Source organism: Phocoena sinus, chromosome 10 (genome assembly GCF_008692025.1).
Source record: "Phocoena sinus isolate mPhoSin1 chromosome 10, mPhoSin1.pri, whole genome shotgun sequence".
In the NCBI taxonomy this organism is placed as follows: domain Eukaryota; kingdom Metazoa; phylum Chordata; class Mammalia; order Artiodactyla; family Phocoenidae; genus Phocoena; species Phocoena sinus.
Genome location: NC_045772.1, coordinates 70598442 through 70812684, shown reverse-complemented (window position 1 = coordinate 70812684; position 214243 = coordinate 70598442). Strand labels below are relative to the sequence as shown.

The following is a 214243-nucleotide window of genomic DNA, read 5'->3' as shown; positions in this document are numbered from 1 at the left end:
TCCCCAACGTGCAAATCACCATTTCGCTAGAATATAACATCCACCATTATAAAGTAAGCTCCACCTCTGAATCATAAATTCAAGAAGGGCAGGAACTTTTATTCATTGTCTTCATCACTGCATCTCCAGCCCCTAGAATAGTCTGACACATAGTAGGCAGTCAGTAAATATTCTCAGGATGAATACATTCACCTGTGTCACAATTCTACAGTGAGGTAATTTTTTTTCATACCAGGATTTACAGCCTGTTAAGCATATTCTGGGCAGTGGATCATCAATCACTGCTGAAATTTACAACTCTCCAAACTGTACTTTACAGCTCTGCAATGTAGTCCCTGTAGAAGAACCAGAAACCCATTTTCTGCGAAATACCAACGCTCATGCCCTTGCACTGTACCCACTGCCTCCCATTTATTGGTGCTTATCTTAGAAAAACCCCTTCCTGTACTAGGCTTCCATGGAGATAGAGATACAGGAGCTACTTCTCCTACTTCACCACAAAAATCACACCTTTTTCCTAAAGTGTTTCTTACCTGTCTGGAAGAGTGGCTGGCGGAGAAGAGGAAGATGCTTGTCACTAGATGGTGCAGGTTCTTACCCATTCATGTATCCTTTTAGTACACCAGAGTTCAGTACTTTAGACATGCAATTCACTAGGGTCACTTGTAAAATGGTACAGTTTAACAATAGTTTTTAACCATTTAACAATAAATTCTTGAAGTTTTCTAATGCTGTACCTTTTAAAAATTAAAATAATCCCTGGATTCCTTAGTGGTCCAGTGGTCAGGACTCTACGCTTCCACTGCAGGGTGCCAGGGTTTGATCCCTTGTCAGGGAACTAAGATTCCGCAAGCCACATGGCACAGCCAAAAAAAAAAAAAGAAAAAAAAATCCGTGGGCCATCAATATAATACTATTAACTTCCATTCTCTTATGCTTCCGAGAATGGTAGAGACTGGAGAAGTTACTGAAACGTGCATGGGCTCCTGCACACAGGATTCTGTTCTCTGTGGAGGTAGATAAAAAAGATTGAGTGCACCTGTCTTATATCAAGAAACTGACCTTGGGTCCCAGAGACCCCAGGCTGTTCTGATTAGTCCTGAGTTTAAATCAACAAGGCAAGCATAACAACAGCAATAACAAATATGTATTAAAGTTTTATATATAGTTATTAGGCAACAGGAGCTATTACCTGAAATGAGAAGTACCATCTTGTTTATCAACTGGAATTTGAGGGGAAAAATGGTATAAATGAGGCAGAAATAAGCTACAAACCTTCCCTTGAAAGATCTCAAAATGAAGTACAACAATAGCAAGCTACAGTTGTAAAACCAATCACATTTTAAAAGGTTGATTGGTTTTTGTTTAGTCAGTTGGTGTTCTGTTTTTACAAAATGGGGATACCTTTATTGATGTTTGTTGGTCATAAAAATTATATGTTACCAGTTGTATTAGCTTCTGGGGTGCCAAAACAGAATACCACAGACTGGGTGGCTTAAGCAACAGCAATTTATTTTCTAACAATTCTGGAGGCTGGAAGTCCAAGATCAAGGTGTCAGCAGGGTTGGTTTCTTCTGAGGGCTCTCTCCTTGGCTCACAGATGGCCGCCTTCTCTCTGTTTCTTCATCTGGTCTTTCCTCTGTATATGTGTCCTAACCTCATTTTCTTATAAGGACACCAGTCATATTGGAGTAGGGCCTAACCTAAGGACCTCATTTTATCTTAGTTACCTCTTTGAAGACCCTGTCTCCAAATACAGTCACATTCTGGGGTACTAGGGGTTAGTGCTTCAACATGAATTGGGTGGGGGGACAGAATTCACCCCATTACACCAGTGAAAAAGTTCAACAAAGGTTTTTTAAATAAACATATCCAGCACATTCTTGTAACACTACTGATACAGATTCACAGTCCTCATCTGAAACCCTTAAAGGCTGGATATGTTTCATAAGTAACACATTTGGGATTTTTCAAAAGGCAGTATGGTCCAAAACTGTGTAATTACCTAACACTCCACGTGGGTTCTGAAACAGTGACCTATAATCAAATGCATTAATGTTTCTGCAAAACATATAAATATTCACACTAAGTGGAAAAATAAAGTCTATAAGTTACTTCACATCAGTTCTACTCAGGTTTTACTGCTAAATTATTACAGATCAGGCAAAATGTGAAAATGCTTTCAAGTTTCAGTGCTTTTAGATTACAGAATTGTGGACAAAGGATTGTGGATCTGTAAGAATTTGAGGATGAATTCAGATTGAAAAGGTGACCCAAATTTTCATTCCTAAATGCTCCTAAATGGTCCTGCGTTGATTTGGTTGCTGAAATTTGCGTTAACTTTTACATTTGGACATTGAACTACTAAGAGGTGCTCTCAAGAATGTTCTGGGTTGAAGACATGTCCTTCCTACCCTCACAGTATACCAGATACCCAGTTTTCCCTTTGTAATCAGGATGAATCTCTCCATCCAAAAAGAGCTGATCCACTGGCTCAGTAGCATGAGGAGCACTAAATGCCCAACTGGCAGTTTCATCTTCCAATCTAGTAGAAGAACCATGTTGTGGCCCCTTTTGGAAGCATTCGTTGTTTTTTTTCTTTTTTGCTGTACGCGGGCCTCTCACTGTTGTGGCCTCTCCCGTGGTGGAGCACAGGCTCTGGACGCACAGGCTCAGTGGCCATGGCTCACAGGCCCAGCCGCTCCATGGCATGTGGGATCTTCCTGGACCGGGGCCCGAACCTGTGTCTCCTGCATCGGCAGGCAGACTCTCAACCACTGCGCCACCAGGGAAGCCCTGGAAGCATTCTTAACGTAGGAATCAAGATCTCCAGATCAGTAGTTTGATGTTAGGAGGATGGAAAGCAAAAATTTTGCAATCAGGTTTTTACGTATAATAAAAGAGCCACTCCCACTTTCATCTTTTTAGTCCCATGTTTAGTCTGGCTATGGGAGAGACACACGACACACTGGGCTCTGATTCAAAGCATATATTGCATTTTAAGATGTAAGATGTGGATGATGTAAAATGTGAAACCACATTCTTTCTGGATGTTGTCTTTAAACTGACTGAATCTTGAGTAATCCACTCCACTGTTCTATCTGGCCAGGCCCTTAATCAGAAGCAGTGTTGTACAGAATAGAATGAAAATGAATAAGGCATTTTGTGAGTCCATGGACGGTGGTGCCAGCAGAAGCATTATAGGCAGGGAGGGCAAATCTATATCATATATATATATATATATATATATATATATATATATTCCAGTGAAAAGATCTCTGTCATCTTCCACGAGGGAAGTAGTCCAATATAATTAACCAATCAGCAGGTAGCTGGTTTGTCCTTCCAATGAAGGGTGTCAAACAGAAGACGCAGTGTTGGTCTGTGCTGTTGATTAGTTAGGCACTCAGCAGTGACAATGTAACAAGGCAACAGGGTCAGCCTTGGTGAGCAGATAATATTGCTGTGCCCATGCAGAGCCTCCATTTCAGCCACATGGCCACTTTGCACATGGGTCCATTGAGAAAGCATTAGGGTGGCTGGGGACAGTGGCTTACAGACATCAAGAGAGCATCATTTTGTCCACCTGATTATTGAAAGCCTCCTCTTCAAGTGATGCCCTTTGGTAAGAATTTGCATGGAACATAAATATCTTCATATACCCTGTGCCTGTTCTGAGAGGTCTATCCATATACCTCTTCCCCAGACCTTCTTGTATCAATTTTCCAACCTTGTCTTCTCCAAGTCTCTGACAGTCCAATCTAAATGTTAGCAAGTGCTCACGAATCACTGAAGATCCAAGTGCTCACGAATCCAGAAGAAACTTCTGATCATGTTTCAGTCCAGAAGAGGTGGACAGTCCAATGTGTTGCTCTCGATTATGCTCGTTAAGAGAATTTCCCTCCACTACTGCCCTCCAGGGCCACCTCTCCATTGGAACTGTAATGTTACAACCATCCAGCTTGATGCCAGTATATCATGAAGAACCATTTGTAAACCAGTCCTGGGTTTTTCACCTTCCTCCTCAATAAACCAGTTATAAGAAACTCCCATAAGGCTGTAAATATAGATTGAAGGAGAGGAAGAGTCACTGTTGAAGGACACTTCATGCAATTACTTGTGTCTTCCATCTTTGCTCAAATCCAATATCATATACAATTTCCACTCGATGATAGATTGCTGCCAAGCACAATCAGCCTTATCATTTGGTGGTCCAAATAGCACTCATTTCATAAAAGGAAGCTCAGTTATTGTGGTCACTTGATGTCCCGTGGTTAGGCATTCAGTCTCTACCCAGGGCTAAATAGCAAGACTGGAGCTCTTCCTAAAAAGGAGAATAATTATCTAAAAAGGGAACATAGATTTTCTCCAAAGCCCTAGCTGTCTGCACTGCGATTTCCCTTTGGTGCAAAGGATATCTGCTTACTACATAATGGAGTGAATATTTTATATGTACAGCTATTTGAGTATTAAATAGCACCATTCTTATAAATTTTTTTTCTTGTTAAAAATTTTTCTTGGGGACTTCCCTGGCAGTCCAGTGGTTAGGACTCTGCGCTTCCATTGCAGGGCGCATGGGTTAGATCCCTGGCCAGGGAACCAAGATCCTGCAAGCTACACAGCGCAGCCAAAAAAAAAAAGTCTTTCTGTTAAAAGTGTTTTCTTTGAACTTACAGTTATCGAGGGGAAGGATGGGGGAAAGGGATAGTTAGGGAGTCTAGAATCGACATGTACAGATTGCTATATTTAAAGTGGATAACCAACAAGAACCTACTGTATAGCACAGGGAACTCTGCTCAATGTTATGTGGCAGCCTGGATGCGAGGGGAGTTTGGGGGAGAATTGGATACATGTATATGTATGGCAGAGTCACTTTGCTGTGCACCTGAAACTATCACAACATTGTTAATCGGCTATGCTCCAATATAAAATAAAAAGTTTTTAAAAATGTGTTCTTTAATCTGCTGGTCTTCAGTATATTGTTTTGGTTTCATTCTCATTATTTTATGTTCATTTTTCCTTATGTTTTCCTTCTTTTGTTTTCTACAGATACTGCCTTTTCAATTGCTCGTTTCCAAGTTTTTCTCTTTTATTTTAGTTTTCTATTTGACACACTTTCTTTTTCTTAGGTTTCCTGTTCTTTCCCAACTCCACTTTTATCTCTGTATTTTCTTACTAATTCTGTTTCATTTCTACTAGTTCTTATTAGCTCCATTTTAAGTTTTTAACACATGCCCCTGGGATAAGTTTTTTATATATTTATCCTTATAGATCTTACAGATATTCAATGGCAAAATTTACAGTCTATGAGAATATTTAATGTAGTATGGTGGGATTAGCTGTTGAGAAGGTCATAACTTTGATATTCCTAGCAATCAGAGTGTTCAAAACTGAAATAGTCTTTGTTAACTGCAGTCATACTGCATCACTAACTCTGTTGGGTGCCTTCATACATCTGCATCTTTAATATGAGAGGAGTGCAAGGAAAGCAACTCCATGTGCATATCCTATAACCAAGTAAGTTAATGGTGTTGTATTTATTATAAAAAGGAGCATGTTAATAGACTCCACAGTTGTAAAGATTTCATCCTCAATCATATATTAAGTAATTTGATAGACTTCCAATACAAAATATAAATACTATAGCTACACTTAGAACCCCTAGTAAAGTCAAATATATTTTAAACATTTTTATATTAACATGTTTGACCCAGAGAAGTCTACTGTAACATCTGAAAATTTTATTAAGTGCCCCAAATCTTTCTGCCAATAGCACAAACAACTGCAATGTCAAATTTCTCACTAGTGAACGTAATATTTCCCTTAGACATAATCTTGGAGACAGATGTTTAAGGAGAAACTTCAATCTGTTGTCATATATCTTCATATGAAAGTGATTGAACTAGCATCGGTTTTTGCAGTAATATAAATAAAACTCCAGCAATTCCTACAAGGATTTCTTGCAGCAAACACACTGCCATTTAAACAGTACATTTCATTAGTATATTCTCAAAAGTATATCAGTAATATACTTAAGTAACATATTTTACATGTTATTTATTGCTTCATATTTCTCAGATTAAATGTATTTTTAAATTTTAATATGAATAAATTTTGACAATAAGCAAAACAAAACTGTTTGCTTAACCAGTGGTTAAGGGCATTATCCATAGGCAGTTTGCTTGAATTCAAATTCTGGCTCTGAAACTTACTAGCTGTGTTACCTTGGGCAAATTACCTAACCTGTCCCTCAGCTTTCACATCTATGAAATGGAGCTAATAATATTAGGTATTTATAGGATTATTATGCAGGTTAAACAAGTTGATATATGTAAAGCCCTTAGAAAGGATGCAGTTTTTCTGAGGTAACAACAGAATGGCTAGAGCCAGACTAACAGTTGCTAATCGCAGCTCTACAATTTACAACTGCCTGGTTAACATTGGACAAGTTATTAAACCTTTTAAACTGTACCTCAGCTTCCTCATCTATAAAATGGGAATGATACTAATACTTGCCTCGTAGAATTATTGTGGGTTGATATACATAAAGTACTATGGTTAGTACACAGTAAACTGTATATAATCATTTCTTTTTACCAGCGGCTGAATGCCAGTGAGGGTTGAAAGCCCTAAAAACTTAGTGGAACTTTTAGGCAGCCCATCCTCCCTGGACCCACTGATATTCCTATGTGGTAGCCAGGCCAAACACAGGGATTTCTTCTGCTCAGTGTTCCCTGTGCACTTCAGACAACTAGAAGTTTACAGATAATAAAAATTATTTATCTTTTAGATGAAAACAACAAGGAGAGAGGTATATAATCAGCTGAAGGTTGTAACATATTTGAGTTGGCTCTGGTTTTCCTACTCTGGAACTGTTTTTAATCTAGTTGTTTTTTGGTATCTAAATATATGTCAAATGATTTATCATTAAGCTTCTCTGGTCCTCAATTTTCTTACTTGTAAAATGAGAGGATTGTACTAAAAAATCTCTAATGTCCCTTCCAGGTATAAAATTCTAAAATTCTAGCATTCTATCCACATAGTGTGGTCTGAGAGAGAGATGGAATCTCAGTTGCTGTTTGAATCAAGTCCATAGCTCAAATACCACGCACTGTTGGTAGCACCTGCCTAAACTGTAGGTCTCTACAAATCCTATAATTTCTTGTTATTATGGAGAAAAAGTACCAAAGTTAATTAGAATGTTTATAATGTATGTATTTCCATGACTAAATTGCCGTAAAACTCTTGAACTACTTTGGAATAACAGAATTTTATAGGTTTGAAAGTTTCTAAAATCCTTAAAATTCCAACCTAAGTTTTAAGTTTAAATGAGGAGATATACATATATATATATATATATATATATATGCACACACATATATATTCTTCACACAGTTAATACACTTTACAAACGCTAGGTGTGATTTTTTTAAAAATAATTTTATTTATTTATTTTTGGCTGTGTTGGGTCTTCGTTGCTGCGTGGGCTTTCTCTAGTTGCGGCGAGCAGGGGCTGCTCTTCGTTGTGATGCATGGGCTTCTCATTGCGGTGGCTTCTCTTGTTGTGGAGCACGTGCTCTAGGTGCACAGGCTTCAGTAGTTGCAGCACACAGGCTCAGTAGTTTTGGCTCGCGGGCTCTAGAGCGTAGGCTCAGTAGTTGTGGCGCATGGGCTTAGTTGCTCCGTGGCATGTGGGATCTTCCCGGAGCAGGGCTTGAACCTGTGTCCCCTACATTGGCAGGCAGATTCTTAACCCCTGTGCCACCAGGTAAGTCCCTAGGTGTGATCATTTAAAAAATCAATCTTAACTTATTTTAACAAAAGAACTTTATAACAGTTTATGGAGATAGAAACCTCTGGTTATTTAAGAAACATATAGAAGTCCTTGATTCTAAACTGACATCAAAGCATTTCTATGTGATAAGATGTCCAAGTAAGATTTCATGTATATGAAGTCATGCCAGTTGCTAGGAGGATAAGCAGCTTTACTTTGATGGTTTTGAGTTTCCACATTTGCTTTCAGCTCCTCTGCTAGTGGCACATACTGCACACCCCTCCACTCCCAGATAAACTTCTCTGGTGTTTTTAATAGCAAGGCATTTTTTCCACTGCCTTTTAGTTTTATCAGATAGCAGAATAACTAACCTGTTGGCAAAATTTGTTCATATATTATTATGGCTCTTAGTATGTCATATAGTGGTTAATTCTATAGTATTCTTTAATATATGGCTTGGGTTTATCGTTGCAGTAGTATAGTGATCCACTTACCAATGCATATTTGAAAGACAGCTTTTGGTGCAGAATCACCTTGTCTTTATCACACCTGGCAAAATGTTTACATTAGCACATCTCCTCATATACTGTGCAGTATCTGTGTTGATATTTTTCATGTTTCTTGATCATATACTCATTGTTTCACTAATCACCTCAGTTGATCTACAGGATTATTTTTTTCCTTCAAGCTTTATTGAGACATAATTGACATACAGCACTGTATAAGTTTAAGGTGTACAGCAAAATGATTTGACTTACATACATCACGAAATGATTACTGCAGTAAGTTTAGTGAACATCCATCATATCATAGAGATACAAAATTAAAGAAATAGAAAAAAATGTTTTCCTTGTGATGAGAACTCTTAAGATTTACTCTCTTAACAACTTTCATGTAAATGTACAGCAGTGTTAATTGTTTTTACCATGTTGTACATTACAGCCTTAGTACTTATTTATTCTGTAACTGGATGTTTATACCTTTTGACTGCCTTCATCCAGTTGTGCCTCCCCCATCCCTCCAACCTCTGGTAAACACAAATCTGATCTTTTTTCCTATAAGTTTGTTTGTTTGCTTGTTTGTTTTAGAAGTATAATTGACCTATAACACTATATTAGTTCCTGGCATACAACATAGTGATTCGATATTTCTATACATTTCAAAATTATCAACATGATAAGTCTAGTTACCACCTATCACCATACAAAAATATTACATAATTACTCACTGTATTCCTCACACTGTACATTTCATACCTGTACATTTTATTTATTTTATAACTGGAAGTTTGTATCCCTCAATCTCTCTTACCTATTTCTCTCCTCCTTCCACTGCCCTCCTCTCTGGCAACCACCTGTGTATTCTCTATATCTGTGAGTTTGTTTCTATTTAGTTATGTTTGTTCATCCATTTACTTTGTTTTTTAGATCCCACATATAAGTGAAATCATACAGTATCTGTCTTTCTCTGTCTGACTTATTTCACTTAGGATAATACCCTCCAGGTCCATCCATGTTGTCGCAAGTGGCAAGGTTTCTTTTTTATGGCTGAGTAATATTCCACTGTATATATATGTGTGTGTGTGTGTATATATCACATTTTTTATCCATTCCTCAGTTGGCGGGCACTTAGTTTGCTTCTGTATCTTGGCTATTGTAAATAATGTTGCTATGAATACTGGGGTGCATGTGTCTTTTTGAATTAGTGTTTTTGTTTTTTCTGAGTAAATACTCAGACATGGAATTGCTGGATCATATGGTAGTTCTATTTTTAATCTTTTGAGGGATATCCTTACTGTTTTTCATAGTGGCTACACCAATTTACATTCCCACCAACAGTGGACAAGGATTCCCTTTTCTCCACATCCTTGCTAACACTTGTTATTTGTTGTCTTTTTGATAATAGCCATTCTGGCAGGTGTGAGGTGATATTTGTGGTTTTGATTTGCATTTCCCTGATGGTGAGTGATGTTGAGCATCTTTTCATGTGTCTGTTCACCATCCATATGTCTTCTCTGGAAAAATGTTTATTCATGTACTCTGACCATTTTTTAACTGGGTTGGTTTTTTGATGTGGAGTTGTATGAGTTCTTTGTATATTTTGGATATTAACCCTTTATCAAATATATCATTTGCAAATATCTTCTCCCATTCAGTAGGCAGCCTTTCTCTTCTGTTGACAGTTTCCTTTGCTGTGTGAAAGCTTTTTAGTTTGATGTAGTCCCATTTGTTTATTTTGCTTCTGTTTCCCTTGCCTGAGAAGGTATATCCAAAACATACTGCTAAGACCAATGTCAAAGATCATACTGCTTATGTTTCCTTCTAGAAGTTTTATGGTTTCAGGTCTTACGTTTAAGTCTGTAATCCATTTTGAGTTAATTTTTGTGTATGGTGTGAGAAAGCATTCCAGACTGATTCTTTTGCATGTAGCTCTCCAGTTTTCCCAGCACTATTTATTAGAGAGGCTGTCTTTTCTCCATTGTACATTCTTGCTCCTTTGTTGTAGATTAATTGCCCATATAAGTGTGGGTTCATTTCTGGGCCTACTATTCTGTTCCATTGATCTGTGTGTTTGTTTTTGTCCCAGTACCATACTGTTATGATTACTGGGGCTTTATAGTATATTTTGGAATCAGGAAGCATAACGTCTCCAGCTTTTTCTTCCACAAGGTTGTTTTGGCTATTTGGAGTCTTTTGTGTTTCTGTACAAATTTTAGATTTATTTGTTCTAGTTCTGCAGTATATCTTCCCATCTGTTTGTGTCATCTTCAGTTTCCTTCATCAGCTTCAGATAGTTTTCTGAGTACAGGTCTTTTACCTCCATAGATAGATTTATTCCTAGGTGTTTTATTCTTTTTGATGTGATTGTAAATGGGATTGTTTTCTTAATTTCTCTTTCTGATAGTTCATTGTTAGTGTATAGAAATACAACAAATTTCTGTATATTGATTTTGTATACTGAAACTTTACCAAATTCCTTGAGGAGTTCCAGCAGTTTTTGATGGCATCTTTGGAATTTTCTATGTGTAGTATCTTTTCAAACAGTGACAGTTTTACTTCTTCCTTTCCAATTAGGATTCCTTTTATTTTTCTTGTCTGATTGTTGTGGCTAGGACTTCCAAAGCTACGTTGAATAAAAGTGGTGAGAGTAGGCATCCTTGTCTTGTTCCTGGTCTTAGAGGAAATGCTTTCAGCTTTTCACCATTAAGCATGATGTCAGCTGAGGGTTTGCCATATATGGCCTTTATTATGTTGAAATATATTCCCACTTTGTTGAGAGTTTTTATCATAAATGGATGTTGAATTATATCAAATGCTTTTCCCAGATCTGTTGAGATGATCATATACTTTTTATTCTTCAACTTGTTAATCACACTGATTTGTATATCACACAATTTGTATACCACACTGATTGATTTGCAGATATTGATCCATCCTTGCAACCCTGGGATAAATCCCACTTGATCACAGTATATGATTCTTTTAAGTATTGTTGAATTTAGTTTGCTAATATTTTGTTGAGGGTTTTTACATTTATGTTGATCAGTGATATTGGCCTATAATTTTCTTTTTTTGTGTTATCTCTGTCTGGTTTTGGTATCAGGGTGATGCTGCACTCATAGAATGAGTTTGGAAGTACTTCTTCCTCTGCAAGTTTTTGGAATACCTTGAGAAAGATAGGTATTAACTCTTCTCTACTGTTTTTGACATTATATTTTACATCTTTTTGTTTTTTGTAACTCTCAACTATTTATTGTGGATATAGATGATTTTATTACTTTTGTCTTTTTACCTTCCTTCTAGCTTTATACATGGCTGATTTACTACCTTCACTGTATATTTGCCTTTACCAGTGAGAATTTTCCTTTCCTAATTTTCATATTCTAGTTGTGGCCTTTTATTTTCTGCTTAGAGAAGTCTCTTTCTCATAAAGCCAGATTTGTGGTGCTGAACTCTTTTAGCTTTTGCTTGTTTGTAAAACTTTTCATCTCTCCTTCAAATCTGAATGATAACCTTGCTAGGTAGAGTATTCTTGGTTGTAGATTTTTCCCTTTCATCACTTTAAATATATTATGCCACTCCTTTCTGGCCTGCCGAGTTTTTGCTGGAAAGTCAGCTGATAGCTGTATGGGAGTTTTCTCGTGCATAGCTTGTTGCTTTTCCCTTGCTGTTTTTAAATTTATTTATTTTATTTATTTATTTTTGGCTGCACTGGGTCTTCGTTGCTGCACGCGGGCTTTCTCTAGTTGTGGCAAGTGGGGTCTACTGCATTGTGGTGTACGGGCTTCTCATCGTCGTGGCTTCTCTTGTTGCGGAACAATGGCTCTAGGCATGTGGACTTCAGTAGTTGTGGCTCACGGGCTCAGTAGTTGTGGCACACGGGCTCTAGAGTGCAGACTCAGTAGCTGTGGTGCACAGGTTTAGTTGTTCCATGGCATGTGGGATCTTCCCAGGCCAGAGCTTGAACCTGTGTCCGCTGCATTGGCAGGCGGATTCTTAACCACTGCACCACCAGGGAAGTCCAACCCTTGCTGTTTTTTACATGGTTTCTTTATTTTTCATTTTTGCATTTTAATTACAACGTGTCTTGGTGTGGTCCTCTATAGGTGGATCCTCTTTGGGACTCTCAGTGCTTCCTGGACCCGGATATCTGTTACCTTTCCTAGGTTAGAGAAATTTTCAGCTATTATGTCTTCAAATATGTTCTCTACTGCTTTCTCCCTCTGTTCTCCTTCTGGGACCCCTAAAATGTGAATGTTAGTATGCTTGATGTTCTCCCAGAGGTTTCTTAAACTGTCCTCATTTTTTAAAATTCTTTTTTCTTTTTTCTGTTCAGCTTGAGTGACTTCCACTATTCTGTCTTCCAGGTCGCTGATCCATTCCTCTGTTTCATCTGAATCTACTGCTGATTCCTTTTAGCATATTTTTAAAATTTCAGTTATTATATTCTTCAGCTCTGTTTGGTTCTTTTTTATATTTTCTGACTCTTTGTTAGAAACTTTTAACTTCTTACTGTGTTTATCCATTCTTCTCCTGAGTTCTTTGAGCATCTTTATGAACATTACCTTGAACTCTTTTGGGGGTAGATTGTTTACTTCAACCTTAGTTAGTTCTTCTTCTGGAGTTTTATCTTGTTCCTTCATTTGAAACATATTCCTCTGTCACCTCATTTTGCCTAATTTTATTTTTATGTATTTGGTAGGTTGGTTACATTTCCCAGTTTTGGAGGGATGTCCCATGGGGCCCAGAAGCATACTCCCTTTGGTAACCAGATCTCTGTGCTCTAGGGGTGCCCTCTATGTGGGCTGCATGTATCCTTCTGTTGTGGTGAGCTGACTACTGTGGGTGGTATGGTAGGCATAACTGGTCCCCAGCCTGTTTGGTTGCCAGGCCCTGCCTTGTACAGAGGCTGCAGGCCACTCATGGACAAGGCCACATCCTGGCATGGCTGTCTGCATGGCCAAGGGAGTCCCATGCCTGGTGCCAGCCTGCTGGTGGGCAAGTCCAGGTCATAAGGCAGCTGGCTGCAGGACCAGGGGTCCTAGAGCTAATGTTGACCTGCTGGTGGGCAGGGCCAGATCCTGGGGTGGCTGTCTGAGGAGCCCAAGGTATCCTTGAACTGATGTCAGCCTGCTGGTGGGTGAGGTGGGGGTCCATGGAATCCCAGGGTGGTGCCAGCCTGCTGGTGGGGGCACTGGGTCTTGACCTGGCTAGCTGCAGGGCTGCAGTTGTCCCAGGGCTGGTTGGTGGGACTGAGTCCTGGGGAGTCCTTCGGCTGACTGTGGCCTGCTGGTGGTTGGGCTGAGTCCTGACATGTCTGACTGTGGGACCACAGGGGTCCCAGAACTGGTACCCACCCCCTGGGAGGGGAGGCCAGGTCCCAGGCCTAGTGCTGGCCCACTGATAAGTGAAGCAGGGTCCTGGGGTCTCTGGCTGTGGGGCACGGGGCTCCTGGAGCTGGTGTTGGACTGCAGGTGGGCAGGGCTGTGTCAGATGACTAGTTGCGGTGCCTGGGTTCTGGCCCACTGGTACGTGGTGCCAGGTCCTGGGCCCTCTGGTGGGTGGGACGAGGTCTGGGGCAGCTGGGACTCAGGGGGTCCTAAGGCAGCTGGCCTGCTTGTTGGTGCGGCTGTGTCCCTCCCCAACTAGCTGCTTGGTTTGGGGGTATCCCAGGACTTGTGTTGACCAGCTGGTGCATGGGACCAGGTTTCAGTGCTAATAAGCTAGAGGATGGATTCCAAGATGGCTCTTGCCACCACCAGTGTCCTGGTGGTAGGATGAGCTTCCCACAATGGCAGCTGCCAGCATCTTTGCCCCCAGGTGAGTCCCAATAGCCTCCTTACTCTCTGTGAGACTCTCCAATAGCAGCAAGTTCATCTGACCAAGGTTCCTTTCAAATTACTGCATCTGCTCTGCATCTCAGAGCGTGTGAGATTTTGTGTGTGCCCTTTAAGAGTTGAGTCTTTACTTCCCACAACCCTGTATCTCTCCTGAAACTAAGCCCTGCTGGCCTTCAAAGCCATACATTCTGGGGGCTTGTCTTCATGGTGCATGACCCTGGGCTACGGAGATTAATGTGGGGCTCTGACCTGTTGCTCCTTGGGGAGAACCTCTGAAATTGTAATTACCCTCCAGTTTGTGGATTTTCTACCTGGGGGTATGTACTTGAAGGTACTACATCTCCACTCCTCCTACCCATCTCGTTTTGGTAGGATTATTATTATTATTAACTATACTTTTCATTATCATATATGTGATTATTTCTAAAATATTATATTTCGATTTAATACAGTAAAATTCACTCTACTTTGAGTTTTGACTAATGCATAGAGTCACAGAACTACCCCAATAGTAAAGATGTACAACAATTTCATCACCCAAAAAGTTTCCTTCATTCAGCCCCTTTGTAGTCAAACTTCCCCTCAATCTCTAACTCCTGGCAACTACTGATCTGTTCTCCACCCCTAGAGTTGCCCTTTCTACCATTTTATATAGATGGAATCATACAGATATATGTATATAGCTTTTTCAGTCCAGCTTCTTTCACTTAGAATAATGCTTTTGAGATTCATCAGTGCTGTTCCTTGTGTCAATAGTTTGTTCCTTTTTATTGCTGAGTAGAATTCCCAGGTGATTTATCCATTCCCCAGTATAAGGACACCGAGTTGTTTCCAAGTCTGGTGATGTGAATAAAGCTGCTATAAACATTTGTATGCAGGGTTTTGTGCGAATATAAATTTTCATTTCTCTTGGGTAAATACTTAGGACTGGGATTGTTGGGTCACATGGCATTTTATGTGCAAATTTATAAGAAACTGCCTAACATCTTCCCAAAGTTCCATACCATTTTGCATTTCTACCAGCTGTGTATGTGAGTTCTAGGTGCTCCAAATATGCATCAGCACTTGGTATGTCAGTCTTCTATTTTTTTTTAACTACAGTCATTCTTGTGAGTATATAGCAGCATCTCATTGTGTTTTCAATTTGCATTTCCTTTATGATGAACAATGTTGAGCAGTTTTTCATGGGCCTGTTAGCCATTTGTACATCTACTTTGGTGACGTATCTGTTCAAAACTTTTGTGCATTTTAAAAAATGTGGTTATTTTTTATTAATGTTCTCAAAATTATATATATATAATATATATAATATTTAACTTATAAAATATATATTTTATATATATAATATATAAATTTAACTTTTTAAACCATTTATAATTATACAATTCACTGGTATTAAATACAATCACAATGTTGTATAACCATCACCATTACCTATATCCAAAAGTTTTTCATTATCCCCAACAAAAACTCTGTACCCATTAAACACTAACACCCCCTTTCCCCTACCTTCCCCTAGTCTCTGGTAACCTCTATTCTACCTTTTGTCTCTATTAAATTTCCTACTCTAGGTGCCTCATATAAATGATTGTTTGTCCTTCTGTGTCTGGCTTATTTCCCTAAGCATAATGTTTCAATGTCCATCCATGTTGTACCATATATCAAAATTGCATTCCTTTTAATGGCTGAATAATATTCCATTGTATCTAATTATTGAGTTTAAAGAGCTCTTTTTGCATCTGTTTACACGTCCTTTTCCATATATGTAAGTTGCAAGTATTTTCTTGCAGTCTGTTGCTTATCTTCATTTTCTTTGAGGTTTTTGAAAGAGGAAAAATTTTAGTTTTGATGAAGTCCAATGATCAATTTTTTCTTTTAAGAACTATGGTTTCGATGTCATACCTAAGAACAGTTTGCCTAACCCAGTGTCACAAAGATTTCCTCCTATGCGTTCCTCTAATGGTTTAAAATTTTGCTTTAGGTCTATGATCCATTTTAAGCAAATTTTTATATAAAGTGTCAGGTATGAATCAAGTCTATATTTTGCATGTGGATTCAATTGTTCTAGCACAATTTGTTGAAAAGACTAACCTTTCTCCATTGAATTGCCTTTGTACCACTGTCAAAAATTAATTGACCATATTTTTGAGGATTTAATTCTGGACTCTGTATGTTCCATTGATCTATATGTTTATCCTTTGGCCAAAACCACACTGTCTTGATTACTATAGATTTATAGTAAATCTTGAAATCAGATAGTGTGAGTCCTCCAACTTCTTTTTCAAAATTGTTTTGGCTATACTTGTTCCTTTGCCTTTACATAAAAATTTTAGAATCAGCTTGCTGATATCTACAAGAAATCCTGCTGAGATTTTGATCAGAATGGGGGTGAATCTACAGATTAATTTGTTAAGAACTGACTTTAGTGGTTATTTTGGGATACAACTATCTGATTCTAAATTTCTGCAACAAATCTTTCACTTCTACCAAATATAACCTGACATCTTATCATAGCTAACCTAATACAGATGTTTAGAATGGAGTTTTTTCTGCAACAATCGTTGTTTCTAGGTGATTTTATGTTGTAATAGATTACTCTCTGCTATTGAGTTTTAGTGACACAAAGCTATGGTCACTTTTTATTTATTGCTTTAGTTATAACTATTAAAATGGTGATTTTTTTCCTTTAATTTTGTAACTGTTTAGATCTTTACATGAGCTAAAGTCTTATTGATTAATTGATTGTGGTAAAATATACATAACATAAAATTTGCATTTTAACCATTTTTACGTATACAGCCATTTTTAAGTTAAGGGGCATTAAGTACATTCACATTCTTGTGCAACCATCACCACCATCCATCTCTAGAGCTTTTCTCATCTTCCCAAACTGAAACTATGTACCCATTAAATAATAACTCCCCATTCCCCCCTCACACCCACCCCAGCCTCTGGCAACCACGGTTCTGCTTTCTGTCTCTATGAATTTGACTGCTCTGAGCACCTCATGCAAGTGGAATCACATGCTATCTGCCCTTTTGTGACTGGCTTAGTTCACTTAATGTTTTCAAGGTTCATCCATGTTGTAGCGTATGTCAGAATTTCCTTCCTTTTTAAGAGTAAAATATATATAGCACATCTTTTAATCCATTCATCTGTTGACAGACACTCAGATTGCTTCCTCCTTTTGGCTATTGTGGATAATGCTGCTCTGAACACTAACATACAAGTATCTGTTCAAATCGCTGCTTTCGGTTATTTTGGGTATATCTCCAGATGTGGAATTGTTGGATCATTGTAAATCTATGTTTAATTTTTTGAGGAACCACCACACTATTGGCTAAAGTCTTAAAAGAAAGATATACTTAATTAACATTGCTTTTCATATGTTATTGCCAAATTTAAGAGGAATATTTAGAAAAGAAAATGGATTTCAGATGACGATGGACAATAGTATGCCTCGTGGGAAGAGTCAGGAAGAACCTACTGAGAGGAAAGATACTTCAACAAAGAATTTCTAACATTTCCTTGTACTTACATGACAACTAGAGCAGCAGTATGTTCACAGCATTATTTGTTTTCTAAAATTCTAATATCAGAGGTATATTCAGAATGTGGATTTTTAACTTTTTAAATTTTATTTGTTTGCAAAAAGAAAATCTGACATTCCAAAGCACTTAGCTCTGGAAATAGCTTTTGTACCAGGTTTTTAAGAAAATTAATAATTTCTTTAATAAGCTATTTTATGGCTTCATCCAGATTTTTCTTTTCTTTTCTTTCCTTTTTTTTTTTTTTTTTTTAAATTTCTTGGCCGTGCTGCACAGCATGCAGGATCTTTGTTCCCTGACCAGGGATCGAAACTGCGCCCCCTGCAGTAGAAATGAGGAGTCTTAACCACTGGATCACCAGGGAAGTCCCCAGAATTTTCCATAATGCTGTTTTTAAAATACTATGAGAAGCAAATAAAAGATACAAAAACTACAAAGAACTAAATGTTTATTTGTTAAGCCATGTTTATTATTATTTGTTTATCAGGCATTGTCCTAGATGCTAGGAATTTAAAACACTAGACCCTTATTCATTTAGAATATACTGCAGATGTTAAAAAAAGACACACAGATAAATAAGCTAAATACAATCATGTCTTAGAATCAATAGTACTTTTTTATTACCATCTATGGAAGTGGTGCGAGTACCCACAAACTTTTGTTTGTGGAGAGACAGCTTTAGTACTACTTGCACATTGAAGAGAGTTTTAATTTCCTTAAGTGGAAACTATAGCTTTTAAGTCACATTGGGCCCAAACTACACTGAGAAGTGAGATCCTTGGAACTAACACACCTTTCTGCCTCCTTCTCTCTCAGTCACTCAGCAAGAGAACACTTTAGGAACCACGTCCCTCTCATCTGGCCGGATGTCTCCTGAGGAGCTCACAACACAGACCATGCACTGTTCTAATGAGTATAAGAGGAAGGCTGCAGACTCTTGACAGAGGTCTAGACTTTAGCCTCATCAGGTCTGACACCATCAGAGGCCTTAGCCTGGAGCAGTGTTGAACCTCAAAGCCAATTGATACTAACATGCTTCTAATCTCTGTCATTTTCAATCACTCTCACAATGGCAAACCATAATCTCCCTCCTCCACCAGTATTTACACTCTGTCTTTTGAAGTGCTGCTGTCATGCTACTGCTCTGTACTTTCTCCCCAATAAATCACTCTACCTCTGGTGGTTGCCCACCCATCCTAGCCCTTTTACTATGCCTTTTGGAGCGCTCCCCGCAACAACCAACCAACCAGCCAACCAAACAAACAAACCCTTTTCTAACGACACGGAGTTTCCTTTTTAAAGTGCTTTCCTCTTTGAATTGGCTGCTAGAAAGCTTAGAGCAACTTCTGTGAATGAATCTCACTTCCATCTCTGTTGTATGATCTTATTTTTATTTCTCCTTTGCTTTTTCTCTACGACTTTCTAAAAACTTTTTCTTTTTATTTTTTTGGCTATGTCGGGTCTTCGTTGAGGCGCGTGGGCTTCTTTCTAGTTGCGACATGCGGGCTTCTCTCTGGATGTGGCGTGCGGGTTTTCTCTCTCTAGTTGTGCCGTGGTGGCACAAGGGCTCAAGGGCTCGGTAGTTTTGGTGCCCGGGTTTAGCTGTCCTGCGGCATGTAGGATCTTAGTTCCCCAACCAGGGATCGAACCTGCATCCCCTGCACTGGAAGGCAGATTCTTTACCACTGGACCACCAGGGAAGTCCCTATCTCTAAGACTTCTTAAAATCTTTGCTATGTTTTTAACATCTTTGTAAAACCTCCTTAAGTACCTTTTAGAACAACGTGAGATCGTAATACATGAATACTCTGGTGTTCACTTACTACATATCCAGAATTCTATTACCTCTTATTCTTTACTAACAGAATACCAATTTTACTTGGAATATCAATGTGCCCCAGGTCAAACAATTTTGATTTTTCAAGCTCCTTTAAAGCTAGGAGTGGTCATTTGACATGATTTTAGCTAATGAGATGTAGACGCAAGTCTACTTCAGAGTTTCCAGAAAAACTATTATTTTGCTATTAAAAGGGAAAGACTGAACCTGGCACACACTTTTGCCCTTTTCCTCTTCTTCCTTCTGTAAATAGAACATGATGTCTGGCATTACAGGAGCCATCTTAGTACGATGATGTCAAAAGCCAGGTGCTAAGAATGGTGTCTCAAGAAGCAAGCATGATCCTTCTCTGATGATCTCATAAAGTCACCTTACCGACCCTGCAATGCTTTTTCTGAGACTTTTTATTTCATAAGATCAAGGAATTCCTTATTTGCTTAATGTAGGTCGAAATTCTCTTAGGTACTAACAAATCCAGACCTAGCTCTTACATACCCTCTCTATTTCTGTTTCCCCCAGTGGATGTGCCTCCCCCAACCCATGCTTTCACTGGCTGCCTTCTTATCACACCATTTTCACTAGAGGCCCATGGAGAAGAGGTTGCTCCTTCTCTCATACCCCACAAAGCAAAGGCCTGAGAGGAGGAGTCATCTTTCTCTGCCTTTCTCCTTGTCAAGTTTAACCATCATTCTTCCACTCTAATGCAAAAACACTTCCTTCTTCCAGGGACACACCACTGATTCCACCCTTTAACGTTCCTTATTGCTATCATTGTCCTACCTCCCAGAGAATCCCCCTCAATCTCACTCTCCAGCCCGAATTCCATAATCATTGCAGACAGTTTCAATGCAAGCATACCTCATTTTATTGCACTTTGCTTTGTCTGCGCTTTACAGATACTGTGTTTTTCACAAATTGAAAGTTTGTGGCAACCCTATGTGGAGCAAGTCTATTGGCACCATTCTTCCAACAGCATTTGCTCACTTTTTGTCTCTGTGCCACATTTTGGTGATTCTCACAATATTTCAAACTTTTCCATTATTATTTGTTATGGTGATCTGTGATCAGTGAACTTTGATGTTACTATTGTAATTGTTTTGAAGTGCCACCAGCCACGCCCATATAAAGATGGCAAACGTAATTGATAAATGTAGTGTGTGTGCTGACTGCTCCACTGACTAGCCATCCCTCCATTTCTCTCCCTCCCCTTGGGCCTCCCTGTTCCCTGAGAAATAACACTATTGAAATTAGAGCAATTAATAACCCTACAATGGCCTGTAAGTGTTCAAGTGAAAGGAAGTTGCATATCTCTCACTTTAAATCAAAAGGTAGAAATGATTAACCTTAGTGAGGTAGGCATGTGGAAAGCCAAGATAGGCTGAAGCCTAGGCCTCTTGCACCAAACAGACAAGTTACTGCTACTTCAGTGAACACAGGAATGATAAGAAAGCAAAATAGCCTTATTGCTGTTATGGAGAAAGTTTTGGTGGTCTGGGTAGAAGATCAAACCAGTCACAACATTCCCCTTAAGCCGAAGCCTAATCCAGAGCAAGGACCCAACTTTCTTCAATTCTATGAAGTCTGAGAGAGGTAAGGAAGCTGTGGAAGAAAAGTTTGAAGCTAGCAGACGTTGGTTCATGAGGTTGAAGGAAAGAAACTCTCCATAATACAAAAGTACAGGTGAAGTAGTAAGTGCTGATATAGAAGCTGCAGCAAGTTATCCAGAAGATCTAGCTAAGATAAATAATGAAGGTGGCTACACTAAACAACAGACTTTCAATATAGATAAACCAGTCTTTCACCGGAAGAAGATGCCTCTAGGACTTTCATGGCTAGGGAGGAGAAGTCAATGCCTGGCTTGAAAGCTTCAAAGGACAGGCTGACTCTCTTATTAGGGGCTAATGCAGCTGGTGACCTTAAGTTGAAGCCAGTGCTCGTTTACCCTTCTGAAAATCCTAGGGCCCTTAAGCATTCTAAATCTACTCTGCCTCTGTTCTATAAATGGAACAAAAAAGCTTGGATGACAGCACATCTGTTTACAACACTTCTACTGAGTATTTTAAGCCCATCATTGAGACCTACTGCTCAGAAAAAAAGGTTCCTTTCAAAACATGACTGTTTGTTGACAATAGGGAACTTCCCTGGTGGTCCAGTGGTTAAAAATCCATCTTGCAATGCAGGGGACGCCGGTTTGACCCCTGGTAGGGGAACTAAAATCCCACATGCTGCAGGGCAACTAAGCCTGCGTGCCACAACTAGAGAGAAGCCCAAGCACCACGATGAAGAACCCATGTGCCACAACTAAGACCCGACACTGCCAAAAAATAAATAATTAAATAGACTTAAATGAATAAAAAATTACAAAATGACTGTTGACAATACACCTGGTCACCCAAGAGCTCTGATGGAAATGTACAATGAGAGTAATGTTGTATTCAGGCCTGCTAACACAATATCCATTCTGCAACCCATGCATCAAGGAATAATTTAGACTTTCAAGACTTATTATTTAAGAAATACAATTCATAAGGCTATAGCTGCCATAGATAGTGATTTCTCTGGTGGATCTGAGCAAAGTGAATTGAAAACTTTCTGGAAAGGCTTCACCATTCTAGATGCCATTCGGAGCATTCATGATTCATGGGAAGAAGTCCACATATTAACATTGACAGGAATTTGGAAGAAGTTGATTCCAACCCTCACAGATGACTTTGAGGGGTTTAAGACTTCAGTGGAGGAAGTAACTGCAGATGTGGTGGAAATGGCAAGAGAACAAGGGTTAAAAGTGAGGCCTGAAGATGGGACTGAACTGCTGCAATCTTATGGTAAAACTAGTGGATGAGGAGTTGCTTCCTATGGATGAGCAAAGAAAGTGGTTTCTTGAGAGGAAGTCTATTCCTGGTGAAGATGCTGTGAAACTTGTTGAAATAAAACAAAGGACTTAGAATATTACGTAAGTTTGGTTGATAAAGCAGCGGTAGGGTTGGAGAGGATTGACTCCAATTTTGAAAGATGTCCTACTGAGGGTAAAATGCTATCCAAACAGCACTGCCTGCTACAGAGAAATTGTTTTGTGAAAGGAAGAGTCAGTTGATGCAGCAAACTTCATTATTGTTTTAAGAAATTGCCACCCAGGCTTCAGCAAACACAACCCTGATCAGGCAGCAGCCATCAGCATTGAGTCAAGACCCTTCACCAGCAAAAAAGAATGTATGACTCACTGAAGGCTCAGACGATGGTTAGCATTTTTTGCAATAAAGTTTGTTTTTGTTTTTGTTTTGCGGTACGCGGGCCTCTCACTGTTGTGGCCTCTCCCGTTGCGGAGCACAGGCTCCCGACGCACAGACTCAGCGGCCATGGCTCACGGGCCCAGCCGCTCCGCGGCATGTGGGATCCTCCCGCACCGGGTCACGACCCCATGTCCCCTGCATCGGCAGGCAGACTTGCAACCACTGCGCCACCAGGGAAGCCCAATAAAGTATTTTTTAATTAAGATATGTACATCGCTTTTTTTTAGACATAATGCTCTTGCACACATAATAGACTACAGTATAGGGTAAACATAACTTTTATATGCATTAGGAAGCCAAAAAGTTAGTGTGACTCACTTTATTGTAACATTTGCTTTCTTGCAGTGGTCTGGAACTAAACCTGCAGTGTCTCCGAGGTGTGCCTGTACTTACATCCAACACCCTGATCTTGACGTTCCTTGACTTCCTTCAACCAGCCCCTTCCCAAAGCCACAGTCAGGACCATGTTGCCTCCTTGAGCTCGTCTGTGTGTTGCTTTGTATAGAGATAACTCTTAGAATTTTAATGTATACCTAAGTTTTTAAAAGGGTAGTCCATTTTTAATTAGCAAATTAATCCATTTTTGATGTTCACAGTTATAAGTTTGGAGAAATTTTACCATTATATTTATTATGTACATGTTCTCGTTTCATTTTATCCCTGTTTTGCTTTCTGTTAATCAGATTTTATTGATTTCATTTTTATTTTAACTGTTTAGGAGTTACACACTCTATTTCTATTTTGGTAGTAACCAATAAGGTTTTGTTTTACAGTTTTATTGAGGTATATAATTTATATGCCATACAATCAACCCATTGTAAGTGGATGATTTTTCAATAATTTTTTACAAATTTATACAATTGTGTAGCCACCACTACAATTCAGTTTTGGAACTCTCATCATCCTCTAAAATGTCATTATGTCCTTTTGCAGTCAATCCCCTCTCTCACTCAGCTTCAGGCACACATTGATTTTCTATCTCCATAGTTTTGCCTTTTCTAGAAATTTCATGTAACTGCAATCATACAATATGTAATCTTTGTGTCTGGCTTCTTTCACTTAGCATAATAATTTGAGGTTCATCCACATTGTTGCATGTGTCAGCTGCTAATTCCTGTTTATTGTTGAGTAGTATTCTTTGTACGGGTATACCATTTTTTTGTTTATTCATTTATCAGTGAGCTGATGAATGTTTGGACTGTTTTTTTTGGCTTTTATCAGGAATTTTTGGCTTTTATCAGGGATGTTGCTATGAATGTTCACGTACAGGTCTTTGTATAGACATATGTTTTCAGTTCTCTTGGGTAAATATCTAGGAGTGGAATGGCTAGAGTATGTGAGATCTGTGTGTTTCCACTATTTGCCGCTTGGCATAAACCAAGAAGGGGGAGGACCTAAGCTCTCTGGCTACTTGTACTCCAGCCAGTATTTCTGACAGTTTCATTGGGCTCTTTCTTGCTCCCCCGTACAGTCCTTCTGAACCTTTAGCATCCCTAAAACCTCTCCCATATTTTTTTAAGTTAATTAATTAATTTTATTTTTGGCTGCGTTGGGTCTTCATTGCTGCACGCAGCCTTCCTCTAGTTGAGGCGAGTGGGGGCTATTCTTCACTGTGTACATGGGCTTCTCATTGGAGTGGCTTCTCTTGCTGCAGAGCACGGGCTCTAGCTGCGTGGGCTTCAGTAGTTGTGGCACGTGGGCTCAGTAGTTGTGGCTCATGGGCTCTAGAGCGCAGGCTCAGTAGTTGTGGTGCACGGGCTTAGCTGCTCTGCGGCATGTGGGATCTTCCCAGACCAGGGCTCGAACCCGTGTCCCCTGCATGGCAGGCGGATTTTTTTTTTTTTTTTTTTTTTTTTTTCAGTACGCGGGCATCTCACTGTTGTGGCCTCTCCCGTTGCAGAGCACAGGCTCTGGACGCGCAGGCTCAGTGGCCATGGCTCACGGGCCCAGCCGCTCTGCGGCATGTGGGATCTTCCCGGACTGGGGGCACAAACCCGTGCCCCCTGCATCGGTAGGCGGACTCTCAACCACTGCACCACCAGGGAAGCCCCCAGGCGGATTCTTAACCACTGCACCACCAGGGAAGACCCACTCCCGTATTTTTAACAGTCCTCTTTTTTCTTTGTTTTGGGCTTTGGTTGTTTCCTCAAACTGAGTCCAGCTACTTTTTGCCTTGAGGGATGCTTCATAATTTTTTGGCCCACCAAGAGCATCTTTACTTGCTTTCAACACTGTTGTGAATTTATTTATAGTGTGACTGGTTGTGAAATTGGAAGTTCTGACCCAGACCGTAAAACAGTAGATAATCAGATCCCAAAGTGAAGTGATAGACTCATATACAGATTTTCAAAGCAGGAGACTGAAAAGCAGTTAGAAAACGGACCCACAATGAAGGTATAAACACGTTAAGAAAATAGAGGAGGGAGAAAATGTGTGGAGAGATTTTGTGGGGAGAGCTACTGCCATAATGTTAATTCTACTCCTGTCCTACAACCCTCCACTCCCTCCTCCCCTCAAGCCTAGCCAGAGTAGACTTCAAGGGACCACTGGAGAGCTTGATATGTGTTCCCTGGAGTTTGAGAAACACGTTCATCTGGCATCTGCCATTGGGCTGGGGAGTCAGGGCAGAGCCACAGAGAGATGTTTCTGCTTTGAGAAGTAACTGCATTCCTTTCTGACACAAGCCAAAGTGCACAACCATCAGGGATGAAGTGTAGAACTCTTGGGAGGGATATCAGCCAACGGTCATTTTAAAAGCATTCCAGGGACTTCCCTGGTGGCGCAGTGGTTGAGAATCCACCTGCCAGTGCAGGGGACATGGGTATGATCCCTGGTCCAGGAAGACAACTAAGCCCGCAAGCCACAACTACTGGGCCCACGTGCCACAACTACTGAAGCCCGCACGCCTAGAGCCCATGCTCTGCAACAAGAGAAGCCACCACAGTGTGAAGCCCGCACGCCACAATGAAGACCCAACGCAGCCAAAAATAAATAAATAAATTTTTTAAAAAAGTGTTCCAGTGCTTCTGCCGTAAGAAAAGGAGACACCCTCTCAAGAGGGGGTCTGTGCGAGTGGGCTGAGATTCTAGAGGAGAAGTAGCAGGGCCCATTGAGGAAAATGAATTCGTCACAGCACATGCAATTGGATAAACACAGCAAAGGACCTACAGAACACCCATGAGAGAGTCCACTTTGAACACCTGCAAGACCTAGAAAGAAGGAGATCACTTATAACAGTATCTGTCAAATGAGAACTTTCTGTGTCCCCTTTCTTTTCCTCTCTCTTTGTGGCCCAACCCTCAAGGGACCATAAGTTATGAGTAGCACGCTGAGGAAGGAAACACAAAGAAGGAAAAGAAAGTCATGACATCTCCTCTTTCATGTGTCAGGAGGCCTGCCTGAAGCTGGCCCTAACTGTAAGAGAAGAGAGGATTTCATTCCCAATCAGTTTTAGAATTACTATTCCTGCAAAGAATTGACCGTACTAATTTCCATATTCAGACTGTGTTTGGTGACTTAAAGTGAACATAAGAGTCTATATCCAAAGAGAGACCAAGAGAGTCTTGGGGGCCTGCTGGAGATTTCAGTGGGGCAACAGAACTACTTCCCTCCCTTAATAAGTTTTAAAGGGATAACATAGTTCATCAATCATAACCTTACGTTGAGCTTGTTAAATGATATGGTTACAATTTTTATATCTGTTCTGTTGTTTAGAGGGACTTAGAATGGAGGGGAAAGATGAAGTATTTTCACAGTCCAAGTTTTTCACCTCTGAAATCTTGTATTCTTTTATTTTGGTTTCCAAATATAATTGTCTATTTTCCCAGTATTCTTATTGTTTCTTCATATTCACTTCTAGACACTAGTCAATTAAATCTTGTGTTTCCCAGCTTGGGCTCAGCTTCTTTTCCTTTGCAGCCAAGATGTTCTAGTGCATTATTTCAACTTGCCATCCCATTTCTACCACCTCATCTTTTTTTTTTTTTTTTGGCCACACTGCACAACATGGGGGATCTTAGTTCCCCAACCAGGAATCGAACCCATGCCCCCTGCAGTGGAAGCTCAGAGTCCTAACCACTGGACCACCAGGTAATTTCCATCTACTACCACATCTTTGCAGTGATTCTGCTATCTGCCTTTTCTGGTGCTATACACAGGCTGCTGAGTAATACTGCAGAAACCATTTAAACCTACACCCAGCAAATTCTTACTCTCCCATCTCAGCTGAGCTCCTAGTACTTCTTTGCAAAATACTTATACATTTTTCTGGGCCAGTTTCCTTTTCCATCCATTTTAGTAGTTTTTGTAATTCTTTGCCACTCATTTCAAGCTCTGTGCTCTGAATGAATTCGTATTTTATAGAAAATACTGAAGCAATGTTTGTGAACAAGTTCTCACTTTCTCAACTTCATCTACAAATTTATTTATAGTTCCATCTCTTTCTCTAGTCCCTCTAGTGTCAAGTGGAGATTACCTTCCTACTGACTCAGTCTATTTTGTTTACTTGTGTTCTGGGTCAGTGCACGTGAATAATCAGGGAATCTTGTTAAAATGCTGATTCAGCAGGTCTGGAGTGGGACCAGAGATTGTGCAGTTATGACAACCTTCCAGGCGATGCTGACATTGCTGGTCCACAGACCACACTTGGAGTAACAAGGCTGTTGTTTGATACCCTCTCATCTCCTTTTGCTCTAGCAATTAATTATCTTTCCTCCCTGATTTAATTTCAAACTCTCTGTACTGGCTCTTCAGCATATAAAATGCTTGAATTTCTCTGATCTTAAAAAAAAAGTCTCTTTCCAAAATCTTTTCTTCTTAGGGCATCACTGTCTCACACCTTATCTTCTGTATTTGTTATCCATTGCTGTCTAACCTATCGCCTTAATACTTAGCACTTAAAAATAACTGTTCCTGGGGCTCAAGAGCCCTGGTATGGCTTAGATAGGTCCTCTGGCTCAGGGTTTCCCACAAGACTGTAATCAAGATATCTGCTGGGGTGACCATCATCTCAAAGCTTGTCTAGAGGAGGATCCATTTCTAAGTTCATTCATCTGGTAATGACAGGGTTTAGTTCCTTGCAGGTTGTTGGACCAAGGGACTCATTTCCTTAATGGGTATTGGCTAGAAGCCTCCAGCGTTCTTTGCCATGTGGGCCTCTCTGCAGAACAGCCCACAGCATGGCAGATGGTTTTCATTGGAATGAGCAGAGTGTACAAGAAAGGGTGAGTAAGGCAGAATCTAGTCTTTTTGTAACCCAATCTGGGAAGTGACATTCTATCACTTTTGCTATATTCTATTCACTAGAAACAAGCTGCTAAGTCCAGCTCACACTCAAGGGGAGGAGGTTTCACAAAGGTATGGATACCAGGTGGCCATTTTAGAGACTGTCAGCCATACCCTCATAGCCAAGCCTCTTGAGAAAGTCTGCAATTGCTCTCCCTATTCTGTCCATTTTCATTCACTTTTCAAACCTTTAGATTTTGGTTCCCCCTTTCACTGCTGACTAAAGATGCCCTAGTTGTCAAATCCAAAAATCGTTTCTCAACACTCACCTTACTTGACCTTTTACTTAGTTTCCATAGCACTATTCTCTCCTAATTCTCTTCTTATTCCTTGAACAAAATCCTTCTCAGTATCCTTCCTAACTTGTCCTCGTCTATGCATATTTTAAACATAGATGTTTCAAGTTCCTGAACTTCATCTTCTTTTCACTCTATATACAGTATTCTCATGTTCACCTCCAGCTTCCCTCATCATGTATACATGAGTGTACTAGTTAGGGTTCTCCAGAGAAACAGAACCAGTAGGAGCTGTATATGTGAGATTTATTATGGGAATTGGCTCACGTGATCCTAGAGGCTGAGATACACCACAGTGTGTCATCTGCAAGCTAGTAAACCAGGAAAGCCAATGGTATAATTCAGACTAAAAGTCCAAAGGTCTGAGAACCAGGAGAGACAATGTTGTAACTCCCAGCCTGAGATCAAAGACCTGAGAACCTGGGGGCCCCTGGTGCAAGTGGCAGAACCCAAAGGCCCCAGAAACAGGAGTTCTGATGTCTGAGGGCAGGAGGAGGTGGGTATCCCAGCTCCAGAAGAGAGAGAGAATCTGCTCTCCCTCTGCCTTTTTGTTCCATTTGTACCCTTGATGGACTGGATGATGCCTACCCACACTGAACTTTACTCAGTCTACTGATTCAAATGCTCATCTCTTCCAGGAACATGTTCACAGACACACCCAGAAATAATGTTTCACCAGTAATCCTAGCAGACATTAGCTTAGTCAGTTTGACACATAAAATTAACCATCAATGATAATGCCAAGAATTTTCTTTAGAACTCCACAACAGTATTTCTGACTTCCGGCTGTCCCGTAAACATCTCAAACGTGAACTCATCCTTTCCCTAAAATACATTTTCCCTCTTGTTTCTCATATCCTGCTTAATGTCATCACGATCTACCCCGCTGCCCACATTGGAAATCAGGACTCATCTTAGAATCTTGGCATCCTGTCACCTTCCACATCCACATCTAAGTCTTGTTGCTTTTACCTCTTTAACATCTTCTGTATTTTAGCCATTCCTCTGCTTGGTCTCGTGCCTTTGACTCCTTCTATAATTTCTTCTCCACATTGTAAACCCCACGAGAACAGGGAGTGTAACTTGTTCACCTCTGTGGCCCTAGTACCAGCCCAGGTAGTATTGTTCTTGCTAAATATTCCTTGTCTGCTTGATTAAAACTAAAATTTAAATCTGACTGTGTTATTCTAACACTTAAAGGTCTTTAATGACTTCTAATTACTTATCTAAACTCTTTAGTATCATATAAAAGATATTCCCTTATTTAGATGTGTAATTTGTATATATAATAGATACCCTCAGATGCCTAAATTTTTTAAGGTCTTTAATCTGCTTTTGCATTTTTTTCTGTCACTTCCCTCATTATTCAGCTGTCACTTCCTTCATATTCATTATTCTACTTCTTATGCTATCATTGTGCTTTCTATTACCTGCCTTGTCTTCCTTTCTAATCTGTTGCTTCTATGCTGCCACAGGCAGGGAAAACAGAGACTGACTGAAAATCCAAAGGGTTGTTTTCTGGGTGAGCACCAGAGGACAAAACTTTTAATTTCTCATTTGGTTTATTACAGCCTTCCCCCTTACTTCCTGCTTCTTGGTTATAATGCAGAGGTGAGAGGTTGTTGGCTGAATGTCTTTTAGACAAGTAAGGTATAGTAATATATAGCAATTTTAAAAAACCAAAAATTATATGTCAGCTTTGCATATATTTTCCACGGGGGGGAACCATCCTATTAGCAAATCGATAATCCAGTACTTAAATCTGAACAAATTATAAGTGGCTCTCTCATTCATTCCATTTTCTTGCACTTTACCCCCAGTCATTTTCTACCATCCTGCTTTTCTATCATAGCAATCTTAAGCATAGAATGGTAGGTGTAGGGCAATGTGTATAACCGTAAAAGAGAATTCTAAAGAAATCTTAATGTTTTCCATTTCCTATTTTGTAATTTTTAGTGGAGAGATCATGTGAAATCAGCCTATCCATTGGCAGATTGATACCTTATCCTGCCTGTCCCCATATAACTTAAGTGAATATTATTTAAATAAATATATCACTAATGCTTTTAAAAAGGGGCCCATCATAAGCTATTTGACCCTTGCCCAAAACAAAAGCAAAAAGTAAATACACTGGACAACCCTATCTGCAGGTGAGCTGATTAGCACTGCCAAAATAGGGCAAATATTTAGTCATTAGGAAATACCTGAAATGACAACACTCTTAAGAGCTGTCCGTTAAACCAGGTATATGTGAAGATACAGACACATGAGAAAAGCAAATAAATAGATATGGGTAATCCTTTAGAAGTTCTCAATCAGAATTAGCTGTGAGAGCCTGGTGTGGAGGAATGCAACAGAAGAAGCTTCCATTTGAGCTGAGGTTTGTTTATCCTACTTATCTGAAGTCAGAGCCAATAACCCCAATGATCCCAAGAATGGTGATAAGTGTTTTTCCACATTTAGAAAGAGCCAATTGGCAGAACCTTTGCAAAAGGGCCAATACCTTCTCTTAGTAACATGATACAGATAGGGCTCTTCTGATTTAATCCTGGTGGGTCAGGTGCCTTGAGCTGTGTCTTATTAGCAGAGAGAGATTCACACTCATTCTCATGCTTTCTGGCTCAGGCTGCTACAGCACATCTTTGATGGATTCCACAAAGACATTTTTGTGTGTGTGTGCTCTCTTTGATTTGATTCTTTTAGCCCAAGCAGATCTAAATCTTAACTATCTTTTAGATCTCTGCTCTTTCTATCTCTACTAGTTTTTATTGTTTCATTTGGGCAACTTGGTTTGTGTCCTTTGCCAGTTACTGATTCTGCTTTTGCTTTATTTCACTAGATCTCATTGGGCACCGGCTTGTGCCCTTCCCTGTATCTGGTTTCAACCTCTGACTACTTTTGCTTTAGTTGTCCCTTAATGGTCTGTAGAGACTTTGATCTGTCGTGCAACATGAGATAGCAGAGCTACATTAGAACAGAGTAAACTGGTTTATCAGCCCCTATGACCTCCCATCTTCTAAAATGATTTTATTTGTAGGCTTTTTAGTTGAAGCTTGTTTACAATCTTGGATTATGACCTATAAGTAAGCATCTTGTAATGAGGATGGATTGAAAGTAAGATTTCTTCTCTCAATTCCCATCCTTTTGTTTATAACATGAATTGAATGCTGAGTATCCATAGGAGAAAGTGTTTCACTTGCCTTTAGAAATAACTGGGAGTATTATTCCCCAAAATGAATGCAGATTATTAGCCCACTTAATTAATAGATAGAAATCTAGCAAAGAAAGATCTCATTGTTTCTCCTTCGAGTAATTAATGACACCATATGTGAATCTAAGTGATTTCTATAATTTTTAGATTGAGTCTCAGCTATGAGCTAAAACTGTTCATTTTAGCACTAAGGAGGCTTGCATCCCTACAAGTTGCCATTTCATATATTTTAACACCTTACTACCAACATTCAGAATAAAGTGTTTTTCCACTCTTAAGGGACGATTTTATTTCCAAGGTAGTAGGTTTCTTGTGAGGATAAAATCGAAAGAGAAAGAGCTGGTCCCATTTTAAAGGTGTAGTACTAATTCTTAGCTCTTATTGGTATCCCAGTCTTGGTACAGCATTTGATAAATGGCCATACACCGAGCCCCTAGATGTGGCCAATGCAGTGTTCCTTAAACCAAACCAGGCCAAACCAAACTCCTCCTTATAGACTGAGTCAGAGGACAAAAGACTAGAGCAACGAGTACCACCTTTGCCTGTGAGCACCACCTATCTTCCAGGATCGTAATGCTGGTTGGCAGTAACGTATGTAATGTACATCGTGCAGAGATCCTCAAATTGTAGGTCTTTTTTTCATTTTCCTATTATGATTATTTAAGAAAATCCTCTATGCTAGATACAGAAACACACAAAACTGAATGAAAATGCAAAAATTACTTAGTGCTTAATGTAACTATAGCACCTACCAGAGCTATACTTAGGGCTTAAAATCTAAAGCGTGGTTTTATTTTCAGTCTTCTCTGTAATTGGTGGCTACAGGTGGGTCAAATACAGTTTTGGAGTATAGAGTTAAGAAACTTAAAATGAGTACAGAATCTGACAGCTATGTTCCATCTAGATTTAAGTCACATTTAGAGTTTGGCCGGGATGTTAGCCAAAAGAGATTTGCTATAGTTTCATGAGATAAAATTATGGCATGAATCATCATCTCTCTAGCTTATTCAAGTAAAGGTATTTTTTCAGAGGTTATCTTAAAGACGCAGTTCATAATTTGATGTATATGGGTTTCTACAATTTGATTCTTTAATTTCAAATGGTATGGTGAAGGCATACATTATCTAAAGCTGTATGTTCAGATTTATCAGATGAGAACTAAATGAAGGTATGCAAGAACATTTTTTAAAGAGGAGTTAGAGGTTCTATTTAAAAAGAATCTTGACATTTTCCAGGCTAAACTATTATTATAGAACATAGAACTTTTATAAAAATACAGATATCTTTCTGAGCAAGGATTTTAAAGACCAATTATCATACATTTTGACAGTATAAGAAAAAGGCAGAATGTTGGAAAAGCTCATACTGAGATCATCACCTAATACTGCAGCCATAAAACATGCAAGTCCAACCTTAGAATTCCTGACATTTGCTATGGAGGTGAAAATGTGGGTTTCAAAAGACTAGTCCAGTAAGATGTATTTTCTCATTTATGCTGGAATTTTTTTGATTGCTTAAGTTTTCACAGGTCAATTTAATCTTTATCCTTTAACTTTATCATAACCTTTAGGTATTAGCATCTGACATTCTACTGAAGTTAATTGCAGTGTCCTTAACAGTCATTTTTAAAAAAGGTATTAGAAAATTATATAACTTAAATAATTTAAGTAATTTATATAATTTGAGCAAGATGTGTTTAGATTGACTCTGCATAAACTTAAGCGTCACCTTATTATTATTACAGCCATAAAACATGTAGATTACTTAAATTCTCAGTGACTTGGTTTCTTCATCTGTAAAATGGGCATTACCCCTTCCATTCTTAGGAGGATTAAATTAGAAAATACATTTCAAGTGCTCAGAGTAGTTCTTGGCACATTGTAAGCATTCAACATAGGATATATATTATCAGTAGCAGTAGCTGCATATGGGAAATGATGGCTTAATATGTAGTAATATGAAAATAAATAAAGGGCATATTGTTTTAGAATTTACCTGCCTAAAATTTGGAGAAAATATTTTATATTTCCTAATCAATAAAAAGTAAAATTTCTTAAAAATAACCTAGGCACAATTAATATTTAGTGAGCATTCAGCAATACATTATATAATTACTACCCCTTAAGCAAAGGAAACAAAATAAACTTAAAATGTTATACATAAAGTAGTACTTATTATCACCATACATTTTATTGTTTAAAAAAGTTTTCCCTGAATTAAATGTTCCCTAGAAAATCTTCCATTGTAGATTATTAGTATGTTAAAGTCCCTATAACACAGATTGTTTAGTACTTAGATTTGTGTGCTGTGTCAAATCATTTCCACTGAAAGTTATACCTTGTCCTAAAACAAAATCTCATTAATTTATTATTTTATTTAAGCGATGGGTCAAATAATGTTTCCCTGAAAAACAAATATTATAATGTTAGTCGAAAAAAGATATTAATTTTCCTCACCAACACCAGGATTTCTGTATATTTGTGTCTAGTAAGGCAAGTAATTTCCAGCATACTATGGCAGTGTAATTGGTTTAATTGTTTTCCAAAATTTGTACAAGTTCTGAATCATTGATCTTTAAACTTAAGAGAATAACTTCATAAAATTTGGTCTTAAAAAAATAAAACCATTCAATATTCTGCACATTTTATGTACATTGTTTTCTCTCCTGAATTCCAATTGTATTATTTTAGTTCCATTTTCCATCACCTCTTTATAGTCTAAAATGGATACTTTCATGTCCAGAGAAAGAAGAATAAGAGTGGCAGTAAAAGGAATAGAAAAATGGAGTTTCGAAAACTCTGAAAATTAATTAGAAAAAGGTGGGAGAAGGATGGCATGAAAAAGAAAAGTGAAAGAGAAGCACTGAGGCTAATCTAGCGCTGATCCTAGTCTGCTCCCGTGTCCAACTGTAAACTTAGGAATTCTATTCTGGGGCTACAGTTATTGGACGATTTAAACAGGTTGGATATCCAAGACAACTTGTTTGCATGGATATTAGCAGACAAGTTGATGCTTGTTGTCTGCTGGGAACTCAGCTAGAACTTCTGACGAGTGGCAACACATTCTCCACGTGCCTTGTTTAACATGATGGCTGGGCTCCCAAAGGGAGCATCTTGAGTACTAAGTGTCCCAAGAACAAGCATTTCAGGTCAAAGTTGCAGAACTTCTTATGATTTAACCTTGGAAGTCCCAGAACATCACTTCCAATGCATTCTATTAGCCAAGCAAATCACTAAAGTCAGCTCAGATTCAGAGAGAGGAGCTGGACTTAATGTCTCAATAGGAAGTGTAACAAAGAATTTGTGGCTATCCTTAAACAACTGCAAATTTGAAAAAAATTCTAGAAATATAAATCATTATGGACAAAATTAAGACTGCAACATGTTGATTTCACAGAATTTTTGACAAAGTTTAAGAAGTAATTACTGATCTGGATAATAGAACTGGAAGAGAATATTCAGAATAAAAATCCCAAAGGTAATAATCATATATATATGTATATATATATATATTTGGCCGTGCTGTGTGGCATGTGGGATTGTAGTTCCCTGACCAGGAATTGAACCCATGCCTCCTGCAGTGGAAGCATGGAGTCTTAACCACTACACTGCCAGGGAAGTCCCAATAAAAAATATTTTTTAAAAGACAATGGAAGCCAGAAGATAACGGAACACACTTTTCAATGAGCTTGAAAGAAAACAACTAACCTAAAATTCTGTACCGAGTGAAAATATTCCTCAGGAATGTTTCACACAAATAAAAACTAAGATAATCCATCTTCAGCACACTTGTATTAAAGGAAATACTAATGGGAGTTCTCTAGGTTCAAAAATGAGAATGGTCCTAGGTAGAAGTTTCCAGATGCAAGAAGGAATGAAGAACACAAAAATGGTAAAGCTATGGGTAAAGCTGAGTAAACAGGGACTGTATCAAATAATGATACTAGGATTTGGGGGGGGTTCAAAATATATAGAAATTGAAACATGATAACACTAGCATATAAACCAATAGAAGAGGTTAAGTAGAATAAAAGTGCACCACCGGAAAAGTAAAGTACTAATTATCATTAGAATTTGACAAGTCATGGATATATTTTTGAGTCCAGATATAAACCCTCATATTTATTATGTCGATTTTCAATAAAGGTGCCAAGACAGTTCAGTGAGGGAAGGGAAGATTTTTTTTCAACAAATAGTGCTGGAATAATTAGATATCTACATGCAAAATGATGAATTTAGACCCTTGCCTCATACCATACACAAAAGTAAACTCAAAATGGACATGGACATAAATGTAAGACCTAGAATTATGAAAATCCTAACAGAAAACATAAGAGTAAATCTTCATGGTCTTGGGTTAGGCAAAGATTTCTCAGAAAGAACATGAAAATCACAAACAATGGAAGGAAAAAACTGATAAATTGGACTTTATTGAAATTAAAAATTTGTCCTTCAGAAAACATAATATGAAAGTGAAAAGACAATCCATTGGAAACTATTTGTAAATCATATATCTGATAAGGGACTTGTATCCATGATATATAAAGAGCTCTTACAGCTCAATGATAAGACAAACAATGGGGAAAAGATTTCAATAGACATTTCAGCAAAATGAATATATGAATGGCCAATAAGTACATGAAAAGATGCTCAATATCATTAGTTATTAGGAAAATGAAAATTAAAATTATAATGAGATGACACTTCACACCCACAAAAATGACTCTAATAAAAAAAAGACAATAACAGTTCTTGGTGAGGATGTATAGAAACTGGAACCCTCATATGTTGTTAGCAGGAATGTAAAATGGTACAGTCACTTTGGAAAATATTTTGGTAGTTTCTTAAAATGTTAAACATAAATTTACCACATAACCCAAACAATTCTTCTCTTAGGTATTTACCCTCTCAAAGTGAAAATATATGGCCATGTAAAGACTTGTACACAAATGGTCATAGAAACATTATCCATAATAGCCAAAAAAGTGGAAATAATTCAAATGTCCATTAACTGGTGGATGGATGAACACAATGTAGTGCAGACATAAAGCAGACTACTGTTAGGCAATGAAAAGAAAAGAAGTAATGATACATATTACAACATGAATGAACCTCCAGAATGTTATGCTAAGTGAAAGAAGCCAGACACAAAGACTACATTTTGTAAGCTCCTATTTATATGAAATTTCTAGAAAAGGCAAAACTATAGAGATAAAAAGATCAGTGGTTGCCTAGAATTAGAAACTGCAAATTGGCCACAAGTTTTCTTTTGGGGGCGACAGAAATGTCCTAAAGTTAAACTGTGGTGATGATTTCACAACTCTGTAAAATTACTAAAAAACAATTTAATTGTACACTTAACATGAGTGAATTTTATGGTATGTAATTTACCTCAATAAAGCTGTTAAAAAGTGTTATGTAAAATGACATGCTTTGTAATCAGAATTACCTCTAAAACAGTAGCAAAATAAAGGTGAAATAGAATAATAGAAATACTTAACCAAAAAGAAAAGAAAAGAAAAGCTAGAAAGGGGACAAAGAGGAACATAAAACAGGCGAACAAACACCAAGCACACTGTGAGATGGTAGATTTAAACTCAGATATATAAGTAATAACATTAAAGTATAAATGGACTGTGTGCTGTTTTTCAATTTATTGCCTCAGCTCCAAATTCATCCTTTTTTCTGTTCTGTGGAAATGGTTCTGGGCCTTTTAAATATTTTTCCTTTGCCAGAGGGCACTGAGGCTTTGTCAGTAGAGGGCGCTGGAGAGACATTACCGAGAGAAAGGGTTTTTACATCCTGGTGCCACTGTGCTCACTCTTCAGGCTCTGGCAACATGCGCAGCTTTCCGGCATCCAGCTCCTGCAGTGCACATGGCTTCCCCAGCCTCAAGCACTTGTCCTTTTTCCAGCACAAAGTTCCTGCACGCATGGTGACCAGCTGCACGCAGTGGCCAGCACCTTTCCATTTCTTGGGTGGCATTTTGAGATGCTTCCCCATGAACGGCTTTCCCCAGCGTCCTGGAGTGAGGATTTCCGGTAAGTTCCAGAGAGTAGACTTCCAGAAAGTTCCACCCACATGGCACCACAGAGAGTTCTCTGCCATCCAGTGAGCCTAGCTATGATCAGTCCTGAGATGGTGGGGGAGGGAGGTGCACTTTTCCTTGGACACTCTGTCTCAGCCCTAGAGTAGTGGCTTTTCCTTCTATCTGCTATATTTGTTAGAATTCTCTGCTTTTTACTAGCTAATCCTTCATTATCCAACCACCTGTTATAGTTCATTATTCTTTTTTTTTTTTTTTTTTTTCGGTACGTGGGCCTCTCACCGCTGCGGCCTCTCCCGCTGAGGAGCACAGGCCCCGGACACGCAGGCCCAGCGACCATGGCTCACGGGCCCAGCTGCTCCGCGGCATGTGGGATCCTCCCGGACCGGGGCTCGAACCCGTGTGCCCTGCATCGGCAGGGGGACTCTCAACCACTGTGCCACCAGGGAAGCCCCATTATTCTTTATATTACATTTTCTCTTCAAATTACCGTACAGTTTCTCTCTTCTGAGTGGACCTAGACTGATAGACGGACTAAGTTCTCTAATGAAAAGACAGAAAATTTCAGATTCAACTAAAAAAATACCCAAATATATTCTGCTAAAATGTAAGAATACATTAAGATTGAAAGTAAATATTGAACAAATATTTATTCTTATGCAGTTGCATAACATTGAAATAGAAATTTAATGGAAAAAAGATTGAAAGTAAAAAAAAGGAAAAAATATATACTGTAAAATAGCTGGCCAAAGGGAAGCTGACATAGTTATTAGGGCAAAAGTAATTGCCAGAGATAAAGAAGAGTACTTCATAATGATAAAAGTTTTAATTCAGAGGGAAGTATAGAAAAATTCTAAATTCCTATGGTGACTAGTAATAGATCCCCCAATCAAAAGCAAATATGGACAAAACTACAAGAATAAATAGATAGATTGAAAATTATAATGGGAAGTTTTAACATTCCTCTCAGAACAAATGGAAAAGAAAATCAGGTCCTAGCTTTGAACAATATAATTAACAATTTTATTGTATGCAGCAACTGCAGAATCCATGTTTTTTCAAAAAGAAAAATTGACCATTTGTTGTACAATATAAACACATTTCAAAGGATTGAAATTATATACGGTATGTTTTCTGATCAAAATGAAGTTAAACTTGAATTTTATTATAGAAGTAGAAAATATTCATACGTTGTAGAAATGTATAAGTACATTACCAAATAACTTATGTTTCAAAGGAGAACTCGCAATGGAAATTCGATAGTATTTTGAACTGAGTGATAATAAAAATACAGCTTATTAAAACTTGTGTGATGCAGCTAAATAGTACTTAGAGGTTAATTTCTAGGCTAAATATGTATATGTTAGGAAATGAAAAAGGTTGAATATCAATGATCTAAACATTCAGGAAGTTAGAAAAAGTACAACAAAATAAACTTCAAAAGGTCAAAATAAGAAATAATGACAATAAGAATAGAAATTAATTAAAAAAACAAACAGTGGAAAGCTAAATCAACAAAGCTAAAATTAAATTGATAAACCTCTGGTAATGCATAAATCAAAAAGGAGAGAAGGCATAAATAGCTATTTGTTCTAAGCTATTTTAAAAGTTAATAGAAGCTATTGTAAGCAACTTTATACTAATACTTTTTAAATTTCAGGAAAAAATGGTCAAATTCGTAGAAAAATACAGCTTATCTAATATGATACAAGAAAACTAGAAAATCAAAATATTCTTATAGCCATTAAGCAAACTGAGTCTATGATTAATTGCCACAAAGAAACCCACAAGCCCAGATAGCTCCCCTGCATATTTTCATGGAACATTTAAGAAAGAAATGCCAGTGTAAAACATCTCAGCTAGAGGATACGAGGCAAACATGATCTTGATATCAAAACTCAACAGGGATATAAAGAGAAATGAAACTTAGAAGAATATCATGAGAAGGAAAGCCCCTCAGAGTATAGATGAAGAAATTCTAAACAAAATATTCTCACACCAAATCCAGCAAGATATAAATAACACAACGTATCATATTAGTCTGCTCAGACTGCCGTAACAAAATACCAGAGAATACATGGCTTAAACAACAGGACTTTATTTCCTCATGGTTTTGGAGGGTGGTAAGGCTAAGATCAAGGTTCTGGCTGTTGGGTTTCTGGTGACAGCGGTCTTCCTGGCTTGGAGATGGCCACTTTGTCCTCATGGGTCTTTCCTCTGAGTGCCCATGAAGAGAGAGCAGGAGATCTCTGAAGTCTTTCCTTACAAAGACACGCGTTCTATGGGATCAGGGCCCCACTTTATAACCTCACTTAACCTTAATTACTTCCTCAAAGGTCCCATTCCCAAATAGAGCTACACGGGGGGTTAGGGCTTTAACATATGAATTTTGAGGGGACATAAATACTCAGTCCATAAACATACATCATGACCAAGTGGGATTTATTCAAGGAATGTGATGTGATTCACACATTATCAGAATAAAATAAAAATGATAAGACCCTTTCAATAGATGCTGAAAAATAGCATTTGATACAGTTCAATATCCATTAGCTGATAACATTTAACATTTCTTAGAAACCTAGGAATAGAAGGGAATTTTCTCAATCTACCAATAAGTGACAGCATGCATCATATTTAATGGTGAAATTGTGACAGCTTTTCTTTTGATGTCAGGAGTAAGACAAGGATGTCTGCTGTAACCACTTCAATTCAGTGTTGTAGTGGAGGCCCTAGCTAGGGCAGTAAGGCAAGAAAAAGAAGTAAAAGATATAAGGATTAGAAAGTGTGCTGGTTATTAAGCTACTGTCTCTGAGCTTGAATCCCCCTTTGTGATGCTGGTTCTGTGACTCTGGAAACAACATTTCTTTGTTAGCTGTATCAGCTCTGCCTATAGGAGGCCCCAAAGGGGCCCAGGAGTGGAATTGCTGGGTCATATGTTTGTTCCGTGTGTGTGTGTGAATCATTTTATAGTCACCTGGCAAAAAAATTTATAGAAAATCACAATTTAGAAGAAACCTTTGAATTCTTATTTTCAGTATTATTAGAGATGAAGAGAATTAGATATAAAAAAATTTTTAAAGGATCCTCATCACTTTTTTTTAAATTGAAGTATAGTTGATTTACAATATCATGTTAGTTTCAGATGTTCAGCACAGCAATTCAGATATATATATATGTATGCATATATATATATATACACATACATACATATATATATATATATGTTCTTTTTCAAATTCTTTTTCCTTATAGGTTATTACAAAATACTGAGTAGAGTTCCCTGTGCTAAACAGTTCTGCTGGTTATCTATTTTTATATAGTAGTGTGTATATGTTACTCCCAACTTCCTAATTTATCCCTCCTGCTGCCGCTGCCTTCCCCTTTCATAACCATGTTTATTTTCTATGTCTGCTCATCACTTCTTTTAAAATTACATAAAGACACATCAACTGCAACCTCCTGAAACATATTTTGCTCTAAAGAGTAATCTACACTTGTTGAGATTGATCTGTTCAATCCGTTACATCACTGAGAGGGCAGTGGGCAGCTAGTCCAGGCTTCCACTACTGTGTGACCTCATTCCTCTGCTTTGTTTCCAGATAAGTTTCCTGCCTGGTTATGAACTGTTTCCTTGCAGTTGGCTTGAATCCCGAACCTCAGCTTCTGCCTATGAAGTAAATATTTTGCTTCTGATTTTATCTTTTCTCCATGTGTGAACTTTGAATGCAGACTTTTTCCTATAATCGTGACCTGAATACAGAATTGTCATCATTCTATTCCAAATATACCCTGACCACACTTCTGCCTATGTACCTTGAATTATTTGGCATTATGAACAGCATTTAGTGTAGCATTTTCCCCTTTCTTCCTTGGGGAATAAAAGAGAGGTTGGGTTATGAACCAAATTTATTTAACTAATTGATTCTATTTGAGGTGGTATCATACAGTGTTAAGTGTGAGTAAAATAACTAAAGAGGTGGTGATCGGGTGGTGGCAGGAAGCTATTTAGTTCCTAGGAAAGTACACTTATTATGTAGAAAAAGAGAAAAGATAGTTTTATTCATATTATGTCAAATGAATGAGTCAAAATGAAACATAATGGATTTTCTGGGTTATATACAGTCACACTGATATAATAATGGTTTCCCCACTCCCACCCTGAAACTTTGCAGGATTTAACAATGGAAAGGCTTTTAAGTTTTACTATTAGAAAATTCTATGGTCATTGTTAACAGTCTTATGTTAATTTAGAACCTTTTTGAGTTTCCAGAAATCAAGGCAGTGTTAATAGGTAACAGCTATCCTCTGACAGCTTCTTGAAAACACTGCCATCCGTTTATAATTGCTTTATCAAAATTATTAATTACATAATTTCCTATCTGTTCTTTCCAGTTTAAATAAAAGTGAAAATTTCCATAGCATCAATTTTTTTTTTTTTTTTTTTTTTTGCGGTATGCGGGCCTCTCACTGCTGTGGCCTCTCCCGTTGCGGCTCCGGACGCGCAGGCTCAGCGGCCATGGCTCACAGGCCCAGCCGCTCCGCAGCATGTGGGATCTTCCCGGACTGGGGCACGAACCCGTGTCCTCTGCATCGGCAGGCGGACTCTCAACCACTGCGCCACCAGGGAAGCCCCATAGCATCAATTTTGGTAAGTGAATCCAGAGCCAAACAAGAACAGACTCCATGAAATCTGAATAATACTTTTTATTCAGACAACTTGTTTAAGGAGTTCATTCTTGAGCGTTCTGCTTTTTACCTTAAACATTTAAAAATTAATATTGGCCTGTTTTGGTAAGAAAGAAGCCAAAGGGTTAGTGATTAACCTTAGAAATTTTGTTCACCATTCTCTGAGTCAAATTCAGTAATAAAAAATACTAGTGTAGGCAATTTATTTCTTCACGTGTCTAGTAATTTTTTATCATATACTGACATGGTGGATGATAAGATGACGAGACTCTGAATTCTAATATCTTCCTCTGAAGAGTGTTGATTTTTGTTCTGGCAGGCAATTATATTATTGGAGAATCATCCTGATCTTCTAGAGTCTTGGTTTTAGGTTTTTTTAGTATGAATCTGTTTAGGTTTTGTCCTAGAGCCTATTCCTCTCTAGGAACTTGATCTTTACTCATAAGGCCTGGCCCTTCTTGAGTTCAAGGTGTTTACTAAGTTCCTGTGACTTTTATGGTGTGAGGTAAGTGTCTAAATTAATGATTTTGTATGTGGATATCCAATTTTCCCAGCAATATATGTGGAAAAGGCTATCCTTTCCCCATTAGATCGCCATGGGATCTTTGTCAAAGATCAACTGAACATGAGGGTAAGGGTTTATTTCCAGACTCAAAATTGTGTTTCATTTTTTCCATATGCTTATCCTTATGCCACATTCTCTTAATTGTTGTAGCTTTATATTATGTATTGAAATCAGGTAGTATTAGCCCTCTAATTTTGATCTTCTTTTCTTTTTTTTTGCATTACGCGGGCCTCTCACCGTTGTGGCCTCTCCCGCTGCGGAGCACAGGCTCTGGACGCACAGGCTCAGAGGCCATGGCTCACGGGCCCAGCCGCTCCACGGCACGTGGGATCTTCCCGGACCGGGGCACGAACCCGTGTCCCCTGCATTGGTAGGCAGACTCTCAACCACTGCGCCACCAGGGAAGCCCTGAAGGCATATATTTTGGATATTAACCCCTTATTGTATATATCATTTGCAAATATCTTCTTTCATTGAGTAGGTTGCCTTTTGCTTTGTTGATTGTTTTATCTGCTGTGCAAAAGCTTTTTAGTTTGATGTAGTCCCATTTGTTTATTTTTGCTTTTGTTTCCCTTGCCTGAGGAGACATATCCAAAGAAACATTGTTAAGACTGATGTCAAAGAGCATACTGCCTGTGTTTTCTTCTAGGAGTTTTATGGTTTCAGATCTACATTTAAGTCTTTAATCCATTTTGATTTTTTTTTTTTTTTGGCTGTGTTGGGTCTTCGTTGCTGTGCATGGGCTTCCTCTAGTTGCAGCATGCGGGGGCTACTCTTTGTTGCAGTGCACGGGCTTCTCATTGCGGTGGCTTCTCTTGTTGCGGAGCATGGGCTCTAGGTGCACGGGCTTCAGTAGTTGTGGCGCACAGGCTTAGTTGCTCTGTGGCATGTGGGATCTTCTAGGACCAGGGATCCAACCTGTGTCCCCTGCATTGGCAGGCGGATTCTTAACCACTACACCCCCCGGGAAGTCCTTGAATTTATTTTTATATGTGGTGTAAGAAAGTGGTCCAGTTTTCCCAACACCAGTTATTGAAGAGTCTGTCTTTTCCCCATTGTATATTCCTGGCTCCTTTGTTCTAAATTAATTGACCACATAAGCATGGGTTTATTTCTGGGCTCTCTATTCTGTTCCATTTATCTATGTATATGTTTTTATGCCAATACCATACATTTTTGACTACTGTAGTTTTGTGGTATCGTTTGAAATCAGGGAGCATGGTACCTCAGTTTTGTTCTTTTTTCTTAAAATTGCTCTGGCTATTTGCGTCTTTTGGGTTCCCTACAAATCTTAGGGCCATTTGTTCCACTTCTGTGAAAAATGCCTTTGATATTTTGATGGGGTTTGCATTGAATCTGTAGATGCTTTGGGAAGAGTGGACATTTAAACAGTATTCATTCTTCCAGTCCATGAGCATGTTATATCTTTCCATTTATTTGTGTTGTCTTCAATTTCTTTCTTCAGTGTTGTATAGTTTTCAAAGTACAGGTCTTTCACCTCCTTGGTTATTTTATTCCTATGTATTTTATTCTTTTTGATGCAGTTGTAAATGGATTGCTTTCTTAATTTCTCTTTCTCATAGTTCATTATTAGTGTATAGAAATGCAACAGATTTCTGTATATTGATTTTGTATCCTGCACCTTTACTGAATTCATTTATTCTAATAATTTTTTGGTCAAGTGCTTAGGGATGTCTATATATACTATCATGTCATCAGCCTATAGTGAGTTTTACTTCTTCCTTTCCAATTTGGGTTTCTTTTATTTCTTTCTCTTGTCTGCCATGGCTAGGAATTCCAATATGATGTTGAAAAAAGTGGTGATAATGGGCATCCCTGTTTTGTTCCTAATCTTAGAGGTAAAGTTTTCAGCTTTTTACCATTGAGTTATGTTAGTTGTGTGTTTGTCACATGTAGCCTTTATTATGTTGAGGTATATTCTCTTTATACCAACTTTGTTGAGAGTTTTTATCATAACTGGATACCAAATTTTGTCAGGTGCTTTTTCTGCATCTATTGAGATGATCATATGATTTTTATCCTTTGTTTTGTTTATATGGTGTTTTGATTTGTGGCTGTGGAATCATCCTTCCATCCTGGAATAAATCTCACCAAATTATACCATCTCCTTATAAAAGGTTATGTGTTTCACACAGAGCCATGCATTTGGTGTTGGAGAGGGTGTGGAGAAAAGGGAACCCTCCTACACTGTTGGTGGGAATGTAAATTGGTGCAGCCACTATGGAGAACAGTATGGAGGTTCCTGAAAAAACTAAAAGTAGAGTTGCCATATGATCCTGCAAATCCACTGTTGGGCATATATCCAGACAAAACTATAATTCGAAAAGATACATGCACCCCAATGTTCATAGCAGCAATATTTACAATAGCCAAGATGTGGAAACAACCTAAATGTCCATTGACAGAAGAATGGATAAAGATGTGGTACATATATACAATGGAATGTTACTCAGCCATAAGAAAGAATGAAATAATGCCATTTACAGCAACATGGATGGATAGACCTAGAGATTATTATACTAAGTGAAGTAAGTCAGAAAGAGAAAGATATCACTTACATGTGGAATCTAAAATATGACACAAATGAACTTATCTATGAAACAGAAACAGACTCACAAACATAGAGAACAGACTTGTGATTGCCAAGGGGGAGGAGGGTGGGAGAAGGTTGGATTGGTAGTTTGGGACTAGCACATGCAAACAAACTACTGTATATAGAATGGATAAACAACAAGGTCCTATTGTATAGCACAGGGAACTATAGTCAACATCCTGTAATAAACCATAATGGAAAAGAAAAATACAATCAGAGGAAAAAAAAAAGCGCCATGTATTTGGAAAGATGTAGTGATAAAAAATGCAACAATCCCAGAAAGGAATCTGCTTAAAAGACCACATTCTATAAAAGGTGTTGTATTTCTGGTCTGCTTATTCTAGGTACCAGAGCTTAACTAAAATTATTAATTGGTTCCATCTGTAACAGTACCTAAGGATTCTGAAAATTTGGATCTTATGAAAGCAATTTTTAAAATAATTGACAATGGCTAAACCCATCCTGTCGTCTTGGGTTTGCTCTCTGACTGCAGTTGCTTACGTTGTTACTTTAAGTAACAGTGCTTATCAAACTGCTTTCCAAAGTTTTGGAAACTCCTTCCATGTTTTGCAAGTTACTCATGAACATTGCTGACTATGGGAAATAGCTTCTTTTTTTATATATAATTTTTTTTTAGATGTTGGGGGTAGGAGTTTATTAATTTATTTTTGCAGTGTTGGGTCTTCGTTTCTGTGCGAGGGCTTTCTCTAGTTGTGGCAAGCGGGGGCCACGCTTCATCGTGGTGCGCAGGCCTCATCGTGGCCTCTCTTGTTGCGGAGCACAGGCTCCAGACGCGCAGGCTCAGTAGTTGTGGCGCACGGGCTCACTTGCTCTGCGGCATGTGGGATCTTCCCAGACCAGGGCTCGAACCCCTGTCCCCTAGCATTAGCAGGCAGCTTCTCAACCACTGCACCACCAGGGAAGCCCGGGAAATAGCTTCTTTTTGTTTGGTGCTGCATCTTTGTTTTCTCTGTGCATCCCGCTCAGCTGCCTCAGTATTCTGCCTTTGACAATGATGAAGGGAGAGCCTAACAGGCTTGACAAGATAAGGAACTTCCACGTTGATTCCAAACTGAACATAAATACCACATTGCATGGGAATATCCATGTGAGTTGGGTCGGACTGACCTACTCATCTTCCAGAATGGGGACTGGGACACAGGACTGGCATATTAGGGCTTTTCTTGGGACTTTTGCTGGAACCATTGGGGGAGACGAGTTCTTATTCTTAGGATTCCTAGATTTAGAGATACTGGTGGTCATCCCTGCATAAAGAAAGTTTGTGGGAAACAAAAGTAGTACAGAGGAAAGCAGTGGTTAAGAGACAAAGAAAAAGAGATTTCTAATTAGATTTTTAATCCCTTCATCTATTTCTGAAGCTAAATGTCTCAGTTATGTGATCCAGTGATCCTCTACCTCCCCTTTTAAAATCATGCTTCACTCCTCTATAAACAATTGTGCCTAAATTACTGATCTAGCTCTGGTATATTCTATGTAAAGCTTTCAAGTACTTCTCTTTTACTATTTACATGTATTAATGCCTAAATATTTCGTGATCACTGTTGTGTACCACAAATTACACACACTTATTGAATATAAAAGAAATGAATTAACAGTTAATACTTATAAATATGTCCTATTATATGTGGCCATCTGTTTTCTGTGATAATCTGAAAATTATAACCAGCAGTTCCAGAATAGGCACCTAGTCAAAAAAAACCCCAAAATAACAAATGAGTAAATAAATGATTGCAGAGGGAAAGAAAACATATCTTATATCTGGTAGGATGGGCATTCTCTGATTGACAGCTGCTTTTACGTTAGAAATCATCCAGTTTATTACAGGTCCACAGTCCTTTTCCCGGAAACCCAAGGAGTCAGATTTTTAAAGCCAGAATTCCTCAGCTCCTCCAAGCTCCTTTCTTTGGTCTAGTCATTTGGATTTCTGCTGTTTGAGGACTTCCTCAAACACTTGTTGATGCTGATATGTCTGTTCATTATTTGAACGTGGAGCGCTTAAAAGCTGATCAGAAGCATATACCACCACCACCACCTTGGGTATATCAACTTGAAGGACTTTATTGTTGAACTGACCTCTTTTTAGGGCCCAAATTTCCAGTGTATATGTCTTTTCTCCTGGGAAGGAACGACATTTCCCCTGCTCGAGGTGAAATGAACTTATCTTAGAGTGTTTTGGACGTTGGCAGGGGAAGGAGACTGCAGTTATCATGGTTCAGCATGACTGGCGGGTGGCAGGAAGGGTCCTGGTGGCTTAACTGCTCTTTACACAAAAACTTTAACCAGCTATGTTTGTATATTTGTTTGTGTGGTAAAATATACATAAAATTTACCATTTTAGGGCTTCCCTGGTGGTGCAGTGGTTGAGAGTCCGCCTGCCGATGCAGGGGACACGGGTTCGTGCCCCGGTCCAGGAAGATCCCACATGCTGTGGAGCGGCTGGGCCCGTGAGCCATGGCCGCTGAGCCTGCAAGTCCGGAGCCTGTGCTCCGCAAGGGAGAGGCCACAACAGTGAGAGGCCCACGTACCGCAGGAAAAAAAAAAAAAAATTACCATTTTAACCGTTTTTAAGTATACAATTCAGTGGCATTAAGTACATTCACAACGCTGTGTAACCACCACCACTGTCTGCACCTAAAACATTTTCATCATCCTCAACAAAAATTCTGTACCCATTAAACAATAACACTCCCTTCCCCCTTCCTCCCAGTCCTTAGTAACCTCGATTCTACTCTATCAATTTACCTAATGTAGGTACCTCGTATAAGTAGAATTATACAATATTTGTCCTTTGGCGTTGTTTGTACCTTTTTATTTTTCAGAGAACTCAGGTTAAGTAAATGGCCTCAGGCCATCAACTCTAAGTGGAAACGTGGCCACAGAAACCTAGGTATGTCAGTCAAGAGACTATAGTCTTAACTGCTATGCCATTACTACCTTAGTTGTTGACTTTCCCATCCATATGCATGTATGTATCCATACACAGCAGGTATTTTGCACTTGCCATTAAATCCATAATGTTTTTCCATCCCATTAGGAATTCTCTGAAACATTTTAATGCTTTCTAATAATCATTTTGTATGTATCATGCTTTATCTTTTGTTGATATTTAACTATTTGTGTTCTGAATTTTAAATAACAATATATACCTTTGTACATAAATATTTGTATTTCTGACTAGAACCCTAGGATAAAAGAGAATGTTGTTTCTAGTTCAAACAATAGAACATACTTAATAGTTGATACTTGTTAAATTACCCTTCAGAAATTAGCCAGTATATAATACAGGTATTCTTATGACATCTTCATCACCACTAATTTTTTTAATTAGGTAAAAAAAAAACTAATGTCCTACTAGTTGAATAGAATCTTTGATAAAATATTTTCATTTACTATTTTAAATTTTCTATATATTGTTTATGTCACTAGCTCATTCTCTATTCTGTTTTAAGGTATTCATATAAACTTTTCTGTATTTTGTGGCATGTTTTTTCCCAATTTTTTTCTTTGCTTTAAATTTGATGAATTAATGGGTGAAACAGAAAATAGAGTCCAGCATTCAACCTTTTTGTCTGGTTTCCTCACTGAGATCTAGAAGATATTTTGCTGGTAAGGGGTTAACACTTTCATTGCCTTTATAGTTTTCAAAGTGGAAATATTTTTATTGCTTTTAGCAATTAAGAAACTAATAAATAGATGTTCTTTTAAAAAGCATTCAATAGTACAGAAATAGAGAAAGTAGAAAATTAAAGGCTCCATAATCCCGTTCCCATATATCCATCTGCAAACGGTATGGGAAGCTTCAGTCATAAATACAAAGAAATATAATACATGAAAAAAACAAGGCAATTATTAACTCTAGGAAAAATGTAATCATAGCACACTCATTAGCTCTGAAGTGAACAGTATTTCAATGGTCCTAAAATAAAAACAATAAAATATGGATTTAACCAAAATTTTTAACGTAGCCATATTGGGAAGGTGGAGGAGGGCAGAGGGGAGTATAGGAGATTGAAAAGTCTTCCTTCATCCTTTTATGGATTAAGTGGCAGAAATATATGTATTTTATTTAGCAAGATGTATGTACATGTGAAAAGGCACAAATATAGAAGTTGGCTGTTTTTGGGGAGTGGAACTTTGTGCCAAAGGACAAATTACTGCTCTTTGGTTACAAACCTTTGAGAGCTACTTTACTTTAAATTTTATGGGTAATTACAATGTATCCAGATTGGGATCAAGGTAAAAGAAATAAGATGACAAAAACACCTACATTTAAAAATAAAATTCTCTTGAGAAAATTTTATTAACATTAATCACAATAAATCATTCAATCTTTTCAGTCTTTAAGAGGTTTTTGTTTTAAAGATGAAATTTATTTCAAAAGTCCTCAAATAAGCCAATCATGAATAAACTTTTATAATGAACTTCTCAAACAAATCTTTTTACTTATCTACCTTTTTTCTCGGGATGACAATAGCATTATTATGATAGTATTAAGTTTTCTTTTTTATTCAAATGAACTGTTTTCAAGATTAATGATTATTAGCAAATCTTGATGCAAGATAAACATACTTTAAAATTACTTTTCAATTTCCTATGAACTATTTTAAAGTAAAAAACTATTTGGTACTAAGTGTTCTTATGTTCAAATTCTAAAAGTAATCTTTAGTCCCAATGGAACTTGATATTCCAAGATTTAAAAAATTTTTTAATGATATTGACATAATATATATAATTTTAATCACTAAGTTCCTCCTCATCACTGAAATATGTGCTTTTCTTTATCCTTGGGCGTCTTGAATCATCTGATGTTGAGGGACCCCCTGAACTGGGTTTCCATTTTTTTTGTTCTTCTTCAATTTTGGCTTGCTGTAATGTGGTTCGGAAAACAAACAAAACAAAATCAGGAATCTGTTTAATATTATTTACAGTCCATTGATTCAAAATATGGCAAAACATACATCACAAGTGCCAGCACTCTCTACCCTCCTAGCCCGTGCAGACAGTTCTACTCCATTAAGATGCCATTTCCCCTACCCCCAAGTTTTGTCCCAGTCTTACCATGTTAATCAAAATTATTTTAGACAAGTTCTACTAATTAACAGGCATATGAAATGAAGCCTACTTGTCATCCCTGTTGGATGTGGGAATGTTACATAAAATACATTAGTTAACTAAAAGGAAAAAATAAATTGATGTATGCATTTACGATTTATCAACTACATTAAAACAAAATAAGTGGTTCTATAAAATCAGGAAGTTATACACCCTTCTTCAAAAAATGTTTCGTATACTTGTATTAGGATATTTAATGGTCAAAAATATGTTTTTGGTTTTGTTTTAAAATGAAGCTTCTTTTAAAACAGTATCTTCGATTTAGTAAAATCTTTTCCATTGGGCTAAATTCACTTGAATCAAATAGTTCTGTTCAATTCTATAATGAGAACAGATTAAGACAGTAAAAGTGTTATGGGGCCCTTAAAATCTAGAAAGAACCGATAGGCACTTTTCCACCACACTGTTCTAAAGACCTTAAAGAAAAAGCCTATCTCCTAAAGTTTAGGGGCAAAGGGGAAGACAGAGGTTGCCATCAGGAGATGATTAATAAAGTAAGCAAGGAATATAAAACTATTAACTCAAGGCAGCTATGGCATGGTGCCTTAGAAAAGAACTATTTAGTACCTGGAAAGCTATGGCCTGACTGAGGCTGTCAAGAGCAGGATCTTCCCCTTCATCATCACTTTCTTCTACTTCTTCACTAAATTATTAAAAAAAAAATCAGAATGCACTTAAAAAATCAGAATGCACTTAGGAAAAAGACAGAAGCTACATAATAATGCATTTGCTAAGAGTGGCTATACATACATTCCTTCTTCTGGTTCAGGAATTTTCTTTTTTTTCTTTTTCTCTTTCTTCTTTGGAGGTTCACGTTCTCCAAGCATATTTTTAGGACAGGCATAACTTAAGTGTCCACTTTCCTTTTGTTTCCCATTAAAAAGGAAAGGAGAAATATTAAATTTGTTGTGTTATTAACAGAAACTTGGTGGTTCCTTAAGACTAAAATGTTTTATAACTTAAGAAAGAATATTGTCACACAGGGGCCTCCCTGGTGGCACAGTGGTTAAGAATCCACCTGCCAGTGCAGGGGACACGGGTTTGAGCCCTGGTCCGGGAAGATCCCACATGCTGCAGAGCAACTAAGCCCGTGCGCCACAGCTACTGAGCCCGCAAGCCACAACTACTGAGCCTGCAAGCCACAACTACTGAAGCCCGTGTACCTAGAGCCCATGCTCCACAACAAGAAGCCACTGCAATGAGAAGCCCACGCACCACAACGAAGAGTAGCCCCTGCTCGCCGCAACTAGAGAAAGCCCGTGCACAGCAACAAAGACCCAACACAGCCAAAAATAAATAAATAAATAAATAAAAAGAATATTGTCACACAGGGAATATACACAAAGAAATTAAAACCCATTACTTTAATATTTAGAAGGAAGAGATTATGATATTATAACTCCCAATAAGAAAGTATTTTAGTCGTTTCACTAAGAGTAAAAGAAGTTTTCTTCCTTCAAACATTTTAAATCTGAAGATTCAGGATATAAAATAATTCAAAATTTAAATGGACAATCTACCTTAGTTGTAAAACTTTTAAGTTATTATGATAAAATGGGGACAAAACTATTCCTAACTTCCAAGATGTTGCTGAACATTTTCTTTTAAAAACAAACGGAAAATTTAAAGTCTTCCTCACTTTTCCTATCAATTAATTTAATTTTGCTTCTTTCATATCTAGACTACACCTGCACTGTCCACTTATGGTGCCACTAGCTATAATTCTCTTGTGGTTACTGAGAACCTGTCTGAATTGATACATACTGGATTGTGAAGGCAGTATGAAAAAAGAATGTAAAATATTATAATTTAAAAAAATTTTAATTCCATAATTCAAATGAAAATATATTAAGTTTTTACCCTGTTTACTTTTTTTAATGTGGCTATTAGAACATTTATAATTAAATCTGTGGTTGCATATGTTTGTATTTGACAGTGCTGGACTAGCCATAACATTATAATGAGCCATAACATGGTTTGAGTTGTAAAATGAGACAATGAATCTGTGTATTAGCTTACCAAAATACCTTCAGAAGTAATATGTGAGAATGAGGGTGTGTGGAGAGGCTGAGCCAGGATTATAACAACAGAAGAGAAAAATAATCATGCTTTTCAAGTATATTTTACAAAGCATCAAATAGACTGTGTATTTTGTATACCTGGGGACACGGCTGAACCCAAGGTGTTATTGTTAATGAACTCCTGAGAGGATGTACTTAGAGAACCATTTTTCAAACTGTTTTTGGAATAATGGTATACCAAAAACTGTTAACATATGCCATACAAAAAATATGGCGGCAGGGGTTTAATAGTGAAATAGCTTTGGGAAAAATCAGGCTAAAATAAACGTAAACAGATTTTTGTGGGGGGATGTTTTAAGAAATATTATAATGTACTAAGTATAATATGACAAATCTATGGATCCATAAACCAAAAAGACAGATTAACAGATTCATCCAGGAGTTCTCAGATAATTTAATATTTACTGTGAATATGTGGATATATACTTATTTATCTGACCATAACAACTCCACCCTCCTTTCCGTTCTTTTTTTTCTTTTTTATGATGGACTCTGGAACACAGGTTTTGAAACATTAACTTAGGTGTCAGAATCATAAAAATTTACAGAATGTACCCAGTGTCTTGCTTGCTTTCTCTTTCCGTCCATCCATCCATCTGTCTATTCACCCACCCATCTGCTGTATATGTATATATTTTTGAGGGGGAGTGAGTGGCACTTGGGAAAGGACCCCAACACATTTCCTTCTATTTTCCATATGATCATGTAGCCAGGACAATGTCTCTCAGTAATCTTCTTTTCAGTAGAAAGCTCCCCATTAACCTCTGGATCCTGCTTTTTAGTATATATAAAGACATTTTAGAAATAGGCAGCAACAGACCCAGACTGAAATTCTCTTGATACAATTATGGGCCTTGGGCAAAGTTGTGTTGTGGCTATACATCTCTCCTAATCACCCAAAGTTTAAATGGATAACAACAGATGATGAGAACTAGATAAGAAAATCTGGGTATAGTTCAGCTCCTGAACTATCAGCAATACAAACAGGGGGGGAAACTTTTCAAAACAATATCCCATAGAGGATGGGTCATATCATAATGTTTTTACTGATTTGTGATTCTTAATCATTGGCAAAATATTATAGAAACACAAAAATTTATGGGTCACTAAAATCTTTCAGACAATAATGTAAGTAATTAGTCTTAAACTTTTTAATCTAACAACTTTCAAAGGTTTGGAAACTGGAGAAAATACCACCCTATATTACCCAACTCAGGTTAACTTTACATATGACATTTCAATTGAGTTTACTTACATGAGTCTAGAGTCCCAAAGTAAAACTTTCATAACCCGATTTTAGCCATCCAGAAGTCTTGGAGAACACAAACAAAACACTGATGTGAAAAATACCTTCAAGTAAACTATGGAAAATTATACTGTTTTAGGTTTACTCACCCCGCATTCATAACACTTAGATTTATCAAAGTAGTTTCGTCTTCGGATGAACTCAGCTGCTCTTCCATTGTCAATAGCAATGCTTGCTTTTATCACTCTACCGAATAACTAGAACAGAGAAAAATGCACATGCAATAGGATGTATTTCACTGAAACCTAAAACTACAGTTATTGGATCCCATTTCCTCAAACCTTCAATTCCATTTTATTTTTTAGATTATTTTAGCAATTGCCCACTTAGGTGTGACAAATTCTTTCCTATAGAATAGACTTTTATTCCTTATATTCTACCACTGTTTTGGGAACCCAGTACAGTTTTGACCTCTTTTCTGTACGTTAAATACCCTCAGGACCTACTGATATCCATCAGACTCGACTATCCCCTCATCCCCACATTTTTAGCCTGGATAAGCACAAAGGCTTTTGGTTAAAAACCTTGTTGGGAATGAATGGCTTACCTGTTTGTTGTTTATTGCCCTGGTACAGTTTTGTGCAGAGTCTTTATCCAAAAATAAAATAAATGCAACCCCTTTACTCTTCCTGGTATCTTTATCTTTCATTATAGTAACCCTTAAAGCATAAACAAATAGCCAGTTAAAAATAATGAGGCAGCAATAAACAACATATATGAATAAATACTTGAAAAACTCAAGTGGTCAAAAAGGGTTAATAAAACATTTATAGAGTAAGCAAGGAAATTAATATATTTGACAAACAGCTAACTCTTCAAAGTCATGGGATATCAAGAAGAATGGAAATGGGAAAGTGTGATACTGATTTCACACAAGTGAACACAGCTATGATTAGGAGTATCTGATAAATCTAACATTAGTCAGAGTTGAAGGATGTAGAGATTAGAGACAATGGAATCTTGAGGAGTAAGCATAATTCCTCTTCTCTACTGACTCCCTCACTCTGCAGGAAAAAACAAAACAAAACAAAACAAAACTGAGATGTTCTCTTCTACCCAAAAAGTAAAGTGATTTACTCAAATTATTTTTTTCTAGGTGTTAGAACATAACTATAATCTTAATATTCTTTTAAGGAATCTCCACTTCTGTGCTTCTTAGCCATACTACCCAAGGTACGTAAGTGGTAGGGATGGTGGTAAGAGCACAGAGCCTGTTCTTTTTCCTGATGCTTTACCCATCCCTAGTCCTGTGGTCCTCGCTCATCATATGTCATTAAATACAGTTTAAGAAAATATTCAACAGGGCTCTTTGGAGAAATGGCTGACTCCAAGGCTGGGATAGGGTATGTACAAGATGAACTTGGAACATCTTGCTATGTCAGAAAGGAAGTACTGGGGCTTCCCTGGTGGCACAGTGGTTGGGAATCCGCCTGCCAATGCAGGGAACACGGGTTCAAGCCCTGGTCCGGGAGGATCCCACATGCCGCGGAGCGGCTAAGCCCGTGCGCCACAACTACTGAGCCTGCGCTCTAGAGCCCATGAGCCTCAACTACTGAGGCCCACAAACCTAGAGCCCGTGCTCTGCAACAAGAGAAGCCACCGCAACGAGAAGCCTGCGTACTGCAACAAAGAGTAGCCCCCGCTCGCCGCAACTAGAGAAAGCCCGCGTGCAACAACAAAGACCCAACTTAGCCAAAAATAAACAAATTAATTAATTAAAAAAAAAAAAAGAAAGGGAGTACTTGAAAAAAATAGTGATGATAGGGCATGGCACAAGAACAGAGAAGCCAGTTGGAGGGAGCACCCATTGGCCAAATCTAGGACAGTCTGTGTACCAAAATAATTAAATACAGTAATGAATTATAAACCACATAAAAAAGGAATTCATAAGTCCACACTGATAATAAATAAAAGGGGGAGAAAGGAGAGCTACTGAATGCCAAAGGAGTCTGACTGGTGAATGTATAGGGAGTGCTAGAGTTGGAAAATCACCATTTGAAACAATCATAGTACTGGATCAGTCAAGAATTATCAACAAATGCTATGTCTAAAATGAAATTTTTATGTGTAATAGGAAGTTTGCATTGTCTCAAGAGTGTCTCCCACTGACTGCTTCTTAGCTGCAAAAGGGAAAAAAAGTAATTATACAGTGGAGAAGTTGGTTAACGTCTTGACTGGGTGATCAAAATTAATATCACTAATGAGGGACAGATGCATGCTGTATGAATCCAGATGTGACACCCTCAGAACACATCACCTATAGAGTATACCACCCAAGAATACATAACCACCACATAATCATGAGGCAACACCAGGAAAACACAAAATGAGGGGGAAAAAAGGTGGGTTAGAGCTATATTATTTATAAATGTTCCAGATTAAAGGAGGCTAAAAAGATAGGACAGTTAAAATAACACCTAACTCTAGACTGGATTCTGTACTAGAGGCAAAAAATTCTATGTGGGACATTATTGGGTCAAGTGACAAAACTGGAACATGGATGACTGAGTCAACAAAAGTACTGTATCAGGATAAATTTATGAGTTTGGTAACTGTACTGTGGTTATATAACATATAACGCTATTGTATTTGTAGGAAATACACACTGAAGTGTTTAGGAGTAAAGGGTGATGATGTTTATAACAGCCTCAAATGACTCACAAAAACAAACTATGTGTATGTATACACATAGATATATATAAACATACTCATATAGGTGTGTGTGTGTATACACACACACACACACACACATACATGCACACACATTGGGGAGAGAGTGCAAATGATAAAGTAACTGGGGATAAAATGTTAATAAGTCAATCTGGGCAAGGGATATTTTGATGTTCTTTGTACTATTTTTGTAACTTATAAATTTGAAATTATTTCCAAATAGCAAAAAAATGGAGACAAAGCTCTAAGACAAAGCTTAATAATTTTCTAAACAGTGAATTAACAGGAAAACAGATGAGAGAACATGAATGAATAAATAAACAGAAATTTGATTTAGTATTACATTTCACATATGAAAATTTATTTTATTTGGATTTGGGATTAGGTGCCTATAGAGTCATTGGAATGAAATTGGTAAAAAGATGCCACGATATTAAGAAAAGTGATGTCTTATTAAAAAAATATAAGTTACAATAATTTAGGGAAAAATGGGCAACTAAAATGGTTTACTTTCTCAAAAGGCTGCATCTGTTTATTCACTGGGCTTAGAAGGAAGGAAGAGAAGTCAAGCACTCGATGCAGCTCAAGTTTAGGCTGGTTTTCTTCAAAGCCACACCAGTTAGCATAAACAGGAAAGTTTTTAACCAATTTTGAAAGAAGTATAAAGTAAGATAGTTACTTTAACTTTTAAAAAATTTCATAATGTTTGTGATGGTCAGTTAAAGTCATAAATCATTTTTTTTGAAAGTACTATTTGGAAGTGTTAGCTTTCTAAGTCATACTCAGTTAATGATCTCTTTCATCTGTCCTCTCTTTTCCATTCCCACTGCTTTTTTTCTTGTCCACGGTGGCATTACTGTTTCCATAATCTATTCTTACTGGTTCCCTTGGTGTTAATTTATGCTCATATGCTAGTGGAAAAGTCTTCTACTTGAGGAATAAATAAAATCACTTATTCCTTTGCTCAAAAATCTTTGGTTCTTCAAGTTGCCTATTCTTTGGTCCAGCAATCAATATCCTTCATGATTATGGCTGCCATTCCTTCATCTTTCACTGCTCCTCACTTGTAAACTATAAGGTCTAGCCACAAGAAGGCACTCAGTGTTCATGAAGCATGGCCTGAACTTCCCCTAAACTGGTGCTCTGTTCATGTTGCTTCTATCCGCTTTCAAATCTCAATGTTTTGCCCATTAAAATTTCACTCCTTCTTCAGGGTTCAGAATGTATCAGTTCTTAACTGGAAATAATTTCTTCTCCTTTCCTTTCTGCTTGTTTCCACTGAAATCTCTGTATAAACAATGCCTCATCTCCCCTATTCAAAAAATTTATTTTTGCAGTAATAACAAATCTTCATGTTTGGATACATGTGATGGAATTTTTACTCTATTATTTGCCAGGCACCTCTCTAAGCTTTATCTATAAAGTGTTCCTTTCATCTCACCTATTTTGATATAAAAATCTTCTTTAAGGTTGTCTCTGTAACCCTATTAATCCTACCTCAATATGTTAAAACAAAAAGACAGATACATATGGGAAAGCAGTTTCTCAAAAGCGTGCATCCATTTGTTTGTTCATGTGGCCATTCAGTCTTTCCATTAGCCTCAAGCACAGGTACTAAGCACTGGCAGTAGGATAGGTTTTTATCCTCAGGAAAAGGCTTACAGTCTAGAGGTGGAGAAAGACCTATAAACCAATTAAAATACATTATTTTGATAGAGGTACCTTCTACGGTAACAGAAAAATAATTACATCAAGGATTTAAAAAGACAAACCTAGGATGATCCCCATGTCTCTAGCATGGGAAAAAAGCTAGACAGTGGTACCATTTCCTGATATAAGGTAGATGATGTACTCATTTTAGCACATGAAGTGAAGCAGACACTATTCTGGGAAACCTGGGTGTCATCCATAACAGCTCCTTCTCGCTCACCCAACCCTTACATACAAAGTGAGTATATCATTAAGTATTACCCATTTTCCTGCCTAATGATCTCTCAAATCTGACCAATCTTTACCTCTCTACCTGTATCATCTTAGTCCAAATTTCTCCCCTGGGCTATTGTTATATCTTTTGACTGGTCTCCCTGCACCTGCTCTTGTTCCCCTCCAATCCAATCTCTACACTGAAGCTGGATGGAATAAGCTTCTAAAAATTCAAATCATGTCACTCCCTCATTTAAAATTATTTAATGGATTCTTGGTACCCTTAGAGGAACCTGCTTCCATCTCTGGACCCGTCTTGTGCTTTCTCCCTCTTGCTCACTCATCTCAAGTCACACTGGCCTTCTTTCTGTTTCTTGATCTCGCTTTATTTTCTCTTTATTTCTTTATTTTCTCTTGCCACAGGGCCTTTGCACAAGCAAGTCCCTCTACCTGAAATGTTCCTCCCATTCTTTTAACCTACTTAACTCTTACTCAGCCTCTAGGTTTCAACTCAAAGGATAATGACTTAGATAAATCTACCCTGACTCTCTAGACTAGATCAGGTCTTCCCTGTTTACAGGTGCTTATAACTCTGTGTCTAACTTCATAGCATTCTCATGGTTTATAATTATGTATTTGTACAGAAATTCATTCAGCGATTCTGACAGGGAAAAATCAAGAAAAGGTAAAGGTTAAAGGAATAGGCTGGAATCAAACTATTGGATTCAAACCTTGGCTCCACTGCTAACCAGCAATATGATTTTAGGTAGCACAAAACTGTGTGCTTCAGTTTTGTCATTTATAATATCAAGATAATAACAGTAGCTACCTTAAAAGGTAGTTGTGAGACTTTAATGAGATAATTTATGTAAAGATATTAGAACAATGCATAACGTATTTATGTATTCATTGTTACATATCATCATTATTAGTGTTCTGATTGATAATGATCACTGTTTGAAATTCTGAAGACCTAGTAGCATTTTTGATTATTTTTTAATAGAGAAGTAAGTTTAAAAGAAGTTAACCTCAGGATGCAGATGAACTTCAACTGTTTAACTTCATTTATCAAAGCTAAAAGAAAAACAACTAGGCAAGATAAATATGCTTTAAATGCTTGGGATTTTAAATACGACTTTAAATTTATACCAGAACATATTATTAGTTGTAAGATAGAATAACACTATCTTGCTTTTACTTTACACTCTCATTAACCCTGCATTGTTCAAGAGTCAACTGTGTTTGTTTTTATATTCTATTTGTTTGACAAATAATAATCCATTTATAGTATACTTGATAACATACCTCCTAGTACCTAAAATATATATTTAATCGGAGCCTTTCACTTATGTCTTATGTTGGATAACAGGATCAGTTTTAGTTCTTAGTAATATAGTACAAAATTATATTATTTAAATAAATTAGGCCATATAAAGGAATACCATGAAATCATTAAATACAAGGATGTATCTATATAGTACATGGAAAAATATTTACAATATAATGTCAAGTTAAAAAAAAGACAACAAAATTGCATGTATAGAATTGTCTTTTACAACTTTTCTATAGATACTTATGTATATTAAAAAATTACTGAAATATACATAAAATGTTAACAGTAGTATTTTAATTTCTTTTTTATATCAAATATCTGTTTTATAAGAAATAGTAAATCTACTTCCATTAAGAAAATAATGGAGAAGTAAATTCTGATAGACTTTTAAATGAAGTTTCAAAATCTGATATACTTACTTTACAACTTTGCCATACTTGGAAAATATCTGAAACAAAAGACCACATAATAATTTGCAATTTAATTTAAAATCATAAAAGAACATTAAATTTTTAGGCTGTATATACTGACCACATTGTTTGTTGTAGTTTATGAAAATTTTTAGCCTCTGGTCTATAAGGTAAGCCGTCGACGATATATTTTTTTAGTGACTAGCATAATCCTCTTTTTTGGCTACTGGTGTCACAGGTATTTGCCTTAGTTCCTAAATTTCTGACAAAAGAGTGCATACAGAGAGAAAAAAAACACTCTTCATGTGTGGTAGATTGAAGGCACACACATTGCACAGCTGAGTGTTCCTGTGGTATATCCATGACAACTATCAACCCCACCATAGCTCCAGAGAAACCCTGTGCTTCAGCTATCAATGTTGTGGAATATCACTGTTCCTGGCCTACCCCCCAGCCCCCCACTCCATCAAGCAATCACTATGTCAGAAGACAAATCCTTACATAGACTGTTCATAAAACAAAAAAGCTTCTATAATGAAAAATCCATTCCCATCAGTCTCCTTCTGCCCACCCTAATATGTTGGTGGTACTTTACAGTTGGCCCTTTCTTCCCTTTTACATCTACATCTTCACTCTAAGCAATCTTATCTACTTCTACTGTTTCAGCCGGTCCTATTTATTATATAATGCTTGGTACAAAAGTCCTTCAGAATACATTAATGTATGTAATCAGTAATAATAAATGCTTGAGTTCTATAAGTTGTGTAACCATGGAACATAGTATAACTGGATTGCAGTGCTAGTAATACTGAATTCTGAAGACCAAAAAGACAGTTTTCTCTCTTTTCTTTTTTTTTTTTGTGGTTTGCCTTTCATTTTCTTTCTTTTTTTAAAAGAATTTGCTTTATTGCAGTATAGTTGATTTACAATGTTGTGTTAGTTTCTGGTGTACAGCAAAGTGTATATGTATATATACACACATATACATGTGTGTATATATATATATATATATATATATATACACACACACACACACACACACACACACACACATACTCTTTTTCATTTTTTTTCCATTATGGTTTATTACAGAATATTGAATACAGTTCCCTGTGCCATACAGTAGGACCTTGTTGTTTATCCATTCTGTATATAATAGTTTGCATCTGCTAATCCCAAACTCCCAATCCATCCCTTCCCCACCACTCCTCCCCCTTGGCAACCACAAGTCTGTTTTCTATGGCTGTGAGTCTGTTTCTATTTTGTAGATAAGTTCATTTGTGTCATATTTTAGATTCCACATATAAGTGATATCATACAGTATTTGTCTCTCTTTCTCACTTACTTCACTTAGTATGATAATCTCTGGGTCCATACATGTTGCTGCAGATGGCAGTATTTCATTCTTTTCTATGGCTGAGTAGTATTCCATTGTGTGTGTGTGTGTGTGTGTGTGTGTGTGTGTGTATGTATGTATGTATATCTATCTATCTCACATCTTCTTTATCCATTCATCTGTTGATGGACATATAGGTTATTTCCATGTCTTGGCTATTGTGAATAGTGCTGCTATGAACACAGAGGTGCATGTCTCGTTTCAAATTATAGTTTTTTCTGGACATATGCCCAGCACTGGGATTGCAGGATCATATGGCAACTCTACTTTTAGTTTTATGAGGAACCTCCATATTGTTTTCCGTAGTGATTGCACCAATTTACATTCCCACCAACAACGTAGGAGGGTTCCCTTTTCTCCACACCCTCTCCAGCATTTATTGTTTGTGGACTTTTTAACGATGGTCATTCTGACCAGTGTGGGGTGGTACCTCGTTGTAGTTCTGATTTGCACTTCTCTAATAATTAGCTATGTTTAGCATCTTTTCATGTGCCTATTGGCCATCTGTATGAAAGACAGTTTTCTACGTAACATTTCTAATGGCTTCTCATTTCATTCAGAGTCCTTACCATTATCTATGCAAGCCCTATAAGGCACCCCTGAATGGGCTTACCTCTGATTGCCCCTCCTCTTCTCTCCACTTTATTTACTCTGTCTGCCTGAAATGCTTGTCCCCCCTAGACATCTGCATAGCTGCCTCTTACTTCCTTCATGTCTTAATCGAAAGTCACCTTCCTAAAGTAAAATTTCACCATTTAATAACCCTCCTTTCCTGCTTTATTTTTTCTCCTTAGCACCTAACACCTTAGTATTAACTTAGTATCTAACAAATAACATCATTTAAATTTTTTATATTTCAAATTGTTTCTCTGTCTTGCTACATTGTGAGTGCCAAAAGGGATTTTCATCTTTTTGTTCACTGATGTGTACCTAGTACTTGTAAGTGGTCCTTGGCATATAGTAAGTGTTCAATAAAAAGAGATGTCTCTATTTGGATACAAGGAAGGACAATAAAGTTTGTTTTCTTCTCTGTCTGAGACTCAAGCTATGTCAATTAATTAATCGAGTACTATGTATCACCTATGCAGCATCTCTCTACTGTACTTAACATCTACCTAAAGTAGCAGAGAAAAGAGGGCACACTTGTAGATACGACTCATGTCATTCCTTCCAGTCCCTCTCAACCACCCATCTGCAGGACAGGCACAGAAGGAAATTTTGTTCTCTGTAAGGTAACAAGGTGAAAGAAGATGTTGGAAGGGATTTTTTTCTCCTCCAGTCACCCCTATCCTGAACTGAAAACAAACTTTATTAAACTGTTAAGTTTTTGCCACATATATAAATTAAGATATACTTTCAGAATTGGAGGATTAGGAAAGGGATCTGTTTTGCTTCCATCAGCCCTTCCTCCAAAACCTCCACCCCACTACCAGTTTCAAAAGCCAAGTAAGCAAGGAGGAAAAATCAGCATCATTATGCTAGTAGTGGCTTCTGTGTTTATAAAAAACTTGTTATCCTCTACAAAGCACTGGGAATTCTCTTTGGAAATTACAAGTGTCTAATTTTTTTCACTTAGGTTTACCATAGAGGTCTTTGGTATTAATGATTTAAGTGCATTGTAATGTATTTATTATGAATTTTGCCTAAGAGAACTGTTTGGTTAAGCTACATTTGTATCTCAAATAGAGAATTCAGTGGATAACAATACTAATACAAAAACTTACCCGGTATAAGTCATTGTTGGTCAGGGAAAAGGGCAGGTTGGATACATACACTGTGCTTTTACTTGGGGCCAATCCACCACTCATTTCTAAAAAACAAACAAACAAACAAACCCAGAAGCAATTTAAACCAGGTATTCTTCATTCCAAGTAAAACCAATACTATAGGCAAGTGACAAATTTATATACTTTCCTTCTTAGTAATACTCAGGAACATTGACTCCAGCTGGGTGAATTAAGGAATTCCTTTTCTCCAGACACCACTTAAAAGAGTTTTCTGGTCCTTCTTTCAAGTAGATTCTTTACACTAACCCCTTTCAGTGATGGAATATGGTGTGAATGGAGAGGTGGGTTTCAAACAGATGAAGGAAAAACTCTGAGGCTACTCTTAACCTCCCCTCAGGCTGAGAGCAAGAAAGTGTTTTCACATATACCTAATACTCTGCCTACCCACGTGAGAAAGAGCCTGGGAGCTCAGAAAGAAACTTAGCTGTTGATTTTCACCAATTTGCCTGGGTAACTTTTTGGTTGTCTTAACATTTTTCTCTGGAGCGGTGCTAAGAGGAAATTTTAGCCTCACATTTTGACGATGTAAATAAAGTTCTTTCAAATCTCTAATTTTGCATATTATTGCTAAATTATGAAATGATACATTTCATTATTGGAATAGTTTTCAGGGCCCTGAAGGGTATTGACCTGTATATATATTTTTCAGTTTACAAATATAATCTGTAATTCATTTTCATACCGTATATTGCAAAGTCAGCAAATTATCTCTGAAAATTATATCAGACTCAATCAACCAAGTTCAAATTTTCGATTTAAAAAGTGTGTGTGGTGTATTTACGATCACAAATGTCAAAATATTGATTCTAAGGCGTGCCAGTTCGCGATGTAATGGGAAAACCGCTTGATACTTGGGATGTATTGGGGGACAACTTCATCGACAGGTCGCTTTTTAAAAGCTTCCAACTGAAACTCTTCACACGTTAGTCGTTCTGGTGAGAATGCGAGGGCAGGGAAAAGTAAAGGTCCTGGAATAAAAAGGGTGGCGGGAGAGAGGGGCAAATGTTTCCGGCAGCTTGGTCTGGGGAGGAGCCCGCAGGGAGAAAGGCCGCAGCTGGGTAGTCGTTTACCTTCAGGTGGGGCAGGCCCGGGAGACTAGAAGAGCGCGAGCCCTCAGCTCGCTCGGGGCTCAACCCCGACAGTTCGTCGCCCCTTGCAGCTGCCTTGGCATCACGGGTCCTGGGAAGGGTCAGGAGCCTGCAATAAGAAGTTAGCAGCAGTGCCTCTTCCAGGATGTCCTTTGACCCAAGCCCCGGAGGCGGGTCTAGGGGCGGGCGCTTTTGCCGACGTCTTCGCGCGCGCCGGAAGTGCCTCCCTGGGAGCGCTGCGACGAGTGGACGACAACGTTTACGGGGTCTCCCGGTGGCCCAGAGTTGGTGAGCGCGTTTTACCTTTCCGAGAGGTGGACGGGGACGGGCACGGGCTGCTACACCGGGGAGAGGGGAGTGCGCGGGCGGGCAGGCCTTTCCGCGGCGGAACCTGGAGTCTCCCGCTGCATTTGAATGGTGCAACGATTCTGCTCCTGCGGTTGAGGGTGGAGAGACGCAGCGGAGTTTGGAATAAAGGAAAGTGTTGAGTCTGTGATACAGGTTCGCTTCTCTTTAGTATCGTAATATGCAAAAAGAGGACTGAACTAGGTGACTTCAACGAGCCGAGGTCAGTTAGTAAGTCGGTAAATTTACTTAATGTGTTCGACGTACCCAGTTCGGTTATAGGCACTTCGGCAGCTACAAAAAAGTGTAAAGCGGCCCTTTTCTGGAGGATATCTCAGTCTCGTTGGGGAGACAAGGTCAACCTGGGGAGACTCGGATTCACAGAATGACTCATCCTGAATATTGGTATGGACACATGTTAACTTTCTTGGCACCTTTTTTCTTCCTGTAAATCTGTAATGGGCACACACTGCTTTTTCCCCAAGTGGCTGTAAACAGGCCCATCATTCCGACAGAAAAAACAGAAAATAATGCAAGGTAGTTTATACTTAACTTCTACCCACCAGCACACACAGACCAGGCCTCTAATCACTCCCTGGGAGCCTGCGTGCCAGCAGCCTGGAGCCCAGAGCCTCTCCTGGAGCCTGCACAATCAATCCAGACTGAAGCCGATGTCTTCTAGAGAGACGGAAGTGCAATCCAGCCAGGGCGCAGCAGAATTTTGAGAGGCCCGAATGCCTCCGCGTCCACCAGGGGACCGTTGGGACTAATTATCTTGGCAAACTTGTGGCCAGCCAAAACTGCCATGCTTCACATCCCTGTTATCCTTGGTTACCGTCCAAGATGTAAGCCCCTTTGGTCTTCTGTGCTACACCCCCATCCCCGTGCTGCTTTGTGTTCGCTCCCTCTGCCTTGATTTAGGCTTTCACTGCTTCCCCCAACTTTTCTTCCACATTTCACCCCTCAACACAACAGCTGGGCTCTCTGAAACCTTTCTTCCTTGCTTAACAAACGTTTACTTATTCAGCCTCTTTATGGAAATTTTCTTACGTCTCCTGACCCTAACTAACACTTGTTTTTTCCCTCCAGCCCTTTCAGTTGAGCCCTTTCTTTTGACACCTGCGTTTGTGGGTGGGTCATGGCTCTAGCCATATGGAACTGATTTCACTTTCTTAATGCTTTTTTCTTCAGGCATCGTCTTTGCAAAAGTTCTTTGATTTTCCTGATCCTTACCCTACCTTTTTCTGGATAATTCCTATACCTGCTAAAGCTCTCAGTTTAGTCAATTTCTCTGAGGGGGTGTTCCCTGACTTCCCATAGACAGAATTAGGTACCCTTGCTGTGTGCTAAGTGCCCTCTACTTCCCTTTTAGTAGCACTTATAGGATGTATCCTGATTGCTTATCTCTTTGTGCTACTAAGCTAGGCTTTTGGGGAGGGACTGTTTGTCTTGTTTACTTTTGTAACTCCAGTGCCTAATAGGCAGTCAAGTATTTCTTGAATCATTGCAGTTGCTGCAGATACAGATACAGCCTCAGAAGTCAGGCGGTTGATGTCATCTCCTGACTTTAAAATGTAAAAATCTGGGCTTCCCTGGTGGCGCAGTGGTTGAGAGTCCACCTGCCGATGCAGGGGATGCAGGTTCGTGCCCCGGTCCGGGAAGATCCCACGTGCCGCGGAGTGGCTGGACCCATGAGCCATGGCCGCTGAGCCTGCGCATCCGGAGCCTGTGCTCCGCAACGGGAGAGGCCACAACAGTGAGAGGCCCACGTACCGCAAAACAAACAAACAAACAAAAACAAACAAACAAAATGTAAAAATCTTTCAAAAGATGTCAGCTGCTACTCAGCTACAGCTGATTGTGGCTGTGTGACTGTGTGATCCCAGCGTTGCCAGAGTGTCCAGCCTTTTCAAGGAAAGTTGGAAATACAGTTTCTTAAAGGGTTATCTTCCAGTTTTTAAGTGTGGTCAATGGACTAAAGTTTTATTAAAAAAAAAAAAGAAACCTGGGGCTTCCCTGGTGGCACAGTGGTTGAGAGTCCGCCTGCCGATGCAGGGGACACGGGTTCGTGCCCCGGTCCGGGAAGATCCCAGATGCCGTGGAGCGGCTGGGCCCGTGAGCCATGGCCGCTGAGCCTGCGCGTCCGGAGCCTGTGCTCTGCAACGGGAGAGGCCACAACAGTGAGAGGCCCGCGTACCGAAAAAAAAAAAGGAAAAGAGAAAAAAAAGAAACCTGGGCCAAACATAAGTCACACGTGGGCTTCGCAGCCATTGGTATGGAATCTTTTGTAAGTGTTGTAGAGTTCAGAAATGGGCTTTCTGGAGAATAATAGATTTTGAACTGGGCCTCTATGGATGTTTGGAAGTTGAGTGAGAGAATGGAAAGAGGTATTGCGGTTTGGGAAATAAGACAATTCCAGGGTAGTGTTTGTTACTTTGTGACCCAGTGAGGAGGAAGGCATGAATGATCCTTTCCGAGAGAACAGAAGTTTAGGTGAGATGGTAGAAGGGGGCATGTAAAAAGGTCAGAGGTGTTTGGATTTGTTACAGTTAATTAATAAGAAACTGTTTGGGTTCTTGATCAGGGAAACTTCAAATATGAATGACATATTAGCAAAGTTAATTGAGTATCCTTTTTTTTTTTTTTTTTTGTGGTATGCGGGCCTCTCACTGTTGTGGCCTCTCCTGTTGCGGAGCACTGGGTCTGGATGCGCAGGCTCAGCGGCCATGGCTCATGGGCCCAGCCACTCCGCGGCATGCGGGATCCTCCCAGACCGGGGCACGAACCCGTGTCCTCTGCATCGGCAAGCGGACTCTCAACCACTGTGCCACCAGGGAAGCCCTGAGTATCCTTTTTTAAGGGTGAAATGGAGGGTAAAAGACTGGAAGGAGGCTGACCACTAAAGACTGTAAACTCCATCCAGATGTGAAATGAGATGTAGATTTGAAAATATTACACACAAACTTTGCCTATTTGAGTAATTTCTGTTACTTGATCACTTATGATGAACAATAATCTACTACTAAGTATTTAATACTTACATAAAAGAAGTTTCCTTAAAGCAGTGAAAAGTCAAGTAACTTGTGAAACTACTAAAGAATGCAGTACTTTAATAGTACTAAGGTCTAGTGTTCATTATGAAGCAATCAGCGATCTCCTTTCCTCTAGCCTCTTCACCTTCAGTCCTTCCTGTATACTGCCAGGTTAATGTCATTTGGAATGACATTTTTTCCCCTCACCTTATTTCTAGGTTTAAAAGCCTACAGGGAGCTCCTCCTCTAGTTTTTCGCATTTTTTTCTTAAGTATTTAGTTGACATGTATCTTTATTTTTTTTTAATTTATTTATTTTTGGCTGCGTTGGGTCTTCGTTGTTGCGTGGGCTTTCTCTAGTTGCAGTGAGCGGGGGCTACTCTTCGTTGTGGTGCACAGGCTTCTCATCGTGGTGGCTTCTCTTGTTGCAGAGCACGGGCTTTAGGCACACGGGTTTCAGTAGTTGCAGCATGCAAGCTCAGTAGTTGTGGCACACGGGCTTAGTTGCTTCGCGGCATGTAGGATCTTCCTGGACCAGGGCTCGAACCCGTGTCTCCTGCATTGGCAGGCAGATTCTTAACCACTGCGCCACCAGGCAGGTCCCTGTTTTTTTGCTTTGTTGTGCCATTTAATGCCCTTGAATTTTGTTTTCTCTGTCCTTGCCTGTTTGCTTTGTGAAGCAAGGTGATATGGTGGAAAGGGCTTGGTTTTTAAAGTCATACAGGCCTGAGTTTGATTCCAGGCTCCGTATGCCTCTGATATTTGAACTTTTCAGAGCCTCTGTGGTTTTTTTTCTGGGATGGGAGGGATAATATCTCCTTCAGGGGAGGAAAGGAAAGCTTGTTGAATACCTATGCAGGCTCATTTCCCACTCCTTTGCAATGCCAGTCTTCTGCCCTGGTAGTTTGTATCTTTCTCATGGACGTTTTATCTTCCCCAATTCCTTTCTGTTTTCTTGGATTTCTACCATTGACTGTTGTTCATCTACACTTAAGCACTCTCTCAAGATTATATTTAAATTTTCTTGGCTTTTTTTTAAGTATCATTGCCTGCATTTATCTCTCCCTGGACACTGAACAATAATTAATTCCTGTGGATTCTTTATTTTGACCATTTTAATTGACATCCAATGTTATTTTTTTTCTTCACAGACTTTAACTATATTCTAAAATTCATTTTTGTTTTAGATGTCTGGAATTTTAAACATTTTCAAGTAGAAGTAGTATTATGTAATTTTTAGGTTCAAGTCTATACTTTAAAACTTCTTGTTTTAATTTAGGATATCAGGAATATGTTTACCTTGCTTTAACATCAATGGATCTCATCCTAAGATAAGTTTAAGATTAAAAAAAAATGTCCCAGGCAACTGTATAGGGATTTCAGAGGACAAGACCTAGGCATTAGTATTTTTTTTTAAAGCTCTTTAGATGATTCTAATGTGCACACAGGGTTGAGAATCACTGCTTTAGGTGCTAGAGCTAAAGGATTCTCATTGGTACCTTTTGCTCAAAAATGAAGTGGCATTAGTGTCATGAGAAGTGTAATAGGAGCCATAATCTAATAGTGCTCATTGGAAGTTTTCTGAGTAACCAAAAGGTACAAACTATTATTTAGGTTCTTCAGAATGGCTCATGTAGTGGTCATATGAATAATATATTTATTTGATCAGTATTTAATAAGTACCTTTACTGTGCTAAGCAACAGGAGTAAGAAAGGTACACATTTGTTGCCTTTGCAGTGGTGTTTAGATTGGGAGGGAGGAGAGGAAGGAAAGTAAATTGAATGTAATGTTATATAGCACTAGGTAGAGGGTGAAGGCAAATAAGTAGAAGAAAGATATTCTAGGCAGGAGAAAAGCATGCCATGATATGGTGGTGAGAAATAGTGGCACACTTGCAGAACAAGATGTAGTTTGTTATGTCTGGAGGTTCTGGAGGCTGTTGGGGAATTGGTAGGAGGTGAAGCTGGAATGGTAGGAGCAAGGTCATAAATAAGCTTTTTCAAGTTTAGGCTGAGACTTCATTCTTTGGGATATGGGGAATAACTGAGATTTTTAAATCAGGTGTCTTATCAGAATGAACACTCTGGCTGCAGTTTGCTGAGTGGAAGAGATGACATCAGAAGCAAGGAGACCAGTGTTTTACTGTTAGGGAGTCCAATGGCTAGATTAAGAGCATATGAACAAAGACAGTGGTAGCTGGGTTCAGGAAGTGGAGATACATGTACCTTATATATTGAGGTTGTAGATATACCTGGATTTAGTTACTTAGATATGAAAAGTTTTGGGTCTTGTGTGACTCAGGTTTCTGATTTGGGTCTTTGGGTATCTGATATAGTGTCATTGACCAAAATGGGGAAAACAGGAGATAAAGCAGTTTTCTGAGAAGTGTGAAGAGCTGTTCTGGCATATTGAGTTGGAGGTGCTGTGAGATATCCTCTTGAAAGGAAGTGGAGATGTGGGAGTCATTTATCCAGAGGGGGCATGTTACCAGCTTTAATACATTTACTGCATGAATACTGAGCACATACGTTGTGCAAATTATTCTAGGTGCTTAATATTAATCAATGAACAATGTAGAGATCCCTGTTTTCATATAGTTCACATTCCTAGTAGCAAGGGACCAATAATATACATCAAAGTTATATAGTATCTTAGATGATTAATGCTGTGAAAAAAAGAGCAAGATTAGGGGGATCTGGTAGAAAAATGACATTAAGAAGACATTAGAGGTGACATTGAAGGCTTTAACCATGCAGATACCTGGAGAAAAGCATCCTGGGTGGGCAATTGCCAGTGTGAAGGCCTATGGCTCATCTAAAGCATGAGGTCAAATGTGACCTAATTGCTAACCATGGTTTGCTATCAAAATAGTTACTGAATGAATATAAAGAGTGAAAAGAATGCATTTGGGAAGGAGGGAAAGCTATTTATCCTGTGTGTATTTAATACTGGAAGCTGGCTAGAGCAATGTACAGAGTTTCTCTGTAGTCTAAGCTGCTATTATAACCTTTTAGATAAAATGAAAAACGGATCTTTCTCTGTTGCCTTGCCTGTGGATTCAAAGCGTGAATAGTTTGACAGAAGAATATTGCCTGTGACTTTCCAGTTTCTCAATTTCCAGGCTACTCTTACCGAGAATTCAAGTCCTCCCTGTCATCTTTGCCCTCAATTGAAGCTAACATGACAGTGGTTGGGTAGCTCAATGGAATGCTCTAAGAAAGCTTATTTCTTCCTGGACATAAATATACCATGATGGTATATTAAACGTACTCTATTGAATATGGCATAAGAGAATGAGATTTTTGTAATCTACAACCAGTTATTAGCAAACTTCTAAATGAAGCCTACATTCCCCACACTGAATTCTAATTCTATTCTCTGCTTAATTGTCATGTAGAGGGGTCCTTCCATTTTTCAGTTGTATTCAGTTTTCATACGGTGTTGGATCAGAGAACTTCACTGGAGTACTTCTGATACTTCCTTAATGGGAGGAGATTAGTGAAGTGATGACAGGGTAAGTAACATGATCACTTCACTGGGAGTCAGAGCACCTTAGTTTAAATTTAGCTGACTGGCTTCAGTTGCAGAACGGGTCAATAGCCTAAATCTGGATAATGTCATAAACATGTGCCGCTAATCATAAGGTTACTGTACTCATCAGTTATTTTATTTTATTTATTTATTTATTTTACATCTTTATTGGCGTATACTTGCTTTACAATGGTGTGTTAGTTTCTGCTCTGTAACAAAGTGAATCAGTTATACATATGTTCCCATATCTCTTCCCTCTTGCGTCTCCCTACCTCCCACCCTCCCTATCCCTCCCCTCTAGGTGGTCACAAAGCACCGAGCTGATCTCCCTGTGCTCTGCGGCTGCTTCCCACTAGCTATCTATTTTACGTTTGGTAGTGTATATATGTCCATGCCACTCTCTCACTTTGTCACAGCTTACCCTTCCCCCTCCCCATATCCTCAAGTCCATTCTCTAGTAGGTCTGTGTCTTTATTCCCATCTTACCCCTAGGTTCTTCATGACATTTTTTTTTTCTTAGATTCCATATATATGTGTTAGCATATGGTATTTGTCTTTCTCTTTCTGACTTACTTCACTCTGTATGACAGACTCTAGGTCCATCCACCTCACTACAAATAACTCAATTTCGTTTCTTTTTATGGCTGAGTAATATTCCATCGTATATATGTGCCACATCTTCTTTATCCATTCATCCGATGACGGACACTTAGGTTGCTTCCATCTCCTGGCTATTGTAAATAGAGCTGCAATGAACATTTTGGTACATGACTCTTTTTGAATTATGGTTTTCTCAGGGTATATGCCCAGTAGTGGGATTGCTGGGTCATATGGTAGTTCTATTTGTAGTTTTTTTTTTTGGTTTTTTTTTTGCAGTACGTGGGCCTCTTACTGTTGTGGCCTCTCCTGTTGCGGAGCACAGACTCCAGACGTGCAGGCTCAGCGGCCATGGCTCACGGGCCCAGCTGCTCCACGGCACGTGGGATCTTCCCGGACCGGCACACGAACCCATGTACCCTGCATCGGCAGGCGGACTCTCAACCACTGCGCCACCAGGGAAGCCCTATTTGTAGTTTTTTAAGGAAACTCCATACTGTTCTCCATAGTGGCTGTACCAATTCACATTCCCACCAGCAGTGCCAGTGTTCCCTTTTCTCCACACCCTCTCCAGCATTTATTGTTTCTAGATTTTTTGATGATGGCCATTCTCATCAGTTATTTTAAAGCCCTTTGAAAGTTACAAAAAAGATTCTTTGAATTCAAGGTGATATTAGCATATTCTTCCCTTATTATCCTATAGTACCTTCGTTATATCCTCCTGCTCTAATACCTTTTCCCTTTTCTGTTGTTTTAATTAAAGATCGGGCTTAAAGCCAATCTTCTTTACAGCCCAGTGTTCTTTCTTTTGTATGTAATCATCAAACTGTGTCTTCTGTTTTGTTTTGCTAACAGTACAGGGTTGCATATGGAATCGTCTGTTTATATTACTGCCTTCCCCAATTATATAGACTTCTTTTTTTAAAATTAATTTTTATTGGAGTATAGTTGCTTTACAATGCTGTGTTAGTTTCTACTATACAGCAAAGTGAATCAGCTATATGTACACATATATCCCCTCTTTTTTGGTTTTCCTTCCCATTTAGGTCACCAGAGAGCATTGAATAGAGTTCCCTGTGCTATACAGTGGGTTCCCATTAGTTATCTATTTAATACATAGTATCAGTAGTGTATATATTTCAATCCCAATCTCCCAATTCATCCCACACCCCCCTTCCCCCTTGGTAGTCTAGGTTTCTTAAGGATAAAAGAAGTTTAATAATTTGGCATGGGCCTTACCAGTGGTGTTTGATTTTTTGGGGTGTTTTCTACTAGTAGGTGCTAATTATTTTGCTACACCAAGTTCTGTTTAATTTCACCATTACATTGTGTTCTACTATTTTTATGTTCTTATTCTGAAAATACACAGTAATTTGGATAAAATAAAGAATTATATTCTGATATTGCTGTTTTGTAAAAGCAATAGGTATGGTAAGAGTACATTTAAAAACTGAATACCTGCAGATTCTGTAAAGATATTAATATTTCAGTATACTCACTGGTAAGAGGTAACGTAAAAATGAAATAATTGATTATTAGAAATTACTTTATAGCCTAATATTTCTATTTAATCATTGTAATGTAGACATGTAAGCAATTTATTTGTTATTTGTAAAGAAAACTAACTTCCTTTTGTAAAATTATTCCTATATTTACAGTAATTGAAATTTTAAATTAAGATCTTTAAAAATTGTCAACTTCTTAAGGTAAAAGAAAATTTACCTTATTTACTAAACATTCTCCTTGAAACTGAGATTTCTGTAGCACCAGGTAAGGTGAATACTCCATTGGGGCATCATCAGGTATGAAGTCAAATATGCAAAGTTGTCATAGGATTAAATATAGGAATTGAAATTTTGGTAACAGTAGTGTAATAACTTGCTGTTCTGTGGATGCTCTCTGTTTCTCGTAGAAATTAAGTTCAAAATACAGATTGATGCCTTACAGAAGTGATTGTTACATTCAGCAAAGTCAGCTGGTGCCAGATAAACTCACGTTAAAAAAATGTTTTTAAATTGTGGTAAAATATACATAAAATTTTCCTTTTTAGCCATTTAAGCATACAGTTCAGTGGTGTTAAGTATTTACATTCACACTGTTGTGCAACCATCACCACCACCCAATGCTTTTCATCTTCCCAAACTGAAACAACATACCTATTAAACAATGACTCCCCATCAGATAAATTTGCTTTTATTTAGGTTTTTTCTCTGTCTCTGGATTTTAACTCTGATCCATTTGCTTACGTTTAGCTCTTCCACAACTGAATTTAATTGGTCTCTTGTCTCTTGATGATGTATATTCTAGACAGTGCTATTGACTTTCTGTATGATTATGTTTCTGTTTTTTGCCTTGTTCTAGCTGCTTTGTTTCCAATTGCTAGGTTTTCATCAAAATTAAATACTGTTACTTTCTTTGCTTTTTTTTTTTAGCTTCTGTAAGCTGTGGATTTATTAATTAAAGTAGAAATACTGTGAGGTAATTGCAATAAAATTTTTGCTATTTGTCTTCCAAACTGCCAAGCAGAAAAAGGCAACTAGATCAGGAGTGACCTATAAATTTAAGACTATAAATACAGTCTTATTTCTGCACTCAGCTAGTGAGGCACTTCTCAAAACTTCTATAAAGCAATTAGGTGACCCTAGTCTTTCTAGTAGACCCATTCCTCTATCCTTTGAATTTCATGTAAAGTGGTAGGTAGGGCTACAGCCTTGAGTAGATTTGGAGTCACTTTTTTTTTTAAACGTAAGAATATTTGAAATACTTGGAATTTCCTTTGTTAATCGTACATGCCCTTTGTTTTTTTAAATTTTACCTAAGCCTGCTCAGTGTACTTCGTATATTTTAAGAGAAAGTCATTAAAAGTTCTCCATTAAACTTATACCTAATAAGTTTGGTGTTCTTTGATGAGTCAATGATTACTGGCTTGATATTGGGATTACTTTTGAACTTGGGACCATTTATTGCCAATATAAAACTGTAGGGTTTTCCAGACTGAGGATGCCAGATTTTCTTTCAATATGTGAGGTATTTTAAAACTAGTGTTTTTAATATTCTAGGTAAAAATGACTTAAACATCTAGTGCAATCCTTTCAGAGAAAGGGTAAGAGTTATGCCCTGTCCAGCTCTCAGCTGGCAAAGTTAGGACTAGAAGTCTTCTTGATGTAATTTTGTTCTTCTTACGAAACTTGAGTGGCCTCTGGTGGTCAAAGTAATATCTTCTATTTTCAAAGATGTGTTTGAAGGGAGTCTTGCTTATTAAGGCGCATAATTTTTTATTTTGAGAGTTTTATTTATACAAATATGAAGGTTTAGTTATTTTTCTCCATTCGTACATACAGGCACAAATCCTTATGTCTGTATTTTCCCGCCCACCTACAGGAGATTGTTGAAAACTTTAAATTTGATTCCTGAAAAGACTCAAGTAAGTAGTATAGTAATTATTCATACATTCTTTGTGGGCAGCCAGTAGATATCAGTATTTTATTGCTGTATCTAGTTAAGAAACTATATAGAATTTCTTTAGAATTCTTGTAGTTTATTTTTGTTTCTCATTAATTACAAAATCTTACTTTTCCTTATGTTCTCCTTTAGTTCATTAATTTATAGTCATAATTTTTGCCATCAATTGACACATTATACTTATTGAATGATTTTCAGGACCTTTAAAAACAGTTTCTTATTTTTATAATAGATGACAAGATGTATAAAACATGCGGTGGAAATATTTACCCTCCTATACTCCAGCCACCCCGTTTTTCCCAGACGCAGGCACGGTTATGTTCTCTTGCTTATACTCCCAGAACTGGTCTGTGCAAAAGCATATATGTATTCATAACTTGCCTTTTTACTTCCAGAGTGTCAGCATACTCTACATGTTAGATTGCCCTTTGCTCTTTTTTACTTAGCAGTGTATCTTGGCAATCTTTCTATATTGTTATATATGGGATTATTTTTCTTTGAAATGGTTTGCATAGAATTCCTTTATGTGAATGTACAGCACTGTATTTAACCTGTACCCTCCTGAGGGACATTTTAGGTTGCTTTCAGTCTTTGCCATGCACATGTACAAGTATACGTAGAAGTGGAATTGCCAGGTCAAAGCATATGTGCATTTAACATTTTCAATAGATACTGTCAAATTGTTCCCAGTCTATTCCAAATTATACTTCCTCCGTTAATTATGAGTGTTGCTTTCCTTATTCTCATCAAAACAGTTTGCTTTCTTCAGAGCTTTGGGTACTCCATTATAGTTTTAGTTTTCATCTTCTTTATTTTGAAGAAAGGTGGGCATCTTTTCAAAAGATTGAGCCATTGTGTTTCCTTTTTTGTAAACTGTCTTCATATCATATGTCAATTTTTCTTTTGGGTTGTTGATTTTTTTCCTGTGATTTGATTTCAGTTTGTTGCTGTTACTATTTCTGTGTACTGTATCTTAAGTAGTATAAAACCTAACTCATTCTTTAGACTGAAACCCTTTTACTGAAACCTGGATTCAGTAAAGGTAGGTGAGGAGAAGCAATGTTGACTGTTTCTTTTCCATGTTGACTATTTCTTTTCCTTTTAAGCTTCCATCAGTTCTTCTACCTAAAAGACTGGTTACTTTGAAATAACACTGTTAATGATGTCTGATTGTAGAGTTAGAATTCAGGTTGATGTATGCATAATGTTAAAAGCTAATTTGTAATTTAAATGAACATTTCCCTAGGCATCTTTGGTTAGTTAGTTCATTTTATTTGGTCTGATTGTATTAGAAAATATTATAGGTTTGTTTGTACAGAGAAAATTAAGATTGATTTTACTATGATAGTGTTAAAAAAATATTGCTCTCATCTTCCAGTCTTTGTTTTTTCTTTAGCATAAACTAACCTAAACTATTACAGTTCTATGCTGCCAAAATGGATTGTCTATTTCTTTTTCTTCCCCCTTAGTATTACATCAGAAAGAACCACCAAAAATCTCTTGACATATGGCTTCTCTGAAATATTTTTCATCTTCACTGATCTGTGGACTATGTATGTGGACTTGTTGCCTTATTTTCTATGTACTAAAAGGCCATAACTTGGTACCTGTTCCATTTTCACTTCTCGCTCATGATCATCCTTCTACACATCAGGATGGTTCACAGTTCTAACCTGCACCATGATTACTTCACCCTCTCCCAGTTCTGCCCTGTTAACCGTTTGTCATCTACTCCAGGGCTTGTCAAGCTATTCCCTGTGGGCCACCTGCCTGGTTTTGTAAATAAAATGTTTTGGGAACACGGCCACACCCATACATATATATATATTGCCTATGACTGCTGTCATTTATACTACCAGAATTGAGTAGTCGTGACAGAGACTTGTGATCTGCAGGGCCAAAAATATTTGTCTGGTCCGTTAAAAAAACATTTGCCAACCCCTCAATTACTGTATCACCATTTCATGTAAATGACCTTTGGGCTGTTTCCTGTACCCTATTCTCATCTTCTGTCTTATTTGCCTTGTTTACCTGTTCACAGATGCTCTTTCGTCTGGACTCTGTAACGCACTGCATTAGCCCTCTACCCAGAAAATGTCAGCTGTCTGTTAAAGTAGGAAGCCTCTCTCTGCATCCCAAATGGGAAAAATGCTGACAGAACTTTTAATTTCAAATTTTATGAAGGTGCCTCTGCATTAAAATAAGATTATAATATTAAAAACAAAATCAAGAGTGGTTTGTCTCAAGGTTTGTTGAGTGTGTTTTGTGGGGTATTTTTTCCTATTTATTTTGGCTGCGTTGGGTCTTTGTTGCTGTGCACAGGCTTTCTCTAGTTGTGTCGAGTGGGGCTACTCTTTGTTCTGGTGCGCGGCCTCATTGCGGTGGCTTCCCTTGTTGCGGAGCACAGGCTCTATGTGCGTGGGCTTCAGTAGTTGCAGCATGTGGGCTCAGTAGTTGCGGCACGCGGGCCCTAGAGCGCAGGCTCAGTAGTTGCAGAGCTTGGGCTCTGGGGCATGCCGGCTTCAGTAGTTGTGGCTCGTGGGCTCTAGAGTGCAGGCTTAGTATTTGTGGCACATGGGCTTAGTTGCTCTGTGGTGTGTGGGATCTTCCCGGACCAGAGCTTGAACTCGTGTCCCCTGCATTGGCACGTGGATTCTCAACCACTGTGCCTCCAGGGAAGTCCTGTTGAGTGTGTTTTTACAGGAGTGTTTATTTAGTATTTTTTTCAGTTAAAACCACTTCATTGGACATAAAGAGACAGTAAGCTCCAAGGATGTAGAAAAGCTGAAACTACTGTTGTACACACCATCCAGCTTTGCTTATTAGTCTTTTACACTGTTCATTAAAATGAATCTTTTCTAATTTTTACTCTATGAGAATGAAAAATCTGTGGTCTTATGGATCTTCCCAAAGTTGATGAGAATAAGGTCTTTGAAGCTTTTATATAGCCTTGGAAATAGAAGGAAGGTGGGGCTTTCAATTACATTTTTTTTTTAAAGAAAATTTCAAATTGTTTTGAAGAATTGCCATAATCATTGTTTTTTCCTTTTGATCACTTACATTTTTTTTTCCCTTAAGTATCTCTGGAAAATATCTGTATTAGAATGTAATCATTTACTTTTTCCTTTTCTTCTTTACTATTTCATAGTAACATAAAACCCATTATTCTTTGATTTCTTTTTTTTTATTCTTTAGTGGCTTACAGAAGAGATGAAATGTGGTCTGAGGGACGATATGACTATGAAAGACCTCCAAGAGAAAGAGTACCTCCTCGAAGTCACCCCAGTGTAAGTTGTTCTTACCTGTAGAATAATTCAGAACCAAGTGAATTTTGTCTACCAAAAGCTAGTTGAAATGTAGATAGATCAAGCTTATCTTTTAAAAGTCAAAAGTTTGAAAATGAAAGGCAACATTTTATTTATGTAGAAAATCTGTATTTTATATTTCTTGCTTAAATTTCTAAAAGGGAGTTAGTTTGTGAAGAAAATTTGAGGTTTGATAAAGCTCAGACCATGAGTTAACAAAGAAATATTTGAGCACCTGCTCCTACTATTGGTTGTCACCTGTTTTTCTATATTCCTAAAAATGTTTGCAAATTGGTTATGTGAAATTCTAAAGTAGGAGGAGGTAGGCAGTTTCTGCTTTGCTGTTCTACTGCTTGTCTCTTTGTTGCTCTGGGAATTGGTAATTTTGAACCAGTCCTTTTCTTTTCTAAAGGAGCTTGCTGTTTTGCTTATTATTATATTCCCAGCACTGTGTTTAGTACCTGGCACATAGTAGGAGCTCACTGTTTATTGAATGTATGTATGCTCTCTTTCTCTCCTCAAAATCCTCTATAGAGACCCAAGGGAGGGTTTGGGTAAGGTCAAGAAGCTGTCAATCTTACTAAATTTTTGCTTAGGCCCATTCTAAGCACCAAGGGATTGGGCTCATGGTGATGGTATATGGGTATATTATGGATTCATTATACACTATCAAAGGGCACAAATATTAGTTTATATGTTAGTTATTTTTTGTATATTTTGTAAGTAAATCCTACAACCCACTTAAATGGGTGATATCATCTTCATGGTTGTCATTTGGCCTAGGTTACAGCTTAGCTTGGGGTTGATCTAAAATGAATTAAGTTGGAAAAAATGAAGAGGCCGCCCATATTTCAGAAGGGGCAGACTTAATTATTACAAAATGTCATTTCTTTCCAGGTTAATTAATAGTCTTGATGTTTCTAATCAAAATCTCAATTAAAAAATTTTTTCAGCTTGATAGAATTATTTTATAGTTTACCTAGAACAAACAAATGATAGATAAACAAGGTGTAGGACTAACACAGGGATGGGAAAAGGGATGAATTTTTTAAAAATTATTTTTTTAGGTCCCTTACTCTCCTATGGATATATCCCGTTAGAAATTTGGGATACTTAAAAGAATTTTCTGTGTGGTTATGCCATTAACTGAATATATAGTTGGGTTTGTTTTACCTTTTTTTTAAAAAATTAATTTATTTATTTGTTTTTATTTTTGGCTGTATTGGGTCTTCATTGTTGTGTGCGGGCTTTCTCTAGTTGCAGTGAGCGGGGGCTACTCTTCGTTGAGTTGTGCGGGCTTCTCATTGTCGTGGCTTCGCTTGTGGCAGAGCACGGGCTCTAGGCACGCAGGCTTCAGTAGCTGTGGCACCTGGGCTCAAGTGGCTCATGGGCTCTAGAGTGCAGGCTCAGTAGTTGTGGTGCATGGGCTTAGTTGCTCTGCGACATGTGCGATCTTCCTGGGCCAGGGATCGAACCCGTGTCCCCTGCATTGGCAGGCCGATTCTTAACCACTGCCCCACCAGGGAAGCCGTACTTTGTTTTTGATGGTTTGCCTTTTTTTTTTTCTTTTCTAATTAGGTTTTTTTTTTTTAATGTAACACTTTTACATAGCTCCAAATTATAAAATAAGGTAATTTAGAGAGGGGATGACTTACTTTAAATGGAAATTTATTGTAACTATCTATTTAACTAGTACCTACTTACTATAAGTGAGGTATATATCAACTTCCTAATCTTCAAAACAATTCTGAGTGTTAATGGTACATTTCTAGAATGTAGTACAGTGTTTTAGAAGCCTTAAAATGTAGACAGAGATTTATATACAGAAATATAATTTCAGAGAACAATGGGAAATACTCATGATAAAATCATGGGGAAAGTTATGACGTAAAACTTTTAAGACACCATTCTGCATTATGTGTGCATGCTGTGTTATATGATAGAACACACTGCAGTGGGAGTTGGCTTAAAGAGCTGTTAAAACTGGAAGTTGAGGGACCTGCCCAGAGGCTATTGCTTAGCAAGGAAGCTGGCTTAAATATGCTGGGGAAGGAGTGAGTTTTAAGATGGGAATAATCAGTTTATCAGTGTCATAAAGACCAATAAGTAGGGCCCTCTCTATCTCTAGTAAGGTCATTGTCTGTGTGAGAATGGATCTGAGAAAGCTCATAGCTAACAGCCTTTATTTTTCTCTCAAGTAAGAGGTGGCAAGATCATCTATTGAAAGTGGAGGAGATAGAGACTTGAGGCCATTGAAGTTTGGTGTAGCCATTGTAGGTATTTCCTGACTAGAGATGTTTAAAAAGACTGTTGCTGAGGGGCTGTAAGCTTATGTACCTTAAATTTTATAGGGGCACCAATCTGCAGGATTGTGTACTTTATTATCTAAGTAGCCCAGGTTGGGAGTAGAGAAAGCAAGTTGTATTGATTTAAGATTCCAAAATGAATGGTGGATCCAGGGAGATAAGGATATTGAAGAATTATCGAGGTGATATGTGGAATGGGCTGATTAGGAAAGGGAATAAGGCTATGAGAGGGACAATGGATTGAAAGAAGTAAGGGGTTGAGGGACAGGAAAGGCTTAATGAGGTTGAAGACCAGGGTATGGTGGAAAGATAAGCAATCAGTATTTTGGAATGTAGAGTTTCCAAGATGGAACAGTTCTGGGTGACTGAAGTTCAGTATATGGTGGTGGGAATGAGGGTGGGTGAAGGTTATTGGAGTTGAGGTCAACAAAACTTTGAGGTTAGATCTTGGATCAGTAATCTAGATTAGGGGTTGTCAGTCCTCACTGTACATTACCTAGAGGGCTCTTAAATACCCATGAATGGGCCCTAGATAATTAAGTCATAATCTCTGTGGATAAGATCTGGACAATAGTGTTGTTTAAAAGTTCATCAGGTGATTCCTGTATGCAGAGTTAAGAAAGTCAGATTGTAGCTGAACACTGAAGTTGCTGATGATGGCAGTTGAGGTAAAGATGACAGGTGAGGGAAGTCCTCAATGAATGAGGATATTGTAGTAAAATTTAAACAAACCCAAATGTTTTCATTTTATACCTTTTGTGTGTGTGTAAAAGTGAAACAGAGGCAATTTTCATAATTTCATCAGTGGTAAGCAGATAGGGAGGTATGTTTTTACCACAAGGGCCCTTAAAATCAGACTCGATGTACTCAATTGTAAGTTCCTAAAGGTAAATCTCACTTCCTTAAGTTCTCTGGCTGCTAGGTTTCTCCTCGATGGGGAGGAGCCCAGACTGCTTTTCTCCTTCTGGAGCGTGGAATGTGCCCAAAACTTGTCCAAGTTCATTCCTCTGGTCTCTCTTCTTTTAATTCCATTAGATTGGTCTCTCCAACTGCCCCCCCACCAATCAACTTCTGTTACTTTATAAATCCTTCTGTATTTCCATATCCCCCCCTCCACAAGACTCAAGACACTACATTTTTTCTGGTGAACTTGGTCTTATTATGGTTAGTAATTTAAAGCCTTCCTTTCCTTTCGATATGTTATACCCCTTTGATGGCTCTTGGAAAATTATCCCTTTGCTTTTTATGTTACACCTACATTTTAGTTAAAAAAGCGTAGGTTCTTAACCTTTTCTGTGCCATGATCCCTTTAGCAGTGTTGTGAAACCTATGGATCTCTTCCTAGAATAGCATTTTTTCTTTTTTTTTTTTTCCGGTACGCGGGCCTCTCACTGTTGTGGCCTCTCCCGTTGCGGAGCACAGGCTCTGGACGTGCAGTCTCAGCGGCCATGGCTCACGGGCCCAGCCGCTCCGCGGCATGTGAGATCCTCCCAGACCGGGGCACGATCCTGTGTCCCCTGCATCGGCAGGCGGCCTCTCAACCACTGCGCCACCAGGGAAGCCCTAGAATAGCATTTTTAAAACTATAAAATAAAATACACAGAATTAAAGGAGACCACTTATATTTGAATATAATTATAAAACTATTAGAAACCAAATTTGTGATATAGTAATATATACTTCTTTTAGTAGGTCATTAGCTATCAAGCAAGAACTAGTGGTGGGGATTTCATTGCTGTGTTTTCAAAGGAGTGATGAGTGTAAATGATACTTTGAGGTATCTGCAACAGCTATAACATGAACATAAAAATATCTGTGATTTCTGTTGATGGTGAAGCCACAGATACTGCTTTTGCTGTTGTGTTGTTTGTTGCCTACTTTTAGGTGAAAAAGTAATTTTTTATTCACATCTGATTTCAGGGACCGACAGAATTCTTGGGTTAAAGTGTTTAAGTGACACTGGAACTAGAAATGTAAATCACTAAAGTTGTAATTCTGACTTTGGATCTAATAAAAACATAATTAAAAGTTTTAAAATACTTGCTTACAAAGCAGAGATCATCTAATGTTATTTTAAAAAGTATATTGGTGTATGATATTGATATGTACAAGAATGTTCCCAAGCAGCATTATTCATAAGAACTCCAAACTGGCAACAATCCAAGTGTCCAACAGCATGGATAGATTAATTGTGCAGTTATACAGCAATGAGAAAGAATGGACTGCTGCCATATGCAACAGCAATACTGGAAAAAAGAAGAGCGTGTCCTGTATGATGCCTTTTATACAAAGTTTCAAAACAGGCAGAACTAGCCAGGAAAGAGGTTACTTTTGGGAGACAGAGGTAGTGACTGGGAAAGAGCACAGGAAGGCTTTTGCCATGCTGGGAGTGTTCAGTTTCTTGATCTGGGTGGTAGTTACACAGTGTGATTACCTTGTGAAAATTTATCCAGAAATACATTTACGGTTTGTACACTTTTTTATGTGGCTGTCATACCTAAATAAAACTTTACCTAAAATTTTGAAAGGACAGAATATATTTTTTTTTCTAAATGTAAAACTTTAGCTAGTCCTTCATAAAGTGATAACCCACTCTTAGCTAGTCCTTCATAAAGTGATAACCCACTCTCATTAGTGTCTGGGATAGACAAAGTTAATGTTCGATTTTATTTTGTATGTTTGGGTTCTGTTCTCCAAACAATTTTACTGCATTTCTCTTTTTTTTTCTTACTGTTCCCTTTGTCCCATTCATTCCCAGTTCTAATACATCAGAAATGTGTTTGAGAAACTATTGCTATGACATAAAGTATGACATCAAATAGGGACTCTAGAAGGTACCTACTACACTAGTATGACCTCAGTTATAAAGCAACTATTTTGTGAGCTTCTAGCTTTGATAAACCTGGAAGGCAATTGGACACATGTATTTTGGTGCTGATGTTAAATTACACTTAATTTGAGTATTGGAAAGCTTATCTTCAATGTACAACTTGACAAATATATCAATTATTATTTTAGCACTTTAGAGCATTTAAAAGTTACTTCTGTGTCAATAATAAGTTACTTTTAAGGTGCTTCACATAAATTTTTATTTAGTCTTAAACTTGAGTAGATAAATAGGAGACTTAAGCCCAAAGAAGTATACTACACAGAATCTGCATGTAAACATACACATTCCTTTGTTGGGAGGACATTGATTATCACCCAACATCTACATTTAACTTCTAGATGTCTGTAAGGCCTTTACTTTTAATTTTATTTTTAAAAATATTTATTTACTTATTTGGCTGTGCCAGGATAAATAAAGTTGCAGCATGCAGGATCTTTAGTTGTGACATCTTTAGTTGCGGCATGTGGGATCTTTAATTGCGGCACACAGGATTTAGTTCCCTGACGAGGGATTGAACCTGGGCCCCCTGCGTTGGGAGCGTGGAGTCTTAACCACTGGAGCACCAGGGAAGTCCCTGTAAGGTCTTTATTTTTAAAACCATGCTTTCTACTTTTTAATCTGTAATTTCTGTGCGCTTGGTTATATGATTTTGTAGCCTTTTTCAAGTTTTGTAACAATGGCTTTTAGATACCAGTAAATTTCCAGTTGTGGAAGTCCGCCTTGTTAGCTTGATAGGGAACAGATAGGTAATGTGGAACATTTTAATGAAGTTGCAACATAAAATGTCCATTTTCCATTGGCTTATTTCAGATTTTTAAAGATGTTTTTAAACTTTTTCCAAACTTTTTAAAGTTTGGAAACTAGGATCAAAACACTAGCAGCTTATATTTGGGGCACTGTAATGTAACTGGGACTGAAGCAGTCCTATCTGCTTCTACCTGCCTTCTTCTTCTGTTCCTTTAACAAATGCATATTAAGTAAAAGATTTTCTAATCTTGGTAGCAGTGAGAATTGTAAAGACTGAGTGTAGTGATGAGCAGCAACATTTTAAAAAAATTTTATTTTTTGGGAGTTCCCTGGCAGTCCAGTGGTTAAGACTTGGAGCTTTCACTGCCATGGCCTGGGTTCAAACCCTGGTTGGGAAACTAAGATCCCGCAAGCCGTGTTGTGCGGCCAAAAAAATTTTTCTTTTAAAAATTTTTCTGTCACATATAATTAGTTTTGAGTTACATAATTAGGTTTTATAATTAAGTAATTACATAACAATATTTATTTCCTTGGGTTAGTTGAATGTATCTATTGTTTTTGTCATTGGTTATTTCCCTCCTGGAGACTCTAGCCAATCAGAAATCAAGTTTTTAGTGAATTCAGAACATGAGTTTGTTAATTTCTAAGGTCTTATAGGTAATATATGGCACATATATTTGTTCCATATATTCTCATATTTAAATGTACCCAAGATAAAATCAGACATCTGTTTTTAATCCAACTTGAAATAAATAATCAAGTCTACTTCATTTAGCAATTCAGTTATATACATATTCCAGATACTGTTGCTTAAAGTATATTAATGTGGAAATATTCCTTTTCTTCCCACTCTTATTTCATGAAACACTTTTATTAAAAGTGTGCACATGCGGGGCTTCCCTGGTGGCGCAGTGGTTGGGAGTCCGCCTGCCGATACAGGGGACGCGGGTTCGTGCCCCGGTCTGGGAGGATTCCACATGCCGCGGAGCGGCTGGGCCCGTGAGCCATGGCCGCTGGGCCTGCGCGTCCGGAGCCTGTCCTCCGCAACGGGAGAGGCCACAACAGTGAGAGGCCCGCGTAACGCATAAAAAAAAAAAAAAAAAAGTGTGCACATGCATAATTTAATTCTTTTTATGCCTCGCATTTTATTGTTTTACCCAGTCAGTGTTCCTGTAAATTTCCCCATGTAAATAAAACTTTTTTCAGTATTTTATTATGAAAGTTTTCAAACCTACAGCAAAGTTGAATTTTATAGTGAACATCCATTTACTCATCATTTAGATTCAACTGTTAACATTTAACTGAACTTGTTTTATCATGTCTTTATCCATCTGTCTGTCCTTTATGCATACACTTAATCCATCAAATTTTGGGGATGCATTTCAAAGTAAACTGTGGACAACAGTACACTTTACATTACCTACCTAAACATGCATATCATTACCTAAAGTGCAATGTTTTTTTTTTACAGTTTACTTGAAATGTGAAAATTACATGTGTGAAATACAAAATCTTAAGTGTTCATTTGCTGATGTTCGTTTGTGTAGAGCTGCCCTAGGAGGTGTTTAATTTTTTTGGCTGGCAGAATTGCATGAACTTAACTTTATTTTTGTTGTCACTATTTCCAGAGAGATATGATCAATTCTTGGCTACATTCTGTAGTACGTCTTAATTTTTTTTCCAAAAAAATTATCTTATTTCATTTATTTTTGGCTGCATTGGGTCTTCGTTGCTATGCGTGGGCTTTCTCTAGTTGTGGCGAGTGGGGGCTACTCTTCGTTGTGGTGCACAGCCTTCTCATTGTGGTGGCTTCTCTTGTGGAGCACGGGCTCTAGGCACGCGGGCTTCAGTAGTTGTGGCACGTGGGCTCAATAGTTGTGGCTCGCAGGCTCTAGAGCGCAGGCTCAGTAGTTGTGGCGCACGGGCTTAGTTGCTCCGCGACATGTGGGATCTTCCCGGACCAGGGCTTGAACCCGTGCCCCCTGCATTGGTAGGCTGATTCTTAACTACTGCACCAGGGAAGTCCTATCCTAATTTTCTGGGGCAGTTCCAGTTTCAGATATTTGACCCATTATTCCCGAAAGCCATTGCAATGACCCAGAAAAATCAGTATTTCATTGAAAATTCAGTGAGTGAATTAAACCAATAAGTGCTACAATACAGAGACATGTCATAAAACATGAAGGATCAGAGTGAGGAAACCTCAGGCTTTTGAAAGCAGAAGTCCACCAGCCTGGTGGGTAATCAAATTTTTTAGTTAGGTGTGGTACTTTTCTAGTAAAAAGCATGTGATGCCAACAGGAGTGTAAAATTGAGATAGCAAAGTGGAATGTATGTTATGTATGTGGTGCTTGCTGTGTGCCAAGTACTGTTCCAGGTGCTGGGAATAGAGCAGTGAATAAGACCAAAGTTTCTGTGCCCATGAAACTTGCATTCATACTAAGTTGATTGTGTCAGGAAATAATGGCATTGAATAGTTACATGTACCATTGTACTTAGTTACTTTGTTGGTAGGTTAATGTTTTAGTTGTTTTTGACTTTTTATAAGGGTGAAAGTTAAGTATATGAAAGTAAACAAAATGATGTAATGAACTCCCAAGGACAAATCATTCAAATGGTAATTATCAACTCATGGTCAATGTTGTTTTGTCTATGCCTTCACCACTTTCCTCCCTCCTAGATTATTTTGAAGTAAATCCAAAAAGCCTTATTTCAAATGAAAATATTTCAGTATGTGTTCCTAAAAGATAAAGATGCTTAAGGGGGTGCTTATATATTAAAGTTTTTATTTTAAATAAAATGTTTTTGTGTTAAAATGGGTGCAAAGTATATTTTAAGGAAATGGAAAATAAATGTTTTTAAAGAAATGTAATCCTTATAATCTGTACCCAGTTAGTAATGAGCCTAAACATTAGTATGGGAAATTTGATGTAATTTATATATTGAATCAAAGAAAACATCAAACTTGGTGCTTTTACTTAACTAAAATGAAAGTGTTTCTCATAACAGGTAGTTATATTAAATTGGAATTTATAGAAAATGAAGAAATAATTGTTGTTTTGCAACAAGACACAATCACCATTTCAGATTTCAAAATTGCAAAACTAATTTGATATGTATCTTAATCTGATCAGATTTCTATTAGCACAAGCAAACTGTGAATAGTACATATTTCAGAAATGCAGACAGCCTTGTGGTAGGAATTGTCTCGTCTCTAAGGTAATGACAATTACAAAAGTGTAAAAAAACAGAACTATAACTTCTCAAAAACATGGTTAAGTTTATATACATGTTTTTGCTTTCTACGTCCTGCCAGAGTGGATAAATGATTAAGTAAAATGGGTTTTCAAATTTATTGTTTTTTTTTTTTAATGAACTACATATACTTTTTATTTTTGGTCTGACTGATCATACCATTAACACTATGGAGAAGCAAATCCGATGGATCCATCTGCATTTTAAATAATAGAAATGTTTCTATTCCATTGAGTTTATTTTTTAATTAATTGAAAATGATCCTGTTGTCCTTAAAAACACTCTATAACATATTCTTCATAAGTCATAATTTTTATTTCTGGTTTATGTATTATGGTGCCATTGTTTTCCAAAACATTTCTAAAAAGGAGGTTCCAAACATCAGTATCTGAAGCCTTGTGTACTTCCATTAGCATTTAGGAAGGAAAATTACATATTTATAGCTTAATGTAAGATTTGTACAAGAATTTCAAACAGTGGTGGTGTTTCCATTCAGATCTGGCTTTGTAAGTAATATAAAATACTGTTTGAACTTTCTTAATAATATAAGCTTTTGAAAGAGAAATTCTGAAATCTTTGCCTCTCATCATGGATTTTATCGGAAAGAAAAAAATTCTTGAATGGTATATCTTGAATGGTATGAGCTATGAACTCTCTGAAAATAGTCTTGCTTTGTCACAGACTCCTACAGTCATCTTCGTTTCCTTAAATCTTTTCATAGAATGAGGGAATTTTCCTTAAGATTAGATGCCTACAGAGCAGAGATGGTATAATGTTACTTACATTTGAAGACTTTCTCAAAACATAAAGGAAATGCCAGTTTCATCTTCATTGCTAGATGTAAGAACTGTCATTAGGAGATTTTTTTCTTTTGCTGATTAACAAGTTTGGAATGATTATTTTCATTTGTATTATTTTGTAGAAACAATTTGTTAAATATATAACTAAATGTGACTTGAGTTTTACTTCTTTGAAAGTTTTACCATATACATTTTAAAATCCTGAAATAACTTTGTAGTAATTTGGGGGAGTTGAACACAGAAACAGGCTGCTTGGTAAAGTAATAAGCTGTCTATTAATAGAAGCATTAATAGGCGTATATGCTCACCCCACCATCCCTTCACCAAAGCATGTACAAACAAGGGTGTTGTGGAGTGGAATTTTATGGTTTCTTGAAACTGGAGAAATCAGTGATTCTAATTTTATGTATAATAAATTTTGAAATAGAAAATGCTATAAATTGTAATGTTAATTTTGGCTTAATGCCAATTTTTTTAAAGAAACTCAGTATTTGTTTAGATTTAATTGAAATCTCTGTGAAAGATAGTGTTTAGAAGAAAGAGTCAATAAATTCATTTGTGTACTATATTTTATGTAATCATACAGAATATATATTACAATTTAATGTCTAACATACTAAAGAAGGAAACCAAGTTGTATCCCCATAGAAAAAAATTAGGTAGGTCATTTTAACTGTCAAATAGATATGAACTATTGATTTTATTTTTTCCTAGCACATTGACAAATTTCCTACCCATCGGGAAATTTGAATTGGATGTAATTATTTATATCTGAATAGTTGTAGTTATTAATGCTAAGAAGTAATGTAAGGAAATAGACACTTTGAGGAATTTAGTGTTTCACTTAGACTTGCAAAAATAGTAATCAAAATAGCAAACATTTTTTGAGCACTTAGTGTGTCCTGCTGTGCTAAATGTTTTACAATTTGGTTTTTATTTAATCCTCACAACTCCATGAGGTAGGTAACTAATATTAATCTCATTTTGCAGATAATGAAACTGAGACTTAAGGTGGTAAAATAACCAGCCCTGAACATTGGGCATTATATTTTGGTTTTTCATTTTGTGAAATTAGTTAACTGATATTGATCATATCGTATACTTAGATAGCTTGCCAGTTTCTTTCCCATATACCTCATCTGATATTGATAAACATAGCAAGATTGCTTAAGACCAGATTGTTTACAGATATATGTTCTGTAGCTCTCCAGTTCTTCTTGTTGATAATCATTTTTGTTTAGTTATTTTACAGCAGCTTCTTGTCTAAGACAGGTGTTCTTGTCTAAGACAGGTGTTCTTGTCTAAGACAGGTGTTCTCCCTCTGTCCAGTTTCCCAACTCCCACTAAGAATCCATTCAGCTGCTAAAACTTTAAAACATTAACGTATTACTTTGAAAATTAGTTCAAATTTTATAACGAGTTTTATTTTGCTTCAAAACTCGTGATGTCCAAGTCTCTCCTCTCTCTAGTGCTGCTGGAGAAATGGCAAAATGTTTTCTCTAGATCTTTCTAGCTCAGTATTACCTCCCTGTTTGCTGTTGGTTATGTGTAAAAATCTTATATTTCTTCTGAACAGTACTTCAAACACAGTAGACCCAAGATGTGTGCTATCTTAAATGGTTTTACTTATAAAATTCCTAGACAGTTAGGGATTAGAGCTACTGTAACATTCTCACTTTTGTAGTTTATTTTTTATTAAAACAATAATATTGTACTTTTTCTTTTACTTATGATTGGTTTTTTGCATTGCTGCATGTTACTTTAAACACCTGGCTTTCTTCGTTGAACAGTTTTATTTCCTTTAATTCATGTGAAGACCTTACTATTAGTTATAGTCATGTTATTTCATTAATGCATTTTTGTTTGTTTATACATTTACTCTATTTGATTAAGGATAAGAACTCCTGTGCTTTTTTAAAAACCTTTCCAAAACCAAATAGAGAAGTTAGTGATTTTTATATATTTCTTTTTGTCTGTTTTAGGATGGCTACCGTAGAGTAGTTAATATTGTGCCAAAGAAACCACCACTGCTAGACAGACCTGGTGAAGGAAGCTACAGTAGATATTACAGTCATGTTGGTTACCGAGAATATGACGAGGGCCGCAGTTTTTCTCATGATCGAAGAAGTGGTCCACCTCACAGAGGAGTATGTAAATTTCCCCCATGTACTAATTGTTATTTTTTATAAGTTTAAAAAATCATGTAATTTTTGGAATTTATGTGACTGGCCATGAAGGCAGTTGAATAAACACTTCCTGCTTGATGCTCTGTTGACTTGCCTGCTGGAGCTGTCAAATGGGAACTGGTAGTCAAGAATCTTGGGGTGCTGGACAAAGTGGGTAAGCCCTCTGGATAGCTCTATCTAAATTACATTAATTCCAACTAGCCTGCTTTTTTATCCCCTAAATTGGCAAGGATTTGCAGAACCAGATAAAGGTAATCTTATCTATTGCTTTTGTATTCAATAAGTGATAACCAGGTAGTTATCTTTTACTAGATGTGCCCACTTACAGTTACTTTATTTTTATCATGATGAAGTGCTGTGGGTAAGGTTGGGTTAAGGTTGTTGAGACTCAGTCTCATTTTTGTTATTATTAAAGTCTACTTCCTAACTCAGATTAGAAAGCCCTCAAAACATTGCCTTTCCTATAATAAGCACTTGTTAAGTGTTAGCCATTATTGCTATTATTATTATGTTTTTTGTCTTGATCATCTTTAGTAATCTAGAAGTATATATTTAATGTTGCAATAATCTGTTATTGAACTTGATTAAACTATTCCTTGATGCACTTCCTTTGACCTAGCTTGCATGTTTATAACATTCCTTTGCTAAACCATTTTCCTACATTTTCTCCTTCCCTTCTATATAATGTTTAACTAACAGTACATATTCAGACATTGCTTATGATAAATTTGACCTCACAGTAGCCATTGGAATTAGTTTCCTTACTTTACACCTGAGGAAATGGAGCTAAGGTGATTTACCCAAGATAAGTATGTATGGGAGTTTAGTTCTTTTACTACCACATCATCGTGACCCTTGACAATTCTAAAGTGGCAGTGAGACTATTCAATATTTTCTTGTGTTTGTTTTTAAGTTTGGGGTGTTATAGCATCCTTACTTCTCAATAGAATTGATTTTTATTTTGTTCAATTTTAAATGTCATGCTGTTCCTTTAGGAAGAAGGGTTTGGTATTGAAAAGTAAATACTATGTGTTATCTCTGTTTTAGAAATGCTGGATTTTGCCATCAGAGCCATTCTTCCAGGTAGTCTCAAGGAGAAACAGTTTGGCCTTTGCATAAACAGTTGTTATCCCTCTTAGGAAAACCCTGTGGCCATTTAGTGTAGACAGGGAATTTTGGATTCATTGGACCAATTTGCATTTGAAGCCGTATGGACAAGATTTTTTTCTAAAACCTTGCAGCATAATAGTGCCTTGATAATATGTTTTACTATTGTTGTTACAAATTGTGTTTATTCGTACTTGACACATTTTCTCTTTAAATTTTCTTCAAACAAACAAGCAGGCCCACTTGAGATCCTTAGGATTCTCATGATGCTAATTCTTACCTAGAGTTCAGTTAGTATAAAACAAACTGCTTACTTGATCCAATATTCTCTTATAGCTATTGAGTTTTTTCTTTTGTTTGTTAATAGTTTAATGTTGGGAAGGAAAATGATGAATACATTTTACTTCTTTAAGAATAGAGTACGTGATGCTAAAGAGGAGGATGAAGATAGTATTTATTTTAGGTGAATCAGTGTTTCTGATTGTAGGTAATGCACATGTTACAGTTGTCCCTCGATATCAGGGGATTGGTTACAGGACCCACCAGGATACCAAAACCTGAGGTTGCTCAAGTCCCTTATATAAAATGGCATAGTATTTGCATATAACCTATGCATATCTTCCGTATACTTTAAATCGTCTCTAGATTATTTATAATACCTAATACAACATAGTGCTATGTAAATAGTGGCTGGCATGCAGCAAATTTAAGTTTTGCTTTTTGGAACTTTCTAGAATTCCCCCTTCCCCAGTATTTTTGAGCCGATGCAGAACCTGTGGGTATGGACGGCTGATTGTACATTGTTCTTTGTATAATTTTAAAGTAATTGAGTATGGATTACCATGTGGTTCTTTTATATGTATCTTTTCCAAATTTGTTTTAGAGGACAACGTGTACTTTCTTTGATTAATTTTAAACTTAGTGCCACATCTTGTTCTAATATAGCTTATCAGTAAGTGTTGATTTCTTATTATATTGTTTCCAGTTGTGGTTTTTAATGGGAGGTAGGTTGAGAAAAGGAAACTTGAACAAGAAGAGTGGAAAAGTGACAAGTTCTTCATTGGGCTTGAATGTGAAAATTGCTGAGCAAACTTGACAGAGGAAGAATAAAATGAAAGGTTGAGAAATGTGTGCTTGGCTAAATTTAAATTGAACCTTTGTTCTCGAACAGACTTTCTGTGTTGTGAATATTGGCATGTGCTTTTGGTAATAAGGCTGTTTGTGCCTACCAAAGAAATACTTTAAGTATTTTAATAGAGATAAATGGTACCACAGGTTCTCAGTCTACCAAATTAGTTGTTGAAATGGATGACTTGCGGTATCCTTTTTACTTTTTTATGCCTTTGAAGCTCAGAGAAATTTAGAAAGGTGTCTTTGCCCTCATATTATTTTGGTCTTAGAGACTAGTTTCCAGTAGTTCTGTTAGATACATATATACCCTACCTGACCAAAATAATGTAAATGAATAGCTAAGTAACGTTTTTCTGTTATAGGATGAATCTGGCTATCGGTGGACAAGAGATGATCATTCTGCAAGCCGACAGCCTGAATACAGGTAAAAAGATAAAAATAACATAATTACTTTGATATTTGCCTCACCGAGATGTCTGCTATTGAAATCTAACCTCAAGGCACATCAACGAAATATTTAATAGGATTTAAAAATTTGAAAGCAACTAGCATTATATTGTTTTTGTGACTGTGTAATATATTAATGGCACTAATAGCTAGTGTTCTGTATCTCTTGGCATTTTGTAATTGACAGTAAAAATATATATTTAAAAATATTTAAACTCTTGTTATATTCTTCTCTAATTATTTAATTATTCTTAATGGGTCATGTGGATTATAAGGTATGTATTTGCTTAATTAGAAAATAAGGCATTTTTTCCAGAAGTATCCTTCTTGAAAATATTTGAGTCATTACAAATTGTCTCCTATTAAAAAGCATCTCTCAGTTGCTTTATCTTGATCAATTAAGTTCTGTTGGGAAAATGCATTTTCGAAGGACCTTGATCATTGTTAGCTTTGATTACTTAATGGAAGCATTTGATAGAATAGTTAGAAAAAAAGATGGACATATTTAACCAGGTTGATAGTTGTTTTTTTTAATGATTTCACTCTGGTAGTGTTGGAAGTTGTAAAAGGAGCCTTTTAAAGATCTCTTATAGACTGTCAGACAAGAACCCCAAACTCATGGAGAATGGCAAGGAGTAACTGCCACAGCTCCATAGGTGCCAGAAGTAGACAGCTGGATTCAGTGGATAAGAGCAGGGCAGTTAATTACTCATAGCACAGCAGACAGAAGGGGCATCAGCATGGCAGTATTGGTTTCCTGCCCCCAGGTCCCACAGGGTGATGTGATCAGCAGAGATGGTGGCTATGCATTGCAGCTAAGGAACCCAGAGTTAAGTGCTAGGTACCTTTTGTTGCAATCAGGAAGCAAGCCAGTCCTTTCCCAGGGAGTAAGCAGTCACATGGTAATTATGCTGTGGTCACCTTGACCTGTTGAACTGTCTCTTGACCAGTTACAGAAACTCTTCAGTATCCCTGGATGGTTAGGTCTTTCAGTTTGGTATGTATGGCAGACATGTACAAGGATGTTCAGAACTCATGGCAGACTGCCTCTCTCAAAAGAAGCAACAGAGATAATAGATGCTGAAAAATACTTTGATAAAATGTAACACTCAGTAATTATAAAAACTGTCAGCCAGCTAGGAATAGAAGAGAATTTCCTTTATTTGATAGGCATTTGCTATACTGAATGGTAAAGTTAGAAGCATTCTCCTTAAAACCAGAACAAAGCAATAATGCCTGTTTTCACTGCTTCTATTCATTATGGTAATGGTGGTCTCAACACCTTCAGTAAGACAAGAAAAATGAAGGTTAAGGGTTAGAATGAAAGAAACAAAACTATTTACAGATTGTATAATTATCTATGCAGAAAATCCAAAGGAGTCTATAAACTATAGAACTACTAGGATATTAGCAAAGTTCAGTATAATAAAATCAACTATCAGCAGCATAAATTAGACAACGTAATTTAAAAATACTATAGCAGGGACTTCCCTGGTGGTGCAGTGGTTTAGAATCTGCCTGCCAATGCAGGGGATACAGGTTTAAGCCCTGGTCCAGGAAGATCCCACATGCCACGGAGCAGCTAAGCTCATGCGCCACAACTACTGAACCTGCGCTCTAGAGCCCGCAAGCCACAACTACTGAGCCTGCATGCCACAACTACTGAAGCCCGCATGCCTAGAGCCTGTGCTCTGCAACAAGAGAAGCCACCTCAATGAGAAGTCCACACACCTCAACGAAGAGTAGCCCTGGCTCGCTGCAACTACAGAAAGCTCATGTGCAGCAACGAAGACCCAACACAGCCAAAATATATATTAATTAATTAATTAATTACAAAAATACTATAGTACGAAAACTATAAGGAGTAATAAGAATAAATTTAACTGAAGTGTGTGAGACCTATTTGGATGAAATTACAAGTCATTTCTAAGGAACATTTTAAAGTCCTGAGTAAAAGGAGCAGCACAGCATCCTTGGCTATGAAGAGACGGTATCACAAATATGTCATTTCTCTTCAGATTCAGGTGTGAATTCAATGTGGTTCCAGTCTAAATTCTAGGTTTTTTTTTTTTTTTTTGCATAGAAGTTGGCAAACTGATTCTAAAATTAATATGAAGAGTGAGGGGCCAAATAGCAAAAATAGTATTGAAAAACGTGTGAAGACTGAATATGCCATATAGCAAAACTTATTAAAGCTGTAGTAATGTAAACAGTGAAACAGAATAGGGAATCTGGAAGCAAACCTAGATATAGAAAAACATGTGAAGACTGAATATGCCATATATCAAAATTTATTAAAGCTGTAGTAGTGTAAACAGTGAAATAGAATAGGGAATCTGGAAGCAAACCTAGATATTGAAAAACATGTGAAGACTGAATATACCATATATCAAAACTTAATTAAAGCTGTAGTAATGTAAACAGTGAAATAGAATAGGGAATCTGGAAGCAAACCTAGATATGTTGAGGAATTTAGGATATTAGTAGTATTAAAAATCAAATGGGGAAAGAATGAACTTTTTAATAAATAGTACTGGGACAAACTGCTATCCACTTGGGGGAAAAAAAATGTGAAATTGGAAGTCTGGCATGTCAACATAAATAATCTGATATAATAGAGACCTGAATATGAAAAGCAAAATTAAAAAAAAAAACACCACAGCTTTTGGTTAGATTAGCTAATGGTTTATATTTCTCCCTAAATAAACAGCTCTTCTGTTTTTTGAAACAGCTCTTGGATTATTTTAATTCTGTTGTTTTTCATTGTTTAAAATAAGAGTTTCTGTTTTTATCTTTTTTCTTTTTGAGCATTTTTTCCCCCGTGCCTGTGTATAATTTTACATAAATGAAGTAAAATCATATATGTGACTCCTCAGTCTTAACAGCTATATTAACAGCTTGGTGTATATTCTACTTTTCTCCATATTCATAGGCATTTGGGGTATTTGATTTTTGTTAATGAGATCATGTTACACACACTTTTCTCTAAGTTGCTTTTCTCCTTCAGAGGCTTGTGAAAATCCCTCCGAGTTATTTGGTTTACCTTTAATTTGAATCTTTTTACTGGCCAAGTAATGTTCCATTTTGTGGCTATACCAAATAATTTAGTTGTTCACCTATTGATGAATATTCACACTGTTTCCAATACAAAACAGTGCTGCAATAAATCTGAGTACATAATATCTTTAAGAAACAGTACTTTGGTTTCTATGGGATAGATTGCCAAAAGTGGAGTTTCTGGGTCAAAGGGCATATATATTTTAAATTTTAATAGATGTTTCCAGTTTGCTTTCTAAAAGCCTAAAACACTTATGCTTTCATTTTAAAACTCTAATATTTTAATTCAAGTTTAATTTGTTTTCCTTTTTTTTCTTTTCTTTTTTTTTGCGGTACACGGGCCTCTCACTGTTGTGGCCTCTCCCGTTGCGGAGCACAGGCTCTGGACGCGCAGGCTCAGTGGCCATGGCTCACGGGCCCAGCCGCTGAGCTGCATGTGGGATCTTCCCGGACTGGGGCATGAACCCGTGTCCCCTGCATCGGCAGGCAGACTCTCAACCACTGCGCCACCAGGGAAGCCCTGTTTTTCTTTATTATTTCTCATTGGTGAAGCAGTTTTTATTTTTTTAATTTTTATTGGAGTATAATTGATTTACAATGTTGTGTTAGTTTCAGGTGTACAGCAAAGTGAATCAATTATACATATATCCACTCTTTTTTTTTTTTTCAGATTCTTTCCCCATATAGGCCATTACAGAGTATTGAATAGAGTTCCCTGTGCTATACAGCAGGTTATTAGTTATCTATTTTATATATAGTATTGTAAATGTCAATCACAACGTCCCAATTTAACCGCCCCCCCCAGTCCACTGGTAACCATAAGTTTGTTTTCTACATCCGTGACTTTACTTCTGTTTTGTAAATAAGTTCATTTGTACTCTTTTTTTAGCCTCCACATATAAGATTTAGATTCCACAAATACCATGATATTTGTCTTTCTGTGTCTGACTTACTTCACTCAGTATGACAGTCTCTAGGTTCGTCCATGTTGCTGCAGATGGCATTATTTTGTTCTTTTTTATGGCTGAGTAATATTCCATTGTATGTATATGTACTATATCTTCTTTACCCATTCCTCTGTTGATGGACATTTAGGTTGCTTCCATGTCCTGGCTATTGTAAATAGCGCTGCAGTGAACATTGGAGTGCATGTATCTTTTCGAGTTATGGTTTTCTCTGGGTATATGCCCAGGAGTGGGATTGCTGAGTCATATGGTAGTTCTCTTCTTAGTTTTTTAAGGAACCTCCATACTGTTCTCCATAGTGGCTATACCAGTTTACATTCCTGCCAGCAGTGTAGGAAGATTCCCTTTTCTCCACATCCTCTCCGCATTTATTGTTTGTAGATGTTTTTGTTGATGGCCATTCTTACCCTTGTGAAGTGTTTTTCTTATTTATTAACATAAGTAAAGTTTTGAAATTTCCTTTAAGCATTGTTGTAACTGTATCCCACTGATTCAGATATGTAGCAATTTTATACTGATTCTGACATAGTATATTCTAGTTATTCTGTGATCAGAGAATGTTCCCTGTATTCTTACTCTGCTGTTTGAAATTCATTGATCATTAGTTGATCAGTTTTCTTATCTGTACCATGAGCATTAAAATAAGATATTTTCTTCTTGAATTTTTTCTGGATATATACATGCATCTCAGTGTTCATAGAAGCACTATTTATAATAGCCGGGACATGGAAGCAACCCAAGTGCCCATCAACAGACGAATGAATTAAGAAGACATGGTATATATATATATATATATATATACAATAGAATATTACTGAACTATAAAAAAAGAATGAAATACTGCCATTTGCAGCAACATGGATGGACCTAGAGAATATTATGCTAGGTGAAATAAGTCAGAGAAAGACAAGTGCTGTATCACTTAAATGTGGTAACTAACAAATAATACAAAAGAATGTATATACAAAACGGAAACAGATTCACTGTTATAGAAAACAAACTGGTTACCTAAAGGGAGAGGGAAGGTGGAAGGGACAAATTAGAGGTATGGGATTAACAGATACAAACTACTGTGTATTAGTATAAAACAGATAAAAAACAACTATATACTGGGTTGGCCAAAAGGTTCATTCGGTTTTTTTCCATAAGATGGCTCTAGTAGAACTTAGTTGTCTTTAACTTCATTCGAAACAATTTTGTTAGATTGTATGTGACCGCTGTCATATCAGCGTGCATTAAAAAAAAAGACATCAAAATTGGTGAATTTTTATGTAGCCATTTTAATACTGAAGATGGAAGAAAAAAAGCAACATTTTTGGCATATTATGCTTTATTATTTCAAGAAAGGTGAAAACGCAACTGAAACGCAAAAAAGATTTATGCAGTATATGGAGAAGGTGCTGTGACTGATAGAACATGTCAAAAGTGGTTTGGGAAGTTTCGTGTTTGAGATTTCTCGCTGGACGATGCTCCACTCGCGGGTAGACCATTTGAAGTTGATAGCGATCAAATTGAGACATTAATTGAGAACAATCAACATTATACCACATGGGAGATAGCCGACATACTCAAAATATCCAAATCAAGCATTGAAAATCAATTACACCAGCTTGGCTATGTTAATCACTTTGATATTTGGGTTCCACATAAGCAAAACGAAAAAAACCTCCTTGACCATATTTCCTCATGCGATTCTCTACTTAAACGTAATGAAAACGTTCTGTTTTTAAAACAAATTGTGTCGGGCAATGAAAAGTGGATACTGTACAACAATGTGGAGCAAGAGATCGTGGGGCAAGTGAAATGAACCACCACCAACCACACCAAAGGCCGGTCTTCATCAAAGAAGGTGATGTTGTGTATATGGTAGGATTATGAGCTCCTTCTGGAAAACCAAATGATTAATTCCAACAAATACTACTCCCAGTTAGACCAACTGAAAGCAGCACTTGACAAAAAGCATCTGGAATTAGTCAACAGAAAATGCATAATCTTCCATCAGGATAACACAAGAACGCATGTTTCTTTAATGACCAAGCAAAAACTTACAGTTTGGCTGGGAAGTTCTGATTCATCTGCCATATTCACCAGACATTGCACCTTCAGATTTCCATTTATTTTGGTCTTTACAAAATTCTCTTAATGGACAAAATTTCAGTTCCCTGGAAGACTGTGAAAGGCATCTGGAACAGTTCTTTGCTCAAAAAGATAAAAAGTTTTGGGAAGATGGAATTATGAAGTTGCCTGAAAAACGGCAGAAGGTAGTGAAACAAAAAGGTGAATACGTTGTTCAATAAAGTTCTTGGTGAAAATGAAAAATGTGTCTTTTATTTTTACTTAAAAACCGAAGGCACTTTTTGGCCAGCCCAATACTATATAGCATAGGGAATTATACCCATTATCTTGAAGTAACCTGTAATGGAATATAAACTGCAAAAATACTGAATCACTGTGCTGCACACCTGAAACTAACACAATATTGTAAATCAACTATACTTCAACTTTAAAAAAGGATTAAGTGATTTTACACATACAATGCATATTTTACCATGCCTGTCACATAGTAATCATTTAATAAATGTTAACTGTGGAAAAAAAGCAAGGTATATTCTCTTTTCAGGGTATAGAGTTAATTCTATATGGTATATTCATTCATTTGGTAAGTGTTTACTATGTCAGGTACTCTTCTAGCCTCTGGAGACAATAAGCTCCTACTTTCACGAAGCCTACATTTTACTATAGATTATAGATAGTAAACAGATAAAAAACAAAACATAATTTTTATGAAGAAAAATAAAACAGGGTAGTGGAGTAGAAAGTGCTTCTACTTCAGCACCTTCCTGTACCTTCACTTGATGTCTGGATGTCTTCAGTAACATTTCACATTTTACACTATCACAAAAACTATAGCTTTTACTGGCTGGCATCTTTCTGGAGCTTCTACCTAAAAGACTTTGTGAGTGGAAAATAGCTGTTGTTCTAGGGGGAAAAAATTACTGCATTGTAAACCAGACAAAGAGAGTAGTTGTGTATTTTTGTAAGAGAATAATGTTCTGAGCAATTAGGAGAACCATGCTAGTCAGTGTTTTGGTTTTTGTCAGTGGGGTATACATAATAATTCCTTATTGTGGGAAGGAAATATTAGAACATTTAAAATATTTCATTTGAAACAGTTTTTAAAATTTAAAAAAGTTGCAAGAATAATTCAAAGAATTCCTGTAATCCTTCACCAGAGACCCCATTAATGTCTCCAACACTGCCCCAGTAATGCACTTTATAGCAGAAAGATCTATCTGACCTCATGGGTCATGCTTTTGTAGACTTCCTTAATCTGGAACAGTTTCTCAGTCTTTCCTTGATTTTTATGGCTGTTTTTGGCAAAATGAATACAGGACAGACATTTTATAGAATGTTTCTCAATTTGGGTTTTTCTGTTGTTTCTTCGTGATTAGATCCAGGTTATGCATTTTTTTCTGATGCAGTTTCTGAAGTGATGCTGTGTTCTTTTTATTGCATCCTGTTAGGTTGCACATGCTGTTGATTTGTCCCCTTATTAGTATTGTTGTCTTTTATCACTTGATTAAGATGTGGCCTGTGAAATTTCTTCACTGAGAAGTTAGCCTCCTCCCTTAAAGTTAGTGTTTGTGGGGAGATACTTTGAAAGTATGTGATTATGCCATTCTTCATCCCACTTTCAACCCCTAGTTTTAGCATCCATTGATGTTTCTTGCCTGAATTAATTATTAATGAGATGCTTTTAAATGGGTGATTCTGTAATTAGGTGCTTCTTTCTATATTTATTATGCAGGCATTCTGTTGTGAGAAGAGCTTTCTCTTCTCTCCACCAGCCCCTTTAAAAAACAAACAAAACTTTGTTCTTTGTGGTATAATCTGTTGCCACTATTATTTTGATGCCCGAATTTGGCCAGTGTGAATCCCTTCAAAGTAACTTCTGTGTTTTCTTTTAAAAATATTTTGTTGTGGTAGAATATATATGACATAAAATATGCCATTGTAACCATTTTCAGTTATACAATTCACTGGCATTAATTACATTTACAGTGTTGTACAACCATCTCCACTATTTCCAAAACTTTTTTTTTTTTTTTTTTTTGCGGTACGCGGGCCTCTCACTGTTGCGGAGCTGCGGACGCGCAGGCTCAACGGCCATGCCTCACGGGCCTAGCCGCTCCGCGGCATGTGGAATCTTCCCGGACTGGGGCACGAACCCATGTCCCGTGCATCAGCAGGTGGACTCTCAACCACTGCGCCACCAGAGAAGCCCTGGATAATGTCCACTTTTGATGTACAAAATTTTTAAATTTGATAAAATCTAATGTATCTATTTTTCCTTTTGTTGCTAATGTTTTTGTGTCATGTAAGAATTTATTGCCAAATTAAGATGACCTGTGTTGTTTTGACTTATCTACCTCATTTTTTTGATTATTTCTGCTGAAAGATGTTCATGGTCCTTTTTATACTTTCCCTGCCCTGACCCTAAAATCAGCAATTTCTCTAAGGAACACAGGTTCTCTTTAGTGGAGAGTGGTTTTTTATAACCAAGATCTGGACACTAGGTGCGTGCATGTATGCACGCGCACACACACACACACACACACGCACACCTTTACATCTGTATTTAATTTTTACAGTATTTACATATATGAGTTCATGGCAGTATCTTTTCCATATTTTACCCTGCTTCTTCATCAGTGAGAAACCTGGCTTCCATTTGTTGGTAGAGACAGTCCTCCATGGCTCTCTTGCACTCCTACACATCTGGCCGAGTTACACCAGGAGTGCAAGGCCCTGATCACTTTTTATCCATATTATTTCTCAGAGCTGAGTGTGTAATGAGCAAGCACTCTTGAAGGATAAGGTAATATCACCCTTTGTGTCAAAGAGCAGTCTTGCTTATTGCTTGGGGTAAAAATAGTGGTTTTTTACTTGGGTTCCCCAAGTTCAGTGTTCCTTGGTTATGAACCAAACCCATGACATGTGCATCCACCTGGGCTCATATCATATCATCCCTGTGGGACTTGGGACCTGGGGAAACTGACACAAATGTGCCAGTGCTTATGTTGTTTGCTATGCTGATGTATTAAGTACTTTGTCTCTGACCCAAGAGTCTTGTGTCTTCTGCAGGCATCCATGAAACAGTAACAGTCTAACTCATTAGCTTGTAAATAGAGTAAAATCTGACCTCAGACCTGAAACCAGCACCCTCAATATATTTGCTTACATTCCTGTACATAGTTAATCCTCTGACCCTGTCGGTCTTTCTTCTCATACTCCCCAGCACCTTCCTTTTGCAGATTGCCATCACTGGCTGCTACTGGGGTGCCTTGCTTTCACACCATCTTCCACAGGTCTGTTACTGGCAGTGGAACGTTCTGTTTTATGTGTTTCATATTGTAGCACATTACGTACTTTATAAATCTAGCGTGTGTGTGTGTGTGTGTGTGTGTGTGTGTATTAGTGGTTTATATTCAAATATGTTTTATTAATGGGACTGTGGAATCACTGGAAGCAACTGGATGAAATAACAGCTAACAGAGGAAAAGAGAATGTATCAAGTTTTCTATCATCCTCATGCAACAACCCCCACCCCCGACTTGTCACTTTCTTCTTTTTTTTTAATATCTTTATTGGAGTATAATTGCTTTACAATGTTGTGTTAGTTTCTTCTGTACAACAAGGTGAATCAGCTATATGTATACATATGTCCCCATATCCCCTCCCTCACTTTCTTATTTAATAGAGCCACATACCTGGTAATTTGTCTACATTTCAAGTATATCATTGCCTACTAATCTTGGTTCTGTATTTACTCAGTGATTATATTATCTATTTGTTCAAAACACACTTGTAGATGAAATTCAGAATATGTTAGGATTTTTTTTCATTTTGTATTCAAGGAACATGTCATACTTTATTGATTTAGATAGAATGACGTTATTTTTAACAGTCACTTTTCCCCCTGTACTTATGGGGTCTTATAATAAACCTTAGGATGGAATTTATTTAAAGTACTAAATAATATCTAAAAATATGGAACAAGAGTGTCACCAAGTGGTCAGTATACTTTATTTTTAAATACTGTATTTTTTTCCTGCATTCACATATGGAAAATTTTGATTTAGTTAAGTATTTCATACATATTGATTTTTTTTAAAAGAGTAGATTTAATTTTTAATTTTATTATAGCTATTTTATCTTCTTAGGTGATAATCTGATGGAGAAAAATACTGTATAATATCTTTTTTTCTTTTTTAAAAATAATTAATTAATTAATTTATGGCTGTGTTGGGTCTTCGTTTCTGTGTGAGGGCTTTCTCCAGTTGCGGCAAGCGGGGGCCACTCTTTTTTTTTTTTGCGGTATGCGGGCCTCTCACTGCTGTGGCCTCTCCCGTTGCCAAGCACAGGCTCCGGACGCACAGCCTCAGGGGCCATGGCTCACAGGCCCAGCCGCTCCGTGGCATGTGGGATCTTCCCGGACCAGGGCACGAACCCGTGTCCCCTGCATCGGCAGGCGGACTCTCAACCACTGCGCTACCAGGGAAGCCCTGGGGGCCACTCTTTTTTTTTTTTTTTTTTGGCAGTACACGGGCCTCTCATTGTTGTGGCCTCTCCCGTTGCGGAGCACAGGCTCCGGACGTGCAGGATCAGCGGCCATGGCTCACGGGCCCAGCCGCTCCGCGGCACGTGGGATCTTCCCGGACCGGGGCACGAACCCGTGTCCCCTGCATCGGCAGGCGGACTCTCAACCACTGCACCACCAGGGAAGCCCCCGGGGGCCACTCTTAATAGCGGTGCTCCGGCCTCTCACTTCCGCGGCCTCTCCCGTTGCGGAGCACAGGCTCCAAACGCGCAGGCTCAGTAGTTGTGGCTCATGGGCCTAGCTGCTCTGTGGCATGTGGGATCTCCCCAGACCAGGGCTCGAACCCATGTCCCCCGCATTGGCAGGCAGACTCCCAAACACTGCGCCACCAGGGAAGCCCCATCTTTTTCTATTTAGTTCAGGGTTACAAATGTTTATTGAGTGTTTACTATGTGTAGGCCACTGTGTTTGTATCACTGACTTACAGTCTAGGTAGTGAAATAGATGCACAAGTACATAGCATAATATAATATGTGCTGAAGTTTCATCAAGTGCTGAAGACAAATAAGCACTTATCCTGTACTGAGGTTTTATTAAAAGTTTCTGGTAGGGGTGGATAATTTGAACAGAACCTGAAGGAAAAGTAAGAGTTAATCAGAAAAAGAGTAACAGGGACCATATTCCTGCAAAGGGAAGAGCATGAGCAAAGCTGTGTAAAGCATGATGTGTAGAGCTATTAATAGGTGATTATGTAAGAGCTGGGGAACTGTGGATTAAACTATAACTAAGAAGTCTGGGTTTTATTCTGTTAACTGTGGGGAACTACTGAAAAATTTTAGCTTGGTAGAAAGGGGGGGGCTACAGTAATGCAGTCAGGTTGTAGCTTGTCTTCAGTGTAGGGGATGACTTTTAAAGATGGCACTAGGGCTTCCCTGGTGGCGCAGTGGTTAAGAATCCGCCTGCCAATGCAGGGGACACGGGTTCGAGCCCTGGTCCAGGAAGATCTCACATGCTGCGGAGCAACTAAGCTTGTGCGCCACAACTGCTGAGCCTGTGCTCCAGAGCCCGCAAGCCACAACTCTTGAAGCCCGGGCGCCTAGAGCCCGTGCCCTGCAACAAGAGAAGCCACGCAATGAGAAGCCCACACACCGTAGCGAAGAGTAGCCACTGCTCACTGCAACTAGAGAAAGCCTGCGCACAGCAACAGAGACCCAATGCAGCCAAAAATAAATAAATTAAAAAAAAATAAAGATGGCACTAGAGATAGAATAAGAAACCATGAATATCTTAATTGGAGAAAGGGAGTTAGGGGTGGAGGAAAAGGGTTAAATTTGATAAATGCTTAGGAAGTGAAAAATCAGCAAGATGTGGTTGTTGGATGTGAGAATAAAGAAGAGGGGAATATCCGGAGTCCGGGCGGCGTCCGGCATGGGAGCCGGGGGACCACGATGGTAAAGAAGTGGAAAGGCCGTGTTGTGATCGACTCAGACACGGAAGACAACGACAGCGATGAGAACCTGGATCAGGGGACACAGGTTCGATCCCTGGTCCGGGAGGATCCCACATGCCGTGGAGCAACTAAGCCCGTGCGCCACAACTACTGAGCCTACGCTCTAGAGCCTGAGGGCCACAACTACTGAAGCCCGCGTGCCACAACTACTGAAGCCCGTGCGCCTAGAGCCCATGCTCTGCAACAAGAGAAGCCACCACAACGAGAAGCCCGCGCACCGCAACAAAGAGTAGTCGCCGCTCGCTGCAACTAGAGAAAGCCCACGCACAGCAATGAAGACCCAATGCAGCCAAAAATCAATAAATAAAATAAATAAATTTATTTAAAAAAAGAAAAAAGAGGGGACTATCTGCATTTTTTGTTTGTTTACTGTGTGTGTAATAATACCATTATCTGAGATTGGCAGTATAGGAGGAATGGTTTCAAGGGAGGAGCTGCATTCAAAATTGAGGTTGTCCAAGGAGAAGGTATAGTTAGACAAGAGCAGTGGACTAAGGTCAGAACCCTAGGGAACACTTTTATGGAAGTGGTGGAAAATAAAGCTTTTTAAAACGATATTATGGGTCACCGATGTCTAATGCAACTGAGTATTTCAGTGATATAAAGATTAAAATATCTCTTGGGTTTGGCAGTGTCAGGATGAATGACATGTGAAGGGGCTAGATTCAGCCTGGGTGGATAACTTTTTAAAAAATACTTAACTGGGATGGAAAGTAGGCAGTGTTGTTAGCTGGAGAAGGACACTGGCTAAAGGGAGATCACCTAAAACCTTTTTTTAGCTGATCAGTAATTTGAGCATATTTATAGGTTGAAGGGAAAGAGAGGTTGAAGATACAAGACAGAAAAGGGAAAACTGATTAAGCAGGTGAATGAGGACGAGGATGAACACCATTGATAGAAGGGCTAACTTTTTTTTTTTTTTTAGGTAGCTGTGGTGTGGCATCCTGACAGATAGTTTTGTTATTTTAACTAACTTTTATTGGAGTATAGTTGATTTACAGTGTTGTATTAACTTCTGCTGTAAGGCAAGGAGAATCAGTTATACATATATCCACTCTTTTAGATTCTTTTCCATTATAGGTCATTACAGAGTTTGAGTGGAGTTCCCTGTGCTATACAGTAGGTTCTTACTAGTTATCTGTTTTATATATAGTAGTGTGTATATGTTAATCCCAATCTTCCAATTTAAGAAGGTCTAACTTTTAATGGTGGGGAGGAGAGAGTTATATACCAAGAAAGGAAGGACAAAATTAGGGGTGGGCAGATGAAGGCAAATTGGGGGAGACGGGTGTGGGCTAGCAGCTGACGTAGTTCATGCCTAAAGATTGCTGTATTTTTCAGTATGTAAGGTAACTCATTGAGAGTGAAAAGTTTGGTGCTAGGTTAAAGGACTTGGGGAGAATTATCAGCATATAGGATACTTGCTGGCATGAATGGGAGATTGGGCTCACTAATGATAAATAAAAATATTACTAGTGGAGTTGAAGGCACAGTGGAAGTCAGAGACCATGTATCCAAAGGGGGACCAATCTGTAGGCTTGTGTAATTTCTCTAGGATATGGCAACCCAACTGTATCAGTGAAAAAAATCACAGATTTTGGAATTAACTCAGGCTTTGGGTTGCCTTAGATGATGTATCAGAATTGCCAGGAGGGAAAGTTAGTGGTTTTCATAAAGTATTTCAAACACTAATTTAGGCTGGAAGCACAATAAGAATGGGGTTCATGGATTGCTAGGAAATATAGGAGACTTAAGGTATCCATGAGGTGTAGGTGGAGTTATTGTAGGAGTGAGAATACTGAAGGATAAGACATTGTGATAAGAATGCAGTATTGGATTCTGATGAAGAGCACCTCTGGGTAATAAGTGGCAAGGTTTTGGATTTCAGGGAGTGCCTAAGTATTGTGAAGAGGTAGGAGGTGGTCAAGGAATTGCTACCGTGCTGCACAGATGATCCACATGAATTCTGAAAGTCACTCATGATGTGGATAGGATATGTTACAGTGCAGACTGTGTCATTGAGTTAAAGGCTTTAGGAAATGTGGGAAAATTCCCAGAAGGTTGGTAATATAGGCAATGTGGTGTTACAGTGGGAAGCCGTTACTTTAAATAAGGAGTTGTCGGGCCCTTTCTCCCTTTTCTTAGAGGATGGAGGATTTAGAACATAACCCTGTGCCCCATATACCTCAGGAGCTTGAGGTAAAGTCATCAATGTGCACTTATTACTCAGGAGTTTGAGGGGAGATAGTATTTGTGTTCTATTGCCAGGTTTCAGTTAAAGGGAGTTGGAGGGATTGGTTTATGAAGAAGCTGATATGAAAACATTACAAGATTGACTCAGATTACTATATTTTTGTTACGTGAGTGAAACAAATACAGTTATTAAGCATAAAGTACTTGTAATACTTACAGGTGAGTAGTTAACATATTTGTTTATCTGTGGTAATAATGCCCCTGTCTATCAATGGCAGTAACTCATGTGCCTACGGTGGCCAGTTAGGGAATGTAAACGAATGCCAAGGGTCAGATTGGAGCAGCTGCTACCTGGTACCAGCTGATCTTTGCTGTTTAATAATATAAGGCCACTGTGGCCTGCTTCAAAAGAAGTCAGAAATCCAGATTTTTAAAAAATGTTAGATCTCTTGATTTTTCAGTGTTCACAGCTAATTCAAACAAGGGTTTGTGATCTCTGGAGTAGGGTAATAATCTGGGATTCCGAAATGAAGAGCATGTAAAAGCAGCTGTCTCATAATGGCGTTTCTCAATCCTGGCTGTACTCTGAATTAGGTGTAAAGCTTTTTTTAAAAAAAAAAAATACTCCATAATTCCTGGTCCTCACACTTGGTGATCTGATGTAATTGGTCTTGGGTGGAACCTGTGCATCAGTATTTTTAAAAAGCTCATCAGATGTTCTAATGTGAAGCTAGACTTGAGAACCGTTGATCTAATAGGTAGTATGGCTCGACAACAGTCCAGAAACTGGGGGATCATGTTAACAGTGACTTCTTGGCACCTTCTCTCATTTGTGCTAACTTCATCTTGAATCTTTTATTTTTGACAGCAGTTACTCCCTTTGCTTATGTTTCTAAAACTTGTGTTCATAAGAATTGCTTAGGAGCTCATTAAAAATGAAGATTACCAGTCTTCATCTCAAGAGATTCTGATTCAGTAAATGGAGCCTTAGAATCTGAATCATCTGTATTTTTCACAGGCCCCCTGGATGATTGTGATGCAGAGGGTCTGAGGACTGAAGTTTGAGAATCTCTGACCTGTACTGTCTGTTGCTGATGGCAGACAAATCTGTATCTCTGGCCTTGGCTTGTTTTCTGAGCTCAATATTTCCACATCCAACTGCCTATTAGACACATTTTCACTTGGGAATCCCAGAGTTTTCATTGAAAACTTTTAATTTCATCATTCTTGAAAAGACTTCAACCTCTTCTTCACACATCTTAGGCATGTAGGTAGACTACTTTTCCCAGCCTTCCTTCCAGCTAGGTGTGGCCATGTAACTATTTATCTCCAGAATAATGTGAGTAGGAGTTCTGTTTCTACACATGTTCTTCCACATGCATTTACCTTTTCCCATGTTGCAGGGTGGACCCTGGAATGCAATGGCAGCAGGCATGTGACCTTGGAAGCCACATGTTGAAGTAGCAGAGTGGTCAGCCAGGGTTCTTGGATGATGCATGGAGCAGAGTCTCTCACCTTGGAAGGCCTGGCCTAGCCTGTTTCTTGGTGGTTAGATAGACTTCTTTTGTGTAATGACTCAACATTACATTTTTTGGTATTTTTGTTATAGCAAGTTAGGAACGTTTTCCTTAATAACGTTAGGCACTGTTTTAGGTGTCAGTGATCAAATTGTGAATAACACAGAAAAGATCTATATTCTAGTTGGGAGATCTCAGCCCATATCTCATTCCCAGATTACTTTTAACTGTAAAGAAGTGGTTTTGTGGAAAGAACTCTGCACTGGGTCCCCAAACTTCTCATCTCAACTCTGGTATAAGACAGTTACTTGATTTTGGGGTAGTATAGAATAGAAAGTAATGTGGGAAATCCCTTAGCTTAAGTAACAGTACCTCTCGTTCTCTTGTTCCACATTTAAAAACAGATATTTGAGGTCTGCACTTAACTTATTCTTAACCCTGCTCTACTAGTTACCAAGCTGCTTTCTCTAAATGATTCCTGAAAATTTAATTCCTTTTTGAAGTTCTTGTTGACAAGAAATGAAGTAGCCAGTATTTTGTGTGAAGTATTTCTGAGTGTTGAATGTGGGAAGGAAAGAAAGATGAGGTCCTGAATAAGAAGTAAAAGGCTTTCTTTCTCCCCCTTGTTCCCTCCCATTGTATCTTTGCCTGATTTTTACTCTCAACCAGTAAACATAGGTCTGCTGAAACTGAGAGGTTGATCACAATTTGTCCAGCTTGGTGTGAGGGGTGGAATTAGTTTGGGGGTGTATATTAACAGGTGAGAATCCTGAACTTTTTAAGTCTGCTTTTGAAACCAGCATTCAAGGTAATTATAGTGTCGATTGCCCCAGGTTCACATTTTGAGAAACAGTGCCTTGTAGCATGTTAGTTCTTCCCATCTTCCGTTCTCTAGGTGACTTTGCCCCCTATATATATGTCCAGCATTATGGCTGAAACGTTTGTGACACAGCCAAAGATGCTGTCCTAGCTCTCAAGTTATATACTTTTTTGATAATAAAAATGATCAGTTCTGTTAAATATATGGTTTTTTTGGGGAGGCCTCATAGTAAGCATTCTAGTTGTACTTATATTTCTTCTCTTTTTTGATTGGATTCATTATATATGTTGATATCCTCGTTTTCAACATAGCTAGAAACTTTAGAGTTTGAAGGCTTTTGATGTAAGTTTTCTTTGTGCAGTAAATGGAACTTCGTCTTACTTGCAGTGCAGAGTTACACCCTGTGAATTATGGAATGACAATTAAAATGTGCTCAAGTTCCCAGTATCATGTTGCTGTGTTTAGCACGCTTCAGGGGCATCTTTAAACAAAATTCTTTCTTAAAATCAGGATGATACTTGCACAAAGAAAATTATACTAGTTGATATTAATTGAATTTTATAGCTAATCATGAGTGTTGGGACTAACGCACTTTAAAAGACAAAAGTATGAATAAAGCTGTGATACTTATTCAATCGATTCTTTTAACTTTTTTTGGACAAACTAATGATAAACTATAGAGATTTTATGTTTTGCATTTTCAGTACTAAATGACAGTTGTATATGTGGGTTTGTTTTAATTTGTACCATTCTTCAGGAGACAGTTCTGTATTTAAGAATGTTTAACTTAAATTTATTTTACTTACGTGATTTTAAATACTTAGATTTTCTTGTTAAAACGGGATTTTTACATCTGAAATAATTTTAAGGAGTCTTAATTAGTGATCAAGAAGACAGAAATCTCTAAGTATTTCAAATAGAGGGTTAGTCATTAGCAGTTCAGGGTCAACCTAAGGGAAATTAGGTCATATGAAGCCAGGCTAGTCTACTTCCAGTTCACCCTGCTCGTTGTGTAACCCTTAGGAAGATCTTTATATCCTAATTCTGTGAAGCCATCAGAATTATTTCTCAGCTTTTCATCCTCTCAACTACTGCTTCTGAAATTGGCAGATATATAAAAGCAAAAGCAGCCCAAAAAAGACAGGCTCAGCAGTCTGGGCTTCCTACTTCTCTTGTACTTTGGATCCATAGTTCTTTACTGTGTTTTTAGCTCTCTGATGGCTCTGAGCAGATTACTAAAAAACAAATCTTTTGTCCAGTTTCTCTAGATTTTTTTCAGCAGTCAAGTTAGAATTATTTAGTTCCCCATTTTTGGACGTAGAAGTATTTCTTAAATGTAGTAGTAGTATTTTATTGAAGTAGCAAAAATCGAGGTGAGCCTTGAAGTAATGGTATCTTTAGGTCAAACTCTATGAAACAGAAATATTTAAAAAATGATATGTCAAAGATTTTATTAGTAGAAAATATCTATTAAATATATGGTACAGAGTAAAACCATGAGTGAGTTTACAGAAATACAAGCTGTTAAAGCAAGGGCAATGGAAGACTTAACATTTTTCTGTTAATAATTATTTTGTGAGCTTCCCTGGTGGCGCAGTGGTTGAGAGTCCGCCTGCCGATGCAGGGAACATGGGTTCGTGCCCCGGTCCGGGAAGATCCCACATGCCGTGGAGCGGCTAGGCCCGTGAGGCATGGCCGTTGAGCCTGCGCGTCAGCAGCTCCACAACAGTGAGAGAGAGGCCTGTGTACCGCAAAAAAAAAAAAAAAAAGTTATTTTGTGTTTGCTTATTCATTAGTCATTTGATAACATTTAGCTGCATACATACAGTAGCAGGCACCAAAGATTTAAGAAAAACTATGGGAGACAAAAAAAAATCTTTAAATTTTATATTTTGTTATAAAGGATTATTTTTTTAAATGTTTTATCTATAAAAGATTGTCTTCGAATCTGTGCACTATTCTGCAGGTCAGGTGAAGAGAATCATATTTGGAAATAATGTTGAAGGTTAAGAATTGCTTTGTTAAGGTATAGCATTTTTCTGAATAATGGAAAAATAAATAGCAACAAAATATAAGTTGGATTATTTCTTGGTCAAGACATATTATAAGGTTTGCCTTTGCAGAGAGAATATCCTGAGGTGGAGGAAGCTAATCATGTTTTACTGATTTCTTGGTGATCCTCTGAGAAGATTACCTGACACCACGTTGGTAGTTGAACTTGACAAGGCTGCCTTCTCTTGGGTTTGGCGAGTAATGCTATGCTGTTCGGGTGTTTGAAATAAATCTTTAAAATATAATAATGATTTTTAGATAGTAGTTGGTCTTACAATTTGTTTTCCCTTAAAATAAATATTAAAAATGAAAATTCTTTTCTCGAAGATGAAAGTTCTGTTTGCTTTCTTATTTTTTATTTTTATTTTTGGCGGTTCGCGGGCCTCTCACTGTTGTGGCCTCCCCCGTTGCGGAGCACAGGCTCCGGACACACAGGCTTAGCAGCCATGGCTCACGGACCTAGCTGCTCTGCTGCATGTGGGATCTTCCCGGACCGGGGCATGAACCCGTGTCCCCTGCATCGGCAGGCGGACTCTCAACCACTGCGTCACCAGGGAAGCCCCTTTTTGCTTTCTTTTAAAAATCCCTTCACATCATTTTAAGTGATAAGGAGCTAAATTTTTATATATCACATTTTTAGAGGAAAATAAACACCTTTATTTTTTTTTTGCTGCGTTGGGTCTTCGTTGCTGCGTACAGGTTTTCTCTAGTTGTGGCGATCGGGGGCTACTCTTTGTTGCAGTGCTTGGGCTTCTCATAGCAGTGGCTTCTCTTGTGGAGCACCGGCCCTAGAGTGCATGGGCTTCAGTAGTTGTGGCTTGCAGGCACTAGAGTGCAGGCTCAGTAGTTGTGGTGCACGGGCTTGTTGGCTCTGCGGCATGTGGGATCTTCCCGGACCAGGGATCGAACCTGTGTCCCCTGCATTGGCAGATGGATTCTTAACCACTGCGCCACCAGGGAAGTCCCAATAGCTTTCTTTTTCATAGACACTTATTAGAGCATAAAACATACATAAAGTACACAAATCAAGGTGTATAGCTCAGTGTTAACCGTAAGTGTAACCACATCCAGGTTAAGAAATAGAACATTACTTGCATCCCAGAAGCTTCTTCATGCTCCTATTCATAACTCCTATAGAGTTATTTTCTTCTTCCTCTCCAAAGGTGATCATTATTCTGACATAAAGCCATCTTAATAGTCAATGAGAATAATTACAGTCGTTGTGACTTGCAAAACTTTTTGTCAATACATTAAACTCTTTCAACAGAAATGTATAGGGAAGTAAAATAAATGGTAAAACTAATATTCATTTAATACACTGTAATTTATAACATTAGAAACATTGAGAGTTTGAGTTTTATTTCTTTGTAAAAAAACTTATCAAGAGTAGTTTGAACAGTGTTTGTCTTCTTGAAGCAAGCATCTTTTTTATGCCTTGGTGAATGGTCATACGTACTCCATTCTGAGTTTGGATAAGTTTCCGACATTTTATCCTTTGCATTTTCATTGTTGTGAAATTTCTCTGAGAGTTCCTTTAATTTGAATTTTTTTGTTAGCCTCACTTCCTCTGGGACATCTTCATCCTTTTTGTCACAGTCCCTTTTGTTGTTTGCCTTCAATAAGCTTGCCTTCACCACTTTCCTGAGACTGTATATCTTGAAGGCAACATTGTCAACATTCCTATGGTCACGTTTCTTCGGTAACTCCATTTATGTTCAATTTGAATTCCACTCCTACCATTGTCACTTATTTGTTTCTTGGCTGCACTTTTGTCTTTGTTGACTAATTCTCTTTCAATTATCCATTTTTATAAAATATCACGTGGGTTTATCACTGGGAACAAGAAGGCAACAAAACTACATGCTTTGTTGTCTGTGTATGAACTGAGTAACAGATGCACCGTGATTAATCCAAAAGCCTTTGAAAAATGCAGTGCGATTCGTCACTGATGATGTGCATTTGCTAGTCCTGTGGTGATTTGTGGACTGAGAGCTAGCAGCTTTGCACCCATTTATATTCCCATCCGCAACACATGTGAATTTCAGTTGTTTCACATCCTTGTCAACACTTGGTATTTTCAGTGGTTTTTTTAAAATTTGAGTTAATAAGTATGAATACTTATTATGAATTATGTAGGCATTATTCCTCTTAATCCATCATTCCCATTTTATAGATGACGAAACAGGCACAGAGAAGTTAAGTAACTGTCACACCTCTCCCATGGTAACCAAATGATGAAGCCAGGATTTGAACCCTGGCAGACTTGTTCCAGAGTCTGTGCTCTTAACTATTGGACTGTATATAAATTAAAGATTGAAAATAGAGTAGAAAATACTTTACTTGAAAATGTAACATATAATTTGAATGTTTAGAAGAGTTGAAGGAATTTTAATACTTGAAGTTAGGTATGTTATAAAGTAACATTTTAGAATTGTTAAGTGGTTCCAAGAAAGCTTTAGAATGTTTCTTCTTATTTCTTAAACTGATAGATTAAGTTTGAGTGTGTGTGTGTGTGTGTGTGTGTGTGTGTGTGCCTGCGTGGGTGCATGCACGTGTGTCTGTCTCAGGATTTCTGAACTTTGACACTATTGGCATTTTGAGCTGGGCAGTTTTTTATTGAGGGGGTCTGTCCTGTTTATTGTAGGTTGTTTAGCAGCACCCCTGACCTTTACCCACTAGATGATAGTAGTATCCCCCTGTTGTGACAGTAAAAAATGTCATGTCTTCAGATATTGCCACATGTCCTGCTTGGAGCAAAATCACTGTCACTTGAGAACCATCAATATACTAAGGCGCCTCACTTAATAGAATCCTTTTTTATCCTTGCATATATTTTGACTGTTTTTCATATTCATAATTTGGATATTTTTGCATTTAGAGTATCAGATTCTCAGAGCAGTAATAATAGTTGTACTCCTCACTTGAGTACATTAAGCATCAGGAAACTGTTTCTAGAGGTTGCTTTTCCTCTTTGAAGTATAATTACAGCTACTTAATTACTGTGGAGAATATTAGCTATCCAGATTTCTTTTTGGATTGGAAGGTTGGTGTTGGAGGGAGGTGGCTTTGAGTAATGGAAGATCAATTTTTAAAATCTAAAATAGGGAACTTAGAATATTGACATCAGAAAATATTTAGTTACATAAGTTTTTCATAATCGTCAAACTGATTTACTAAATAATTGTGAAATATTTGGTCTTCCACTTGATAAATAGGAACTATCAATCAATGAAATGAAAGAAAAAAAAACTTAACAACTAATTTCTAATTAAATAAAAATAAAAATTTAAAACTTACATTATGAAGTACTACAATCACATTATAGAAATCATCTGAAAAGAAAGGAAAAAATTCCTTGATTTTACTAGGAATAAGTTTACAGATGAAAGCACTGTTGACTTTCTGTTGAATTACATGCTTTAAAAGCTCACTGCACTCTCACATTACATTTTATGCCAAAGAAATAGAAGTAAGTGAAAGGGTTTTGTTTAGGTATAAGGTAAAAGATACAAGGTTGCTCAATTTGTCCTTGCCATATTATCTTAATTTAAAGAAAAAAAGAACAAAACAGCTAAGCCCTTGTAGTATATCCATTTTTACCTAAGTCTGGCATAAATTATAGTGGAAGACAAAAATTTAAGAAAAGACTCAGTTGTGTCATAAAACTAATGTGACATGCACCAGTGATATATATTAAGACACCCATCTTATTTATGGATTACTGGATTGTTTTGATAACCGTGACTTTTTTCTCTCAAAGAAACTCTTCTGGTTGACATTTGAAACCAAGTGCAAACTAAATTAACCAGGTGTTATGCCAAGAAAAAGAAGGAATTCAAAGTATTGTGTAGCATTTTGTAACTTTAGATTGAGCCTAGAAAAAGTGAGATTTGTACAGAATATAAATAGAGGAAGAGAGAAAGGAAACTTGTTATTTAAAGATAAGAAAGGCATTCTGACAGTCAGTGTGGACCTTGAAGTCTAACTCTGTTTTATGGACTAGAGTAGTATTTTTAGGACCAGTAAATCCCTAGCAATTTCCAGCCCAACCCAAATTGCGTATTATGATGAGGCTTATATATCCCACCCCAGTTTTCACTATTGGATGGGATCATTTGCCTATTTGATAGGAAAAAATTAAAATAACTTGAGTTATATTAAATATTTAGTGAGATGATACATTTGTCTTCCATTGATTTATCTTTATATCCTTCATCTACTTTATATTGGTGTTTTCATCTTGTTCAAAGGTTTGTCAACATTCATTAAATTATTAAAGACTAACATTTAAGATTGCCATCAGATGTTGGAATTTTCCCTTTAATTGGAAATTTGCTTTAAATCTAATTACATTTTCAACTTTAGGCTCTTTTTTTGTATGTAGTTTAAACTTGGTATTTTGATACACAGTGGTTTCTTCCTGTAGACTTATAATTATTTAGTATCTTTTAAATATATATATATATAGAGAGAGAGAGAGAGAGACAGACAGACAGACAGACAGGCAGACAGAGAGACAGGTCTTTTTCTCCTATCCCTTCCTTCCAAACATTTAGCTTTTGGTCAGCCTGAATTTGTCATGGTATGTGTTAAAGGAAAGAGAATCTATCACCCTCTTTCCCACATTGTCTCAAAGTTAGGTAAAATATTTTATAACTTGAGGATCCATGTGTTGGGGGGAAGGTTAAAAATAAGATAACGGGGCTTCCCTGGTGGCGCAGTGGTTGAGAGTCCGCCTGCTGATGCAGGGGACACGGGTTCGTGCCCCGGTGCGGGAGGATCCCACATGCCGCGGAGCGGTTGGGCCCGTGGGCCATGGCCGTTGAGCCTGCGCGTCCGGAGCCTGTGCTTCGCAGCGGGAGGGGCCACAGCAGTGAGAGGCCCGCGTACCGCAAAAAAAAAAAATAATAAAAAAAAATAAAAATAAGATAACGGATAATGAAAAGACTAAAGCTTAAAACTATAGTCATAGATACCATATTCATCGCAAAGTTGCGGTGCTTAAAGGAGTTAGGAAGTAAATTAAGATCAAAGGCCATACATGAGCAGATGAACTAATTTTTGGGTCTGTGTCTTCCTGCAGAGAATGCTCTGAGAAGTGTCACTGTAAATAAAGGTGTTTAATTTTATTAAACTCAGTGTTTCCCACAGTTGTGGCTTAGTATTTTGTGGAACATATTTTGAGAAAGGCTTTTTTATATTATAAGTAAATAAATATTAAATTTGTATATTTACAATTACATTATAAACATATAAAGTCAGGTCTCTGGTAGAAAATATGAATCAGCCAAAACATATTTCTATCATTATGTAATGAATTTGCTCTCCAAAATACAATTAAACTTCTAAAGCATAAAAATCTTGAGATATTTGCAAGGGGTAGGGTGAAAAAAATCCCCATACTTTTCTTTGTGTTCTGCGAGAAAAAGGAAGCTATAGGTAAACTTTTTATTCTTTAATAAATTGTGTTTGGAAACCTTCAGGAAGTACATACTTGACATTGGGATCAGCAAATTATAACCCATGGGCCAAATCTGACCAGCTGTCTATTTTTGTAAATAAAGTTTTATTGGAACACAGCCACACACATTGGTTTACATATCATCTGTGGCTGCTGTTGTGTTAGAGTGTTGAGGAGTTGTGATGGAGACCATATAGCCCACAAAATCTAAAATATTTGTAGTTGGACCTTTAAGCAAATGTTTGTTGACCCCTAGTCTAGCGAATGGCTATTCTGCCTACTTTTCACTTTATATGTGTTTCATCTGTGTACAGAACTCCATAACTGCCATTCTTTACATTGAATTATCCACAGTTCATCTTCTGTAAAGCAAATTGCTTGGGAAGTTAAGTGGAAGTCTTGTTCTGGAGGTTTTATTATTTTGAGTAGGTTTTAAACTCTTACAAACATGTAAGATTTCATAGTTTTTCTGAATGACAAAGCTATCAAGCGGTTGTATTGGCACGCTTAGCTAATTTCTTGAATAAGCCTTTATACTGATTTGATGGAAATCATAGTGGGGTAATACTGTCAATAGAATTAGCTAACATCTATTGAGTGCTGTGTACCAGGCCCTGTTCTAAGTGCTTTACATATAATATCTCATTTACTCCTTGCAGCTGTAAGTAGGTACTGTTATTATCCCCACCTTGTAGATGATGAAATTAAGGCATAAGGAGGTTAAGTAACTTGTTCAAGGTCATGGAGTCAGTAGTTACTTTGGGAGGGGCTTTTAGTACTTAGGAGGCTAGTTCACAGAGGGCCTTAAAAGTCTCTTTCCTTCCTCTACTACTTATGCTTCTGTTAAGTCCTATACATAGGGCTAGTGTTATATTTGAAATGTAGGTGCTGTATAATTCTATAAACGCCAAGAAAACTCTCTGACTCATCATTGTGTCCTTGGCACCAACATACGATGCCTTCACAGAGCAGTTAGAGTGATCATTGTAAATGTACATCAGATCTCTCTACTGCCTCATTCTTTGTTGGGTTCCATCCCCTCTGTTATATCTCTGCTCAGATATTACCTTCTCAGAGATGTTCTTCCTGATCATCCCATCAAAAATAACCTCCCTCACATCTCCCTTTCTTTAAACTGTCTGTCAATCTGAAATGTTGTATTTATGTCTTCTCCATTGCCCAATGAGGGCAAAGACTTGGTCTTCTAGTATGAAAGTAGAGTGGATATATTTTCTCTTGTTCTTTCCATCCATTTTCTGCAACAGGAGCCTAACTTCCAAGGGTTGAAACCACTTACCTCCCAACTCACTTGCCTCCTAATTCCTTGATTCTTGAGATGAGTTCTGGGCATACTTCTTGCTCCTTATTACCTCCTCCAAGCCACAGTTCCAGTGTCGTCTCTGAACTTCTCCATTTGTACCACCTGTCCTCATCTTTGTACTCTTTGAATTTCCAGGGCCCCATTTCTTGTTCCTGGATTATTATAGTTTCTGGCATATAGTCTTCTCCTCCATCCCTCCCTGTCCTGATTTGATGATGCTTTTAATTAACACCAGTTCTTTCTTGTGTTTTCAACTCTTTAGCTCTCCACTGGCATGGTCAAACCCTACAGCTCTTAGACGTTAGTTTGTCTAGTTCAGTCCTTCTCAAAGTTTCCTGTGCATCAGAATCACCTGGAGAGCCTTGTTAAAGCCTGGAATCCTTGGTCTCACTCCCAGAGATTCTGATTCAGTAGGTGTGGTTTGATGCCCTGAATTTGAATTTCTGTCACCTTCCCAAGGTAATGCTGATGAAGGTCTGGGGACCTGCATTTTGAGGAACACTGCTCAAATGAATACATTCCCCCAAAGGACAGATACTTTCCACTCTGCCTTAAGCATCTGTTCATGTCCTTACTTTCTTTACCTTCTATTAATGACTTCTAGAATTATGTTACTGAGGTAAAGGACTTCTGAAGAGAGATTTCTCATATTTTTTCTTCTTGAAATGAAAATTTTCCTCTTTATCCTTTTTGTGTTCTTCTCTTCTTGCCTTCAGTGCTATTCTCTTCTACTTAGTTCCTTTGTCCCATTTTTTCCTGGTGATTTTTTGGCTCCTTTTTCAGTTACCATTTTTGTGTCTTGGTTTATCAGTTTCTCCATCTATAGGAAATTAGCCTTTCCCCCCCAACTTCCAAATATGACCAAGTAAGCCCCTTTCCTCAGAGTATTGTCCCAATTCTCTTCCTTCTTCCCTCTGCCAAACTTTTTTTTTAAGAAAAGTAATAGTTTAACTCCGTTAGTAGATAGGTCGTAATTTCTTATAGTCTGATTTGGTTTCCAAAGTTTTACTGGACAGCCCACTCACTGGTCATGTGACTCTTAGGTTTTAAATATGAAGATCTGTTTCAGCCTCTGCAGTATTTGATATTAACTACATTTTCCCTTTTCAAAAATTTCTTCCTTTGTTTTTTAGTTACTGCTTTTTTAAGTTTTCACTGTTCTGACTACTTCTCTTCTTGTTTGCATAATATCCTTTAATCCTTCTCTACTTTTTCTTGAAGGTTGGAATGCTTTTCCCACCATCTAAATCTGTGCTGTTCATATGGGAGCCACTAGCTGAATGTGCCTGTTGAGCACTTAAAATGTGGCCAGTTCAGACTGAGATATTGTGTAAGTGTAAAATACACACTGGATTTTCAAGCTGTAAGATGAAAGGGAGAATATAAGCTATCTCACTAAATTTTTTAATATTGATTATATGTTGCTAATATTTTAGATATATTGGGTTAAGTAAAATATTGCTAAAATTAATTTCACCTGTTTCTCTTTACTTTTGAAATATGACTACATCATCTGTGCCTTGATTATGTTTCTCTTAGACAATATTGATCTAAATTTCACCTTTGCTTAAAGACTCCTTGGTCAGTTTTTCATCTATTAATATGTATATATGTCTCTTCTAAATTACAGTACCAGCTTTTTGGAACATTTACTCCCCATCCCCCCAATTAGATATTAAGCTTCTTCAGAGCCAGAGTAATTCCTCATAGTGCCTTTCATATATTGGGACATAGATATATAAATATGAAAAAATATGTATACATACACACATGAATAAATGACTTGGCTAATATTACCACTTTATCAAAGTAGTACCATGTACTTATGGTAGATGATGCCTATGGTGATGTTTTTGTTTAATCTGATGGTCAGTAGGAGATGTTGATGTGAAGGAGAGGAGAGACGTTGCTCTGCTCTGAGATGTTGAAATCTGACATGCACTTCCCCCATGTGTATCTAGCCACCCCAAGCCACTCTGATAGCTCTGAACTGTGCTGTTGTGATTTTACTGCCATCTGGTGTCAGGATTAGGAAACTGTAGTTCAGCATTTAATCTTTCCGTTCCCTCCAGAGAAAATAGGCAGTCTTTCCTCTCAATGTGGGCCTGTTCTTCTCCATTTCCTGAGTAAGTTATCAGGAAGAGCTCATTTACTTTCGCTGTATGAAACCTTTATTCTCCTTCTTGGAGCACTCTTTCATTGCCTTCCCTGATAACTTACTTACCTGTGCCTCATGTTTCTGTGGCCACTCTATTCTCAGCCCATTTCCTTCTCAGTGTGGCAGTTTTCTAACCCTAGATTCTGGGCCTTCTGCACTTTTTATCCTTTGTTTTCATCTATACCCAAGGCTTTTAAATACTTCTTGTTTACAGACAAATTTATAGTTATAGCCAAAAATCTCTTCTGATATTATCACCAGTATCTGTTGTTGCCTACCAAGATATTACATGAGCATCTCAAATATAGCACTGTCAAGTCTAAATGTGGATCTCCCACCCTGTCCCTATTTCTCAGTTCTATTTTTCTTATTTCAGTAATCCATCGTGGCCAGAATTCTGGGTATCATCTTGTCATCCACCATCTCTCACACTCATTAGTCAAACATTTACCTTGTCTCGTTGAGTCTACAAAACTGCACTCTTGTGCATGTTGAATTTGTGACCCTTCCCCTGCTCCCGCCTTATCTAAGTCACCACTGTCTCTTGGTTGGACTAAGTAGACTCCTAGTCTCCCTGCACACACCATTGGCTACATGTTTTATCTGTATGTTTAATATCAGCCTCTCCCACTAGCCTGAGAGTTCCGTAACGGCAGGGACTGCATGCATGGGGTTCACCATTGGGTCCCCAGTGCTGTAGTACAGTTCCTAAAATCTGTGTAATACATATATAGCTACTTACTTCAGCTCTCAGTGATATTCATATGATTCCTATAGCTTTAGTGATTGAACTTGAATATATTGGAATTTCTTTAATGCTTTATTTCAGTATTAGTATTTTGTCTGAGTTTATTTATCATAAATGAGTTTTAACTGTTTTCTACTTTTGCATAGAGAAAATTATATCTGGAAAGAGGATATAGTTTGGGTATTAATCAATTAATGACAACAACCTACTTATATATTGTGGACTACCAGTCAATATGCTGAAATTATTTTCTGAGCAGTTGAAATTTCATACAGTTGGCTCATCTTTTTACCATTCTTCTGTCTGAAGATAATGGTCTCTAATTTTAATATGGAGGTACATTTGCTAAATCTTCAATTAAAACCTGTTTGACTCCAAGTGTTCTTTTAAATAGAGGCTTGTGTCTTTTTCAAAAAAATTAATTAATTTATCTGTTTATTTTTGGCTGCGTTGAGTCTTCATTGCTGCACGGGCTTTCTCTAGTTGTGGTGAGCGGGGGCTGCTTTTTGTTGCGGTGAGTGGGCTTCTCATTGCGGTGGCTTCTCTCGTTGTGGAGCACAGGCTCTAGGCACACGGGCTTCAGTAGTTGTGGCACGCGGGCTCAGTAGTTGTGGCTCACGGGCCCTAGAGCGCAGGCTCAGTAGTTGTGGCGCACGGGCTTAGTTGCTCCGTGGCATGTGGGATCTTCCCGGACCAGGGCTTGAACCTGTGTCCCCTGCATTGGTAGGTGGATTCTTAACCACTGCGCCACCAGGGAAGTCCGAGGCTTGTGTCTTCATGGTTGTATTTAATAATTTTAATTTGCTTTACTGTTATAAAGATAGTTTTGCTTTATAAGTCTTTATTATTTGGGCTTTCTGCTTTGAGTTGATGATATTGCTTAATAAGGAAATTTAATTTATAAAAGTAAAGATGATATAAAAAGTTGGTATTTAGAGATTGGCAACAATCTGTTGTAAATTCAGAGAGCAAGGATTTTATAGGTATATACCAGGGTTTCTCAACCTTGGCATTGTTAACACTTTGGGTTGCATAGGTTTTTACTGTGTATATGTGTGGGTGTTGTCCTGGGCATTGTAGCATTTTAGGAGCATCCTGCCCCTAACCACTAGGGGCATTCCCTCCTCTCCAGTTGTAACAACAAAAGTGTCTGTAGATGTTGCTAAACTATCACGGGGGACAGCGGGGAATCACACTAGTTGAAAACCAGTGGTACTTAGAAGAGGGTAGTAGACCATGAACTGTCTCGTTGGGGAAATCTTTGGCATTCTCTAGGTGTCTTTGAGAGTATGGTAGCTGTGTGGTATGTTGTTGGTAGCAAGCAGAAGTAGAGACTATATGACTTTTTCTCATTAAAAAATTTTTGTGCTTGCTTAAAATAAAGTTACTTTTGCACTTAACCACCTGGTTCTACCCCAAACTGAAAAAATGACATAATTCACTGATAAAGTTTCATTTTGTTGACTGATTTCAGAAGTTAGGTGGTGGTAGAAAAAGGGGACATAAACTACAACACAAACAATGGTTTGTAACCAGAGCTTTTGCCATTTGTGCTTGTATATATAAAGTATAGGATATAATTAACTTATTTTATTTTTTCTTCAAAGGGGCATGAGAGATGGCTTTAGAAGAAAAAGTTTCTACTCTTCCCATTATGTGAGAGACCGGTCTCCTCATAAAAGAGACACTTCTTTTTTCAGAGAATCACCTGCAGGCCGAAAGGATTCTCCACACAGCAGATCTGGCTCCAGTGTCAGCAGTAGAAGTTACTCCCCAGAAAAAAGCAAAACTTACCCTTTCCATCAGTCTCAACATAGAAGTATGTATTATTAAGAGTTCTCCTTTTGCAACCTCCACTGATAAGAATGTATTGAGTCAGATTGCCTTATATGTGTTATAAGATATTATTTTTAACTCTTTATTTGAAAAATTTCAAACTTACAGAAAAGTTGAAAGAATAGTATAATGAATGTCATACACACACATGCACACACGCACACACACATTTTGAAACCATTTCAAATTGCAGTCTATATGACATTTCACTTCTAGTTCTTCAGCGTGGAAGAGGTTGTAATCATGTTGGAAAGTCACACACCTCCTGTATTTTCTGCTAATTCCTGAGCTGATCCAGCCTCTTTAATCTTCTGTCACTAGGGGAAATCTATTTATATTTTTCATGAAAAATATTAGTGGATCCCCCTAAATATAAGATATAGCCTTATAGAATTTAGAGCTAAAACCTACCTTAGGTTCATTCTTTCCCAACCTCCAATTTTTTTTTTTTTTTAAAGTTTGGAGTGCCTGGCCATGCATGGCATTCAGTGCGTGTCATCCTGGCCCAGTTGTTCAGTATGTGTTGGAATAAATAAATGAAGCAACTTTTCTAGGTAACGCTTTCCTGTGTTGTCATTCTAGACTCTACTACCTGCAGTTGAGCTGATTCACAAAACACTTCCTCATGCCTTCTGTATCCAGGGCACTGTGTTAGAACGATGTCCCTGTCACCAAGGAACTAGAATATATATGTGTATTTTTCCCCAACTGATAACAATTTTATCATTATGTAAATATAACATGTAAAGTATAACTTTGATATAAGGCTCATTATGTCATAAATGAGTTAACACAACATTAGCCGATCAGGGTAAGAGACTCTCACTCTGGGATGGAAGAACATGCCATGGAGGAAATGACATTTGGGCTTATCTTTTAGTTCAGACTTCTACAGGTGGAGAAGTATCTTCTAGGTAGAAGGAATTATAAGCCAATAATTTTTCTTTCCTTTTTACCTTCCTTCCTTTTAACTGTTTTTTTCAAATAATAAGGTTTTTAGTTCAACAGTCTTTGCCTCCTGCATGTTCAGAGTGATGGAAGATCACTTCAGATCATTAGATTGTCTCCATTGTAGCTGTTGCTGGATTCCTGTATTTAACAGGCATTTATCACTTGTCTACTGTTTCCAGAGCTAGGTAGAGTGGGGTTTCCAAAAGACATATTTTTGGATATATGTGTAAGAATGCCATTTGAAGGATTTAAAACAAACACAGTCACTTAAACATGCCTGACTGCTTAAAATATTCTTGGAATAGTTCCAGGTAACTGAAAGTTTTACTGTGGAGTTCAGTGTTAAAAGTTTGGTATTTTCTCCTATGCTTTACTTCCTTTTTCTCCCCTCACCCTTCAAGTGGATAAATAGCCTCTAAGTCTAATTTATGCTCACATGCACAGACCTAAATATCCCAAATTAGCTAGATATACCTTCTAAGACCATATTTTTTTAGATGTGTGTGACTTAAATCCAAATCTATTAATAATTTGGTTAAGAGGAAGAAAGTGTCTTTGGAAACTGGTTTTGAAGCCTTTTTAACAAAACATGAGTAAAACGGAAGCTTGAGATCCTTCTTTACAGCTTATAGTGAAGCTATTAAGTTATTTAAGTTACTGTTGAATTAGCCTTATTTTTTACATTTCTCCTCTAAAACAGATTCCTAGGGAGGCATCTTCTGTCTGCCTTTGGCCTGGTAGTCAGTGGCCAAAACTCTAAAATCTCAAGATGAAATGTAGAGTCACACGGTGATGCTTCTGTCTTAGTGTCTGCGATATGCTTTCCCATCCTCTGAGGCCTAATACCTTTAATATCTTGCAGTGATGGAAAGATAACAGAGAAAGTTGGGAGACTAAAATCTGGTGTGAATTGAATGAAATAGAGTGTATGACTTTGTTAATGCCTTCATGTTTATTTTCTTAAGTCATTTAGCTTTGAAAGTAAAGTTCTTTAATCAAGAAAAAAAAGTTTGTTCTGGGAAAACTCTCTTTATGGGTTACTTTGGTTGATTCCTTAGCTGTTTGGGCTGAACTGTTGAAATGTTTTTCTGTACTCCTTTCACTAAATAGTTTTTAGAATAGTTACATGAGATAATCTTCCAAAAGGTTAACAGTAAAAGTCTTGCTTTAAACAATAAAAGGAAAAAGTAATTGTTATTTTACATATTTGTGATAATGGTTTTTGCTTTAAATCTAAATCTCAGAAATGTTGATGGCACCTTACTTTTCTTCAAAAAAGGACTGAGAAATATCATCCTTCAATTATCAGTCACTTAAACTGGGCTAACTAACAATGATGGGTTAATTTAGTTTTCCAATGTACATTGAACTTTTGACAAAGATTTTAAATGTTTCTGTAACAGGTAAAAAATAATTTTCTTATTCCTTATGCCCTCATTTTGTTAATTCTTTTTTAACTTTTAATTTTTTGCTCCTTGTTCATACTTTTCAGAATAATTTTATTTATTTTAATAATCACTAGTAGTTTGTCCTTGGTAATTATTTTAGGACTAATTCTTCACAATTGTTCTGTGCATTTAATATATCTGTGCTTAATTATAAGCCACAGAATGATTATTACTTTTTCATCTCAGCTGCTTAGTTCCCATTTTGTGCTTACACACACGCACACACATGTTATTTAATTAAATTTTTTCTGCATAGCCTTTTGGGTTAAATCCTATGGAACTTTGTACTGACATAGACTAATTAGCTTCCTAAATCAAACTGTTTACACCTTGTGTTCCACGTTTAAGAATTTTCTGCCTATAACTTAAGTGGACTAACCTGTTCATAATGGTGACTACAATACTATTTTTCATTCCTTATTGTTGTTCATATTTACATGCTAACAGTGTAGGTTGTCCTTCTTAATCTGTTTATTAACACATTATTAAGATACTGTTATAGTTTAAATTGTTTTGTTATGTATACCTTGTGTATTTTTACTTGAATTTTATTTTATTCTAATTAATCTAATGAAACATCTCCCCATTTGTCAACTATCTCTTTGATATTTATTTCCTTTTTCCCTACCTTCTCTCAAATGAATCTCACTGTTTTCCTATCTTATACTTTTGCTATTTACCTTCTGTTTAGGATAATAGCATTAATAATGATCACTATATTTAGTCTCCCATATGGGTATGGGAGACTTTTTGTTAAAGTACTTCCTGTGATGTTTACTATATCACAGTACAGTCTTTCCATTTTTGTATAGCTCATTTTTAAAAACAGTTAAAATCTTTTCCTGTAATGTCTACTTAATACTAGTTATTTATCTTAGAGCCATAAAGATATTTCTTTTTTTGTTGGAACGGTTTGTGTATTTGAAAAGTACCATCATAATCTTTTCGATTTTTTTTTTTCCAGGTTTAAATATATTTAGTTCCTTCAGCTGTTCCTTTCATTTGACATGGTTTTCAGACCTTTTGCTTTCCTAATTTTCTTTCTATTCCTTTTAAGTCATGATGCCAGAAGTGAACTTTTATTTTGTCAACCATATTGTATTACTGGTCCTTACTGAAACTGCAGGCATCTGAAACCTAGGCCATTTTCACATATATTACTATGAAACAAAAAGCCCTGCAGCCTGTACTTTTTTCAGCTGCAATTACTTGTTTGTAGTTAATTCATTAAAAAAAATATCTGGGAATGATATATTTCATGTAGTTAACTTTGGCTTATAATTCTCTTCCATAAAGGTCTTAAAATCTCTTTAGTGATCCTATGTATTTAGCAGCAGATAAAAAGAGCTTTGTTTTATCTACAAATGAAGTATGCTTTATGTGTTTTGTATTAATCATTAATAATTATGTTGTGTTATAAAGCAGAAACTAACACACCATTGTAAAGCAATTATACTCCAATAAAGGTGTTAAAAAAAAATTCTGTTGAGTAGCATAAGGCACAATATAGAAACCTCTAGGCACCTCTCTCTGTGGACCACAACCATTTATCTGCAGTGTTTGCTGTTATTCAGCCAGTTGTGATCCCCCATCTTGTTTTCTTTTCCACTTGAGGATTACAAAGCATTTCCACTATGGAAACAATGACATAAAGATTGCCTTGCTTAGTTTTGTAAATCTGTTGTGGCTCCTAGGGATGATTATGTTAGGTATTTATAAACTCTTTGTTAATTCATTCTAAACATTTGCTACAGATTAATGTCAAATTTACCAGTGATGCTCATATATAAATTAGGTATATGACATTTTTAAAATGTCATTACTATGGAAGATTTGTAAGTTTATTGTTTTTGTTGGTCTGTATCTGATTTTCTATAGCTCTGACTTTGGGCCCAGCCTCCCCTTACTTTCTCAATATCAGCAGCCACTATTAAGAATGAAAGATATTTTTAAGAAAGACTTATTCATCAGTGTTTAATCCTTTTCGAAAGCATATCTTCTACAATAACTGAAAATGTACAAGAATTAAAAATACTATTTTGAGAAGAGTGTATTTGGAAGATAGACTCTATTATTTTTTTTTTTTTTTTTTTTTTTTTTTTTTATGCGTTACGCGGGCCTCTCACTGCTGTGGCCTCTCCCGCCGCGGAGGACAGGCTCCGGACGCGCAGGCCCAGCGGCCATGGCTCACGGGCCCAGCCGCTCCGCGGCATGTGGGATCCTCCCAGACCGGGGCACGAACCCGCGTCCCCCGCATCGGCAGGCGGACTCTCAACCACTGCGCCACCAGGGAAGCCCTAGACTCTATTATTGAACTTAAGTTTAATGGGAAAAGGCACATGTCTTAATACCTGTTGGCTGTGAATGAATTTGGAAGTCCACAGGAATTTTTGGATCATAGCTGAAATTCCAATAAAATTTAGAGGTTTAATTCTGCCTTTAGAAAGAAGGCTTTTCTGTGCAGGTGTAAGTGATAATGGGAATATGGAAATAAGACTTTACCATCAGGTTATGTTTATTACGCAGTAAGAACCTGTTTTCTTAGCAGCTAAATATTATAGTGTTTCTTGGTTTGAAAGTCATTGTATTTATGTTCAGTACTCATAAAATCATTCAACAAAAATATATTTCATATAAATGGTTTGCCAAGCAAGACAGACCTAGTCTTTGCCCTCTGAGTTTATGATTTAGAGAAGGATACAAATCATTGCATGGGAATAGGCATTTTAGGTGATATCTGACGAGTGGGCAGAAGTTGGTGGAAGGATGAAAGTGGAGAAGGATTATTGGGATGAGCTGTTTCATGAGGAATTTAATCTTGGACTGTTAACTGATCCAGGCTGTAAGTGTGCTATTGAATTAGATTCTACAATGTATTCTTTTGTGTGAGAATCTATTTATTATATCACAAAGAGCTTTGGCTGTGAGTTTTCTGGGTGAATTCCAGGAGTACAGCTATAGCTTTTCTGGCACCTGAGTGATGGAGGTTCTGAAACAGTAATCAATTAATGGCATTTTCATATGTGTAGGCATTTATAGCATCCCTGTTGCACATGTTCATAATATGTACAGATGATGTAGTATTTTACTTATATTTTAAAAAGTGAGCCCATGTGGTTGTAACTGATGTATTAAAGGAAAGTTCTCTTCAGAAATGCACTTCCATGTATTCATAGTTAATATGCCTTTATTTCAACTTGTTGGATCTCTTACCTCCAAAAGTTTGTTATTTGTGGGAAGCAGAGGTGGTACAGAGAGAGCTTTTTCTACCCCTGTGTCTGGTTGTTTTTTTGGTGTCTTTACCACGAGGATCATTTTTCTTGTGTCCCCTCCATTTTTCTGTTTCATACCTTCTTTTTTTTTTTTTTCTTGGCTGCACCGCATAGCATGCGGGATCTTAGTGCCCTGACCAGGGATGAACCTGTGCCTTCTGCAACAGAAGTGCGGAGTCCTAACCACTGGACCTCCAGAGAATTCCCTGTTTCATACCTTCTTGAATGAACCAGTAGATCACTGAGAAATCATGTTCTTCCTAACCAAGAGCCCCAAATTTGCATGTCTTCATCCATGATCCAGAAAAATGAATCATTTCCTCAGCATCCTTATAGCCACCCTATCTTCATTTGTTCATATCTTAATTTCCCCTTTAATGCTTCAGCTATAAAGGAGAGATGAATCTACTACCTGTGCTGTTAAGTTTATTTATTTATTGATAAGACGTTCAGAAGTATCTGGTTTTCTCTTATACATCAGGCACTGTACCAAGAATTTAATAGTTTGCAAGATGTAGCCCCTAATTTTATTATCTCCAGTGATGGTTTTCTTTTTTTTTTTTTTTTAAGATTTTTTGTTTTTGATGTGGACCATTTTTTTAAAGTCTTTACTGAATTTGTTACAATATTGCTTCTGTTTTATGTTTTTTGGCCACGAGGCATGTGGGAACTTAGCTCCCCAACCAGGGATCAAACCTGCACCCCCTGCATTGGAAGGTGAAATCTTAACCACTGGACCTCCAGGGAAGTCCCTGTAGGGATGGTTTTATTTTTTTTTCCTAACAGTGTATTTTGCTCCTATATGGAGCTCCTATATGGGTTATCAGTAATTAATAATACTTGATAGGATTGGGTGAATCTGGTTAAGTTCATCGCTGCTTTCATCAGGAGAACACATCAGCAAGAAAGTATATTTCTGAAAGATCATATCAGACTTACAGCTATTATATGCAAAGAGACAGCAAATATTGTTAAATTCTTAGAGAACTTTTAAATGTTTATTGTAACATGAAGCTGCTTCTCTGGCTTTCATTTCACCTGCGTGGGAAGCACTTTATACCTAGTCTATGGAACCAGTATTTGAAATTCTTGTTCATTGTCTTCCTCACCATTTATTCTTTCACTCACCAGTACATTGACTTGGATTTTGATTTCCATATTGCCAACTTTAGAATTTTTCTTTCCTGGTTTCTTTGCTTCATCCTACTTTAGAACTAATTTTCTTTAGCAAGTCACAGCAAAGGCAGGAATATGTTGAGCCTCTTGCCCTGCTCTCAAGTAGGGGTTAGTTTCTGCTTACTATGATCACATGTGAGATGAATTTGAGGTAATGGCTAAGTGGCCAAGGAGTAGCATTCTGTCAATTAGAAATATAGAAGTGTGAGTGAAAGAAGTGGATTTGAGAGACATTTGTCTTCATAGTATTGGTTGGAGCCACGGAAGAATAACAAAACAAAAAGGATTGAGGATAGGAGGAACATTCATATTTAAGGAACAATAACCAACAAAGAAGAAAGAGAAAGGTAGGAAGATGTAGGATGACAAACAAACGTACAAAGGCATGAAAAACAAATGGTAAAATATTAAGAAGAACTTGTGTATGAATCATTAAGCTGCAGTAGTAGAGGACAAGAAGAAAGACCTTCAGTTTTAATATAAGCAGATCATTGGAGACTCTGGGATGAAGAGTTTAAGCACAATGGGTTGTTTCTATTACCTTTTATGTTAAAAAAAATACTCTAAAATTTCATGGGCTAAAACAACCACTTACTTGTTTATGATTTTGCAATCTGAGCTGGATTCAGCTGGTTTTACTGTCTGTTAGAATATTATTAAATAGCCCAGGTCTGTTGAAGGTAACATGGATGGGAATCTGTAGTTAAATGCAGTCATTCCTACAGTGGTTCTGAAATTTGGAATCAAAATCAATCAACACAGCACCAGTTGTGTGTTAGTAAACTGACTCTTCAGGGGAAAAACACCTGATTGTGACATTTGCCGATATTTGTGGAGTGAATACTTTTACCATGGCTGATTTCAGGCTACCAGTGTGGAGTCACTGAACTTAAGAGTTTGGAAGACATACAGACAGTTCATTCTCAACAGCTAGTGTGAGCCAAGCCCAAGCCCCAGACACTCCTATAAAAAAAATATCGTTGTCCTGACCTCTTCATCTACAAAGAATTTGAGGCAGGTTAACAAAAATAAACACTTACTAAAACAGGATTAAGTAAACGGGTGAAGAATTTTATAAAAAAGGGAAATAAGGGTGTGAAAATAAAAGAATAAAGTTAGTAGTTTATGAATTAGATGCCTATGATAAGGATTTCAGCAATTACTATAAGTGAGCTAAGGATTTGCCTAAAACAAAGAGGAAATGAGCAATAGATAGTGTTCATAGTGAAACTTAGATAAAAACACATCAGCTGCTCAGGAGGAACAAAACTTTCTGATGACATCAGTGAACAATTAGATAAGGATACTGCTTCTTCAACATTCTTGCAAAAGTAGGATGGCAATATTTGTGTGATATTTCTTGAATTTTTTTTTTTAGTGCAAGGTGCTGACAGTGCCAAAGTGATTCAGAAAATGTATTTTTTTCTCAGAAAAAAGGATAAAATTGGCAATTTGGGATCTATAATAGAATAATTTGAAATAAATGATAAGAAAACATATTGGAAATATAGCTGAGAGCCCCTTCTAGTTTATTTAGGCTATTTAGAAAGCCGATTCCATCTGCATCATTAAGAGTTTGCAGGTAAGGAAACTAACAAAATATTTACAAGATTCTAAGTATGGGATAATTGGGAGATCAAGTAGCTGTGGATTTGTTTATAAGGAAAATCCATATATGAGAGAGTTTGCATGAAAAGAACTGGCAAGATTTAGTAACAGGCTACCTGTTGAGAACAAGTCAGAATGATTACTTGCAGGTAGCCGTCCTATGCTCAGGGAACTGATATGATATACCATGAAAACTTTCCCAGGTGTCCTTTTTGATTTCTAGTGGTGATTCATCTTTCACTCTTGATTTTTTTGGTGTCATTCTTTAATCCTTTGAATATTGACTTTATGGAGGAGATTAGATTAGATGCTTATAGTGATAAGTAAGACGTGTGATCCCCGTCTTTAACTTTTGGTGTCTTATCATAGGATCCTTTTCTCATTTCTTTCTGCTCATGCTGTCCTTGGTTAGCCTCATCTTCATACATCATTGATGTTGGACCCAATCTTAAACAGAGTTTTTCTCCTATTCTGTTATTTATTTCTCTTTATTGGTGTTTGCTCAGACAGCCCAACTTGAAAGCAGGGTAGGAAGGTGGTTAGGGTCACCGGCAAATGCTCAGAAGTTCCTGTTCTCATTACTCCTACTTCTGGGTTCTTCTCCTGTTCCTCCTGGGCACAGAGGTGCTGGTGTTAATTCCTCCCTGCCCACCTTTCCCTAGAGTCCGTGCGTGCTGGTGCCTCCTACAAACGGCAGAATGAAGGAAAGCCAGAAAGAGGTGAGTTTTGAGCTAGATTGTGATTTGGGATTGTGAAGGGTGGGGGGGCTGTAATTTGTAGAGGTTATAGAAATGGGAAAAGTGTATAACTGCTCCATTAGTCTGCTGTTGGAACCAGAGTTGAACAATAGCAGACTCAGGTAGTAGGATTTGGGGAGACATGTGGGTTTGTTGTCTGGGCTAGCCACTCCCAGTCAGCAACTGCCACCTCATGGGAGGTTGAGATCTGTAGAGTAGACAAGTCACTGGCAGAAAGGACCCAACATCAGTAGGATCAGGATATTTCTATTTACCATTTTTGTGCTCTTTCTGCTGCCATCTGTATCATCCTTTTTCTTTATCCTTTGCTTCTTGCCTGTCCCTGCCCTTCATGCCACCGGTATATATGAATATATGTTGATATTTGATAAACCACTGCCGTCTCCTTCAATGTTCCTTTGCTTCTGCACACTGGGATTGGTTGAAATCTGCTTAAACTTTATGTAGCTAAAATCATGAAAGATCCTAAGACTACACTTGGACACCATACTTGGCATACCTGTAGAGCTGATGTTTTGTTTGTAAAGGAGGTGCTAAATAAGAGAATAACAACTGCTTGTGAACGTTTTTTTGCTGTGTTTAGCTGCTGTGTGCCAGAATTGAGCCTATAATTATGTCTTTAATTAACATAGTGTGCTGTGCTGATTGGTCCAGTTCTCCATCTCTCAAGGAAATACTTAATCAGAATAGACTGGGGAGGTCATTGAATCCTAAGGGTAGAAAAATAATTCATCTTTTCACAAGTTTGTGAATACCTACTCTTTTCTTAAAGGACTCAGCTTGGTAGGCCTTGGGTATTCGGGAAAAAATGAGCTATGATACTTGTTCCTCTAGGGGCTTTTGGTGCAGTGGGATAGACTGACACTGTCACATTATGATATGGAATTTGCCATGTGCAGTGGAAATACAGTAGGGAATGACTAAATAAGCCATGTTCTTAGCCATTTGGGGATGTCGTGATGGTTGTATCATTTTGCTTTTGATTTTTAAGGTCTGTAAGAACTTTTAAACTTGCTTAGCACGAAAGTCTCTTAATGGTACCACAAGTTAAAAGATTCTAGAGTTAGGTCTTTTTTAAGACTATTGGAGCTTCACAGTTGGAATACTGTGCCTAGAGCAGGAGTTTTCAACCTCAGCACTACTGACATTTGAGGCCGGATAATTCTTTGTTGTGGAGGGCTGTCCTGTGCATTTGTAGCATGTTTAGCAGCATCCCTAACCTCTACTTAACCATGTGCCAGTGGCACTCACCCACTGTGAAAATCAGAAATATCTTCACACATTGCCACGTGTTGTGGGTGCAGGGAACTGTGGGGGGCGTCTTGAGAAAGCCTTTCCGGCTCTGCAGGACATTGGAAAGAGATGTTATTCACTACATCCCCAGGTGGTTGGAAGCCCTTGACCTCCAGGCCCTTACTTTGCTTGTCTTGACCATAGCAGGAAGAGCTTAAGAGGCTTTTTGACTGAAGCTGGCTTTGCCTCAGTTTCAAGGTCGTTTTTTCTCCGCTTTTGCTCTTGTCTGCTTTCCTGGCCTTAACCCACTATCCAGTCTTGACCAGTTTCTGTGTCACTCCAAACTTGGTGCTACTTTTTCCTCTTCTCTGTAATTAAAGTTTTCCTAGCACTTGAAAGCAGAGGATATCTGTTACAGTTGACATATAGATAATTTAATGAAACGTTTTTCTGTTAGCAACAGCTCACTGTTACTTTTAAGATTATATTTAACTAAACCCATTTTTGTTGTTGTTTTCGTTGAACTGGCTAAAATAATATTTAAATTTATTTTCTGGCTTATATTTCCATAAAAATAATAGTATACATAGAGCACTATGTGAGTGTCTGAAGTGACCAAAGATAAAGTTTAGTGACTTTATCTCATACAGATTTATTTTCCACCATTTAACAAATATTTGGGTACTCATTCATATCAGGTACCGGATTAGTGCTCTATTATAGTTTTCTAGTTTTAATTTTTTTTAAACATTTCATGAATACCTGCTAAGTTTCCTACATACCTTTCTCTTTGAGCTATAGCTTAATGAGCTAATAATTAGCTAATTCTCTTTGGTAGCATCTATATAATAACCTCCATTGGATTTTTAGTGTGATGTATTAAAAATTAACTTTTCGGAACTTGGAGGAGGAAGCGTTTATGATTTTAAAATGTTTTTTGCCTTTCCTGAGGTCTTCTCTGTGGTTCCGTGTTTGCTAACTGGCATTGATATGGCCTAGATTGCCATATATACTGTCCTTTGGTTCTAGGTTATTTGAAATTTTTGATGGTGCCCAGCCTCTAAGACAGATAGGATGATTTAGATATTAACAGATTTAATTTAATAATGTAATAAAGATTTCACTATTAAAATAAGTGTATGACTTCCACCCCTTATTCATTTACAAAAACACTCTAGTTGAAAACAAATAAGCTAGAAAATTGCATTTTATATTTTCTTATATAGGTAAAGAAAGACCTGTTCAGTCTTTGAAAACATCAAGAGACACTTCACCCTCAAGTTCTTCAGCAGTTCCTTCATCAAAGGTTTGTTGTACTTCTAAAATCAATTCAAAGGGGAAACACAAAGTAAATGAGATGGATTGTATAGTACAGGTGCTTTTATTCTTTACTGTCACACCTAACGGGGTAATTTGCTGCATTGAAAGCTTGAGTTTCAAGTAACCATAACTTAAAAGTTGCCTCCAGAGTAAATGAGCAGTTTTCTCATAGAATTATTTCCACAGGTTATGCTAAAATTAGTATTTACTGATCCCCTTCTCATCTTGACCATAGCCGAGTGGGAATGAATATCCAGATGAGGCATATTTGAGAGACTGTGCTTTTATTTTGGAAGTGGGGTAATAGGCAGAGACCTAACATTTATTGTATAATGACTTGATTCTATGTACTATATTATATATTTTCTTCTGTCATTAATTCATATAAAAATTCTATGATGTAGGTAAGTGTATATTTCCATTTTATATAACAGGCTCAGAAGTTAAATAATTTTCTCAAATTATTTCACTGATGAATTCTCCCAAACGTTTAAGAATACCTGTACTTCTCAAACTTCCAAAAAAATAGAAGAGGATTGAACACTTCCAAACTTGTTTTATGAACCTAGAATTATCCTGACACCAAAACCAGACAAGGACATTACAAGAAAAGAAAACTACAGGCCAGTATCTCTGATGAAGATAGATGCAAAAATCCTCATCCAAATGTTAGCAAACCAAATTCATAAGCACATTAAATGGATCATATACCATGATCAAGTGGGATTTATTCCAGGCATGCTAGCATGCATGGTTCAGTATCTGCAGATCAATTAGTGTGATACACCACATTAATAAAGTAAAGGATAAAAATCATATGATCATCTCAGTAGATGCTGAGAAAATTTAACATCCATTTATGATAAAAACTCAACAAAGGGGACATAGAGGGAACATGCCTCAACAAAATAAAGGCTATATATGTCAAGCCAACAGCCAACATCATTCTCAATGGCAAAAAGCTGAAAGCATTTCCTCTAGGATCAGGAACAAGCAAGGATGCCCACTCTCACCAGTTTTATTCAACATAGTATTGGAAGTACTAGCCAGAGCAATTAGGCAAGAAAAGGAAATAATAAGCACCCAAACTGGAAAGGAAGAAGTAAAACTGTCACTATTTGTGGATAACATGATTTTATATGTAGAAAACCCTAAAAAGAAATAAAAGCAAAAATAAACAAATGGGAGCTAATTAAACTTAAAAGCTTTTGCAGAACAAAGGAAACCATTGATAAAATAAAAAGACAACCTACAAAATGGGAGAAGATATTTTCAAATGATATGACCAACAAGGGATTAATATCCAAAATATATAAATAGTTCATACAACTCAATATCAAAGAAGAGGCAGAAGACCTGAATAGGCATTTTTCCAAAGAAGACATACAGATGGCTAGCAGGCATATGAAAAAATGCTCAACGTTGCTGATTATTAGAGAAATGTGAATCAAAACCACCAGGAGATATCACCTCACACACCCAGGATGACTGTCATCAAAAAGTGTACAAATAACAAATGTTGGAGAGGATATGGAGAAAAGGGAACCCTAATATGCTCTTGGTGGGAATGTAAATTGGAAAACAGTATGGGGATTCCCCCCCGCAAAAAAAATTAGAACTATCCTATCATCCAGCAAGCCACTTCTAGTAATGTATGCAAAGGAATTGAAAACAGGGTGAACACATGGCAGCTCTGAGAGTGCAAGGAAGCTCTGCACCCCTTCACTTAACCTTGCCTAAGCATCTTTTATCATAAACTGCCTCCTATTGGCCACAAAACTCAGCCCACGTGTCAACACTGGGAGTTTGGTGTCCATCTGCCATGATGCTTCAGTATGCACGTATGACCACTGCTCATACTGCTCTCATAAGGAGAGCAGCCGAGATGGCAAGGTAGAAAGACCCTGAGCTCATCTCCTCTCAGGAGCACACCAAAATCACAGTTTCCTGCAGAGCAACCATCAGTGAAAAAGAGTGGGACCTACCAGAAAAGATCTACAACTATAGACATAAAGAAGGAACCACAACGAGACAGATAGGAGGGATGGACTCACAGTATAATCATATCCCATACCCCCCAGGTGGACAGCCCGCAAATTAGAGGATAATTATATTGCAGAAGTTCTTCCACAGGAGTGAGAGTTCAGAGCCCCATGTCAGGCTCCCCAGCCTGGTGTTCTGGCACCAGGAAGACAAGCCCCCAGAGCGTTAGGCTTTGAAGGCCAGCAGGGCTTAATTGCAGGAGCCCCACAGAGTGGGAGAAATAGAGACTTCACTCTTAAAGGGCACACACAAAATCTCATGTGCAGTGGGACCCAGGGCAAAAGCAGTAATTTGATAGGAGCCTGGACAAGACCCACCTGCTGGTCTTGGAGAGTCTTCTGGAGAGGCAGGGAGCAGCTGCGGCTCACCCTGGAGATATGGACACTGGTGGCAGACATATTAGGGAACGCTCAAACACATGAACACTGTTGCTGGCTGCTGTCATCTTGGCTCATTAGCACCAAGACCTGGCCCCACTCAGCAACCTGTAGGGATCAGTGCTGGGGTGCCTCAGGTCAAACAACTAACTGGGCGGGGACACAACCCCATCCATCAATAGACAGCCTGCCTAAAGACTTCCTGACCTCTAGACACACCCCTAGACACAGCCCTACCCACCAAAGGGCCAAGACCCAGCTCTAACCACCAGAGGACAGGCACCAGCCCTTCCTGCCAGGAAGCCTACACTAGCCTCTAGACCAGCCTCACCCACCAGCAGAAGCAAGCCAGACCCTACCCTGGGACCAGCTGTGCCCTGGCCCTGACCACTAGCGGGCCAGCACAACCTTTGGGACACCCCAGACCCCATACCCAACTGTTTCAGGAACTTGCCTCTCCCCTACTCCAGCAATCTGAAATGAGCTCTGGGATCCCTGGCCCTGCAGCCAGACTCCAGGAAGCAGTTCTGCTTGCCAGTAGTCCGGCACTAACCCTGGATCTGGCTTCACCTGCCAGTGTGTGGGCAACAGCTCTAGAGTCTTTGAGACCCTGACTCTGCCCACCAGTGAGCCAGCACTAGCTCTGGGGCCCCCGAGGGTTCTGCAACCAGCCACCTTGTGACCAGGTGGCCCCACTAAACAGTAGCCAGCAGCATCTTCACAAGGCAGGGCCTGGCAACCAACTGGACTAGGGGCCAGCCAACTGGACTAGGGGCCAACCAAGCCTACCAGACTACCCATGTAGTTAGCCCACCATGACAGGAGGACCCACACAGCCCTTCTAGGGGGAACACCTAGAGCATATAGCTTAGGTGATGAGGGGCGGGGGGAGTGTACTGCTAGGATACAACGGATGTCTCCTACAGAAGGCTACTTCTCCAAGGTGGAGAAACATAACCTACCTACCACATACATAAACATACAAAGAGCAACTTAGACAAAATGAGGCAGCAGAGGACTATGTTCTAGAAAGGAACAAGCTATAACCCCAGAAGAAGAACTAAGTGAAGATAGGCAGTCTACGTGTAAAAGAGTTCAGAGTAATGATCATAAATATGATCAAAGAACTTGGGAGGAGAATGGATGCAGAGTGAGAAGTTAGAAGTTTTTAACAAAGAGTTAGGAAATATAAAGAACAGCAGAGGTGAAGAATACAATAACTGAAATAAAAAATATGCTAGAATGAATCAATAGTAGACTAAATGATACAGAAGAATGGATCAGTGAGCTGGAAGAGAGAGTAGTGGAAATCACTGCCACTGAATAGAAAAAAAAGAATGAAAAAATTAAGACAGTTTAAGAGACCTCTGGGACAACATGAAGCACACTAATATTCCCATTGTAGGGGTCTCGGAAGGAGAAGAGAGAGAGAAAAGGGAAGGGAACGTATTTGAAGACATAATAGCTGAAAACGTCCTTAATCTGGAAAAGGCAACAGTTACCCAAGTCCAGGAAGCACAGAGAGCCCTGTTCCAGATTAACCCAAAGAGGAACCTGCTGAGACACATAGTAATCAAAATGACACAAATTAAAGATAAAGTGAGTATTAAAAGCAGCAAGGGGAATGCAACAAATAACATACAAGGGAACTCCCATAAAACTATGAGCTGATTTTTCAGCAGAAACTCTGCAGGCCAGAGGGTAGTGGCACGGTATATTTAAAGTGATGAAAGGGAAAAACCTGTGACCAAGAATACTTTACCCAGCAAGGCTGTCAGTCATGTTTGATTTAAAATCAAAAGGTTTACAGACAAGCAAAAGCTAAAAGAATTCAGCACCACCAAACCAGCTTTACAACAAATGGTAAAGGAACTTCTCTAGGTGAAAAAGAAAAGGCCACAACAAGAATACAAGAAAATTATGAAATGAAAAAGCTTACCAGTAAAGGCAAACGTACTGTAAAGGTAGGAAATCATCTACACACAAAGCTAGTAAGGAGATTAAAAGACAAAAGTAGTAAAATCATCTGTATGTATCCACAATAAGCAGTGAAGGGATACACAAAACAATTAGATGTAAAATAAGATAAAGACAGTAATCGTGAGGGGAGGAGGGTACAAATGCAGGGTTTTAAAAATGCATTTGAAATTAAGAGATCAGCAACTTAATATACTGTTATACAGAAACCTCATGGTAACCACAAACCAAAAATCTATAATATATATACACACAAAAAAGAAAAAGGAATCCAAACATAATACTAAGATGAGTCATCAAATCACAAGAGATGAGAAAAAATGAAGAAAGGGGGGGAAAAGGTCTACCAAAATGGCAATAAGAACATACATATTGCTAATTCCCTTAAGTGTAAACAGACTAAATGCTCCAACCAAAGACATAGAGTGGCTTCATGGATACAATAACAAGACTCATATATATGGTGTCTACAAAAGACTCACTTCAGATCTAGAGATACATACAGACTGAAAGGAAGGGCATGAAGAAAGATATTCCATACAAATGGAAATCAAAAGAAAGCTATATAAGTATAGCAGTACTTATATCAGACAAAATAGACTTTAAATAAAGACTGTCACAAGAGACAAAGAAGGACACTACATAATGATCAAAGGGTCAATCCAAGAAGAAGATATAACAGTTGTAAATATATATGCACCCAACATTGGAGCACCTCAATGTATAAGGCAAATATTAACAGACATAAAAGGAGGAATCAATAGTAACACAATAATAGGAGGGGAGTTTTAACACCCCACTTATTACATCAGTGGACAGATCATCTAGACAGAAAATCAATAAGGAGACATAGGCCTTAAATAACACATTAGACTAAATGGACTTAATTAATTTATAGAGAGCATTCTATCCGGAAAGCAGCAGAATGCATATTCTTTTCAAGTGCACATGGAACTTTCTCCAGGATAGATGACTTGCTAGGCCACAAAACAAGCCTTGGTAAATTTAAGAAAATTGAAATCGTATCAGACATCTTTTCTGACCACAAGGCTATGAGAGTAGAAATCAACTACAAGGGAAAAACCTGCAAAAAACACAAACACATTGGAGGCAAAACAGTATGCTACTAAACAACCAATGGATCACTAAAGAAATCGAAGGAAATGAAAACAGTATTTCAAGGAGATATCTGCATTTTTTTTGGTGGGGGGAATTGAACCTGGCCCATGGCAGTGAAAGCCTTGAATCCTAACCACTAGGCCACCAGGGAACTCCCCTGCATTTCTGTGTTCATTGCAGCGTTATTCTCTATAGCCAAGATGTGGAAACAACCTAACCTGCCCTCAATGAATGGATAAAGAAAATATTGTATGCATACATGATGGAATATTATTCGACCATGAAAAAGGTGAACATCTTACCACTTGTGACAAAATGGATGGACCTTGAGGGCATTATGCTAAGTGAAATAAGCCAGACAGAGAAAGACAAGTATTCTATGATCCTGATGACATGTGGAATCTAAAAAAGTCATTCACAGAAAGAAGGGTTGTTACCAGAGTCTGGGGGACGGGAGAAAAGAGGAGATGTTGGTCAATGATTATGAACTTGAAGCTATAATATGAATGAGTTCTGGGTATCTAATATATTAGCATAGTTATTATAGTTAATAATACTCTCCTGTATAATTGAAATTTGCTAAGAGATCTTTGATGTTCTCACCACAAAAAAGAAATGGTAATTATGTGACATGATGCAGGTGTTAGCTAATGCTAAGGTTGTGATTATTTTGCAATTTAAAAAAAGTGGGTATATACATTTTATGGAAAAGACTTAGATGTTAAATAATTTTCTCAAGGACATAGCCAGTTTTCACTGCATCATTCTTCTCAGTCCTTCCTTCTCAGTATCTGAAAACGTGTTGAAAAGGTGCATGGTTCTAATCCTCAAAACTTAAAACTTTGGGGTGTTGCTGAGGTTCTCTTCACCAACCTCACACTGTTTCTCTTTCCATTGCTGTTGTTACTTCTATTCTCGTCTTTCTTCACTTCTTTTTGTTTTCTGTCTTTGGTATGTTTGGCTTTTCTGTAAGAAAAGATATCGCCTGGTGGTCTGTGCTGGTGTTCAGTGGGCAGCTGCTTCTCTGCCTCAAATGAAAAAAGAAAAGGTGTCTTTGTGACAACTTGTGTCTTTGGAGCTGTCCCAGAAGTCTGAGGATGCTAGAATGCTGGATTTTGAATAGGAAAGATTGATTGGATTTTTTGGTTCTTTCTTATCATATCAAGGGTGCTTTACCCATCTGAAACACTGGCTTGGTTTTTTTTTTTTTTTTCCCCCAGCTAGAAATGAATGAAGAGTAAATAATACTTACCCATCTAAGTCACTATGAATATTTAAATTATGATATTTGAAATATTTATTTCCCTTGAACTATAATGTGGTGTGAATATGTTATAGCATAGGACTTTGTGGTACGTGATGAAAATATATTTTAACCATCAAATCCAACCCTAATGGATTTTAGATATTTTCATCTGACAGTTTATTTTAGATGTTTGCATTTTTGTCTTAGAATGGAATTAGAATTTCAGAATTTTAGATCTATAATCATTTTATATATTGGGGAAGTATAGCTTCCTGTGTCCTCTTCCCAGGGTTACATGCTAGCTTTATTACCTAGATTTCCTGATACGGTGGAGGACTTTTTCTTTGAAACATTATGGTTACTGTCATGTAGGAATAGTTTTTCAGAGTTTATTTTCTGCTGTTAGAAGTCAGTTTCAAATGAGAGTTTTTTTTAAGTGTACAGAGTTAATGATGGTTGAATAGAAGGATTCAGTTATAAAAGATTTTGCTTCCTTCTTTACTAGAGATAATTTACAATGTTTTGTTTTGTTTTTGCTCTAAATTTCTCTTCAAAACAGGTACCAAAGAAAAGTGAGGTGTACATTTAAAAAAATATTTTTGTTTGTGTTTCTTTTTTTTTTTTTTTTTTTTTTTGGGGTACGCGGGCCTCTCACTGTTGTGGCCTCTCCCGTTGCGGAGCACAGGCTCCGGACGCGCAGGCTCAGCGGCCATGGCTCACGGGCCCAGCGGCATGTGGGATCTTCCCAGACCGGGGCACGAACCCGTGTCCCCTGCATCGGCAGGCGGACTCTCAACCACTGCGCCACCAGGGAAGCCCGTGTTTCTTATTTTTAAAAAACTTTTTAACCTTATTACTAAGTAATAGTAAAGGTATTGCTTATATCTTTTTAACCTTATGTATGGGTAGGGCTTTGGAATAAGATATTGAGACTTACTCAGTGGCCATGGAAATACTCCATGTAGATACACTGTGATTATCTTCTAGTAAATATTATGGATGGCAAACCAGTTTTTTGGTAAATTGAATTGAAGGTGGTCAAGGGCCTTATTCATCTAGAAGACCTAGTTTTTAAGTTCCAGCTCAGCATTTATTGGTAACTGTGTACAAATCACTTACCTTTTGACATTCAGTTTTTTGGTTTATGAGTTGAGGGTGATAAAGTCTAGCCACCTTCATGGAATTCCATTTAATTAAAATACCTTTTTTTGGTTTGCATGTGTAAGCGCTTTATAAATGATAGTGTACCATAACATGGGGATTTTTACTGACACTGTCATCCAGAGGAGGTATATTTAGAATCAATGATGTGACTTTATAGAAGTAAGAGATGGAAACAAAATTAAAGTACCAAGTGTTAATGCTAGATGCTTTCAGGTCTGTTACTTCCCTTGATTCTCACAACTACTTTAAGAGTGAATATAATATTATTAATCCCTGTTTTGTAAATGAGAAAATGAAGGCTCACAGTGTCATAAGTTATGTATATAAAATCATCTGCCCTCACTAGTGATGAAATGGCTATTCAAACCCAGCTTTGTCTATAACTCCAAATCCTATACTTTGTTTAGTATTGTATGTGGTTGGAGAAGGGAAGTAGTGGTAGTATCAAAAAATGAAATTTAAGTGTATACATTTCGTGTAAAGAGTAGGATTTATATAAACTATTACAAAGTATAAAATAGCATATCTGGACTTTTCTGTTTCATTAATTAGAAATTTACCTTGATGAAATTTTGGCATTGGTTATTTCATTGAATATAATTAAAGATACAAAGTTGAAATCAGTATAATGTCTTGTATATTCTAAATAATATTTAGTATATTAGTTGTCAGTGTTTTTTGTTTCGTTCCTTAGATGAATTTCTAAAGCTTTATATAAATGAAAGTAGGAGTCAGATTTAGTCTATATGTCCCCCCAAAATTGCAACTTAACGAAATTCTGTGTTGAATATTTTTGAAAAAGTGAAGAACGTACTTGTTCTCTTTATAAATTTGAAGGCTTAAATGATTTCATGTGTAAGTGGGGTATACTTCTTGATGTATTTGAAATTTTAAAGCCCTTGAGAACTGTAACAGAACCATTCTTTTGTTTTTATTAGGTGTTAGATAAACCCAGTCGGCTAACGGAAAAGGAACTTGCTGAGGCTGCAAGCAAGTGGGCTGCTGAAAAGCTAGAGAAGGCAGATGAAAGTAACTTACCTGAAATTTCTGAGTATGAGGTAAGGCAAAATTTCTTCTTTATGTTTCACATCTGAGAGTTTTGCCTGGATTTTAAATTATTGATGAAAATTTTAGTTTGTTCTAGTGTTTTAAAGTATACTTGGGGAAAATGTCCTCATGGATTATTAAATTTTACCACACACAATAATAGAATGAATATGAATGACTGAATTCAGTAATTACACTGTCTGAATGTCTCTAGTAGTTTAGAAGTGTAAGAATAGTATAAATATGGAGTATAAGGAAAATGCAATATTAATATCCTTCTTTTGTGAGCTTTTAAAAGTATTTCTAGAAATCATGCTAAGCCACTAGTCATAAATCAGTGAATTCAGAACAAAAATCTAATTAAACCTTGGATCTTGGGCTATATTTATATTGCATGTTATATTCTATGCAAATTATCTCATAAATATTCCAAGAAATGCAATTATGCATTGTTTGGTCTACCTGTACTTTTTGATGAGTCTTGAGTACCAAAAAATGAGAACATTTTTGAGTCCACAGAATACTCTTTATAGAATGTTTTCATTAAAATATTTGAAAATGAACTGAAAAATTTCTCTATAACCTGTAATAGAGGGAAATACAGATATTTTGTGGGCCAAGTTACGCTTCTAGATTTAGAATTTGTTACTAGAGGAATTATTTTGACCTGGCAGAGAATATAAAAATCTCTGTACAATGACAAATTATGTATATTCGGAGGAGATTTCTCACTTTACAATGTATTTTTGGTTGCCTTTTAAGGAAGGTCCTTTGATAAAACAGATCAAGCATTAGAATTCGATGTACAAATTGTATACCTACATACATCTTAATACACTATGAAAAGATCCTTTACAAAATAACTAATGTACACTGCTCATAGAAAGTACAAACCAGTACAAACCCTATCAGTACTCAGAAATAGAGCCTTTCTTTTTTAAAATGCTGATCTGTCATTTAGCTATCAGTTGTTCTTAAACAGGTCAAGGTTTCCTTGTTACTGTAGCTATAATAATAGATATTTATGCATATTTTCAAGTAAAGATATAAATATATCAAGCTGTCCTTCTCTGGTACCTTTCTAGCACTATTTAAAAGCATGAACAATAAAGTACTACATTTAATAGGGTCAGTTTGCCTATTTTCCTTAATAATTTAGAATAATGGTTTTTATATTAATAATAGAAATATGTGCTTTAAAATTGCTAATTTGGACAGCTGATAATTTTTCTCAGAGTACTTAAACCAGAAACTTCCAAAAATACTTAATTTTTTGTTTCCTAAATACTGTATCTTCAATTAGCAAAGCTTTATTAAGATATATTCTTTCTCCCCCCTTGTCATTTTTGATATCTCTTAATTAAAAAAAAAATCTCACTATCCACCTTTTCCAGATTTTAACTATTCTATTTATAGTCTTTTTTCATTGCTTGACTGGATTTTGACTCTGAATAGTCAGTGACATTGGGTCTAGAAAGACTTTTTTTCAGGCTTCTTGTTTTTTCTCTGAAATATGCCCAAATTTGCTAGGTTTTGAATTAATGAGAAGTCAGTAATCCTAAAAATCTATATGTGGGTCATAGGTCAGACATGATTTTTTGTTGGACCAAAGGCAAGGTGAGAACAGGGTTGAGATTACTTGAGTATGTCTGTTAGTTGGTGTACATCGTGAGTGTTGAGCAGCGTTATCAATCTCGTAGCATCTAAATGTTCTTCAAGTTACATTGATACTTTTCCATACTGGAGATAAAGCAGTTGAGAAATTCTTAACGATACTCTGTCTTTTGGGCACAGATAGTCACATTTGTTCTTGGGTAGTTTTTAAATAGTTGCTCATTTCAGTGATCTATGTTTTATGAGAAATAAACTTTTTGAGAATTTTGACTTTGGTTCTATAAACTCCTTTCTGATTTGAAAGAATAAGGTGGAAGGAAAAAAGGACTTTGATGCTGTGGAAGAGTTTGGCATAGTGCTGTGTGTGTGTGTGTGTGTGTGTGTTTAAATCTAATTGTGACAATCTTTATATTAGCTGTTGAATAGAGAGGAGATTAAATATTTAAGTTTCCCGTTTATCTTCTCTTGCTGTCATCAATATAGTTTTAAGCAATTTGGTTGGGAGACCATGTAGTTTACAGAGAGTCCAGTGAAATTGAAGGTAAATTCAGTGATATGTTTAAATATTCAGGAATATTATAGTTCATTCTTCTGTAACAGCTTGCATACATTTACCTTTTGGACTCTAATAGAGAATTTCCCAAAGTATTTGATAGAATGATAATTCTGAAGGGTCTTAGTGGTCTGAGGAAGAACAAAAAAGATTCTGTTAGCCCCCTTACATTTGGGAAATGCTAGATTTAAAAGAGGTAGGTTGATTTTGGCACTTCAGCACTTTTCAGAGATTTTAATATGTTAATATGCTCATCAGTGGTCTGTGACAGGAGGGTGAATAATAAAGTTTGCATAATTTATCAAATTTTTGGCTTGAATTTTTTTTTCACAGTGCTAATTTTAGGATTAGTGTTTTAAGGCATGTATTTTCAGAAAATAATACTATACTGGCTTTCTCATAGTTTATTTAAATTCACTAAATATTCATTCTGTGTCTGTTTGTGTCAAACACTGCATTAGAGACACCATCTTAGCTTTCAAAGAGCTTGCAGTCAAGTTTGGTAGAGATATAATTTACTATCTGTAAATATATGGCCATGAGAGTTTTACTTTTGGCTATCAAAATGAAAAGCAAATTATTCAGAGATTATTAGAATGTTGCAGTAGAGCAGGTTGTTGCTTCTTGCTGCAGAAGAAAATTTTTAAATGTTTCTTATTTAAATGTGAAAATGTGAATTATGTTGTTTCCATGTATCAGGTGTTATTTTCCGCTTACCTTGTCCCTAGTGAAGTATGCCCAACTTCCATGGCCCTCTTTCAAATTCAGATCCATTCAGTGAAATCAGTAGTGCTCGAGATAATAAGACTCAATATCTTTCTTGATTCCACTTTTCTTCCTTTCCTGTTGTAAAGTTTTTTGCCACTATTTCACTGATGACCTTATATTGCCTTTATTAAAAATTTCTTTTACTTGTCTAGTTATTTAGATAGATAGATAGAATGTATCTCATGTCTTGTTTTCCCTCCAGTACCTTGGATAATATATATCTAATGAACTAAACTAAATTTAATTACTAATAAGCTCTTTTTTTCCAGTTTTACGGAAATGTAATTGACATACAGCACTGTATAAGTTTAAGGTGTACAGCATAATGAATTGACTTACATATATTGTGAAATGATTATCACAGTAAGTTTAGTTAATATCCATTGTCTCATATAAACACCACAAAAAAGAAAAATATTTTTTTCCTTGTGATGAGAACTCTTAGGATTTACTGTCTTGTCAACTTTCAAATACACCATACAGCATTGTTAACTATAAACATCGTGTTGTACATTACGTCCTCAGTACTTATTTATCTTATAACTGGAAGTTTGTACCTTTTGACCACCTTCATCCAATTCCCACCCCACTACTCCCCAGCCCTCACCTCTGGTAACCATGGATATGATCTCTTTTTCTATGAGTTTTTAAAACAATTCCATATATAAGTGAGATCATACAGTTTTTGTCTCTCTCTGTCTGGCTTATATCACTTACCATGATGCCCTCAAGGTCCATCCATGTTGTTGCAAATGGCAGAATTTCTTTCTCTTTTATGGCTGAATAATATTTTATTGTGCATGTAACTTCTTTGTCTGTGTATCAGTTGATCGATACTTAGGTTGCTTCTGTATCTTGGCAATTGTAAATTATGCAGCTATGAACATTGGGGTGCATGTACATTTTCGAGTTAGTGTTTTCATTTTCTTCAAATATATACCCAAATGTGGAATTGCTGGATCATATGGTAATTCTCTTTTTAATTTTTTGAGGAATCTCATACTGTTTTCTGTAGCAGCTGTACCAATTTACAATCCCACCAACAGTGCACAAAGTTTCCCTTTTCTCCACATCCTCCCAGCATTTGTTACATCTTGTCCTTTTGAGGCTGGTCATTCTAAGAGGTGTGAGGTGATATCTTATTGTGGTGTTGATTTGCATTTCCCTAATGATTAGTGATGTTGAGCACCTTTTCATGTACCTGTAGGCCATTCATATATCTTCTCTGGAAAAATTTATATTCAGTTCCTTTGCCCATTTTTTAATCGTATTATTTGGTTTTGTGTGTGGTTTTTTGTTTTTTTGTTTTTTTTTTGCTATTGAGTTGTATGAGTTCTTTATTTTGGATATTAACTCTTTGTCCACATATATGATTTGCAAATATTTTTTCCCATTCTGTAGTTTGTCTTTCATTTTGTTAATCATTTCTTTTGCTGTGCAGAAGCTTCATAGTTTGATATAATATCACTTGTTTATTTTTTATTTTGTTGCTTGTGTTTTAGATGTCATATCTAAAAAATCATTGCCAAGACCCATATCAAGGAACTCTCTTTCCTGTTTTCTTGTAGGAGTTTTATGGTTTCCAGTCTTACATTTAAGTCTTTAGTGCATTTTGAGTTAATTTTTGTGAATAGTGTACGTTAGGGCTCTAGTTTCCTTCTTTGACATGTGAATAACCTGATTTCTTCAGCACCATTTATTGGAGAAACTTTCTTTTCTCCGTTGAGTATTCTGCCCTCCTCTGTGAAATATTAGTTGGCCATATATGCATGGGTTTATTTCAGGACTTTCAGTTCTGTTCCATTTGGCCTATGTGTCTCTTTTTATGCTGGTATCATACTGTTTTGATTACTGTAGCTAATGAGCTCTTTTAGTGTCAATTCAAGTTATTTCTCTCTTTGTTACTTGCCTTCTATTTTCCCAAAACTCATCTACTCTGATGTGTTTATTATGCTCATCAATTTATATTTTTGTATGTAGGTCTAGAATTATGATGAAGCTTGAAGTTCCTATTTTGAGTGTGTTTTAATAACTTTTTGTTTTGTTTGTTTTGCATTGACCTAACTAAAATGGAATCTAGTGGCAGAATTATTTTGACTGTGGGGTAGTCAGAACACAGTATAAATAATCTTTCTTGACATCATCTGAAATGAACGGTTGTCTATCTAGTGTTAGAAACCATATACTGATATTGTGATTTATTTCTTAAATTATTTTTTATTGTAGTATAATACATATAACATAAAACTTCCATCTTAACTGGTTTTTTTTTTTTTTTTTTACGTTCCACATCACTTTTATTGCACAGTGGATAGATAATAAAACAATCTTTTTTTAGAAGGATACTTATACCAAACAACCATGGGGAGTATGGGGATATACATTCCCAAATGCAAAGAGGAAAAAGGAGACAGTTAACATGACTTTTTCCAGAAGCCAGAATGAGCCCCAGAGTTTTGCCACAGTAAGACTAGTGGTACATAGTTTGATATGGTCACATTTAGCCAGTTTATTGGTATAGTGTCAGCAGTTGGGAAAAAAAGAACTACGCAATGGAGACCTTAATGCTCAAAGAACCATTAGGTGGCAGTAGGGACACAGGTATCTTTTTTTTTTTTTTTTATACAGCAGGTTCTTATTAGTTATCCATTTTATACATGTTAGTGTCTACATGTCCCAATCTCCCAATTCATCCCACCATCACACACCCCGCCCCCACCGCTTTCCCCCTTGGGGGTCCATACGTTTGTTTTGTACATCTGTGTCTCAATTTCTGCCCTGCAAAACCAGTTCATCTGTACCATTTTTCGAGGTTACATATATGCGTTAATATACGATATTTGTTTTTCTCTTTCTGACTTACTTCACTCTGTATGACAGTCTCTAGATTCATTCACGTCTCTACAAATGACCCAATTTTGTTCCTTTTTATGGCTGAGTAATATTCCATTGCATATATATACCACATCTTCTTTATCCATTTGTCTGTCGATGGGCATTTAGGTTGCTTCCATGACCTGGCTATTGTAAATAGTGCTGCAATGAAAACTGGGGGAGCATGTGTCTTTTTGAATTATGGTTTTCTCTGGGTATATGCCCGGTAGTGGGATTGCTGGGTCATACGGTAATTCTAGTTTTAGTTTTTTAAGGAGCCTCCATACTGTTCTCCATAGTGGCTGTATCAATTTACATTCCCACCAACAGTGCAGGAGGGTTCCCTTTTCTCCACACCCTCTCAAGCATTTGTTGTTTGTAGATTTTCTGATGATGCCCATTCTAGCTGGTGTGAGGTGATACCTCATTGTAGTTTTGATTTGTATTTCTCTAATGATTAGTGATGTTGAGCAGCTTTTCATGTTCTTCTTGGCCATCTGTATGTCTTCTTTGGAGAAATGTCTATTTACGTCTTCTGCCCATTTTTGGATTGGCTTGTTTGTTTTTTTAATATTGAGCTGCATGAGCTATTTATATATTTTGGAGATTAATCCTGTGTCCGTTGATTCGTTTGCAAATACTTTCTCCCATTCTGAGGGTTGTCTTTTCGTCTTGTTTATGGTTTCCTTTGCTGTGCAAAAGCTTTGGTTTCGTTAGGTCCCATTTGTTTATTTTTGTTTTTATTTCCATTACTCTAGGAGGTGGATCAAAAAAGATCTTGCTGTGATTTATGTCAAAGAGTGTTATTCCTGTGTTTTCTTCTAAGAGTTTTATAGTGTCCAGTCTTACATTTAGGTCTCTAATCCATTTTGAGTTTAGTTTTGTGTATGGTACTAGGGAGTGTTCTAATTTCATTCTTTTACATGTAGCTGTCCAGCTTTCCCAGCACCACTTACTGAAGAGACTGTCTTTTCTCTTGTATATCCTTGCCTCCTTTGTCATAGATGAGTTGAGCATAGGTGCGTGGGTTTATCTCTGGGCTTTCTGTCCTGTTCCATTGATCTATATTTCTGTTTTTGTACCAGTACCATACTCTCTTGATTACTGTAGCTTTGTAGTATAGTCTGAAGTCAGGAAGTCTGATTGCTCCAGCTCTGTTTTTCTCCCTCAAGACTGCTTTGGCTATTTGGGGTATTTTGTGTCTCCATACAAATTTTAAGATTGTTTTGTTCTAGTTCTGTAAAATATGCCATTGGTAATTTGCTAGGGATTGCATTGAATCTGTAGATTGCTTTGGGTAGTATAGTCATTTTCACAATATTGATTCTTCCAATCCAAGAACGTGGTATATCTCTCCATCTGTTGGTATCATCTTTAATTTCCTTAATCAGTGTCTTATAGTTTTCTACATACAGGTCTTTTGTCTCCCTAGGTAGGTTTATTCCTAGGTATTTTAATCTTCTTGCTGCAATGGTAAATGGGAGTGTTTCCTTAATTTCTCTTTCAGATTTTTCATCATTAGTGTATAGGAATGCAAGAGATTTCTGTGCAATTATTTTGTATCCTGCAACTTTACCAAATTCATTGATTAGCTCTAGTAGTTTTCTGGTGGCATCTTTAGGATTCTCTATGTATAGTATCATATCATCTGCAAACAGTGACAGTTTCACTTCTTCTTTTCCAATTTGTATTCCTTTTGTTTCTTTTTCTTCTCTGATTGCCGTGGCTAGGACTTCCAAAACTATGTTAAATAGTAGTGGTGAGAGTGGACATCCTTGTCTCGTTCCTGATCTTAGAGGAAGTGCTTTCAGTTTTTCACCATTGAGAATGATGTTTGTTGTGGGTTTGTCGTATGTGGCCTTTACTATGTTGAGGTAGGTTCCCTTTGTGCCCACTTTTTGGAGAGTTCTAATCATAAATCGGTGTTGAATTTTGTCAAAAGCTTTTTCTGCATCTATTGAGATGATCATATGGTTTTTCTCCTTCAATTTGTTAATATGGTGTATCACATTGATTGCTTTGCCTATATTGAAGAATCCTTGCATCCCTGGGATAAATCCCACTCGATCATGGTGTGTGATCCTTTTAATGTGTTGTTGGATTCTGTTTGCTAGTATTTTGTTGAGGATTTTTGCATCTATATTCATCAGTGATATTGGTCTGTAATTTTCTTTTTTTGTAGTATCTTTGTCTGGTTTTGGCATCAGGGTGATTGTGGCCTCATAGAATGAGTTTGGGAGTGTTCCTTCCTCTGCAATTTTTTGAAAGAGTTTGAGAAGGATGGGTGTTAGCTCTTCTGTAAACGTTTGATAGAATTCACCTGTGAAGCCATCTGGTCCTGGACTTTTGTTTGTTGGAAGATTTTTAATCACAGTTTCAATTTCATTACTTGTGATTGGTCTGTTCACATTTTCTATTTCTTCCTGGTTCAGTCTTGGAAGGTTATACCTTTCTAAAAATTTGTCCGTTTCTTCCAGGTCATCCATTTTATGGGCACAGAGTTGCTTGTAGTAGTCTCTTAGGATGCTTTGTATTTCTGTGGTGTCTGTTGTAACTTCTCCTTTTTCATTTCTAATTTTATTGATTTGAGTCCTCTCCCTCTTTTTCTTGATGAGTCAGGCTAATGGTTTATCAATTTTGTTTATCTTCTCCAAGAACCAGCTTTTAGTTTTATTGAGCTTTACTATTGTTTTCTTGGTTTCTATTTCATTTATTTCTCCTCTGATCTTTATGATTTCTTTCCTTCTCCAACTTTGGGTTTTGTTTGTTCTTCTTTCTCTAGTTCCTTTAGGTGTAAGTTTAGATTGTTTATGTGAGATTTTTCTTGTTTCTTGAGGTAGGCTTGTATTGCTATAAACTTCCTTCTTAGAACTGCTTTTGCTGCATCCTATAGGTTTTGAATTGTCATGTTTTCATTGTCATTTGTCTGTAGGTATTTTTTGATTTCCTCTTTGATTTCTTTAGTGATCTCTTGGTTATTTAATAACGTATTGTTTAGCCTCCTTGTGTTTGTATTTTTTACGTTTTTTTCCCCGTAATTGATTTCTAACCTCATAGCGTTGTGGTCAGAAAAGATGCTTGATACGATTTCAGTTTTCTTAAATTTACTGAGGCTTGATTTGTGACCCAAGATGTAATCTATCATGGAGAATGTTCTATGCGCACCTGAGAAGAAAGTGTAATCTGCTGTTTTTGGATGGAATGTCCTATAAATACCAATTAAATCTGTCTAGTCTATTGTGTCATTTAAGGCTCATCTTAACCATTTTAAGTGTATAGTTCAGTGGTATTAAATACATTCACATTATTATGCACATCACCACCCTCCATCCCCTTAACTCTTTTCACCTGTAAAACTGAAACTCTACACCAATTAAACAACAACTCTCCAAAGCAATTTTATCAGTTTATTCTCCCCCTCCCTCAGTCCCTGGCAACCACTATTATGCTTTCTGTCATTATGATTTTGACTACTTTAAGTACTTAAGTGGAATCATATAGTATTCCACTTAAGTGGAATCATATAGTATTCATTATGCATAGTGTCTTCTAGGTTCATCCATGTAGTAGCATATTGTAGAATTTCCTGTTTCTTTTAAAAGGCTGAGTAATATTCCATTGTGTATGTGTGTACTATATTGTGTGTGTGTGTGTGTGTGTGTTAAATGCTTTATATTATTTAGAATTCCTTAGTAGATTTTTAAATAGGTTTAAAAGATACTTTAGTGAAATTTTGGGAAATTGATTGGGGTTTTTAGATGGGCTAGGAGTACATTCTTTTTTTAAAAATTTTTTTACAGTAAGTCCTTGTTGGTTATCTATTTTAAATATAGCAGTGTGTGTGTGTACCGCGTTTTGTTTTCTTTTCATTGGTATGTTGTGTTTTCATTTTCATTCATCTCTAAGTGTTTCTTACTTTCCCTTGTGATTTTTCTTTGTTTGTTTAAAAGTGCATTAATTTCCAGAATTTTGTGAATTTTCCAGATTTTTCTTTTTAAATCTGTTGAGACTTAATATGTGCCCCAATACAGGGAAATGTTCCATGTACACTTGAGAAGAATGTACACTCTGTTGAAGTTTGGTGGATTGTTCTGTATATGTCTGTTAGATGTAGTTAGTGTATTGTGTTGCTTAAGCCCACTATTCCCTTACTTATTTCCTTACTTATTGTGAAACTGTTTATTTCTCCCTTTAATTTTGTCAGGTTTTGTTTCATATATTTTTATAGTTTGTCATTAGGTGTGTAAATGTTTGTAATTGTTATATCTTCTTGCTTTATTGAAACTTTTATTAATACATAATGTCCTTGTCTCTTGTAACCTTTTTTTATTTAGAGTTTATCTGTCTGATATTATTATAGCCACTCTTGCTTTTTTTTGTTTACTATGTGCAAGGAATATCTTTTTTCCATCCTTTTAGTTTCCACCTGTTTGTGTCTTTGGGTCTCAAGTGAATCTCTTGTTGATAACATATTGTTGGATCATATGTTTTTATTCATTCTGCCAATTTCTGTCTTTGGACTGGAGAATTTAAACCATTTACACTTGGAAGTAATTACTGAGGAGGGACTTACTCCTGTCATTGTGCTATTTGTTTTCTATATGCCCTGTGGCTTTTTTGTTCCTCATTTCCTGCATTCAGGTCTTCTTTTGTTTTTAGTTGATTTTTTGTAGTGAAATGTTAAAATTTCTATCTTGTTTCCTTTTGTGTATATTTTATAGCTGTTTTCTTTGTGGGTACAATGGAGAAGACATTTAACATCCTAAAATTGTGACACTAATTTAAATTTATACCAGCTTACCTGCAATAACATACAAAGCCTGTACTCCTTTACAGCTCTGTCTCTACCTCCTCATTTGTTGATGTTCCACAATTACATCGTTATACATTGTGTGCCTCCCTAAACCATAAACTAATAATTATTTTAAATACATTAGCATATTAAATTATCTAGAAAATAAGACTTGGAGTTATAAACCAACATTGCAGTGATACTAGTTTTTACACTAATAATTTTTTTCTTTAAATGTCATAGTCTCCTAAATCATGTTGCAAATAAAAAGTGCAGTTTCCAACTATTTACAGTAATACTAACTGTTTTAACTCTGCATTTAACTTTATTGAGCTCTTTATTCCTCCATACAGCTTCGAGTTACCATCTAGTGTCCTTTCATTTCACCTTGCAGGGCTTCCTTAAGCATTTCTTGCATGACAGATCTAGTATCATGAACTTCCTCAGCTTTTGTTTATCTGGGAATGTCTTAATTTCTCCCTCACTTATGAAGGACAGTTTTGGTGGATATAGCAGTCTTTGTTGGCAGTTTTTTCTTTCAACACTTTGAACATATCAGTCCACTGTCTTCTGGCCTCCAAAGTTTCTGATGAGAAATCTGCTTAATCTTAGTTGAAGACCCCTTGTATTGATGATGATGATTTCTTGCTGCTTTCAAGATTCTCCCTTTGTCTTTATCTTTAAAGTTTGATTATAATGTGTCTTTTGAGCTTCTTTGAGTTCATCTTGGGTTTTTTTGAGCTTCTTGGATGTTTATATTCATATCTTTCATCAGATTTGGGAGTTTTCAGCCGTTATTCATTCAAGTATCTTCTCTGCCCCTTTCTCTCTCTCCTTCTTCTGAGATTCCCAGAAGGATGTATATATTAAGTGTATATTGGTTCACTTGATGGTGCTCCACAGATCCCTTAGGTTCTGTTCACTTTTCTTCAATCTTTTTTCTTTCTGTCCTTCAGGCAATAATTTCCTATTTCCTTGTCCTGTTTTTCAAGTTCACTGATTCTTTCTTCTGCCTTTGAATCCCTCTAGTGAATTTTTTATTATAATTATTGGTCTTATTAGTTATGAAATTTATTTTTCATTTCCTTTTAGGTTTTTTATTTCTTTATTGATATTTCCATTTTGTTCACACATTGCTTTCTTGGCTTTTCCCACAACTTTCTTTAGTTCTTTGTGCATCTTAGAGACGGTTATTTTAAAGTTTTTTCATCCAGTAGATCTGCCATTAGGTCTTTTTCAGGAGCAGTTTCTGTTGATTCATTTTTTTCTTTGAATGAGCAATACTTTGCCGTTTCTTTGTATGATTTGTGATTTTTTTTGTTGAACACTGGGCATTTGAATCTAATAATGTGGTAACTCTGTAAGTCAGATTCCCCCTGTTCCCCTGGGCTTGCTGTTGTTGTTGTTACTGTTTGTTTTTTATTGTTGGCTGTTTCTGTACTGAGGATCAGTCTGAGGTGTAAACAAAGTCTTCTCTGTTCTTTCTGAGCCTTTCCCTTGTTGTGCCCATTTACTTTCTAACTTCCCCCATGTATACAGTTTTTTTTTTAACATTCTTATCTTTAATGTCTGGCTCCCAAAAGAGGAAGATGTGAAAAATGAAGGGGGAGGGTTCTGGTCCTTTATATCCCCTGGAAGTCACTTCAGTCAGAATAAGAGGGGCTTGCAACAGTCGGGGGAGGTATAATAATAATGGCTGTTCACCTGTTTGTCTGCCCCTCTGATCAGAAGCAGCAATCAGTGATCGGAGCACAGTTCCCTGATATTTGAAGGATAGGGTACTTTTTCCCCAGTCTGACTCCCATAAGCAATGTGTAAGCTGCTCTAGGAACATGTACACAGCTTCCTGCCAAGTGGGTAGGGGTGGGAGATGGGCAGCTGCTACTGTGTGAAGAGCTGAATTTAACCTCAGTTTTACCACCCATGTCTTCCTCGGAAGGGACAAGACTTCAACAGAGTCCAGAGTTCCACAACAGTTAAATCAGACATTATGCCAGTGTAATTTTTTGTGTAGGTTGGGAGACAGATTGCTAGTGCTTCCTATTCTGCTGTTTTCCCAGAATCCTCTCCCCATGATTCGTGTACTTTCAATTTAAATCCCGTAAGATATATAACTCAGACTTATAAAAACCAGGTTTTTTAAAAAAGTAGATTATGCATGCACATGTCAGAAATTCAAAAGGCATTGGAAAAGGTACAGTGTCTTCTAAGTTATCCCTATTGAGACAGCCTCTTCTATCATTTTTTTCCCCATAGGTAATATCCCTCCAGAGATAGTGTGTTCATATATATGCATAAAGGTATATATACCCATGCTTCCCTCTTCCCTTTTGTTTTTGACACAACTGGCAGTATATTTATGGGGAATGACCTTCAGGACTTGCCAGGAGAAAAATTAGGATACATTATACAATATATTTAGACTGTTCTTATTCTTTTAAATGATTTCTTAGTATTCCATGGTTCTAGATAGTGCATAATTTACTTGATGGACATTTAGGTTGTTTTCAATCATTTGCCATTAATGGCAGCCATATCTTAGCATTCGTTGCTCATGTGTGTATCTGTAGATTAAGTTCCTACAGGTGAAGGTGCTTGGTGAAAGGGATATGTGGCACATTTTGATAAATATTGCCAAATTACTCTCTAAAGAGGTCGTGGCAGTGTACAACACATTAGATGTTGGAATGCCACTGCTTTTACAGGTGAAAAATACCACTAATTAATATATATCTTGTGACTTCTGTAAACCTACTGCTGTTTGCTGCTACGTCAATCACAAAAACCGTAAGTTTTTTGATAAACTTGTGATAAGTACAGTTTTCTTATTTCCTCCTTCACCTCCCACCCAACTAAAATATACAACAGTAAAATATATTAGCTCTAACTTTACTCTTTCCAAGTTACTGCTTACTGCAGGCTCCATGAAGCCAAGAACTTTTGTCTGTTCTGTTCATTGATATATCTAGCGTCACTTGAGCAGTGCTTGGCATTTATCATAGAATAAATTTTTGAGTAAACTAATGCATTGTAGTTAAATAATAGTTTTCCCTCATTTATTTAGTTTTCCTCTTTTCATCAAAAGTATTTTTAGAAAGTAAGATAATCGGCCTTGGGCTTTTTATGGGATCATTTACTCATTAATGAACTATTGCAGTATTGTTGAAGTAATAATTATTGCTGTTTGGAGTTGTTTTCTTTTCAGTTATTTCAATAAATTCTTAGGTTACAGGAGGCAGGGTATTTTTAACTTCTGAAGTAGAGTCCTTTTCTATGTTTCTGTGTAATATATTTGCTTATGTGTGTTCACACTTCTCACTTCCAGTTGGACTTTTTTCTTCTGTGTTTCTTACATAGATTGATTAAGGAATAGTTACAGGACAAAACCTTCTAGCTCTGTCTTAATATAGTATGAAATATAATTTTGGAATGGAATAAACCTAGAGGCTTTGTCTTACCTAAGATTTAAAAAGTAGCCATCATTTCCTCTTTAATCCTCCTCACATAAGTTCATTATGCATAGCAAGTTTGAAAGTGTTTCTTTTCTTAAGACAGGTTAAATTTAGCACTTTCTCTTGAGATAATCTGCCAATTGGTGCTTATATTCAGTCATCTAAAATGCTGTATGTCCTTTAAGAAAGTAATAAAAGATTTCTAATTCTTTTTAAAGGCGGGATCCACGGCACCATTGTTCATTGACCAGCCAGAAGAACCTGAGACAAATGCAACAGATGGCATAGAATTATTCGAAGACAGTCAGCTAACCAGTCGCTCTAAAGCAATAGCCTCAAAAACCAAAGAGATTGAACAGGTGAGAATCCAGTCTGCTTAAAGTACAAAATCTTCTGTTCCTGTCATTTGGTACACAGTAGTTACAGTAAATATTTATTGAATAAATATTTCATTTTGTCTTTTTCCATTTGTGACCCTGAAATTACAATGTAAAAAATTCTAAAATATGTTTGATTTGATTTCACAGTAATTTTGATCAGTTTGGTCCTCCACCCCTGCTTACTTTTTTTTTTTCTCTTTTTAATAAAAAACAAGCTTCTATTTTAGAGAATATTAATATTCTAGTTAGTGTGGAGCAATTAAAGAACTATTAAACGTAGAGATGCGTTGAAAAATATTAAATATACCAATATAATAGCAAATGTTAGTTTTGAATACTGGGATTACAGATGTTTCTTGATGGTTTTCATTATACTTTTAAGTATTTTTCAAATATTAAAGAAAAAATAAAGGATAGGTATTTAAATCTAATTTTAATGATGTCATTTTGAAAAGTCAGGGTCTTGTTTTTAATAGATTGAATAGATTGCTTAAGGAATAGTTATAGGACAAAACCTTCTATCTGTATCTTAATACAGTGTGAAATGTAATTTTGGAATAGAATAAGCCTAGAGGCTTTGTCTTACCTAAGATTTAAAAAGTAGCCATCATTTCCTCTTTAATCCTCCTCGCATATGCTCATTATGCATAGAAAAGTTGAAAGTGTTTCAATATGGAAATATTTCCTGCTTTATAGGGTATTATCACTTTATGAGAATTAAATGAAGTAAATGAAATGTGAAAGGGCTTTCTAAAATGTGACATGTTGTACAGCTGTTTGTTTTTGATGTTGTTACTCTCTAGTGCCTTGAGTAAATGTCATTATATTGTTATATAATCTTCTAAAAACTGTTGGAAATTAAGAACAAAATTAAACCTTTTCTCAAGGTGCTGTCCATTTCCACATCAATTAAAATCTATTTCCCTTGGTTAAGTAGAAGATCTTATTTAAATCCTAGATATGATTGTGCAGCTTATATAGGAAAACGGTGACTAAGAAAATCCGGTTTAATTTGGTGATGTGAAAGGCAGATTGGTGCCTTTCAAGATATCAATTAAATGGGAGTAAATAAATGGTTTGCTCACTAGGTGTATCTTCCAGTACGAATATGAACATCATTGCCCTATATAAAATTACTGTCTTTTTACTCTGACTTATTTTTCTTTGTAGCTTTTTTTTTTTTCCCCTACCATTTGACATATGTTTGCTTGTCTCCCTTCCATATGGAAGCTTCATGAGAGCAAGGACTTTGTTTTGTTTACTGCTTTATCTTCATTACCCAGAATAGCGATTGGCATGTAGTGGGCTCACAAGAAATATGTGTTGTATGGATAGTCACTGAGTCACTTGAAATCAGAGTGTGTCTTAACCTGACCACTTAACACAGTGCCTAGGCCCAGCACTTAGTAAGTGCTTGATAAGTGATTGTTAAGTGAATGAATTATTTAATGTTATTTTTCTTTTTCACCTAAATTGCAGCTCTTTAAAGGAGAGGTTTTCTTAAGAATATAACTGGTAGAAAAACTTGACTGACTCCCCTATTGGGAGGGAGTATTTTGGGTTGTTATTTATTAATATTTTTGTACTGTCTCCTCTTGTTATTAGTCATAGTTGATCTATTTGATCTTGAAAAGGTGAGTTACCAGTCAGAGGTAGAGCCTAGCTTAGCAGCACACACATAAAATTATTTAGTATGAAACCAGTGTTTGTATACTTTACAGACACCCATATATGTTTGAGCTGTAAGTATGACTGTATTTCTGTTTTCATCTGCCCATTGTTCAAACACATGAAAAATCTGATACTAAAGTATATTGAACAAGGAAAGATGAGCTAAAGAAAGAAAAATAACTCTAAAAGGTCATTACTGTATTCTGATGTACTAGAGAAGTAAAACCATTATAAAATAGAGAACTTAATAATGTTAAATATTGGAATGTAACTATTGTGTTCTTGCTAGGGTACTTTGGTTTTCATATATTGACAAGAAAATCAAACCAGAATTCCTCAAAATGTCACAAAGCTAGTAAATAATGACATGTAATTATTTTATAAATCATGTCTTGATGTTACAGTGATTTTTGAAAATGAAAAAATTAGGTTTATGGGGATTTCTTTTCAACATTTGCATATTTTATTTTTAGAGATTAAATACCAGATGGATAGGAATATTATAAAGGTTTAAGAAAGCTAGATGGTAGTTATTATACAGCTGTCTAGTAATTTATATTTTTCCATATGCTTGAAATATTGCATGATTTAATAAATGAATAATAGCCCCCCAAAAAAAGAACCTGCATAGATGAGGCCAACAAATCAAACTTAGAATTATGTAGGAATGTAAATATTGGTGTTATAGCCAAGTTGCTTTTTCTCCCTGTTATGTCAAATGCAGTATGTTCAGATATCTTATAAATTTCCACATGTTTTTTGAGGGTTTATATAAATTAGGTCCTTCAGCCCTTGAATCCAAAGAAAGTCATTAACTTGAGGCAGTATTACAATATGTAATAAACTAAATCTTCAGGCCAAAATTTAATTTAATTCAGAGGGCCTACAAATGTGGCTTATTCGATGTTTAAGGGCACGCATATGGATATAGATTGTATCAGAATCACTTCAATAAGAGCAGATTCATGTTCTTTGCCATATTATTGCCATCTCATTCCTGGGCATATAAGAATTCGGTAGGGTAGAGGTACAGGTGTCTTTTGAAAAAGCTGCCAGCTTATAGTCGTATATGGTGGAGAACCACTGGTCTAAAATCCTTGAGCCAGAAGACATCAGATTGCATCTCTGAATATTATGTTGCTAGAGATCATTTGAATCATCTCACTTTTACATAAATATCTTTTAGTGGATATGATTCATTCTCTTGCTACAGCACATTTATCCTGCTTATGCTTTGGATCCTGTGGTGTATCTTTTCCCCCTATTTCCCCAGATTATCCCCTCTTACCCAATTTGGGCCACCTTTTACATTCAAATACTGGAATATTTTCCTAGGCTTTCTGGCTTCTGAGCTTAGAAAGGCGAACTTCAGAATTTCTTCTGTCATTATGGTAATTCCTAGAGAGACTTAATCCACAAAAATATAGGTGATGAATTGGGAGATTGGGATTGACATATATACACTAATATGTATAAAATGGATAACTAATAAGAACCTACTGTATAAAAAATAAATAAAATTCAAAAGAAATCTATAGGTGATTCATATTCTGGTTCAGGTATTTGGCATTAACCCCTTGATCGTGATATATCTCTTAAGTCCTCACATACCTACTACTACTGAATTATTTGATTTGAAAGTGCATCCTACTCCTTGATATTTTACCAGTGAGGAATCTTGTCTTTTTTTTTTTTTTTTTTTTTTTTTTTTTTTTTTTTTTTTTGCGCTATGCGGGCCTCTCACTGTTTGCGGAGCACAGGCTCCGGACGCGCAGGCTCAGCAGCCATGGCTCACGGGCCAGCCACTCCGCGGCATGTGGGATCTTCCCGGACCGGGGCACGAACCCGTGTCCCCTGCATCGGCAGGCGGACTCTCAACCACTGCGCCACCAGGGAAGCCCAGGAATCTTGTCTTTTAACAAATTGTTACTTTGAATGAACGATGCAAATTGAAAGCCTCCATTATTACATACCCTTCTTCCCTCTATTGTACCTTGAGGGATAAAGCAATATTTACTTTAACTCTTTGGAATTCTCTTATTTAAGATTTGCAAAATCCCTGATAGATTTTGATAAAATTGTGCTTAGACATAACCTGTCAGTGAGATCCTTTATTTTCTGGCATCTAATGATATTTAAGTCTTCTTGTAATTCCCCACTGGCAAGATCTGGCTTTGATTGTTCTATTTTCCTCTTTCTTCAGATGGAATCAGATAATATGAGTAGATCTGGGGTGGGTACACACACACACACACACACACACACACGTATATGTATACATACACAGACAAAAAAATATGCATATGCATTGTTGGCCTAGCAGATCATATGACTAAGAGTGTCAGGGTGGCTAAAATCCTCCTGAAGACCCAAGAAGTTGTAGAGGAGCAGGTGCCTAGTGAAGCAACTGTAAGGATAGTTGGTGTGTAACTGAAGTTTATTAGGATCTTTTGCTCTGCCAACTAGTCTTAAAAAAAAGAACCTTTCATCTCTTCACTCTCAAGGCACCATGCTTATATTGTAATTCTCTGCTTTTGTTGTACATCTGTGGGGCCTTTAAAAAGCAGAGCTTGTTGGATATCTGCCATAAATATTCCGGTAAGTTAGTTACCAGAGCTTCTCAAACTTTAATGTGGGTGTAAGTCACTGGGGGATCTTGTTAAAATACAGATTTTGATTCAGTAGATCTGGGATGGGGCTTGAGATTGGAATGTCTGACATTCTCCCAGGTGACGCTGATTTTACTAGTCTATGTACCATATTTGGAGTAACAAGGAGTTGGAAGGAGGTGACTGTTTTTTCTTAGGTTCTTCTATACTTTCTAATGTGCTGAAAGGTTGAAAACTATGACCCCCTTTTATGTAAATTAAGAGACTTTTGTACTGTCTGTTTTTTAATTGTGGTATAATTAACATGCAATAAAATGCATAGATCTTAAATATTCAGTTGGATAAGTTGTAACAGTTGTAGCACTTTGTAAATATCACCCAAAACAAATATTTATGAAAGTCTTTTCTATTATGTTAAAATATCCTCCAGCCCATCCATTGAAAGCTGTATTTTAAGTGATAAAATACACAAGGATAAAATTCAAAAGGCACAAGAGATTATGCAGGGAAAACAAGTTTCGTTCTCACCTATAATTCTTAGCTGCCCAGTTTCTTTCCCCAGCGTGTAGATATACTGTATATATGATGTATGTGTATATATGTGTATATATACATATTTTTGTGTATACACAGAGTTTATATACAGTATTTATGTTATGTGTGTATACACACATACATACATATACACACACACACATCTGGAGCATGTTTGATTCAGATGAGTGGAGATAAAAGTTGGTGTGTGTGTCTCCATGCTTTTTCTTTAAATACAGTACCATACTCTGTACCCTGTTCAATGTTTTAGTGACCATTCTATATCAGTATATATAACTAGTCCCCTATTAATAGACATTTATAATCCCTTGGGAACTGTGTTTCAAAATATAGGTCCTCTGATTTCTCCACATTAAAAAAATGTATATATATGTATTTTTTAAATAAACAAAATATTACATTTAAAATATACATTTTGGGGCTGTGGAGTTGCTTTAATACTGTGGGTGTTTATGTTTTGTGAAGTGCTGTACAGGTTTTAGTAACTGCATAGGAGATCACCAGAGTGCCTGTTTACCTCTCATGGTTCTAATGGCATGCCAAGTTTGAGCGTAACTGTAATATGTGAGTTTGTAGAGAATCTGAATTTCTTGCTTGTACCAATCTTTATCAGCCTTTCTTAAAAATTATGTTAGTAGATGCAATTAATAAAATCTAAGCCAATCTAATTGCGGGGATGTACCTGATAATATTCTTTAAATGCATTACTCATGATGCTCCTCAAATCACAGAAAGTCATCATTTGTAAGGGGGACGGTCCATCTCCTCTTTCTTCTTATTTGGTGAGTAATTCAAAAAAGAACAAGTACCATGAAGGCAAATTCATTTTTAAGACCTCTTTGGCTATTTCAGGACACTATCCTAATAACATAAAGCTGTTTTATGAAAAAGCTGATATTTCTACCTGCAAGTAAGTCTCTCTATTAACAGAATGGTTGATTACTATATTTATCTGATAATTTATAATTGAAATATAGACAGGAATCATTTTAGATCCAGAGGGGGTGCCAATCTAATGTTCTAAAACAGAGAGACTACTCAGAGACTCTTGATAGGGGGGATTGTGTATTTTTCTTCTTTCCTTCTTTTAACTTCCAAAGACTTAAACTGAATATACTTTTGTTTTGGTAAAGACATTATTTTTTATAGTCAATCATAGCTATGCCAGCCTTGTTATATTGAGGAAATTTTATTTCTTAGCCATGTTGGGGCCACTTTTCCTTACTCTAGTTAATAAAAATCAAGTTAGTTCAGAAATCATTTTGTTGCCTGTCTAGGTCATCAGTCTTATAGGTTAATATGGTTTTGCTGTAAGTCTAGATCAATCTACTTAATATGTGATTTTTATTGTAATTTGAATTCTACATGTTAACCATTTTGTGACCGTATGGGCTGCTCACTGGCTTTTCTTCATCAAAATAAAAAAGTTAGGCTGAATAATCTTAGGTCTCTTCCTAATCTAAATCATATTAAAAATTAAAAGCTAAATATTGCTTCTTCTGTACACACTATTATATGTGTACATAAAGAAGCTAATTTCAGATTTAACTATAGAATATTTAAGTGTTGATTCTTTTTTAAACCTCTTAATGAGGACACAGCGTACTTACATTAAAATGCTTTTTAAAAACTCAAATATTTATCACTGCTATGTATCAGTCAGTAATTAAATAGTGCTTGTTGAGCTAATGAATTGTGCAGAAAGGGTTTTCTTCAGTAGACAAGACGTTCCGTTTAGTCACCATTCTGCCTGTGGCCCTCTTCTTTTCTTCAAGTGTCTAGTTTCAGTCACCGTCTAACTATATAGCTGATTCTTCCCAGTCCTCTCACTGGGTCGCTCTTTCTCCCTCAATATAAAATAGGATATTTTTGTTTTACTTTTACAGAGAAAAGGCTTGAAAGTTAATCAAATGAACCATCTTCCTGAAATGTTAACTAGAGTTGCAGACATGGAGAAGAGTCACACATGATGGGTTTAAATGAAATTGTTTCCAAAGTAGTGGCAACTCTATCATTGTATATGCATGATCTAATAAGCATTTTATACTAGTCCTACATGATAGAAACATTCTTTGTTTTTTCTTTTTATCAGAGCAAGTAGCGAACTTTTTAAAAGTGCAGACATCAAGTCTAGACATCAAGTCTACCCTACTGTATTTAACAGTCCATTATTACCAACCACTTATTCGGACCTTACATATATAGATTTAGTAAAATATACTCACATACGATTTACCTCTGAAAAATCTCTTATTCCCAAAACACATTGAAAATAAATCATTTATTTTGGCTAAATTTCAGAGTTTTTGAAATTTATCAGTCAGATTCTGTTCATGCTCTTACTATAGACACTTGTTGCTGAAACGTAAGAGTAAAGTTTTCACTTTAAGGGAGTTTCATCTGGAAGCTGTCTCAGAAGGTAATTTGTATTATATTTGAAATGTCAAAACCAAGTGTCTTAGCTTTTACGTTTAATTAAAAGTTATTTATATCTGATATAAATCCATACATATGGAGATTGATGACTCTGTTAAGATACTATTTTTACATAAAATATAAAATTTGGACAATACAGATACCAAGCCTTATAAAAACCATACTTAAAATGTTGCAAGTACCAGAAGAGATGAGGCCATCCTGGACATTATACCTGGGAATGTCATCATTTAAACAAAAGTACCCAATACAGGTATTCCCCATGGCGTAAGCCCATGTGTGAGCTTCCTTCTCTCACCTCCCTTCTTTGTTTCCTGTCAACCAGTGTTAGGTAAGGATCTTCTCTAGTGGTTCCAAATTACTGTCACTTGCTATTCAGTTCCCCTTTTGTAAGTTAACAATTTTATTTAGTCTCTGAGTACTTCACATTGGGAACATTTCTAAGTAGTATGGCATAAAAATTGCTGGATGCTTCCATTTAGTGCTTTAACTTCTCAGAGCCTTTTCCTCATTTGTTAAATGGGATTAGTTGCATGTTTTCCTGCAGAATTAACAAGCTCTTGTATGTGAAAGCCCTTTATATATTGAAAATCACTATACAAGTGGTTATGGTTGTGTTGAGTATTACTTTGCCTGTTTCTTTGCAACCTTGGAATATTGACTACTTTCAGATTACCTCTTAGGAATAATTTATAGCAAGTTTCCTGTATAAGTTTAACTTTGAGAGCCCATTTTCTCATCAGTGTGAAGATTTGGGCTGTTTACCTCTTGTCCTTTTACTTCTGTTTTTATTTTGGGGATTTCCCCTTTATTTGTTCAAAATGAAATGTGAAAATAATTTTACTATGAAATATTTTATTTATTTTGGAGGGCTTTGTAATTTTCCTTTCACATTTTCCATTTGGATTGCTTTTTTATCTCACTGGTCCTTATCTATTTTTCTAGACATAAGAAGTACCATAAAAGATTAATGTTTCCTTCTCCTTAGAATTCCCTGCTTTCCCTCCCCATTCCTAAAACATAAATTGTTCCCATATATCCCCCTTCACTTGTCATCCCTTATTTTTAACATGTGATCCCTCCTATAACATCTGCTGTCTTCTCTTAACTGTTGTTTAATTCAAGTATTGTGCAAGGAGATAACAAGCTTGTCTGTTATATACACTCATTTGCTGACTACAGTGTGAGTTAATTGATATTCTCAATTCATTTATAGACAGTGTTTTAAAAGTTGCACTTAGATAATCTTATGTTTCTACTTAAAGGTAACTTGAAATTAAACACTAGAAGTGAGTTGATGTTGGGAGTCACTTATATAATGATCTATTTTGTGTACTTTTCCTTTATTCTTTCTCTTTTTTAAATTTTGTTTTTAAAAAAAGTAGTACAGGAAATTGGACAATGCAGTATATATCATTTCTGTTTAGAATACTTGTTTACTTGAATTAGCCAGGAGATTATTTGGAGATTTTTCTGTCTGCCTCTGAACTGAATCTTAAGATTTCGAATCCTTCAGTTATCTGGACTTGAGGGGAAATGAGCAGTTCAGCATCGTTCAGTTTTCTGGTTAGCTGATGTTCAATTATGCTAAACTCTGCTATGATTGCTAATATGCTCTACTTTAAGAAAGTCACCTTACTGATGTATAACACATGTACAGAGAGAAGTGTTCAAAACAGAGAAGTTGTTAACCTGAATGATTTCTCACAAAGCAGGCACTAGTGAAAACTACCATTCAGGGCAAGAAATAGAGATTACCAGCACCCCAGGAGTCCCATCATACCCCCTCCCTAATCACTGCCCCTCCTTTCCCAAAGGTGACCACTAAATTGATTCCTAACATTGTAGTACAGTTTTTGAGCTTTACACAAATGGAATCATACAGTATATATTATTTTGTGCCTAGCTTTTTTTTGTTCACCATTGTGTTTATGAGATTCATTGATATTGTTACATGTAATATAGCTCCTTTTGGTTTTAATTTGCATTTCCCTGATTACAGATGATGCTGAGGATATTTTCGTATGGTTATTCGCACATAGTACAAGTACTCTTTTGTAAAGTACTTGTTGAGATTCTTGCTTGTTTTCCTGTTGAGTTCTTTTTTTTTTAAAATGATTTGTAGAAGTTCTTTATATATTCTTTATATATATATATATATATATATATATATATATACACACACACACACAAGCCCTTTGTTAGTTATGTGTGTTGCAGATATCTTTTCCCATTTTGTGTCTTGCTTTTTCATTCTTTTGATATCTATGGAGGAATAAAAATTCTTACTTTTAATGTAGCCCAGACTTTTGAGTCTTTTTCTATATTGCTTTTATTTGTCTCCTATTTAAGATATCTTTCTCTTTTATTATCTTCTAGAAGCTTTTCTGTTTTGTCTTTTACATTGAGTTACAATCCATCTGAAAATGATTTTATATATAGTGTATATTAAATGTAGCTGAGATCGAGTTTCACTTTTTTCCATGTGGATATCCATTTGACACTGAACCATCTTTTGGAAAGACCATGTGTTCCTCACTGTTCTGCATTGACACCTGTGTAATAAGTCAGGTGTCCATATATGTGTGAATCTGTTTCTGGACTCTGTTCTATTCTATTGGTCTTTTGATTCGTGTAAAAGTACTGCACTGTGCTCATTACTGTACTTTACAGTTAAGTCTTGATATCCAGTAGAGCAAATCCTCTTCCCTGTTGTTTTTTTTTCAAGGGTACCTGTACTTGGAACTGTGAATTTCTGTAGAAACTTTAGAATTGGTTTCTCATGTTCTCAGTTTAACAAACAAAGCCTGTTGGGATCTAGGCTCAGGATCTCTCACGAGGCTGCAGTCAAGCTGATAACAAGGGCTATAGTTTCTTAAGATGTGACTGGAGTTGGAAGATCCACTTCCAAGCTCACTCATGTAGCTGTTGGCATGAGTTTCAGTTTCTTGCATGTAATCATTGCCTCCCCCAAGAGTGAGCAAAAAAGAGCAATGCTTTGCTGCCTTTTTTGGTCTGTTGAGTCACATAATGTCTGTCCCTTCTACCTTGTTCTGTTAATTACAAGTGAGTCACTAAGCCCAGCCAACACTCAACAGGAAAGGATTACACAAGGATGAAAATACCAGGAGGGTGGGGATCACTGGGGGCTATCTGGGGGTTGGCTGCCACATCTTCCATGATCATTGTAACCTGAATTTACCAGCTTTATTAGTCTTTTTCAAAGAACCAACTTTTGGTTTTGTTCTTTTTTTTTTCTTGTTTTGATTTTATATTTCATAAAATTCTGCCTTTATTGTTTTCTTTCCTTCTTCATTTTTTGGTTTAATTGCTGTTATTGAAAATTTTTTGAGATAGATACTTACTGATTTGTAGTTTTTCTGTTTTTTTTTTTGCGGTACACGGGCCTCTCACTGTCGTGGCCTCTCCCGTTGCAGAGCACAGGCTTCGGACGCGCAGGCTCAGAGGCCATGGCTCACGGGCCCAGCCGCTCCGCGGCATGTGGGACCTTCCCGGACCGGGGCAAGAAGCCGTGTCCCCTGCATCGGCAGGCGGACTCTCAACCACTGCGCCACCAGGGAAGCCCTGTAGTTTTTCTTTTAACCTATAAATTCCCTCTCAACATGGCATTAGCTCATCTTCCAAATTTTGATGTTATTTTTATTGTCACTCAGTTCAGAATATTTTCCTAATATTCCTTGGATTTCTTATTTAGAGTTATTTAGAATATTTCTTAATTTCCAAACATATGGGGATTTTGTAGGTTTTTAAAAAAATAAATTTCTATTTCTAAACCACTCTAGTCAGAAAACATTCTTTAGGATTTTAGCCCTATGAAATTTGTTGTAACTTACATTGCAGCCCAACACATCATCAGTTTTTCTTTTTTATTTCTTTTTTTTTTTTTTTGGCTCTGTTGGGTCTTCATTGCTGCACATGGGCTTTCTCTAGTTGCAGTGAGCAGGGGCTACTCTTCGTTGCAGTGCGTGGGCTTCTTATTGCAGTGGCTTCTCTTGTTGTGGAGCACGGGCTCTAGGCATGCGGGCTTGAGCAATTGTAGCACACGGGCTCAGTAGTTGTGGTGCACGGGCTTAGTTGCTCCGCAGCACGTGGGATCTTCCCGGACCAGGGATCGAACCTGTGTCCCCTCCATTGCCAGGTGGATTCTTAACCACTGCTCCACCAGGGAAGTCCAGTCAGTTTTTCTAAGTGTTCCATATACTTGAAAAGAAATGTACTTTTTATTTGTTGAGTGCATTGTTCTATTAGTATGTCAATAAGGTAAAGTTTATTATTGTGTCAACTCTTTCATATCTGTATTGATTTTGCTTGTCTTAACAGTTTCTGAAAGAGTTGTGTCAAAACCTTCAAATATGTTTGTGGATTTGCATATCTCTTTTAAATGTTTCTATTTCTTTTATATATTGAGGCTATGATGTAAAGTGCATATGAGTTTAGAATTATTTTATGTCTTTATGAAATAGTCCCCTTAATCTCTAATGTCTCATATTTATCTAAGTTAGTTTGGGCATGATATCTGTTTTTGTTACCTTACTTTCATTCTTGTATTTAAGTTATTTCTCTTGTAAGCAGCCATATAGTTAACGTTTTTAAAAAATCCATCTTGAATAAAATATGTCTTTTCTTTGAATCATTTCCATTTACTGTAGTTACTGTTATATTTATGTTTAGTTGTTCTTCCTGTTCTGTAGTCCTTTTGTCTTTCTTTGGTATTTTTAAATTTATTGTTCATCTCCCATACACCCACATTTTCTTTGTAGTTGTACATTCTTTACACCGTGCATCCTTGACGTATTGAAGTCTAATATAAACTAATACTTTTCACTCCTTGATGATCAATGCAGGCACCATAGATCGTTTGAAATCCATTGAACTTCCTCTTGATTGATTTGATTTAGTTTGTATTTTACTCTCATATGTATTTTAAACCCCACAGGATACTTAATAGTATTTTATGCAGTTAATGTTCATTTGGTTTATTTAAATATTTACCCTTTGTATTATTTTCATTGCTTCTTACTTCTCTAACTTCCATCAAGGATCATTTTCTTCTACCTGAAGAACAATGACTCAATAGATTCTAGCACATCCACACTATGAAATTCTGTATACTCAGTAGAAGGATTTATGGAGAATTACCACAGTGCTGCTGCAGTATTTTAGAAGTTAGAATAAGTAGTGTAGGAACTGTAGAGTTAGGGGATTTGGCTTGAATCCCAGTTCAGCCGCTTGCTGTGCTTCTTTGGGAAAGTCACTTAACTTTTTCTGAGCCTTGGTTTTTCCTTACTACTCTAATGGGAATGGTGATATTACCCACTTCATAGTAAAGGTAGAATTAAGTGGGAATGCGTATTTAAGTTGCCTAGTATATTGTCAGTATCAACATGGCTGCTATTATTGTTTTGTACTATTTTTCATAGTAGATGAAAAGTATTAAGTCTTGTGTGCTTACAGGATTTTTGTGGATTCGCATGGAATCCCAACTTAGAAAAAATAAGGCTTAAACTGACCAAGTAACTTGTAAGTCACACTGAAAAATAATCTGTTCCTTTGGTAGTCTTGTATTTTAAATTATAATCTTTGTGAATGGGTTAAAATTATAATTAACGTCATTGAAACAAAGGAGGACAAAAATGACAACTCTCACTTTCATCTAATGAGTCCCTCTTACTAGGAGTGAAAGGTGAAAGGCAAAGTAGATATTGAATAACTGAAAAATGTAGGATGGTGATAATGTGATGCTATATTGTCATCTCCATTTTACCTATGATGGTAGTGATTATATTGAGGCTATAGTAGGACTTAATTTTTGTATATATATCTTTAAAAGATTAATTTGCTTGGAAAAAGTCTATAAAAGATGTATTAGAAATTTCATATTTTGAATAGGGCTTTGTCTTTTATTTATTGCTTTATCCATACAATCTGCATGTTAGATTGATAGGAAGTATTTTATTTCCGGGGATTTTGAAATAATCATTTACGGTATGTGAATTCAAGTTACAAAGTTTTTAAAATTCCACGTCAGCAGATGTAGTAGTATGCCTTTCTCCCATTAAACCATTTCTTGTTTTTTTGTTTTTTTTTTTTTTTTTTTCGGTACGTGGGCCTCTCACTGTTGTGGCCTCTCTCGTTGCGGAGCACAGGCTCCGGACGTGCAGGCTCAGCGGCCATGGCTCACGGGTCTAGCCGCTCCACAGCATGTGGGATCTTCCTGGACCGGGGCACGAACCCGTGTCCCCTGCATCGGCAGGCGGACTCTCAACCACTGCGCCACCAGGGAAGCCCAAACCACTTCTTTGTATCCAGTTTTTCTTGAACATTTTCCTGAGCATATATACTCCATTGTCTTTTACTATATATAGACTGTATTGAATTGTGGTGCTTATTTCAGTCTTTATTTTCAGGATATTTCTGACTTTGAAGATTATTTATCTGTTTTCATTAGCTTCATTGGCTTAATTATAGGGGTGTATATACACACACACACACACACACACACACACACACTCTCTCTCTCTCTCTCTCTCTCTCTCTTACATATAGGCATACATACACTTCTTTTGAGGATTCTTAATTATAATTTTGCCCAGAGCTTGGACAGGTCCATACTATATTGCTCTCTAATTATGATTTACGTTACTCTGCCCTGAAATTTTATTCTGTTTATTAACATCCTTAATTGACACTGTTTGAGGAGAACTAAGAAAAACTTCTTGTACTTACTACTTCAACAACTGCATGTGTTTTTCTGTCCTTTATATTTGTTGTTCAAAAGTTATAGATCAAATAAGGTCTTAATAATAACAGATTTTTTTTTTTTTTTTTGCGGTACACGGGCCTCTCACTGTTGTGGCCTCTCCCGCTGCGCAGGCTCAGTGGCCATGGCTCACAGGCCTAGCCGCTCCGCAGCATGTGGGATCCCCCCGGACCAGGGCACGAACCCGTGTCCCCTGCATAGGCAGGCGGACTCTCAACTACTGCGCCACCAGGGAAGCCCAACACAGATTTTTTAATCTAGAGAGTTAAATAGTACTCATTTATTCTACTTAAGTGTTTAATCACAAACTATGTTAGCAAAAATTCTTGGTACTATTGAAACCAAGCTAGAAGAAATGCATCTGATTCTCTCAGTAAAGAATTTGTTCTTACATAAAAATATTTTTCCATTCCTTTTTTTTCTTTCTTTCTTTTTCTTTATTTATTTTTGGCTGTGTTAGGTCTTTGTTTCTGTGCAAGGGCTTTCTCGCGGGCCCAGTTGCTCCACAGCATGTGGGATCTTCCCAGACCAGGGCTCGAACCCGTGTCCCCTGCATTGGCAGGCAGATTCTCAACCACTGCTGCACCAGGGAAGCCCTCCATTCCATTTTTTTAACATAGTACATTCTTGATTGTAATTGTGAAAGAGATCAGGGCCCCATGTAAAGCAAAAGTGTAAAAAATATTAAATTATTGACTTTCTAGTTGAAACTGGGTATTAAGAGAGGGCAGTTTGTTTGCAGCATGTTTACTTTTCTAAATTTTGTTTTATTTATGCTAAAACTTTATTTTTATTCACTGAATTCATCAGTTGCACAGCCAACTGTTGTTTGCCCATGAAAGTTACACAGCCAAAAGTTAATAACATCTTTTTCTCCTACTCGTAGTTAACATATGTTCATCCACAATGCTATTTACCTTTCTAATAGGCTGAAAGGAAAATTACCAATTAATCATCTTTGTATCATCCAGTTCCTTGCCTACAGTAGACTCACAGTGAGTGTTTACCAGTTGAACGAATGGAACTAGAAGCAGTGCCCAAAGCAACCTTGGCCCCACGTAGTTTTTGCTCTGCCATTTTAGCTTCAAGGATCTTTCCCTTCAAGGGATTGGGAACTAAAGGAAGAAGGAAAACCATCTTCATTCATTTTGTTGCAAAAACATAGCCAGATTTTAATGGTTTTCATAGTCTGCAAGGTTGAGAGGATTTCTCATATATTTATTACATATGACTAAAATACATATTAGAAGATTGATGTAAGAAATTGTTATTGATGTAAAAGATTAGATCTTTACAACAACCTATGAAGGGACAAGGGAGAGATTATTATTTTAAAATTTATTTACTTTTGAAGTGCAGTTTCACTATAATGTGTCTAGATAAGGATGTTTTAAAATTTATTCTGTGTAAGATAATTTATGCTTTCTGAGAATTTACATTTTTCATTAGAGCTAGAAAATTATAAACTGTTAACTTTCTGAATTTTGAGTATCCTGTATTTCTACTTTTATGTACTCCAGTTGGACACAGGTTTTCATCCCATCTTTCATTTCTCTTAAATTTTTTTCTTTCGTCTTTTCTATCTTTTTCTATTTGAAATTATGGGTATTTTGTTCAGGACTCCCTCTAGGTCTTCAGTTGTATCTAATTTGTTGTTTAACCTATCCATTGAGTTCTTAATTTCGGTTAATATTTTTTACTTTTAGAAGTTCAATTTGGTTCTTTTTGTAAATCTACCTAGAATTAGATTGTTTATTGCTTATGTTTTCATTCTCTCATTTCTTTAAACATCTTATTTTCTGTAACTGATCATTTTAATAGCTGAAGTCTCAGGTCTTTAATCCAGCTATTGTTTCTGCTAACCCTTGCTTATGGTAGCATGTTTGCTCATTTACGTAATTAGTATTTTAGAGTTGTGATATTATATTTAGAACTACAAATGCATATGAAGGTAGACTGTGCTTATGAATTCTCAGAGGAAACTGCCTCTCTTCACCTCGAGAGCCTAGACCAAGGCAGAGAAGTTTTCCTGTCATTTTCTTTTACTGACAGGTGATTTTTGTTTGTTTTTTTCTAGTTCGACCTTTCACAAAAATCTTAGCTTTATACAGAGGCCTTAAAACCAACTCTATCTTGGATGAGCCAGAAGTCGCGTCTCTCATTGCCCAACAGGCTGTGAGTTCCTGGCTCTTTGGGGCAGCCATGGCTCATGATATTAGCTTAGCACTCTGGTTTATTGCTGCTTTTCTTTCTTCGTTTGTGACTGTTAAGGGCAGTTCCCCTTACTTATTTTAAGAGCTTAGCTATGCTTCTAAAAGAATGTGTTTCTAAGTTTTTTAAGGAAGGAGAGTTTTCTGGGAAATAATAGTGTGTTGTTTTGCCCTATCTTTATTTTACAAGTTTAAAAAGCTCAAGTGACTTATTCAGGTTTATACTGGAAATGGTAAAAATGTGACTGCTCCTTAACTTATTGCATTCTGTTATTCTTGTTTGCCTTGAAGCTGAGATTTAAAGAATCAGTTTCAGTTAGGAGAACCAGAAAGGTTTCATTTTGGAAGTGACAATTGTTTGGACTCTTAAAATTCAGGTAGGAGTCTCATAGGTAGGAATACGAGGTAAAAGATTCTAGATAGTGGTGAATGACATGAACATAAGATGAAAAATAGGACACTGTAGGGAACAATCAACAATTACAAATAGTTTAGTTTAGGTAAAACCATATTCCACATGAATTTTTGGGGGGGGGGTTCTACTTTTTAAAAAAAATTTATTGAAATATAATTGATTTACAACGTTGTGTTAATTTCTGCTTGTACAGCAAAGTGACTCAGCTATACACATATATGTTCTTTTTCATATTCTTTTCCATTATGGTTTATTACAGGATAATGAAGACATTTCCCTGTGTTATTCAGTTGGACCTTGTTGTTTATCCATCCTTTATATAATTGTTTGCATCTACTAATCCCAAACTCCCAATCCTTCCCTCCCCCGCTGCACTCCCCCTTGGCAACCACAAGTCTGTTCTCTGTGTCTGTGAGTCTGTTTCTGTTTTGTAGATAAGTTCATTTGTGTTGTATTTTAGATTCCACATATAAGTAATACCATATGGTATGTGTTTTTCTCTTTCTGACTTACTTCACTTAGTATGATAGTCTCTGGGTCCATCCATGTTGCTGCAAATGGCATTGTTTCATTCTTTTTTGTGGCTGAATAGTATTCCATTGTATATATGTACCACATCTTCTTTATCCATTCTTCTGTCGATGGACATTTAGGTTGTTTCCATGTCTTAGCTATTGTAAATAGTGCTGCTATGAACATAGGGATGCATGTATTTTTTCGAATTACAGTTTTGTCTGGGTATATGCCTAAGAGTGGGATTGCTGGATCATACGGCAACTCTATTTTAGTTTTTTCAGGAGCCTCCATCCTGTTTTCCATAGTGGCTGCACCAATTTACATTCCCACCAACAGTGCAAGAGGGTTCCCTTTTCTCCACAGCCTCTCCAACATTTATTATTTGTAGACATTTGAATGATGGCCATTGTGACCATTCTGAGGTGGTACCTCATTGTAGGTTTGTGTTTTTTTTTTAATTTATTTAATTTATTTATTTATTTTTGACTGTGTTGGGTCTCCTTTGCTGTGTGCAGGCTTTCTCTAGTTGCAGCAAGCGGGGAGCTACTCTTCATTGAGGTGCACAGCCTTCTTATTGCAGTGGCTTCTCTTGTTGTGGAGCACGGGATCTAGGCGCGTGGGCTTCATTAGTTGTGGCACGCAGGCTCAGTAGTTGTGGCTCACGGGCTTAGTTGCTCTGCAGCATGTGGGATTTTCCCTGACCAGGACTCGAGCCCGTGTCCCCTGCATTGACAGGTGGATTCTTAACCACTGCGCCACCAGGGAAGATCCCCGTTGTAGTTTTGATTTGCAATTTTCTAATAATTAACAATGACAAGCATCTTTTCATGTGCCTATTGCCCATCTGTACAAGAATATTTTTTAATCTTTCCCCCATACCCTTCATTCTCCTATTCCACTCCCCAGCCACAGCATTTATTGCTATGATTTCATAGAGTAGATGTTGACAAAATTTTATTTCCTGTGGTATTATTAGAAAGATCTTGAATAGTCTCGAGTAATGGGCTTAAGATCTTTGTCTTGCTTTGGAAGAAAGGCTTTGGAAGGAAGTATTTTGTTTCAATCCCAACTGGTGTACTACAGTTCTGTTGCTAACCACCAGAGTTAGTGCAGACCCCAGAAGTTAAAGGGCACAACAAGACTGCCCTTACTTTAGATACCAGCTGGCTGTACTTTGGGGTTCCCTGAACTCCTGACCAGTTGGCTGCAAATTTGGCGTTCCCCGTGATCCCATCAGGTCCAGTTATGTGCTAGAAAAACTGACAGAACTCAGGAAAGTGCTAAACTTCTGATTACAGTTTTGTTATAAAGGATACAAATCAGGAAGGAAGTATTCTGTTTCAGCTGCTGTACTGGTGTACTGCAATTCAATTCTGGCATTAACCACTCACAGTGTAGATCCCACAAGTTAAAGGGCACAGTCTCCAAGTAGAAGATGAGAAACTAAGGTAGTGTGAGAAAGGGTGTGATTATAGACTGTATTTTACAGAAATTTGTTGGTAGGGAAAAGATAGTAGATAGCAAGCCTAGGATAGTTTTCTGAGGATAGGTGGATTGAAGCCAGATTGCTGAAAAATTTAAGTGCCAGAAAAAGAGAGTTTGAATTCTGTTGATAGGCAGTATGGTTTATGGATGAATTTCAAATACATGAGACTTAGGATCAGGATTGTTTTGAAGATGAGTTTGGCTGTGTAGAGCCGTTTGGCTACTCTTCGGGTGAGGGATGATGAGAGTCTGAATTAGATTGGTGAAGTCAGCAATGGAGAGCTAGTGTGTGAGAACATGTGGCAGGAGAACAAACAAAACTTGATGCCCTATTTATTTATTTACTTACTTACTTTTGACCACTTGTGAAAGGTTAAGGGTAATATGAGAGAGAGAGAGATAAAAAAACAGATGAAATAATTGATGAAGCAAGAGAGGCTATCAGTAGCACAGATAGAGGGACTTAACCTTGAAAATTTAGAGAACCCTTTTTCCTGCGACTAGGGCAAAGGAGAATAAAGTGGCAGCATTTTTGAGGTGAAGAGGAGGATCAGTTTAGGGGAGGCAGTTTTGCTCAGAGTAAAAGGGGAAATGGGTACGGAGGAGAGAGTCCTATAGCAGTTGGAGTTCCTGATTTGGGCAAGGAAAGGGCTTAGGATACCCCAAATGGTGCATGTTGATATAGAACTCAACAGGGAGATTAAAGAGTTTGTGGTGGATCAAATAATTGCAGTTTTGGATTTTTTCCAGCAATTCACAGTATCCTTTGAGTAAGAGTAGAAAAGCAAACCAGTTTGTTTATCCATAGCTAACCAAGTAAGAACACCTTAAATATGACTAAACAATCAAAAAAAGCTCACTGATAGATGGTGAAGGTGATGATTTTACTGAAAAAAAAAAAAAAAAAAGACACAAACTTAGTCTCTTTTAAAGGTCTTTAATTCAGTTATTTATATGCCAGGAAGTTTGACCAGTTCTGTTGCCCAGGCTTTTGAACAACTACATATAGTGCAACTCAAAATAGAAGAGGCAAGTGATAAAAATTAAACTTACATTCATAATTTCGCATAACGGTTGATCATAATACATTTAAAAGGGGAGAAAAGAAAAAACTACTTTAGCTTTTAATGTTTTTGAGGTGTCTTTTTAAAAATACATATATATTAGCGTTAGGCAGGAAATGGCTAATGTATTTCAGAATTTTCCACCTAAAAGAAACAAGTAATATTATTTTTTTAAATAGGGAATATATACTTTGTTAAAATTTATTTATTTGGCTGCATCAGGTCGTAGCTGCGGCACATGGGATCTTTGTTGAGGCACACGGGATCTTTTAGTTGCGGCATGCGAACTCTTAGTTGGGGCGTGTGGGATCTAATCTAGTTCCCTGACCAGGCATTGCGAGCGGAGCCTTAGCCACTGGATCACCAGGGAAGTCCCAAACAATAGTATTTTAAACAAGCGAGTTGCAGTGCTCCAGGATGCATTGAATCTCTATCTTTTAGCCAAATGGAATGTTGCTATGGTTATTTCCTGACTTCTAAACCTGTTAAATATAATGGTTTCCCATTTGCAACCCTCCAGTGGCTTCCCATTACAGTATTTCAGAATAAAAATCCAAAGTCTTTACCGTGGCTGTAGAGATCTGCTGGTTCTTTCTACTACCTCTCCCTCCAAATTTCTTTCTTATTACCCCCGTGGTTCACTGTGCTGCAGTCATACTGGCCTCTTATAGGACACACTTTCTCCCCTCTTGGGTGGCCTTTGTTGATGCTATTACTTTTGCCTGGAATGCTTTTGCTGGCTTCTTCTCATCTTTCAGGCCCCTGCTTGAACATTACCCTTTCACTGAAACATTTCCTTATCCCCCTGACCAATCAAAGTAGTTCCCCCATCACTGAACCTACTTTATTTCCTTTATAACACTTCCCACAATTATACATATGTTTATATGTTTTTATACTTTTTATTGCATATCTTTCCCACTAAAAAGAAAGCTTTCTGAGGATAGGGACTGTATGTGTTTTTATTCACCACTTGCACAGGGTTTGTACATAGTAAGTCCTCAAATATTTGTTGGCTAGTAGGCCCTCAAATGTTTGTTGAGTGAATGGTTTCTGAGTATTAAGTACTTTATGTTTGCTCTGTCACTTAATACTCACAAAAGCCCTGTGACATAAGGTCCTGTTACAATACCCACACTATAAACAAGGCAGCTGGGGCTTACAGAATTAAATATTGTGCCCAGAGACACACAGCAACCCAAATCTAGGGACTCCATGACCTTAAAATCCATCATCTCCATCACTCTGCCATATTCCCCTTCCATCCTGTTAATACTTTAAATTCTTTCATACACATTTTTAAAAGTAAGAAAAAATAAAACTGGATGTTTAAAATGCTTATGAGCCTACATTTTATAATAGTGGCATCTGTGGGAATTTTTTAAAGGGTTGGAGAATTAAGATTTTTTTTTTTTTAGTTTTGAATATTGAATTATATTTAAACTACTTATGTTCAGGATGAATGAAAAAATTACTTCTTTTGTAGAAAGAAAATTATAAGAAATGATACCTATGATAATTTTTTACATTTTGTTTTCCTTTCTTTTTTGGAATACCTGTAGATATAAGTGGCTCATTCCTCAAGGTCATAACAAGTTGATTCTTATTGTGCAAAAGATTTCAATTTGAAGCTTTTACTGTGTAATTATGTCCCACATATGATAGAAGGCTAAGAAAACATAGTTAATCTGATTTTTATATGGATAATTTTCATATGGATAATTCAGAATGTGTTCTGTATGTGAGGAGAATGGTATATTATTCTTTTTTTTCTTTTTGACAGAGATATAGGATGTTATAGTCAAAATTTGACTTTTAAAGTTGTGTTTGGTTTTTCCCATTTAATGTGGTTTCTTTTTTCTCTAAAACTGAAATAACTTAAGTGCCATTTAAAGAAAAATACAGAATGCAGCTGCTACACAATTGAGTTATATGAGATAAATACTAGCTTGAATCATTGGAGATGATTCTGTGTTTGAGGGAAAAATTTAGAGCTTTCCTGTCACACCTACACAGTAGAGACAGAGGCAAAATTTTCCGTTGTTTTACATGCAATATGTTTACATTTTAATTATTGCTTCATCTTAGTAACATGCAATCCTCTTGACATTTTAAGTACTATCATCTGAATGGTACCATTTCTGGATGAGTTTTGCTTTGGGTTTTGTGGTTGTTCTTGTGGTTTTCTGTGTATGTTTTGTTTGTTTTCTGTACAAGGCAATATAAATATATTTTTAGACATTTTTCAACTTGTCTCTTTGTATAATAGCCTTTTTTTAATAAACTTATTTTCTCCTTTGGTGTTCAGTTTTCATAGTGAAAACTATGAATGTATAGTGAAGCACAGTGTTTCTAATTGAATTTTATTAGTTTCCTACAATATGATTGTCTTACAGGGAAAAAACTTTAGACCAATTTTTAAAAATTGAGTTATAGTTGATTTACAGTATTATTATTAAGTTTCAGGTGTACAACGTAGTGTCACAATTTTTAAAGGTTATATTCTATTTATAGTTATAAAATATTAGCTATATTCCCTGTGTTGTACAATATATCCCATAGCTTACTTATTTTATACATAGTAGTTTGTACCTCTTAATCCTCTACTCTTATCATGCCTCTCTCTTTCCCCCTCTCTGCTCTGGTAACCACTAGTTTGTTTTCTATATCTGTGAGTCTTGCTTCTTTTTTGTTATATGTTTACTAGTTTGGTGTAGTTTTTAGATTCTATATTTAAGTGATATCATATAGTATTTGTCTTTCTCTGTCAGACTTATTTCAGTTAGCATTATACCCTCCAAGTCCATCCATGTTATTGCAAATGACAAAATTTCCTTCTTCTTTATGGCTGAGTAGTATTCCATTGTATATATGTATCACATCTTATTTATCCTTTAATCTGTTGATGGACACTTAAGTTGGTTCCATATCTTGGCTGTTGTAAATAGTGTTGCTGTGAACATTGGGGTGCACGTATCTTTTTTTTTTTTTTTTTCTATTTTTTGGCTGTGCCGCATGGCATGTGGGATCTTAGTTCCCCAACCAGGGAATGAACTGGTGCCCCCTGCAGGGGGGCGGTCTGGAAGTGCGAAGTCTTAACCACTGACTACCAGGGAAGTCCATGGGGTGCATGTATCTTTTTGAATTAATTTTTTCATTTCCTTCAGATGTATACCCAGGAGTGGAAAAGGGATCATTTGGTAGTTCTTTTTTTTTCATTTTTTGAGGAACCTCCACTCTTTTCCACAGTGGCTATACCAATTTACATTCCCACCAACAGTGTATAAGGGTTCCCTTTTCTCAACATCCTCGCCAACGTTTGTTATTTATAGTCTCTGTGATGATAGCCAAAAGTGTGACAGGTGTGAGGTATGAGGTAATGTCTCATTCTGATTTTGATTTGCATCTCTCTGATGATTTGCAATGTAAAGCATCTTTTCATGTGCCTGTTGACATCTGCATTTCCTCTTTGGAAAAACGGCTATTCATATCTTCTGCCCAATTTTGAATTGGGTTGTTTGTTTTTTGGTATTGACTTGTAGGAGCTGTTTCTATATTTTGGATATTAACCCCTTATTGGTCATATCATTTGCAAATATTTTCTCCCATTCTGTAGGTTGTCTTTTTGTTTTGTTGATGGTTTTCTTTGCTGTGCAAAAGCTTTTAAGTTTAATTAGGTCCCACTTGTTTATTTTTGCTTTTGTTTCCTTTGCCTAGGGAGACAGGCAGTGTCTTCTGCCCATGTTTTCCTCTACAAGTTTTTATAGTTTATCATTTTGCTTTTAGGTCTTTAATCCATTTTGAGTTTATTTTTTGGATATGGTGTGGGAAAAATTCTAATTTCATTCTTTTATATGTAGCTATCCAATTTTCCTAGCACCACCTATTAAAGAGACTGTCTTCTCCCCACTGTATATTCTTGCCTCTGTTGTACATTAACTGACTGTAAGTGCGTTGGTTTATCTCTAAGTTCTCTTTTCTGTTCCATTGATCTGTGTGTCTGTTTTTGTGCCAGCACCAAACTGTTTTGAATACTGTAGCTTTGTATTGAATAGTATAGTCTGAAGTCAGGGAGCAGGATACCTCTAGCTCTGTTCTTCTTTCTCAAGATATTTTGTCTCTTCACAGTCTCTTGTGTTTCCATACAAATTTTAAAATTATTCTAGTTCTGTGGAAAATGCCACAGGTATTTTGATAGGGACTGCATTAAGTCTAGATTGCCTTGGATAGTATGGTCATTTTTACAGTATTAATTCTTATAATCTGTGAACACAGCATGTCTTTTCCATCTATGTCATCTTCAATTTCTTTCATCAGTGTCTTTTAGTTTTCCAAGTACATGTCTTTTACTTCCTTAGGTAGGTTTATTCCTAGGTATTTTATTCTTTTTGATGTGATTGTAAATGTGATGGTTTCCTTAGTTTCTCCTTCTGATAATTCATTGCTAGTGGATAGAAATGCAGCAGATTTCTGTATATTAATTTTGTATCCTGCAGCTTTACTGAATTTATTCATGAGCTCTAGTAGTTTTTTGGTGGTGTCTTTAGGATTTACTATGAATAGTATCATGTCATCTGCAGATAGTGTCAGTTTACTTCTTCCTTTCCAGTTTGGATCTTTTATTTCTTTTTTTGTCTGATTGCTTTCACTAGGACTTCCAATACTGTGTTGAATAAAAGTGTTGAGGGTGGGCATTCTTGTCTTGTTACTGATATTAGAAGAAATGCATTTCACTTATCACCACTGAGTGTGATGTTGGCTGTCAGCTTTTCATAATATGACTTTTATTATGTTGAGAAATATTTCCTCATACCCACTTTCTGGAGAGTTTTTATCATAAATAGATGTTGAGTTTTGTCAAAAGCTTTTTCTTCATCTACTGAGATGATCATATGGTTTTTATTTTTCAGTTTGTTAGTATGGTGTATCACATTGATTTCTGGATGTTGAAACATTCCTTGCATCCCTGGGATAAACCTCACTTGATCATGATGTGTGATCCTTTTAATGTATTGTTGGATTCATTCTGCTAATATTTGGTTGAGGATTTTTGCATCTATGTTCATCAGGAACATTGGCCTGTAATTTTCTTTTGTTTGTGATATCTTTGTCTGGTTTTGGTATCAAGGTAATGCTGGCTTCATAGAATGAGTTTGGAAGCATTCCTTCCTCTGCAGTTTTTTGGCATAGCTTGAGAAGGATAGGTGTTAACTCCCATCTAGATGTTTGGTAGAATTCTGTGAAGCCACTTGTTCCTAGACTTTATAGTTTTCTGGAATTTTTTTTTATTACTGATTCAATTTCTAAAATAATTGGTGTGTTCATATTTTCTCTTTCCTCCTGGTTCAGTCTTAGGAGTTTGTCCATTTCTTCTAGGTTGTCCATTTTGTTGGCATATAGTTGTTCATAGCAGTCTCTTATGATCTTGTGTATTTCTGTGGTGTCATTTGTAACTTCTTTTTCATTTCTGATTTTGGTTTGGGCCCTCTTCCTTTTTTCCTTGTTGAGTCTGGCTAAAGGCTTATCAATTTTGTTTGTCTTTTGAAAGAACCAGCTTTTAGCTTTATTGATCTTTGCCTTTTTGTGTGTGTGTGTGTGTGTGTGTGTGTCTATTTCATTTATTTCTGCTCTGATCTTTATGATTTCGTTCCTTATACTAACTTTGGGTTTTGTTTGTTCTTTCTCTACTATCTTTTTAGGTATAAGGTTAGGTTGTTTATTTGAGATGTTTGTTGTTTCTTGAGGTAGGCTTGTATTGCTATAAACTTCCCGCTTAGAACTGCTTTTGCCACATCCCATAGGTTTTGGATCATTGTGTTTTCATTTTCATTTGTTTCTAGGTATTTTATGATTTCCTCTTTGATTTCTTCAGTGATTCATTGGTTGTTCAGTAGCATATTGTTTAGCCTCCACATGTTTGGGTTTTCTGCAGTTTTTGTATGCTTCTGTGCTTTCTGGACTTGGATATATGTTTGCTTTCCAAGGTTAGGAAAGTTTTCAGCTATTACGTCTACAAAAACGTTCCCTGCCCCTTTCTGTCTGTCTCTTCTCCTTCTGCGACTCCTATAATGTGAATTTGATGTTGTTTCAATGGTGTCTTAAACTGTTCTAATTTCTTTTTATACTTTTTTTCTTTTTTTCCTATTCAGCTTCAGTGATTTCCACTACTCTGTCTTCCAGCTCACTGATCTATTTTCTGTATCATTTAGTCTACTGTTGATTCCTTCTAGTGTATTTTTCATTTCAGGTATGGTGTTCATCTCCATTTGGTTATTCTTTATATTTTCTAACTCTTTGTTAGAAACTTCTAACTTCTCGCTCTATTCATTCATTCTTCTCCCTAGTTCTTTGATCATTTTTACAACTGTTACCTTGTACTCTTTCTCGGGTAGATTGTCTGTCTCCACTTTACTTAGTTGTTCTTCTGGGGTTTTATCTTGTTCCTTCATTTTCAACATGTTCCTCTGTTTCCTCATTTTGCCTAACTTGCTGTTTTTGTTTCTATGTATCTGGTAGGTTGACTACATTTCCTGACCTTGAAGAAGTGACTTTTTGTAGGAGACATCCTGTGGGTCCCAGCAGTGCACTCTTTTTTGGTAACCAGAGTTATCTGCCCTAGGGTTCCCTCCTATGTCGGCTATGTGGGTTATTCCCTTTTGGCGGGCTGACTGCTCTTGGCAGTCTGGTAGGCGTGGCTGGCTCCCAGTCCACTTGTTTGCCAGGTTCTGCCTTGTGTGGAGGCTGCCTGCTGCTGGTTGGCAGGGCTGCATCATGAGGTGCCTGGCTGCAGAACCCCGGCGGGCACTGGGGTTAGTGCTGGTTCACTGTTGGGCAGAGTCGGGGTCCAGGAAATCATGTGGCTGGTGCCTGCTCACCAGTGGGTGGATGAAGCAAAGTCCTCAAACTAGTGCTAGCCCACTGGGGGGGGCAGAGCTGGGTCTTGGCGTCTGGGTGCAAGGCCCAGGGGTCCCAGAGCTGGTGTTGGACTGCTGGTATGTTCTGCCATGTCATGACACAGTTGACTGTGTGGTCTGTGGTGTCCTGAAGCTTATGTTGGACTTCTGGTTGGCAGGGCCATGGCCCATCCCATCCTAGGGCTGATACTAGCCTGATGGCAGGCTTTGTGGCTGTAGTGGTCCTGGGGCTTGAGTCTGCTTCTTGGTGGATGAGACTTTTCCCAGGGCTAGATGTGGCTTGCTGGTGGGCAGGGCCATGTCCAAGGGCAACTGTGGGCTCAGGTTCAGCCTGTCTGCTGGTGAGTGGGGCTGTGTCCCTGCCCAGTTAGTTGCTTGGCCTGATGTGTTCCAGTACTGACGCCTACAGACTGGTGGGTGTGGGCAGGGCTGGTTATACCTTCCTTGTAATGCTAAATCAATTAAAAATTTAATTATGATATTTACTTGATCAAGGAACAATATTTATTCACAACACCTATGAACAGATTCATTTACTAATCTCAAAGAATTTGCATTTAGGATCAATTGGAAGGATGGCCAAAACGTCTAATTAAAGTTTGAGCCAAGGCCAAAATATATAATGTTAAGCCTTTAAATTAATCAGAGAATTAAAGATCCATTTTGTTCCCAGCCTTATACCTAATGGGAGACAGTTACAAAGGAAGCAAAATAAATTGTATTTACCCTCAATATAATAGAGGTACGATGGCCAGAAATAAATGTATACTTCTTAGATATTTCAAGTAACTGGAAAAATTTGATCTGGAAAAACTTCATGAAATATATCTTGAACAAAATTTTGAATACATTAAAGTAGAAAAGCAACCAAGGAAATGCAAATGGCATATGAGAGCAGGTAAAATCCTGAAAAATGTAGTGCATGATATTTTGGAAGGTGATAAGACTATTTTAGTAGCTAAGATTTTATTAAAGAATTTGAGTCAGATCTTGGAAGCCAATAGGATGATGGCTTCTGTGAGCAGGAGAGTTTAGAATAAAAAGACTAGAAACAAAACAATTAGAAAGAAGGTTACTGTGTTATAACAGAGTTGTATTGGTTAGGTTCACACCAGTATTGTGACTATAGAAATAGCACAATCAAGAAATAAGGAGGTATATAACAGTGTCATATTTCAGCACTATGGTACTTCCTAAAGTGTGTAAACAGTCCCTTTTAACAGAATACTTTAGCAATTAATTTTTATAGATGATTTCGTGTTTTCTCAGGCAGTAAGTCCTAACCTTCAATATTAATTTCTGGCCTTTTAATTACTATAACATGAAGCACACTGAACCCTCAGAGAGTGAAGCCACATTTTGATATTTATTTATGCTTTTTATTTGACATAGGACACTGAAAATATGTATGGGGGAAGAAATGGTTTAATGCATTTTTCCAGGATGTGTTTGTATGAAAAACTTCTGTCTATGTTGTATCAACATGAGCACATGAGAATCTTGAGTGAGGTAAGGTTAAAGGGGAAACTATAGCCTACAGTTTCTTTTGGCTCTTGTAGTAAGGTGACCAGCCTTTTGACCATTGTTTTATCTGAAACAATTCAGTGTTCAGTGCTGCTAATCCAAACAAAGATTTAATGTCTGGTTTTCCCCTTTATTCTTACCTAAAATATACCGATCACTCCAATTTTAGTGACTTTTGCCAGCTACAAAAAGTTATTAATTTAAAAGTACAGTTTTAGTACTTTCATTTTTATCCTCATAATTTCAAATAAATAGAAATATTTAGTTGTATTGTGTAATAGCAGCTTACCACAAATTAGAAATACGTAGTCGTATTCTGTAATAGCAGCTTACCCCAAATTATCTGCAAACAGAAAAATTTCATTTGACTGGATTCCTATCTCAAATCCTTGGCTGTAGCTAAATTCCATCTTCAAAAAGGCTTTTTTGAGGACCAGATTTACATCTTATTTACAAAAATTTAATAACATCAGATAACAACACATGGTCCTTATCTTGAACATAAAATGGAAGTAGTGGCATAATTGGTTGATGTAATGATGACAGCATCATGATTCTAGCATGTGTCTGTTCATTTGTGTGCACAGTATTGTTATAAGTGTGTCTCTGATTCTTGGAAGGTACTGCAGTATCATTTGAGAAGTCATTAGTAGTTTTTTTGTTTGTTTTTTTTTTTTTTTTGCGGTACACGGGCCTCTCACTGTTGTGGCCTCTCCCGTTGTGGAGCACAGGCTCCGGACGCGCAGGCTCAGCGGCCATGGCTCACGGGCCCAGCCACTCCGCGGCATGCGGGATCCTCCCGGACTGGGGCACGAACCCGCGTCCCCTGCATCGGCAGGCAGACTCTCAACCACTGCGTCACCAGGGAAGCCCATTAGTAGTTTTATCTGTAATGTCAAGTAGACATATCAAGACTAATTTTAAATCACATACCAATTACTCTGTAGACTTTGCTATTAAATGTATAGACTAGAAAATATTTGCAGAGAGACCTTGAAAATATGTATTTCCATTCATATGTAGTGGGATTTATGGACTTTTCCCACTGTACATAATATAAATACCTTCAGAGATAACAGTTAAATAATAAATTATTTTAAACATTCATTAATTTTAACCTATTTTTAATATACCGGTTACTGCAGTTCCTATTTTTAAAATGAAGCTGTGCTATTTGTGTTAGTTATGAATAATTCCTTTCTTCTGGAAAGAAAGAAGGATACATATTAGAAGTATTCAGAGTGGTACTATATGTTATCTAATTGAAAAGCTTCTCTCTGGTAGAAGTACAATTAAGTAGACTGATAATATTCTATTTCTTACATTTGCATATGATGAGTTGAAAGCAGATACATTGTTTTTTTTTTTTTCAGTAGGAGTAACAAAAGCTGTATTTTCAATGGAACTCCAAGGATTGGCAGTTGTTTAGCTTTCACCATGAAACAGTATAGCCTGTCTTCAACTATGTTGGATAAAGCCTTGTGAAGCACCTTTTTGATAGGTTTGCAACTGTATTGAAGAGAAAATAGATTTCTACCATCACCTTGGCACTCTTGCCAGTGTGAAAGCACTGCTGATGAGCAGATATGCTGCAGTGCAGGTGTAACTGCACAGGTCTTCGCTGCTTGCAGATCGTCACCCCAGCCCAGAAGGCCAGATGACATCTACTACATGCAGCAGGCTATCATGCTAGGTATCTGGAGGAAGTTCTTTTTGGTTGCAAGTTATAAAATCCACTCAGACTACCTTTAGCAAATAAAGGGAAAGTATTGAAAGCTTATGGGGATTTCTCATGAAATACAAGGCAAAAACCAGGTTTAGAGCCTGGAACTGGAAGGCTACCAGGCAGTTTCTGAACTTCTTCCTTAATTTTCCTTCTTTCTCCCCATGCCTCCCTCCCCACCAGCTATCTGCTTTTCCTTTTCCTTGGCAATGCAGCATCATAAACCCAGTTCATAATCTAGTACGCCCTGGGATATGTCTTTCACCAAAATCCCTTAAATTTTGTTCTATAAATATATATTTTTCAATTGGAATATAATATAAATATAGCTGCCAGAGGCCTCTCTCAGGATGGGGGTCGGGGTAGGGGTGGATAAGGTACAGCTAAGCAGAAACTCCTGAAGCTGCCAGAATACTGAAGTTATAGTTAATTCTGACCACCTCTAGTGTGTCCAACCCCTTCACTGGCACCTTCTGGTTCAGCGACCTCTTCATAACCCCCACTCCCATTACCTTCACTAAAAGAGACTATGGCATACATTTTAAGTCTCCCAAAACTATTAGCAAGGACTTCTTATCTTGAGCTGAAAATTCACAGTACCTTGATACTGTAACGAAAATGAAAGTTTTTCTAAACTGCACTACATACAAAATATTTAAACTGTCTAGTGTCACTGAAAACAGAGGAAAAGAAAAAGTAGCATAACAGCACATATGTGCTGAACCATAACTTAATTTTTTCAGTGTGAGGCATGGGGAAATTTCACAGTAGGAAAAGTAATTTCCCTTAAAATCAACTTTACAGTATAGAATTTTAATGTTGAAAGAAATGGGATGATAGAGTGAATCACATAGCAAAAAAGGTGCACTGAATCACCTGGCAAAAAAGCTAGAGAAGAACTAGCCTCCCCTGTAGAATTCAGTGAAAATGTCCCATTTCAGCCATAAAATGCTCTTTAAACCAACAGCCTGGGCTTCCCTGGTGGCGCAGTGGTTAGGAATCCGCCTGCAGATGCGGGGGACACAGGTTCGAGCCCTGGTCCGGGAGGATCCCGCATGCCGCGGAGCAACTAAGCCCGGGTGTCACAGCTACTGAGCCTGCGCTCTAGAGCCCACGAGCCACAACTACTGAAGCCCGCGTGCCTAGAGCCCGTGCTCCACAACGAGAGAAGCCACCACAGTGAGAAGCCCGCTCGCCGCAACTAGAGAAAGCCCACATGCAGCAATGAAGACCCAGTGCAGCCAAAAATAAATTAATTAAATAAATAAATTAAAAAAAAAAAAAAAAAAAAAACAACAGCCTAAGTAGTTTACAGAACAGTAGTGCTTTTTCTCAGCATGGGGAAGATGGCTGATCTGACTTATTTTTCATAAATTTATTTTAGTGGCATCCCTGAAACTGTATGGAAAAATAACCCAAGTTTCAGATTGCACTAGGGGAATGACTTATAAAGTATTAGACATGAAGCACACACACACAGAAATAATGTCTCATTTTCTTAAGATAGTTAGGAATCGTGGTCAGATGACCTGCCTTCCAGGTCATCTTTCTTTACACCACTCTTCAAAACCAAGCAGATTAATTTATCTTTGCCAAAGATTTAGTCTCAGTCGTGGCTTTATTTCTAATTTTGGATTTAAATAATTCTCGTGGGTTATAGCAGCAGTATTGTAAAGGTTAAATTAGAAACCTAGGCTGTGAATGTTAGTCATACTTCTTGCAACTGTGAACTTTAATCTCTCTGCTTCAGTATTTTTGTAAAATGAGGATAGTCCTGGTACATAAAATAATGTAAAAAGCCTATGTGAAGATGTTGTTAGTGACTTAGTGTTTCTAATATGCCAGTAATTTCTAAATGCTATTACGTTTAAACAAACAACAAAAAGAAGCCTTTAGAATTGTAACCCATAACCATTTCTAGTCATAGAGACGTCTGCTTAGGATGCCTCCCCATTTTCTTAAAATTCTTCCTGCGTAGTGAGCCCTTCCTGATGGCTCACTGACTGGGCTTAGGTTCTGAGTCGTTCTTCCATATCTTCATAAGGTTAAAGCAACCTTACTTTTGGATTCTCGCCGACCTCTTTTTGTGAGAGACAACCAGGAGGAAGGGGGTGTGGTGGACGGGTCATGAAGTAGCTAAGCTGCTTCCTGCTTAGTCATTCCTAACAGTTTCTCCTGTCAGAGGGTTACTGGGTGGGTGGAGGTTGCTCCTCTTATTTCTCGCAAACCAGTGTAAGATTTTTCGCTTATGGAACAAGCTGTTGCTAATTATTTACTTTCTTTTAGCCTTATTCAAATCTAAAATGTGACCTTTTGTAAGGCAGGACTTTGTACTTTTCTGATTGATAATGTTAAATCATTTGAGGACTAGACTAACCTCATGAACAATTTAAAATCTATTAATTTCTAAAAAGATTTATTTGGAAGTAATCTCAGTTAAAATAAATTTTCTTTGGATAACACTAACTTAAACTGTATGTTAGGTTTTTCTTTTGGTTGTATACTCATTAGCTTCATTTAATTTTCAATTAATAATTTCTTTTATAACAAATAGCTATATGTTAAAAAAAATCAGCTCAGTATATACATGAGAAATTTTACATTAGATTTTTTTTTTATTCAAGGGAAATACTTTCTAAGTGACAAGTATCTTTTAAGGAGCTGACTTGTCATTTTAACCTGTGATCTGTTTTCACGGTGATGAACGTTTTAGACATTAACTTGGGAAAATGTCTAAATTGAGCCTATCCTTCCTGGCCTTTATTAAAGAATTTTTATTGTTTTTAGACCTGAGAATATTAAAAGCCACCAGATAAATTTGGTCATTTTGCAAAATGCTTATTGTTAACCATTTTCTCAGCAATTAGAATTTTTAAACCTATTTTATTTAATTGCCTTTATCTTCATTATGACTATTTTTCTTTAGATATAGCCTTTTGTTTTTTTGGCTTCTCGTTGTGGAGCACAGGTTCTAGGTGTGTGCGCTTCAGTAGTTGTGGCACACGGGCTCAGTAGTTGTGGCTCGCGGGCTGTAGAGCGCAGGCTCAGTAGTTGTGGCACACAGGCTTAGTTGCTCCACGGCACGTGGAATCTTCCCGGACCAGGGCTCGAACCCGTGTCCCCTGCATTGGCAGGTGGATTCTTAACCACTTCGCCGTCAGGGAAGTCCCTAGATATAGCCTTTTTATAAAATGTTTTTTTTTTTTTTTTTTTAATTTACATTTTACTATTTGTTTGATCATACATCTATCCATTCCCCCACCTGTCTAGTCATCCATCAACCCATCTAATTTATTTATTTATTTATTTTTGCGATACGTGGACCTCTCACTGCTGTGGCCTCTCCCGTCGCGGAGCACAGACTCCGGACGCGCAGGCTCAGCGGCCATGGCCCACGGGCCCAGCCGCTTCGCGGCATGTGGGACCTTCCCGGACCGGGGCACGAACCCGCGTCCCCTGCATCGGCAGGCGGACTCTCAACCACTGCGCCACCAGGGAAGCCCTATAAAATGCTTTGAATCTTAGAATTTCTTTTCTTAAACTGTCATTGAGCACCAAATTACTTTTCCTGGTCTACTGAATCAGATTTGAAGGGGATATTGGTAATGAATACATTCATTTTCCTCTAATCAGCAATCTTCAGAGGTTTGTTTGTTGTCTGGTGAATAAGGAAAAAATGTCTACAATGTAATATAAGTTTGTCTACAATGTAGTATAAGTTAAGTCCAAGGAGAAGTTAAACCGTAGGCCAATCATAAGTTATTTCAAGTCCAATCTGTTCATATGTTAGCTCCATTTGATTCTAGTCTATCCATTAGCCATCTTTTCCAAATCTTCCCTATCTTCCAAGATTCATTCTTCTTTCCATGCTTTTTTGTTTGCAATCTTCCAGGATTCCTGAAAATAGCCAGCATTCTAAGTGCTTTTAATCCTCCCCCTCTCCACTCGTTATGATCTTTTCTTTGGAATTATTATAATATCAATATTTTGTGTTTGTCTTATGGCATTTACTGTAAAGACGTACCTTGTTTCATTGTGCTTCGCTTTACTGGGCTTTGCAGATATTGCATTTTTTACAAATTGAAGGTTTGTGGCAACCCTGTATCTAGCAAGTCTGCTGGCACCATTTTTCCAACAGCGTTTGCTCGCATTGTGTCTCTGTGTCACATTTTAGTAATTCTTGCAGTATTTCAAACTTTTTCACTATTATTATATTTGTTATGGTGATTTGTGATCTTTGATGTCATTATGGCAAAAAGATTATGACTCACTGAAAGCTCAGATGAGGGTTAGCATTTTTAGGAATAAAATATTTTAAAATTAAGGTATATACAATTTTTTAGGCATAATGCTATTGCACACTTAATAGACTACAGTATAGTGTAAACATAACTTTTTAAAATTTATTCTTGGCTGTGTTGGGTCTTCGTTGCTGCGCGTGGGCTTTCTATAGTCGCGGCGCATGGGGGCTGCTTTTCATTGTGGTGCGTGTGCTTCTCATTGCGGTGGCTTCTCTTGTTGTGGAGCAGAGGCTCTAGGCACGTGGGCTTCAGTAGTTGTGGCTCGCAGGCTCTAGAGCAAGGCTCAGAAGTTGCTCCTAGACATGTGGGATCTTCCCTGACCAGGGATCGAACCGGTGACCCCTGCATTGGCAGGTGGATTCTTAACCACTGCGCTACCAGGGAAGTCCCAAAATTACTCGTTTTTTGAAGTGTAGTTGATTTACAATATTGTATTAGTTTCAGATATACAGCAAAGTGATTCAGTTATATATATATATTTTTTCAGATTCTTTTCCATTATAGATTATTACCAGATATTGAATGTAGTTCCCTATGCTAGATAGTAAATCCTTATTGTTTTATCTATTTTATATATGGTGGTGTGTATCTGTTAATCCCCTCACACACACCCCCTTTCCCTTTCTATGTCTGTGAGTCTGTTTCTGTTTTGTAAATAAATTTGTCTGTATTATTTTTTAGATTCCACATATAAGTGACATAATATCTGTATTTCTCTGTCTGACTTACTTCACTCAGTAGGATAATCTCTAGGTCCATCCATGTTGCTGCAAATGGCAATATTTCAGTATTTTTTATGGCTTAGTAGTATTCCATTGTAGATATATACCAGATATCCATTCATCTGTTGGATGGACACTTAGGTTGCTTCCATGTCTTGGCTGTTGTAAATAGGGATGCTGTGAACATTGGGGTGCATGTATCTTTTCAAATTAGAGTTTTCATCTTTTCCAGATATATCCCCAGGAATGGGATTGCTGGATCATATGGTAGCTCTAATTTTAGTTTTTTAAGGAACCTCTACACTGTTTTCCATTGTGGCTATACCAGTTTACATTCTCAGCAACAGTGAAAGAGGGTTCCGTTTTCTCCGCATACTCTTCAGCATGTATTATTTGCAGACTTTTTAATGATGGCCATTCTGACTGGTGTGAGGTGATACTTCATTGTAGTTTTGATTTGCATTTCTCTAATAATTAGCAACATTGAGCATCTTTTCATGTGCCTGTTGGCCTGTGCGTTTTCTTTGGGGAAATGTCTGTTTAGCTCTTCTGCCCATTTTTTGATTGGGATTTTTGATACTGAGTTGTATGAGCAGTTTGTGTATTTTGGAAATTAACCACTTGTTGGTTTCATCGTTTGCAAATGTTTTCTCCTAGTCCATAGGTTATCTGACATAACTTTTATATGCACTGGCAAGCCAAAAAAATTAATGGGATGTGATATTTGCTTTATTTTGATGGTCTGGAACTGAACTCGCAATATCTCTGAGGTATTTCTGTATTTTACCTTGCCTTATGGTTATCTTAAACATATTACTCTTTTTTATTAGAATCTAATTTCCTTGGGCAGGGTCTGCTCTATTACTGACTAAATCCAGTGCCTTGCACATAGTAGGTGAGTTCTAGTTGACAGGCACAGCTATCTGTGATTCAAATTTATATCTGCATTTACAGATTCATTAATATCTGTAATTCTCAACCCACTTTGATAAGATGCAAAGTTCAGTACCCAGAGTCTAAGCAAAACAGAGATCCATCTTCATTTGTAAGCTGAGATGCCCAGACCCATATACCCATCATTAGGCCTTATTTTGCTTTAGATCTCTCTTTCCCTTTAGTATTTTATTATAAAAATTCCAAGCATAAGGAATTATACAGTGCAAACCCATATACTGATCACCTAGATTCTCTAATTAATATTTTGTTTTATTTGCTTTGACATATCTATCCATGCTTCTGTTCATCCATTAATTCATCTTACTTTTATGTGCATGTCAACATATGTTGCCCATCTCAGTACACTTCACACCTAAATACTTCATGTATGTCATTAACTAGAGTTTAATATTTGTGGCTTTCCCCCCCTCTTTTTAAATAAATAAAATATTACAGATGTAGATAAAGCCCCTTGCAGATCCCTGCTGGCTCCCTCCCTTCTCAGGGTTGTCATTCTTACGTATTTTTAGTTTATATGTATGTATACCTAAATGAAATAAACTTTTTAACACATGCATAAATGGTATCTCTAATTTCCTTTGCAACTTTTTTTGCTCAGTGTTAATTTGAGATTTGTCTTGTTCCTGTATTTAATCTCAGTGGTCCCTGGTTTTGGCATCAGCGAAAAATTTTGTAGACTCTTTGGAATTATTTCTTTTATTTTTGTCTGTTGAGTATATTAAGATTGGAAGAACCAGTAAGCTGGAAAGGATAAAACGAAAACCATTTAAATATTAATCTTTGATTGAATTGTGTAAGTTTATAAACTGATCTGTATTTATGGATGAGAATTCTACAAACATTAATTGCTAAGGTTTTTCAGCATTTAACTACTTTATCATTAATTTTGGACTTACGTTTTTGTGTGGCTGTAGTAGTTGTACCCACATATTGAATGTAGGCGGTTGAGATCTAATCCATGTATTCATAATGCATTTCTTAGCAACTATCAGTGTTCTTTTCAGGAGCTGTGTTTTTAAGAGCCAGTGCAGCTTTGAGGAGGATGTTTCAAAGATATCTTTTTCTGTTAATATAGCACAAGGAGCAACATAGATGACAATAGTTTTGATACCTTCTGCATTACCACAGACCCAAATTAAAAGGTTTAAGTTTGCTCCAGTATTTAACATCAGTATGTTGTCACTTTTTTCCCAGCCTCATCAACACATTAGACATTATGAATGTTCCCTTGTATATTAAGCCTCAATTGGAGTTACTTTTTTAAACTTACATTTTTATATGAATTTCACCAAAAGATTATAGAATATTTCACAGGTACTAATATTTCACAGTGCTTATTTAAAAGTGGTAAAAGCTTTTATTTCTACTTTAATGGTAAAATAGTTGCAAATATATATTAATTAATTTACCAGGTCAACACTTGTCACTTCACCCTTTTTTCACTGCTCAATTTTCTATAACAACACTGCTTAATAGAATTTTCTCTGACGATGGAAACGTTTTGTATTTGCACTACCCAATATGGAAGCCACTGACGTGCAACTGAGGAACTGAATTTTTGATTTAATTAATTAAGATTTAAAGTTAAGTAGTCACATATGGCTAGTGGCTACTGGATTGGGCAGCATAGCTCCATAAGCTCCACCAGCCCAGTAAACTGCTTCTGCAGTTAACCACCTACTCCCTAATCTCCACATCCAATGAACATGTTTTGTTTGTCAGCTTCTTAAACCTTTCTCTGGCATTTGATTGACTGTGTCCTTATTTTACAAACTTTCTCCTTCATTCTCTCCTGGTTCTTAGTCTTCCTTATTGTCACTTTTAGGGTTGGTATTGACGTTTTTAGATGTCTACGTTGGGCTGTCTTTTGTTCTTATGCTACACATTCTCTCAACTGACTTTAGCTATTCATTCAGCATTTACTGAATATCTACTTTATCAGATACTGGAGCTGGAAAGAACTTATCCCGTTCTTCAAGGAACTCCCATGGCCTCAGCTGGCACTGGTGCTGAAAATGATCTCTCTCTCCCCCTCCCTCCCTCCTCTATTTCTTTCTCTTAAAGTCTAGACTCAGTACTCAACTTCCCTTTGATAGGTGCCTCAATTACATATTAGGTACTGACCTTATCTCCCATTCCCAATACCCTCCCCCTTGAAATAAATTAAAACCTTCCACCCATTATTCTTTTTTTTTTTAACCTCTTTTTTTTTTTTTTTTTTTTTGCGGTACGAAGGCCTCTCACTCTTGTGGCCTCTCCCGTTGCGGAGCACAGGCTCCGGATGCACAAGCTCAGCGGCCATGGCTCACGGGCCCAGCTGCTCCGCGGCATGTGGGATCTTCCCAGATCAGGGCACGAACCCGTGTCCCCTGCATCGGCAGGCGGACTCTCAACCACTGCGCCACCAGGGAAGCCCTTAACCTCTTTATTGGAGTATAATTGCTTTACAATGGTGTGTTAGTTTCTGCTTTATAACAAAGTGAATCGGCTATACATATACATATATCCTCATATCTCCTTCCTCTTGCACCTCTCTCCCACCCTCCCTATCCCACCTCTCTAGGTGGTCACAAAGCACTGAGCTGATCTCCCTGTGCTATGTGACTGCTTCCCACTAGCTATTTATTTTACATTTGGTAGTGTATATATGTCCATGCCACTCTCTCACTTCGTCCCAGCTTACCCTTCCCCCTCCTCGTGCCCTCAAGTCCATTCTCTATGTCTGCGTCTTTATTCCTGTCCTGCCCCTAGGTTCTTCAGAACCTTTTTTTTAAAAATATATATTCCATATATATGTGTTAGCATATGGTAATTGTTTTTCTCTTTCTGACTTACTTCACTCTGTATGATAGACTCTAGGCCCATCCACCTCACTACAAATAACTCAATTTCATTTCTTTTTATGGCTGAGTAATATTCCATTGTATATATGTGCCACATCTTCTTTATCCATTCGTCTGTCAATGGACACTTAGGTTGCTTCCATGTCCTGGCTATTGTAAATAGTGATGCACTGAACATTGTGGTACATGACTCTTTTTGAATTATGGTTTTCTCAGGGTATATGCCCAGTAGTGGGACTGCTGGGTCATATGGTAGTTCTATTTTTAGTTTTTTAAGGAACCTCCATACTGTTCTCCATAGTGGCTGTATCAATTTACATTCCCACCACCAGTGCAAGAGGGTTCCCTTTTCTCCACACCCTCTCCAGCATTTATTGTTTGTAGATATTTTGATGATGGCCATTCTGACTGGTGTGAGGTGATACCTGATTGTAGTTTTGATTTGCATTTCTCTAGTGATGTTGAGCATCCTTTCATGTGTTTGTTGGCAATCTGTATATCTTCTTTGGACAAATGTCTGTTTAGGTCTTCTGCACATTTTTGGATTGGGTTGTTTGTTTTTTTGATATTATCATATCCATATTGCTTCTTAATTACTCTGAATTAAGCCTCTTTCTTTAACACATCATGTGGCATTCATAGTTCTGGTTCTCAGGAACCCATTTCATTCATTCCTAACCATTATCTCCCTGATACATCAAAAGGATCCACTTCCTGCTTGTAGCTTTTTACTCATTTGCTAATTGTTAATGTATAAGTTGAGATCTTGAAAGATCTCAACTCCTTGAAAGAAAGCTCTTCATGACCTACTTTGAGGTTAACATGCTTTAACTATGCCAAGCCAATTGAGTTTCCCCAAGATGCTATTTCCTTTTCCTCCTCCATGTTTTCTTAGTGAGAACTCCTCATGTTTAATCAGCTCTTGAGATGGGAAATGTGGTCTTCACATTGATTTTTTTTTTTCAATGTGCATGTGATTACTGTCAGCAGAAAGCAAAGGACTTGAGATAAAACTAAAACCAAAATAAAAGCACTAATGATAAAATTTTAACTGTCGTCTTTGATGTTAGAAATATAATTAGATGTTAAACATTAAAAAGAAGTTACAATATCATTTTCTAATACTTCCTTCTCTAGGCAAAGTCAGAAGAGTGTTTTTCCTCTTTCTGTCATCAGCATCACTATCTTTAACATATATTAAATGCTTCCTACAGAGCAGGCACTATACTGAGTGCTGTTTATTATCTCAGTCCTTACAACAGCGTAGTTAGGTCTTTAGATACTGAAACTAAGGTACAGAGGGTACCTAACGTTTCCCCTCTTTTTTTCATTTGTGTGATTCTTCTCAGTAGTCTGCCAAAGTGGCCTGTATCATTTTGCATTCCCACCAGCAGCGAATGAGAGTTCCTATTGCTTGCATTCTCACCAGAAATTGGGGTTGTCATTGTTTTGGATTTTAACAATTCTAATAGGTGTGTAGTGGTATCTCATTTCATTACTGTTTTAATACTCAATACCCTTAATGACATATGATGTTGAACATGTTTTCATTTGCTTATTTGCTATCTAAATGTTTTCATTGGTGAGGTGTCTGTTCAGATCTTTTGCCCATTTATTAAACTGAGCTTGTTTTTGAGTTTTAAGAATTCTTTGTATATTTTGGATACTAGTGCTTTGTCGGATATATGCTTTGCAAAGATTTTTCTCCTAGTGTGTAGCTTGTCTGTTTGTTCTCTTAACATTGTCTTTCCCAGAGGAGATGTTTTTAATTTTAATGAAATCCAATTTTTTTTTCCCTTGGGACATGCTTTTGGTGTTGTCACCTAGATTTTTTCCTCCGTTATCTTCTAAAAGTATTATAGTTTTGTATTTTACATTTAGGTCAATGATCCATTCTGAGTTCATCTCTGTCTAGATTTTGCACATGGATGATCAGTTCTTCCAGCACCATCTATTGAAGACTATTCTTTCTTCATTGAATTGCCTTTGCTCCTTTGTCAAAAATCAGTTGACTGTTCAACTGTGTGAATGTATTTCTGGGCTATTTATTTCTGTACAACTGATCTCTTTGTTCTTTTGAAAATACCATACAGTCTTGATAACTGTGGCTTTATAGTAAGTTGAGTGTCAGTTCTCTGACTTTGTTCTTTTTCTTCAGTATTATGTCGACTCTTCTGGGGTCTTTTACCTTTCCGTATAAACTTTAGAATCAGTTTGTCAATATCTACGAAATTACTTGCTGGAATCTTTCTTGTGACTGTGTTGAATTTATAGATCAAGTTGGGAAGAACTGATTTCTTAACAATACTGAATTTTCTTATCCATGGACATGGACTATATCTCCATTTACAGACATACCTAGGAGATACTGCAGGTTCAGTTTCAGGCCACCTTAATAAATAAAATATCACAATAAAGCAAGTCACATGAATTTTTTGGTTTCCCGATGCATATAAAAGTTATGTTTATACTATACTATAGTCTGTTAAGGGTGTAATAGCAATATGTCTAAAAAAACAATATACATACCTTATTAAAAAAATACTTTATTGCTAAAAAATGCTAGCCTTCAGTGAGCCATAATCTTTTTGCTGGTGAAGCATTTGAGGTATGGCATGAATTACCAAAATGTGACACAGAAACACAAAGTGAACAAATGCTGTTGGAAAATGGTGCCAGTAGGCTTGCTTGATGCAAGGTTGCCACAAGTCTTCAATTTGTAAAAAAACACTGCAGGCACTGTAAAGTGCAATAAAGCAAAGTGCAGTAAAGTGAGGTATGCTGGTATTTATATCTTCTTTGATTTATTTCATCAGTATTTTATAGTTTTTCTCATATAGATCTTGTATCTATTTTGTTAGATTTATACTATACTTAGTTTTTTTGGTGCTGTGTTTTGTTTTTAATTTCAAATTACAGTTGTTCATTTCTATTATCTAGGAAAGCAGTTGACTTTTGTATATTAACCTTGTATCCTGCAACCTTGCTCTAATCACTTATTAGTTCCACTAGTTTTTTGGTCAGTTTTGGGATTTTCTACAGTCATGTCATCTGCAAACAAAGAGAGTTTTATTTCTCCCTTCATCATTGGTATACCTTTTCTTGTCTTACTGCATTATCTGTGTTCAGTATGGTGTTGAATAGGAGTTGTAAAGGGGGATATACTTGTCTTGTTTTCTGTCTTGGGAGGAAAGCATCTACTTTCTCACCATGATTTAGCAGTAGGGTTATTGTAGATATTTTTTATCAAGTTGAGGAAGTTCTCCTCTATTCCTAGTTTGCCAGAGACTTTTTGTTGTGAATGAGTGTTGGATTTTTTTCAAATGCTTTTCTGCGTCTATTGATATGATCATGTGATTTTTCTTTTCTAGCACATTGATGTGATGGATGGCATTAACTGATTTTCAAATGTTGAACCAACCTTGCATACCTGCAGTAAATACCACTTGATTGTGATGTATAATTCTTTTTATTGTATTTTAGATTTCAGAATTTTTTGGCATCTGTGTTCATGAGAGATACAGGTGTGTAATTTTTCTTCCTTGTAATGTCTTTGTCTGGTTTTGGTAATAAGCTGATGCTGACCTCATAGAACAGTAGGAAATGTTCCCTCTGCTTCTGTTTACTAGAAGTGATTGTGAAGAATTGGTATCATTTTTTCTTTAAATGTTTGGTAGAATTTACCAATGAAACCACTTGGGCCTAGTGCTTTCTGTTTTGGTATGTTATTAATTGTTAATTCAATTTCTTTCATAGATATAGGCCAATTTATATTATCTATTTTTCCTTGTTTGAGTTTTGCTAGACTGTATCTTTCAAGGAATTGGTTCATTTCATCTAATTTATCAAATTAGTGCACATAGAGTTGTCATAATATTCCTTTATTATAAATGCCTGGGAGGTCAGTAGTGGTGACCCCTATTTCAATTTTGATATTAATAATTTGTGTCTTCTCTCTTTTTGTCTTGGTTAGCCTGGCTGGAGGTTTATCAATTTTATTCTTTTTAAAGAACCACCTTTTGGTTTTATTGATTTTCTAATTTTCTTTTCTCAATTTCATTGATTTCTCAGATTTTTATTATTTTCTTCTACTTACTTTGCATTTAATTTGCTCTTTTTTTTCTAGAATCCTAGCTTATTACATTGTTTATTTTATATCTTCTTTTTCTTTTTTTTTTGGCGGTACGCGGGCCTCTCCCGCCGTGGAGCGCAGGCCCAGTGGCCACGGCCCACGGTACCAGCCGCTCCGTGGCACGCGGGACCCTCCCAGACCGGGGCACGAACCCGCGCCCCCTGCATGGGCAGGCGGACCCCCAACCACTGCGCCACCAGGGAAGCCCTATCTTCTTTTCTAACATACTCATTTAATGCTTTAAACTTATCTCTAAGCACTGCTTTTGCTGCATCTCACAAATTTTGGTAAGTTGTATTTTCACTTAGTTCAAAATATTTTAAAATTTCTGATGAGACTTCTTTGATCTGGGTGTTATTTAGAAGTATGTTGTTTAATCTCCAAGTATCTTGGTATTTTTCTAGCTCTCTTTCTTTTGATTTCTAACTTAATTCCATTGTGGTCTGAGAGTATACTTTGTATGATTTCTGTTCTTTTAAATTTGCTAAGGCGTGTTTTATGGCCTGGAATGTGGTGTATCTTGGTGCACGTTCCACATGAGCTTAAGAAGAATGTGTAAAGTCCAAGAGTGTGTCTGCAAGGGCCGTACTTACTCTGGAGGCTCTAGGGGAGAATCTCTTTGCTGGCCTTTTTCAGTTTCTGGAGGCTGCGTTTACTCTTTGGCTGGTAGCTCCCTCCTCCATCTTTAAAGGTCATCACTCAACCTCTATTTCTGTGATCAATTTCCTATCTTTTTCTGCGTTTCTTTTTAAGGACTTTTGTGATTATATTTTATTCACCTGGATAATCCAGAATAATCTCCCTTTCTCAAATCCTTGACATAAACATATCTGCAAAGTCTCTTGTACCGTGTAAGGTAACATATTCGTAGGTTCCAGGCATTAGGATATGGACATCTTGGGGATGGGGTGGGGGTGGAGAACATTATTCAGCCCACCACAGTAGTAGAGTCAGGATTTGAACTCAGTCTTTCTAGCTTCCCTGTCACCTTCCACATCTAGTTATCTCCTTTGTGCTGTGTTTTACTTGTCTGTGTTTACCTTTCCCATTAGGATGTGACTCTCCTGAAATAGGACACATAGGATTTGAACCAAATTAGTTCAGATAAAGGAAATTATATGGAATGTTGAGGTATCAACAATAGAGAAAAATCATTGTTTTTGATTCCTCAGTCTTTTAAGGCTGTGTGCATGTCTGACTTTTGCAGTTTATCCATGTACCTCCTAATATTAATATAAATTATAAATTAAATATTAAGATAAGTATATGCATATTTACCTAAATTTAAGTAGCTTCCTGTGGCTAATGGCTCTGTTATCTCTGTCATTCCACCGAACTACTCTTATGGAGCTGTAATATATATGCTAAAGATGGTTTGTCTGAAATGAAAATTCTAACAACTCATTTTGCCTATTTTCTTTTTTTGTGGGAACAGAGGTAAGGTCTACAATGATATATACATTTTAGAGGAATTTTATGTCATTATAAGTATGTAGTTTGTTTTGCCAGATATTCTTCTTTCAGTCACTAGACAGCATAATTAATAGTAAAAAGCCTTGGTAGTTTATTTTATCATATCCCTTTATTCCTAGAAGCACTTTATGAGAATTCAACTATTAACACAGACTACTATAATAAGGGACTGTGTGAAAGCACATTTGGATAGTGTTTTTATTATGCTGGCAAACTTAACTACGTTTCTATGCAGTGTATGTGAGCCCCACCCAAACTTTAACATGTTTCCCATTTTGATGAGGTCCAATCAAGGGAAAATGCAACAACAAAAAATCTTCCTGTGTGGCCTGTAGATATCAGATCTGAAGATTATTAATGCATTTCCAGCTTGGGACCATAAGCAAACAAACTCTTCCACAGATAACTACACCCTTCCTGTTTGGGATTGAGTTTACTGTGGAACAGATTTCGGAAATATGTTTCTGACTGTTGTGAATTTTATTTATAAAAGTTTGGAGGGTGAGGTTCTTCCTTTGACAAAAAACTGATTATTTCCTGTCTAATGCCCAACCATTGCATTTTAAGCAGTCTTTTTAGAAAATCTACCCTGTAGTAGAGAATTACATTGCTTTGGGCAGTTCTAGTTGTTCTTGTCAACTAATGTACAAAAATTTGTCTATTTCAGTGAATACTTCAAAAAGGATTTACAATTAAAAAATAAAACAGAACCTTTAAATGCTTGTATTATCTTGTCTCCAGAGTGACAGTAGTTTGCAGTTTAAATGTGTGAACACATTTTAATATGGTTTTACTTTTGATATGCAAATCTGTAGTACATTTATGTTCTGTAAATATGCTAAACAAAGAGTTACAGTTTAGGTAAAACAGCAGATTTACATTAAAGAATTTGCAGGTTAATTCACAGTGTAACCTTATCCTCATCTAGTTACATCTGCTATAAAGAAGCCTATAAAATTTAGGCCACCCACAAAGTGGTCTTCTGAGGCCTGTGGTTGGTGTTAGAATGCTGTTATTATGTGGCTTGACTGGTTTGGTAAGGAATTTACCTTCCCCCATGGGGACTGCATTGGCTTCATTAGGTTAGGTACTCTGTGTGTGTTAGGCCAATTCCTGTGCTCTATTGCCTTGACAGCCTATGTAATATCATGTGAATGGTATACTGTTTCCTAAGTTGGTTTATTAGAGTAGTTAGTAATATCAATTCTGGGTCATGTAAACCTTAAGATAAACTGGAATAAATATTTGGTTTAAATAGTTGGATTAAACTTAATGGCTATTAGTAAATTTCATCACTATTTAGAAAAAGGAGTGTGTGTGTGTGTGTGTGTGTGTGTGTGTGTGTGTGTGTGTGTGTGTGTGTTAGTGCTGAGATGGAGAAGGCAGCTGAGGGTTTTATATATTTTAATTTCTAGGTCATTTGAAAAACTTATTCTTTTTAATTTGGGGCTTGTGAATAGTTTTCAAGAGCAAAGAAGTGAATTTAGAATAATTTAGCAACCTAGTACTGATAGTCAAAAATAAATATTCTTCTTTAAATAGCTATTTTAAAGGATAAAAACAATCTTGCAGACATTTAAAAAATATTAGCAGCAACCACCACAACTAGCAGTGGTCATTTGAGGAATGAAAACTATCGTAAGCGAAGCAGTGTCTCAAATTACTTCTTTCTAAGGTTTTAAAAAATGAATAAAATCCTTTTTCAGAGAATAAACATGTTATGTTGATTGTTTTTGTTAAATTTGGAAAAGTTAAAATTAATGTGACAGTTCTTTTAAATCAGACAATTTGTATTTCACTTAATTTTCATGGAGACTTAATTGTAATATTTCTTTAAATACATGAATTGCAGAGTATGAAAAATAGCATAGAAATCTAAAATGCATTTTGTGACTGTAAACTGAAAAAATAACATTTATTCTGGAGAAAATTTTGCAATTTTTGGACAGGAAATAATACCTAATTGCCATTGATAAAAATTATATATACATATTGAAGTAAAACAGTATAATGTATACATTGAGGTGGAAAAAATATATACATATATACACATGTATACATGTGTGTGTCTATATATACATATATGTGTACACGCATGCATGAACATGTACGTGTATAACATACTTCTTTGATCTTAACTCTGCCTTGGTGATTTTAATTATGGTTAAATATTTATAACTTGAAAAGCTTTTTTCAAATAAATACTTTCAGCCTTCTTATAGTTGTTTTTTGTATACTAAACAATTTGAAATTTGTCATCTGGTCATGATTCAAACAAATAATCTGAAGTTCGGGGCTTGGTAACTTACTTCTTCCAACCAAGTAAAGAATAAAGCCATCAACATGCCTTACCTAGCTGGCATTTGTTTTCAGTTCTTCTCGTTTCTAGTCTGATGTCCTGTTAGTAGACTGCCTTATGCTTGAAAAATGCCATGCCAGATTTCTATAGTCAGTGATGTGGTGTATCAGTGCTTTTCTACTCATTCAACTTGTCAGCAAATCTCAGAGATAGAGGTTTAAATGGCCTTTGGCAGTAGTGTATACTCATAGCCAAGAGAGGTTCAGCAGTATTGTGTCTCCCTTTTAGATTTTTAGCACCATAGTTCTGCCAGCTGAATCAGCTCAATGTTTGGCTAATTATTCTTAGCTAACCACAATGTATTTCATCTTTCTAGGTTTACCGACAAGACTGTGAAACTTTTGGGATGGTTGTGAAAATGCTGATTGAAAAAGATCCTTCATTAGAAAAGTCTATACAGTTTGCATTGAGACAGAATTTACATGAAATAGGTGAGCGGTGTGTTGAAGAACTCAAGCATTTTATTGCAGAGTATGATACCTCTAGTCAAGATTTTGGAGAGCCTTTTTAGATTACTTTCTCAGGCAAAAAAAAAGTTTCTAGATTTTCCCCCCCCTGGATTGTATAAATCCTTAATATATGGAATTTTTGTGATGAAGAGAAATACTTTATGATAGTGACCGTATTTCCAATATCAAATAAACATCTAAAATAGTCTAAGATACTTTAATTAGAATTTTTTTTTTATCTACATGTAGAGCTTCCTAATCCATACTTACCTTTTTTTCCCTCCTAAAGTGATGGGTCAGTTAATTTTTCAAGCTTTCTTGAAAATGCAGTCCTGGAGAGCAGCTTTCTGCACTTACTCATGTCCTGTAGTCTTCCTTAGTTATGCGATCATTTGTTTGGTCACACTAGTGTAATGTATAGGTTAGAGACCATTCCACTTAAACATTTATAGTCTTTTTGCATTTCATAGTCAGTGACACCATGTGAAGATGTTAGAATCCTGAGGTGATTTTATTGACTTGTTGCTTGCTTATCTTAGGCTTTGTAACTTTTAATATGTTTAAGTATATTACCCACGTAAACTGAATACTTTGTTATCTTAGAGAATATTTGCTTTGAAGATATTTCTCATTGTGATAAAACAGAGCACTTAAATCTCTAAAAGTCACCCCATAATAAAATCCTGTTTTGCAAGTAAATAAACTCAGTGTCTTCTATTAAAATGGTCCTGAAACTCCTGACTAGTCTCACTGATGTGTGAGTTTTAAACAATATCATATATAAGACTAAGAGATGGGGCAATTCAAGATGAAAGATGAGGCCTATTTTAAAGTTGAGATTTCTTTAAAACTTTCTAACCAGAAGAGAAAAATTTACAACATGGGGGAGTAGTGGAGTTTCATTTTTTCCATAGGCCCATATTCCCCATCTCAAGAAAGAAGGTGATTGATGACATATCCATAATTAAGCCATTTACAGATTATGCCTTCGTTAATCTCTGTTTGTAGTCTAACAGATTGTTTGTTCTGCTGCCCTTTTTAGGGGTGCATAGCCCTCTAAAAGTGTTCTTGAACGAAACAAAGCAGAGTAGGCTGTAAGCCTAGCACAACTACCCTTCACCAAGCAGCCTGTGTAAACGGTCCTTCATGAGTGAGCCATCCAAATCACGGGTTAGTTAAGAATCTAACTGGGACAATTAGGATATTCCACTCATTTCCTGATCATTTCCAGCTGCCCAGTGGCATTTAGCCAAAATATGTAATTTCATGGCATGTGTTCGGAAACCTTTAAAAATGTTTGTCATTGCTACCCAATTTCATTATCCTCCCATCCTCTTTCCATTTCCACTCTCTTCTCACTTGAATTCTGGCATTGTTTTTAGTGGCCTCTATTGATTATATCCAGAGAGCTACCCCAGAGTAGATAAAAATTATATTAAAAGTGAAAATAGCAGTGTAAATAATTGTAGTGGATCCTGTAATGCATGCCTCAAAATATGTATTATGCCATTCCACAAATTAAAAAACTAATTGAAGGCAACAATTATTAAGTTTCCTGTATGAGACCACCTTGAATTTAGATATTGTACATAAGCCAGAACTAAACCCTGCGTATCATCTTTGCTATTCTTCCCTAATGTGAACAGTGGTTTTATCTGTTATCCACGTTAGAAAGACTAAGAAAGTAGTCTTGTTTCTCTCTTGCGCCAATGTTTTTCTTCTTAAATATTCTAATTCCAGGATTCATTTCCTTAAGACAAGATGTCACAAGTTTAAAAATAAAACTTGAGACTCAACTACCTTGAGGCAAAGGAGTTGTTCACTTTGTTGAAATTCATTAAACTAGAGAAGTTTTACTCACAGATGCATTTAAATACAGGTTCAACAGATAATTCCTTTTCCCCTTTCCCCAAATTACATTCAACATTTAAAGCTATTTATAGCTTGCCATCAGCATTATTCTGGTAGGCTTGTCAGTGTTAAATCTGTTTTATTTTTAAAGCTTTTTAAAGTCTTATTTTAAGATAGATGAATTCAGATAGTGCCAGAGTATGTATGTTGCAAAATGTTCTTGATTAAAGAAATTTGTTTGTAAATGATCCATTGTTTTTGAGTATGCCCAATTCCTGTGATAAAGGTTTCACTGTCTTACCATTAAGCCTTGATGATCAACAGGGGAAGAGCAGATATTGTGAAGCTTTTTGTGAATTTTAAAAGTGCAAAATAAAGCAACTGGGTTTAAATAATTAGATTGTCTTTTTTTTTTTTTTCTTTTCTTAACAGGCTTAGAGTGTTTTGCTTAAATGTAGATTTTTATTACTCTCTACAGCAAGATTGCCCCTGACTCAGCAGCGGGATGGAGGAAGTTTGAGAAGCTATTAACTTTGGTGACTTGGGGAGTCTCCATATCTGAGAAAGCAGTTAAGCGAGATAAGATTGAGTGTACAGTAGTGCTCAATAGTTGTGTAATTAGGAATCTGAGTTTCAGAGAATTACAGAATTAAAATCCTCTGTCTTTATAGTAACCTCTGGAGGACAGGAACCACATTGTCTCTGTGACCCCAGTTCCTAGCATAGTTTGGAACGTTGTAGGTCCTCCTAGTTTTTGATGCTTCACAAAGGAAGTGGCATTTGATCCCCTGGGTCTTGGAGAAATAGGACTTTTTCAGGGAGAGAAGGAAAAGTATTAGAAGTTCAGGTTGGGGAAGACAATAGGGGATGAATGTAGGAAAAGGTAGGTTGAGAGCAGAATATGAAGGACTTTGAATCCGAAATCTCCTACTTAAGAATAAGATTTTAAAATAATTACCTTTGTATTTATTCTTGCCAAAAATGTTGATTTCTCACAGCCCCCCAGCCCTGAGCCAATTCACAGACCCAGAACCTCATGAAGGAAAGGGAGGGCAGATCCCCTTAAGAAAGGACTGTGCTACAATGCCAAAATATTGTATAGTGGTTTCAGCTTCATTTCACACTTTTTCCCACGAGGGATCCTAAACTCCTAGAAAAACGCTGACAGTTTTTTGGCAACAACTTTGGAGATGGTGATCTGGTCATCCCTGAAATATTCATGGTGGACAATATTCAGTGTTTTGGGCAGCCAGCCACCCAAGCGGCATAATGTCTGTCACACTGCTCAGGCTGGCACCGGCACCTCCAGTGAGTAATGGCCACATTCTGCTTGTTAGACCAAGGTTTGTGGGTTAGCATCTCCTTCTTGCCAGTTCTCTTGAGAGCACTGATGGTACCCAATTCAGTAAAAAAGAAAAAAGTGGTGGGGTGGGGGCAGCTAGTAAAACTAAGGTATAGTTAGCAGAATCTATTCTTCCCTTTTTCCGTGGTAATGGAATTGAAATTGAGTCACATGACGGCCTAATTAGGACTATATTTGCTGTGTCCCTCTTGTCACAGTTGTGATCAGGTGACTAAGTTCTCTCCTGTGGAATTGGAGTCGAAGTGCTGCTACTTCTGGGCTGGGACCCTTAGGACAGTACATGTACCTCCTTCATGCTCTCTCTTATCCCTTCCCTAAAGTAATAGGAATAGCAACCCAGCCTTGAATTGTTGCAGAGCCACAAGATAGAAGGTGCCTGGATCCCTGTGTGACCATATGGAGTGCTGAACTGTTATGTGAAAGAGGAATCAATGTTTTTACGGTTTAAGCCACATTATTGGTTTCTGGTTAGCAGCTCACCTTTGGCTCAAACTAATACAAATGATATTTGAGGGTTAGCTTCACTGAAGTTGGCTTTCAGCAGGCTGCACCAGTCCTGCATTTCCACTGTACGATAATAATTGATCTTGAAGTAATGGGGACTGATTATATAAAAGGCTTTGCTAGTCTCCTGAGTCTATTTCAAGTTGTGTTTAGGATGTCACTTGATGACAAATATTTTTAAGGCTGCGTGCACATTTGTATAGCAGTAGAGACAGCCTGCTTTTTATAGCATGTTGTTTTTTGAGCTCTGCTCCCATAGATTAATGGTGTTCTAATGTTAGACCATTATTATTGAAATTGTGTAAGGTTTTTGGGGGAGGTTGTGTTTTATTTTTTATTGAGGTAACATTTGTTTATGTTTCATGTGTACAACCTTGTGTTTCTACTTCTGTATACTCTACAGTGTGCTCATCACCAAAAATTTAGTTTCCATCCGTCACCATACAGTTGATCCTCTTTAGCCATTTCACCCTCCCTCCCACCCCTACCCCTCTGGTAGCCACTGCTCCGTTCTCTGTATCTACATGTTTGTTTTTGTTTGGTTTGCTCATTTGTTTTGTTTTTTACATTTCACATGAGTGAAATCATATGGTATTTGTCTTTTTCCATTTGACTTATTCACTTAGCATGATACCCTCAAGGTTTATCCATGTTGCTGCAAATGGCAAGATATTCTTTTTTATGGTTGAGTAGTAGCCCATTGTATATATGTACCACATCTTTATCCATTCATCAGATGGGCTTCTAGGTTGTTTTCATATCTTGGCTATTGTGAACATAGGCGTGCATGTATCTTTTTAAATTACTGTTTTCACATTCATTGGATAAATACCAAAAGTGGGATAGTTGGATCATATGATAGTTCTAAATTATTCTGAGGAATCTCCATACAGTTTTCCGTAGTGGCTGCACCAATTTATATTCCCACCAAGAGTGCATGAGAGTTCCTTTTTCTCCACGTCTTCACCAACACTTGTTTAAAATTGTGTAAGGTTTTAAATCTTTTTCCCATTGGTGTGTATATGTGAGAGAGAGAAAAGGTTGAAGTTTATTGAAATATAAACGTTCGAGGACATGTAAGATAGAAAATAACCACAGCATATACAGATGCTTGCTGCAAGAGGACCTCTGAGGTCTCTATCCACCACCTGAGCTGCCCATGTGCTGTCCTGGTTCTCCTGGTTAGAACATGTATGAGATGGGGGGAGGCGAGGACAGAGTAGGCCTGGCTGACTGGCACATGGCCTTCAGGACTGCACCATCCGGGAAAGCTCCTCCTGCCTCAGGGCCCTGTTCTGGGACTCCTGCCGGTGCCCCCACTCAGGCTTTCTGGCTGAGACCCTGCTGTTGTCCTTGAGGGCAGCGAGGGTTCACTGAGAGGGTAAGCCTGGGCAAGCTGCCCAGGGAGAGGGAGAGGACCCGGTGACAAGACATGGTATGCTGTCCCTGCATCCTTCGAGTGGGAAGAGGCCATCCTTCATGACCAAACCCCTGACAAAGACACACGGACCAAACGTCTGTGATGCCTTCAAGCGGGCCCAGCACCAGCCAACTGGTGTGCCCACACCCTACGCTTGCCTGAGGCTTCTGAGGCCAGAAAGGGGGTCAGCCCCCAGCAGATGGGGCTGTGTGTGTGTGAGAGAGAGCGTGTGGAGGGCTCAGGGAGGGGAGAGAGAAGATACAGTCCAGCAGAACTGCAGCTCAGCAGGCTGAGGTATGTTTCGTGCTCAAGCGTTCGTGTTCCCTTTCCTTTACTGGCCAGGACTGAACCTTAGCCATGATGTGGGCTTGGCCAGTGTGGCTTTCCACCATCCCAGTGGGTGGAGTTCTGCTGAACCCTGTGGGGCTTACTCAACTGAGAGGTGAGTCTTGTGTGAAGATCACCTTTTCTTTCCAACACAAGAGCAACCTGGTCCACCCCAGTGGCCAAGAGGAGAGGCACTGCTTTCTCAACATCTCATCTTCTGGGGCAGCTCAACCTCTGCTGCAAAGGCCACGGCCTCCCTGTCCTGAGGTGGGAATGTTGAGTGAAGGAGATACGCCCTCCAAGCAGGGGGAGGGGCATGAGACTAGTCCCGCCTTGTAGGAATTTCCCATTTTTAAAAACTTTGTGTTCTGTTACTTCTGTGTAGACTCTAATGTACCATATCGGATGTAGCTTACAGTACATTTCAGGTTTAAGATACTAAATGTAGGATTCAGAGAGGAACACCATGTTTTTCATTTGTTTCATTATCTGAACAAGGTTAGAATGGCCACACTAGTGTTCTTTAGATTCACACACACTTTCACATGTTATAAGCCAATAAGGATTTTTTTTCTCACTTTACCGTTAAGGGCAGAAGGTATAAGTCATCTAAGGTCATATAGCAGGAAGGGGCAGAGGCAAGGTTTTACCTAAATCTTTCAACACTACACTCAGTGTTCTTGGAAGAAGTGGAAGTTCGGTGGTCACTCAGAACTAGGTTCCAATCCTGACTCCAGGACACGCTAGCTATTGGTATGTACAGTTAAAGTGTGATATGATTGTAATGGGCAATATATAAAAATAACTTTACAAAAAAGTTTTGATAACTTTCAAATCCTAGCTCAGTAGATTTTTCCTGGTTTTCACCTGTCGGTTCCCATGACCTGTGCTTTGGAGTTAGTTAGTTTAGAACACACCTTTGAGGCTCCTAAGAGGCGGTTGTTAAGGGGCAGGTAGCAGGTAGGGTCACAGCTCCCACAGCCAGAGCTCTTTGGCTGCGGTACTTGGACCCACTGTGGTTTGCCAAGAGCCATTTCAGTGGAATGAGCCTGGTAATTCAACTCTCCTATTCTAGGAGCCAAGATTAAACAGTTAACACTTTTTCAGCTTTGCTTACAACTTGTTCAGAGATTCCGGACTATGCTGCCAATAGCATTGTAGAAAAAAAATCTTACTTTTTATCCTGTTAATTGGGGAGAAAACATTTGGGAGGAAAATATCTTGTCTTCCACATACTCTATGCCATCTCCAGACTGCCTATAGGCCCTGATAGGGAGATAACCATTTCCAAACTTCACGGTTTAGTTTAACCTCTTGCCCATTCAGAGTCCCAAGCATTAATATAAAAAAGCACCAACCGTCTTTACAGTTCCCAACTCCCATGAGCCATGGTGTTTGGAAGGATCATCCTTTTAGGAATCCTTGCCTAATATGTTGGTAAATGAAAGAGTCAGAAAAGGGAAACAACACTTTATGCTGAGTGGGAAGACTCTTCTGTTGGCTGACCCGATAAATCGAGTCTCCACAGAATACTGAAGCTGGAAGGAGACCTTTGAGGTGGCTGAGTACTCTCATTTTACGGAAGTGGAAACTGAGTCAGAGCTTTTAACCCGCCTGAGTTAATGAGAGACGTGAGTCTCCTAAGCCAGATCTCCTGAATCCTGAAGACCAGTGTGCTTTGCGTCACTCCAAGGTCAGCTTTATGGTAGGTTTATATTAGACCAGTAATCACCTTATCCAACATCAGTTACTTGTTCTATCAGTTACTTATAGAACACTATAACAAGTATTAGCATTTAAGAGAACTAGTTTCTTACTTTTAGTATTTTTATGTTTGGAATCAAATGCTTCTGGAGAATGGGCTGCAAGCTACTTCTAAAGTTGTCCTAACAGCACCTGGTACACACACAGCAGTAGGGATGTGAAATTTCTTTTGCAAAAAGAGAAGTTGAGGCTAAAATGGGTCTCTAAAATGGGACTACCTGACCAGCTAGCTGGGTCTCTTGAAAAAGAATAGACTGGCTCTGATCCTGTGACCAAGTCTATACACATACCCCATGTCTTACTTTTCCTCCACACTTCTTTCCTAAACATTTTGTGGAAGCCACCCTTCAACTTTCTTCCCCTGGTAAAGTTACTGCTTCTGTGACTTTGGCAAAACATGAGCTCAGAGATGCAAATTTCAGTTGCTCCTGTGTATTTCTCCTGTTTACCTGGAAGCCTTCCTCCTGTGCTTGACAGTGAACAGAAAACCCATGTGACTGTACAGAAGCATGCCTTGTTTTCAGACAGTTCGAAGAATGGCTAGAGAATCTAACTAGGCAATTAGCAATTTTTCTCATTTGCCTAATTTAAAAGGTTTTTTATAATTGTGTTGCTAACATTAAATTGGTAATGAGGCTCTTAGTGGAATTTTTTTTTAATCCCAGTAATTTTTCTTCCTTGTGCCTCAAAAAACGGTCACATGT

General features: G+C 37.2%; 2 protein-coding genes across 13 annotated transcripts; one reads left to right on the top strand and one right to left on the bottom strand.

Annotated features, from left to right (window-relative positions):
* Positions 1-49781: 49781 nt before the first annotated feature.
* ZCRB1 (zinc finger CCHC-type and RNA binding motif containing 1) lies at positions 49782-64796 on the bottom strand. The gene is made up of 8 exons (XM_032646876.1): positions 64602-64796; positions 63469-63554; positions 60358-60386; positions 54560-54671; positions 54102-54209; positions 51376-51488; positions 51193-51268; positions 49782-50379 (listed from the first exon to the last, which is right to left on the bottom strand). The coding sequence occupies exons 2-8, from the start codon at positions 63550-63552 to the stop codon at positions 50248-50250; spliced, it is 654 nt and encodes a 217-aa protein (XP_032502767.1). The 5' UTR covers positions 63553-63554; positions 64602-64796; the 3' UTR covers positions 49782-50247.
* A 42-nt stretch (positions 64797-64838) lies between these two features.
* Positions 64839-207009, top strand: PPHLN1 (periphilin 1). 12 transcript variants are annotated; one of them, XM_032646017.1, is made up of 11 exons: positions 64874-64907; positions 75506-75548; positions 78782-78873; positions 90872-91036; positions 93676-93737; positions 123864-123982; positions 133117-133173; positions 135672-135751; positions 144630-144749; positions 159010-159150; positions 206178-206571. In XM_032646017.1, coding segments are annotated over exons 2-11 (1032 nt in total). In that variant the 5' UTR covers positions 64874-64907; positions 75506-75547; the 3' UTR covers positions 206373-206571. The 12 variants fall into 12 exon arrangements, with proteins under 12 accessions (XP_032501904.1, XP_032501914.1, XP_032501910.1 ...); XM_032646014.1 differs by lacking the exon at positions 75506-75548 and adding an exon at positions 65236-65369 and having other exon boundaries at positions 123771-123982; XM_032646012.1 differs by having other exon boundaries at positions 64876-64907; positions 123771-123982.
* Positions 207010-214243: the final 7234 nt, after the last annotated feature.

Coding starts and splice junctions, on each gene's coding strand:
- ZCRB1 (XM_032646876.1), bottom strand. CDS start 63,552: ATGAGTGGTGGATTGGCCCCAAGTAAAAGCACAGTGTATGTATCCAAC. Junction 60,387..63,468: donor CCAACAATGACTTATACCGG/GTAAGTTTTTGT, acceptor CTTTTGTTTCAG/ATATTTTCCAAGTATGGCAA. Junction 51,489..54,101: donor CTAAGTGTTATGAATGCGGG/GTGAGTAAACCT, acceptor GGGAAACAAAAG/GAAAGTGGACACTTAAGTTA.
- PPHLN1 (XM_032646012.1), top strand. Junction 133,174..135,671: donor TGAAGGAAAGCCAGAAAGAG/GTGAGTTTTGAG, acceptor TTTCTTATATAG/GTAAAGAAAGACCTGTTCAG. Junction 144,750..159,009: donor CTGAAATTTCTGAGTATGAG/GTAAGGCAAAAT, acceptor TTCTTTTTAAAG/GCGGGATCCACGGCACCATT.